General features: G+C 43.1%; 5 protein-coding genes and 1 non-coding gene across 12 annotated transcripts; 4 read left to right on the top strand and 2 right to left on the bottom strand.

The window, feature by feature from the left end:
• The first annotated feature begins 13,960 nt into the window (after nucleotides 1-13,960).
• ZHX1 (zinc fingers and homeoboxes 1) lies at nucleotides 13,961-36,767 on the top strand. 2 transcript variants are annotated; one of them, XM_061123261.1, is made up of 5 exons: nucleotides 13,961-14,148; nucleotides 20,613-20,729; nucleotides 29,615-29,658; nucleotides 29,740-32,601; nucleotides 35,163-36,767. In XM_061123261.1, the coding sequence occupies exon 4, from the start codon at nucleotides 29,977-29,979 to the stop codon at nucleotides 32,596-32,598; it is 2,622 nt and encodes an 873-aa protein (XP_060979244.1). In that variant the 5' UTR covers nucleotides 13,961-14,148; nucleotides 20,613-20,729; nucleotides 29,615-29,658; nucleotides 29,740-29,976; the 3' UTR covers nucleotides 32,599-32,601; nucleotides 35,163-36,767. The 2 variants fall into 2 exon arrangements, with proteins under 2 accessions (XP_060979244.1, XP_060979243.1); XM_061123260.1 differs by lacking the exon at nucleotides 29,615-29,658.
• Nucleotides 36,768-46,567: 9,800 nt separating this feature from the next.
• On the top strand, nucleotides 46,568-61,037 carry C21H8orf76 (chromosome 21 C8orf76 homolog). Of its 3 annotated transcripts, none has more exons than XM_061123263.1 (6): nucleotides 46,568-46,723; nucleotides 49,494-49,589; nucleotides 50,312-50,455; nucleotides 54,438-54,886; nucleotides 56,782-56,914; nucleotides 60,712-61,037. In XM_061123263.1, exons 1-6 carry the CDS (start codon nucleotides 46,607-46,609, stop codon nucleotides 60,907-60,909), a joined length of 1,137 nt encoding a protein of 378 aa, XP_060979246.1. In that variant the 5' UTR covers nucleotides 46,568-46,606; the 3' UTR covers nucleotides 60,910-61,037. The 3 variants fall into 3 exon arrangements, with proteins under 3 accessions (XP_060979246.1, XP_060979247.1, XP_060979248.1); XM_061123264.1 differs by lacking the exon at nucleotides 60,712-61,037 and adding an exon at nucleotides 55,774-55,996 and having other exon boundaries at nucleotides 56,782-56,900; XM_061123265.1 differs by lacking the exon at nucleotides 50,312-50,455.
• Nucleotides 61,038-70,212: 9,175 nt separating this feature from the next.
• Nucleotides 70,213-87,076, bottom strand: FAM83A (family with sequence similarity 83 member A). The gene is made up of 4 exons (XM_061122798.1): nucleotides 86,305-87,076; nucleotides 77,186-77,353; nucleotides 76,138-76,262; nucleotides 70,213-70,747 (listed from the first exon to the last, which is right to left on the bottom strand). The coding sequence occupies exons 1-4, from the start codon at nucleotides 86,782-86,784 to the stop codon at nucleotides 70,213-70,215; spliced, it is 1,308 nt and encodes a 435-aa protein (XP_060978781.1). The 5' UTR covers nucleotides 86,785-87,076.
• A 12,063-nt stretch (nucleotides 87,077-99,139) lies between these two features.
• On the top strand, nucleotides 99,140-99,212 carry TRNAM-CAU (transfer RNA methionine (anticodon CAU)). The gene has a single exon. It is a non-coding gene; the product is annotated as a tRNA-Met (tRNA).
• Nucleotides 99,213-108,416: 9,204 nt separating this feature from the next.
• On the bottom strand, nucleotides 108,417-170,948 carry TBC1D31 (TBC1 domain family member 31). Of its 3 annotated transcripts, XM_061123266.1 has the most exons (22): nucleotides 170,681-170,948; nucleotides 165,905-166,051; nucleotides 162,035-162,150; nucleotides 158,442-158,620; nucleotides 151,396-151,547; nucleotides 148,029-148,188; nucleotides 145,448-145,648; nucleotides 141,335-141,511; nucleotides 136,339-136,418; nucleotides 136,114-136,260; nucleotides 135,639-135,772; nucleotides 131,229-131,362; nucleotides 130,734-130,913; nucleotides 129,494-129,726; nucleotides 129,095-129,247; nucleotides 127,750-127,885; nucleotides 123,729-123,821; nucleotides 121,038-121,178; nucleotides 119,749-119,943; nucleotides 118,423-118,549; nucleotides 110,709-110,804; nucleotides 108,417-108,765 (listed from the first exon to the last, which is right to left on the bottom strand). In XM_061123266.1, exons 1-22 carry the CDS (start codon nucleotides 170,755-170,757, stop codon nucleotides 108,632-108,634), a joined length of 3,192 nt encoding a protein of 1,063 aa, XP_060979249.1. In that variant the 5' UTR covers nucleotides 170,758-170,948; the 3' UTR covers nucleotides 108,417-108,631. The 3 variants fall into 3 exon arrangements, with proteins under 3 accessions (XP_060979249.1, XP_060979250.1, XP_060979251.1); XM_061123267.1 differs by lacking the exon at nucleotides 110,709-110,804 and having other exon boundaries at nucleotides 170,681-170,947; XM_061123268.1 differs by lacking the exons at nucleotides 135,639-135,772; nucleotides 136,339-136,418; nucleotides 141,335-141,511; ... (5 more) ...; nucleotides 165,905-166,051; nucleotides 170,681-170,948 and having other exon boundaries at nucleotides 136,114-136,183.
• Nucleotides 170,949-185,547: 14,599 nt separating this feature from the next.
• On the top strand, nucleotides 185,548-210,734 carry DERL1 (derlin 1). Of its 2 annotated transcripts, none has more exons than XM_061123269.1 (8): nucleotides 185,548-185,967; nucleotides 195,618-195,729; nucleotides 199,509-199,573; nucleotides 200,610-200,636; nucleotides 201,247-201,342; nucleotides 202,825-202,877; nucleotides 204,314-204,424; nucleotides 208,361-210,734. In XM_061123269.1, the coding sequence occupies exons 1-8, from the start codon at nucleotides 185,815-185,817 to the stop codon at nucleotides 208,497-208,499; spliced, it is 756 nt and encodes a 251-aa protein (XP_060979252.1). In that variant the 5' UTR covers nucleotides 185,548-185,814; the 3' UTR covers nucleotides 208,500-210,734. The 2 variants fall into 2 exon arrangements, with proteins under 2 accessions (XP_060979252.1, XP_060979253.1); XM_061123270.1 differs by lacking the exon at nucleotides 185,548-185,967 and adding an exon at nucleotides 186,132-186,288.
• The last annotated feature ends 8,910 nt before the right edge of the window (nucleotides 210,735-219,644 follow it).

Raw genomic sequence — 219,644 nt, forward strand, 5'->3', positions numbered from 1 at the left:
CACAAAATGGATAGAAGACCTAAATTAAGAGCTAGAACTGTAAAATTCTTAGGATGAAAACATGACCTCAAATTTGATGATGATTTCTTAAATGTGGCTCAAAAAATACTCTAGCAACTGAAGGAAAATCGAATTCATCAAAATTAAAAATGTTCATGGTTCTACATATAGTATCTATGTTACAATTATTACATAATTATGTAATTTAATATAATACTGTCTTAAAACTCAACAAGAAAAAGACCATCCAGTAATGGCTGTTTATTATGACTTAACAGTTTTGAGGCGTACTGGTCAGATATTTTGGAAGATCCCCCTCTTTGGGATCTTGGGGCTGTGAGGTGACCTTAATGATGGGAAGATTCAGGGACAATAATGTTTTTAATGCTTAGGGTCTTCTCTAGGACTTGTTGCTTGTTGCTTATAGGAAGTAAAAGCTGAAAAAGGAAGGAACCACTGAGTCCTTGAACACACAGGTGGCGTGGCCAAATGGACTTAAAATTTTTTCTTAGATGATCTAGAGAAATGACCGGCTAGAGACAGAAGAGTCAAAAGAACAACCTAGGAGGCATTTTTGTAAAGACTTAGTATGACCTTGCTTAGTAATACAGTGCATATTAAATAAGATAATTCCATTGTGGCTTCCCCGGTGGCGCTAGTGGTAAAGAACCTGCCAGCCAATGCAGGAGACATTAAGAGATGCAGGTTCAATCCCTAGGTTGGGGAGATCCTCTGGAGGAGGAATGCAGCAAGAGCTCCTGACTGGTTCGTTTTCTGCTCTTTGCCCTCTGCCATCCATTCTCCACTCAGTAGCCAAAATATTCTTTGAAGGAACTCAGGTGTGATAGCACCATTTTCTCATACTCACTGTTTCCCATTACAGATCCTTGTTAGGGCTCCCACATATCTCTCAGCTTCCTCTCCCTACTCTTCTGGTTCATGACACTCTAGCCACACTTAGACTTGTTTTCAGTTCTTTTTTTCTACCTCTGGACTTTTTCATGTTATTGTTCCTTGTCTAGAATGCCCTTCCTCTCCCCAGTGCCTATCGAACTCCTGCTCCTATCCTTTATTTTCAGCATAAAAGTAACGAATTAAGAGAAGTTACTCCCTCTCAATCTAAATCCAGTTCCTTACATTCATCTCATTTAATCCCTAATAGTCTTACATGACACTGAGCATAATATTTTACTATGTATTCTCTAATGTTTATTTAATATTTACCTCACCACGAGATCTTAGGCTTTTTAAAGTTAGGAGCTAAGTTTGTTTCATTTTTATCATTATAGATCTAGCACTTACACAATAGGTTCATAGTTGACACTAAATAAATATCACTTGACTTAATGATTACATAGTGGATGAAGGGAGCAGAGCAGAGTAAGGAGCAGGACAGGAAGAGATGAAGTTATTAGAAATAGAGACCTCTGGGGGTTATTGTGAGTGAAAGCCTGTAGTTCAGAAAAGCAGAGTGGAATCTAGCTAATAGCATCTAATTTAAAAAAAATACAAAGTCATAGTTTTAGAAGCTGCTTCTGTTAGATTTATCCCATTTCAAGGTTATAAAAAGAACAGTGTTTTACAGCAGTTTGCTAATAGTTGTCCACATATTGGGCATCCTCATGAAACTGAAACCCATCCAGTTAATGATTGTACAGTCTTAGCTTTGCATAGTCAGAAAAAGAAATTGAGGCTGAGATTAGCTAATTTACTCAGCTTCACAGATAAGTGGCAGAAGCAGGACTCTACTAGGTCTCTGTGATTGAAATCCATGTTCTTAATCACCTCCCCTGAGCACACTGTAGGTGCCCTCCTTGTAGGCTCTTGGCATTCAACATTCTGGTTTGTGCCATTGTTGGCAGTCTGCAAATACCTGTAGCCCCACCTGAGGATGTTCTCATGATCCTTGCTGGATGTGGACTGAAAACAATAGGACATTAACATCCCTGGGAATAGCTGCCAACCAGACAAAGGCAGGGGCTTCCCTGGTGGTTCAGATGGTAGAGTCTGCCGGCAATACAGGAGACCGGGGTTCAATCCCTGGGTCTGGAAGATCCCCTGGAGAAGGAAATGGCAACCCACTCCAGTATTCTTGCCTGGAAAAGTCCATGGACAGAGGAGCCTGACAGACTACAGTCCATGGCGGTCGCAAAGAGTGCACTGAGCAACTAACATTTTCAGACAAAGATAGGCAGGAGTCAATGAACAATACCCCAGCACCCTCACGTATGGGACAACTCTGAGGTGTGTTCTACCATCTAGGTTCTCCATGAGGGTTGAGCCCTAGGTCTCAGAGCAGTAACGGGCTTGAAACTGACTATGAACTCCCTTTCTTTCTCTGTTTCACTTTGCTACCTTGCCTGTACTTCTTGGCAGTACCTCCCAAATAATCACTTCCTCACATCCTTTATTCCATGTCTGCTTTAGGAAGAACACAACCTAAGACACTTGCTCCCTTTACAAAATAAAAGTAGAAAAATGCGAAATGCCCCAACAATAGTTATAAAATTTTTTTAGTTTTCCCAACAATTATCAAACTCACAAGCCAACATTAATTTCCTCAATATTTTTGTGAAAGCCTAACCATTTCCTTTTCAGTTTCTTTCCCATTTTAAAGATTGTCTTAATTATCTTGCAGCAATGTTAAATTATGTTTTTACTCTGTTTTTAAGAGAAAAAATCTGGAAGCTTTGTGTTTAGGCTATGTAATTTTAGTATGCAAAGGTTGGAATTGAAATCACTATATTTGAGCAGTCAGCCCTGCCAACATCCGAGCTCTGGCTGGGAGTCAGAGAATAGCACTTAACATGCAGTGAGAGGGCTCTTGGAATACTACTACCTTCAGAGCACACGCCAAATCAAAATGATTTAAACATCCAAAAGATACGGGACTAAAACATTTAATGGATCAAAGAGTGCCAAACATGGGTACCCTGGACATGCAGACATTGTGAGCTACAAGCATTGGTTTAAAGGCCTATTGTGAAACTTCAGCTGGCTTAAAGATTGACTTGAGGAGAAGGGGAGGGGGTGTGCTCATTGCAATAGATAATGTATTCATGAAATAATTTGGAAACTGATTACGTGTGATGAATCCTAATTATAGCTATTTACTGTGGTGAATATTTAGGAAAATCAAGGTCTCAAAAAAGACTCTAGTTCCTGCTTTAGTTATTTAGGAAGAAAAATAAGTTACCCCAGTCTTATATACTGTAATTATTTCTTTCATTCAGTTTACGTATTTTATATTTAGGACCACAGCATATGTCTCTTTTCTGTTTCTTCCTTAAATTTTTCTTAAGAGTCCTTGCCCACCCCACCAAGGAGAAAATGTAAATTACCACCATCACTCAGATGAATTCCTTAGTTTCTTCTGAACCTTCACCTCACAGCTGTTGCATGAAATACAATCACTAGAGTATTAGCTAAATGAAAATGTCTATCTAAAATGACAGTTTTCTAATATTCTTATAACAAATAACTTTGCAGGAGAATAAACAGATAATTAAACACATTTTTTTTTCCATCTGAAAATAGCTCATCTGGAATTACACCAGATGCTAATAGTGGTTAGGAAGGCAGAAACATGAATGAATTCTTACCTCTATTTTTTTTAAGTTTCTGTAAAATGATTATATTTCTTTGGCAGCAAAAATATTTATAAAAATGTAAAAGTTGCTTTTAAGCTATAATTCTTATTCTAGTTGTGAAAGTTAATATCTAATGAAAGGCAAGAAAGATCAGAAAACAAAACCTATGTGTCTTAATCTGAAAAATCACATATTTTATATATTGTTATATTGTCCCACTACTGTCTTTGGACAAATATTTCTCAAAAAAGTTGTTAAAAGTCTGCAAATCCCATCTGTGCAATCAGAAAGAAAATACTTAACCTATTTTAACCTTTGGGTACATGCATTATATAAGCCTAGCAGTTTATCACTTTGCTGGCTGCAAACTGTATACCTCATCCAGCTATGAAACAGGAGGCAAAGAAATATGTAAGCAGGAAGTAAGTTACAAAATACCTGAGCTAGCTACAAAATAACTGAAAAATTGACAATGTGAAGTCCAAGCTAATTGATCACATTTTCAATTTATATCACTCATCGTTAAAATGAGATGGTGATAGTTAAACTACATTGCAAATGTAGTTGCACACAACTTGAAGATGTTATTATTAAGATTTTTAACATTTTAGTTATTTTTGGCTGCACTGGGTCTTTGTTGCTGCGTGTGGGCTTGCTCTAGTTGCAGCGAGCAGAGGCTTCTCATTGTGGTGGCTTCTCTGCTTGCAGGGCACAGGCTCTAGGACGTGAGGGCTTCAGTAGTTGTGGCACGTGGGCTCAAGGGTTGTGGTGCAAGGGCTTAGTTGCTCTGTGACATGTGGGATCTTCCAGGATCAGGAATTGACCCATGTCCCCTGCATTGGCAGGTGGATTCTTAACCACTTGACCACCAGGGAAGTCCTTATTAGGCTATTTTAATCGTAGTCATGAGGGCAGGGACTGTATGTCTTGTCCAGTTAATATTTGCCCAATTTATATATTTATGTGTCCTAAAACCTATAAGGCACTAGGATAGATTAAAAACAAACAAACAAAAAGAATGAGATATGTCCTGCTCCCCACAGAATGGGCAAAGTGGTAAAGTTGCATGTTAACACACCTCAGTTGCCTTATACCTCATTAAAGAATATGTGTTTGCCTTTATCATTCATGGTATAGAAGGACTGACTATAGGCTTCACTGTGCAGTGGAGAAGCAGAGCCTGTGGAGTCAAACGTCCTCTTGAACATGTTCTCCAAACATGATGCCTTTCGTTACAGTAACATGGCAGGGAGTTTGCTGCTCTCCAAAGTGTCCTTGTGCTCCCCCCACATTTCCTGTGCTAGGGCTGATCAAAGAACCATAAGCAGAAGTGCCATGTGTTGCTTCTAAACCAAAGCTTTTAATAACTGGTGGGTATCTCTCTTCCCTCTTCCTCAGCCCCTTCAGTTCAGTTCAGTTCAGTTCAGTTCAGTTCATTCGCTCAGTCATGTCCAACTCTTTGCGACCCCATGAATCGCAGCACACCAGGCCTCCCTGTCCATCACCAACTCCCAGAGTTTACTCAGACTCGTGCCCATCGAGTCGGTGATGCCATATAGCCATCTCATCCTCTGTTGTTCCCTTCTCCTCATGCCCCCAATCCCTCCCAGCATCAGGGTCTTTTCCAATGAGTCAACTCTTCGCACGAGGTGGCCAAAGTACTGGAGTTTCAGCTTCAGTGTCAGTCCTTCCAATGAACACCCAGGACTGATCTCCTTTAGGATGGACTGGTTGGATCTCCTTGCAGTCCAAGGGACTCTCAAGAGTCTTCTCCAACACCACACTTCAAAAGCATCAATTTTCGGCACTCAGCTTTCTTCACAGTCCAACTCTCACATCCATACATGACCACTGGAAAAACCATAGCCTTGACCAGACGGACCTTTGTTGTCCTCAGCCCCATACAAGATGTATATTCCAAATGATACACGAGCCAAAGAGAGGAAGCAGGCTGGATCCCTGAGTCACCATTTGGTGGGAGTTGCCCCAGAGAGTCACAAAAAACTACAAGAAACCTTGAAAAATAATCAATGTCATTATATATTTTTAAAGTATTTGTTTATTTAGTTATTTGGCTGCGCCGGGTCTTAGATGTGGCATGCAGAATCTTTAGTTGTGGTACGTGGGATCTAGTTCCCCAACCGGGGATTGAACCCTGGCCCTCTGCTTGAACTCTCGGTCCTGATCCTTCAACTCTGAGCATTGGGAGCTCAGCGTCTTAGCCACTGGACCACCAGAGATGTCCTAGTCATTATATGTTAAACAGAAGGTATTTGTTACAGCAGCAAAACCTAGTCTGTTCTGACAAATAGAGGTAATAGAGTCAGTTGATGGGTTCTTAAGCCCATGATGGAAGAATCAGTCTGAAGGCAAGACTATGAGATATGCTTTTTAAAGTAGCCCAAAATTGGGACTTCCCTGGCCATCTAGTGGTTAAGACTCCTTCCTTCCAATTTGAGGAGCACGGGTTCGATTCCTGATCAGGGAACTAGGATCCTGCATGCCTCATAGCGTGGCCAAAAGAAAGCCAAAATGGATGTGTCTTACTGAAGTCTTTCACTTCACTAACAGTGGGAAAGGCCTGCCCAACCTCCAGACCTAGCCTCGCCAGTCCCTGCTACCCAGAATTTATGTATTTATTTTTGGCTGTGCTGGCTCTTCATTACTGCACATGGGGTTTCTCTAGTTACAGCAAGAGGCTGTTGTTTATTGCAGTGCACAGGCTTCTCATTGCAGTGGATTTTCATGTTTCGGAGCACAGGTTCTAGAGTACGGGTTTTACTAGTAGCTGCAGCCAGCAGGCTCTGTTGTGGCAAGTGGAATCTTCCTGGATCAGGGATCAAACCTGCGTCCCCTGCATTGGCAGGCAGATTCCAGACCACTGGAACATCAGATAAGTCTTATCCAATATTTACGCCAGAATAAACTTTTGTCTCCGCAACTTGTAGGACTTGATCAAAATAATCTTGAGCCTCAGTCTCCTTGTCTATAAAATGGGTCATATCATACTATACTCATAAGATTGTTCTGAAAGTAAATTGAACTGCAAAGCACTTAGCTCAGGGCCTGCAGGTAGAGGTGCTTCACAAGAGTTGTTTCCCTCCCCTGTCCTTTATCTGAGGCCAGTACTTCTCCACACTGACTGCATTTTAAAATCATTTGGGAAGCTTTAAGAAAAAAACCAACCTGTATCCCACCCTAAACCAAATAATCAGAATCTGTAGAGGTGAGGCTGGGACATAGACATTTTTAGAAAGCACCAGGTGAGGGATTTCCCTGGTGGTCCAGTGGCAAAGACAATACTCCCAGTGCAGGAGGTCTGAGTTCAATCCCTGGTCAGGGAGCTAGATCTCACATGCCAAAACTAAAGATCCCGCATGCCACAACTAAGACGCAGTGCAGCCAAATAAATATTTAAAAAAGAAACACCAGGTGATTCTGTTGTTGAGCCAGAGTTGAGAACGATTGCCTTAGGCGATGTGTAAACAAACTATTTGGTTACACATAATTTAAAATAAAGCCTTAATAATTAAAAAAACAAACAAACAAACAAACAAAAAATCTTCAAACAACACCAGGATGACTACTTCTTCATAGACTTGGAGCTTTAAAAAAGGCTTATTTATAAATGACAGACACAAAGAGTCAGTAAGTCAGTAAGCTAGATGCTCTCAGGGGCTGAAGGGCATTCCGATAAGTCCAGTGATGTTGCAGTGGAAAGAATGGGCTCAGATACCATTTCTGTTGTTTATGGTGATGACTTTTTCTGTTGTTACGGGCTGAACTGTGTGTCTCTCTGAATTCACATGTTGAGGTCCTAACCCCAGTACCTCTGAATTTGTATCTGGAGATAGAGTCTTTGAAGAGGGAATTAAATTAAAATGAAGTTTTTAGAGTGGGCCCTAATCCTATATGATTGATGTCCATATTAGAGAGGGTTTGTTTTGTTTTTACTTTGGCTACACGGCACGGCATTCCAGATCTTAGCTCCCCGACCAGGGATCGAATCTGTGCCCCCCTCAATGGAAGCACAGAGTCTTAACCCAGTGCCCGGCAAGTCCTGTAAGAGAGGAATCTGAACACAGATATGTACAGATGGAAGATGACATGAATTCACTGGGACAAGACACCCGTGATCTTGATCTTGAACTTATACAGCCTCTGGAACTGGGAGAAAAAGAAATCTCTGTTGTTTAAGCCACCTAGTCTGTCCTACTTTATTACAACAGCCCTACCAAACTAATGTACCTGTGTTACAGCTAAAGTGTGTGGTAGGTTTTTGGTGAGTGGGTGGGAGAAATAGCCACGCTGCCTCTGTTTTAATAAGAGATGTTCAGAGAGAAGATGGGTTTTTGTAAGCCCTTAAACTTGAGTACTTTGACTATTTGATGTTATGTTTATGTTAGCCGCGCTCAGTCATGTCTGATTCTGAGACCCCATGGACTGTAGCTTGTCAGGCTCCTCTGTCCATGAAATTCTCCAGGCAAGAAAACTGGAGTGGGTTGCCATTTCCTTCTCCAGGGGATCTTCCCGACCCAGGGATCAAACCCCCGTCTCCTGTGTCTCCTGCATCGCAGGTGTATTCTTTACTTAGTCTGAGCCACCAGGGAAGCTAGGTAATTTAAAATAATAGAGAAGGCTGTCTGTGTCCAGGAAATGTAAGTCATTGTGTCCTCTGGCTCACGGCCGTCTTCTGAAGGGACCACTCCTGCCCATAGCCTCTGTTGCCCACATACAGTTGCCTTTTCTCCCCATAGACTGCCCACCCCTTCTGCCATGGTAGACTGGGCTAAGCTGACCTTTAAGAAAAGATGTGCTGGACCAATCAGATTCTCTCTTGAGATTTTGGAATTGGGACACTGAGAACCAGACCATTTAGCTCTAATGAACAGAGCTGAACGGTCACATTGGACTCCTTGGCTCAGGCCACTGGCTGGACCATGATCTAGAGGAGTCTTAAAAAGTGAGTTGAAGGAGGAGAGGAAAAAGTAGACCCGCAGGGACTAACAGTAGGTTTGACTTCTTCACTGGAGCCAGCTTGAATGAGTTTCTGTACCACAACCAGAAGGGTATAAACTAGAACATCATGAAATAAAAAGAGTGAGGACCTTGAGGCCAAAATTCTGCCCTGAGGGGCCACCAAAAAAATCAGTCTAACCTGTCTTCCATGAAGACCCAGAAGACTTCCAGGCTGGAAAACCCTAGAGGACAGCCTCAGCAGCAGCATGGCTAATATTTTCTGAGAAATTAAGATAAGCCAGGGGACTTTGCTGGTGGTCCCGTGGCTAAGACTATGCTCCCAATGCAGGGGACTAAATCCCACACTCAGCAACTAAAGATCCCATGTGCTGCAAAGAAGACCTAGTGTAACCAAATAAATAAAAATAAATGTTTTTTAAAAGAGAAAAGCCAGGCCCTTTGCATGAACTATCAAGCTTTTGAGATAAGGCACAACAACAGATGAGTGAAAAGAGATGTTAAGAAACCTGCCCTCAGTCATATTGTGGTAAATCGATTACAAATATGCCACAATTATTTGCCCTTCTTGTATCCTCATCCTCTGCATTGTGACTTTATAGCTGCTCCCAACAAGAGGTGGAATCTGAGCTGGCCCTGCAACTTCTTTTGGCATTAATGTGGCGTAAATGACATTGTCAGTTCTGATGCTAGGCTTTAGAGGTCTTCAGTGCTGCTTCTTGATTTCTTAGACCTCTGAGCATGTGAAGGAGTCCAGGCTACTGTAATGAAAGCTGAGACACATGTGCTCCAGTAACCCCTGTGATCAACAGCCAACCACTGTGGTGTGACTGAGGCCATCCTAGATGTTCCTCTGACACTCAGCCAACTGCCAGGTGTATGAATGAGTCTATCCTGGACTAGGCAGCACCCAGACAACCTACCTGCTGACTACAGATGCACGAGTGAGTCCAGCCAAGATCAGCCAAACCACCCAGCCAACGCGCAGAGTTATGAACAAAATAATTACTTAGGCTTTTAAGCCTCTATGTTTCAGTGGGTTTGTTATGCAGCAACAACACTCCACTGGTGCGGAGGGTCTGGGACCTGAACAGAAGAGCATCTGACTTCCACCCCAGTGAATTCTGTCATGTCCTGAGCACACTGTAGCCTGGCCAATGCAATACCTTCCTGCTGAGAATCCCCATATGTAGCATATTCATTAGATTGTGGGATTGGTCTCCGTTCAAAACCCACTTTTCCTTCGCAGGTTACTGGGCATTTTGTTAACTGCAAACAATACCAACTGCCTCACAGAGACACCAGGAAGGTAAAATGAAACAGTACATCTAAAGTGTCCACAGTTGGACTTCCCTGGTGGTCCAGTTGTTGAGAATCCGCCTGGCAGTGCAGGGCACGCGGATTCAATCCCTGGTCCGGTAAGATTCTGCATGCCACAAGGCAGTTAAGCCTATGCGCCACAACTACTGAGCCTGAGTCTAGAGCCCTCAAGCCACAATTACTGAGCCCACGTGCTGCAACTACTAAAGCCTGTGAGCCTAGAGCCCAGGCTCCACAATAAGAGAAGCCACCACAATAAGAAGCCCTTGCATCCCAACTATAGAGTGGTACTCGCTACAACTCGAGAACGCCTAGTGACTCTGCAACTATAGCAATGAAGACCTAGTGCAACCAAAATTAAATACATAAATAGAAAAAGAAAAAAGAGGAAAAATAAAACTGTCTAGAGTTTAGCAGGTCTTAAAGTTTCCTGGAAGATGGAAGTTTGCAATGGGTCCAAAATTTCTTGATAATTCAAATAGAGTTTTACTTTCAGTGTTGTTCAACCAACTGACATTTTTAGGAATGGTTATCTCTTCTTAGAGATAGTGACTTTTTACATGCTTGTAACTCTTAGTTCTACAAGAATGCAGTTAAGTTTTTTCCCAATTATAAGCTTTTTTCTAGATCAGTATTTCTCAAAGTAAAGTCTACAGGTCATTCACATAAGAGTCACCAGCTGCCTGTCAAATGAAGATTCATGGCCTCATTCCAGACCTACAGAATGAGACATTACTGGGAGCAGGGTCTAGAATCTACATTTTAACCAAAGTTCCCCAATAATTTCAATACATATTAAAATTCCTCTGCTATGACTTTAAAAACAGTATGCATTGCATTTTCTCTCTCTAGTATTGGTTTCTGGGTGTTCCCCTAGGGTTATCTGTGTCCTAAGATTTTAGGTCAAAAAAGATACACTAGCACATTTTTCAGTAGTGTTGACATAAACATTCACTTTTTGGTGGAAACAGAGTACACACCAATGAATGAACCAACCCAGATGACACCATGATTTTTTTTAAGTGTATCAACATTTAGCTCTTTGAAAAAATACTGGGAAATCAGTTTTTCCTGTTTTTTTGTTTTGCATTTATAATCTTTATATAAGGACTTCCACCAGATACAGAAATAGGGGAGCAAAATAGTGGAGAGGGCATTTACAAATATACTAACTTGTTTTTACTGTTGTTATCAATAATATTATTTTCACAAAGCACTCTCTAATAGGAATAGGACTTGACCCTAAATGGACTTTGAAAGTTTGTTCAGTCTGAACTACCTTCAAGTAGAAATGTTTTTGTTCACCTTCTGAAGTAGCCCTTAGAGGGAATAGTGGGAGTACTTTACTAGGGCTAAATTCTCAGGTTCACCTGGCTCTAGTTAAAAGTTTGAAGTGTCTTGGTTTGATGTCTTTTTGGCCGATCCGTTTCATGGTATCATGTTTTTTTAGAAGACTTTCTCGCCAAAAGTAGAAAAAGGAAAAATAATAACAGAAGGAAACTACTTCAAAAAGTAGTGTTGGAAGTCTGTTCCTCTTCAGATGACACCAGTGCTTAGAACTTTTGACTCAAAGCTCTTCATTTCCTACAAATACTTTTTTTCCACTGTTCCAAAGGTGGAAGAAGCTCTGAATAGCAAAAATTCTGTGCTTTTTAAAACCTGCTGGATAACTTCTCATCTCTAAGAGTACCGAAGTTTTGTCATACCAGACTCTGTATAACAAATCACAAAACATATGCATAAAGAAATCTAGACTCTTCTAATTGTGCCAATCCATGGGTAAAAAACTTACTTCTGGAGCCACACAGCTGTTGAAATCAGTCATATTTACAATTTTTACAAATGAGTTTATTTTAATAAAAACAAGTTACTCTGTGAACATGATCTCTAAACAGATTTATGTGGGTTGGCACAATCTGCTATGCTAAACATATATTCATATTGCTTAGGTCTGCAACCAGTTTTTTCTTTTTTGAGTGATGATAACAGTCTTGCTTTGTACAAGGATACCAAATAATTGGCAGCAATTCAGCTAAGGACACTGTTCTCAGCACTGAGCTATTGAAATTGTTTTCCTGGACAGAACTGCCCTCTGGGCATGGCCCTAAATTGGGAGAACTCTGGGCTGCTGGCACTGGGCAGTGAACCAGGCAGACAGCTTATAGAGAGAAGAAGGCCACACTATAAAATGATGCTAAAGAAGAGGGGGAGGGGAAGGAGGAGTGGGAGAAAAGAGAGAAGGGGGGAAGGGAGGGAGAGAGAGAGGGAAAGAGAAAGGTAAGATTTATATTCATTAATCATACCCTTAAAGGGGTCTCTTGATGTATTTCTCCTTGATCTTTCTGACTGCTCACCTTGCTTGATGTTTTTATGCTCAACGTTTTTTGCTTGGTTACTAAACTGTAATCTACTTGAAGACAGAAACGTTGCCTGACTCAACTTTTCAGCTTCCACAGTGCCTGGCATACACTGGTACTCAAAAACCTAGTTGTTAAATGCTCCAACAAAAGATGAATTTCCCTTCCTGAAGCATTTCCTTTCCTCAGATAAATCCTAAGCAAGTCTCGGGGGGCACAGTACTGCCCCCTAGGGGGCGTGTTGAAATTTTGTGGGGGCATGTTTTGTATTGTAGTTCTCATACTGGTGCCCTGTTTCCCCACAGTGAAAAATATTTTCTGATTTTTATTGAAACTAGTATATTTTAAAATACATTACTTTTGCTTATCTCACCTTTATATTATTAGACTATTACAGTGGTTTCTTGTACATAGTTTACATGTCAATAAATTGAATTCCAGGAGAGTAATGTTAAATTTTTGTTTTGTTGCATACAGGGTGTGGACTATGGCAGGATTGAATGCCTACGTTTACAAGATTAAGCTTTGCTTGCTTCTGCTTCCACAAGTTCTGGGGTTCTAAGACGAACCATATAAGTAAAAAAAAAGCTGGTGTACATTGATTTCAACCATCAAGCTTTCACTTTAAGCAACTGCATGTTTGGGGATTAATGTGGCTCAGCGGAGCGCTGCTGTCAAAGCACAGAGGGTCCAGGACTGGGGTGGCGGCGGGGAAGGAACACTAATCCACCAGAGTTCTCACACGTCCTGGTCCCTGAATCTGAGCCGACTAGCTTGAGGGTGAGCCGTTTCTCTTTGCTTTGGTCTGACTTTTCTCCATTTTAAAAATGATGTGGGGGCGGAGGGAAGGAGAGGGGTGGGGAGGGGCCATTTTCCCCAAAGCCTGGGTCCCTCGCTGCGGGGCTGGTTCCCATTGAAGCTATCGGGATTTGACGACCACAGCTTGAAAAGAAAGCTCTTCAGAAGAGTGACTCGTGAGAAGGCAAAGGAGGGCTTTCGGGAGCAGAGGGTGGCTTGGTCTTGAACGGCGGTTCCAAGTGAGGTTGAACCGAACTTTCGGTGTCAGACGGTGGAGGGGCGGCTTTTGGCCGAATAGGAGGCAAGGGGAGGCGGGGCGGCAATTGACAGGAGGTGGGGCTTCGGGCTAGAATCAAGAAGGGTCTCAGGAAGGCGGGGCTTCTATTGACAGTAGGTGGGGCTCCCGCCGAAAGGGGCGGGGCTTGGGGTAGTATTGCCACCAAATGGAGCTCATGATGACAAGGGGCGTTTCTCGCGATTCAGCGGTGACACTAGGAAGGTGGAGCGCCCAGGGGGCGGGGCCACAACTGGCAGAAGGCAAGGTGCCTTCTGGATTGACCTGAGTGAAGATCAGGCTTCTGCCAATAGCGGGAGGAGCTATCACCGGCAAGGGGGCGGGGCTGCTCCAAGACCTGGAGAAGGCGGGGCTTCTGTTGACAGAGGGTGGAGCTTCCGTAGACGGGGGCGGGGCTTCTGTTGACAGAGGGGCGGGGCGGCTCCCTACCTCCCGCCGTGCGCCAATCCCGGGGGCAGAGACCCGGGTCGAACCCCAGGGGAGCAGCAGGGTCCCAGGGTGGAGAGCCAGGCGTGGAGCGGGGTGGGGGCGCGCGGAGGGCGCGCGCGCGGGAGGGCCCCGCCTCGGCCGGCTCTTCCCCTCCCCCCTCCCGCCCCCGGTCGGCTCCTGGGGCGCGCGGCTCGCCTCGCACCCCCACCCCCGACTCTCTGCGCTCCGCCGGGTCCACCGCGCTGCCGAAGCCGTGAGCCGGCCCACCGAGCGGTTCCGGGTATAGGGTTCACAGGTCAGAGTTGACTCCCTGAAAAGTGCAGCCGGTTTGAAATGCAAGATGGCGGCGGCGGGGCTCTGAGAGGCGCGGCGGCCCCTGCAGGTAGCGGCCCGAGCGGGCTCCGCGACGAGCGGCCCAGGGAGTCCGGGGCTACGGGTGGGAACCGGCAGCGCAGAGCTCGCGGCCGGCGGGGCCGGCCGGGAAGGCGAGCGGCGCGCGGGCGGGACGGAGGAGGGCGGCCCCGGGGCAGAGCCCCCGGGGGGCTGAGCGCGCTCAACGAGGCGGGTGGCAGGACGGATCGGCGCGGGGCGTCCGAGGGGCAAGGACCGGGCCTGCCTGGGCCGGGATCGCCGTCGGGGGACAGACCCCGAGCCTCCTTTGCGCTCTCGGGTCTCTGCGGCCGTGGAAGGAGCTGGGGGTGGTCTCTGTAAGGAAAAAATCTCAGCCCGCCTGCGTACGAGAGGACTGAGCAACTTGGGATTGTTGACGGGAGTGAGAAAGGGGTCTCCTTAGAAGGGGGGCAGGCGCCGCAGGGATGGACCACCGTAGGATGTTGAGAGTCCTAGGGGAGGGAGATCGGGAGTCCTGACCTGCGGGGGCATGTGGCCTCGTGGGGACTCAGTCTCCCTGAGAGGAGAGGTTCTCTTGCTGGAGCTGAGCGCACTGGCATTGGGGTTGGAGCCCCCAGAAACCCTTCGGGGAGAGGCTGTACCCCACTTCAGGGAAGACTGGGCACCCATTTCAGGACAAGACTCAGAGTTGAGTCCTTAACTATATTATGTTTTGAAGAAGCCCTGGGACTTAAGGAGAAGTTGATGAAAGAGAATGGAAATGTTATCCGTCCCTTTCGGGAGGGAGACTGGGAAGCTGACCAGGAACTGCTGCGAGCCTTAGGGCCTGAAGGGAACATGCTCCTGACCTTTGCGGGGAATGAGGGGCTAGGAAAGAGCTCTGAGAGGAAGGGGGTCAAGTGGCAGGAAAGAAGAGCCCTGGGGGATGCCCTTTCCCTGTGTATTTACACCAAAGTTCTAGAGAAAGGGACTTGAAATTCTTTGTTGCAATATACCCCTCCCCATCTCTCTGTGGGTAATAGTAAGGGGAAAGCAGAACCCCAAGAAGAAAAAGGCTCCGTTGCGTATCCTTAGTTTAGGTTAGGGAAGGATCAAACTCTCTGGAAGGGCTTCAGTGAGCGATTCGGGATAGGAGGATTAAGAAGCGGGAAAGCGGATGGATAGAGGAGGGATATGGGGAAGAGATTGGGCAGAGCGGGAATGCCACCGCGCTTTTCTGTCATCTCACCCCAGCTCTAAAGAAAAACATGAGAAGGGGCTCATCTTTGCTGGGAGAAAACATGCCTGGAACACTACTGATAGAGAATTTGTATGTAACATGTTTAAGTTGGGGTTCCATGTAACTTGAAAGGAAGAAGCAGTTCTCTTGGAGAGTGAGAGTTTATCTGAAAAGGGAAAATCACAGGATTGAGAAATAGAGTGGTTCCCAGTGAGGGAGGGAGAAGCAGCTTTATCCCAGGAACAGTGGCTGTTTGTTGGGTTGGAGTGTTTGTGTGTGCCTAACCTACAGGCACGCACCTTAAGATTTGTTGGTATTGGTCATTGTTTCTCAGTCTTTGTCTGAAAGCTTTAACTTGTGTTATATGGTGCTGTGTGAATTATCCTTGCTTCTGAAAAATTATCCTGAAAAAGTCGTTTGTTTTTATGCCAGTTGGTGAGGGTGATGGAATTTGGTTCTAACAGCGATATTGACCCTAGCACATTCTTAGATTTTTTTTTTTTTTTTTAATGTCTTGAGTAGCAATTCTGACTCTTGATCTTAAGCAAAAGAAATGTAAGTGCTGCCAGAAACAGTAATGCCGTAACAGGGTGTAAGAGAAAAAAGGGCTTTCATGAGTATTTTTTTCTCTTAGTTTTCCCCTCCTTCCTCTGAGCATTTTAAGGCTAAGCAGACTAATTTTGTGCAAAGTAAGTTGCAAAAAACCTTGGGTCCTTTCATTATAGAATTGATAGTGTTTCATTTATCAGTAACTCTCTTTGTAGAGGAATCTCTTCAAATGGCTTATTTAGTGAACAGGATTAAAATCAGAAAAAAGAATTTAAGACTTGGGTAACTGATGACAGCAATGATTCATACAGATTTCTTGAACCATTCTAGTATTTTTAAAAGAGCTTTAACATCTTCAATAGAAATGTTTTTAAAAACACCTTTCAAGTATAAACTAGTTTAGAGCTGCACATTTAGAACATTATTATTCATGTGTGCTGTTCTTTGGTTTCCCCAAAATGCATGTAGGTCTAGTTTTTTTGGGTTTTTTTTTTAGGTCTAGTTTTATATTCAGTTCTGAACAGATTAGGCTGGGTGAACCAGAAAGGCATTGCTGCCAGATGGTTTCAAAATATGGTAAGGCTGAAAACATAAATGTCCCTGTGCTGGTGAGCTCTCCTTAGTAGACATCACTCCAATCAAGTGAGTTGATTATTTCACTGGACTGGAGGACAGTTCATGAATGATGTCCAACTATTTCACCTTTAAGGATACTTCTGAGTTCTTTTTTTTTTCATAAATGTGAATTAAGTTTTACAATTCTTTATGTTGTTTTGTTGTTATTGTTTTTTTGGGGGGGTTTACAATTCTTTTGTTAGTAGGTGAGGTGGCTCACTTTGGAGGTTTTTTTTCCCTATTATTATATTTCACATTGAGACTGAAAGGTGATATTATGACATACTATACATTTTCTTTCTTGTAATGTTAAATAGGCACAAAAATGTGATATTTGGGAACTAGTTTGCTTTCAGTTATTGCTTTATACTCAAATGGAAGTACTCCTAAAATTACTAAAATTATTTCAAGTGTAGCTTAGGAAATAACCTCTTTATGTATATTACAGCATTGTGAATTTGGACTCAAAAGACTTCTTATTTGAATATTAACAGTGTAGAAATTTCAGTGCCTAAGCTAGTTTTTAATCTAATCGTATTCAATCAATTCAGGGAGATGTCCAGAAATATCTATTATACTGTTTGTAGTAATAGTATGGCACATTCATTTGTATGTTTAAATTTTTTCTGACTTAAAATCCTCTTAAATCATTCTGTGTAATTTCAAAAGTAACTCGAATTACATTTATTTGAAGGAAAAAAACTATGGTACTAGCCTTTAGTTCTTAATATTATTGTATCCTGTTGCTCTAATATAGTCATAGTGGTAAGTAACAAGATTTGTATGACTGAAGCTGCTGATTTAGATTACCAATCAGGATATACACATTTGCATTTATATTTTGGAGATTTGTATTTTATACAGTTAATTTATTTTTAAAGCAAATACTTAGGTAAGTTTTTATGTAGGTTGCCAGGTTTTGGTCTTAAAGGGTACTTGATCTTTGCAGTTTATATAATCAGTATCCTGTAATGTATTTAAAAGTTATAAACATGGTCTTATGTACCTTTGGTCTAAACAAATAAGATGATATACTTTGGGAAAAGAAGTATGTGTGAGCAAATTAAGAATGACATTTATTCAAGGGAGTCAAAATTGAATAAATAATTTTTTATGCAGGATTTTTGTTTTCAGCTTTGAAATTTAGATTTAAAAATCATATTAACAAAGCTTATCTAAAAAATTAAAACATTAAAGTTGATATATCATATACATATTTATCATTTAAAATAAAATAACTTTGTCATTAAATTTTAGTGATTTAATATTTCTCTTAGTATTTCTGGCTCCGTTTTTCCCCTTTCTAAAGGTCTTTCCCTTTTTTGTTGTGAAGAATGAAAAGACATAGGAGTATTCTGATATTTCTAAGCACTTCACTAATAATTATGTTTTTCTTCTTTACTAAGTTTATTCCCTTTACCTTCGAACATTGTAAAAAAAAAAAAAAAAAAAGAAGCTTGTTAAAACTTGGCTGGACTTAGACTATACTTGGGAGTGGGGGTTGGTGAAAAAAGAAAAAATTCTCTTTATTACTATGATAAGATTATATCAAAAGCTTGTTCGTTCTATGAAACACCCCTTAAATGTGTCATATATTAATGATTCATCTTGAGGCTTAGATCACAGAAAATATGTGTATGTTGGAGTTAGGGGCATAAATTATGATTGATCAATGTCTAACTGTTAAAGCCAGCTTATTCTAACACTGCTTAATATGCTCAAAGCTATGAAATGGAAAATAAAATTGTTTTGTGGACTTTGAAAGAGTTTATACTGTTTCAGCATTTAGCAAATTGTGTGTATTTGTGATGAGAACTCTTAGGATTCAGTCTTTTGACAACTTTCATATACGTACAACAGTGTTAATATCTATCATGTTATACAGTATATCCTTAGTACTTACTTAATGGCTCAGCGGGTAAAGAATATGCCTGTAATGCAGGAGCACAGAACAGGGGTTTGATCCCTGAGTCAGGAAGATCCCCTGGAGAAGGAAATGGCAACCCACTCCAGTATTCTTGGCTGGAGAATTCCATGGACAGAGGAGCCTGGCAGGCTACAGTCCATGGAGTCGCAAAGAGTAAGACACGACTGAGCACATGGCACATTTTAAAACTGCAAGATTGTAGATTTTGACCACCTTCATCCAATTCCCCTCCCTGAGTTCCCTACCCTGCCTCAACAACCACAAATCTGACCTTTTTTTGATATGGGTTTGTTTGTTTTTTGAAGTACAACTGACCCAGAACACTATGCCAATCTCAAAATTTAGCAAAATTTAAACAAAGACTTTCTTTGTTGTATAATTTAAAGGTTATTACCCTAAATAAGGGTCAGAAAAAGTCTAATTTGTAGGTATACCATGTGCCAGCAAATATTCCAAGCCCTTTACATGTATGATTCCTTTCAATGCCTATAGCAACCCTATTAAGTAGATAATATCATTAGTCCCATTTTACAGATAAGGGCGCTATGCCACAGAGAGGTTAAGTGGCTTATCCAAGACCACACAGCTAGTAAGTGACAGAACTGGGATTTGAACCTGTTCACTCTGATTCCAAAGCCCAAATCCTTCATCTTTATTTCCTGTCCATCCTTTCGTGCCAAAGTAACCAATCTGTTTTATTACATAATGTATATGGTCAAGATGACTTCTTTAATTTTTGAAGTTTAATCCCAAATTTTAAAAAGATACTTTGAATTAGAGAGGTGCCATAAAGTAATCCAAGTATCAGAAACTGAAATAACGTCAGGTAAGTATGCTTTTCATCCAGAAACACTGAGGAACTCGTTTGTTGATTGTCTGCTTGCTGTGTGCATGTCTTGGCAGCTCTTCTCAGGAGACTCTCGTTTGGTAAAACATCTTGCGATTACTGTGTGATTTAAGAATGGATTCAAATAGGTTATCAATTTCCTATAATATTATCAATAACTCATTTTGGACAATAACCTCCCTACTTTTGGCAGCTGTTTCCTATCCTTTCTTCTACTCCACATCCTGTGGATGGCTGGCTAAGGAGTGTCCGAACAAGGAGACACCAGGAAATGAAATTGTAGAATCCTAGGCTACCAACAGAACAGGATTGCTCCACTGGGCCCACCAAGAGAATGCTCTTTTGCTTTCATGAAAGCAGTGTTTCAGCCGAAGCTTTAACTCACCGTACAAGTATTTTACTGAAGGACTGGTGTGTTTACATGATTTCTTATCTTAAAAGGGCTCTTCATAAAGGTGTGTGTCATAATGGCAGGAATCAAAAAGAATAGGTACTGAGGGAGATCACCCTACTTCATATTCATTCACTGTGGTTTACAGAGCTTCAGGGCTTCAAGAACAATAACAGAAATCCTTCAACTCTTCAAAAGCATGATTTACTGTTATTTAATATGACAAACAATAATAGTTTTTATTTAATTCTCCTGATTGGTTTACCTCCTCTGAGTAATATACCACAGCATTTTTACACACAAATCTGAGTTTTCAGAGAATGATTTTCAGTTTGTACCATCTAATGTTTCACAATGCACTGATTAAAAAATCATTTAGTAGCAACTTTCTTGCTAAAACAAATACCAATCATTGTATCAGATATACCATATGTTTAGGAGTGGGGTACCACTAGTTTATTTAAGTAGTATTGGCTTGTCCCCAGCATTAATGATCCATTCTACTTAATACATAGTAAATTAGGATATAAATATAAGCCTAGTGAGGCTTATATATAAACATATAAACCCACCTTCTTCCCACCTCTTAGTTTAACTAAGTTTTCTTTCATAACTTGTGTGGTACTAATTTTTTACAATTCTCAATTTCTTCATCTCAGCTTTAATATTATACCCTGCATATAGTCACATTTTGAAATTTTTTTCACATTTTGAAAATCTGTATTGAAGACAGGATAATAGTGACTTTATTATTTTATAAAATATAAAGTTTTCAGTTTTGCATATCTTACTGAGTTTGGCATTTCGATGATTCTTTTAAAATTTCTAAGAGGAGAATAATTTTTTTAAGTTATATTTGCTTTTAAAAACCCAAGGCATAGGCTTTAAGTTTCCTAATAAGACTGAATCATATCTAGAATAGTAAAGCAATATTGCTTTTTTTGTAGGTGATGGCAGATAGGTACTTTGGACCTGTTGGTAATGATGGCCTGAGTTAAACACCTCCTAATTTGAAGGGACACCCTTCCGTGTCAAAGAACAGAATGGGGAGGAGACTGTGGCAGGTATGTGTTCCATCCTTCTGTTGTGGTAAAACTTGGAGACGGAATTGCTCAGTTAATATAGTGATAACTATATTTGGCTAAAGTCTTAAAAGGTTTCCTTTAAAAAGCAGCAGATACATTCTTAACTCTTTTTTAAGAAATGTACTTTCAAACTTTAAAAATGTAGAAGTATTGGCTGCTTTAATTTGAAAGGAAACAGCATCACACTTCTTAATAAATCTATGTGGTATATTTAGAAGTGATTTTTCAATTAACATTTGCTGAAATTCATTGTGTATCAGGCACTGGACCTGTGGTAATTACAGTGGTAAACCAGACAAATGAAGGGTAGAGACCTTTTGTGTGGGGGAATTTTACTGTTCTTTTCCTATATCCAGAAAAATGCTTCAAGACGTCAAGAACAATTCCTGAAAACACATTTTTAGTATACAGATCTCTAATAATAGTTAATTACAATGATAAAATTTAAGATATTAATAATTAAATACTTTGATTTAGGTTAAGCATACCACTATTTAAATGTATTTGTACATAATTACTTTTATATTTTGCTTACTTGATATAAATTGGCTTTTTGAGAAGCATTAGATTACATATTATGCTGTTTGAAATACTTATACTTTAGTCCATTTGTTATTGCAGATGATTCCAGAAAGTACTAGGAAAGATTCCATAACTATTAATGTGGTGGTTCACTTTCATTTTTGTGTTTTTTTTACGAGTTGACATTACCAGTACCAATTACTATTATCCTTCAAATTGAATTATTGTATCCTGAGTAAAATAGGTAGCAGTTACTTTATTTTATAAATGGGGAAGATAATGGACAGATGAGTGACTTTTCAGCCTTTCAGTGATAATGTCACTTGGAATCAAGAATAGCATTCTTGTGTTAGACTTCTGTGAAAGATTTAATACACTACCTTGAGAAAAGTAGGGGGAAGTTACTTTCAGCCAAAAATTACTTTTGAATCATATCCACAAACTTTAATGATAAAGATAAGATATTTCATTATATGACTAGTTTGTGTTTCACCGTCAAATTATGTTACATAGTTACCTATATGCCAGCAGAAGGTGCACCACCAGGATGTTAGTGGCCTAAAGATCTTTCAAAAAAAACATTTCACTCCTCAAATCTGGGGTCAGAGCTTCCCTGGAGAAATCTGTCCAACTTAGAGGCTTTTAATCTTTAGCAGCATTAAAGTCCGCTTTCTCAGGTAGAAAAAACAGGTAGAGAGGATAGAGTTTCTAAGCCTCTAAGCCTCAATTAGCATCAGCAAAGGGATCTTCTGAAATTAGATTATCTTTGGCCACAGTTTCTTAGATGTTGTTACTTGGATCACATTCACTTCTGTCTGTATTCACCTCGATACTTGAATCTGTATTATCTTGAGACCATTTTGGCAATTTTATTGAAACTTGTCTCTCAGGTAATGATTCCAGCTTACAGTAATTTTTACAAACTCTTGTTTTGGATACAAATTGGGGTTGTCAGATTTCTCAGTTAATTTTTTTTAAGAACTTGACTATTGTTTCTAAATATTTTAACATTAACGCTTTGAAAAATGCCTCTACTATGTAAAGACCAAAAAAAATTTGTAATTAAGAAAAGTATCCTCTTGGATACCTTTTTTTAAAAAAGTGGTAGATATCCTTGTTTTCATTTGGATTCATTATTCTTTGTTGCTACTATTATTTCAGGCATTCTGTGATTTTGGTAGAATTGTAACTTTTAGTTTGAATACAAACACGTAAAAGTAAGTATTTTCAGCTGGCTAAACAGAACTCTGACTCACAGAGGGAGAAGTGAAACTAAATTGAATACAGAGTCCTAAGAGTTCTCAGTATATGTGTGAATACAGATTTCAAAGGATTCTCAGTTTGTGTATTTTAGCGGCCTTAAGAACGGTTTATTTAGTTGGTACTAAGTCAAAACTAACATGATACTTAAAAATTATAGTTATCTTCTAAAATCTTCTAAATGTTCTTATTTGACCCAGAATTGGCATAAAAAACAAAGTCTGTTTTTCTAAACATAAAATCTTACCAAAATAACATGCTTTTGTGGCTAACTAGGCCAATAAACTGTTAATCATTTAATTTAAAGTACAAGACAGCCAAAAAATAGAGGCTTAGAAATTCAGTGTAGCTATGACCCTGTATAATTATAAAATTTTTTAGACTTTTTTTTCTGTGCCAAGCATACAGTTTGAAACAATCCATTAACTTTATAGAGTGTATTACACTGAGAACCTGTTTTTAAGTCTCTTTTAAAATATAGAACATCATTAAAATATAGTTTTCTCTTATAGAGAAATAATGGTTCTAAGTTCAGATTTGCACTTGTCTATCTTTATAAGAAGTATGTCATTTTCTCCTGAATTCCACTGCAGAACTAATTCTTTGAAATGAATTTGTCACCTATATAGTCTACAAATTTGTTTTGTTTATATATAGTCTACAAATTTAGGTGTACCCTATTCAGACATAAAACTGATTTGTTACAGTAGAATTACAGATAAATTGGTAAATATTTGTTGAACATCCATCGCTCTATTTTAATAAACAGAATGTTTTATATGAGACTGTTTTTGAGCATGTTTTAATGTTTTAATGACTAAAGTACTTTGTTAGTAAGGATTTTTACCAGTGAAAACGAACTCACTTGTTTTGTGTAGCTCCTCAGTAAATGAGTGCTTAATGAAGGAAAATGTATGCTCTAATACAAAATACAGATATATTTTAAAGCTTTTTCCCCCCAACAAATATTAATAGGCACTGTGTTTTGCCCTGGGGATATAGTAAAGAGCTAAATAGACATTCTTACTGATCATGTAAGAACTACTTTTAGAACTGCCCCAAAGTTTTATACTGTGATGAAATAAATTTTGTTTCCATTAAATGCTTTTATGCAGAGAAAATATGATGTAATTCTTTTGATGAATTAAGAATTGTGAATTGATTAAGGAGCATCTGACCTTCAGGACAAGAGCCAGTACACAGAACCATAAAAATTGGCTTGGCCTAAATCTATTCTCTGGAGACTAGGGGTGCTCTTGTGGGCTGTTAGAACCAGTCTGATTTCTCTACCATGGGACAGCAGCCCTCCAGAATGTGGGGAATACACCTGAATGCTATACATACTCAGAGATTCCTCCTCCCCCTGAAAAAACGTTTAGGTAGCACGTGTTTTTGCTTTAAAAACAGAAAGTAAATTTTGTTTCCAGCTTGAGACAAATGACCACAAAAATAGTTTAGCCTATTTGCAATTTTAAGACCTTGAAACTATTGGGTTTTTTTTGTTGTTGTTTTTTTTTAGAATATTTACTGATTTATTTGGCTGCTTCCAGTCTTGCAGGATCTTTAGTTGTGGCATGTGGGATCTATTTCCCTGACCAGGGATCGAACCCGGGCCCCTTGTGTTGGGAACATGGAGTCTTAGCCACTGTACCACCAGGGAAGTCCCTATTTGTTGTATTTTGTAATCAAGCAATGTCATAACACTATTAAAGAAAATGTAAATACCACACACACCATAAAAATTTCACCCATAATCTCATGTGAAAATTTCATTTTTTAATGTTTTCATCTAGTCTTTGTCCACCATGCATACATATTCTCCCATAGTTATTTTATAGTTAGTATGAACACTTTGTTCTGATTATTAAAATTTAACAGTAAGTGGATACTTTGCCATATCCTTTACTTTTTTGAATGTCATTTTTAATGGCAGTATAATGGATTTGATTATTTTTTAACATCTTTCTCTACTGAAAATGGCATTCAAACATAATTATATTTATAGTGCTATACGCATAAAGTGTATAGTTTTTTCCTTTTATGGGCAGATTTCACTTTAATTATGTTTTAACTGCAGAGCCACCTAGCTCCTCAGTTGTGCAACTGGACTCTAACCCTCTTTTACAGGTAAATAGTGCAAGGTTTCCCAAATTGATTTTAAGCTGTTTTGACTTGACCTTCAAAGAGAGGATGAGTTGCCTATCAGCTAATAGTGATTTCTGTGTGGCAGTTTTCCTGTCTCAGCCCCATTACACTCACTGTAATGAGATGTATTGAAAGCACATCATGGCAGTTCTTACTCTGCATTTTTACCCCTTTTGCTTTTACATTCAATTTGTGTGCCTTGTCATCTGATTAAGCTGCATGAAAGATAGAAAGAAAGAGAATAATAGTAAATAAATGGTATTTATTCATTCCCCAGTTAATTTTTCAGGGACTGGAACATAGCATTAATTAGGCACCTACTGTATACTAGTGTGTATGAAGCATTTTTATTTGATCAGTATCTGAGGTGGGATACCTTTATGTTTATTTTCTCCAGGGCAGCCTTCTCTGCTTCTTTTCTAGAAGCCTCCTGTAATGTGCTTACATAGTTCCCAGTACCTCCTCTCATTGCGTTGATCATAGTCATTCTAAGTAATGGCTTAAGCCTGTTTTCCTTGTTAACAGCTAGAACCTGGCAGACCAGAGACTATCTGTCCTGGTGACTGCTGTACCCGAGTGCCCAACACAGTGCCTGGCACATGGTTGACCTCCAACAAATAGTTGTTCAGTGGATTTGTTGAACTGAAGAATCTTGGTTTTATAGATGAGAAAGCTGAGGTTGATATTGAGCAACTTTTCCAGACACCTAACTACTGAGTACAGAGGAGACTCTCAAACCTGTGGTTTTAGCCTTTACCCCAAAGCCTCTGTGAATTTATTCCCTTGGGTGGGTTTCTTCTTCCATGAAGAATGGGAAGATTGTACTGAGATCCCTGCTTCCCCTCAAATTACGACTATAAAATAAGGACCACGAGGCTGCCTTTATTTGTGCTTTGACTTATTTTTAGGTTGTATACATAATAATAGAATTGAGTCATTGGGCAAAATCTTGAGGCACTTTTGGAAGTTCTCAGTCTCCCTTTAGAAATATGTTAAATAATGTACTGATTATGGTTTTGTTAGCAAAAGATGGGCAGTTTTAGGAATAAAGAGGAAAGAGTATTTCCCAGGTCTATGTAGTTGGGTATAGAACTAACCCAGGTTGAGACAACCTAGGATACCCAAGATAATCAGATTTTAGTCTTTTGCATTACTGAGGAATTTTTTTTAAAGCCTTTCTTTTAAGTAACTTGTTTATAGCTTTAAAATTGTACATTTAATATAAAATTTTAATTTAAATAAATTTAATTTATAATTTAAAATTTTCAAATTCCTCAAAAACCAATACTTTCAAAGGGAAAAAGCACAACTGTATGTATATATCATTAGGTTATAATATGTGCATATTTTATTATTTTCATGACTTTAGCAAAGATACTCTGAAAATTGTCTATCTGTTTCAGTTCTTACAAACTGACCATTCTGAGCTAGTGAACTATAAGGAAAAGAAATAAAAGTAACAACTTGGTAGCATATTCCCATATTTATACTGGATATGATGAAAAGTAAGTTTAACCCAAGAGCTACAGAACCAGAATAATAAGATATCTTAGCTCCTCAAGTTTCTCTTCTGTATCTCTTATTAGTAGGGGCTACTCTGTTCTATCTCAGGGTGCTCCAAGCCTGTCTTTTACAGTAAAAAAGCCTAAAAGGACACATTATATTCACTTTAGTTATCATATTTCATGACTTAGCACTGGCAAGCTGAGGATTTTTGATGAAACTATGTTTTTAAGGCAAAGGCTTCAAACACATCTCAGAATCCATCAGAGGTGAAAGCAGGGATTGTGGGGTCCATGGGATGGGGTCAGCAGGTAGTTTAGCTTCTCTACTCTCCAATCAGATAGCTATTTTCTTTAATCAGTTTTATACTTGGGTTCCTCATAGAATTTTGTTTGAAGAAAGGTCTTTCTTGCTTATAACAAAAAGTTTCAAAACCACCACTTCAAGAAATACAGTTTCAAGAAAAACTCCTCAATTAAGACTTTTAGTTCTTAATATACCCCATCTAAATATCATCTAAGGTTCTGGGAGAATAAGTCAGAAAATAGCTTACCCCCCGCCTCTCAGTAGTTCTCCTGCACTGTCAGAAATGTGGGTGATGCTCATTTGTTACTCTTCCACTTATTTAAAGCTATTTGAGGAAATCCTTGTTTCTAATGAGGAACAAATGGTCAAAAATAGTAGTGTTCCCTATTAAATTGAATAGGAAAGATGGAATTATCTTAGTTTATAGCAGTTAGTTAAGAAATCATTTTAAATCTCATTATTTAAGAAATCATTTTAAATCTCAGTGATAGATTTATGTTCCCTTAGAAATCAAAGTTTTTTTTTATAGAAAAAACAATGACACTTTTAAAAATTAATTCTTTTTTGGAGTCTAAGGCTTCTCTGGTGGCTCAGTGGTGAAGAATCCACCTGCAGTGCAGGAGACAGGGGTTCAGTCCCTGGGCTGGGAAGATCCCCTGGAGGAGGATATGGCAATCCACTCCAGTATTCTTGCCTGGGAGCTCCCATGGACAGAGGAGCCTGGTGGGCTACGGTCCGTAGGGCTGCAGAAGAGTCTGGCACCACTTAGCAACTGAACAACAATAGTTTCTTCACAATGTCGTGTTAGTTTGTACTGTATAGCAAAGTGTATCAGCCATACATATACATATATCCCCTCTTTTTTTGGATTTCTTTCACATTTAGGTCACCACAGAGTACTGAGTGGAGTTCCCTGTGCTGTTTGATATGCTCTCATTAGCTATATATTTTATACATAGTATCAATAGTATATATATGTCAATCGCAAACTCCGAATCCACCCCACCCCTGCCAACATTGACAGCTTTGAGAGTGGGTTTTGGACTGTTAATATTACTATTATTACTAAAGTGATGCTCTTTATTTTGTAATACGGGAAATCGGAGAACAAGAGACAATTAGTCCAACTTTCCGACTGTTGCTTGGATGCATCAAATGGAAATGTAGTATGATTTGAATAATCCTAGTAAGAAGGATCTTAGCACCTTCAAAGGTGCAGGACATTGTCTCTTTGGACAGCTCTGTTTCCTAAAAATATTCCTTCTTTTACTGAGTCATGGAGACTTAGTTTTGCTTTATAATCTTTGAAATAAACTTTTTCTCCTCAGTTCAGCTAGGACAAGGACTATGTTAGTAAATGAAAATAGTTCCTTTGTGGTAGAAAATAAGTGATACCATTTATTGTATTCATTTTCATTTGTTTTAGACTTTAGAAGCACACCAACTTTAACCGATTTAGCATCAAAATTATATTTTAACTCTTTTGGGTGCAAAAGTATTAAAATGTATTTGTATGAAAATATTTTACTTTTTCTTGATGATTCAAGGTTTTTCTTGTGAATTTTAGCTTTGTTCGCTATAGTGATGCTTTTAAGGCATTTTGAGTTTTTTAGGACTCTTTTTCTGTTCATTCTAATTCAGGTTGGAGGTAACATTTTTGGGGAGGGGTGGGAGGGGGCCATGCCACTCGGCTTGTGGGATCTTAGTTCCCCAACAAGGGGTTGAACCTAAGCCACGACAGTGCAAGCGCTGAATCCCAACCATAGACCACTAGAGAATCCTGTTTCAGGTTAATAAGCTTTTAGTGAGTCCCTACTTCCAGGCTTCTTTTTTTTTTAATCAAAGATTTATTATTTATTAATGGCTGCACTGGGTCTTTGTTGCTGCATGCAGGCTTTATCCAGTTGCAATGTATGGGCTTTTCATTGCAGTAGCTTCTCCTGTTGTGGAGCAGGGGCTCTAGGCGCAGGGGCTTCAGTAGTTGTGGGTCCCGGGCTCTAGAGCGCAGGCTCAGTAGTTGTGGTTCTCAGGCTTAGTTGTCCTGTGGTGTGTGGGATCTTCCAGGACCAGGGATTGAACCTGTGTCCCCTGCATTGGTAGGCAGATTCTTTACCACTGAACCACCAGGGAAACCCCCTTCCAGGCTTCAGTATACCAGAGGGGATACAGAAATGAATGAGCAGTCAGTCATGAGAACTCAGCTGAGAGAGCTAGATTGATGGTATAAAGGAAACTGGCTCCATTCAGAGTTTCTAGAGCTTTGTTGTGTCTCAGTAAAGCTATTCCTTTAAAAAAGAAGAAAAAAATAAGGAGACTGGAGGTTTCAGGACAGAAATGCAACATTCCCCTGGTACAATACAGTAAGTGGTAGACTAGGAAATAAACCAGAAAGGAGGTTGGCCAAAGCTAAGGGTGATCTATAGGACAGATCTGAGAGATCGTCACACCCAGTGTGTGCACAAACAAGTGTCCATACACAAGGAATGGCCTGCATGGGAGTCCCTGGGACAGCAATCATTTCTGCTCTGTGCCTAAAACATAAGGAAATAGGAGTCAGGGGAGAGATGATAGAAAATTGAGGTTGCAGCCGGGACGTGGAGGGAGCTACATGGCGAAGTTTGAACTTCATTCTTTCAGCATTAGAGACCCATTAGAAGCTTTGAGTCAAGAAACTGATATGATTAGACATGTTTTACAAATTCTGATAGTGTTGTGGAGAATGATGAAGATAATATTTCTGAAACCTTGATCATTTAATATTCTACCTTTGCTGCTCTTGCCATACTTGGGCATGCTTTTGGGGTGGTAAGACAGACCAGGAAGAAGAACAGGGCATAACTGATGGACTGAATTCCTTATACACTTAGTGGTCATAGTTCTGAGTATCTGTGGCTGCTTTTTATAGTTTTAAAGTTCCTCCCCTGTTAACAGATTATCATTTCACATTGAGAGTGCCTGCCAAAGGAGACACTTTCTTCCCTTTCCCTTCCGATATATAGCCAGCTGGCTGAAAAATCCAAATACACACCAGCCTGCGGGCTGACCCATCAGGTACAGTACATGACCTTCAGTGAGTTGGCTTGGAGACATCTATTTTGATCCTCAGAGAAATTTTTTTCTGGTTCTAGGTTTTATTCTACATCTTTAAAACTGAGCTCTCCAACAACTTCACGTAAGTGAAATAGAGCTGTAATTTGTTGAAAAGATCATAACGACTCATTTTAAAACATTTTTTTAATTTATCTTAATATAGGTGGTTGGAGTTGTGCTTCAAAAATTTCAGCAGTTCTGCAGTATTTTATTTGCCAACCATAAGCTCTTTACTTGATTGCACCATGAAAAAGCTGCTAATGAGACTTGTTGAGCACAAAGACAGACTTGAAGAACCAAAAGCCATTGTTTTCAAATGAAGGATACTGAACAGTTTTAAGCCCCAATGCTTTATAATCACCACTGAGATTTGCCCCCCCCCCCCCCCCATAACATCAGAATGGCAAGCAGGCGAAAATCTACAACACCCTGCATGGTCCTTGCCAGTGAACAGGATCCAGACCTCGAGTTGGTATCAGATTTGGACGAAGGTCCGCCTGTACTTACACCTATAGAAAACACCAGAACAGAGAGTGTCTCAAGTGATGAAGAAGTTCATGAGTCCGTGGATTCTGACAATCAGCAAAATAAAAAAGTTGAAGGTGGCTATGAATGTAAATACTGTACTTTCCAAACTCCAGATCTAAATATGTTTACTTTCCATGTGGATTCAGAACATCCCAATGTTGTGCTAAATTCATCCTATGTTTGTGTTGAATGCAACTTTCTTACCAAAAGGTATGATGCACTTTCTGAGCATAATCTGAAATATCACCCAGGAGAAGAGAATTTTAAGTTGACTATGGTGAAACGAAATAACCAGACAATCTTTGAACAAACAATAAATGATCTGACTTTTGATGGTAGTTTTGTTAAGGAGGAGAATTCAGAGCAAGCTGAATCTACAGAAGTTTCTTCTTCAGGAATATCTATCAGTAAAACTCCTATCATGAAAATGATGAAAAATAAAGTGGAGAACAAACGGATTACAGTTCATCGTAATTCAGCTGAGGACGTTCCAGAAGAGAAGGAGAATGAAATCAAACCAGACCGTGAAGAAACTGTGGAAAATCCAAGCTCTTCAGCTTCTGAATCGAATGCAAGTACTTCTGTTGTAAACAGAATCCACCCACATGCCGCCAGCACAGTTGTGGCCCCGGCAGCAGTTCTTCCTGGGTTAGCACAGGTGATCACGGCAGTATCAGCTCAGCAGAATTCCAGTTTGATTCCCAAAGTCCTAATCCCTGTTAATAGCATTCCTACCTACAATGCTGCCTTGGATAACAACCCCCTTTTGCTTAACACCTACAACAAATTCCCTTATCCAACAATGTCAGAGATAACTGTTCTTTCTGCTCAAGCAAAATATACAGAGGAACAGATCAAGATATGGTTTTCAGCCCAACGTCTAAAACATGGTGTTAGCTGGACTCCCGAGGAAGTAGAGGAGGCAAGAAGGAAACAATTCAACGGAACAGTACACACTGTACCTCAGACCATAACTGTCATTCCTACCCACATCTCCGCGGGGAGTAATGGTTTACCATCCATCTTACAGACGTGCCAAATAGTTGGCCAGCCAGGTCTGGTCCTCACACAAGTAGGTGGCACGAACACGTTGCCAGTAACGGCACCTATAGCCTTGACAGTGGCAGGGGTTCCAAATCAAACGAATGTTCAGAAAAGTCAGGTCCCCGCTACTCAGCCGACCGCAGAGACCAAGCCAGCAGCAGCAGCAGTCCCGTCCTCTCAGCTGGTCAAACATGAAGCCACGTTGGCAAACCCTGATTCATTTGGCATTCGGGCTAAAAAGACTAAAGAGCAGCTGGCAGAATTAAAAGTCAGCTACCTGAAGAATCAATTTCCCCATGATGCTGAAATTATCAGACTGATGAAAATCACAGGACTGACCAAAGGAGAGATTAAAAAATGGTTTAGTGACACAAGGTACAACCAGAGAAATTCAAAGAGTAATCAGTGCTTACATCTCAACAATGACTCCTCTGCCACTATCATCATAGACTCGAGCGATGAAACCACAGAATCCCCAGCTGTTGTGACTTCACCGCAGAAACAGTCCTGGAATCCTCTTCCTGACTTTACTCCCCAGAAGTTTAAAGAGAAGACAGTGGAGCAGCTTCGTGCCCTTCAGGCAAGTTTTCTCAACAGCTCCGTACTTACAGAAGAAGAACTAAATAGGTTAAGAGCGCAAACCAAACTCACCAGAAGGGAAATTGATGCTTGGTTTACAGAGAAGAAGAAATCAAAAGCTTTAAAGGAAGAGAAAGTGGAAGTAGAGGAAAGCAATGCAGGTAGTTCCAAAGAAGAAGCTGGAGAAACTTCTCCTGGAGATGAATCTAGTGCACCTAAGTCAGGGAGTACTGGCAAGATATGTAAAAAAACACCCGAGCAGCTGCACATGCTTAAAAGTGCATTTGTCCGAACACAGTGGCCGTCACCAGAAGAGTATGACAAGTTGGCTGAAGAAAGCGGGCTTGCTAGAACAGACATAGTTAGTTGGTTTGGGGACACCCGTTATGCTTGGAAAAATGGAAACTTAAAATGGTACTACTACTATCAAAGCGCCAATTCCAGTAGTATGAATGGTCTGTCTTCTCTTAGGAAAAGGGGGAGGGGGAGACCAAAAGGCAGGGGGAGAGGAAGACCTCGCGGGCGGCCCAGAGGAGGCAAGAGAATGAACAACTGGGACAGGGGTCCGTCCCTCATCAAATTTAAAACTGGAACTGCAATACTTAAGGATTATTACCTGAAGCACAAATTTCTTAATGAGCAAGACCTCGATGAACTTGTTAATAGATCACATATGGGTTATGAGCAGGTCCGAGAATGGTTTGCCGAAAGACAGAGAAGATCGGAGTTAGGTATAGAATTATTTGAGGAAAACGAGGAGGAGGATGAAGTTATTGATGATCAGGAAGAGGAGGAAGAAGAAACAGATGACAGTGACACTTGGGAACCCCCACGACACGTGAAGCGGAAGCTTTCTAAGTCAGATGACTGACATGTAAGTTTTTAACCTGAGTGTATATTCACCGACCACATACATTTAGATCAGCCACCTTGTATCTGTCATCTTCACCTTTGACAGTGTTTTTTCTAAAATAGTTTCTCTGATGCCCAATTAGAGGACTAGGTGCCATGAGTGTAGCCCAAGAGATACATGATTATCATGTGTAGCCTGATTTTTATGTTGATTATGTTTATTATATAGAGTTTAATGTTGCCTGAATTATTTATTTTTTATGTGAAATGTTTTTTTGCTTTAAGGGAAAGTTACCCATTCTCCAAGAAGGAAGACTGGTGGCGGGTTGGAGATTAACACATACTAAAGATAACTAAAATGTACATGTATCTTGCAACCCTCCTTCACTAAAGCTTCACTTTTTGCTTATTTAAGGAAAGAATCTAAAAATGAAAACTAAAAAGAGGGAAGAAAGTATACTGAAGGAAAGACTCACCACAGGGGTGAGAATTGCTCAGCTTTAGGGAACTAGGTGAAAATGGGTATCTTTTTTAATGTTTTATTGCCCCCAAACTATCAGATTTTTAACTAGAGTTTAAAATGCTTTATGTGTTAAAATTACTCAATATTTTTCTATTAAAGGCCAAAGGTCTGTTTTAAGCAATATATAATTTCATATTCACTTGGGTGGCATCTGTCTTTGAAAACTGTGATATAAATTATTTCTGTTTTAGAGATCAGTGGTGAATAACAGATTTGATATTAACTCAGTTGCCTAAAATGTCTTTTCATTACTTAATATAAAACAAACCTGCCACCAGCAAAAACACATCAGTAAGTTAAAAGTATCTCTCTGTGGGCATAAAAGTGCAAGTAAATGTGCTTTAAATTTGAAAGGTTTGGCATGTTCCTTGAGTCTTAATTCTGTTACAGATTGGAATAATTAAAATTTCACTGTAGTTGCAAATCGGATACCTGATTTGGAATTAGAATTTTAATTCTGAATACTTTCAGAATTCAGTAGCACAGATTGTTTCTTTTCTGCTCTCTGATTTGGTGTGTTCTAGGATAAGTCTGTACTTCTTAAAAAATAGTGCAGTTGTCATGAAGTGTTTGTATCTGTCCATCAGTTGTTCAAAAACATCTTGTTGACAGAAATCATTGCAGTATTTTCAAATATCAGGGGAGGGAAAAAAGACTTAGACCCTCCTCATATGAGCATATTTACTTATTTCCATAGCTTTTTGCATCTCTACCCCATCCTCTACTTTTATGCTCTTATTCTGCACAGAATTTCCTTAATTTCCCCACACCTTCCTCCATGATTTTATTTATTTTAACAGTTATTTATAGAGAGCTTAATAAGTACCAGGCACTATTCTTATTGCTTAGCAATCTTTCTCCAGCTTTTCTTTCATTAATAGTTTTTTTTTTCAGACAGAAAAATGCACATATTTTAGAATGAATCTTATTCCAGGTTTTAGAGCATAAATATATCCTTATGAGTCACAAGAAGTTAAGCAGTCTTGTATGGCTATATCCTGAAACACCGACCTTCATTTCCTTATGTCAGAAACCTTCAGGACAGGCTTGCTTCTAACACAGATGCAGAAAATATTTTTAACAGGCTCTTTTTATTGCTAAACATAAGAATGTGCACTCAGCCAAGATTACATCAACAGATTTGTTGCTGCAGTGAATTGTTGTTGTTGTTTTGTAGTAACCTCTGCCGTGATTTTGGAGGGAGTTAGAATCTTATTCTAAAAATAATGTGAACTTTTTTCTACAGCTTAGTTTGACCTTTTAAGTTTGTGGATGGTTCTTAAGTTATATATGAATATGCTAATAGACACTATGATCAGAAGATTCACACAAAGCCATGGTTTTCAAAAAAGTTGTATAGTGTATATTTACCTGACTTTTGTGGTACATATATTGGCATGCTCTGCTTTTAAAATATGCAGAAGTTAAAACTATAAAAGCCATTAGTCAGCAAGTTATCATTGGCTTAACAAAATAATTTTTCATCTTATGAAATGATACACCATAAATTTCATTTAAATACTTCTTCATTTAAGTATGGTTTATTTAGAAATAAAGGTAACCAAAAAAAAAAAAAGAAATAAAGGTAACCAAAACCTTACCAAAATAGTTACAGGAAAGAGTGATAAATATATGTCTCTTTTGCACAAGCTAGCCCTGTATATAAATAGAAAAGAATGTAAGAGTCTTTAGATTTCATAGTCTGTTTATTATAAATATAGTACTTATTTTACTAACTCTATGGTAAATAGGAATTACTATATATTATATCACATATATTACAATCCTATGAATATTTTTTTATAAATTATTACATGTAGGTGAAAAATGTCTATAAGCAAATCTGGTACATGCAAAACATATACACTGGAGTTGCACAGAAAATCTACTGCATTATATGTTAATAAGATACATGTGGCAAGTGATCTCAGGATTAATAAGCGAATACAGAGGATGCATTTTAATGGCTAATTTATATCATTTTTGTTCCTAAAAGTGGAAAATGTTAAAATATGGTTATCTTAAAAAGTTTAGTTTTTTATTATGTTTTTCTTTTATAGCTGCCTAAAACGTTGGAGGAGAATCAATTCTTCAACTCCAGATGTCTGATTTACTGTGAATGGCCCAATCTTTGATGACATTGAAAACGTTTGGGGGCATATACAATCTCAAAAAATAGGATCCAATACCCAAAAGAAATGGAATTCAGTGTTGTGCCAAAGTAAACTACTGCAAATGGCAGAAGTCCTGCAATGTACATAGAACACTAATTAAAAAAACAACTTGTAAAAATTCAGATTTTAATACAGTACATTTTTATTCTGATATGATGGAGACATTCTGATTCTTATACTTTCTGAGGGAGTTTAATGACCACTAGAGCTTGTCCTCATATTTTTTTCAGCTTAATAGTGTATGTCTCGTAAGATGGGCCTTATTGCCTGTATTCTTTGATATGTGATTAAGCCTATAGCTTTCAGTGACCAAACATTTTACAGAGTATAATTGTTAGAAGCAGGAAAAAGAAAAATCTGGTTTATTTCTATGTCTCATTTATCTGGCCCTGCACTAAGATTAAGAGTTGTGCATGGGTTTATATAATTTCAATATAAGTAAAAAACTATTGACACATGTTGGAGCAAAGAGGTTTTGTGGTATCATTGGCACTTAATGATTGGGCCTTTCATTGAACACATTCATGGATACCACGATTACTATTTGTAATACTCCGATACTATCTTTCATTAGAAACTGAATTAGCTTTTTTTTTTTAAACCAAACATAATCAGTACTGAAGAAGGGAAAGAAACTGGCATAGGAATTTCAAGAGGGTGAAACTCTGAAATAAACGTTGTACCAAAAATGTGAAAAGGAATCATGTAGTAAGTGTTAACTTACTCTTTTCTTACAATCATAGAGAAATCAGAAATGTTTGTACAGGTGTCAAATCACAGCTTTCAAAAATTATCTTTTGGTGAAATTCTACTTTGTGTAACAATTTCAGTGAATAAAGAAAAAAAATCCTGAACTGATCAGAATAAGTTAAAACTTAGCTCTTCACTTATGAATTATGGGAGTGTTAACTGTTAACTCTTGCCATTTCAGGAGACTGAAAGTTCCTCCTAACTCATAAACTTTGTAAAGACCGGTGCTGTTCATTCGTGTTGAGAAGGATCCTTTTCTTTGTGACTATAGGACCATTTTTCAAAATGTGCTTTCTTCATAGAAGAAATGTTCAGTTTCATTAGCTTTGGGTTTTAAGATGTTTTTCTGAATGACCAGATGTAGTGGGCTTGGCCAGTTTATTTTGTCTAATTTAATGAATAATAAATATTAAGCTCTTGTTTTTACCTTAATGTTTTGTCAGCTAATGAAAATGTTATGAAAAAGCCTTGACTATGCATGCTGCTTTCATTTTTATAAACTTTTCATTTTTAACTATAGCTTTATTAGTAATTCCAAAATGCTGCAATTTAGCTGATTTCTTCACTCAGACAGCTGGCTTTGTGGGTGGCTTTTTCATACTACTGTTAACTTTTTAAAGAGAAGCAATGTAAAGACTGTAACAATTTAATGCACTAAACTGTTCTTTCTTTTACACGTTTAAAAACTTCTTAAAGCACTCTGTATTATAAAGATTAAATTGCTCCCTTTTTTAAACCATTGCCAATGTGGTCTGAGTTTTGTTTGATAATAATTTTAATGTTTTCAAAATTTGAAATGTCAAGTATTGGAAATGAAACCTTTGAATATATTTATATTATGTTTCCCTTGCAATATGTTAATTTTGTATAGCTGTAAATAACTATTAGTAATTTTCCCCCTGTCTCTTTTATAGATTTGGCACTTTGCTCTGATGTTTGCTAGCTTTTAAATATATTTATTTGACAGAGCAAAGAACTTTTCTCTCCTGGTTGACTGTGTCCTTCAATACAAAATAAAAAATTAGCAGTGATTAGTAGTTTTCAGTGATTTTTTCATTTTATTAACTGAATTTTTTAATGTGGTAAAATATAATAAAATTTGCCATTATATTCATTTATAAGTGTACAGTTCAGTGACATCAATTATCTACACAATGTTGGGCAACCATTGCTACTATTTCCAGAACTTTTCATCATCCCAAACAGAACTCTGTAACCATTAAGCAATAACTTTCCATTGCCCCCCTCCCCATAACCCCTGGTAACCTTTAATCTACTTTCTAGATTATCTATGAATTTGCCTATTCTTGATATTTCAAATAAGTGGAGTCATACAATGCTTGTCCTTTTGTGTCTGAATTATTTCATTTAGCATAATGTTTTCAAAGTTCATTTGTATTTAGCATATATCAGAATTTCATTCCTTTTTAATGGTTGAATATGCACGCACATGTATGTGTGTGTGTGTGTGTGTATTCAGCTTGGGTTGTTTCCATTTTGGGCTAGAAAATTGCTTCAGTGACCATCAGCACACAACTCAGAAGACGAGTCCCTCTTTTCAGTTCTTTTGGGTATGTATCTAGGAGTGGAATTGCTGAATCTTATAGTAGTTCATGTTTAACTTTTTGAGAAGCCATCAGAGTATTTTGTACAGTTGTTTGTAGCCATTTTACCTTCCACCAGCAGTGTACAAGGGTTCTGATTTCTCACTATTCTCACCAACACCTTTTATTTTCAGTGTTGAAGATTATCATTAGCACCATCTTAGCAGGTGTGAAGTGATACCTCACCTGTGGTTTTGATCTGCATCTCTCTAATGACTAATGATACCGAGCATCTTTTATGTGGTCATTGATCATTTGTATATCTTCTTTGGAAAAATGTCTATTGGAGTCCTTGGCTAAGTTTTTAATTGGGCTGGCTTTTTGTTGTCGAGTTTTAGGAGTTTTTCATATATTCTGGATGTTACACTCTTATCAGATACACAATTCATAAATACAGCCAATTCTCATTCACAGGTTCTGTGTGTGCAAATTTGACTGCTCATTAAAATATAATTGTAACCCCCGAATCTATTCATGGCAGTTTTGTGCTCATTCATGTGCTTGTCCATAGTAGCAAAAAATTTGAGTTGTCCCATGTGTATGTTTCCAGCTGAGGTCAAAAAAGGTAATGCTTTGCCTCTTATTTTAGCTGTCAGGCTGTAAAGAACCATCCTTTTTTGAAATCTGTTTAGTGCCACTTTTAAAATTGTTTGTGTTTCTTTGTTGGTAATTTTGCTGTTTAAAATGACTCCCAAGTATAGTGCCAGAGTGTCTTCCAGCATTACCGAATGCAAGAAAAGTGTGACACGCCTTGTGGAGAAAAATGTGTGTTAGATAAGCCTCATCCAGACACAAGGAATATGCTGTTGAACGTTAATGAATAACCTATATGTATATCATATATATATAATATATATAATAACCTATTATATATATATATATAAAATAAGGTGTCTAACATTAATGAATAACCAATATATATCAATATGTATTAAATAAGGTGTCTTTAAGCAAAAACAGGTTTCTCAGGTGGCACAAGTAGTAAAGGATCCACTTGCCAATGCAAGAGACAGAAGAGGAGTGAGTTCAATCCCTGGGTTGGGAAGCTCCCCTAGAGTAGGAAATGGCAGCCTACTCCAGTATTCTTGCCTGGAAAATTCCCTGGGCAGAGGAGCCTGGCGGCCTACAGTCCATGGGGCCACAGAGAGATGACACAACTGAACGTGCACACACACATACACACACACACACACAAGCAAAAACACATGAGCCAAGGTGTATGTATTGATTGATTGATGAAACTTATGACCAGAAGCTCCCAGGATCTTAACCCTACAAGCATTTGTTCAGTGTCTGTGGTGACTTTATAGAATACAACTGCTGTGAGTAATGAGAATTGACTGCATTCCCTTCTGTGGGTTGTCTTTTCACTTTATTTATAATGCACACAAAAAAGATGCACACACAATTTTAATTTTGGTGAAGTCCAATTTATTTTTCTTTTTTTTGCTCGTTTGGAGCAAATGTTTTGTAGTTTTTATTGTATAAAAGAGTAAAATGCCTATAAATAAATGCAACCAAGTCTTGCTTTCATCTCTGTGGTTGCATTTATTTATAGGTATTTTATTCTTTTAAGATGTTACTGATACTGGAATTGCTTTCTTAATTTCTTTTTCAGATTGTTCATTGCTGCTGTATAGAAGCACACAAAATTTTTGTTTGTTGATCTTTTAACCTGCAACTTTGCTGAATTTGTTTACTAGCCCTAGTAACTTTCATGTGGATTCTTTAGAATTTTCTATTTGTAGCATCATGTTATCCATAAATAGATATAGTTCTACTCCTTTCCAATTTGAAGGCTCTTTTTCTTGTCTAATGGTTCTGTTTAGAACTTCTAGTACTGGGTTGAACAGCAGTGGTGACAGAGGCTTGTCTTGTTCTTGATCATAAGAGAAAACTTTCAGTCTCACATCAAATATGATGTTGCTGTGGGCTTTCATTAAATGCCTTTTATCATGTTAAGGAAGTTCTATTCCAAGTTTTCTGAGAGGTTTTATCATGAAAGGGCATCAGTTGAAATGATCTTATTTTTACCCTTCATTCTATTAACATGATGTATTACATTGTTTAATTTTCTTTTGTTGATCCACTCTTATATTCCTAGGATAAATCCCACTTGCTTATGGTGTGTCATACTTTTAATATTCTGTTGTCTCCCATTTGCTAGTATTTTGTTGAGGGTTTTTACACTTACATTCATAAAAGATATTGGTCTTGATGTATCTCTTCTTGTGATTTCTTTATGTCATATGATAAAAGTATGTTTAGTTTTGGAAGATATTGCCAAATTATCCTCCAAAGTAGTTATACCATTTTACATTCCTACCAGCAGTGAATGAGATTTCCAGTTGCTCCATATTCTCACAAGCATTTGGTATTGTCAGTATTCTAGATTTGGGCCATTCTAATAGTGAAGAAAGCTGAGCACCGAGAAATTGATGCTTTTGAACTGTGGTGTTGGAGAAGACTCTTGAGAGTCCCTTGGACTGCAAGGAGATCCAACCAGTCCATCCTAAAGGAGATCAGTCCTGGGTGTTCATTGGAAGGACTGGTGCTGAAGCTGAAACTCCAGTACCTTGGCCACCTCATGCAAAGAGTTGACTCATTGGAAAAGACACTGATGCTGGGAGGGATTGGGGGCAGGAGGAGAAGGGGACAACAGAGGATGAGATGGCTGGATGGCATCACCAACTCGATGGGCATGAGTTTGAGTAAACTCCGGGAGTTGGTGATGGACAGGGGGGCCTGCCGTGCTGTGCTTCGTGGGGTCACAAAGAGTCGGACACGACTGAGCGACTGAACTGAACTGAATAGTGTGTAGTGGGATCTCACTGTTGTTTTAACTTACATTTCCTTGACTACATACTAATGTTGAACATCTTTTCATATGCTTTTTTGCCATCTGTATATCTTTTCTGGTGAAGTTTCTGTTAGGGTCTTTGACCTATTTTTTTAATTTATTTATTTTTAATTGAAGGATAATTGCTTTACAGTATTGCGTTGGTTTCTACCAAAGAGCCACAGGTGAATCAGCCACAGATATACCATGTCCCCGCCCACTTGAACATCCCTCCCACCTCCCTCCCTATTCCACCCCTTTAGGTTGTTACCAAGGGTCTTTGACCTATTTTTAAAATCAGGTTGTTTGTTTTCTTACTGAGTTTTAAGGGTTCTTTCTATATGTTAGATAACAGTCCTTTATCAGATTTGCCTTTTATAAATATTTTCAGCTGAGCTATAGCTTGTCTTCTCATCCTTTTGAAACTGTCTTTTGTAGAGCAGAAGTTTTTAAATTTAATGAAGTCTAGTTTATCCATTATTTCTTTCATGGATAGTGCCTTTGGTGTTTTATCTAAAAAGTCATTGTCATCCTGAAGATCATCTCAGTTTTCCCGAGGTTATTTTCTAGGAGTTTTATAAAATGCATTTTACATTTTGCATTTATGGTCCACTTTGAGTTACTTTTTGTGAAGGGTGTAAGGTCTGTGTCTAGATTCTTTTTTTTTTTTTAAAAACATGTGGATGTCCAGTTAATCCAGCACCATGAAAAGATGATCTTTAAATACAAAGTACCTTAATGGAATTAAGTTCTCTTTCTTTTAGACTTCCTTTGCACTTTATATTTCTCTTAAGGGGTTCATTACTTTCTATCTTGTATTATATTCAGTCTTTTGTTCATTAATTGCATTTTTTTACACAGTAGGTACACAGCTGCTTTGACTGAAATAATGTTGTTATTTAGTCACTAAGTCGTGTACAACTCTTTGCGAGCCCATGGACTGTAGCCCACCAGGCTCTTCCGTCCATAGGATTTCCCAGGCAAGAATACTGGAGTGGATTGCCGTTTCCTTCTCCAGGGTATCTTCCTAACCCAGGGATTGAACTTGTATTCCTGCATTGGCAGGCTTATATGAATGTTATTCCTTCTCTCTGACTTGTCCTTCTGATGTCACCACCATAGTTGTTGCCTTGCCTCAAGGGCCTCCCTCGTTCCTTTCCTGCTGTAGTCAGTACTAACTGCCTCCCCTATGTCCACCCAACAGGTCTTGGTTGACTCTGTATGTACATCTATTTCATTAGCTTACAGCACTTTGAAGGCAGAAAACATTTTAAAAATTCTTTTTAAAGCTAACATTTGCTGAATACTATGTCAAGCACTAGAATGATAGAGTTAAATGATCTATCTGAATCCCCATGCATGATGCATGAAGTTGCTCAGCTGCTAATTCCTGTCTGACTCTTTGTGACCCCATGGACTGCAGCACACCAGGATTCCCTGTCCTTTACTATCTCCTGGAGATTGCTCACACTCATGTCCATTGAGTCGGTGATGCCACCCCACCGTCTCATCTTCTGATGCATGAAGTCGATACTATTATTACCCCCACAGTACAGATAAGGAAAGTGAGCCTCAGTTCAGTTCAGTTCAGTCACTCAGTTGTGTCCAACTCTTTGCGATCCCATGAACCGCAGCATGCCAGGCCTCCCTGTCCATTACCAACTCCTGGAGTTGACCCAAACCCATATCCATCGAGCCATCCAACCATCTCATTCTCTGTCGTCCCCTTCTCCTCCTGCCTTCAATCTTTCCCAGCATCAGTGTCTTTTCCAATGAGTCAGCTCTTCGCATTAGGTGGCCAAAGTATTAGAGTTCCAACTTCAACATCAGTCCGTCCAATGAACACCCAGGACTGACCTCCTTTAGGATGGACTGGTTGGATCTCCTTGCAGTCTGAGGGACTCTCAAGAGTCTTCTCCAATACCACAGTTCAAAAGCATCAATTCTTCAGCACTCGGCTTTCTTTATAGTCCAACTCTTGCATCCATACATGACCACTGGAAAAACCATAGCCTTGATTAGACAGACATTTGTTGGCAAAGTAATGTCTCTGCTTTTTAATATCCCATCTAGTGCCTCACACAGGTTCAAATTCACATACCTAGTAAGTGTTAGAGATGTCAAACTGTCTCCAGAGCTCTCACCCTTAACCACTACCTCTAGTGCCTAGCCAGTGTCCTCACAAAGTTGTTCAGTAAATGTTCATCAAATTGAACTGAAGATTACGAGCCCAGGAGCCAGGAGAGAGAAAAGCAATGCCGGCTAGTTGTGCCCATAGCTGGTGTTGGCAGGCAGTGTTTGTCTTTGGGACAACAGCCTGTGACACTGGAGTGAAATAATCTCAGCAAGAGACAGTACACTCCACAAGCCCTGAGAAAATTTCATTTGGCTCAAGAGTTGCTGACCTGAATAAAAGGGCATGAAATTGAGTTTTGTAGCGGAAAAGAGCAAAGAGGCCAAAATTCAGCTACAAAGTCAGATCATATGACAACCATGGGGGTGATGGGAAAATCCTGTGACATCATGGGCACCAGACACAGCAAATACAAGAGATACAGCCAAGAAGCTAGTAAGATACAGTACTTGAAATCTGGGGTCATTAGATCATTTGTTCATTCAGTAAATGTGTAAGGAGCACACGATTTGCTACTACCTGCTTCACTCTCCTGTCTCAGGCCACACACCAAGCTCTCCTGCGAGCTCATTTGGCTTCAGGACTGAGGCTCACTTCCCACTCCTCATTCTTGCCTTTCAGTTTTTCAGATGCTCTTGTTACAGATGTTCTCTTGGCCAGCTCCTTCTCTTCACTCCTGACTCAGCTCTTCAGAGGTACCTTCTCTGACTACCCAGTTACCTGAAGGAGTCCCTTATACATCATCCCCCAAATTTTCTTTGTAGAACTTACCATGGTCTAAAGCTACCTCTTTCATTTACTTGTTCATTATCTATCTACTCACTAGAACCGAAGTTCCATGACACCAAGAATTTCATCTGTCTTATCACTGTATCCTCCACTCAAAACAGTCCTTGGTACTCAATAAGTTTTAGTTGAATCAGTGACTGTACCTCCTATAAAAATTTACAGAGACTTTCCTGACTGTCCAGTGGGTAAAACTCTGTGCTTCCACTGCAAGGGGGCATGGGTTCTATCCCTGGTTGGGAAACAGATCCTGCATGCCTCTCGGCATTGCCGATAAAAGAAAAAAGAATGCTAACTTTGGCAAAGGCTGTTACAAATATTATTTCCTGGGTGCTAGATAAGTGCAAACTAAAGTCGCTTTGTCTCCTTTCCTGCCGTCCGAGTGTCTGTCATAGGCACTCCCTACCACCTGGCATTTCCTAGGTGTCTGAGGTGTGTTTAACAGTTCCAGAGCACTCTTATACTGGTTTGCACGCCTCTCTCTCTTTTTAAAGAGATTTATTTTAAAATTTATTTTTGACTGCACTGGGTCTTCGCTGCTGCACTGGGCCTTTCTCTAGTTGTGGTGAGCAGAGGCTACTCTTTGTTGCAGTGCATGGGCTTCTCATTGCGGTGGCTTCTCTTGTTGTGGAGCATGCGCTCTAGAGCATGGGCTTCAGTAATTGTGATGCATGGGTTAGTTGTTCTGTGGCATGTGGGATCTTCCCAGACCAGGGATCGAACCTGTGTCCCCTGTATTGGCAGGCAGATTCTTAACCACTCGACCACCAGGAAAGCCTTATTCTCGTCTTTTAAAATATTATTCCAGGGTCTATCAATTGAGGTAGTGGTTTACAACTTGGGTTACCAGACCCTGGGTCCTTGATAACAATCTTTGAGCTGTTTTCATTATTGTCAATGACCTAACATCAATCATGTTTAATCTTTCCTCAAGCTTCCCAGGGTCCTTGGCAGTTACTTCTTTGCTTTCATAGAATCCTAACACGTAGTGGGGCAATGCTAAAGGAAAATGAAGCAATCGTTAGTTAGCATATGCAAATCCTCCATATGCAGTTTTACTGCATATGCAAATCCTCCATACTTTGGAGGAAAATAACTAAGAGGGTTCTTAGCGGTAAAAAGGCTGGAAACCCCTTAGCTCAGGGAGCCTGAGTTCAAAGGGCAAAGAACTCTCCTTTACCCATAAACTCTCCTTCCATGACCTCCTGATCATTTCAGCAAAATATCTACCTCAGTTAGTTGTAGGGCCAGGAAGAGGCCAGACTGGAGGCATCTCAGAACAGGGGAGAGTAGAAGTTCCAAAAACCAAGCAGCCCTAAAAAACGGAAAGGTGGCAGGGGGGTGGGAAACCCTGCCTGCTTTGCTCTTTGCACCTGGGACAGGAATTTTGAATGAACATGCATTACTCAGTTGCTATCCGACCGGCACCTTACCTGCACTCTTTTAATCAATGCCTACTTCACAGATCAGGTACACAGCCAGTGAATAGCTGAACCAGGACCATGAATCTAGACAAATCTGGCGCTTGAGGCCCTTTGACAATATGCTGTACCGTCTTTGTTAGGACAGAGCATTTTAGAATTAAGGCAACTAGCTCTTCCTTCTTTTGACTCCATTGCTTCTGGGTGATAATATTATGGATACCTCTTTTCCTTCACTTTTCTATAATTTCTAAATTTTTCCTAACTAGGACTTTTCCCTAAGGGTCCTTATATGAATGAATTCATCAGTGGTTAATGTCTGTAGGCTGTACTGGTGGAGATTTCCACCAAGGATACAGGAGCTGGTTCTAGATTGGGGAATCATCAATAGAGAGGTGGATTTTGAAAAACTGAGGAGTGGATTCGGTTCTCCTAGAGTTAATGTGTGGAGTAGAAATTTGGGTTGAGAAAAGAACCCTGGAAGAGAAAACCTCCATGTCTATGACCTGCTGTGTAATATGGTGCCATAATACTATGCTTAATACACCACAACTATTTTGTCAACAATTTGTACTTTTTTGTCTCAAGGAACAACTTGAAAGGGTAAGAATTCTAGTAAATGTTGTGTTTAGAGTTCTGGGATCTAGTGTTTTTCTGGGCAGAATTAATGCTCCCTGATTGAGTCCCCAGAAGAAATCTCCATGTCCCCTGTTTTACACGCCCTTGAATTACTGTGTTGTTGTTGTTCAGTCACTCAGTCAGGTCCGACTCTTGGTGACCCCATGGACTGCAGCACACCAGGCCTCCCTGTCCATCATCAACTTGCGAAGCTTGCTCAAACTCATATCCATTTGAGTAGGTGATGCCATCTAACCATCTCATCCTCTGTTGTCCCCATCTCCTCCTGCCTTCAATTTTACCCAGCATCAGGGTCTTTTTTAATGAGTCAGCTCTTTACATCAGGTGACCAAAGTATTGGAGTTTCAGTTTCAGCATCAGTCCTTCCAGTGAATACTCAGGATTGATTTTTAGGATTGACTGGCTTGATCTCCTTGCAGTCCAAGGGACTCTCAAGAGTCTTCTCCAACACCACAATTCAAAAACATCAATTCTTCGACACTCACCATTCTTTATGGTCCAACTCTCACATTCATACACGACTACTGGAAAAAAATCATAGCTTTGACTATACAGACCTTTCTTGGCAAAGTAATGTCTCTGCTTTTTAATACACTGTCTAGGTTTGTCATAGCTTTTCTGAATTACTGTACCCCAATCTTTATTATTGGTGTGGCTCTTCCATGAAGACACACAGAGATTATTGACTCAATTCTTTATTTCCCAACTCTTAGCGACATAATAGTTCATCCTGAGCAAATTACTTAACCTTTCTAAGGCCCCAATTTTTCATTTGAAAAATGAGAATCATTGTGTCTTTCAAAAGTTTTTAGAAAAGGTACAATAAAATGAAAAAAAAAAAAAAAAGCTTAGCACAGTTCCAAGAATACTGTCAACAGTGAAAAACTGGTTTTGAACAGCTACCCTGAGGCCAGTGCTTTTTAATGCATTCACATAAGGATCGCTCTGTCCATCTCCAGAAACGGAGAAGTCAAGTTCTGTCTTCACCTTGTGAATTAGATAAAATCTCAGCTCAACCTTGAAACTAGCCATGGGCCAAGTCGCGGTCTGGCCTCTGCCCCAAGACTACAAGTCCCAGCATGCCGCGCGCCGGATCTTGCCCCGCCCCTTCCGCTCCAGGCACCACCTCCTCTTGATGCGCCGGTGTGGGGCGCGCAATGGAAACGGGATGCTGGCTGCTCGGGGGCGAGTTCGAGGACTCGGTGTTCGAGGAGAGGCGGGAGCGGCGGCCTGGACCACCCGAGTCGTACCGCGCCAAACGCTGCGAGCCGCAGGTGAGAGAGCCTGTCTGCCTCACCGCCGCCACCGGGCCTGGTGGTCCCGGCCCGACAGCGCTTCAGACGCCCTACGCCCGCGTAGCCTGTCCCCCGAACCCAGACCCTCTTGCCGCTCTGCGCTCACCTGGGCCTCCCTGCCATCCCTCACCCACCAGCCACACCGGCTGAGCCCGACATCCTCTGCCCCCGAGGGAATCCCCGCGCAGTCGGCCATCACGTCACATCTGGCGTTCGGCCGGTCTCACCGCGCCTCGCTGGCTTGACTCCCCTACTCTGACTTCCGCTGCTTCTGCAGCCGTACAGTCAGGGCCCCCAGAAATTCAGCCACCGCCCACTTTTCAGACCTCAGTGTTGTCTCCTCTCCGAACCGGGCCTGTCCTTGTTCACTGAGTTCCCCTTGCCCACGTTAACCCCGCTCAGGTGGTCAAAAACGTTCAATTATATCCCTTTCTCAAGGTGCACCTTAAATTCCGCCTCCTCCAGAAAGTCTTTTCTAACTCCCCCTTCCAACCGCATTATTTTTGTCTTTGACTCCTTTCCCCTCTTTTACCTGTTAACGCAGTTGTCAGTATCTCATAAAGCTCTTAAACCCAGAATGCTGAATGATCACAGGATAGTGCGTGCTTAACCTTACGTCCTCCACAGTGCCTACCAGTTCTTGTTCATAGTAGGAACTCTGAATATTTTGCGTAAGTAGAGTATTACCTTGGATTTTTTCTAGTCTGTAAACCTCATCTCACCAATAATAGTTCCTTTTTATTAAATAGTATTCCAGGCACTGGTCATATATTGTCTCATTTTTCCTTAAAATCCCTATACATACAGATGTCAGGCACTCTGAAATAACTGGATTGTATTGTATTTTTGTTTTATTTCACTTACATTTTCTCCTTGCCACGTGTAGTCTTTTAGAGTGGCCTACTTGATCCTGTAGACTAAAACCAGGAAACAGACTTTTGAAGTCCTGTGGTACCACATTAAAAAGCCACAGTTGTGAGATAGGACGCTTGGATTCTAGCATTGACTTTACGGGTCAGTAAACTGACTTTGAGAGAAATTGACTTTCAGAGTGTCAGTTCCTTATTTGTCATTTGAGAAAAAAATAAAATAATGTTTGTTGGCTCACAGGGTTATTGTGAGAGTGGAATGATATAATACTTTGCCAGGTGTGATGTGCTGTTTACTTATAAAGTAAAATCCCCCAAATCACTTGTCTTTAGAATTTATTTATTTGGCAAATGGTAACTCTCATAAATTCAGAGAGTTACCATTCACACCTCATTCAAGAAATGAATTCAGGCTTCATTCAAGTCCTGTTGGTTTTCCCAAGTGTAAAACTAGGAGTTTGAGTTAGATTTGTTTTCCCTTACGGCTCGGTGTGGAATCAGGTGTTTGTCTTACCAGCACTTCATGTCCTAGTTTTCACCCTTGTTCACAGCTTTTCCCTCCTTTTCTTATCAGAATGGACTATCAGGGTAGTTGTGATACCCGGGCATCTCTCTTAGAAATAGAACCGAGAAAGTTTGACACCATGGTGGAACCATCACAAATGCAGTTACTTTTGAATTAATAATAACATTTAACTGGGGACAGACCTCATTCAACTTCAGTGTATTTTACTGTGAGTAAAAGAGAGGATGAGATACTTCTTTGGAGCTGGAAAACTGGCACACGGAGCACTTTTTGTCATCCCTGTTTTCTCATCTTAGCATTGTTTATGCAATAATTAAAAAAAAATGTCAGTCTCATTTTTCTTTCTATCCATAGGGCTTAAAGCAGTAGAAAAGTGAATAAAATATTCCAGATGGACTTTTCCTGAAACTTTTCTCCTACAGTACGTTGGCATTTGATTGCATGGAAGCCTCCTTTCAGCCTTAATTTCTTTTCTTTGCTTGGATTCTACTTTTGGCTTTCACACTTTCATAATAGCACTATAATAGCAGTTCTTTCCTATGTCATCTCTGTAAAGAGTTGTCAATCCCAGTTCCATCCACTCTAAGTTAAATTTCTCTGCAGGAAAACATATCTCAGTCTAAAGAACCACTGTGAACTGTGCTAGTTAAATGTAGATTCCCAGGCCCAAATTGGAAATGCTATGGAAACGAAATACTTTCATGCTTGTTTAGTTGAGGTATCATATTATTGATATATTTATACTGGTGATAATTTTCATCAAAACTGAATCACCATAAAAATTGTCATTCTTGGGACTTCCCTGGTGGTTCAGTGGTTAAGAATCTGCATTGCAATGCAAAAGACGTGAGTTCAACCCCTGGTCTGGAAACTAAGATCCCACATGCTGCAGAATAACCAAGCCTGACGGCTGCAACTGCTGAGTCCACTTGCTGCAATGAAGACCCAGCGCAGCAAAAACAAAACAAATAACTACTTGTCATTCTTCTTTGTCAGATATTTTCCTGAGTCTTATCCTGGAGAAGTATGTCTTTTTTGAGGTTTAATCAGTTATATATGGGAAATTGCCCCTGAGTCTGGGGTGGAAAGGGCTTCTTAGGTGGCACTTGTGGTAAAGAACCCAACTTCAAATGCAGGAGACAAAAGAGATGTGGGTTCAATCCTTGGGTTGGGACGATCCCCTGGAGGAGGACATGGCAACCCACTCCCATATTCTTGCCTGGAGAATCCCATGGACAGAGGAGCCTGGAGGACTGTAGTCCATGGGGTTGCATGGAGTTACTTAGCACGCCTGCACATGGGGTGGAAAAACATAATCTCCTTCTCTATAATATGCTGTTTTCACAATTTCTAGTGGTTTTGTGAAGAAACAGGGAGCAGCGATGATGTTGAAGCTCTGACTGTCCAGAAATTCAAAGGGGACCTGGCCTACAGACGGCAAGAGTATCAGGTAGAATTTAACATATAGAAGATTGTGCCACTTGAAATGTTCTCTTGTTGTCCACTGCAGCATATTTAAGTAACAGCGTACTATAATAAGTTATGAGTGTGTTGCTTTTGAAGATGAATTTAATCTTTTGTGAGATGTGTTTGTACTCTGAGAATCCCAAGCTTCTGGCCTTCTCCACACAGCTCTGTATGATTTGTTTTGTTTCCTGTCACTCCACTATAGAGAGCTTGTTTGGATCCTTGTAGATTCTTTATCTCCTCAGTATGCAGAAGCCTCTAGCTTGGATACCTTGTGGGGCCACAGGAGCAAGGCACCCCAAAATGTGTTTTAAAAAAGAAGTGGGGGAAACAACTAACAACTAGCTATCAGCTTGCTTTTTATATCGACTTCATGTCATCTTCACAAGGATCCTATTGTTGTTTTGCTCATGTGAAAAGGGTCTCCAGCAAGTTAGTGACAAAACCAGGAGTCACATCCTGGTCTTTTGGGCTGCAGAATGTTCTAATTATATTCTGCAGCCATTTCTTCTCTACCTCTTAGAAAACTAGTACTGACTGAAATGCTCAAGTCTTCCTTTAGTTCATTGTAGGATCAGTTATAACATTACCTAGTGCCTAGGAAACACATCACCCCCATGACTGAATTCTCTTTTCCTATTGTGTTTTCTGCCTTTCTCTTCATCCCTTTGCTTCATTTGCCTGTATTGAACAATTATTTGCCAGAAAGCACTGCAAGAGTATTCCAGTATCTCAGAAAAACTGCCGTCTACAAATTTTGCCATGAAAAGGGATGTCCAGGAAGGCCAGGCTCGGTGCCTTGTTCACCTGGGAAGGCACAAGGAAGCCCTGGAGATTGCCACAAACTTGGTGAGTGGTTTCTGTGCCCACTTCCATTTGCTTTCTTAAGATGACTGAATAGTTTATTTTCTTTAAAAAAAAAAAAAGGACAAAACAAATAAACAACTTTTTGCTGGCAGCAAAATCTGTGGGTTTGGATAAGCAGAAGGAAATTGTCAGTGGTGGAAGAGCTTTATTATGAGGAACAGTTTGGAGCTCCAGACATAATCATTTCCTTGTAATATTTTTTCCTATGTTATGCTCAAAATTCTTCATTGCCTGAAAACCTCACTTGCAAAGGTTTTACTCTTGTTAGGAGTAAATAGATACTCAGTAAATTACCAATGATCTTTTTTCTTCTTTAGGTGTTTTGTTGTTGTTTAGATTTTTATTTTCCAAAGTTTCCACAATGAATATATATTACTTTTATAAATAGGAAAAAAAAGGCTGCCAAAAATTGAATAAATATCATACTAAGCCAGGCTTAATCCTTTTTATTGCTGAGGGAGTCTGCAGGATTTTTTTTAAGCAATAAAAAAGAGCACTGCTAGATTCTGCTTATTTTTGTTTTCAGATTAAAGCACCTGTAGGTTTTTTGTGAATATTTTATATGGGAGTGAGTTTGAGTCGACCAATCCTAGTTTATAGATGACCAGTTTTCTTCCTTAGAGGGGCTTAATGAGGCACCAAGGCACTGATCTTGAATCCTTCGAATCTTGTTGGCCAGAGGTCAGCCTAAAGTATGCACGCAATTGAATTGTCCTCCTCTATCTCGTTAACTCAGAGAAATCCTTAAATTTACTTGCCTGGGCTTCGTTGCATAGGACCTCAGCCTCTTGCCATGAGAGGAAACCTTGGTGGTAATGTCCTTCGGAACATGGAAAATACAGCTGTGTTTTGTTCTTTCCTTTTCTCCCCTCTACTAATTATGGGTTAATTCTGAAAACCGGAAAATAAGATTACCCTGTTAAGGAAGCACATGGCGTGAACACAGTGAACTTGGTGGGTTTTAACAGTGTTCAGCCTCCCTGGTCTGCAAATTAACAGCAACTTGGATTCTTCCGGTTGCTTTTTGTAGACATCAGTCAGCCGTCCTGCCTTGCTGCTCGGCTCTGCCCTTGCCTCCCTCTCCCTCTCATCTCCTGGTGTCACTGTTGTGCTTTGCCTTCCCCTGAGGGCCCCTGGAGGCAGCCAGAGTGATGTCAAGGCAGGGCCGTCTGGTTCCTTAGTGAGTCTGTTTCTGTGTCTCAGAGAAAACTGTGTTGCCGGTCAGCAGACGCCATCTGGAGCCCGAGAGCCAGGCAGGAGGAGGGGCCAGCTGAAGCCCTTCAGCTCCTCTCTCAGGCCCTGGAGGACTGCCCGTTGGCCTCCGGGGCACCTGACAGGCAGGGGTCTTAGGGAGGAAACGGCACCAGAGGCTCGTGGGTCTCACCCCTTGCTTTGGGGTGCAGTCGCTTCACATGATCTCAGTGAACCCTGCCTATTTGCATGCTTTTCTCATTTCCTGATACCCTGTGTTTTGTTTTCATTTTAAAAGTTTCTCCCTTCTTATAGACCCTCTTTTTTTTGTTTGCTCTGGCTCATTTCTGGGTTTTGTTTCAGCGGTTACTGTCCCCTCACACTCTGTAGGGAACAGGTCAGCATTGAGCAAAACAGACAGCAAGTCCTAGAGTGCCCAGCATGACATGAACATTACTACTGAAGTTTATTCGTCTTTCTTCTTAATGATTTTGAGTAAAATTTGTAATAGAACTTATTTCTTAATTTAAATACCTTGTAGTCGCTGGGAGGCTCATGTGATAAACTGTGGTAAGGAAACTGCTTTTTGACAGTTAATGACTTTTTTTTCCTCATCTGTCACTTCACAAACATTTCAGTCCTACCGTGTGCCCAGTTCTGGGTTCAACGCCAAGGAGAAAGAACCCTGTCCATACCCTGCGTTTACATCAACTCACCTAGTAACTAATGGGAGACTCCTAAGCCCACTAACATGCATCGACTCTTCTGAAGTACCTTTATTCTGTGACTTCTAGCAGGAACTGTTGTAGCTCCGCTACTTACTAGCTGTGTGACGGCAGGCAGCTTATCTAACTTCTCTGTTGTGACTCGGTTGCCTCGTCTCTAAAATGGGAATAGCGATAATCTATTTTAAAGGATTGTCATGAGGATTCCATGAGTAAAGCAGTTAGAGTAGTGTCTGGCATATGGTGAGCATTCTGTAAATGTTCACAATCATCATCGTCATTGCATTACAGGACTTACCATATTCTGGGAAAAATCACACAAACTCATTTAAATGGACTTTAATTTCCAGAGAGTGCTTTACTAGTTGTGCTCAGTCATGCCGACTCTTTGTGACCCTGTGGATTGTAGCGCACCAGGCTCCTCTGTTCATGGGATTTTCCAGGCAATAAGACTGGAGTGGATTGCCATTTCCTTCTCTTCAGTAGTTAGGCCACCCAGAATCGGTGCATCAGAATCATGGTTTGTATGCTACAGACCCCAACACACACTTGCTTTCTCAATGTGAACATGTTTTTATTTGTATTTATTTATTTAAAAATCTTTATTGAATTTGCTACAGTATTACTTCTGTTTTATGTTTTGGTTTTTTTGGCCACAAGGGATGTAGAATCTTAGCTCCCTGACCAGGGATTGAACCTCTACCTCCTGCATTGGAAGGTGAAGTCTTATCCACTAGACCACCAGAGAAGTCCCTGGAAATGTTTTTAAACAGTATAGAGCACTATGGACTGGTTGTAGAGGAAAGGTTGCATTTCCTGTAGACAGTCTATACATGTTGCTTTTCTTACTATAAATAAGAAACATGAAGATGTATTTCCCAACAGTTATTAGATATCTGCTATGTCTGAGGTGCTGTGCTCGGTACTGGGAATTCAGCATTGAACAAAAGCTCTTTTGGAACTTAATGGTCTATGGGGAAAGACAGAATACTGAATGACAGTGATAGTGGAACCGGAGCAGTTCTGTCTTGGGAAGGTATAGTATGACCTGATAGGTGACATGGGGCTTGAGCTCCTTTCTTTTCCCTCGACGTATGGATATTCAGAATCCTCCCCAAGCTTTCACTCACTGCTGTGCCAGTTCCTCCCGGCTGCATGCTGGGTAGTTTTACTCTTATTTCTTGCTCAGTTCTGTGCAGGAGCTTGATCCAGATACTAGTAGGCCAGATTTTCCTTAGACTTAGTCAACTGAATCTCTGCAGACTTTGACTTTGAAAAAGAAGCCCTCACCCACAGGGCTTTTGCCATATGGCAAGTTAGGCAAGAGGCGGTGCCTCAGGTTAAGTAGACTTGAAAAGGATTTTCTGATCAGAAGGAAACCAAGCAACCCCCTCTGGCCAAGAATAACTGGTCTTGATAATGGTTACCAGAGAAGGCATTTGGATTCAATTACGATGCATCATGAAACACTGAGAGCTTCAGGGCCATCCTGTTTAAGATGTCTAAGCCAAGTAGAATTTGGAAATAGAGTCCATTTGAATCCTCAAGGAAATTGCCATTTGGATTTTTAGAAAGCCTGGAATATTAAAATGGAACCATTAGCCCAGGGTATAAAAAAGTTGGCTTGGTTCTTTCAGATGTCTGCCTGAAGACAATTAAGATTATAATGCACAATTGAAAATAAACTGACGCAGAGGTTTTTGGTACTGAGCTTTGCCAAGCCACTATCACCTGGATTATGTTACTGCTGTGACATTAGGATGTTTGGGAAGGACTGGTGATGTTTTCTCAGCTAGTGTATATTGAGGAGCCTGACGGGATCAGGGAGTCACAGAGAGTTGGAGGCGACTGAACACACACATATATTTCTCTAGGTTTATGGTTTCAAATGAGATCTAGTGAGAAACACTTAGTTTGCTCTACTTGTGTGGCTAATGAAAGATACTTGTGATTTAGGACATGCACAACTTAGATTTTTAGGCATCTTCATTTTTATATGGGAAACATCCTGTAGTTTAAATGTTGTAACCTTTGTTTTTTCTCCTTAGGAAAATAAAGCAACTAACACAGACCACATAACCACTGTACTCTACCTCCAGTTTACTATTTGTTCCAGTTTGCAGAACTTGGAGAAAACCATTTTCTGCCTACAGAAACTGATTTCTTTGCATCCCTTTAATCCTTGGAACTGGGGCAAATTGGGAGAGGCTTACCTGAACTTGGAGCCAGCACTCTCAGCATCACTTGCGTCATCTCAGAAAGAGAACAGTTTCACCTCAAGTGACACGGCTATCAAATCCTCCTTTCCCCACTCAGGAAAAGACTATCTTTTGTGTTTCTCTGAAACTTTGCCTGAGAGCTCTGTGGAAGTAGGCAGTGGTAATAAGCAAAAGAATGAGAAAGCTCTTAAAGATATTAAAAACCGTATGACAGAAGAGAGAGCAGCAGTGTTGCTGGAAACTCGGATGAAAGCCTGTGCCTCTTTTATACGAACCAGGTAAGCTAAGAGTGGATGAGACACACATGGTACTAAGGTCAAAATAAGGATTTTATTTTTTCTGATTTTAAGCTTCTAAAAATTCTAGGCTAGACACCTGATACATGTTTTTGAGATTCTTCTCATGGTCTTGATGGGATCCTTTGAATGTGCCCTTTTAGTATGTAAGATTTAAAAAAAGAACTATGCTTGCTCAGGAATATAGTTCATATCACCACTCAAGAATAAGGTTGGCAGATGTTAAAATTGGGGGGGGGAAATTAAATGTATAAAATATTGACGAAGGAGGAATTGATATTTTAAGCAAGAGATTTTCCACAGAAAGCTACCAAAGAAGAAAATCAGATGACCCTAAAGAATCTACCTTGTGGGTGAGGGCGGATGGTGGTGCCTCCCCTGAGACAGGACAGCAGTGGGCGAGCAGAACCGATCGAGGATGGAAGTCCAGCTGGAGTCTTCCGTGAGGAGGTGGGGGGTAGAGCTAGAGGAGCTCCAGGAAGGATTAGTGATCAGAGGGAGTGTGAAGAGGCTTTGAAGGCAAGAGCTCTTGTGTGGCCTCTGAGAAGGCAGTTTCAGTCACGATGGTGACAAGCAGACGGCAGAGGATGGAGGGGTAAATGGACGTGAAATGGAGGGAGCCAAGTGTAAGCAGTATTGTCCAGTAATTTCAAGAGCACAAGAGAGAAAGCGAGGACATAAAGGGATCATGTGTGTGAATGTCTCCAGAGGCCAGTAGATGATCTGAACAGTCAGAGTGAAGGCCAGACAGCTCGCGTGTTCTTTTGTAAAACTCCAGCAGCTTCCCGTTGTACTGACTTAACGTGAGTTGGCCCTGCCTGTCTCTCTCACTCCAGTTTGTTTTCTTCCTGGCTGTATTTCGGTCACAGAGATCCTCCTGATTTTCGAACATTTGAAGCTAGTTTTTGTGGCTGGGCTGCCTTCCCCTGGCTAAGCCCCTTCTCCCAGACGTTCGTATGGCTGCTTCCTCACTGTCTGAGCCTTGGCATGAATGGTGGCTCAGAAAATCCTTCCGGCATGGCCCTGTCAGAGGTAGACGCCTCGTCCATCCTGTCTTGAATGTTTGCTTCATGCCCTTCATCATTGCCTGAGGTTAGCTTATATACCTGTGATCTTTCTCCTTCTGCTCCTTGAGGCAGAAACCTATCTCTTTTGCTCACCAGTATCCCTCAGTGCCTGGAGTAGTATGTGCATTTCTGGAGGCAGGAAATGAGTTGAACAGGAGAGCTCTGCTTCCGGGTGTAACAGTGAGGCTGGAGGGAAATTGGAACAATCTGCACACTCAGTGTTTTAGAAAACAGCAAAGAGAAAGAGCTGTGGGAGGAGAGCAGGAGGAAGGAGAAGAGAGGGGACCAGGGCACGACCATGATGGGGAGGTCAGGGGTTAGCCGACTGCAAAGTGGTCATCAGAGGGTCACTGAAGGTTTGGCTCTGCTTCAAGTAATTGAAGCGTGCTGGAGAACCTCATTAGTCCTTGAGGTCGGGCTGCTGTGGCTTCAGGGAGACCGAAGGGTCACAGAGCACCGACTTCAAAGGGACTGCTCCTGGCACTTCTGGGGAGGAGCTTCTGATGGGGAGGCTTGTTCTCTTCACTCGAAATCGTTTGTGCTTTCAGTCACCCGACTTCTACAGGAAGCCCTTGCAAGGTCTTTGCTCTCTAAAGGTTCCTTTGGAAGCTTGGTCTGTGAATTGTAGAAAAGATGGTTCTCCAGTGTAAAGTTGTGCAATTCGTTGAGAGTAAAGAGCTTTAGGGATTCAGATGAAGGTGAGGACCTTCTTTGCCTAGAAGACTTGCTTCCAGCCCAGTGCCCATGCTGTGTGTGAACGTGTCCTCATCCTTTTCGGGTGCCTCCAGACTAGGACCTGCTGTTTTTCAGGCTTTTGCTTCAGCTTGCCCAATCTCAACAAACATCCTTTGCTTTGGAGAGGAACTTAAGGACTCAGCAGGAAATTGAAGATAAAATGAAAAGGTTCAGCTTCAAAGAAGACACTTTGCTGTTGATAGCAGAGGTGAGTGTGTCCCCCAGGGTTTATGTGAAATGAAGCATCACAGATATTTTTCCTGGCTCCGAGACCATTTAAAGAAAAAAACAAAAAAACACAGGGCTAAGTTGCATCTTCTAGAGGACTTCTGTCTCCCTTCTTCCCGTGCCTTTTGATCACTTAACTGCCGAAAGTGGCCTCTTCCTCCTCTGTCCTGCAGCAAGCTCATTTACTTGTCAGTGCTTGTTAGCACCTGCCTGCTTGAACATCAGAAAGGCCCCGTAATTGTTTCATGAGTGCTGAATGAATGAATGTTGACATCTGGGCAGCTCTTTTGTCTGTCTTTCCCCCGCATTTGTCCTCATAACAGCCTGTGGGAGAGGCTCACAGACGCTGTGACTTGCCTAAGGTCAGATTTTAAGTGGCAGAACTAAATGGGAACCCCTCCAGCTTCAAGTCCATTTTCTTTCTGCTCCACCCTGTTATTACTTTGACAGTTGCAGAGAAACTCAAATGTCAATTTTGTTTAACTGGTATTAGCTTTTTTAAAAATATGCTAATTGATAAGGATTTCTCTGGTGGTCCAGTGGTTAAGACTTTGAGCTTCCACACTGCAGGGGACCCGGATTTAATCCCTGCTGGGGAAACTAAGATACTATATGTTTTGCTTTGTGGTCAAAAATTTAAAAAAAAAAAAAAATGCTCTTTACATTTCTAAACATGGTATTTGGAGATTTTATGTTATTCATGCTAATTCCTTTTAATATGTAATTGAAACTTGACAGCTCAAGCACTTTCCCAGGAGAATAGCTCTTTATCCATATACCTCCTAACATCATTCTTTCAAGAACTGCTGATGGTCTGTCTGTCCTGTCTTCCTTCCCCAGGCTAAGCTCTCAGCTGGACCCCTTTTCCCTCTTCTGGGGTCATCTCCCCCGTCTGTTCTCTCTGAGCCTTTTTTCTGCCTTCCCCTTCCATGGGCTCATTCCCTTGGACCCTCAGACACGTACAGATAGACCATCTCTCCTGAGTTTACTGAGGTTGCTTTTCCTTCCTCTCTGCTTCCCATCTTTCTTAGCATTCAGCGCTATTGACCACTCACGTTTTGTTCCCTCTTCCTTTTGCTTCGGAGCAGCAAAACTGCTAAAAATACTCATCTATTTTTCTCCTTTATTTCTTACCATTCCTCTGCTGTCTGGGACTCTGCTAGTTTCCCCTGTGTCTTAAGTAGTGACATTCTGTGAGCTTTCACTCAGGTTCTCTGTTCTGTCTCTTTCTCCCACACAAATCATAACCATGCTTGTAGTACCTGTTGTCACCTCTGGGTTCATGACCCTCCAGTCGTATCTCTGGTCCCATCTTTGGAACACTTGTCTCTCATCTCAGATCAGTGATTTATGGAGTCATTAATCCAAGGTGATTATTGATCTGCTGTCACTTCGAGTACAAATGTAAAACGAGGCTACTTGGCAAAACCACCTTTAGTCAGTCTCTGGTCAGCGCCCAGCATGGACTTGGCCATCAGTAAGTACCCGCTGAGAGGAAGCAGAGGGGAGCTAGAGAGAGCCGTGCCTTTGTTCTAGACTTAGTTTCTTTCATCGATCCTACCCGTCTTTCTTCTTTCACCCAGACCCGGACCGTCCCTCACCGTGGGCCTCTCCTCTCCAGTCTCGCTCCTGCGGGGCCCACCGCCAACACCCTAGTCCCATCGCCTCACATCTGCTCTCATGGTGACCTCCCGCCTTGGCTTCTCACTCTCCCTGCAAATCTGTCTTCAGCTGTGCTGCTGGGCTCATCTTAAAACATGGCTTTGACCATGTTACCTGCTTACATTAAAAACTAAAATTCAATGTGTCATCATTACCTTAGAGATTGGGTCTAGTTCTGGTGCCTTGATATGATGTCTGAGGCCTTCCTGAGAGTAATCCCAGACTTAGGGCCTGGTTATTCCTTCCACAAACCTTTTGCTTCCACTGGACTAGTCTACCGTGTGTCACACACCTGTCACGGGTTTTCCCATCTCCAGCTACTTACTCTTCTCACCCTCAGAGGCCCAGCCTGTGCCGCACATCCTCCAGGAACCTTCTCCTGAACATCCTGGTCTGTGGCAGTCTCTCCCTCCTCTGAGCTCGATAGAGTGATTGCTGAAATAGGTAGCTCTTTGGGCCGCTGAAAATACAGGAGTGTCTTATCTTTGCAGCTAGATTTTAAGTTCCTTTTAAGACATCCTTTGTTGTTGTTATCCAACTCCTGCGATCCCGTGGACTGTGTAGCCTGCCAGGCTCTTCGGTCTATGGGATTTCCCAGGCAAGAATACTGGAGTGGGTTGCTATTTCCTTCTCCAGGGGATCTTCCCAACCCAGGAATCAAAACCGTGTCTCCTCCTTGGCAGGCAGATTCTTTACCAGTGAGCTACCCAGGAAGCCCTGTTAGGCCTCCTTAGGAGATGTCTTAAACATCTTCATGTTCTTCACCATGTGTGACAGATTGGAATGATAGTTCTCTGTCTGTGAATTATGCACCTGCTGAGCCCTCTTTTTGGAATATTGCATTGCTTGAATATTGCTATTATTCCATTCTCTCTCTCTCTCTTTATTGTTTAATAAAAAAAATACACTTTTGGTGTTATATCTCAGATTTTAAAATACTACATTTTATTGAGTCCAAGCAGTCATCAGTTGTAAGACACATCATTAGTTGATGTGCCACTAAAAGAAAAATAAGGTGCTTTTTACACTATGACACAGCAGTGGTTATAAGATACAACTTGGTTTTTAGAAATGTCAAGATAGAAAAATAGAAATTGTCTTCGAATTGATGAAATTACCATGATTTAATAAATCCTGACAGTTGCTACTCATCCTGTCAGCCTTTGCCTCAAACAGTAAGTAGTCTTTGAAGATTTAAAGCCAGTGGAACCCATTCTTTCAGTGGGTTTCTAATCCATTATGATTTGAGTATTCACGAACACAGAAGACCTCAGGGTTTGTAGGAAACCTAGAGATCATCTAGTCCAAATCCAAGTGACTAGTTCCCTTTACCACATCCCTGCCAAGTGGCTCCCTGACTTTTCATGATGATTGGTGGGAAATGTGGGGGTGGGAAATGTTCACTCTCCTTACCAAATGTGGTCCGATGGCATAGTGGGTTCAGATGCAAGCTTCCTGCAGACGGAGCTTTGTGGGTGCCTTGTCGAAGAGAAGCTCACACAGAATCTGGACCTGGTTCTCACCAGTAGGGGGCAGTGTTGCGCCTTCAGAGAGCTGGCGTGCTCGAAGGTCTCGGGTTGCTGTGGTGACCATCCTGGAGGGTTGGAGTCTCTCTGGGTCAGGAAAGGGCGGACTCAGCTACTCGCTGCCCAGCTGTTGGCTGCCTTTGACGTCCCTGGAGAACGTCATGAGAAGGGGTCTGTGCTCTGCACAGTAGCAGTTATGTTCCGCCCAAGCCTACTCTTCTGTCGCTTCTAAGGAGGAGGAACCCCTCACGGTTGCTTCTTGCCCCCCGAAGATGCTCTGTGATATACGAAGGTCTGCGCAGCACTCGCTGTGGCCTGAGTGGTACTCCTGCCACATTTGTGCCTCCCTGATGTGTTCACTCAGGGAAATATGAGACTAGCAGCAGGATATTTACACATGTGGTCTTGGATCACTACCTCATAAACATCTTTTCATATGTTGAATTGTCAGAATTGTCCCCTGACTGCTGAGGAAGTTCTGCTTTTGTGAGAAATCCTTTGCATTTGATGACCAGCATGGTCTTCTATTCCGTGTCTACTGCACCTATTGGGAAAGAGTTTTATCTTTCTTCCCCCCATCCTGTTGCAGGTTATGGGCGAAGATATCGTCCCAGAAAAACTCAGAGACGAGGTTCACACGGAGGTCAAGTGTGTTGGCCCGGCGGCCCTGACTACCTTGGTGATCGGGTCTTCGAAAGAGTTTGAAGACAAGTGGTTCAGAAAGATCAAAGACCATGTCCATCCCTTTGAAAATCAGTTCCACTCAGAGATACAGATCTTACCTTAGTGGTCCCTATAAAAACAAAACAAAAAACATCTTGTACTCTATTAAGTGTTCTGGTTTACTTCAGACAGAATCCTCTGCTAATCATGGAATATACTGAATTAAAAACAATCATCTATGTTTTATAAAAATGGCTTCTCTCCCAGATAATTTCTACTGTGTTCAATTTCTTGATTTTTTGTTTTCTTTTTAGATTTCTGTCATTCACTTGTGTGAGGCCTACTGCCCCTTTAGAAGATACCTGTTGGAAAAGTGTTTAAAGGGACTTTTAGGAACTTGCCTGGCAGTCTGGTGGTTAAGACTCTGCCTTCCAGTGCAGGGGATGCAGACTCAGTCCCTGATGGTGCAGCTAGGGTCCCACATGTTGTAGGTGCAGCCAAAAATTAAAAATAAATACAACATTATAAATTAGCTATGCTTCAATTTAAATGAATTTTTTTAAAATAAAAGAGACTTTTAGATTTTATAATCTTTTAAAAACAGTTACTGTATTAGCAGTGTAAGTATCCATGTTGTTTTGGTAAATTCATCCTGAGTGTCCAGGAATGCTGAAATGTGATAGGAAACCATTTCTAGGAAGGGTGCGTTGAAGGCTGAGATTTACCACACCTCTAAGCCTGCACATTAACCTGCCAGTGTCAGGGAGGCTGCAGAAAACTTGATTACTCGTGGCCCAGGGAACAGGATTTATTATTGTTGTTCCTTGCTCAGTCATGTCCGACTCTTTGCGACCCCATGGATTGTAGCATGCTAGGCTTCCCCGTCCATCACCATCTTCCAGAGTTTGTTCAGACTCATGTCCATTGAGTCCGTGATATCATCCACCCATCTCCTCCTCTGTCGTCCCCTTCTCCTGCCTTCATTCTTTCCCAGCATCAGGGTCTTTTCCAATGAGTTGGTTCTTTGCATCAGGTGGCCAAAGTATTGGAGCTTCAGCATCAGTCCTTCCAGTGAATATCCAGGGTTGATATCCTTGCAGTCCAAGGGACTCAGGATAAGCTTCAGCCTATTTGGTTCCATTCCTTTGCCTCCAAGTCCCAAGGCAGGTGACACGTACGGGCCCAGACGAATGAGTATATGTGCAGTGAGGTGTGTTAGCGGAACCCTGCGCTTAGGAGAGTCGGCTCCTTTGTAACGAGCAGTAAGCAGGCCTGCCCTGTGCTCCAGGGTAGGACAGTCTTTTCTAAGGTTGTTTGCTTCACATGCGTCTCTGAGAAGATAGTCTGGAATGAAGGGCCGTAAGTGCCTTGCTCACAAGCTGCATAGAAACACGAGACCCGTGGAGCTCTGTCCCAGGTGATTATCCTCTCTCTTCAGCCACACAAACTATACTTGGTCCATAACATCATCTTCAAATAGAAAAGGCTTGCTTGAATTATCAGGGATGGAAGAGCTCCCTTATGAGAAACAAATTTTTATAATAGACCAAAACATCAGATATTGTCCCCCACAGCTTTTGATTTTATTTTTCTCAGCAGAACAAAGAGAATTCCAGCCCTGGGCAGAAAGGTGGAGTCATCAGTATCTCCCATCCACTTCACTGTTCATTTCTCCCTTTCCCAGGCCCCTTCCCAAAAGAGACAAAGGTCTGGTTTTGTTTATAGTTTGAAACTTTTAGTATGAGTGACTGAGAACATGACTAGCAACTGCAGGTTTAGTCATTTATCTCTAATGTGAAACAAGAGACTTTGTATAATTAACAGACATTTCAAGTTTTAGAAACCATTAAGAATGAACGCCCCCCCCCCCCCCCCAACACACACACACAAATCCTCCCTATGGTCCCTCTACCCCTCCCTTGAGTCATCAACAACCACTTACTGAGGTCCTGTATAGGACAGGCACTATGTAGTTGCCCTGGAGACACTGGTTACTGTGGAGTTTATGGTCTAGTTGTGGGTGGCCTACAGGATAGAACCCAAAGGGAAAGTAGTTGCCAAGCCCTTCCTGGCACAGCCTTGGGCTCCCAGGGGCTTCTCATGTGTCCCCTCTCTCCAACTCTGAATGTGCCCTGTTTGTCGCTGTTAGTCTTGCAAGTGGGCAACTCAACCCGGAACCCCCCGCCCCTTCGTGTGGCTAGTTTGTATTGGGCTCACAGGTCTCCACCTGGTTTCAGCTTCCAGAAGTCTTGATTCCCAGGTGGTCAGTTTCACACTGTGCTCCTTCCCTGCTCTTTCGCCCCCATGTTGGCCCTTATGATGCTATCTTGTCATAGCCTGTTTTCCATGAGACAAAGCTTAAGCTTTGTAAAATTGTGGACTCGGACTGTCTTGTTCATATTTGTATCCCTAGGGCAGAACATCTGGCCTCTTGCCAAATGTTTGTGGAAAACAATCACTGAATTAATTGGCCAGCATCTTGCTTTGTTTGCACAAAAGGTTAATACCCCAAAGGTCTGACAGTGCTGAGGCAATCTGCCTGGAAATGCAATCCATTTCTGTCTCTGCAGCTAAAACTCCTTCCTCCTGCTCATCTGGGGCCTCCTGGAAATGGCCTTTTCTCCCCTCACTTCTCTGGGCTTCCTGTCTCATCCTGGTCCCCTTGTAACTTGGCCCAGACTTTTAGCTTGCAGCCCTCTGGCTGTTCTCCCAGGCCCACTGTTGACACAGTCCTGGACAGCTGAGTGGTCTGCCCACACCCTCACTCCCGCCCCACCTCCCTTTCCTGGCAGCGGCGTGTCCACACATGTGAGAATTCAGTCTCCTATACCCCAATGCCCCGGCTGTAACGCAGGGCAGGAAAGGGCATCCAGGAAGACTGGGTGTCATCACACACAAGTCAGCTTGGTTATTTCCAGCACAGATGGTGAAGGTAATTAATTGAGCAATGATTATGCTAAAGAAAAATCTCAGGCCTGTGCTGTAACCCCACCCTCTTGTTAATGAATGAATCACTCAGAAGGTGAACAGATGTGAAGCACTGGGGTGTCTGTCTGCACCCCGTGGGTGGGTTGGGAACCAAGGGCAGTTCTTCCTCTCGTGACTCTCAAAAGGCCTGTCTTCAGTGTTTTCTCCCAAGGTGGGTGGGGGGACACTTGCCCAAAACTTGAGCTGGTGAGAGTCCTTTGTCTTTATACTCCTACACCCCTGCAATTTTATACTGTAGCCAAAGGGATCTAACAAAAATACTGCTCTCAGAATCCTTCAGTCATTTCCCAAAACCTGAGGCCTGGGAGGCCCTATGTGGTCTGGCCCTGGCCCACATCACTCCAGCTCACTCTGATTTTTTCTCATTTCTTTGAAATCCGCAAGTGGCCTCCCACCCAAGCCCTATGCCCATCCAGTTACCTCTAGTCGGAACACTCTATCGGCAAGCCTCCAACCCTGCCATACACTTGCCATTCCTACAGATCCCAGCTCAAAGGTCACTCTCAGACAAGGTGGTTCTGAGTCCAGACTTGCTCAGGTTCCCCCTTTAAATGTCAGAGTGACTGCTTTTTTTTATTCCCCAAAGGTACTTGTTGTTCAGTCACTAAGTCATGTCCAACTCTTTGCAACCCCATGGACGACAGCATGCCAGGCTTCCCTGTCCTTCACTATCTCCCAGAGTTTGCTCAAGTTCATGTCCATTGAGTTGGCAATGCTGTCTAACCATCTAGTGGAATTGACATTGAATCCTTCTTGTAGAGCATAGGCTCCAGGACTGTCTCTGGTTTGCCGCTTCATGGTGGAGCTCAGCTTCCTGGACACGCCTTGGCTTTCTGCCCAGTGCTGCCTTTCTGCACCCCAGGCCCTGGCAGAGACAGCCTGAAGCCTGAGGAGCCAACAGCCCATTCCCCCGGAGCCCCACTGTTGGGGTTGCAGGTGCTCTGCCTACCTGTGGGGGACCACATTCCCACAGAGATGTCCTTCATTTTAGGAAAACCTGGGGTAGAAATCTATGAAACAGATCCAAGGCACCTATTTACAAAAGCAATCATTTTAAATAGCAGCTCTCTAGTGCTTTTGAAATTTCATCTATAAAAGTAGTTTCTACACTACTTCCAAGGTCTTCATATAAAAACAAACAAGCAAACAAAAACCAGAGAAGATTACACGAAAGAATCCAAGGCTCCAGAAACAAGGGTTCTGAAGAGGGACAGCCTGGGGCTGCTCCAGACCTGTTGTCCCGATTAAAGCGTGTCTACCAGGCGACTTTGCTAATGAGGTCAGGCAAGCAAGACAGGCCTTTATCTGCTTGGGGCTCGCTGTTCTTTGTGTCCTTTCTCCCTCCTCGGCACAGGGTGACTTGGTCACTGAAAGCTTTGATGAGATATGAGTTCGATCCCTGGGTTGGGAAGATCCCCTGGAGAAGGAAATGGCAACCCGCTCCAGTTTTCATGCTGAAGAATCCCATAGACAGAGGACCCGGGTGGGCCCAAGTCCATGGGGGTCACTGAGAGTCTGACACGACTGAGCACGCAGGCAACCAACAAATCCTGGTATGGACCACTTGGGTCCTTTCAATCTTGGTTTTAGAATAAGGCGTTGTTTCTCAGAACGCCACTCCTTTGTAAAACCTTGACAGAGCATCATTGTAAGAGATATCAAAGATAAGATGCTTCCATCACTTTCAAGGAGCTTCCATTTCTAGTAGACGTAATAGGACATCCACGTAAGTTACAAATAAGGGTCTGAAAGGAGCATGGACAGTGCAGAGGGCGGGGTATTGAAGAAGTTTCATGAAGGAGGTCATATCTGAGTTGGGCCTGGTGAGGGGGTGGTTTGTACCAGGCCCGCATGGTTTCTCAGTTGAGGGATGAGAGAACGTGAAGCCTGGTCATCCAGGTTAGGGGTGCGTTGGGATGTGGGAGAGACGAGGCTGGGTGGGTTAATCGGCATCTGATTATGGACAATCATGAGCTCCTTGTAGGGAGCTTGACTTGTTGTGGGGATTACTGAGCTATGGAAGGTCCCTGAGCAGGAGAATGGCTGGTTTAGGGTTGTGCTTTAAACCCACAGATCTGGCCTTACTCTCCACGTGTTAAACAATCTTTGTGGTTCCTGCAGTATGTGTTTTCTGGGTCTAGGAGATACGAGCACTAACATGGAGGGTGGAGGTGGGCTCAAGACACTGAGATGTCCCAGCGCCCTGGGGAATCCACACTGTTGCAGAGTCGGTTACCCTGAAGGGCTTCCTTCATGTAGAAAAAGCCAAGTGCTCGCACCAGCCCACCAGCCTAGAAAGTGTCTGTGTGAATTTGCCTGGCACGGGGAGCGGACCGTGGAAGAAGGCGGGCTTGCAAACACGCTGAGAGCACTGGCTTCCAGGCTGCGCTCGCCCTCGGCCTTGTGCGTACACTGAACCTCGCACTGCAGCCACCCCCCTCTGGGGCTTCTCCGTGCACTTGGCTTGGAGCACTCTTGGGAGGACCCCCTTGCTCACCACACCCTGCAGAGGCGTGAAGGATGGCGCGTCTGGGTGTGATCTAGCTGTGCCTGAGAAGGCAGCTTGTGTGTCTCAGTGGAAAGACAGTGAACAACCAGGAAAAGGATGCCGTTTATACTTGTGCATATGCCTGCAATATTTACATTCTCCGATAACAGTTTTTCTGACACACATACGCTCTTCAGGAGGAAGCTGAGAAAGTGAGTGACAGTCTCTCATGTCCAACAGCTTCTTGGACTTAGTCCAGAAAATACAGCACGGGAAGATGTGACTCTGGCACTTCTGGGCCAGGCCATCAGGGCCAGCAGAGTGGACGCAGGGAGCCAGGGTCAAGGTAAGGGGCAGTGACAGTCGTCCTAGGGTGTCTGAACGTTCAACCCTCTCAGGACCACCGACTTTCCTTGACTAATCAGCATCCGTTGCATCCAGGACCATCCCAGGGAGGCTTGTAAAGATACCTTGACTTCTAACAGGACAAATAGGAAGATAAAAGATCAGTATATAGTGAGGACCAAATGAACACCACAGATCATTTCCAGAAGGAGGAGGCCTGGGGGGGCAGAGGTGATCATTCCAATCAACACCCCGGTCAGTCCTGGCTGACAACCTTACAGGTGGGTAATATGATCCCTGGTTTGGGGACCACATTTCCACTCTGTCCCCCAACATGAACATGACCATCATACAATTTCTTCCATTCCCTCGTGTTCTTTCCTAAATTTATTTTTGGCTGCACTTGGTCTTCGTTGCTGTGCACAGGTTGCTCACTGCAGTGGTTTCTCTTGTTGCGGAGCCCAGCTCTAGGGCATACAGGTTCAGTAGTTGTTGCCTTGTGGCATATGGAATCTTCCTGGACCAGGGATCAAGCCTGTGTCCTGTGCATTGCATTGGCAGGCAGCTTCTTAACCCCTGGACCACCAAGGAAGGCTGCATGTTCTTTTTTTAAATTTTATTTTATTTTTATTGGTTTATTTTTCTGGTTGTGTCATACAGCTTGTGGGATTTTAGTTCCTCAACCAGAGATCACACCCAGGCCCTCGGCAGTGAGAATGCAGAGTCCTAACCACTGGACCACCAGGGAATTCCCATCCTCTCAGGTTCTTCACCAGGGTGGTTCACGCGGGTGCTGCCCTCAGCTGACTCTGGCGCGCTCCAGGATGGACGTGAGCCTGGGACTCTGTGCCTGTTCCGGTAAGGTGTCTGACACTTGGTGGGTGTGCCACTGCTGTGGCTGAATCCCACACAGTAGGAGAGACTCCGCATGCCTCAGGATGGCCCCCAGCAAGACGGCCTGCCAAGGCAGGTGTAGGTGTGAGTCCTGCCTGGAGCAGAATTAAAGCTGGGGCAAGCCTGAGTTTAGGAGGGTTGGAAACTTAGATAAGGACTTGCTTTGGCTTTCAGCCACTCCCTTGCCAGGTGTGTAAAGCCTACCTAGTTCCCTGGTGGAAATGGCATCTTGGAACAAGAATCCAAGGCTGGGGGCCCTGGGTGGTCCAGTCCCACAAAAAGGAATGGCCCAGCCTCACGTCAGCAGGTCCCGAGATTGTATCAGTCAGGCTAGGCTGGATCATGGTGCAGTTAGAAACTGCCCCAAGTCTCAGAGGCCTAAATAGCAAAGGTTTATTTCTTGCTCATAACTGCTTATCCATTGCAGGTCTGTGGGGAAAGCATATCTTTCTCTTCATAGACACTTAGGGAGCTGCGTTGGTAGAAGGGGGCTCCATCTTGAGGTAAGAAAATCTGCACCTAGGAGCTTAGAAACCTGGAAGTGATCCTCAACACTTCCACCCACATCCCAATGGCCAAAGGAAACCACACCTGATTTCCCAGAGGGCGGGGATCATGGTGAAATGACAAGGTGCCCAGAGGGAGGAAAACAATACTCAAGAACCCCTAAGATAACCACAGGGGAAGCTGGCTGGTGGAAAGGAATTGGGAGGAGGAGGGCTTGTTCCGACTGCAGGCCCCCTCTCCACCCAGACTGAGCCAGATGCAGGGACAGAGCCCAACTCTGGACCTCTTGGCACCCCGGCAAGCTTTCCCTTCCTGAAGCTTCCTCATCAGGCTCTGAGATTCAGCTTAGCCCTGGTCATTCTAACCTCATCACCGTGGTCAGCAGGAAAAAGGCAGCATCAGGACCAGGGCTTAAAAACCTTCAGGAACCAAAGGGCTTTGTTGTTGTTGAGTTTTCAGGAACTAGGGAGGAAAACGTGAAGCGAGGACAAACACTTTTAAGACAAAGCAGAGACGCCTCTGCCTCTGTCAGGAGTGTTGTGTTGCTTTTGTTGTTTAGTGGCTCAGGGGTGTCTGACTCTTTTGCAACCCCATGGACTATCATCCACCTGGCTCCTCTGTCCATGGGATTTCCCAGGCAAGAATACTGGAGTGGGTTGCCATTTCCTCCTCCGGGGATGCTTCCCGAACCATGAACTGAACCTACGTCTCCTGCATAAGCAGGCAGATTCTTTACCGTCTGAGCCACCAGGGAAGCCTGTCAGGAGTGTTGGACAAATATAAACAGGGCTGGGCTGCAGGGAGACGCCCCCTGCAGAGCACGACTCAGGAGGCCACCAGGAGGAAGGACTGTGCCCCCCTCCCCATGCCACACGTTTCCCGCCCCATCCCAGCCTCTGCAGCAAAGGCAGAGCCTCTGAGCCAGAGAAGGGCAGCAGGCAGGCATTTGCTGAGATGAACTGGTGGTAGTGGGGGCATGGAAACTGGAAGATGCTTGCGGGGCTTCTACATCTGCTTCTCCTGGACCAAAACAGCTCATCACACCCCTCCTCTCAGCCATAACAGCCTTGTTCCTTAAGTCTTAGGTTAACTGTCATGTGTCTGGGAAGTGTCCCCTGACCCCCAACCCCCCAAACCGGGCTGGCTGGGCCTCCTCTGTGCTCCCTAAACATCCTGTGTTCTTGTTTCTACCCAAGCAGGCCTGTGCCCTCAGGATCTATTACCACCCCAGAAACAAACCGGATGTGCTATGACTCTCAGAATGAAAGAGTGATGGGGCTGGTGAGGGCGCGGCATTCCTGCTTCAGGATGTCAGCAAGCCAGGTGGAGGGGCTGGAACTGGAGGTAGCTGATGCACCTGGTGGCTGCAAGGTCAATGTGGGGTCCTCCCTGCTTGCTCAAGGCTGCCTGAACCAAGGCTGCAGGGTCTTCCTCAGATCTGCAACTCAAGCCCCTCGGGATCCAGTGCAGACTCCAGGAACCTCCAGGTCAGCCCAAGGCTCTTCAAAGCAAAGAGCTGAGCTGCCACAGGGCCTTGTCCAGCTCCATCCCCTAGATGCCTCGGTTTGCCCCACCCCAGGTGGCCACACTTTGAACCAACCTCACATAATTTCCAGTGGCAGGTTCTGGGCCCCATCCCTAACTCACCGCCCCAGGGACTCTCTAGTATTAGGTTCTTCCAGGGAGGAGACATTCCCATCCCCTCCCAAAAATATCCAGTATGTCCCCAGACTGTCTCCTCAATCTCTTCCTCCTGAATCCCTGGGGAGTGGGCCACTCCTGGGCACTGGGACACAGGAGGACCTTGGTCACACCCACCCTCTGCCTCAGTGCCTCAGTTTACCCATATGTAAAACTTGGGTTGCCCCAGCCGCTTGTCTCTTTACAGGTTTGGGAAATGTCGACATTAAAGCCCTAGCGGCTCTTTGGAAGAAAGATGCTCTATTTTCATGATTTTGTCCTCTAGCTTTCTGCCCACCACCTCCCTGGAACCTTCTGGAATTGCTGCCTGGGCCATACCAGGGGTTCAGGAAGCAAATCATTTCAGGCCTGGGAACATTCAAACACGGGCAATGGTTTTGTCCAAGTTCCTTTAGTTCAAAGGGAAGCAGGTTCAAAGCAGTGTTGAAGTGGGGTCCTTGAGCCAGAAATATCCAGGAATGCCCAGCCTTGTCGCCGGGGAAGTCAGCTGGCAGAAGGGACTCTTCAGAAATGTGGGGAGGCCTGTAGAAAGGGCCTCCAGGTGTGGGCCACCCTGGGCACCAGGCCCAGGACCTCAAGCTGCAGCCGCGTGGGCCTGTAGGCGTTGAGGTTGCTGTAGAGGGCGGGCGGGCCGTCATGGGGCCTCGGGGAGAAGTGGGCCTGTGGGGTCAGGGCCCCCCAAGGGCTGTGGTGGGGCTGGAACCTGGAGGCAAGCAGTGGGTTTGGGGCCAGGGGGCTGCCGGGCCCCGAGGACGTGGACAGACTCCGGGTCTGAGGGTTGCTGCGGGCCGACGGGCTGTTGAAGGGGTTGGAGGACGTGCAGTCACTGGCGGAGCTGCTGCTGTCACTGAGGCGGCCGGACGGGGGCCCGGGGGCTGCTCCGGGCTGCGGGGGTGTGGCCAGCCTGGGTGACCTGAGGCCCATGACGGGCTTGGAGGAGGCGTAGAGGTGGCGGAACTCCTCATCGAACAGCTCCACTGGCTGGCCCGTGAACTTGGAGAGGATGTTCCGGTGCACGTGCCCACAGAGCCAGGTGAAGCTGGAGGGAGAGGAGGGAGAGTGAGGGGGCGACGGGGAGGCCGCGGGCACCCTGCTCCGGAGGAGGACCAGGAGGACGGCAGGTGTGCCCATCACGCCTCCACACTGGCTCCTCCCACCCTGACTGAACCCCCAGTGACCCTTCCCATGGATACCCAAGCTGAAGCTCAGAGACAGCGAGTGTGTGTGTGTGTGTGTGTGTGTGCCTGCGCGCGTGTGTGTGAAGTCATTTCAGTCGTGTCTGACTCTTCGCGACCCTATGGGCTGTAGCCTGCCAGGTTCCTCTGTCCATGGAATTCTCCAGGTAAGAACACTGGAGTGGGTTCCCATGCTCTCCTCCAGGGGATCTTCCCGACCCAGCGATCAAACCTGCGTCTCCCACATTGGCAGGTGGATTCTTTACCAGTAGTGCCACCTGGGAAGCCCCAGTGAATGTTTGCACGGAAGTAATTAAGATGCAGAGGGAATCCTAGCCTTGGGTCTCCTGGTGCTCAGATGAGAGTCCCTCAGAAGTCCCCACGGAGGCACAGAAGGGCCGCGTGCTGGCCGAACGCCAGTGTCCCCCCACTGTGCTGCTGGGGGTCACCAGCCTCTGGGGCCGCAGCAGCCCCACCTGTGACATGCACGACATCTGCCTCTCCCAAACAAATGAGGGTCTGGACTGCTCCTTGGATGGCAGGGCTGTGGGCTCATGAAACTCAAAAGGGTGTAGCCAGGTTTTCAGGCAAATGGACTGGAAGGGGTGGGAAGGGGAGGGAGAGTCCTATGCTTTTGGGGGATGGGAAGGAGAATACTGTGGGGGTTGGGGTGGGGACAGGACAGGAGAGATGCTACATGGAAGGTTTGCCTGGACACTGCCGGAGGACACCCTCAAGCAGAGGCCCTGAACTTCCCCCTCATTTACACATTTTATTGAAAACAAAACGCTTAAGGCATTTATGTGTTACTTTTATGATTCCCTAATTTAAACAAATTTATTTCTATCTCTGATTGAAAACTCTCTTCATCATCCCACTCACCCCTAAAGAGACAAGTGATAGCACAAAAGACTGTCAGGTTAGTCTTGACAGTCTAACTATCAAGAGAATCAATAATGCAAGCCCAGGTCTGGAGCAGTGGATACAGAACGGTCAGAGGGAGACAGGGTCACTGTGAGGGACAGAAGGGTCTCAGGCTGGGACCAAGGGTCTCAGCCTCCAGGCCCCAACTTGTCTTTCCGCCAAAAGGCAGGTCCAGCTTCTGGAGTCCCCTGCTCTGTGAGGCAGGCGGGGCCCATGCAAGGCTGGGGAAATCCTGGGAAGAACAATAAGGCTTTGTCCAAACCTCACCTCCCACCCAGGAGCCACCCACACAACCCAAAGAGGCGGGAAGCTAATGCTGGCTCTGGCAGCCAGCTGACAGGGAGGCAGCACACTTGGACAGCAGCACTCTTGGCTACACTAGGAAGTCAATTGTGGAGCTTCCCCGGAGGTCCAGTGGTTAAAACTGCGCTTCTACTGCGGGGTTCAGTCCCTGGTCTGGGAATTAGGATCCTGCAAGCTGCACAGAGCGGCAAAAAAAAAAAAAAAGAAATCGCCCTGTGTTTTTTGGAATCAGGCTAGATTAGACCAAGCGACTGCGTGCTTTCTCTAACAAAGAAGGTCCAAAGGTGCCCAGGCAACTTTTCAGGCCCCACACACCCTGTGTGCCCTATGCCCCCACCCAGCGCCCATGTCCTTACAGTACCTGAGTGCTACCTCCTCTCCACACGCACTGTGTGAGGGTGCTCCTCCCTTACACCCCGAAAGTCCATTCACCCTGTGCTCTAGCTTTTACACTTTCTTTTATCACCACCCATGGTAAGAATTTTATTTTTATTGAGTTTTTCTTTTCTGACCCTTAAGTACATAGGGGCTTTCCTGATAGCTCAGTTGGTAAAGAATCTGTCTGCAACGCAGGAGACCTCGGTTCAATTCCTGGGTCGGGAAGATCTCCTGGAGAAGGGATAGGCCACCCACGCCAGTATTCTTGGGCTTCCCTGGTGGCTCAGCTGGTAAAGAATCCACCTGCAATTTGGGAGACCTGGGTTCGATCCCTGGGTTGGGAAGATCCCCTGGAGAAGGGAAAGGCTACTCATTCCAGTATTCTGGCCTGGAGAATTCCATGGACTATATAGCCCATGGACTTGCAAAGAGTCGGACTCGACTGAACGACTTTCACTTTCACAAGTGCATAGAATTGATTTGATCATAATCTTTGGCTCAAGACTCATGCCAAAGATCTATTAATGGCACATTTACACTTACATAGCTTTACTTGGTTATTTTAAATAACCTAAGCACCTATGAACAGGGGAACATGGAAGCCTATGAACAGGGAAGCCTGCTGCAGTCCCCAGGGTCACAAAGAGCCAGACACAACTTAGCAACTGAACAACAAGTATCTATGAACCTACCACCCAAAATAAAAAGCTAGCATCTTGACAATGACCTGCATTTAACCACATGGTCCCTTCCAGGAACACGTTTTTCCAGTTTCTCCAAAATAGAAGAAATCATCACCCAGAATCCTGTGTCATAGTTCCCATACTTTCCTTTTGCTATAATAAGAAAAAGTATTATATATTCTCAAAAGTACTGTCAGCCTTCCATATACTCAGGGATGAAAAATATTCAGAAAAAAAAGTCTTCCAGAAAGTTTCAGAAACCAAGACTTGAATTTGCCAGTTGGCAACTATTTACATACAGTTTACACTGTATTGGGTATTTTAAGTAATCGAGACATGAAGTATGCAGGAGAATGTGTGTAAGTTATATGCAAATCGGATACCATCTGATATGAGACACTTGGGTATCCTAGAATTTTGGTATCTGTGGGGATGCTAGAACCAGTCCTCTACAGATGATGAGGAGCAATGGTAAATATTTTTATTTTACTTTTTTTATTTAACATAAATGTCATCTTTGGGGGTTTTTTTTCTCTTAAATATTGCTGATTATTCATGTTATTTCTTATTGCTGTACTTCACTTGTCTTTGTTGTATGATATTCCACTGGGGTCTCTACAATCCATTCTCTCACTGATAGGCATTTGAGTTGCTTCGAAGGTTTTCCTGTTGACCGAGGGAGGAGCACCCTCTCGCACCAGTACTTACACTTGTCTTCTGATGTCTCACAGACCAGATTTTCTATCTAGGAGTGGAATTGCTGGGTAAAACCAGGTGAATATTCAGCTTTAGAGGAAATGCCTCTTTGCAAAGTCGCTGTGCTGATTTGAAAACCCATCGGCGATGTAGAAATTTGTAAGTCCACTATTTGTATGGTCAGTCTTTTTTTTTTTTTGATGAATGATGATTAGGTATAAAATGGTAACTCATTCTAGCCTTGATTTGCATTTTCCTGATCACTGATGATGCTGAACATCTTTTCAGGCATTTCCTCCTGCATGAAACGCCTGCTCTCACCTCTCGCCCACACTTCCATTGTGCTGTTTTTCACGTGTGGTTTGTGGGAGTTCACTGTGATTCTCAACGCTAATCTTGTCAGGGCATCATGAAAACCTGTTCCCAGTTTGTAATCTGACATTTCACTTACTTTAAGCTGTCTTTCAGTGAACCAAAGTTCTTAACTGTAGCATAGTCAAATTTAGCAATCTTTTTTAGTCAGTGCTTTTTTGTGTTCTGTTTAACACAGAGGAGTGTCTATGTTAAGACACCTAATCCTTATCCTAAGGTCTAAAAGACATCCATCTCTATATTTTACTAAAAGTATTAAAGTTGTTTTTGACATTTAATTTCTTTTAATCTATTGGGAGGTGATTGTGCGTGTGTGCATGCATATGTGTGTATGTGTGAAGTAGAATCCAATTTTTCACATGGAGAATTTTTCTCCTGGTTTCACTGGGACCTGGGTTCCCTACAGTTCTCAGGAATGAATGGCCTGGTGTGTCCTCAAGCCCACTGCCACCCTCCTCCTGAAAGTGAAAGTCACTCAGTCATGTCCCACTCTTTGAAGCCCCAAGGACTGTAGCTCTCCAGACTCCTCTGTCCATGGAACTCTCCAGGCAAGAATGCCAGAGTGGGTAGCCATTCCCTTCTCCAGCATATCTTCCCGACCCAGGAATTGAACCGGGATCTCCTGGTTCACATTGCAAGTGGATTCTTTACCAGCTGAGCTACCTGGGAAGCCCTGGTGCCCCCCATATCAAGCCCAGCCTGAGATCCTGGTCAAGGAAGCTGGTGACCCTGGCCCAATCACCCAACCTCTATGTGCATTAGTCCCCCCATCTGTCAGTCAGAAGAATGATGCCTCCTTCTACGTGTGACAAAGATTAAATCCCTACTAAAGGTCTGATGGAACCTGGCCCAGGACCTGGCTCAATAAAGTGGTTCTGCTTCCTTCTGCCTTTTCCAAGGTCAAAGCCGCCCTTGAATGGTGAGCTCTAAGGGCAAATACACATGAACACAGAGAGGCCTGATTGTCCTTGTGGAAAATAAGAGAAGGCCTCCCCCTCCTTCATCTTCTCTTTCAGAATTTCTTTCTCTGTCCTTTTCAAACATAAGGGAATCTTTTTAATAGCTAAATAAGGGCTTCCTTCGTGGTTCAGGTGGTAAACAATCAGCCTGCAATGCGGAAGACCTGGGTTAAGAAGATCGTCTGGAGAAGGGAACGGCAACCCATTCCAGTATTCTGGCCTGGAGAATTCCATGGACAGAGAAGCCTGGCAGGCTACAGTCCATGGGGCCGCAAAGAGTCGGACACGACTGAGTGACTTTTACTTTCACTTTCAAGGCACTTGCTAGTCGTACTACCAGTTCCTCCGAGATGGGGACAGGGGAGGTAACTGCTTAGTGGTGGAGGGAGCCATGGATATGCCCTCGCCACATCTACGGATGCCACTGTGACAGAAGATGGACATACTTTAGGCCAAAGGAATTTGAGAAGCAGGTGCAGGAAGGACTTTCTGACCTCCCCCTTGTCCCTGAAGCTGGTCACACTTTAAATGGATGCATTATCTGGCATATGAATTAATATCTCTATACACTGTCTATATTAAAATAATGAAACATTTTGAAAGTAAAATAGGGCCCCCAAAAACAACAAAGCAAATTGCACGGCTTTAGAATCACACCTGAGAACTCTGAGAAAGGAAATGAGGAAACATGCTATTGCAATGCAAAGGGAGACCAAGGCACTTGGAAGTGTCTCCCTACCCGGAATTCCTCCCAGGAATTCCCAGATTTCCCTGTTTCTCCCAGGCGGGTTCTGTCTCCAGCCTCATGTAAGTGATGAGTCCCCAGTTCCCCCGGGAGCTGCTGGTGGGGGCGTGGGCCTGAGCAGTTGGGGCTGCTTTGCACCAAGCTCAGCCTTGGCCTCCTCGAAGCCCCAACAGAAGGTGGAACCCAGCGCTTACCTGTATGATCCGCACAGGACGTATCTCCAGTCCGAGATGATGAACTTCTCCCGGATTTGGCCGGAGAACTTCCTGCCTGACTTGGCACAGTACACCTCTCCTTCCACGCTCCGGATGGAGATGTTCTGTTGGAAGGGAAGTCGAGGTGTCCTTACTGTGTATTTATGGACACACACCTGTCTAGAAAATGTCTGGAAGGTTGCTCAGCAAGAGCAAATGGGTTATCGCTAGTTGGTGGGATTATGGGCCATTTTTATGCTCTTCTTGGCTGAATCTTCTAAATTTTCTTCCATATCCTGACATTATTTGAGTAATGAAGAAGAAAAGAAAGGGGAGATGGTAGAATTCAAACAAAGCAGAAAACAGGGGTGATAGGATGCTCTTCCAGTTCAGGCCCTAAGCACATCCCTTGGAATCCTCCCGCCCTCTCTCCCCCGTCACTGTGTCTCGGGGGCTGTGTGTCCCTTATGGCGCAGCTGCACAGCTTTTGGGCAGGATGGGGTTGGGGTCCTCTGAATCCAAGTCCAGGGGTGTGAGTTCAGCTGCTTCTGATGGGGAAAGCGATCCCATCATGGGTTTATGGTACCCTTCATTAGTAGGGCTTCCCTGATAGCTCAGTTGGTAAAGAATCTGCCTGCAAAGCAAGAGACCCCAGTTCAACTCCTGGGTCAGGAAGATCCACTGGAGAAGGGATAGGCTATCCACTCTAGTATTCCTGGGCTTCCTTTGTGATTCAGGTGGTAAAGAATCTGCCCGCAAGGCAGGAGACCTGGGTTTGAACCCTGGGTTGGGAAGATCCCCTGGAGAAGGAAAAGGCTACCCACTCCAGTATTCTGGCCTGGAGAATTCCATGGACTGTATAGCCCATGGGGTCACAAAGAGTTGGACATGACTGGGCCTCACTTTCACACTACGAGGAAGGGCCATCTGACCTGGACTTTGAGCAAGAAGTAAATGTTTACTATAGTGAGATGGGGGCATGTGTTACCACAGCATAACTTATCCTATCCTCACACAAAGTACCTTTCACACCATCACGGGGCCCTACCTTGAGGTGAATGTCAGAGATCTGGGCTTTGTCACACATCTCCTGGAAGAGCTTCACGCCTCCCTGGTCCAGGAGCACACAGACGAACACCCCGCGCTTGTTGGCCGCCTCTAGGATGTCACAGAAGATCTCCACGTCCGTGAACACGTCCATCAGGATGGCCAGGACCTGGGCCAGGGCAGAGGGGTCGGACACCAGAAGGTCAGGGCCAGGTGCTAGCTGGTTTCGGCCCAACTCCTCAGTCCCAACGGGCCTGGGAGAGCTGGTCCCGTGAGTGCTGCACTGGAGGTGGTGGGGGATGACAGGGCAGGACTATGGACGCACGCAGAGCTGCGGCGGGGCCCTACCCCTAGTCTCCGGCCCCTCCTCACATCCTCTGGCCTCTCTTCCCACTGCTGGAGTGGAAAGTGCAGAGGAGAAAGGAGAGAAAAGCAAAACGAGGAGGCAGAGAGGTGGAGATGAGACCAGGCGAGGTGCTGGGGCAGAATCACAGGAGAGGGACAGATTTACAGTTATGGGTTCTCAGCTGTTTGGAGCTCGAAGGCACTCTATGGCCACTGGCTTTCAAATGTTTTTAAGTCTCAAACCAGACCCTTGTGGAGACCCCAGGAAGTATAAACTAGACTGGATACTGAGCTGCCCCAGTGGGTGGAGAAGGGAGTCCTGCTCGACCAGCAGGTACTGCGTGGTCCGGCAGAGCAGAAACTCGGGGGTGAGGGGTCTAGATACCAGTCACGGGGAGAGAAGTACGTGTTCCTGCCAGGCACCCATTCATCCAACTTGTGCCAACAGCACCCCAAGCTCATTTTATCTTATTTTTGACCACGCCGCAAGGCTTATGAGATCTTAGTTCCCCAGCCAAGCATTGACAAGTAGATTATTCAGCAGCCATTAAAATGATCATTTATAATGGTTACATAGAGACTATAAGGAATAGTGAAATGTTTAAGCAAAACTTGCTGTTTAGTATAATGCTCACCAAATATGTATTAACAATTAACTAAGTGAAAAAGGAAAACAAAGGACAGAATGCTAGCATGTCTACTACGGTTGCCAGGGAGGGAAGGCGGTGTATACGTAGACAAGTGCAAAACCAAAATGGCAGTCGTATTTGGCTGGGGGACTATGATGATTTTTTTCTTCAATGTCACCTGTAATAATAATGTTCTGCCACTTTTCTAATAATTACAATACATTTTTTTTTGGACCATAAACACCTGGAAGTAGCAAGAACAAGAGTGTCACAGAGAGAGGTGAAGGAGTTGGCTGGCACCTACATGGAGCTGACTTGCTGCTCAGTTGCTCTGGGTGTCTGGACAGTGGAGAGGACCGCTGAGAAATTGTTCACCCTGGGTTATAGGTCACTAGAGATGTTTAGAACCATGGCTCTGTTAACACACAGTTAAGTACATGTGTGTGTGTTAGTAGCTCAGTCATATCCGACTCTTTGTGACCCCATGGATGGTAGCCCACCAGGTTCCTCTGTCCATGGGATTCTCCAGGCAAGAATACTGGAGTGGGTTGCCATGCCATTCTCCAGGGGATCCTCCCAAGCCAGGGATTGAACCGGGGTGTCCCTGGGCAGATTCTCTACCGTCTGAGCCGCCAGAGAAGCAAACAGTTAAGTACATGTACACATTAAAGCTTATGGCACCAATAACTCTGAGGACCTCTCTCCTGAAAAACAAATGCCTCCTCCTCCAAAGTATTGGCAAAAGAGACAATTCTCTCCCCTTAGGAGGTCAGTAAATCCTCCCAGCTGTGTCCCAGTGAGTCCCTGTTTCCCAGAGCCAGGCTGGTTAGTAGGTGACTAATGGACAGAGAAGTGTTTTTTTGTTGGGTTTATAAAAAGCCCAGCATCCTAATGTAAGGGATGCTTGAAAGGACAGGCTTATGAGTATCCAGGTTCATTTTGTTTGCCTCCTGTTGGCACTGTCTCCCAGCTGGATTAATTCAAGGTCAATAACCTCTTCCAGGGGCTCCCCAGGTGACATTAGTTAAAGAACCTGCCTGCCAGTGCAGGAGACACGAGACTCAGGTTCAATCCCTGGGTCAGTAAGATCTCCTGGAGGAGGGCATGGCAACCCACTCCAGTATTCTTGCCTGGAGAATCCCCATGGACAGAGGAGCCTGGCGGGCTACAGGCGATGGCCTGGAAAAGAGTAGGACATGACTGAGGTGACCAGCACACAGGCATGCAGCTTCTTCCATCCCCTGTGTGACAGTCCCCCCTCACAGGGCCTGGTGAGCCGAATGATGAAATCCCAAAAGGTGCGTCTACATTTTAACTGCCAAAACCATGGCTGGGACCTCATTTGGAAAAAAAAGTCTTTGCAGATGCAATTAAGACTCTCAAGCTGAGATCATCCTGGACGTTCTGTGCATGTGTGCTAAGTTGCTTCAGTCACGTCTGACTCTTTGAGACCCTGTGGACTGTGGCCCACCAGGCTCTTCTGTCCATGGGATTCTCCAGGCAAGAATGTTGGAATGGTTTCCAATTCCTTCTCCAGGGGATCTTACTGACCCAGGGGTCGAACCTGCATCTCTTACATCTTCTGCATTGGCAGGTGGGTTCTTCACCACTGTACCACCTGGGAATCTTCTGAGGGCCAATCAGATGGACCAGCATGGAGGCATGGGGCTGGCTGAGAAGGAGAAGGAGGTACTTCCCGTGCTAAGGAAGGAAGTCGGCCTGGGAGCACAGCCTGGCAGGGCAGTTCTGGAACTCTGGAGCCTCAGAGAGATGGAGGGACCCAGTCAGGGGGCTGCGGGTCTGTTGGGGCAGTGCCTACAAGCAGCATTCATCCTGCGTAGACCTCGAATCGTGGCTCAGGACCCTCCACTACCAGCCAGGCAGATGTGAGTTTCTCATGGGCTGGAAATCCCGCTGCCGTGGGGAAGGCAGGAGGCGGGAGGGGAGAGGCGATCTGGGTCCCGGTGGGCCCAGTTGCTGGAGGCACTCACCGCCCCGCGCCCCACTTTGTCGTTTGATTGCTACTCTTCCCTCCTTCTCTCATAGGTGCTGATGCTCCCTTAAAAAACAAAACAGAATTTTCACTCTTTATTTATTTATGCCTCGCGGCAGGCGGGATCTTAGTTCCCTGACCAGGGATTGGACCCGTGCCCCCTGCAGTGGAAGCGTGGAGTCCTGGAGTCCCTGATGCTCCCTTTTTGTGTTTGCTTTTGGTTGATGTGTAATAACTGCAGCAATGATTTCCTGAGTACCTACTCTCAGCCGTACGTTTGTTTCCCGTGACCTTCACAACACCATGACCCTGGCTTCCCTGGTGAAGAACAGGGGTGCAGAGACGTTAAGTAACTTGCCAAAAGCCTCAGGGCTGGAAGGCTGGAGATGCCCTAGATCCCAACCCAGAGCCACCCTCCCAACCAGTCTACTGTGGGCTAAGAGAAGGACTCATCTCAGTTTACATCAGGTGCAGTCTGTCCCTTCTCTGCTTGTGGGTTAGGGATGGGTAGGGAAGGAGAGTCAAGCCTGGGAGGGTTGGGGGACCCCAGAAAGCAGAGCTCAAAGAGAATGTGGGCAGAGAGGGCCCAGGTGGACCCTCCACCATCACCTATCTGCTGACCACAGGGTGAGGGGCCAAGACCCCTTAGAAAGGCGGCTGCGAGAGGCCCATCTGCTCCAATCACGTGCCCCCCGCTAGTGTCACCTCTGCTGTGCCTCGTGCTTCTTGCCCTCCACGCCCTTCTGCAGCAGTGACAATACACCAGCGCTGAGCCCCAGCACCCAGAGCGGAAGAGGGACTTACTCTAGGGAACCCCCGTGCGAAGGGAGACCGGCCAATCACAGATCCCAGGAGGATGGTGGGGGCGTGGGGTGGGCAAGGAGCACTTCCACTGGCCTTTGGAGGTCACCCCACCCCATCCTGGTGGGACTGGGCTCTGATGCCAGTGGAGGCGCCCTGTTGCCCGTGACCTCCACAGGCCTGGGGGGCTGGACCCCTCTCTCCCAGGTCTGCCCCTCCCTCAGTGGCCCCTGTCAGAGGAACAACCAGAGAGCTCGCCATGGGGACCCTGGTGGTGCTCAAGGCCCTGGAGTCTCAGTTACTAGGTGTGGGGTGGGGGACACGCTCAGCTTCCTGGGTGCGTGGTGGGGTGGGGGCAGGTTTCCTGCTGGGTCCCATCCCTGGGCCTTGTTCTCTGTTCAGCTGCTCTCAGGGCAGGGGCTCGGCCTGGGAAGGTGGTCCTTGACACCTAGGGGTGGGGCATGGAGCTTCTTTGGAACCGGCTTACAGCTGCCCCTTGCTCCTCTGCATTGCCCCACTCCCCCACCACCTCCCCAGGGAGCTGGATGGAGTTTTCTTTCTGCAAGGAAAGGGAGAGGAAGAGGAATCTGGCAGGGCTGGGGGGCCTGTCTGTTCAGGGTCTCCAACACTTTGGCCTCAGGACCCCTTTACACTCTTAAAAACTACTGAGGCTTCCAAACAGCTTTGTTTATGTGGATTATAACTATTGATATTTGTCATATTAAAAACAAACTGAGAAAATGTTTAATGTTTATTAAACATTATTTTAAAACAACTAATATTTGTTACTTAAAGCAAGATTAAACTCATCACATGCTAACATGAATAACAATTTTAAGGCAAAAATAACTATACTTTCAAAGCAACAACAACACAATGGAGTGAACAGAATGGCATTATTTTTCAGTTTTGCAAATCCCCGTGGTGTCTGGCTTAACAGGAGACAGCTGGTTCTCATAGGGCTCCTGTAGCAATCTGCTGTGATGTGTTGTTTGCGGGGAAGCAGATAAAGATAGTCCAACCTCACACAAATGAGTGGTTAGAAAGGGCAGTACCTCACAGACCCACTGGAGGGTCTTGGAACCTTTGGGAATCCTGGACCACACTTGGAGGATGGCTTATTTTCTGTATTTTGTGATACTTTGACATCCCAGGGTTAGTTTATTATTAGAGATGGCAAACACCTTGCCTAGGAGCAGCCTCTGAGATGCTAACCAAGCAATCCAGACCCATGTCCCAAGCCTTCGTTATCTAACTCTCCAGCATCCTGACAATATTTCCCTTCCCACCCTAAATCACCCCAGTGCCAAATACAGGACAACCAGGGACCACCTGTGTCTCCGAGCCTGCGGAATTATTCAAACGAACCAATTCTCAACAATTTACCTCGCCCGCTCTGCCTTCCCTGTAAAACCACAATAAAGACTTACGCCCATGCATTCCCTGGCTCCTCCGCCGCTGCCCCCCTGCCCAGACCCTGGTGCTCCCCACATGGCCCTGTGTGGTGTGTGGTGCCTCCTTCTTCTGCTGCTAAGTCACTTCAGTCGTGTCCGACCCTGTGCGACCCCATAGACGGCAGCCCACCAGGCTCATCCATCCCTGGGATTCTCAAGGCAAGAACACTGGAGTGGGTTGCCATTTCCTTCTCCAATGTGTGAAAGTGAAAAGTGAAAGTGAAGTCGCTCAGTCGTGTCCGACTCGTAGCGACCCCATGGGCTGCAGCCCACCAGGATCCTCCGTCCATGGGATTTTCCAGGCAAGAGTACTGGAGTGGGGTGCCATTACCTTCTCCTGCTTCTAGGGAACTACAAGTAAAGCCCTCTTCCTTCCTGATAGTCCTTTCCAGGTCTCCCTGCCTCCAGGGCATCCAGCCCTCTCCCTCCTCTTGACCTCTGCACTCGACCCGCCCTAGGCCTGGAGTTCCTTTCCCTCCCTTCTTTGCTCAGCAAACTCTTACTCAGCCTCTGAGACTCAACTCACAGGTCACCTCTTCTGTGAAGCCTGCCTTAGTCATGCTCCCCTCTGCTCCCAGGCACAGAGGGTTGTTCAAGTCCAGTGTCCCCTCCACTGCCCTAAGGGCAGGTGACTGGGAGGAGGGGTGCCTCTTGTTGGGTGCAGGGCCTGGCCCATGTAGACTTTATGGAATAGAGGGATGAGAGCAGAACGGGAAACAGGGACAACTCCTGCTCCATAGGGAATGTAAACTGCTCTGGGAAACACCCTGCAGGCTGGCTCTGTTCATCCCTCTCTGTTCTCTTCTGGGGGCGCTGAAGCACAGGGGGAACACAAACCTGTCCCCACCCTCCTCCTCCCATGGACCGCCTGTGACTGGGGATCCAGCCTCCCTGGCATCCCTGTGGGAACAGGTCATTGGTCACTCCTAAGCCGTGTGTGTGTGTGTGTGTGTGTGTGATGTCACAAACTGCCTGCGTGTGTGTGTGTGTGTGTGAGTGATGTCACAAACTGCCTGCGTGTGTGTGTGTGTGTGTGTGTGTGTGTGTGTGTGTGTGGTGTGGGAGTGATGTCACAAACTGCCTGCCGGAGCCTGACAGCTAACAAAATGGGTGAAGGTCTTTGGGGCCTTCCTTGACTTTGTTGTAGTTTAGTTGCTCAGTTGTGTCTGACTCTTTTGTGACCCCATGGGCTGTATGGCCTGCCAGGCTCCTCTGTCCATGGGACATGCTTTTGAGCAAAGTCTGGGAGATCGTGGAGGACAGAGGAGCCTGGTGTGCTGCAGTCCGTGGGGTCACAAAGAGTCGGACACGACTGAGCGACTAAACAATAACGAGAACAACATCAGGGCCTGGGACGAGAGGGATTGGTGAAGAGGGCAGTGAAGGTGACCCACCCAAAGGGGTGGCCTCAACTCAGCACCAGCAGAGCCAGTCCTCTGATTTGCTAAGAGGAGCTGGGAATTCTTACTATTGAGTGGAATCTTCTGATCCTTAAGTGTTGTCCTAAATTTGTAACATGCTGTGTGGACAGAGCAAAGGACAGCTGCAGGCCTCCAGTTCACAGAGGTGAAGAGAGAGAAGCCTCCCTGGGTGGGGTTGGGGGAGGAGAAGGATTTGGGTGGGGGGGAGGTGGAACGACAGTGTTTCACAAGCCCTCACCTGGCTGCTTTCCAGGAGCCTCACTCCCCCTTTAAGCTGCAGCTGTGGTTGAGAATTTCACCACCACCACTGGCCCCCGCCCCTCGGGAGAGCTCTGAACTTCAGGACAGAGAGGCCAGAGGTCCTCTTAGGGACAGGCCCTGGGAGCTGGAAAGGACCCTAGTCCAGTGTGGAATCTGGGGCCTGGGGAGGCCCAGGGACTTGCCCTGGGTCGTGCGGCCCACCCCAGGCAGTGCGGGCACTCCTGACTGCCTGCTTGAGCCCATCAGCAAAACATCAGCAAAACGTGAAATATTGCTCTGAAGTAGCCCAGCAACGTCAAAGTTGATGCTTCACCACTTGTGACCTTCTATTTTGTTCTTCAGAATTCTACTCCCTCTCTTCTTTTAAGCACAGCTTCCCCAGTGCTGGTGGCTTCTTCTGGAGCCATAAGATTTCACACAGGGACCTCAGTCCAGTGGCTAAGGCTCTGCACTCCCAGTGCAGAGGCCTCAGTTTTGTTCGCTGGTTGGGGAACTAGATCCCACATGCTGCAACTATGATCAAAGATCCCATGTGCTGCAACTAAGATCAGAGATCCCATGTGCTACAACTAAGACATGGTGCAGCCAAATACATAAAGATAAAAAAAAAAAGGATTTCACACAGTATTGGACTTGGGAGGGGAGTCCATCATGAGAGTAGGATCTTAGCAGAAAAGGAGCTTAAATATCAATTTGTTCTTTTTCAAGTTCTTTTAAATATAACAGAATTAATGCTTTGGTGGCTCAGATGGTAAAGAATCTGCCTGTGATGCAGGAGACCCAGGGTTGATCCCCGGGTTGGGAAGATCCCCTGGAGAAGGAAATGGCTACCCATTCCAGTATTCTTGCCTGGAGAATCCCCATGGACAGAGGAGCCTGGTGGGTTACAGTCCATGGAGTCACAAAGAACTGGACACAACTGAGCGACTAACACACACACACATACATATAAAATAAATAATTTGAGTGGTGAGACACGGAGACCCTTTACAGATAACAAAGTCTTCTCCTGGGAGGCCATTCTCACCCCTGCCCCTCTGCAGTTTTGGGAGGAGAGGGGGCACCCATACCCCTCTGCTGAGTAGTCACTTTGTGCACATGGCTAGAACGACCCCCTCCCCCATTCCTGGGCCAACAGGGGGCAGCCCCTGTGGATCCACAGCTCCAGGAGCAACAAGAGAACTCCTGACCAAGTGCCAGTCTCTGTGCCTTAAATTCTGCCAGCTAAGCTCTGGTCTTGAAGGATTTTTCTTCCTCTAAAGTCACCTATTAAAAGGTAAATGCTCTGGAGAGGGAGAAATCTTTTCTGCTGCTTCCTCTGTCCTCTGCCGACCACCGGCTGGATTCAAGCACTGTGCTGAATTTGTGGACCGACAGGTCCAGACGAGTCCCAGAGGAAACAGGACAGGTTTGCATGCCAGTGGAGCAGCCCCTTCATTCAGAAGCAGAGACGCAAGGCACCTCGCCTAGCCTGGGGAACTCAGGAAAGTCTGCCTGAGAAGGGGGCTTCAGTCCCCTTTGGTCTTGAGAAGGAGTAGGTGTTAGAGGAGATGCCAGGAAGGTGAGGGGGCTCCAGGCAGAAGGAACAGCATGTGCAGAGGCCTCAAGACAGAGTCTGGTGGGTCTGAAAATCTCCAGGTCACCCAGGATTGAGTGGCAGAACGGGGAGAGGAACTGGAGGGGTTGTGAGCTGCGTTGCGGAGTCAGCTCTTCCCAGTGGGGGAAGTGGGAGCCTCTAAAGGCTCCAAGCAGTAAAGGGGACAAGTTCAGTGTGAAGTATAGAAAAATTGTCTACAGGGACTCCCCTGGCTGTCCAATGGTTAAGACTGCGCTTCCACCACAGGCAGCACAGGTTCAAGCCCTGGTCGGGGAACTAAGATTCCACAGGCCATGTGGCATGGCCAAAATGTAAAAAGTGTTTAGAGCAGCTTGGAGACTAGGTGGTCGGGGATCGAGTTGGGAGAGGAGGGTCAGAAGGGAAGCTATTGTAGGAGTTCCAGTGATGCGTGGCCAGGAAACCCAGATGGTGACAAGGGGGAATTTGGAAGTCAGTGATCTAGGGCCAGGCAGAGAGAAACATCCCTGGTTCCACCCTACGCTCCAGTCATCTGGACTGCATGTCTTAGAGCAGGAGGCACCCCTTTCTCCTTTCCTCCAACCCCCCACTCCCACTCCCACCCCTGTGGCCAAGGAGGCGCGGGCTCCGCCATCGCTACCTGGCTGGTCCGGGTGATACAGCGGCGGATGAGGTCCCTGATGTTGCTGTGCTTGTCTGTCTGGAAGTACACGGTGGCGCTGGACTTCTCCTTCAGGTAGGGCTTCTCGGCGGAGGCCCAGGTGTGCAGCAGGGCCGGCTCGCTGCCCTCTGAGGCCACGGGGAAGTAGGTACCTGATTGCAGGGAGCAGGAGTCGAGCCCCTTGGAGCCTGCCTCGGCCGCCCCTGGGGGCTCCGGGGCACAGCGGGGCTCCTTGGCCTGGGCCTGGATGTACTGGGCCTCCACGGAGGACAGGAAGTCCACCTCGCCTTCCTGGCTGAGCGCCTGCCAGTAAGCCTCGGGACCCCCATCCAAGAGGGCGTCTGTGGCCAGCCGGGCGCTCTCGTTGTCGCTGAAGTCAGCCCTGGCTGGCCGGACCCACTGGCTCTTGACATCTTCCAGGCGTTTCTGGATCTTGCCCACGTGTGTTGCCCGGCTCATGCTGCCCTGATCCTGAGTTGTGGTGGGGGGCGGGGAGGTGGGGAGCGGCTGGCTCCTGAACCCTTCCTGATGTCAGGGCCACACCGCCCAAGAGGAGCGGGACTCCTGGCACCTCTGGAAAGTACCCGTTCCTGGCACTGCTGTGCGGCCTGCCGCCAGGTAGCTGCTCCGAGGAGGTGGTTTACTGCTGTCCGGAGCAATGCCTCACAGGGCTCATCACCCACCGCCAGGGGTTGGCTTATCTCTGAGCAACGCCCGCCCTGCCCGCCGGCCAGGAGGGCCGGCTCCTTCATGCCTGGGCACACTCAGCCCTGGGAGACTTCCTCTCCTCCCAGCAGTCACGGTGAGCCAGCTTTCCAGCTTGTTGTGCAATTCTCCCCGAGCTCCTCAGGCCCCACTTACAAAGCCAGCAGGCTCTCCCAGCTCCGGCGTCACCCTGGTGCCTTGGGAACCCTCCTGAGCTCTTCAGTACAGATGTCGATTAGTTCAAAGACAACAGTTTTCCTGCCAAGTTCCTGTGATCCTGCGTCCATCCGGTCCCTGTGTGAGAAGGGAAACTGGATGCTTGCCAGGCAGAACTGTCTGCCTGGTGTTCCTCCTTTCTCTCGGTGACTCCCCAAGTTCCCAGACCTCCCCATCCCCTGGAAAAGCCTTCTCTCCCATCTCTCTTTCCTTCTTGTGTTTGCCATGGTGGTGCTTGAGCAGAACTGCCTGAGAGGTACCAGTCCTGGGGCCAGCAGTAGGCTGTTGGAAGTGTCTGCTTGGAATACTGTCTTGAGAATCTTTAGTCATGTCAGAGCCACGGACTGATGGGATTGGTTGTTCTCAGTGCTGGAGGGGCAGGTGGCCACAGGTGTGTTTTAAGTAGATGAACCCCTAAGGGGGAAGCCACATTTTCTTTCCAGATCAGGGAATCATCAATTCCATGTCAATGGATTGCAAAACCTAGAGTCCTGGTGTTACCAAATCAGGTCTCGCTGCTCGACACTCAAAAATCAGTTCTCCAGATAGAGACAAACGTTGGTAAAAAGGAAAAGCTGCCTTTAATCAGAATTCTGGTAATTTGGGGGAGATGGTGGATGCAGGGTCCCTGTAAAACCACCTCCTGAGATTCTGCTCAGCCATGAGATTTTTAAGGAGAAAAAGGGATGTAGTCTCAGTTACTCTCTGAGATAAGGACTCAAGTTCATCACTGTCCCCCACTGCATGCAGGCTTGTTGACCTCTTGTGATCGTTCTTAAAATGCAATCTTGTTCACACAGCTTGTTCATGAGATGACTGAAGGGGAAGTTAGGGAAGAAATCTGATCATCTGTTAATTACTTATTCTTATTTAATTTCTACTTCTTTGATCTATGGAAAGACCCAACAGATTAGGCAAGGTATTCTGTGATCAAAAGATCTGAAAGGTGTGCTAGGGCCAGAAGATGAGTAGAGCGTGGGGGTGTCTCTTTAAGGTTAGTGACAAGACAAAGGGGTACCTCCTGCAGAGAGCTCTTTCCTGCCAAAAAATCTGTTTACATGACTGTCTTTGAATGGGGTCTTGCAGAAACAGACTCTGAGGCTAGGATTCCAGTACAAGTGATCCCAAGGGGCACTTATGGGGGGCAGAGGAGTGAGACAGAAAGGGGAGGGGAGCTGCTGCAGGTGTGTTAAGGAGCAGGTCACCGTCGTGGACATCTGGGGTTTATGAACATCTGTGGGAACACCTGAGCTTCGCAGGTGGTGCTACTGACAAAGAACCCTCCTGCCAGTGCTAGGAACGTAGGAGACGAGGTTTGATCCCCAGGTTGGGAAGATGCCCTGGAGGAGGGCTTGGAAACCTGCTGCAGTATTCTTGCCTGGAGAATCCTCATGGACAAAGGAGCCTGGCGGGCTACTGTCCATGGGGTCACAGAGTCAGACACGACTGAATTGATTTATCACACACATGAGAACAGCTGGCCTCCACACCCTCTCCCTTCCCCCAGACCCTGCTCGTGCAGGTGGATTTCACCTCTCGCCCACGTTCTCCTCGAGCCTCCCCTCCTCCATTTCCTCTGGTCCTCAGCCTGTTCTCCAGTCTGTGTCACCGCGTCCGGTCCCCAGTCCGGTGAGGGGATGATAATCCGCGGGATTTGAGCTGATTCCCTGCGAGGCTCAGAAGCTCTCAGTTACCTGGCCCCTTGAGTACCGAGTCCCGAGCCGAGTGTTGGAGGCCCTGCAGGTCTGCGATGTGTGCGGACATCCTTCACTTGGCTGTCGTCAAGTCCTCCCCGCACCCTAGCTCTCTGTGCTGAGGGACACTCAGAGGATCAGGCCTCCCTTCACAAACGTGAAAGGCACAGTTCAGAGGAGTGGAGTAACCTGCCCAGCTAGTGAGTCCCTGGCATGGTCCCTCCAAAGCCCATGTGCTTTCTGCCAAGCTTCACCCTCCCTCCCCTTCCCATGCCCTTTTCCACTCAGAACCATCCAAACCTTCTTTTCAGTTCCAGAAAGTGTGTAAGGGAAAAGGGCAGGGACTTCCCTGCCAGTCCCGTGATTAAGACTTTGCCTTCCAATGCAGGGGGCATGGGTTCGATCCCTGGTCTGGGCGCTAAGATCCCACCTGCCTCATGGCCAAAAAAACAAAACATAAAACCAAAGCAGTACTGTAACAAATTCAATAAAGACTTTAAAAATGATCCACCTGAAAAAAAGTCTTAAAAAAAAAATAGTGCTAAGGCTAAGGAACCCTGGTCTAGGGCCCTCACCCATGTGGGAGATCCAGTCCCCTGTCTTTGCTCAGCCCACCCCCTCAGCGGGAAGTCCTTGCTTCCACCATCATGGTTGATTTAAATCCTTCTCAGCGTTTAAGGTCTTCCTGAGTCCCGTCCATGGGAGGGAGCCTTTGCTGACAGTTCTTAACTGCTTCTCCTCTGAGCTGACAGGGTGCTTCTAGAACTTGCCTCAGTCAGGCTTGTACTAATGATAGGTACACTGCTTCATCTTCCCATGACGCTTAATTCCTTGAGTGGTGCAAAGGCAAAAAGCTTCCATGCCTTTGGAATCAGGCCCAGCTGGGTTCAGACTGTGCCTAAGATCATATGTGACCTGGGGAGGTAACTTAGAGGGCCCCCTGGACTTGACTTTTCTGTCCATATAATCACAGAATACTCAGGGAACATGTTCTAAGTACTAGGTGCTATTCTACGTGCTCTGCATGTGTTAACTCATTCAGTCGTCACAGCAGTCCTGTGAGTAAGTGCTGTGACCATTTCTGTTTCATGGATGAAGGAAACTGAAGCACAGAAGTTACCTGACTAACAAGGTCATCTGACTGGGAGGTGGCAGAGCCAGGAGCCACAGGCGGGTGGTCTGGTCCCCGTGGTGACCACAGTGCCTTCTGCCTCTTTCACGGGATGAACCTCAAAGGGTGTGAGATCTAAGAGAGAAGGCATGTGTGATAAGTGGTCCAGCCTTGCCCAGTTTCTGCTCCATTCTTCAGCCTAAGACAGCGCCAGTCTATTCTCTAGGATGTTGTTGATATTATATGACATACTGCATCCTGCCACAGCCCTGCAATGTGTTTGTAAAATGAGGCGTTGGGTGGTTGTTAGTCACTCAGTCGTGTCCGACTCTTTGCAACTCTGTGGACAGTAGCCTGCCAGGCTCCTCTGTCCATGGGATTCTCCAGGCAAGGATACTGGAGGGGGTTGCCATTTCCTCTTAGGAAGGGTAAGAAAATTCCTCAAGGGCCCAACAGGAGAGCCCGGATTGGGTTTGTCTCCAGAGACCTTATTTCTATTGGCACCCGAATTCTGGTAACTGCAGGTGTAAATGAAAATCTCTTCCTTCCTACTGTGAGCAGTTTGAGGAGGGGCATGGGGGACTGGCAAGACATGACTTAGCTTCCTGGCACCCCAGCACCTCTCCCACTTTGGGGCTGGCACAGAACAGGCATTTAACCAATGCTTGTTGGGTGAATAAACGGCTCAGGGCTCCTGGGGCAAAGGCCAGCTTACACAGGCAGAAGCTACTCAAGTAGGAATCCAGAGCTTTCTGTGGGGCGGCCCAGGAACCTGGAGGGACAGGGTATCTGTTTGACTTGAGGGGCAGCTGCCGCCCTCCCCCTGCCACCTCCCCATCAAGGCCTGCACCAGCATGAAATTTGTACAGTCTCATTACCCAGTGACCCAAGAAGTGCAATTAAGTTGAAAATTAGTTGGCATAATTAATTAGACGGGTAAATAGCTCCCTGTCAACACCAATCAATCCATGCTGCATATAATCAGCTCAGCCCAGGCAGGCAAGGAGCTCGAGCAGCTGCTGCTTCTGTGGCCTGGGGTGGGAGCTGAAATGGGACAGGGTGTCCAGACAGTTCCCCTAAACCCCACGCCTTTCTAGGTCCTTCCACCACTGCCTTTCACGGGATCAGCCTCCCTACAACCTCCTATCAGTCTCCCATCCTTGGTACCCAGCAAAGCCACGACTTAATTCCTAAGGGCCCACAGTCCATGGGGTCACAAAGAGTTGGACACACAAGTTAGAGGCTGAACAACAACACAGCTGCAAAGCTCTTTGTCCCTTCACATTTCCTACTTTTGAGTTCCTGATCCCTTGCCCGAGAACTCTGACATGCATAAGAACCACAAGATCTCCCATTGTTTTTTGGCTAATTTGCAGAAGCTTTTTAAAAAATTAAGGTATACCTTAGATGCAATAAAAAGCACTCTTGTTACTATACAGCTTTATGAGTTTTGAGGAATGGGTACAGTGGTTTGGACTTTCCTGGTGGCTCAGTGGTAAAGAATCTGCCTGCCAACGCAGGAGACCTGGGTTCGATCCCTGGTCAAAGGAAATGGGAAGATCCCCTAAAGAAGAAAATGGCAACCTACTCCAGTATTCTTGCTGAGAGAATCTCATGGACAGAGAAGCCTGGTGGACTACAGTCCTTGGGGTTGCAGAAGAGTGAGACACAACTTGGCGACCAAACAACATATAGTTGTGTAACTGTAACCAAGCAGGACCCTGTGTGGCCTCCCTGAGACAGACTTCCCCATGTCCCCCACCTGCCTCTTGTTTACAGAAAATCTGTAGCTTCCTAGGCCTTCCTCAAGTTCCAAAGAATAAATGTAACCTGAAAAGTGATAAAGGGCAAAGCAAAGGAAAACAGTGAAGCAAGACAAAATCATAGTTTAGCCATTGAATAAAGTCAAGGAAATCTAGTGCCTCCTCAAGGGCTACAGATAATATTATGAGCCATGTCCTTGGAGCCGTTTAGCAGATACTGAAACTCCCATCAGGTAGAAGAGTTAACTCTATGATACCCACATGCACGTAGACCCCAGACCAGCTAGAATCAGAAAGTTGATGATGTTGACTCCAGATTACCTTACCACCAACCAATCAGAAAAATGTCCACGAGCTGATCACACACCCTGCAACCCCTCTCCCCTATTCTGTCTTTTAAAACCTTTTCCTGAAAGTCACCGGGGAGTTTGGGTCTTACAACCACTAGCTGCCTGGGCTCCTTGCTTGGGGTCCTGCAATAAAAGCTGCACTCTCAGAAAATGCCCCCTTGTAATCAGACTTTCACCCTTTGGTCATCAGATTGTCAGCTAAGTTAGTCGAAGTCTCTAAGCTTTAAATTATGAGCCAGATACTGCAATTTTGCCTCAATGTGGTTGTGCAGTTTCAGGCACAAACACTACGTTTGAGATACAGGTGCAGGAAGAGATGTTAGAGATATGATTTGAAAAGATTAAAGTGTAAGAAGCCTAGGCCCTGGATGCCTGACTACTTCGGGCCAGACTCATGATACCCATTAGCACTGTGATGAAGGTGGCCCCGTGACTCTGCACCCCAACACAGCTGGGGGTGCCAGGACACTCACCATGACCTCTGCCATTGCCATGACCCCTGTTGAAACTGTGGGCAAAACCACTACCCTGTTCCAGGGCTGAACCTGGAAGGGGTAGGCTTAGGTCCTTGTGGCCCCAGGGCTGCTGGCACCACACCTACAACCACACCCTCACCTGTCAGAATGCTGGAGTGGAGGGCCCTGAGAGGTGAATGCTGTAACCCTCTCCCCTGGCTAGGGGACCTTGCTGTCCTCCCCACCCTGCTTGTGCAGCATGGGAGATGGCTCTGAATGCGTTTCCAGCCAGGTCATAGAAAGGCCTGCTCGGTTACTGAAATCAGAACCTGCACATCTTTGGAACTAGGAACTAGGTCTTTGATCAGACTAAAATTTGGAGATCGAGAAATGAACCCACTGCAGCGTCTGCCCTCAAGGAAAGAGAAGCCAGTACAGTAGAATGTGAGAAGCCTTTTATGTCATCATCAAATGCTCAAGGGCCCATTCTGGGCTCAGCACAGCTTAGAGTGTGACCTCGGCTATGGCCTTGCCTACAGTCCAGTGGGAAAGACAGCAAAGGAGAGTCATGACATTGAACTGGGATGAATGTTAAGGTCACGGGAACAAGCAAATACAGAGGAGGGAGGCTGACCTAGCCTGGGGTCAGGAAACCTTTCTGAGGTCACGACAGGTGGGTGGAATTATCTGGGGGAGGTGGGAGGGAATGGGTGCCCTGGGAGTACAGACACGGAGTGTGTGCTGGGGGTCGGAGGCAGGAGGAGGGGCGGGAAGACTTGAGCTCCAGCGGCCAGACCTGCGCGGGGTGGGGTGGGAGGGATGGGGGAAGGGACAAGAGGACGTCCGTCTTTATCTCTTGGACAGTGGGATCCGCAGAAGCTGTTAAGCAGGACACAGAGAAAACTGCTGCCACTGGCCTCAGTGTGGAGAGAACAGAGGCCCTCAGGGAACACCCAGCGGTCAGGGGTGAGGCCTTCCTCCTCCTGGCTGCCGTGTCAGCGTGGCTTGGAGCAACGACTCTCAGACGCTTCCAGCAACCCGCTGACTCACACAGAGCTGTCCACTCGTCCAGTCAAAGCCAGAGCTGGAAGGGCCATGGCCCTCTGCTGCCCGGACCAGATGACAGAGATAGCTGGCTGCTCCCTGCAGGGCGTGTCTGAGGAAAACTTCCTCCTCCCGCCCTGCACTCAGCCTCTCTCAGCCTCCCTGGACTTGCCCAGCTAGCTGCACCCTGGCTTCTGGCTTGTTACAGCCAGAAGAACCAGACGAGACCCGTGGGCCCGCAGCCAAGTCCTGCCACGTCGCGGAGCCCTACCTGGGGAGAGGCCAGGCCTGGGAAACCTCTGTCTCCTCCCAGAGCACCTCCACCCCAAACCGGTCCCTTCTCTCCGCCTCCTTCCTGCCCCAGTGACCCTTCTCCTCACTCAGCCTCTTGTTCTTGTGCAGTCATTCAGTTGAGTCTGACTCTTTGCCACCCTTTGGACTGTAACCCACCAGGCTCCTCTGTCCATGGAATTCTCCAGGCAAGAATACTGGAGTGGGCTGCCATTTCCTCCTCCAGGGGATTTTCCTCACCCAGGGATCAAACCCATGTCTGTTATGTCTCCCGCGTTGGCAGGCGGGTTCTTTACAACTAGCCCCACGTGGGAAGTCCCAAATTATATGGTAGGTGAATTAGATTTCATTAAAGCTATTTATAAAGAAAACCACATAGTGTAAGTCATTAAGTTTTGGGTAGTTTGTCAAGCAGCACTACTGCAGCAATAGCTGACTGATACACTATGTGTGTGATTTATAATGAGCATGGGGTATTTATGTAATAAAAATAATGCAAAAATCAGAATTTATTGGGTTTCCCACAAACAGGCCCCTCTTTCCTGTTTTCCTGCCTGGTGGTGGCACCAGGACATTTCCGGGCATGGCTCCTCTGAATCTGGAGTGAACTTCACTTCTCTGTTCTTGGCAGTAAACCAGAGACAAGTCCTGGATGATCCTGTGGGCTGTGTCTCCACTTGGCTCCCTCCCTGAGCTCTCTGCAGCCTCTCCAGGACCTGTTTTTATTTCCCCAGGCCTGGATTGTCTCCTGGCTTTCCAGGTGGTTTCCCTGCCAGGGTCTATCCAGGTCGTAGGGAAGGAATAATCTGCAACATGTTTCCAGTCAGTTATTCTGCTTAGCCAGCCCTGAGCCTGCCTTTCAACACACACACACACACACACACACACACACACACACACACACACACTCATCTGTAAAATAGGCTTAAACAGCCTTTGATGCCTGTCAGATCAAATCTAAGCCTCATCAGATGTCACCTGGACACGTACCCCAGGAGTACGATGTGACTATGTTCAAAAATTGATCAGTTGGGGAAAGAGCTGCTGTCATTGGTCAGGCTAAGGCTTCCTTCCTGTCTCTCCTCCACATCTGGTCTTCCTCCACCTTAAGGATTTTATTGGAGGTGAGAAAACTCCAGGACTGCAAATAAAGGGAATGTTCGATTCAAAACATGCGTTTAGAAGTAGAATACATGGACTCTAATGACTAAGTATTTCGGCTTCTAAATCAAAACTTGAGAGGACGTACATAATCAAGACAATAGATGGAGGAGGGGTGATTGCTCGGATTATGACTTAAAACTGTTGAAGGAATGGAATTTTGGTGTCAACACAAAACTCTTCCCATCGCTTTTCATGTCTTCATGTTAGCAGTGTGTCAACATTTACACCCGTAAATATAAAAAATAGGAATGGAATTAATGCTCATTTTCTCATTCTAGAAAAAGGGAACAGCACTCCACACAGACACGAATTAAATGGGAATAAAAAACTGCATCCATCTCATGGATATTTGTTTCAGATTTTCCATTTTTCCATTTAATACTTATTCTTCAAGTCCATAAGTATATTTATGATTTTTGATTGTGTAGTAACAATAATGATGTCAATTAAGAAAAAAAAAAAAAAGACACAGAGACTTATAGCCACAAAGGAAATTTTCAATGTAGGTACCTATTTTTGTTGTTAAGAGGCATTTTAGGGTTCTCAATAACAGACATTCTAACATAAACTATGTATTATGTGAAAATACCATTCCAGGGGTAGGAGTAGAATGGAAATATTAGTTCTGTGGTGAAAATAAATTTAAGTTCAGTTCAGTCATGTCCGACTCTTTGTGACCCCATGGACTGCAGCATGCCAGGCTTCCCTGTCTGTCACCAACTCCCAGAGCTTGCTCAAACTCATGTCCATCAAGTTGGAGATGCCATTCAACATCTCATCCTGTGTCATCCCCTTCTCCTCCTGCCTTCAATCTTTCCCAGCATCAGGGGCTTTTCCAGTGAGTCAGTTCTTTGCATAGGTGGCCAAAATATTGGAGCTTTAGCTTCAGCATCAGTCCTTCCAATGAAGATTCAGGATTATCTCCTTTAGGATTGACTGGTTTGATCTTGAAGTCCAAGGGATTCTCAAGAATCTTCTCCAACACAACAGTTCAAAAGCATCAATTCTCTGGTGCTCAGCTTTCTTTACGGTCCAACTCTCGCATCCACATAAGATTACTGGAAAAACCATAGTTTTGACTACTGGAATAAATATAAACAACAAATATTAAAGAAGAGCTTATCCACGTGTATTTAAAATAGATTAAGGCTTGCATGGGATCCCTAAGGCATTTCAATTTCACTGGACACCTGTTTTTGTTTTTGTTTTTTTTAATCTCACACGCAGTTATAGTTTTTAGAAAATCAGCATATACCATCTAGTGGAAGTTACATCCTTTGTAACTGAATTTACAACGACAACGTTTAGATATCAATTTAGCATTAATAGAGGAAGTATGTAGATGTCTTTCAAGATTATTTTAGGAGGTGCACGTGAGGAAACACTTCTGGAAACTGCTGCTGTGGCGGGGGAAGCGCTGGTGAGAGCTGTGAGATAGAATTCTGCCTCCCTTAGCTACAAGCGGCAGGTCCGAGTGACCTCTTTGTGACTTTGCGCGTCAGTACGCGTAGGGCAACAACGATACTGACCACTCCAGGTTGTTCCCAGAAGGGAAGAGCCGCCCCCGGAAAGTTTCTAGCCGAGAGGAAGGAACCTCGACTCCGCTGAGTGAGTGCAGGGAGGTAGGGGAGAAAGAAGCGATCCTGGGAGAAAATGGGGATCAGGTTGCTCAGAGTAGGTGACCATTGACCCGGCTGAAGAAGGGCGAGGAGGAGATGTCCGCCCAGAAAAAGGGCCTGGTGAGGGGAAAGCCGTGTCAGGAGGAGGGAACAGTCCTAGTAAAGGCCTCGAGGTGGGAAGGGCTCGCTCCGAGAGCCCCGGACCCCACCCCCGGGTCCCTGCCTGTCTTCCTCACCGCCCCGCCCCCCATCCTCCCCCACGGTCACCCATCATTAGGCAAGCCTGGGGGTCGTCGCCTGCTGGCGACCCTGAAGGGCATGTTAACACCGAACTTTGAGTCCTCTCTGTCGGACTCAGTCAGGGCGCAGAGAGCCGTCGGGTTCCCCCACCTGCAGGAGGTGCCCAGAAGATTGGGCAGATAGCAAGCGTCCTTGAGGCAGTAAGGGAGTCAGTCCGCGCTCTTCGGGTCCGGAGATCTGGGTGAAACCGCCGTGACACCCCCAGTGTGCAGTTTCTCGGGAGGTCCCTGGATTTCTAGGTGTGTGTGTGTGTGTGTGTGTGTGTGTGTGTGTGTGTGTGTGTGTGTGTGTGTGTGTGTGTGTGTGTGTGTGTGTGTGTGTGAGGTCCCTGGATTTCTAGGTGTGTGTGTGTGTGAGGTCCCTGGATTTCTAGGTGTGTGTGTGTGTGTGTGTGTGTGTGTGTGTGTGTGTGTGTGTGTGTGTGTGTGTGTGTGTGTGTGTGTGTGTGTGTGTGTGTTGGGGGCAGGGTCTCTCTTTTGGCCCTCTGCCTGGCCCTCTGTTCTCCTCCAACCCCAGGGCGAGCACCTTCCCCTCTGTCGGGTTCTCGCGTGAGGGAAGAGCTTCCCCCAGGATTGGGAGGTTGTGGGGTTCCCACTGGGGACCGTGATGGGGGGGAGAGCACCCACAGGACTGGGTATCCAAGTTACAAGTTATCCAAGTTACATCCTGTCCACGAGGTCTGGGATCCAGGCAACCTACTCCATGCGCGACTCCCCCTGTGGAGACAAGATAAGGCTCTAAGAAGCCCACCCTTCGTGGCGCTGACCACACTCCCAGGGGTCGCTTCTTCTAACGTAGCGAGATCCATCCCCCGCCTCACCCTCTCCTCCCCCCGGCTGTGTTCTCTCCCGCAGCTCCCGGGAATTCTGATGCCTACTCGTAATACTATTTTTTGCCACTTCCTTACACTCATGTTACCAGTTTCCCCCTTAACATCCCCCAGTTCTGGGTGATTTAAAAATTCCTCTCCAACACTTCATAATGAAAAAATTTCAGATAAACAGAAACATTGAAAGAATTTTTATCCAGTGAATATTCATATCCCCATCATCCAGATCTACATTAACAGCTTACGACTCTTGCAGCCTCTCGCATTTCTCCACATCTGTCCTTAGGCTCGTCGGTCCATCAAACGGTCTCATCTTTTGAAACACTTCAAACTTGGAATCTTCAGTAATCACTCCTGCAAAGCCCTTCTGTTAGCCTGTCGTTGGCTGGAGTTCAGTCTTAGAATACAGTTTTAAGGGTAAAATTTACACGCAGCGAAATATACAGATCTGAAGTGTGCTTTCCTCTGGATGATTTTGGATACTACATGGAAGAGTTTTTTATTTTAATATTTATTTTAATGTGTATTAGGAGAAAAATAAGCCCCCGTTTTCCATTTGTAACTGTGATATAAAGCGGCCTTTAACAATGAATGTATTTAAATGAGCTGATAATTAACATAAAGGGCCCGGGGTAAAAGAGGGGAGAGGACTTCCGAGATGCCGAGGCTGCGGCTCGAGGTGTCGTTTCCAGTGCTGTGGGCGCTTCTAAGAGTGGTTTCAACCGCCGAGCTCCGAGCAGCGGTGGAAACTTGGGGCGTCAGAAGGGGCTGGGCACCATGCTAGATCGGGGGCTTGTGGTGAGGCCGGAATAGTGTACATGTGTTGTATGTTTTCAAATCATTATGCTTGTGGGCCCCCACTCCAGCTGATTGAGGCTGGGAATATCTCTGTGCTCAGAGCACCCAGCACCGGGCCAGGGACACGTAGGTACCCAAGAAGCGTTTCATGAGATCACTACTGTGCAAACGCTTTGTAAGCGCTCTACAAAAATAAGAGTTTACAAGAGTAGGAAGAATCTCGCGGCCCAGGGTCACCTCTACTCAGCGCCCGGGGTCCAACAAGCCGCAGTGTTTGTTGATTGATAACTAGACCATCAGGCGGAAGAAGACCAGAGAGGCGTGGGTGGTCCAAATAAGACAGGCGCCGGGGCGGGAACTTCGATGTCCTGGGTCAGAAACTCTGCGGAGAAAAACGAAGCCGTGATTTTCTGAGCATGCGCACTGGGCCGCCGCAAGAGCCTCATTATCCTACTCCCGGAAGTTGCTTGCAGGTGCCTCGTTAGCGCAGTAGGTAGCGCGTCAGTCTCATAATCTGAAGGTCGTGAGTTCGATCCTCACACGGGGCACAATACTTTTGCTCGCTTTTTTCACTCCCTCTAGAAAGATGAGTCTTACTTGCTTGAGTAGACCTTCAATGCGAGGACGTCCGCGCCACCAGCGTGCTGGTCTAGCCTCCCCGAAGTAGCGAGTTCTGCCGTGCGGGTTCCAGCGTCCTGGGCCCGGGTGGAGGACTGGAAGGGAGGCCAGGGAATGAAGATAAACGGTTGGGGGCGGGTGCCCACGTGAGGCAGCCTAGCGCGCCGTGGGCTGGGTACCGGATGAGCCCCTCGGGAAAATACTCACTCTACCTCTAGCGCTTCGGGTCCGGGTACCCAGGAGGTGCGCTCACCCTGCCTTCCCGCCCTCCACCAGGGATCCTGCCCTGGCCCCTGAGCCCTCTTGGTGGCGGGGATGTGTACAGCCCAGGGTGAGGGAGCCCTGGGGTGCTCGCTGTCCCGGAGGGCGCTGCGGACGCCGCTGGGTGCAAAGCCCCCTAATGGAGGCTTCTGGGGGAGTAGCTGGAACGCAAGGTTTCCCGGGGAGGGTCCTGCTTATTGACACTTGGCCGCGAGGAAGGGTGGGTCTAGGCGACTGTGGAGAAGTGGGTGCACTGTGTTGAGAGGCCAGACCGCGCACGGGCGCTGAGCACCATGTGAGCAGGTCGGGTTGCAGAGCTGGGAAGTGGCCGGCTGTGGTGGGGTCTGGGGGAGGGCGGTGTTAGGGAGGTTGTTCAGGCAGCAGCCCGGGCATAACCTGACAGGAACTGTGCTGACGCTGCGTTTCCAACTGCTGCTGCGTCCTAATGTTCATCCATGAAGTCTCTGATAATTCAGTCATTCTAAACAGGTCAAATAGCAAATTAAATTAAGATCTGATGTAATAGGGCAGAACCCGTGTGCCCTATTGCAAGTTAATCACCTCAAGGATGCTGCCTATAAGCTTAAATTATACGCAATGGCCCATCTCTGGGAACCCTGCCTCCAAGGTAATGAGCATTAAGCTGAAATACCTTTGTTTAGCTCACAAGAAGTCTCCTGACCAGGCCCACCTGTGCAGGAGAGTAGGCAGAAGAAATTAGCACAGCCTCTTCTGAAGGCTAACCGGAACCAGAAATGTTTGGCTGCACGTCCTCCCCTTAGTATAAAAGAAGCCTGAATTCTAGCTCAGGTAAGGTGGCTCTTTGGAGTCCACCATCTTCTTGGTTTGGTGGCTTTCTGAATAAAGCTGCTATTCCTTGTCCTAGCAGCTCCTCTCTCCATTTACTGGCCTGCCTTGCCTTGACACTCATGGCGAGCTGGCAGTTGGGGATTTTGCGGGTAAGGCCCTAGCAGCTGGCAAGACCACTTGCCCTGAGGCTCTTCCTTCAAAACTCCCCAAAGCCGCACTGGTTGTTCCAGCGCTGGGTAGTTGGAGCAAGGAATCAATATTTGGGAGCAGACAGGCTCCAAACAGTAAGGTAAGTCTCTCTGAGGGTGTGTACAGTTGGGAACTTTATTTCTTCTCCTTTTGGGGCTTTTTCTCTGGAATAAGCCAATTTGTCTTGTCTTTGAGTGGGATACCCTGTTGGAGAGAGGAAAGAATTGGACTTCTGCCTAATTTGTGAACCAGTTCATTTGTTTCTTTGGATGCTAGTCTTTATGTATGCAGTTTGTGTTTTGCTTGTCTTTAATTCTTTTTTTTTTTTTTTTTTTTCAATTTTGCTAAGCAGGGTCTCAGTTGGGGCACTCGGGATCTGTAGTTGCTGACCAGGGATTGAACCCCAGCCCTCTGCATTGGGAGCTCAGAGTCTTAGCCATTGGATAACCAGGGGAAGTACCTGTCTTGGATTCTTTAATGTGTTTGTTCGGCTGGTCCGGGTCTTATAGCACGCAGGATCTTTGATCTTCTTGCTGCATGTGGGATCCTTAGTTGTAGCATTCAAACTCTTAGTTGCAACAAGCGGGCTCTAGTTCCCTGACCAGGGATTGAATCCAGGCCCCATGCATTGGAAGCATGGAATGTTTTTGATATTTGGACAGACTTTCCAAAGATCAAAATCTAAATGAAGTTCATTCAGCCACTATCTAACTTTGAGGTTTTCCAAAGTATCCCTGGAACTCCTAAAATTATGTGTCTCCATCTCAGAGAGAGGATTATTAAGCTAATTAGGCTTATTTGGTGTGTTAAATCACTTGGGAAGCATTATCAGATAAGTGGTGGTAAAACTTCTTACTTTGTATTGTATGGGTAAACAATTATTATTTCATAATATACACATCTTGGAAATTATATGGAACTCCTACAGTTCTGGTGTGTGCTAGTAAATGATATCAGGCATAATTTTAGTAGTTATCTTATACTGTATGTCACAGCAGTAACCATGTTTCTTTTCAATTGTATTGTAATTTGACTGATGCCAAAGCAAAAAGGCATTCCTTAGGTAAGCAATTGCTATTTATGGTTCTATGGTGGCTTTTGAAGGACTCTATAGCTATTTTGTGAAGAAGCAGGGAAGAATGATGAAATCTTTTATGTGCAAGCATTTGTGCTATTACATCAGGGGAAGAAAAGGAAGGGAATGAAAAAGAGAGTGAGGATACGTTGCTTCAGACTTTAACTCCTCCAGGTGAGCTAGCTGTCCTAGCCACTCTGGCCTTTATGCCAATATATCTAGCCCTGCTGGTGGCTCAGCGGTAAATAACCCACCTGACAATGCAGGAGCCATGTGTTCGGTCCCTGAGTCAGGAAGATCCCCTGGAGAAGGAAATGGCAACCCACTCCAGTATTCTTGCCTGGAAAATCCCATGGACAGAGGAGCCTGGTGGGCTATAGTCCCTGGGATCGCAGAGAGTCAGATATGACTTAATGACTAAATAACAGCAATCCAACCCTTCCGTCACCTTCCATGCCTGTCCAGACTCAATTCCTGACCCTAGGGGCTCTGGGGCTCAGGACTTCCCCTTCTTCTAGGACTCAATTAGAAAAGCCTGTGTTAGTGTCTGGGGCACAGGAACTTGGCTTGGTGTCATCATCTAAGACCCAACAGGGCATCCAATTTGGGCCAAGAGCCGTTCCCTGGGCAGGGCAATTTTCATTGCCATTATCTCACATAGGGAGCTAAATGCAGATGACTTACCAGCTGCGTTTGTCAGATTTGTTTAGTTGGAAAGATCACAATCCTTCTTTATAGAGAGGATTCTCTGTGCTTGAAGCTACAGTATGCCTGAAACTAGCATGATATTGTAAATCAACTATTCTTCACTTTAAAAAACAGAAAAACAAGAGATTTTGAATCTGGGGATGAGTCTGTGTGTGTTAGTCACTCAGTCATATCTGACTTTGTGTGACCCCTTGGACTGTGTAGCCCACCAGGCTCCTCTGTCTATGGAATTCTCCAGGCAAGAATACTGGAGTGGGTTGCCATTCCCTTCTCCAGGGGATCTTCCCAACCTAGGTATCGAACTTGCATTGCAGGCAGATTCTTTATCATCTGAGCCACTAGGGAAGTCCAGCGATGAGTTCAGGTTTGGAAAATGGGCGACAGGCAAGGCTCTCCATTGTGGTGATGTAATCTAGCAGGACTCCATGGCGCCTTCCTGAGATGGACTTTCCATGTCCTCTGCTTGCTGCTTCTTCCTTTTTTTTTTTTTTGTCATTTTAAAAGAATCATTTTCTCTGCTTTCTTCTTATTTGTAGAAAAACTTTACCTCCCCCAGTTCAAAGAGTGAATTTAATTGGAGAAGTGAGAAAACGCAGAATTAAAGGAAAACAGTCAAGCAAGACAAATCGTGGGTCCATTAGACAAATGCAACGACTTTTACCTCTGCATCAGAGGCCATAGATAACAATGAGTCAAAGTTTTTGAGCTGTTCAGCAGATGCTGAAAGCCCCAGCAGGTGGAAGAGTTAACTGTATGCTGCCCACAAGCACAAAAAACCCAGATAGGTTGGAACCAGAAGGTTGAGGTTACTCCTGATTACCTCACCACCAACCAATCAGAAGAATGTCCTGATTGGTAACAGGGTTGTGGGGTAAGCTGATCATATATCCCACAACCCTCTCCCTCACCCCGTCTTTAAAACCGTTCCCTGAAAGCTACGGGGGGAGTTCAGGCCTTTAGAACATTAGCTGCCTATACTCCTTGCCTGGTGCCTTCCAATAAACACTGTGCTTTCCTTCACCACAACCTAGTATGGATAGATTGACTTTACTGCATGCAGGTGAGTGGTGGACCCGATTTTGGTTCAGTAACAATGACTCAAATCTGGTTTTGGGCCACCAGATCTTAAGATTTCCTGTTAGATATATCAAGCAATATTTAGTAGGCTTCTTATCTGTTTCATTCTTGGGGAAAACATAATCTTTGATAGCCAGGAATCACTTAATACTTCTTCTCTGCTGCCTGCAGCTATGAATGGTGATCTTGGTGGCTCAGACAGCAAAGAATCTGTCTGCAGTGTGGGAGACCCGGGTTTGATCCCTGGGTTGGGAAGATCCCCTGGAAAAGGGAATGGCTACCCACTCCAGTATTCTGGCCTGGAGAATTCTATGGACAGAGGAGCCTGGTGGGCTATAGTCCATGGGGTCCCAAACAGTTAGACACAATTGAGCGATTAGCACTTGGCAGTTAAGCTACTATCACTTGGCCTCTGCTTCATGAATCCATCCCATCATCCCCACTGAAATTAGGAAGCATATTAGTAGGCATCTTTTAAAAAAAATTAATGTTATTTTTGGCTCACTGGGTCTTCGTTGCTGTGCATGGGCATTTTCTAGTTGCAGCTAGTGGGGGCTACTCTTCGTTGCCGTGGGCTCTGGCTTCTTATTGTGGTGGCTTCAGTAGTTGTGGTATGGGGCTTAGTTTCCCTGAGGCGTGTGGGACCTTCCTGGACCAGAGATCAAACCTGTGTCCCGTGCACTGGCAGGTGGATTCTTAACCACGGGACTACTAGGAAGGTCCAACAGGCATCTGTCACAGAGTTTTCCAAATTTTCAGGTACTCCCTTCACTCCTTGTCTTAAGAAGGAAGTGTCTTTAGGGCTGAGCAGGAAGCTGGGAGGAGAGTGAAGTTCGTATGTGATAGATCCACTCCACTGTTGGTGCCTTTCTATAGCTTCATCTACATCACACTAGGGAAATTCTGGCATCTCCGAGTGGTTAAGGAGGCCAACACTGAAGCCATTATTCTGTCAAGCAACCAAGTAAACTGTTAGAGATGCTTTCAGTTGCACGAGAGTGCCCGTGATCCATTCATGGTCTGTGAGCTCCAAATGGACTCCAGTGCCGGCCCTGCAACCATGGATGGGACCCTTTCTGCGTGTCTCCTGTGTGCACGGTGGTAGGCTGCCAGTAGAGGGCGCTGGAGGACACTGCGGAAGGAATGGGGCTTCTCTTTCTAGCTCAGGAGGTGCTGTTTTCTTTATTCTGGTTTTCTGCTTTGTGGTCCTGCGGGTGCAGTGTGTGGGGACACCCAGTGCTGCCCTGTCCAGCCGTGTGCCCGGAGCCCACAGTCTCTTAGGGACTTCACAGCCCAGCCTGATGACTGCTTTGCTCTAGTCTTCCTTGGCATGTTCCGTTCTGGTGCCAGAAGCAGCACCCTGGCCTGCCCTTAGCGCCTGGCCTCCAGCCTTGGTTTGTGGGTTCCCCAGTGGGTGGTTCCCCATTGTCCCCAGCAGGGGCCCTTGGCCTTCCTTTGTCAATATAAATTGATGAGGACAAGAACTTCCGGCCAGGCTTTACTGGGGCCCCTGCTGCAGCAGGAGGGGGTAAAAACAGGGTCCCTCGCGTGCTCCCTGAGGTGGGTGGTGAGCTTATTCCTTTCACGGGGTGAGGGTAGGGGTGGGTCCAGGGGTCAGGCCACAAGGATGGCTGAGGTGGTTTGCCTGCCCCTCTGGCGGTGCTGTGCTTAGGGGACATGTGCAGTACCCTCCTTTGTCTCCTGACACCCAGTTTTTGCTCTCAGCTCTCAGAAGGGGCAGTTGGGTTTTTCTGGTCTTTTTGTATCTTGTCCATAATTTGTCCCAGCTGTGCATGTGTGCTAAGTCACTTCAGTCATGTCCAGCTCTTTGCTTTCCTTCCTATACAGTCCGAAAATCCTGAATAAATGTCAAAAAGAATTCACTGAGTCAACAGTATTAAAACTCTTAGGCGTGCACCATTTCCTACATTGCCAGAAGCGTAAAGGGATGTTGTGCTGTCACTGCAGTTGTCTGACTCTGTACGACCCTATGGACTGTAGCCACCACCCCCCAGGCTCCTCTGTCCATGGGATTCTCCAGGCAAGAACACTGGAGTGGGTTGCCATGCCCTCCTCCAGGGGATCTTCCCCACCTAGGGATCGAACCCACATCTCTTACGTCTCCTGCATTGGCAGGCGGGTTCCTTACCACTAGCACCACCTGGGGAGCCCCCAAATGTGCTTGCACACAGTTATTTTGAGTCCCTTACAGCTTCTTTCTATTTTGTTGATGGAGACGTTTGTCCAGGGGCAAGCACCGCAGCACAGGGTCTGGGTCCCAGCCTGTCTTACTGGACCCTCCCCTTCCCAACAAGGCCATTGCTGGCCAGGCCACACACCGCTGACAGCACTCAGGGTCCTGACTCCCCATGAGCTTTCACTCCGCAGCCTTGGAGCGCCTGCACCCCAGAGACTTACTCTGTTGCCTGGGTGGGCACGTGGGCCAGCTCTGTCCTGGGCGGCCCACCAACCCTTCTGCTGTCCAGTGTGTCTGAACCTGAGCCTTGGGGAGAGAGGGGTCTCTTTCTGAGCTTGTCCTTCTTTGGGTACTTTCTCAGCCCTAGGTACCCTTTAGTATTAAAAAAAATATATTTGGCTGTGCTGGCTCTTATTAATAGTTGCCATACTCAGGATCTTCGTTACCACGTGTGCTATCTTTTAGTTGGGGCATGCAAACTCTTAGTTGTGGCACTTGGAATCTAACTCCCCAACCAGGAATCAAACCAGGGCCCCTTGCATTAGATGCTCAGTCTTAGCCGCTGGACTACCAGGGAAGTCCTTCCTTTGGCATTTATATAGTATCACAGTTTAATAACTCTAGACTTCTGTTCAAATGATCTGGTTTATCTCCTGATTGGACTTAACGCTGATCTGAGATGAATCATTATAGTCCCGTATAAAGCATTTTGGCAATGTTACACTTTAAATGGCAAGCACTGTATCACAACTCCTGTTTTTATGTGGATTTTACACTAAAAAATTCAAGTAACATTTTCTTACTTGCAACAGACAGCTCCCAGGAAAATGTAAACTTTTTGCTTTATGATATTTCTTTTGTATAATGTTAGACATGGAATAATTTTAGATCAAGAATTTCTTTGAGTTGAGTAAAATGAAGGAAACCCTGTTACATGTTTTTAAGGAAAACATGCACACAGATACATGTGTGGGTGTGTTCCTCCTCTTCCACACTGTTTTCTAAATCTTTGCTTACTTATATAACCTGTTCATAGTTGTGTGTGGTGTGGTGGGAGTTGTGTGTTGATTTTCAGTCAGCCTGGCTGCAGGCTCCTCAAAGGTACAGTATCTTGAGTTTTCTGTCATTGTGCTGTTTCTCTTCAAGGCCAGTTTGTTGGAGTGCTTTGGTAGGATTCTCATAAATGGTGATCTATAAAATATGGCATTTTTTCTAATAAAAAATTCAATTCAAAAAAAAAAGGTTAAGCGCACCCACATTATTAAGGTAAGCCTTTGCCAGTCTTCATAGTTATTACTACTGTTAATAGTCAAAGTGGAGTCACTGTGGAAAGGCCTTGGCAAATGTTCAAATCTTGCTCAACATCAGAGAATTCATACCAGAGAGAAGCCATGTGAATGCAATAGATGTGAAAAGGTATTTAACCAAGTCAATAACATATTCGTCACCGTTGAACCCATGCTGGACCCTTTAAGTGGAGTCGACATGGAGAGGAATTTAGCTGAAGGCCTGCATTTCTCCAACCAGAAAGAAACCCTGTCAATGTGATATGAAAAGGTCTTTAGGAACTGCTTTTTTCCAGCTAACTCAGAGGAGTACTGGAGAAAAGCTTTGTGAATGTAGCCAGTGTGGGAAGAATTTTAGCCAAGCTCAGTCTTCATTCAATTCCCAGAGAATTTATATTATGAAGGACCTAGGGTCAGGTTGAGGATAGACTGTCAAGAGACAGGAAGAGATAATCAAAAATTTACTTCATTAAATGTGATAACCTTTGAAATGACAACCAAACCCACACGACTGAAGAGACTCAGCCAAGTATCTGAACTCTGCTAAGCCAGTGACTTTATCAAGATTATTATTGGGAGAATCGTAGGCTTAGAGAAAACCGGAAGGAGGAATGTATTAACTTTATGTGATTGAATGTATAACTCACTTTCACTGGATGAACAGAAACTTTTTGAAGAAGTTTAAAATATTATAAAAGAGGACTATGTGTAGTTTGCAAAATCAGTGAGTGGATGTAAATTCTAGTAAAAGAGGACTTGAAGTAGAGGTCAGAAACGCAATAACCAGTTAATTCTAGTTGGCAGAATCACAGTATTTAGAAGTCGAATGCTGTTGGCGAGGTAGAGATTCCTCACCTAAAGTTCCCATCACACCCAAAATATTTTATGTCCTGTGATTTTGTTGTCACACACACCAGCCTGGACCATGAAGACACGTCTGCACCTACTTGAAAACAGACAGAAAGATAATGAGGCTGACAAGGTGCTCCTGGGAATCCAGTGCCTTACACAATGATGGGATATTATCTGAGGACTTTGGACAAAAGAGAGCATTTGGTTTATCATAAGGTTATACTTTGTGCAAAAAAAAAAAAAAACAACTCTTCTGTACAGTGCACTGTATGTTAATTAAGCACTATGCCAGGAACCTGACCGTGTGCTATTTCTTTGCTCCTTTCAGAAATGGGTTCAGGGAAGTAATCTGCCAGCCAAGATGATGAAGCTGGGAGCAGCCATGCTGCGGAGCTGAGTCGATGCCCTGCGGAGCACAGAGACAGCGGCCGGGGGCGGTGAGTGCGGTGGGGTCACCGGTGAGGGGCGCCCAGCTTCCGGGGACGGAGGGGCCGTGGGGCGGGCCTCTCCTCACTGCTCGTGCTCTGGAGCTGCTGCTGAGTTCAGGTCCTGGGTGCACAGCTGTTGAGATGCTGTCCTGTTCTTTATTTCTCCATTTATCCTTAAAATAAAACCTTATCAACTTAAGCCCCTGAGGTTCATGCTGGTCCCTGCAACCTGAAAGGGCCTCATACAAAGCTTTAAAAGCTTCAAATATTTTTTTATTGTGAAAAGTATAATAAGCCATTTACAAGTCCCAAAGCACCAGAATTAAGAACACATAATTTTTATACACACATTTTTTGTACAAAAGGTTGATCTTTATAGGCATTTAAAATAAATAATCTGAAAATCAGCAGCACTGATTGCAAAATAAGTATCTTGCTCTCTGACTGTCTCAAGGTGACCAGCCTCCTATGTGGCCAAAAGGTGAGGCGTTTGACACCTGTTCTGAGCCTGGGTGGCAAGTCTCTGGCGGAGGTTCCTCACTCTCTCCATGAGATCCTGTTCCATGGCGTCCCAATGCATTTTTCTCTGGTTTAATGAAACTTGGAAACAAAATTTAAAATTAAAAATAGTTAGTTTGAGCAATGGTATAGCGTTTAAAGATAAATATGTTGCAAAGACCAATAATGAAATGAATATTCTAAACCAAATTTCTTACACGGAAAAGCCTAAGGTATTACCCGGTCCTATGAAGTTCCATTTACAAGTCAAATATTTGGTGGATTGAATGAATGCTATTAGGAAACTTATTTGCTTTTGGTTATCTTTTTTTTTTTATTTGGGAATATAGATTAACTTTTATATCAGGAGGAAAGCTTGTCTAAGAGAGAATCTGAGTTTTTTACAATAGTAAGTTTCTTCACCATGGTGTTTATTGTAATGAGAAAATTCCAGGGTGCCAAAATTAATAGTGAAATATACACCATGACCACTTTCTAATGATTCAATATATAAATCAAGTACTTTTTACAATGACCAACACAAGGCAAGTCCAGAATCAAGCTTAGAACATTACAATGTGTCTAAGTGTAACAGCCCTTTCATGTTGATTTAGAGGGGTAGTAAATCCTGGAATTCAATAAAGCAGCAACTTAAAAACATACTTCTCTGAAACTTAGTTACATACCCAAAGAGCTTCAATTTCTGAAAACTGTTTTCCCCCAAGGAATAAAACATTTATGCTTTTTCATTTTGTTGCCAAGTAAGAAACTTGCCAAATGTCAACTCGATTTTGAAGTTTAGAATATCGAGTTAAAAATTCTGATGTGTTGGAGTAGAGAACAGTTGAGAATCTTCTATACTTTCATCTGCCTTATGCATGACTTTTGGTTAATTTCATATCCTGACATAGTGTTTAGAGATGCACATAAGAGTATGTACGTTAGTGAATGTATTTTATACCATACTGGAACTCATGACTTGTTGTTAGGTATATTTTTTATAAAGCTGGTCTTTTGGGGACATCCTATAAAAATCTGTTCTCCTAAAAGAACTCAAAGGACCTTGTGAAGTTCTGCTTCATTTATATGACAGTTTTATTGAAGAAGTTGGTTGAAGAGTCTGAGTTTCCTGTCCTCTCCCCTCCTTTTAAAAACAAATCAAGTCCTTTACTGGGGAAACTGTTAGCTGCTTTATGGGCTAACGCTGTGACTGCATTTCTGTAAGATGTTTGTTTCCATTCCATCCCATCCCTTCCAGAAATAAACAAAAAGCTCCAGTGAATCAAGTCAAGGGATCAAAGGCAACTCATCAGCACAGAGCCCTTTGCCCTGAGCGGTTCTGAGCGAGCTGGCCCCGCAGTGCATCTCGGAGTGCAGAGCAGACTCCTGTTTCCAATGGTTGCTGGAGGCAGCTCCGCCCAGAAGAGTTGAGAAAACTTAAACATGGAACAGCTTTGAGAACTAACCCTGAGATTTTCTTTTCACAAGGATGTAAAAAAATAGTTATGAATACCATTAATTTAGTCAGTGAGAGACTTCTATCAGCGCCTCCAGCTATGTTTTGGGCAGCAGTGCTGGTGCTGAAGAAACAGAGTTGCATTAATGATATCTGGCAAACTTTCCTTCCTTGGGGTTTGGTCTGACCCAGTTTTTCCCCAGCTGGAAACTTGAGAATCTTGCTGCTTCCACTTTAGGATTTCCATGGTCAGTACCCTGGGAAACTGGTCTCAATGTGCTGTAAAGATAATTTAAGCCACAATCTTGCCTTGTTATTGTTTAGTCGCTGAGTCGTGTCTGACTCTTTGCGACCCCAATGGACTGTAACCTGCCAGGCTCCTCTGTCCATGGGATTCTCCAGGCAGGAATACTGGAGTGGGTTGCTATTTCCCTCTCCAGGGAATCTACCTGACCCAGGGATTGAACCCATGTCTCCTGGGTTGGCAGGAGGATTCTTTACCACTGAGCCACCTGGGACACCCCCATTGTTGCTTAAACATTGCTAAATCTAACACGATAGGAGACATCCTTCTTGTTCATTGACTTACTCTGTGTCAAGGACTCCATTTCAGAAATGTCATTTAATTGTGAGGTTCTAGGCAGACAGCCTGAGGCGACCTGTTCATCTCGGCACTTTGGTACTACTGTTATAAAAGTGGGGAAAAAATGAAAGAGTGGAGTGTATAGAAAGCCTTGATTAATTCCAAATGGTCCCTAGTAAATTAAAATTGCCAAGGATAAAAAGTCCCTTACTTTTCTGCTTTGGGAAGAATGCTGTCACCATTCAAAAGGCAAGCAAAGTGCAGTTACTGAGAGTTAAAAGCTGAACTGAAAGTAAAGTACTTAAAAAAAAAAAACCACCTTTAGCGAAAACAAAAAACCAACAGACAACTGAAAAATACAGGTGCTAGGTCAGAGATCCCAAACAATTGCTGGGAGAGACTATGAAACGTGGTTAGCAAGCCTTTCTTGAGGACAACTGGGAGCTGATCACTATCGGCTTTACCCAAGGGGACCTGATCACAGGCCACAGCAGACCAGACGCAGCGACGGGCAAGTTTCACCTGGGCTTCTTAGGACTGGGAAGCACGGCAGCATCCCACACCTAACCAGCGCCTCCTGTTTTTTTTATCCTCATCCTTTAGTTTTGTTTTTGCTGTCTCCTAACTCCTACAGCTTTACATCCAATAAGATATCAGGGTCTTTATTTTTTTCATCCTAACGTCGCTTAGGACACCCCTTCCTTTCTATTCCCGTCGCTAGGGTCCAAGCCTCCACGAGTTGGACCCAGACTGCTCGGGTCACAGACTCAGCAAGATGATGCTGCCTTTACCTGGGCTCAAGAACTTCAGCTAATGGTTTCAACTCATAGTTTTAGCTCAATGAGTCTTTACGATAATGTGTGTGCATGCTAAGTCGTGTCGACTCTTTGCAACCCCAACTGGAGCAGGTTGCCATTCCCTTCTCTAGGGGATCTTCCTGACCCAGGGATCAAACTCCTGTCTCCTGCATTGCAGGCGAATTCTTCACCACTGAGCCACCTGGGACATGTGGAAGCCCAAGACAATGGATTACCAAATGACTGATTTGAACTGGTGTCAGGGAATAGAATATGAGTTATCTTCAAGTAATTGAAGGGCTATCATGTAGCAGAAGTAGTAAGTGCATTCTCCAGAAGAGTTTAACTGTAGTTGATTTACAGTGTATTAGTCTCAAGTGTACAGCAGAGTGATTCAGTTGTGTATTCTTTTTCATAGTCTTCTATATTCTGGGTTATTACAAGATACTGAATACAGTCCCCTGTGTCGTACGGTAGGTCCTTATTTCATGTACAGCTGTGTGTATCTGTTAATCCCACACTGATTTATCCTTCTCCCCCTGCTTCCCCCTTTGCTAACTGTAAGTTTGTTTTCTGTGAGTCTGTTTGTAAATAAGTTCATTTGTATCATTTTTTTAGATTCCACATGTGACTGATATGATATTTGACTTTCTCTGGCATATTTCACATGGTATGATAATCTCTGTGTCCATCCATATTGCAGCAAATGGTGTCATCCTTTTTCAAGGCTGAGTAGTATTCCATTGTATACATGTACCACATCTTCTTTACCCATTATCTGTCAACGGACATTTAAGTTTGCTTCTGTGTCTTGGCTGTCATGAATAGTGCTGCAATGAACAATGGGGTGCATGTGTCTTTGAATTTGAATTTCTGTCTTTTCTAGATATATGCCCAGGACTGGAATTGCTAGACCATATGGTAATTCTATTTTTAGTTTTTTAAAGGTACCTCCACACTGTTCTCTATAGTGGTTGCACCAATTTACCTTTCCATCAGTTGTGTAAGAAGGTTCCCTCTTCTCCACACCCTCTCCAGTATTTTTTAAGAGACTTTTTTGATGGCCATTCTGACCAGAGAATGGGCTTCCCTTGTGGCTCAGCTGGTAAAGAATCTGCCTGCAATGCAGGAGACCTGGGTTTGATCCCTGGGTTGCGAAGATCCCCTGGAGAAGGGAAAGGCTACCCACTCCAGTATTCTGGCCTGGAGAATTCCATTGACTCTATAGTCTGTGGGGTCGAAAAGAGTCGGACACGACTGAGCAACTTTCACTTCAATGACCAGAGAACAGTTTTGAATCAGAAGATTTACAAAAAGAAGAGCAGATTCAACTATATATATAAGGAAGGAACAACTTTTAAATAAAATAATGGTAGAAAATGGAATAGGGTAATGAGCTCACAGCTCTGTTAGTGTCCTGGCAGAGGCTGGGCAGCTACTACTGCAGAGATGACTCACATATCAGATCCTGCCAAGTCTGAGTTCGCACAGCTCCTTGTCCCTCATCTGTCCTCCCCAGTCCATCCTGCCCATGGCTGCTTAATTCATCCTTACAAAGGGCTGGGTTATAAACACGGAGGGGCCAATGGTTCCCTCCTTTGCTTATAGCAACGTGAAACTGCTGAGCAGATTCACCTGTAAAACTTTAAAACAAAAATCTAGCTTTCCAGTTTCTACCTTAGATCTATGAAATTAAATCACCATTGGTGAGGCCCTGAACATGTATTTTTTTTTTGAATATGTATTTAAAAAAAAAATTTTTGTTTTGGCTGGCTGGGTTTTAGCTGCTGCGTGGGCCCTTCTCTAGTTGCGGTGCCTGGCGCACGGCCTCTCGTTGCGGAGCGCGGGCTCCAGGGCATGTGGGCTCAGGGGTTGGGTTCCCGGGCTCTAAAGTGCAGCCTCAGTAGTGGTGGCACACGGGCTTAGCTGCTCCACGGCACGTGGGATCTTTCTGGACCAGGGATCAAACCTGCATCTCCTGTGTTGGCAGGGGGATTCTTTACCACTGAGTCACCAGGGAAGTCCCTGAATATGTATTTTTTAAAAAAAAACAATTTGAAAATAAATAAATAAAAAAACAATTTGTAATGCACCTAAAAAATTGCTGGTCACTTGCTAATTATAACAGAAAGGTAAAAGGTGAAAGTTCTTTTTTCTATACTTCTTGTACTGTAGCTTGCTTATTTCCTTCACTTAATTAAGGTATTTATTTTAAAGCCCCAAAGGTGATTCTTATTATTTAAAATGATCTTGTTCTGAAGTGGTACTGCATGTACCACACAAAATTCAAAAGGAGCAAAAAGGAACAAACTAAATTTCCTTCCATTCCCTAACTGCATTCCTTGCCTGGGAGGGTAGCCCTGTTCTCGATATTCCACAGGTCACTCTGCTGTCTGCCGGGCTGGTAAACAGGATGAAGCCCAACTGCTCAGCCTGGCACTGAAGGTCCCTGTCACTCTCTGGAACCATCCTTGTACTGAAGCCCTCTGCTCCAGTTAGCCGAACCTGAATCACCCTGACAGGCAAGTTTTTGCCACTGATTAATTACGTTTAACAAGTCTCTCTCAGACAAGGTGGTACTAGTGGTAAAGAATCTGTCTACCAATGTAGGAGACATAGGAGATGCGGGTTCGATCCCTGGATCGGGAAGATCCCCTGGAGGAGGGCGTGGCGACCCTCTCCAGTATTCTTGCCTGGAGAATCCCATGGACAAAGGAGCCTGGTGGGCTACCATCCATGGGGTCGCAATGAGTCAGACATGACTGAAGCAACTTTTATATAAGGATAGTTCATGGAGGCTTTAATTGGTGAATCCACAGAAACGGTAAGGGAAAATGGTGTGTGTGTATGTGTGTGTTCCTGAGAGAGATCCTTGGGGAAGCCTACGAACCATGAGGAGTTAGAAAATGGTTATAATACAATGTTAGAACTGTAACAAAATTACAGATCACCTAGTCTATAATCTTCTCATTTTACAAATGAGGAAACACAAGGAAACACTTCCTACTAAACACAGATTAAACAGGAGTACATAAACTAACCAGAAGGACCCAGCTTAGTGACTCTGGCTAAGTTTATTTAAGCCTTGTCTTCCTTTACCGTGAAGCTGGGACTAGGTGTTCATGTCACCTCACCCTGAGATCCTCCCTCCCTGAAAGGTCCTCCCTTTTTTCAAGGCCCAGTCATTTTAAAAACCTGGTCCAATGGCTTTGCCTAGCCACCAGCATTTACTAATGTCATTAAAACAATAAATTTTGTTAAGATAATTCACTTACCACAAAATTCACCCCTTTAAAGGGTATGATGCAGTGTTTTTAGTACACTGAGGGTTGTGTAATCATCACCACTAATTCTAGAACACTTTCACCATCCCCAGAATAAACCCCGTATGCACTGGTAGCCCACTCCCCTACCCCTCCCGCCTGCAAACCACTAACCCCCTTCTGCCTCTACAGATTTGCCTATTCTGGACATTTCATGAAGAGAATCATATAACATGCGGCCTTCATCTAGCTTCTTTAACTTAGTATAAGATTCTAAAGGTCCATCCATTTTATAGCATGAATCAGTTAACTCCTTTTTATCACAAAATAAAATTCCATTGTATGGGTATACCAATTTATTCTATCCATTCCTCATTTGATGGGTATTTGGATTGTTTTTCCTTTTTTTGGCTATCATGAATATTGATGCTGTGGGCAATTCAGTATACAAGCTTTTGCAGGGATATATTTTTAGTTCTCTGGGTATGTATCTGGGAGTAGAACTGCTGGATCATATACAGTCTCTGTGTGTTTAACCTTTTGAGGAACTGCCAGACTGTTTCCCGAAGTGGCTGTGCACGTCACATTCCCACCAGCACTGCTCTGGTTTGGCTGGACCTTGCCCACAGCTGTTAATGGATTCAGTTCAGTTCAGTTCAGTCACTCAGTCGTGTCCAACTCTTTGCGACCCCATGAATCGCAGCATGCCAGGCCTCCCTGTCCATCACTAACTCCTGGAGTTTACCCAAACTCACGTCCATCGAGTCAGTGATGCCATCCACCCATCTCATCCTCTGTCATCCCCTTCACCATCTGCCCCCAATCCCTTCCAGCATCAGGGTCTTTTCCAATGAGTCAGCTCTTCGCATGACGTGGCCAAAGTATTGGAGTTTCAGCTTCAGCATCAGTCCTTCCAATGAACACCCAGGACTCATCTCCTTCAGGATGGACTGGTTGGATCTCCTTGCAGTCCAAGGGACTCTCAAGAGTCTTCTCCAACACCACAGTTCAAAAGCATCAACTCTTCTGTGCTCAGCTTTCTTCACAGTCCAACTCTCACATGTTAATGGATTACATCAATGCTAACTGATCGTGAAGCTGCATCTCATTTTTAATTTTTTTCCCATTTGGTTTTGATTTGTATTTCCCTTGGGCTTCCCTGGTGGCTCAGAGGTTAAAGCATCTGCCTGCAGTGCGGGAGACCTGGGTTCGATGCCTGGGTCGGGATGATCCCCTGGAGAAGGAAATGGCAACCCACTCCAGTATTCTTGCCTGGAAAATCCCATGGACGGAGGAACCTGGTAGGTCCACGGGGTCGCAGAGTCGGACACGACTGAGCGACTTCACTCACTCACAATGACTAATTTAGGAAGATCCCCTGGAAGAGAGCATGGCAACCCACTCCAGTATTCTTGCCTGGAGAATCCCCGTGGACGGAGGAGCCTGGAGGGCTATAGTCCATGGTGTTGCAAAGAGTTGGATATGAGTGAAGCAACTTAGCATGCAAGTACAATGACTAATTTAAGCTGAACAGCCCTTCATATGTGTGTGGGCCATTTGAGTATCTTCTTTGGAGAACTGTTCAAATCTTTTGCTCATTACAAATCTGGATAATTTTATAAGACATTGCTATTCAGCTTCAATTTAAGTTTATGGGCCTGGGATTTTAGGGGCAGTGAGGGCCACTCATATTGTCCAGAAGGTTCTGTTTTCTGAGAAACAGTAAGAATTTCCTCCCCATTGCTAAGAGAGATTGGCGCTAGGCAATATTTAAATAACCAGTCTGTTGTCGGCACACTTGCCTGTTTCCACTTCCTGTGCCTCCCTTCTAGCTCTGAGTGACAAACCAAAGCAAGCACCTGTGATCAAAATGCCATTTTCCTAATTACAGCCGATTATCCCCTGGTTTTAGGATTAAATGACATGGATTTAATTTCTACACCCTAATTAAGGCAATGATCAAATCCTTATACATAAGCCTTTTGAAGATGGATGATTATCAACCAAACTCTCTCTGATTGGTGAAACTTAAGGATGCTGACAAAATGTAGGTGACAGAACAGGAAGACACCATGGAGGTGGAAGAGCCAAATGTAGGAGACTATGGATGCAGGCAGTCGTTTGCAGTTTCTTCCCTTTTACTGTCTCTAAATTCAGAGGTTCTTGAAAAGGCTCAATTGTTTTCTTCTAACGTAGGGGTCAGTGTGACGGGGTTAGGGAGTAAGGCAGCCCCAGTGGCTGGTGTCTTCTACAAGCAGGTTTTAAACATAGCATGCCTAAGGGCTCTGAGTACTGTTTGAGACTAAACTCAAAAGCATGAGAGGTAATGAGGGGTTTCAAAAGCAGCCTAGTTAAATGAGCATGATAGCATCTAATCTCTATTTTTACTTTTCAAATTTGTGCACTACAAAAGTAATTAAGGTAACACACAGTTGCATTAGTCATAAGAGCCCTGAACTGGACACAACCCAATGTCCAGCAGTTAATGAATGGATAAATAAAACATGGAATACCCATACAGTGGACCATTACTCAGCGTTAAAAAGGAACGAAGTACTGATACCTACTAGAACATGGTTGAACCTCAAAACATTATCTAGGTGAAAGAAGTCAGATACAAAGGACCACATATTATATGATTCTATTTACATGAAATTTCCTCAACAGGTAAGTCTACAGAGACAGGCGTAGATTAGTGGTTACCAGGGGCTGGGAGGAGTGACAGGAAATGGGTTATGACTGCAAATGGGTATGGGCTTATTGGGGGTGCTGAAAATGTTCTACAGTTGATTGTGGTGATGGCTGCAGCACTCTGAATATATTTAATATATGGTAATACAATACCATTGAATTGTATACTTTGTATAGGTGAATGGTATGGCATGTGAATTATATAGCAATAAGGCTGTTATTTTAAAAAGTAATACATATACTTTTTATAAAAGACTGAAACAATATAAGGTATAGTAAAATAAATGTTCCCTGTATCTGTAGTTTTAGAATTTTAAGTTACAATTTTGATTTTTCATTGAATGCCACTGTAAGTTGAAAAGTGAAAGTCGCTTAGTTGTGTCCGACTCTTTGTAACCCCATAGGCCCCATACAGTTCATGGAATTCCCCAGGCCAAAATACTGGAGTGGGTAGCCTTTCCCTTCTCCAGGGGATCCCCCAACCCAGGGATCAAATCCAGGTCTCCCGCATTGCAGGTGGATTCTTGACCAGCTGAGCCTCAAAGGAAGCCTTGCACCAAAACCTAACATTTGATTAGATCCTATAATGAGTTTCCTTGTGCTACTTTCATATACTGCTGTTCTGAGGACCAGTTATTGGCAAAGCACACTTTTTTTTAACTAAAATTAACTAGATATAGCACTTTGGGAACAAATTATATTCTTGTATATTAAGGGGATGCCCAGGACCATGAAATCATGGAATAAGACAGAATTCTATAGGATGGTTGAGAAATTTTTCTTGGAGCTTTTTTTTTAAACAGTCTCATCTCCTCAGCCCAGTCTTCCTGACCAAAAAATAGTAACTAGTGATTATCTTTCAGCTGAGCAATAGTTTGACTAGAAGTACCAAAACACATGTAAGGATTTATCCACGATAAGAGACCATATGAAATGAACGGATATGTAATACTGGGAAGGAATGCTCACCTTTATCACATGGATGCTGAGCATCATGTATCTCTTTCTCTAGGAACCATCTTCTAGATGCATCTGAAAGAGCAGCAGTTTTCTTTTCTGATTTCAAATGAAAGTCTTTTTCTTCAGCTTCCTCCCACTAGATACAAATTAATGGAAAAAAAAAAAAAAAAGACATGAAGATTGTGCTAAATGCAAGTTCCTACAGTGAAATAAGCCTGTTTGTTTCCTCTACTTGGTATTAGGTAATTTGGGTCCCTATCCTGACTCATTGGAAAAGACCCTGATGCTGGGACGGATTGGGGGCAGGAGGAGAAGGAGATGACAGAGGATGAGATGGTTGGATGGTATCACTGACTTGATGGACATGGGTTTGGGTAAACTCCGGGAGTTGGTGATGGATAGGGAGGCCTGGCGTGCTGCGATTCATGGGGTTGCAAAGAGTCGGACACGACTGAGCGACTGAACTGAACTGAACCGATCCTGGCTCAAGGCTGTTGAAGAACCTTGAAAGCATAGGCACTTCTGACGTCCCTACCACTCAAAGTCTCAGTGCCATGTAAACATGTGGGTCCCAGGTGTCACTGAAGTAATTCATTTCAGTACTTTTCAGATCCCACATATTCAGGGATTGAGGTGTTTTGGGTTTTGTTTTGTTTTTGTTTTTTTGAGTTTTTAAAATTAATGGGTGGAAAGGTGTCCTTGCGAATGAAAGACATACTCCAGAAAGTTGTGCAGAAAAGTTGAAGGATGCAGTTTTCCTGATGATCTTGGAGACAGGATACCAACCCTGGACTGCCTACTCCAGACTTCTTCATGTGAAAAAGAAAAATATTTCTATCTTGCTTGTAGTTACAGTTATTTTGGGTTTTGTTATTAGTAGCTCTCTATATATTTCCTAACTTTTCAAAGTCTTTTATGTTATTAGTATAAAAAATTCAGTGAATTAAAGTGCTAATATACAATGAGCCAGAACCAATACAGGAAGCTAGAAAGTTGAGACACTAATGTAACTTAGAAAGACACTCATTCTTGTCATGTCATTCTTCCATGTGTGCACGGCAAGTTGCTTCAGTCCTGTCTGATTCTTTGCGATCCTATGAACTGCAGCCTGCCAGGCTCCTCTGTCCATGGGATTCTCTAAGCAAGAATACTGGAGTGGGTTAGTCATTCTTAGGTGGCATCAATATTGGACTTTTCTGAGCAATACCTATTAAAATTAGATCATCTTTAAGATCTTTTCAAACAAAAATTATTTGGTTTGATGCTTTTGCCACTTGATTACATACTATTTCAAGATTTAAATAATTAACAAGAAGTTTATAACATCATTCTTACCTTTTTAGCTTCCCCTTCCATCATGGCGTTTAATACTTCTATTTCTTTCTTCCTGTTTTTCCGAAGGAGTTTAGCTATTTCTTGGTAACATTCATTTCGGTGTAGATCACTGCACCTTTGTTTATGTAAAGCTTGAATTCGCCAATCAGTATTTAGACATGCTTGTTCCGCTTTCGCCAAATTTTCTTCAATTAACTAAGAATTCGTAAATTTCAGAAACAAGATCAGACTTGACTACATAAAATACGGTACGTCCATTCAGTGTCTCCAAGTGTCCAGTACAGATGTTCACAATCCTGGCTGCATATTAGCATCACCTCAGTGTTTATTTATTTATTTTTCACCTCAGTGTTTAAAACAAACCGATGTCCAGGCTCCAGCACAAACCAACTAAATTGATCTCTGGAGCAGTTGGATACTGGTACTTCCAGAGCATTCTCCAGGGGGTTCTAACGTACAGCCAAGGTTGAGAACTTCTAGGCTAAGGGGCAGGGAGAATTAAACAATTTCCATGTTTTAATCTTTTGAAAAGGAGTCAGAAGAACTTATCTAACAAATTGGACAAAAGCCTGTAAGGAAAAAAGGTAGGGGGGGTTATTACTGGGGAAATAGTCAAGGGACAGAACAGAGGTTGGGAAATCTTACACTTATTCCTGGCTTTTGGGACAAGGCCCAGCCCTGCCATAGACCCGTTTAACAGTTTGTTAAAGGGATAACAAAGTTCCTCCCTGAAGGCCTCAAATTCCATTTCAATTCATTTAAGTCAGCATTTCTGAAAGGATACTTGCCCAGAAATTCCGTAAGTTTAGGAAAATTTCTCAAAGATTCACAATGTACCATGCATCTTCAAATGTGGCATGAAAAAGCCTAACTTTTAAGACAGCTTTTTCAATACTTGTCATCCCCATTTTATTTAACACTAGGTTACTAATATTCTACGGAATACACTTGGAAAACGCTGGCTTACATACCAGGCAGAGACCTGATGTTTTGCAACTAATCTACTCAGGTATAATTTCTAAGACTTAACAATGTAGGACGGTATCATTCACAAAGTTATTTCCCTTGTATTTTCTTGCAAGTCTTGAAATTCTCAAGGAGTATAAAAGACACATGGGTATGCTGTCAGTAAAGTAACCTGCAAATAAAATAATGTTGAGTTTCTAGGAATTGTGATGACTAAAGCAAAGAAACTAACTTTATAGGGTTCAATATTGAATTCCTTCTTTAAAAAGAACAGTAGATGGAAATTCTCCCCTCTATAGAGACACTAAATTTACCATATTTACCTTATGAATTTTTTGGTTCTGAGTTTGATCAGTTCCTATCAGTCTATGAAACATGTGTTCTTCAAGATCCGCTTTCTGTCTATAGGCATCTGCATTTTCCCTCATTTCTTTTGCAACAGCTTCTTGATTTCTAGAGAGATTCTGTTAAAAAAAAAAAAAAATCACTAATCGATATAGTAATAATGCTAGAACACAAAAATGATTTTTCTGTTTTTTAGAATACCTAAACTATAATCATCTAGTTTTCAAAGTAAAGAGCCAACAGTGGTGAGTGACACCAGTGGAAATAAGTCAAGACTTCTGAACATTCTCTCATTTCTAAAAGCACCGAGATCACTGGCAAAACCAGCTTCTCCAGAACTCTGGGAACCAACTGAAGGCTTGCAGCAATCTTGGGAGCATTTATTCAGAGAAAATGGCTGAATCTCAGATGCACTTTATGGCATTTTTACACTTGTGTTATTCCTATTCCATGCCACACCTAAGTTCTGCCATTGGCCTTGAAAACTGTAGGCTGGCAGTCAATGGAAGGGACAAAATGGAGGTCCTTCAAACTCCCATTCCCAGAGAACTGTCATCACTTGACCTGGAAGACCCTCCTCCCAAAGCTGTTTTTATTTGACCTGACTCAGAACTCATGTACAGCCTTTTCCCTGGGGATGTTTGCTGAAAACAAACAGGGGAAACTGTTGAACATCGTGGCTGTCTGAGGCAGTGGATCACAGAGCAAACAACAGGCTAATCAAAAAGCTTGGTAGGAAAAGCTGGGGAATTAGATGTCTACACGGGGCTCTGAAATGCTCCAGTGGATTCCTGGGGCTTTAGAAGGCTAGGTGCATGTGTAAAAATGTGCACATGCCAAGGGCTGTGTGAATGCTCAGACCTGAGAAGGTCCTAAGCTTTCAACTCTGGTGAATTGAGGTTTTGTAAAATCAGGAAATGAAAAGAGCTGTCAACTGCCTAGCTGAGTGTGGAAGGTGTGTCACACGTGATGCACACACAGCCCCTTGGCAAAGGCTGGAGGCTTACTGGTTCAAGGGACCTAAGGAAATCTTTGTCCAGTCACCAGGTTACCTAGGTAGAGATTTCAGCGACTGTGCATGACAAAATACTTTATAGAATTTAGAAAAGTCACTAAGCAAAAAAAACAAGAAACCCCAGGGAAAGAAGAGAATCTGATTTCCAGATTTGTCCTATTATTTAAAATATCTCGTTTTCAACAAAAAACTACATGATATAATAAAAACTGAGACGGTATGGTCCTACATACCCTGAATAGACATTAATCACATGACCTCCAGGGAAGGCAGAAAAATGGACAATTAACACATGAGAAGATGCTTGACATCATTAGTCATCCGGTAAACAACAAATCTAATTGAGGAACATTCTACAATATATCTGGCCTGTATGCTTCAAAAATATAAATGTCATAAAATATAAAGACTCAAGAATGGTTCTAACTTAGAGTAAAGAGACATATAACTGAAAAAATAGATTATCTTAGATTTCGTTTTGCTCTAAAGGACATTTTTAGGACAACTGATAAAATGTGAATAAGGTTTTTACAATAAATAATGTTAATTTCCTGATTTTGATCATTGTACTATGATTATGTAACAATCCTTGGTTTTAGAAAATATAAACTGAATTTTTTAGGGCAAAAAAGCATCAAGTCTGCAACTTACTCTTAAACAGTTCAGAAAAAAAAATGTGCATATATGGAGATTGAAAGAGAAGGATAATGCAAATTTAGCAAAATGTTAATATCTGAGAATCTAAGAGAAAAATTTTTGAAATTCTTTGTATTTTTCTTGCAAATGTTCTGTTAATTCTGAAATCATGCTTCTGGTGCCAGCACCCCACCTCTCCCAAATGATAGTTAAAAAAAATAAGCTTAGTTCAAGTGAATTAATTCTAATTCAAAATCATAAGAAACTCAGTGACAGTGTCTCTGGGGCTCAGATTTAGACAAAGTTCAGTGTAGAAACTTAAGAAGAGATTTAGTTAAGAATGGATGCTATGTTTTAAATCTTATTTAATGTGAGCAACAAATAATCACATGCATGTTTGCATATCAATATGCAAATACGTGTTACATATTTGTAGTTATCGCTGATTTCAAACTCAGTCTGACTTTGAGAGGTTGGCTAAGAGGGTTGAGAGAAGTGAAAACTTATGGTTTCAACATCAAATAAGTGAGTAACATAATGCTTTTCCTCAATAATAAATATTTATATCAATACCAAAGTTCCCTTTTCCAGTGTCATGGAAACTGAATTATATGTGCTGAGGTAGGTACCTGATGATTTGATTCCAGAAGTTTCAAATTTAAAGTGTGCTTTACAGCTCTTGTCTGATTTACCTTATAGGATCTGTGTGAAGTACTGGGTTAATTTTGCAGTCACTATCACACATATATAAGAAAACATAGCAAGTTAGTAAAAGATCCTGAGGCAAAATCTGGGGCTTACATCTGGTGCTTCAGACACTAGAATAAATTGTTAAGAGAAATATGAATTAAAGAATTACAACAAACTCTGTGCATTCTGGCTACCTTACAATCCTGGATGACACTATACTCTTCTTGAAAAAATACAAAATGAACATTAAAAAACCTTGAATAAATGCAGCCTAAAAAGAGTATGTACAAACTCTGCTTTTCTTACACTGGAAATGGTTGATTTATACCTTCTCATAGAGTCTTTTTTGTGATTCGAGCTCCAGATGCCTCATTTCCAGGTCTTTGGCTGTGGCAGCAATTTCTCGATCTCTCATGTGTACCTATGGCCAAATCACAAACTGTGAATATCAAAAATAAATAACAAAAATAATTTTTGTTTAATTTAGTAATCTTATAATATGAACAAACCACTAAAAGCATTTTAAAATAATAGATATTGGGTTTTTGAAGCCAGAGTAATTCACAATATATTCACATTCACTGTGGAATCCAGAAATAATCTCTTGAGTTAAAGTTAAGTGTAATTTTCTAAAAAAGAAAGCACAATTACCATATGCTCATTTGCCCAGGCTGGGAGAACAGATGGCAGTTCTTTCCATATTACATTAGCCATATTATGAGTTAGAAAAACTCGAGCAATTTAAATTCACAGTGGATGAAAATATAAAATGTTTAATCTTATTTGATATAACATTTATTTAATGTTCTTTTTGATTAAACTTCTGTACTTTTCTAAATTCAGTTTGGCAATGAGTAACTCCAAGCCAAAGTGTACTGTGGTCTATTCCACCTGTGTGTGCCCTGCTTGGATTCAGCCAATTTAAAGTTCACCTTTCTCCAAAATTTGACTATTTGGAGGCATTTCATGCCTATACGCTAGAGGGTTTAGATAAAGGACTCTTTACATAGAGAATCTTGGGAAGTGTCTTAAATACTTGGCTGCCTAAAGTCCTCATTTTTGGGGGGGTGAGAATAACACAATATGTGTTTCAGAACAAAAAGTAAAACCCATTAGCATCTAATCTAAACATATCATCTAACCAATAAACAGTTAATGACTGCATTACTATATCTGTGCACAAGGCAAGTGTTAGATATTGTAGGCACACTATCAAATACAATCAGAGACACAGTAAAAATGAGGATGTAGTGGGATGTGCAAGGACACACATCCAAAGAGTAAAAAAAACCACAGGCTGAAAACCAGTTCAACTTAGAGGTTCTTGAGATAGCAACTAGCTCAAAGGTAGGGATACCTGAGTTGATGGAGCAAGAGTAGTTACAATGCTAAGAGGCAGAGGAGAAGTTTGGCAAAGCAAAGAATGCTTTTTAGGAATTTCAATTACAGAAAGTCTTTAGCTTATGAGTTTTCAGAGATACAAAGAGCTATGTACCACAGCAGAACAGATCAACTCTGCTTGTTACTAACAGATGTGTCACTTGCATGTGTCACTTTGGCCCCAAGAAGTCTCTCCTGCTGGTCCCTGAATTGTGAGTAGAGAAGCTCCTATAGTTCAGCAGGCTCAGAGCTCACTGTCAGGACTGGAAGCTGAAGGGCAAGAGGCTGGAAGGGGAGGCAGAGGCTGATCACGCCCTGAAAGGACTCGACAGGATGCTCTCGCCAAAAAACTGCCTTTACTATCTCAAAGGAATAAAGAGATCACAGAGTTCTAAGCCCGAAATTACTTTTGGGGAAGGACAGACTTTTCTAGAATAATGAATTATCAACCTCATTTACTAGATAGTTAAAAGCAGTCATTAGATTTTAAAGACAATTTAAAATTAGTTGGCTTTAAACAAAGCATTATCTCATGCTATAAAAAGAAATGATTAATATAAAAATATTTCATATGTGATCAAAAGCAAGTTTGAAACTCTAAATTAGTTTATAAATTCAATGCAATCCTAATAAAAATTCCAATAGGATGGGAGGATTCAGAGAGAGAAGGAGGGAGAGAGAAAATTTTCAGTCTGTTTGAAATGATAAACATTTGAGAATACTGAGGAAAACTGAAAAGGCAGACTAATTGTGGTAATGAGGCCTACTAATTAGTAAAACATTACCCAGGTGTTATTCCAACAGTGTGGTACTGGCCTAGGAGATCAAATTTATAAGGGAACTGAACATTTAGTAACTATCAGCTGACAAATGACTTTTGCTAATATTCAACAAATGCTGTTGGGAAAACTGATGTGCCTTTGGAAAGAAGTAAGCTTGGTCCCTAACTCATTTCTTACATTTATCAATAATTTTCAGACATCAGGGGCTGGCAAATTTCTTCTGGAAAGGGTAACAGAGTTCAATACTTGAGGTTTTGTGGGATGTAGTGTTTCAGCTGTTCACCTCTGCCACTGTAGCACAAAAGAAGCTAAAGGAATACGTAAACAAGTGTGACTGTGGTCCAATAAAACTGTGTTTATGGTCACTGATACTTGAATTTCATATGTTTTAAAAAATCTAATATGATTTTCATGCCATGAAATATTATTTGATTTTCTTAACCACCGAAAAATGTTAAAACAATTCTAATTTATGAGCCTTACAAAACAGGTGGTCTTGTAAGAGTCAGATATGCTGGTGCACAATAATCTACTGATCCTTAAGACAGAGATTTAAAAAAACAACAGAAAAACACAGAACTAGAAAAAACTGCATAGGTGGTAATAGGAATGTGCTAAGTCGCTTCAGGTGGGCCCAACTCTTTGTAACCCTGTGGATTGTAGCCCACCAGGCTCCTTTGTCCATGGACCTTCCCAGACAAAAATACTGGAGTGGGTTGCAATTTCCTTCTCCAGGGGATCTTCCTGATCCAGGGATTGAACCTGCGTCTCTTATGTCTCCTGTACTGGCAGACAGGCTCTTTACCACTAGAGCCGTGGTAACACAACCTTAAATGGGAAGGTTAGTAAACATGACAAAAACCTAGGCATCATAAAAAACCAATGAAGTTGGTTATCCAAAAATTAACAGATTTTACATGATGAAGACAAGACACTGTAAACATCCTTAGAGATGTGCAACACCGGAAAAGGCAACACAAGGAGAACATTCACAACAGACGGAAGGGTGAGTGCCCCGACCTGCTGCTGGGTGGCTGCTGAGCACTTAAAACGTGGTCAGTCCTGACTGAGGTGTGCGGCAAGTGTGAACTGACTACTACGTTTCAAAGACTTAGTACAAACAAAAGGTAAAATACCTCAAAGATGTCTGTATAGCAATTACATATTGCAATGATAATTTCAAATATATTGAGCTAAATGTTATTAAAATTAATTTCACCTATTTCTTACTTTTTAATGTGGCCATTAGAAAACTTAAAATTACCCACATGGCCCACATATTTCTGTTGGACACTGTTGCCCCAAATGATAAAAGAGCCTGTGTAAACTGACAGGAAAAGGAGTGACTTGGTAGAAAGATGGACAAATGATTTAGTTATGCAATTTATAGATCTACAAATGGCAAATGAAAAGATAGTTAACATCACTAGCAAAAAAAAAAAAACAACCCCAAAACCAAAAACCATTTTTCACCTATCAGATTGGCAGATAGTAAGACTGATACACTCCAAATTGACTAGGGCATGAGTATATATGCCCTTTTATACTCTTAAAATAGCTTAAGTGGTTTCATTTTTGGAGGACAATTTGACATTCCTTGGAATTTACTCAACAAAAATGTGTGGAAGTCCTCAGAGATTTGTACTGAGAATGTAGTCTGGCACTGTTGTGTACAGCAAAATACTGCAAACAACCTAAATATCCAACAGCAAAGGATTAAATAACCAATGACATGGCCATCAAATGGAATACTATACAACCATAACAAATAATTTATCTCTGGGGATGAAATGAGAGAAAAGTGGAGAAGGTCCACTTTTAACTCCATATATTTTATAATCAAAATCTTTTTAAACTGGCTATGTGTAAATTTTTATATTAAAAAAATAAATATTTCCCATACTTCACAATTAACTTCATGGTTAATTGATATTTCCATTTTCAGAGAATCAGTCACCAAAGACCCTTATCAACTTGACTCATTTTCCTGAAATTTCTAAAATAATTAATGATTAATAAAATACAAAAGAAAGTAAGAATAGCTGGGGGATGGAAGAAACTATATAAAACTAAAGGGGCTATTTGATATACATTTTGAATTCTAGGAACAATATTTAACTTGAAGGTGTTTGTTACATTTAAATGAGAGTAAATGGGGATAATGTATGAGAGTTAAGAATAATAAACCTTTCTCTCAATTTCATCATCCAGCCTTCTTAGCTCCATTTCACGCTGATCTTGTTGAAGCTGCAGGAGACGTCTTCTTGCAGCATCTTGTAAGTGCATTTCCTTTACTTTCAACTCTCTTCTCACAGCAGCTAGTCTTAAACACACAATACATCAAGAGGAATCAATAAAATCATTTCCGAATGTGTATTTAAATGGAAAAATACTATGTTCCACAACAATGAAACGCCTGAAACCTATTTTAGCCTGCTTTCCCCATTTAACTGGTGCCATCGTAACATGGCTATTTTTATAATACAATGAAAAGTGCTCAGTTAGAAAACAAGCCTGCATTCATGAAAATAACAAGTGTACATGACTACAGCCAAATTATAGCTAAACTGGCTATTTCTTCATACTTAAATGTTCTCTTTAATAGGTCTACTACTCAGATCACTTCAATACAATTGATATATTTTATCTGAGAAAAGAATGCCAAAAAAATACTCCTATGTTACCAAAGATTATGTATGATTATTCTTTTAGAATTTTGCGGAAGGCTAATGGCTCAGTTCAGTAATTTTTTAACCCACACCAGAAATGTTTCATAAAGTCCTATCCAAAAATAATCAATAAACACTTACAAAAGTGATTTTCCCAATAATTAGGATTAGTGTTAATGCTTATCCCATAATCTTAATCAACTTAAACATTTTGCCTTATGTTTAAAGCAATACTTACTTTTGAATAGCATACTTTTGAACAAGCATTTACTACTTCTTTCCCCATCCTCCAAAGTATGAAATGCACGATGAGAATAGCATTCTATATTTTAATTTTTAAGTCTCACAGGTATGTTTAAAACACAATTTTTAAAAATTATGGAAAAAAAATCACACTCCTCTTTTAATTTTAAAATTTTCCGTAATTTTTAAAAACTGTGTTTTAAACATACCTGTGAGACTTAAAAATTGTCTCTTAATCTGTGTGACTTAAAACTTGAAACATATTTACCCAGCACTGTGGTACAAGGCATTTGTGTCCACTGTAAAATAACATTTCTAAATAGCAATATCCTTCAAGGTACGTTAGATCATGTATTACTTCTGAATAATCAGAGCAAGTTATATCATACTCAGTATAGTTTTAGAATTACATTTTACTATAGGCCAATTTTTTGAAAAGTATATTATAGTTTCTTTTTATTAACTTAAACATATGCTTAATGGAAAGAGCAGAATTAGCAGAATTGGGTAATGACATATATAGTGAAGCTGTATATAATTTCACAATAGTGAAAAATGAAAGAAATACAAATTATTAAAATAACTCAGATGTCCAGCTTTTTCCAAAGTGCTAAACACACCTCTGTCTTTGCTGTATCATCTTTTCCTCCTCTTGTAAGAGTATTTCTCTCCTTGTTTCCTCAGCTCTACGAAGCAGTTCCTGTTTTTGGTACCAAGCTTCATCTTCAACTCTTTGCTGGTCGACTTCAGCTTGCATGTCTTCAACTGCCTGCCTAAGTTGATAATGTTTATTATTGTAACAAAAAGCAAACAAGGAAACAGTAATTTAAGTTCAAGAACTACCACAACACAAAATGCACACCTGATTACACGTAATTGTTTTGCTTCTAGATGCAAAAATATCTTTAAAGATATTTCCTTCAAACTCTGATTTTATGCAACTACTTAATAATTTACATGTATTTTTCATAAAACCTTTATAACAGATTTTGTTTTCATCAAAGAACAACCAGTATTACCTCTCTCTTAAGTAATCCAATTCATCATTCCGTATTCTTTCTCGTTCTTGTGTCTGATAGTCCACAATGAACTTGGGATATTGATTAAACACTGGATATTGCCCTTTGGTCAGCGCAACAAAAGCATCAAGCATGTTGTCTGGATGGATATCAGTGGGTGTGGTATCCAGGAGACGATACACCTCTCTAATTACAGCACTTATATCCAGGTTATTCCGATGGTGAAAAAAATACTGGAAGAAAACTTTGTGATTAAACTGAGATTTACAGAGTAATGCAACTATAGTCATGCGTTATATAAAAAATTATATAACAAATTTTGTTCATTGAATAAAACAAATTTAAACATGTTAATGTGAATTTAGCTTTAAGAGGTTTCTTTTTTTTTTTTGCGAATTCACTGAAGCTTTTCTCAACCCAAGTTTCAAAATGAAGGTCCAGTTTCATATTCTCAAAAATGTAATAAAATTACACAACCATATTATGAAATTGTGAAATAACACTTTTAAAATTTTAACTCAAAAATGAAGGCTTCCTTTATAGTAACAGAGTGTTTCAACAACAAAACAAATTCTTCTACTAGAATTTATCTTCAAAATCCAAAATAAAGAAATTCAAACCTAAATTAGCCTTTGAAAACAAGTTTGATTTTCAAAAAAAATCTGACAGTTTCCACATTATCTCATTCCACTGGCAGATCCAAGTTCTAATATACATACACACATACATGCATATATGTATGCATCCTGTGCTTATGAAGTGAAAATAAAATTTGATAGAAACCACAAAATAAGTAACAAGCAAAACCAACTTACTTCATCCTGTCTACCAAAAGAACCTCTCCATTTAAAAACTTCCTCCAATGCTTTCTGTCAATCATTGTCCTGCTAAGCCTCAAAATTCTCATAGTTACCATCCTGCACATGTAATAAGCAACCAGATTATCACAGACCAGTCAAATGCACAGAATGAATGACTACTCGATTGTTAAACATCCTTTAAATAGGCAAAAAGCATGCAACTCCAATATTGTCATGAAGCTATGATTTTAGGTGAGCAGCCAAGCTATAACTGACTCTAACTATGAAAAGGCAAGGATGCGGTGGTGTAACTTGTTCTCCGCTATATTCCTACCATCTGGCACCAGGACTTGACATACAGTAGGCACTCAATAAATAAAATGGGTTTTTTAGTTGAAACAAATGAAATTTTAGAACTATGACTTAACAAGGATATGTACCTCAAAATCATCTTTACGCTTACAGTTGAGCAAAGGTGCTCGAGAACACATGTTGTAGGCCACAACAGTCATCAGGAGGAACGAAGGATGGTTGGAAAAGACATTATCGAATAATTTGAGCCACTCCTCTCTTGTCAGTACTTCTGAGAACACAGTTTCAAGAAGAGGCCATGCATACAGCTAAAACAAATAAGAAAAAAAAATGTAATAGTTCTTGAGGGAAAAGTCATAACAGTCATTGCTAATGTGCTCATGTTTGGTTTAGATACTAAAATCATTACATTAAGAACATAATTATGAGAAGAACTACCCTAATTTGGGTTCTTTATAGACGTTCAGGAAAGCAGTTTAATGAAGAAAAATAATGGAATATTGTTAAAAATATAACTAGTATTTTTTTATTATAGACTTTCAAGAAAATAGTTTTATTTATACCAGAACCAATGTTAACTTCCAAAGTAAGCTATGTTATTCTAAAAACCTTACACTTCTTACCTGGGAAGTTACATCATGATTTATGAAGTGTTGCAGGAGTTCCTCGTCATGATATGCCAAAACATTTTCTATCATACTAAGAATATTGATAGGAGGATTAGGAAAATATTCAAACCAGTGTTGACACCAATTGACTATGAAGAAAAAAATTGAAAATTTATCTTTACCTTTCTATATCATTACAGGGTTTTGCAGTTCTTAAATGTATCCACTTTTATGTCCTCAATATGCCCATGAATAAAGAAAACATGACTTTTTAAGTTCTAGAACAATAGATTTTACACCTACATCACGTTAACATGGTATTTTAAGTTTATAGAAGTTTTCCAGTTTCTTCGGAGCCAGTCGATGAGAAAGTGTCAATTAAATGAACAAATCTTCCCGAAATATTCCTGATGGTAGCTACAAATCTCTGGTTCCTGCTGACTTGCGTGCGACCTGTATTTCGATTTCTCCTGGTTAACAAAATGACCCTTCTAAAAGAGCTCCCTATTTAAGTCTTCGATACACGTGATCAATGTTAAATGGCAATCTCATATTAAGAGTCCCATTTCTAGAAGACTGTTCTGTAGCCATGGTAACAGGTAACCACCAGGTCTGGTTTTAAATCTAATTGATCAACAACTCATTTCAGTAAACTTGACTTTGAAAACCAACCCGTCAGTGACAGCAGCAGCAGTATCCTCTGAAACTCAGCCAAGAGAAAGCAGAATTGATTCTGCTGAAGAGGCTTCTAAGGCTGACTTTTTAACTCACTCTCACTTAATAACTAGCACAACCCCCAGAACAGTCTTTTCCAAAAGAACCTCAGTAAGATGACCATTTTTGCTCAGTGAACCTACGTCTAACCACCTCAGCTCTATGTAAGTATTTAAATTCTGATTTTCTATTTTAAATACTGAGCTGTGGCTACATGTTTTGCTAAGATCTTTCTCAAATTAGCAAGTGAAAGGTCTGATCAGAATACCGGATTAATAGTTTATAAGGTCCTTCCAATTCTAGAATTACATTATTTCATTTATTAGTTAAGGACTTAGATTTGAGTTAATAATTCAGTCATAAATAAAATCTTGCAAAGACTAAGCTTTTAAAGAAACATTTCAGCTTCTTTAACTGCTGCTTTTTTTTTGGGGGGGGGGCGGTATTTTTCTTGTATTTTAACTGCTGCTCATTATAAGTTAACTTTAAAAGAAAAACCCAGTTCAGCAACATCTCCTTAGGTAAATACCTACAGTGTGCCAGACACTGCTTGTTCTGGGAATTTTATTTTATTTTATTTTTGTTCTGGGAATTTTAAAACACCATGCACATACCCAAAGCCCTCTTGTATCTGCTGCCACTGCTGCTAAGTCACTTCAGTCGTGTCCGACTCTGTGCGACCCCATAGACGGCAGCCCACCAGGCTCTGCCGTCCCTGGGATTCTCCAGGCAAGAACACTGGAGTGGCCTCTTGTATCTAATCTTCATCAATAGAATAGCTGTCTTCAGTTAAGCAAGAGGGCACTCCTGTTTTATATAGTAACTGTCTCTTCTATTCTGCTGGGTGCCACCACACAGAAATAGACCTAGAGACAGCAATGACCAAGAGCAGGATGGAGACATGATCACTGCATGGAGGTCCTTCACTAAACCTGAAGCATCTCCTCCTGGAACCCTAAAGAGTGATTAAAACTGACCTTGATCAACATACTGCAAATTATACACAGAAGTAACTATATTTCTTCACAAGTTCTTCTTGGCCCCAACTAGACCGTAACCTGAAAGCCAAAGCAATGGCTTATTCCCAAACCGGGCTAACATTTAGTTGAAGCTCAGTTTACTGAATAAAACTAGTTTGAGACCCTTGATGAAAATCCCTAGCTACTCATGCTGTCATGGATCTCCTAGATTTAGATTTCATGTTTAGAAGAGAAAAATCAATTTCCTTAGTATATAGTCATGTGTTAGCTACGTAACAAGATTTTACCGGAAGTAAAAAAAATACATAGTTGTGCGTGCCTACCTAAAGTAGATATAATCTGTCTTTCTTATGGTAAAATATAATTTGCCGTTTTAACTATTTTAAGTGCACTGTTCAGTGATGCTAATTTTATTCACAATGTTGTACAACCATCACTATTTCCAAAATCCTTTCCCAAGAGCAATTCTATACCTACTCAGTACTAACTTCTCACTTCCACTTCCTCCCCCCCCCCCCCCCCGCCAGCCCCTGGTAAACTTCTATTTTCTGTGCCTTTTAGAGAAATTCCACATAAATCTATCCTGTGTCTAGCTTATTTCACTAAGCATGTTTTCAAGTTTCATCCATGCTGTATAGCATGTGTCAGAATGTCACTATTTTTTAATAATACCCCACTGTCCTTGCGACCCCATGGACTATACAGTCTATTGCATTCTCCTGGCCAGAATACTGGAGTGGGTTGCCCTTCCCTTCTCCAGGGTAATTTTCCCAACCCAGGGATCAAACCCAGGCCTCCTACATTGCAGGTGGATTCTTTACCAGCTAAGTTACCAGGGAAGCTCGCATATACACACATATGGTTCATCCATTAATAGACACTTGGGTTATACCTATCTTTTGGCTATTTAAGACTAATGCTGCCAAACATTCATACACAAGCATATACTTGAGTCTCTGTTTTCCGTTCTTGGGGGGATATCCCTAGGAGTACCATTGCGGGGTTATACAGAAATTCTATATGTAACTTTCTGAGGAACCACCAAACTGTTTTCCAGTGACTGCACCATTTTACATTTCTATCAGCAAAGTATGAAGGGTTACAATTTTTCCACATCCATGCCAACACTCGTTATTTTCTTTTTCAAGATTACAGCCATCCTAGTAGGTGTGAAGTGGTGTCTTGCATGGTTTTGATTTGCATTTTTCTAATGACTAATGATCCTGAGCATTTTTTCATGGGCTCACTAGCCATTGTACATCTTCTATGGAGAAATGTCTGTTCAGGTCCTTGTCCAATTTCAAACTGGACTGTCTGTCTTTTGTTTTCCTTTTAAAACTCTCAGTGTTATTGGCAGGGCAAACTAGTACAACCTCTTTGCAGAATCAATTAGAATATTCATATTTTATAATACCATCCTGGGGCTCAACCCAAAGGAAATTATTATAAATTTATGAGCTTGAAGCTAGTCACAAAATTGTTATTTTTAATACATAAAAATTAGAAACAACCTAAATGTCCAACAGTAAAAGATTAAACTAGAACATGTACATTACGGAATATTACAATACAGGATAAAATGTCTAGAAAGTTTACACAAATAAGAGAAATATATATAATGCATTAAATAGAAGTAGTATAATTATAAAAATAACCCCCTAAAAGTCTAACAGTTGGGGGATACACTTTATGGTATACCTATAAGAGGAAATACTATATATAGGCAAGAAATTATATTTTAGAAGACATTTAGTGATTTGGGGAAAATGCTCTTATATTCACGAATATATTATCAAGACTCTCTAAGGAAGAGGAATATTCATAACTTTTCTTTTGTAAATTTTCCTTTATTTTCTCCAATGATGGGTAAAAATTTATTAAAGCAAATACAACATAATAAAATAAACGAAAAACTGTCAAGAGAAATATACTAAAAACTCACAAGATGTATGCTGGGAACTTTTAATTTCTACTTTTCAGAATTTTATTGTTATAGCTGAGTGCTTATCTCCTTTGTACAACAAAAATACATATAAAATTGGTTATTTTTGTTAAACCAGACTTGGTTTAACTTGGATCCAGTTTATTAACCATTTAGTTGACCTGATCTTACTTATATAAAAAAAATGACTCACTTTTTTAGTGTATTACTAGATAATGATGAAGCAGTAAACATACGGGAATACAAGCTATAGGTTCTGACTGCCTGGGTTCAAATTCCTATTCTACCATTAACCTCATCATGGAGCTCAAGCCCTTTTCATCTCCAAAGAGGAGATAATAATGAGTAATACCTACCTCACAGGAGTCCTGTAAGAGTTAAGTGAGTTAATAAAGGCAAAACACTGAGAATGGTACCCGATACACAGAGTTGTCAGTAGAGGTAATAACCAAAGGACGATGAGAATGGGGTAACGTCAACACCGGCCAAGTCAGGCATCGTGTGCGGAATGCTTCACACACTTACTGCACTCTTCTGAACAATAACTGACTTTCAATTAGTGAAGCACCTGCTTCCTTCTTACTAACAAAATCTAGCCTGTAACAGTATCATCTAAAATGCAACCATCTAAATTTTATTTAAGTAAAAAGGTTTATTTATGTGTTAATGTCCAAACTGTCCATTTTATGCTCTAGGTCTGTCTCATACTAGAATTGTTAAACATTGCAAAGATGAAAAGATACCAGGAAATGGTACAAGTATCTACTCTTGGTTTCATTTTTTACTTACTTATAAGCGTAGCAACAACTTCAAAACAGATGAGCTGGTTGTTCTGGAATAATTTTACAAATGGAAATGCCAGAAGTGGAAGATATGGTGTGTCACTAAAAATGGTGGACCAGTGAGCTAATGCAGAGAGGGTTCTGTGAATAAAATAAGGAAATAAAGACCAGAAAAGCTTGTTAAAATTTGACTAAATAATATATTCAGATTACAAAAGACAATACAGAAGGTAAATTTGGTGAAACTTGGATTTGCCTGTTTTCCCACAATGAGACTGAGGATATAAACTCTTGGCAAGAATACCAGAAAAGTGATGTGCAATAATACATAGGTAAGATTTTTATTACTGGTAATTTTAAATTTGATTACTTGGTTAAGAAGGTGTCTGCTAAGTTTCTCTACTATAAATCACCATTTTCTCCATTTGTAATTAATAAGTACCTTGGGGGAGATACACATTGCTGCAAAATACTGAACATACCTCTGTAATACCCTGAGTAGCTTCCTGCTTTTGATGGGGTATTTCTTCTGAAGGTTGAGAAATGCCACATGAATGCCTTTATCTATAAGGTTACTAAATGCTGTATGATTTTCAGGCAGCTGTAGCAGTGAGCGCCAAATGAACATTCTGAAATTAAAACATAGTTTTAACCAAGAAAAACTGGGGGGATAAGACTGATTTAACATGTAAGGATTTAAATTTTACCTGTATTTCGTTGGAAATTCACCATAGCCTTTTAATAAGATTTGTAAACGCTTTTTGTTTAATCCATCTGACAACTCATTCTATAAAGAGAGAAAAAATAGTATCAATAAGTCCACTGTGGCTTTCTAACTTTAGAACACAATACACAGTAAAAAATATTTTATATCATGGGACTCTCTCCACACACACAAAATCTTTCTCTCTCCTGAGTGTGTATATACACAGCACATAAAGTTTATGACATATTATTTACCCTATTATAGGGTCTGACCAACTTTTTCTGTCAACAGAGAGTAAATATTTTAGGTTTCAGGTCAAAAGGCAAAATCAAGGATATTATATAGACACTTATATAGATGCTTATATAATCATTTAAAATGCAACCATTTAATTATGTAAAAATCATTCTTAGCTGCGCTTCCCTGTTAGCTCAGTTGGTAAAGAATCCGCCTGCAATGCAGGAGACTCTGGTTCGATTCCTAGGTCGAGAAGATCCACTGGAAAAGGGATAGGCTACCCACTCCAGTATTCTTGGGCTTCCCTTGTGGCTCAGCTGGTAAAGAATCTGCCTGCAATGTGGGAGACCTGGGTTCGATCCCTGGGTTGGAAAGATCTCCTGGAGAAGGGAAAGGCTACTCACTCCAGTATTCTAGCCTAGAGAATTTCATGGACTGTGTAGTCCATAGCGTTTCAAAGAGTCAGACACGACTGAGCAACTTCCACTTCATCCTTAGCTTGAGCAGCCAGGGGTCCCAGCACCCAAGCTAAGCTTGGGTCCATGGGCTGCCATTTGTTAATCCCTGTAGCAAGAACAGTGCATTCTAATATCTTCCTCCTTCTCCTGCTCTCTTTTCACTTTTATTTTTAATTCAATTTTTATCTTAATGGGAAAATATTCTGTAGATTTAAGAATTATAAACCCATATGTATAGAGTATCTCGTTTAAGCCTAATTATACAAAGCACAAGAGACCTTCTGGCTTTCTTTCTTTGAGGAAATGGAAAGGTCAGTAGAAGCTCCCCAACTTGCTCAAGGTCACAGATCTGTTAAGTGTTAGTTCAAGACTCAAACCCAGATTTTCTGACTTAGTTCAGTGTACTTTTTACCATAAGAAACAGGTAATCCAGTGTAAGAGGGAGGTGAGGGACAGCCTGAGATGACAGTGAATGAAGATTCTCCATTTGGGAGCCACGGACCAGACGTCGAGGGCAAGCAGCCCAGACTGGAGCAACACGATCCACGAAAGAGACACATTCACTGCTGTCATCGCCAAGACACCTGCTGCCATTGAAGCCTCTTTAAACAAAGGACAGACGCCCAGATGAACTGGCCTGAGTTTCATCCACTCTTGTCTCAACCATGAGCTGATGAAGTCCCTAATTCCTTTCTGTGTCCTGAAGCCATGATTAGCTGAGCACATGCATTTCACCCACAGAAGGGACCTACTCTGACCCACCATTTAGAGCTGGCTAAGGGTTTCCAAGGTGGTGCTAGTGGTAAAGAGCCTGCCTGCTAATGCAGGAGACGCAAGAGACTTGGGTTTGGTCTCTGGGTCAGGAAGATCCCCTGGAGGAGGTCATAGCAACTCACTCCAGTATTCTTGTCTGGAGAATCCTGAGGACAGAGGAGCCTGGCAGGCTACAGTCCAGAGTCGGGCACGACTGAAGTGCCTTAGCACACACACACGGGTTTTTAGAAGCCGCCTGCTCTCTGACACATTTCTGTGGGCCTTCCACCTGTAATCCAGACCAAGTGCGGCCAGATGCCCTCACTGTGGTGTCACTTCTACTTCCCAGAAGTCAGTCACGACCGTGCCCGCTAATTTTCCCAGGAAAGGCTCCTGTAAACTCTCAGGAAAGCTCAAGCCAGACTATGTCTCAGATATACCATTCAGCTCCTTTTCGCACTAGTGCATTCAACTCAGAGGGTTAATATCCCCCATTCTTTACACAGCTAGCTTTGAGCCTGCTACTTAAGTTTTTTAAAACTAGGCAATATTTTGTTTAGGGCTACACTGTAGAAGTGATAAAACTACAAAGAAAACCAAGGACATAATTAATGCAGAAGTGGGGATAATGGTTACGTCTGTGGGACAGAGATTAACATGTGATGGGGGACAAGCACAGAGGGGACTCCAAAGCTACTGATAACACTCTATTTCTTAACGTGGATATGAGTATGTCCAGAAGAGATTTCATGTGGCAGGTCTGAGACTGCTACCCTTACAAAGGCCTACAGGTTGGCCCTGGTCTGTGTCCGTATACCTGGGTTTTCAGGACGTTTCCACCCTCCTCAGAACCAGTGGGAGCAGCTCACTGTGCCTAACCTGTACAGTGTGGTTTAAGCCGACCACTGCTTTCCGTGTGGAGTCCTCATGTGGAGTTTTGCAATGAACTACACAGGGCGTGCCTATAACCAGCCTCCAGTGAAAGCCCTGAGCACTGAGTTTCTACTGAATTTCCCCGGTAGACAACACTTTACACACTCCTCTTTTGATGCAAGCTTCACTTTTTAAAACTGCTTATAGGAGAAAAGCTGTCAAAATTAATGTGAAAAACACCAACAGTTGGTAAGAACGTGAAGCGACTAGAACCCTTAAATACCTCATGGTGAGAATATGGATTGTTTAGATCAACCACCTGGGAAACTCTGACAGTATTTACTAAAGCTGAACATATGCACAGCCCATAAGCCCGTAATTCCATTCCTAGGTTTATACCCAACAAGAGACACATCCTTATGTTCACCAAAGATGCACTAGAATGTTCACAGTAACACTGTTTCTAACAGCAAAAAAAACCTAGAAAACTACTCAGATGCCAACCAATAGCAGAATGGATAAAAGCATGGCTTATTCATACCAGGGAATTCTATACAGATATAGAATTGTGACCACATGGATCTCTCAGATACGACACATGAAAGAAGCCAGACACAAAAGAGTACCAACTAAATGATCCAATGAACATAAGCACAAAAGGGGCAGAACTAATCTAAGGTATTAAAAGACAGGAGACAGTTATCCTTGGGGTAAGGGGCGAAGTGCTTGGAAGGGAGCAGCAGAGGGCCTTTGAGGGTGCTGGGAAAGGCTCCATTTTTTGATCTGGGTGCTGACAGAGCAGGTGTATTCAGTCTGTAAAAATGTACTGAGCTCTCCATTTATATGTATGTGACTGATTTACTGTCAGTAAAAAGTTTTAAAAGGTCCTGAAAATGCTAGCAGTTTCTCTATTGTTGATATTTTCCTTTAATTCCAGAAAATAAGGAAAATACAAAAATAAAACCTATAAAGAAGATAATAAAACTGACTGAAATAGGTAATTCTATTAGTAACTCAGTCTTTCCTATAGAGTTTTTAAAATAATACATAAGTACCCCTATCTTTTTAAAAGTGGCTAAGATGGTAAAGAATTGGCCTGCAATGTGGGAGACCTGGGTTCAGCCTCTGGGTTGGGAAGATCCCCTGGAGGAGGGCATGGCAACCCATTCCAGTATCCTGGCCTCGAGAATCCCCATAGACAGAGGAGCCTGGTGGGCCACAGTCCATGGGGTCACAGAGTCGGACACGACTGAGTGACTAAGCACACAGATAACCAAACATATAGTTCTTGTAGCTTGCTTTTTATATTTAACATACTACAACCAGTTCCCTTTCCTCTTACACATTCTTAGATTTCTATTATAAAGCTCTACCATAATTTATATTGATTAGTTACCTAATGGTGGACATTTTGGTAGCTTCTAATTTTTTCTTGAAGAAATCACACACACACACACAAATTCTGAAGAACAATTTGGCTATTATGAAAATTTTTATGCTTATGCTCTTACTTAAAAATTCTTCTACAGACATGTTTGTGCAAATGTTCAAAGAATAGCCACTGCATCACAGAATATATTAACAGAAGACTAATATTACAGCCTAAATGCCAGTGAGCAGAGTTCTAGTGAGATAAATTAATGTATATCCATAAATGCAATACTACGCAAATATTTTTAACTGCTGTAGCACTACCTGCACTAATATAAATAGTCAATCTATTAAATGATAAGAGCAAGTTATAAGACAGTAATATAGTATGACTCCATTTATTTTAAAAAATTTAAAGGTAACAGATACAGATATATATGTATATATTTATACACAGAAAACTTCTGAAAGATGAACAGTTATTAACGATGATTACCTCTAGGGAGTGCAATGAAGAGTGGGCTAGGGCACAGAGAGAAAGAGAAGTATACTTTTGGGTTTTGTCCCTTTACAGCCTTCTCTGCCAGATAACTGTTAATCCAGGAGGCAAATGTGATTTTAAGTTTTCTAGGAGCCATGTTAAAAAAGTCACAAGCAGAAGGTAAAAATCAAATTTAATAATTTAACCCAATGCAATAAAAATGTTATCATTTGCAAACACAATCAGCATAGTATTATTAATTAATATGATGCTTTTCCTTCTTTAGGGGTAGGAAATTAAGTACAAACTACTATATATAATAAGCTTGTTATATATATAATAGTATAGATATATAACAAGATATACAGCACAGAGAATATAGCTAATATTTTACAATAGCTTTAAATGGAGTATAATCTATAAAAATACTGAATCACTATTTTGTACTAAAACTGTAAATGAGCTATACTTCAATTTTTAAAATATTTTACTTTCTTTTGCTCATAATAAAATTTCAGTATCTGATGTGTACTTCACACATACACATTTCAAATCAGACCAGCCACTTGTGACTAGTGGCTACCATATTGGACAGTGAAATTCTATACTGTTTGACTTAAAAAAAAAAGTATGCATTAATTTTATATTAAAAAGGCTTTTAAATTTTATATTAAAGTTTTAAAAAGCATGTTATAATTTCAGTTACAACTGGCTGCTTTTCTAAAATTTTCCTTTTAATTCTTAAGGAAGAACGATGATGGACTAGGAATCATGAGACCTGTTTACAGCAGTCATGACAAATGAAAAGTTTAATATATTCTTACCTCTTTCTTTTCAAAACTACCAGTCAGGTCTTGTTTCAATATTCTGGTCTGTATTTTGCTTTCCCTTGATTTCGCCGGCCGCTGTACTCTTCCTGATGTCACTTTCACCTTAAGATCACCAGAATTCCCTTTCTTCTTAGGCAAATCCTCAATCACTTTCACTAAAGGAGGAGGTGGCTAAAAAGGAGGGAAAAAAAATCCAGTGGCTATCTTTAGAAAACAGACCTGCAAACATAGTATTTAAAAATTTTATTTTGGTCAGGACCATTTAATACTGTGCCTTGATACAAAAAGTATAAATAAAGTGTCCAAGAATGTTTCCTTGCTGACTAATGAGTCAAAGCAAATTTCTGCCAAATTCCCTTGAGGAACACAATAAAAGATCTTGGTTAACAAAGATAAATAGAATTGAATGATTGCTTGAAAGCTGGCCTTAAGTCACACAGTGTCAATCCATCTTTTATACCTGCACAATAAAAGCTCACAGAACAGTAGTAATCTGTAGCCCATGGCCCTCTAAAAGGCTGACAGAAGCACCCTAGTATTCTTTGGGCTCCAGTGAAATTTCTTTGAGGGAAACTGTCACGTAACTTTCCTCTGCAAGCACAGCACCCCTGCCTCTGTCCTTGGTTCCATTCTCTAACTTACATGGTGATGGCTGTCAGTCCCTCGGTGCATCAACAGCTTCAGAGGCCATGCAGACGGCACAACTCAGACGCCAAACCCTCACTGTGATGGGGCTTATCAAATAGGAAGATAAGCCTCCAACAACTTCAACTTACTTGACTAAGACATTTCCTTTATGAATAACACTTTGAAATAAAACGATCATCCTTGTTCAAAGGAAATAAGCAGGTAAAGTACCCCTGGTTTTCTCAGTTCTAAACATGATTAAAGTACAATGACTTTCACAGGGTGTTTAAATGTTTGAGACCATTATGGCTGAGTGTTTCCTAAGTAATTAGCCCAGACCCAGAGCAATGACAGATGGATTTGTGTTTTTTAAATAATTTTTTCTTGAAGTCAAAGTGGCAATGCCTCTTATATGAGGACACAAGGAAAATCCCAGAAGTCCAAACGAACATATTAGATTTCCAAAAACCACAAATCATATGCATCACCTTGAATCAAGCTGTCATGAAAGCCAGAACAGTGTGCTTCCATGATGATGTACAATGGAAATGAATCACCACTCTTTGGGAAAGCTCTTTGACACAGAAACCAAACTTTTTTGACCTCCTCCTCCCTCACCCCCAAAAGAAATAAGTAGAACAAGGCAAGCATTCTGACTCTTTTTAAATAACAGACTATAAAAAGACTACTTTGAGGTTTCAAACAAAACTTTTTCCCATGTTGCCTTCAAAGGTTCAGGACTTCTGCTTTTGAAAGAGCAGCAGTTGCTCACTTAGTTGCTAAGTTGTGTTTGACTCTTTTTATGAGCCCATGGACTGTAGCCCACCAGGCTCCTCTGTCCATGGGATTTTTCCTGGCAATAATCCTGGAGTGGGTTGCCATTTCTTTCTCCAGGAGATCTTCCCGAACCAGGAATCAAACCAGTGTCTCCTGCACTGGGAGGCGGATTCTTTACCACTGAGCCACCTGGGAAGCCCCTTGCTTTTGAAATTTGCACCTATGACAGGAGACCAGGAAAACATTCCCTATTGTCAACTGCAGTATGTAACATATGTGAAGTGTATAAGAGTAGGTAATGAAAATAATATATATGGCACTGCTATTGTACTTTTGTTTTAAAATTATTAGGAGAAGTATTTAAAGTTTTAACTGTATCAGTAGGGTTTTTTATTTAAATAGTGGTTTTCTGGGATGCATTATTATTTATTCACATTTGAAAGAATATAAGAATAATGCAAAATATAGTAGCAATAGCTCTGACCAAAGAAAAAGTACAGTGACTACTTACTCAATGATTCAATTCTTTGTCTATGAAATGTAATTAATAGTGGTCTGACTTCTGAATACTACCCATCTTTAATACCCTTGAACTATCTTCTAACCTCAGCGCATTCTTCTAAATCATTATCAAAATACTAATTCTAGTGCCACATTTTTCATAGTCCTTGCATGACAGAATCTCCCAAAAGTTGAAACCTGAGATATGACCTGAATTGCCACACCTCAGGAGTGTTGAAACTGCAGCATAGAAATAGGAATTAGCTTACTTATTATCAGCAGACTACCAGAAATTCTTCAATGGCAAGAAAATAGGGCTTGAAGGAATGGGACATGGTTAATAAATTTTGTATAAACCTGGGCATTTTGTAAGCCTGGAATAGCCATAGAGACACTGGTGGTGTCGGTAATGTGTCAAAAAAATTATCCTACTTCTGTTATGAGCTAGCTTTTCATCAATCTGATCTCAATTTGCTTAACAAATAACAGAGAGGAAGCCAATGACATGCTTATCTTGGTTTTTCTCGGATCTCTATTTCTGTTAATAACATTTATCTAGCTCTTATATATTCAGCTAGGTTAATAACTCTCATTAAGTGCAAATAATGTTATTAAAATTTTTTAAGTCTGCAAGAACAGTAGAGTATAATTCCATGTTTAAAGAAAATGTATTGACATGTGTACACGACACACACACACAATTCTCATTATTCGCAGTAGTTATGTTTTACAGAGTTGCCACAACACTGAGTTAGTGAATACTGAATTTCACCAGCAGACACATTCACAAATGGAATCTGTGAATATACAGGTTGACTGTATACATTTACATGCATAGAAAAAAAATACTTGGTAGGCATACATTTCAAAATCATCTGAGAATGGTTAGACTTATTGAATTATTTGCTTATCTGTATATCTTTTGGCTTTTCTCTGTAATAAGAACTTCTTACTGATGAATTCATTTGTAGGGCAGCAATAGAGACGCAGACATAGAGAAGGACTTGTGGACACAGTGGGGAAAGGAGAGGGTGGGACAAACTGAGAGAATAGCACTGAAACATATGCATTACCATGTGTAAAGTAGCCAGTGGGAATTTACTATATGACACGGGGAGCTCAACCCAGGCTCTGTGCCATCCTAGAGGGGTGGGAGGGAGGGGACATAGGCATATCTATGGCTGATTCATGTTGATGTGTGGCAGAAACCAACACAACATTGTAAAGCAATTATCCTCCAGTTAAAAATGAATCATTTCTTTTTAAAAAGAACCCCCGACCCCCGCAACAACCACCCCAGAAAAGAGAAGGAAACAATCTAAGGTAAAACTTGCTTTGTTATTTGATGCAACAAACCGGAGAAATTCTAGATTACCTTAAGAGAAGTAGGAAGTATATTTCAGATGAAATGTGTAGTGTAACAACAGATGCAGAAATGCGCACGGTGTCTACAAGGGACAGTAAGAGAAGCTGAAAGCACGGGGAAATACTAGGTAGACAGACAAGAATAGAGATGACCTTGAGAGGCAGGCAGAAGAGTCTGGACTTAATGCAACAGGCAAAGGGAAGGAGGCCACGAGAACAGCATTGTTTCAGATGATGAAAGTCTTATTTTAGAAAAACGGCAGGTGGAAGATGATTGATGAGGAGGAGCAGGCACCGAGGGCTCTGAGTTCAGGTATATTTATTGAGATTACTATTATTGGAGAGCAGTCAGTGAGCACCAATACAAGGATGGCCGAGATGGCGAACAGGTGGGCCACGTACAGATGTTTCAGATTCAAGGAGTACATGACTTGGTATTGACTCGATGCGGGAAACAGGAATAGACACAGTCATAGGTGCTCCAAGGTGTCCAGCATGCAAGATGGGAAGAAAGAGAAAAAAATGAACAGACCGGGATTGCAGACCTTTTTCCGGAAGCAGATCAGAAGGGTACCTCAAATCGGACGAGGACAACAAAACAGAGGCCTTTGACAAAGGCAGCAGTTTAAGAATGGAGCATAGGTTGCAAAGTCTGGAGATGTGGCTTTGGGAGTAAGAGCGAAAAAAACATATCCAGAAAAAGGGATAATGGTGCAAAGAAGTTAAAAAATTGTAACAGAGCTTTTATTTTATTTTATTTTATTTTAGAGCTTTTATTTTTGATGATAAAACTTTTAAATCTTAACAGAAAGAAGGGAAGCTTACTTGATAACATACCTTATTTATTTCTTTCGTTAAAGTCTGAACTGAGTATATGTTCAGACTGCCATTTTCCATAATAGATGCAATGTACCGTCCATGTGGGCTAATTACTGATGAGCTAATTCCGTCATCAAGGCTTCCAATTTCAAAGAGAAGTTTACAAGTCTGTATATTAATAAATCTCATAATACCATCCTGACTTAGCACTCCAAGAACCTAAGAGTAGAGAGAAACATGTGAGTTCCTAAAACACATTTAAAATTCAAAAGTCTCAGATGTTAACTTGACTTATTATGGTGATCATTTTACAGTATATACATACAAATACTAAGTCATCATGTTATACACCTGAAACTGACATGAAAATGAAAGTGAAGGTTGCTCAGTCCTGTCTGACTCTTTGTGACCCCATGGACTATACAGTCCATGGAATTCTCCAGGCCAGAATACTGGAGTGGGTAACCTTTCCCTTCTCCAGGGGAATCTTCCCGACCCAGGGATGGAACCCAGGTCTCCCACATTGCAGGCAGATTCTTTACCAGCTGAGCCACAAGGGAAGCCCACGAATATTGGAGTGGGTAGCCTATCCCTTCTCCAGTGGATCTTCCCAACCCAGGAATTGAACCAGGGTCTTCCTGAGCTATGAGGGAAGCCCCAAAACTAACATGTTCTATGTCAATTACACCTCAATTTTAAAAAGTCAAACTACACACATACACATGTGTGTATTTACATATGTTCTCTCTTGGGGGGGGCATGCAGTGGTGGGCTGGAGGAAAATCGGAGGAGACCATACTCGCAGAGAGCCATGATGTTTATTTAAAATCCCTAATCATGGCTCATGCAGATTTGCCCAGTTCAGGTCCAGATAAGCCTGGCCCTAACCGGAACCAGTAAGGAGCCTATCCTGGGAGACTACAGCAAGGTCAACTGAGACTCTTCCCTTCCCACAGGCAGGCCTGTCTCTACCGATCCCTCCAGGGGAAGCAGAGAGGACTACAGTTCTTCACTGTGACCCCACGCTGGCGGCAGAGTGGGGAGGGTGGAGGGCTTGTTTCCCTTCTCCATCCTCAGCTTGAGCAGAGCTGACAGCTGTCCTGTCAAAACCCACCCAAACCTGTGACCTCGCTGTTGTAACCAGTATTTGGGTTGTGGAGGGAGAAAGTCTGTGAGCTGCAAAAAAGGACCATGTTGGGGCGGGGGGAAGTCCGAAGGAAGCTAGTCTTAAGGGGGAAAAAAAATAGCTGTAACCCATACAAACTTGAAAAATTAAAAACACATACTAAAAAAGCTTAAACGCACAAAACAATAAATCCCTCCACTGCTTCGTCTACAGGTTCTTTCCCCAGGGCCAGGGGCTGGTAGGCAGTGTCACCAGATGATTTTGTGAAACACTGACATCCCTTGTTATGTGAAAGACTACAGTTTGGAGGTAGGTGGAGGCAATTTGAAGGTGACAATCTAAAAAGCAAGCTTTCTGTTGATCAGATGGTAGGAATCCCGTCATTCAGTTGATGCAACTTCTCTGGAAGGCAATTTGGCAAGATCTATCAAACCTACAGATGCACATAATGCTGGTACCAGTATTTAACTCTGGGATTTTATTTTACCCTTCAGATAGGATGTGTGAAGTGACATGTGCAAAAGTGATGCAGTGCAGTATTATTTGTGCTAGAAAAGAACTAAAAACAGGTTGAGTGCCCAATAATAAAGGACTGGTTAAAAAAATTTATACAGCTGTACAAAAGAATGAAGTTTTGTACTGATATAGGATAATCTTCAAGGTAAACTAAGTAAAGAAAAAAAATGCAAAATGGGAAAAACATAAGATTATATAACAGCAGTGGTTTTTAGAGAGTGAGTAACTGGGCAAATGAGAGAGAAAAGTAAGAGTTCACTTTATGCCTTTTTTTTTTCTTACATTTTCAACCGTGTGAAAGCATTATCTACTCAAAAAACTTAAAACAGATATGATAAATATACACACACATACATCATACATATATACATAAAACACACACATATAAAATTTGTTAATGGCAAGACCCAAGATAATTTAAAATAAAGAAGTTAAGGTTCAATTGCCCAACTATTAAAAAGAAAAAGGGTGTGTGGAAGGGGAGCACTTTGTAAACTAAGGCTAAATAGAATGAAAACACGTTTCATAGGCTTGAGGCAACCTGTTACGGTAGATAAAACACAGCACAACAAAAAAGCAAGAAAATTTCCGTTCTGGTCCTACTTTTAATCCTTGTAACTAACAGCAGTGTTGACAAGTCACCTAGTTTGATGTCACAGTCTGTGAAACATTCCCTGCCTATGCTCAAAGAATTCTTTAAGGATCAAATAAAAAATAACACACTTTATCACCCTGTAAACCAGAGTATGACATAAAGTATGCCAATTTTAGGGAAAAGGGTAAATTATCATTAATATATACATCCTAAGATGTTTCCATTTTTTCAGTTTTAGACTCTTAACAAATTTTTGGCAATTTTAAATACTTGAAACAATCAGGCTGCCACAAGTTAAATAAGAGAACTAATATAGTGCAGAAATTGATATGATTTTTCCAAAAAAGTACTACGTTACTAACCTGATTAGAACCAGCATCAAAACTATCAGGAAGAAATTCCAGATGGCGGATGGCACGAACTTTGGTGGGCATCTGGATAATTCTAAATAGCTGTTTAGCTTCCAAGCACCACAAATGAATATGATTTGATTTGCCCCCTGCAGCCAGGATTCGGCCATCCCTGCAGAACAAACAGGTTTGTAAGACTGGATGAATTATTTACAGCAGCACTGTCCAACCTGATCCAGTATCATGATGGAAATGTTCTCATCTATGCTGTCCAAAAAAGTCACTACTGGACTTCCCTGGTGGTACGGTGGATAAGAATCTGATGCAGAGGCCACAGGTTCCATCCCTGATCGGGGAAGATTCCACACGCTGTGGGCCACCAAGCCCATGTGCTACAACTATTGAGCCCTCGCTCTAGAGCCTGACAGCCACAACTGCTGGGCCCACATGTCACAACAGGAGAACCCACCACAATGAGAAGCTTGCGCACTGCAAGGAAGAGTGGCCCCGACTCACCACAACGAGGGAAAGCCTGAGCCCAGCAGAAAAGACCAAGTGCAGCCAAAAATAAATAAACAAAAACCCAAACAGTAAGAACCAAAATAGTCACTATTAGCCACATGTGATTCAAAGTGAAAGTGAAATCACTCAGTCGTGTCCGACTCTTTACGACCCCATGGGCTGCAGCCTACCAGACTCCTCCGTCCACGGGATTCTCCAGGCAAGAGTACTGGAGTGGGTTGCCATTTCCTTCTCCAGGGGATCTTCCCGACCCAGGGATAGAACCGAGGTCTCTCGTCTTGCAGGCAAACGCTTTACCCTCTGAGCCACCAGGGAACTAACATGTGGCTAGCACCTCTGAGGAAATTAATTCTTAATGTTTATTCATTTAAATAGGTGATGTTACAGAGCTGGGGAAGGAGGAAGATCTACTGCAAGAATGATGTGAATGGGTCACAGGGTGACCTGGAGGAAGAATTCCATGCTTGTCAGTATTGCTGACTGGCTAATACAAAAATGTTGAGACAGGAATAAGGTTAGTATATAAGGAAGAATGAGAAGCAATATTTGAGTGTGGCTGAACACTTAAATTAGATGGGGAAGGAAATAAGATGAGAAAAGGGAGGGAAGCCAAGACCAGAGGACGAAAGACCTCAGGGGATATGGCGGGGAGTTGGATTTTCCTAAGAGCAATGGAAAGCCTTTCAAGGGAGTTCAATAGGGAAATGACTTGATGATTTAAGAAGCACCCTAGCTGCTTTGCAGAGACTGACTTTAGGAAATGAGATTAAAAATAGACCACGATAACCCTATACGCAAGACACGATAACCCTATGTGCAAGACAGAAAAAGAGACACAGATGTATAGAATAGACTTTTGGACTCTATGGGAGAAGGTGAGGGTGGGATGATCTGAGAGAACAGCATCGAAACATGTATATTATCAAGTGTGAAACAGATCACGAGCCCAGGCTGGATGCATGAGACAAGTGCTTGGGGCTGGTGCACTGGGATGACCCAGAGGGATGGGATGGGGAGGGAGGTGGGAGGGGGGTTCAGAATGGGGAACACATGTAAATCCATGGCTGATTCATGTCAATGTATGGCAGAAACCACTACAATACTGTAAAGTAATCAGCCTCCAACTAATAAAAGTAAATGGGAAAAAAAAATAAAATGATACAGAGGAAAAAAACAAAAAATAAAAAAAATAAAAAATAAAAATAGACCAACTAAGAAACCTATTATAATGCAGCAGCCTGGAAAAGGGCATCCCTAGTCATTCAGTGATCAAGAATCTGCCTGCAAAGACACAGGAGACATGGGATCCCTGGGTCAGGAAGATCCCCTGGAGAAGGGAATGCCAACCCACTACAATATTCTTGCCTGGAGAATTCCATGGATAGAGGAGCCTGCTGGGCTCCAGACCACGGCGTTGCAAAGAGTCGGACATGATTGAGTGACTAACACACACACATCATAGACAAGGGGTTGTATCAGGAGGGTTCAGAGCCGACCTGAAGATAATCTCACTGGTCAAAGATGAGAGAACCGGAGCATCACTAAGAATAATAATTTTAATAAGTAAAACCAGGTCAACTATGCTTAAATCCATGAGTTTACAAAGATTAAAGACAAAAGACCTTCAATGGCCACCTCTGAATATGCCAATAAACCAATCCATTATTTTGGGAAAAAAGGTTTTCTTTTTTAAAGAGGAAGAAATCAAGCATTTTATCCTGCTTTTCCTTTACTAACTGTACAGCAAAGTAACCAAAGAATTGATGAGAGGAAGTTTCTTTCTTGAGGAGGTTCTGGTTAATAAGGGAGAAGGAAAGACAGGATAGTTCCCTTTTGCTAACCTCCAATGCAACACAGGCTATCTAGGTGATGATCACCAATGACCATTAACATCACAAGGAAGAGTTCTGTATTCCTCCAGATGAAAGGACACCAACCACCTACAATGTCTTCTTGCTCCCAAATCAAACCAGATCAGATCAAGCCTCCAACTCACAGGAAATATGACATAACCAGTTTATAGTAAATATAGATGAGAGAAGATCACATTAAATAGCATCACAGGGATGCAAAGAGCAGAATCTAGAATATAGAAAACTACAGGACAAATGACCAGTTCTTTAACAAATTAACTGCAAAGAAAATATAAAGAGAAATATATCAACCAAGGCCACGTGTGAACCTTATTTTGTTCCTAACTTGAACAACCAACCACAAAAACGATCATTAGACCAATCGTGAACTATGAATAATAATTAGACATAGTATTACGAATTTTTAAAGGTGTAATGATAGTACCACAGTTGTGTTTCAAAAAGGGTCCCATCCTTTAGGGATACACACTGAAATATTTATGCATGAAATGATACACTTGGGCTTTGTTTTACGACGACAGAGTACAGAAGTAGTAGACGGTTGCCGGTGGTAAAGAGTCTGCCTGCTAAGGCAGGAGACACAGGCTTGATCCCTGGGTTGGGAAGACCCCCTGGAGGGGGAAATGGCAATCCACTCCAGTACTCTTGCCAGGAAAACCCCAGGGACAGAGGAGACTGGCGGGCAGTTTATGGGATCTCAAAGGGTTGTACGTGACTGAGCACAGGCAGAATTACAGACAAGACAGGAGTGGCTGTTAGTTGATGCTTATTATAGCTAATGAGTGTACACAGCCTTAGGATTTCATATGCTTTTTATATTTTTGTGTACAATAAGTAAAAAACTTAATACCATATCTGAGATCATATCTTAGTTTAAAGGAAACTTTTGCTCGTATGACAATAAAATACTGAATGAAAATTCATAAAATTTCACTGGAAGTTAAATTTCATAAAAATCCTCAGTGTCTCAAAGTGAACATTACCTGGTCACGGCAAACACTTTGTATAATATATTAGAGCTTTCAGGTGGAGCTGGCAATTGATATTTGCAAACAAGAGTATCACATTCCCAGGCGAAGATGGAATTATCTTTAAAACAGCTGAGGATGGTATTACTGAATGGTAGAAAGAAAACCTAAAAAGGAAGGAAAAATAGTTATTCTTTATATAAGGATCATTTAACCCTCTTTAAGTTTAAAATTTACAAGTAGTTAATTCTTTCTTAAAATTATTTTTTCTTAAACTGGAGAATATACATTTACAATACATGCCAGGGGATAAAACTGATATTTTATATACTATTATAAAGTAAAAGAAAAGGTAAACTCCTTTAAACAAAAAATAGGTGACTATAATGACAAGTTTATCCATAAAATACTAACAATTCTTAAATATTTAACCTTATAAAAGATTCAAATGAAAATAAGATACCATTTTATGTGTATCAAATTTACTTTAAAATAATGCATAAACTACACAAAACACAAACCAAACATATACACAAAATATACATAGTGTATTTATAAGTTATATACTAATATACACTATTAAATACTAACAACCAAGTGTTAAAAATATTAAATGTTGGTGACACTACAGAAAAAGGAACTGTGATACACTCCTGCTGGTAGTAGAAACTGACTAAAGATACTGTATATGTCTCAACAGTCTTATAATTCTTCTGAATAATCAGTCTGCTTCTAAGGGTTAATTCTTTGAGGAAAAAAACAGCAAAATGCTTTAAGATAAATGTGTATAAACGTTTGCTAAGCATTATTTGCAAAAGTAAAAACTTGAAAACAAATACATGATGTTAGAGATTTTATATTTTAGCAGGGATTCTCATATTTTATTAGAGATTCAATTTATTTAATGTACACTTGAGACTGAAATTGGTGGAAAAGCTGAAAATGTCATTTTATTCTCATAATTTCTATTTCTCTATTACATAAGCAGTAAGCAATGCTTACTTCAATAATATAACATTTTTATTAAAATTGACCAATATTATCTCATAAGTTTAAATGGCTTCAAATATAACTTTGTGTGCCATCTGTGTAAAACACACAGAGGGAGGTAAGAAAGGAAGCAAAGAACATGAAAAAAATTCAATACCCTAAGGACAAGCATTCCTAGCTATCCCCTCAAAATAAATTCCCGCAAACAGCTAATAGTTAGTTACAGCTCTAGCTATTTATTCTTTTTTTCCTTTATTTTCCCCTCAATACAGCTTTGGTCTTCTATTTTATTCCTCTGAACCACAGAAGAATTATGATTTCTTTATACACTCATCTGCCCACAGGAAATCTACCCCATGCATGGAACCCCAAGAGACGCAACACCCTTCCCAGCTGAAGATACTTGGTTGGTTCTGAACAACAGCAGGCAGAAGTCTTGTCTGTCTTGCTTATTCTTGTGTAGTCTGTGGCAAGCACAATGACTAGAACTTAGTAAAGGTGCGCAACAGTTTTTTGTTGAATAAATGAATGAATAAACCTTTTTCTTACTAAGTTGTATAGTATATGCATCTTCACCTTTAACAGTTTATGTTGAGTTCTACGTATCTGGTCTTCGGTTCTATCCAGATCAGCCTTCTTAACTGCATTAGAACTAACTATAACACTTTATATTTGAACACATCTTCTTGTGTCTACTGCTGTGTCTTTACAAGCTTTATTATTTTTAAAACATATGACTGTTTTTGTGTTGGAAACAGAGAGGGGCAGGGACTCAGAGGAGGCAGAGCACCTTTAAGGATTTGTTACCTTTTATTCTGACATCTTCACAATTTCACTGGTGTCAGAGGGAGTGCTATTAACACATTCTTTGGGGATGAAGTGTTCAGTGTCTCTAACACTGGACTAGAGTGTCTCTGAGTATTCAGAATCTAGATGTAACCATCATCACAGTAGTGAGAGAGAGGTCCAGAAAAAAAGCAGGATCAACACTGCATCTACCATGGCTTTCCCCAGTGTTACAAAAATAATGGGTCAAGAAAGCTTCCACATGCAATATGGCAGCCTTGTGACTAATTTGTATTATTGTCATCCAGTTATTATATACATATAGTTTTAATGCATTAAAACATTACTATAAAAATTTTAGGGAATTGTAAAAATATATATTTACATATTATTATATATAATACATTATCTCTTTTTTGATAATAATGCTAAAAAACATACATGCATGCATACAAAATGTACTATGGAACATACTGGTTAATTAGAACAATCTACTAAGGACTAAAGCTATAAGACTCTAAAAGATGCTAGCTCAACTACATCAGATGCCGAGGCCCTTGCCTGATCTAGCTCCTCCTCATTTTTGTCCTAGGCTCACTTTATCAAAGACAATCTGGTAGGCCTTTTGCCAACAGTTCCATTATATTAAGATTTGTAATATGAAGGTCTTACACAAAGAACTCAGTGAATACATTACAATCTATAATGAATGCATTAAAACAGTTTCCAATCTGATGTCAAAAAAAGTGTCTTGAAATTTTTATTATAATTAGCAGTATTTTTCTAGAAAAGTAATAAAGTTTATTCCTACTGGGAGAAGCAAAAGCTTAAAAGTTAATGAGCATCAGCTGCTATTTTGAGGAATAGCTGTGATAGATTATTGCCTACATGATTATTCATTACTAGATTTGTAATTTTAATTGCCAGATTTTAATGATTATAAAATTGTTCCTAATGAATCACTATCATTATTTAGATAGTGTCATCTCCCGACAAACACAAAATGCTTAGAAAAAGCTTCACGAGCACTAACAAAATATACTTTTTGAAGGTTGGCTGCACCTTTTCCTTACAAAATATGAAAATCTTAGGCTTCTCAATTCACTTTCGAGAGGTATGTGAATTCTTTTCAAAGTTGAAAGAGTTCAGGATAGTAGTTAGAGAAAGTTAACAGTGAAATGCACAATTCGGCAAAAATTTAGTGCGTGCCCATTCGTATACAGAGACTAAGCTTAGTGACACACGATTGAGTGTTCTCTGATGCCATCATCAGAAAACCTTGTCTGATACATACTGACCCACAGTAATCAGAAATCTCAGGATTTATTCCAAAATCTCTAGCTAAAAGAGCTAAATGTCCTACCTCCTAGCATCAACAAAAGAATGAAAATTTCCTAATTCGAAGAAATGTAATTGGTTTACCCGAGAGCATAATGGAGCCACTTCAGAGTAAACCAAGCTTCAGCTCAGAACTGCACCTCTTTCACAAGCTACGTGACACTGGGCAAGTTACTTAATATTTCTGAAGTGCAGTTTCCCCAACTGTAAAATGTGGATAATTGTATCTACCTTTCAGGATTATTTAAGCTTAAAAATAACAAAACCAAGTGTTAAGTACATAGTAAGGACTCAACGATTGGTATCTATTACTGCTGCTGTTTAGTTGTTAAGTTGTGTTGGACTCTTTGTGACCCTATGGACCGTAGCCTGCCAGGCTCCTCTGTCCAAGGGATTCTCCAGGCAAGAATACTGGAGTGGATTGCCATTTCCTCCTCCAGGGGATCTTCCCGACCCAGGGACTGAACCCAAGGCTCCTTGCGTCTCTGGCACTGCAGGTGGATTCTTCACCAGTGAGCCACCTGTGGTATTGCTATCTATTACTACCAATTACCACTACTGCTAGGTACAAAAATCAATGGAAAGCAGATGGAGCGGTAAATTCTTTAAAAACATTTTGAAGCCAAAATCAACTATCCACTAATAGTTTCTAATCTGAAACCTTTAGGGAAGATAGTGTTCCAGAATTCAGAACTACTTATGATCTGAGAAAGGGATCAAACCTGGGTCTCCCGCATTGCGAGCAGATTCTTTACCATCTGAGCCACCAGGGAAGCCCAGTACAATGCATATTCTATAATATTATGTAGAACTCTCAGTGACTTGGAGCGACACCACGTACTCAAATATATTAATATTTCAGCCTCATGTCAACTTAGTTCAGATTTTGCTGCCAGATGAATTCCAATCAGATTCTGCCACCAAATGAGTTATTAAAAAACATCTGGGTTTTTGAGTTGCTAATAAGGGATTATGCATCTATTTAATATAGTTCAAAAGAAAAAGAATACAGTTACCTTATAGCTTTTTAGAAGATACCTAGTTGCACTGAGGTAATTCTATAAAGCTAGATAATAGATAACAAAAATAACAGCAATACAGAAACAGTAGCAGCTGCAGCTAACTTGTACTGAGCACTTACTATGCACAAGCTTCGTGCTAAATGCTTTGCATAGATTATTATATTCAATCCTGAAACCAACCCTGAGGTAAGCACTGTTACTACTTCCATCTTAATACACAAGGTGAATAGCTTGTCAAAAATGTTTAATGTGAATCTACTCAACACTTTAGACTTAAATTCAGTTTACAAGATCAGTACCATCAGCTGCTACTTTGCAACAAAGGTTCATTAGTCAAAGCTACGGTTTTTCCAGTAGTCATCTATGGATGTGAGAGTTGGACTATTAAGAAATCTAAGCACCAAAGAATTGATGCTTTTGAATCACGGTGTTGGAGAAGACTCTCAAGAGTCTTCTCCAACACCACAGTTCAAAAGCATCAATTCTCCGGTGCTCAGCTTTCTTTATAGTTATGGTGACCAGGGGATAAAAGGGGGGAGGGATAGACTGAGAGACTGACATATACACACTACTGGTGGTAAAACTGATATCTAAAAAGAATCTACTGTATAGCACAGGGAACTCTACTCAATACTCTGTAATGGCTTATATGGGAAAAGAATCTAAAAAGGGATTTCTGTGGTGTTCCAGCAGTTAAGAATCTTCCTTGCAACACAGGGGATGAAGGTTCGATCCCCAGTCAAGGAACTAAAACCCCATGTGCCTTGGGGAAACTAAGTCCACACACAATTACGGAGCCCGTGCACAACCTCCGAGCCCACGTGCCACAAGCTCGAGTCCATGTGCCACAACGAGGATTCCGTGTGCCTCAGCGAAGACCTGAGGCAGACAAATAAACAAACAAATGTTTTTTTAAAGAAAAGAACCTGAAGAGGGGACATATGGATATGTATAACTAATCGACTCTACTGTATATCTGAAAGTGACACAACATTGTAAATCAAATATACCCCAATAAAAATTTAAAAATAAAAAACCACAGTAAAATATAAGTTTAACAAAAACTTGATAAGAACTAAAGTTTTGCTTTTAGTTTACAATTACTTCCTATTTTCAACAGAATAAGCCAGGAGTGACAACCATCTGACTCATCTCCACTTCTTGTATGGCCAGGAGAATGAGTTTTATGTTTTAAAATTATGTCATTTCAGGTGGTTATGTAAGTACACACATATCCTCAATTTTGCTCTTTGCCGGCAAAGCCAAAGAAGTTTACTATCTAGTCTTTTGAGGAAAAGCTTGCTGGTAACTTACAGACTATGATATTCTATTATTTCAGAACAATATACTTACATATATATTGCATATTGTATTTACATTTACTACATTTAATTTTATTTTATCACTAAGATTTGGAATCCTATTTTTTTAAACTAAAATGTCTGAACGACCAAGTCAAGGTTAATATTGGCAGCTAATTCAGTGTATACTATTCTAGTTTCATAGTAAAAATAACAGATGGTTTTTGTGTCATTGTTTCATGACTGTTTCCACTGTGGGTTCAACTCTCAGCATTCTCTTTCTTAGCCTTTAAAACAATTTAAGTATGAAAGCAATTGAAGAAAAAACCTACTAAGGCATTTGGCCTAAATACCTGATGAGTAAGCTGGCTATAACTTACATCTTTTTTAAATGATTAAAAACCCTGGGATTTTTGTGGAAACTACAAAATAAGATTTTGGTTGAGATGAACTGCCAGTTGTTCACGCTAATAACCAAGAAATTAAAAGCAATACTGCATATATAATATAACCTGAAGCAAAATAATTAAATGGGAGATGCAATCCTGAAAACAGCATTTAGCTAATCAAATAGCAAACAAAAACAAACCTTAAAAACAAAAGAAATGGCTTTTTAAAAAGTGATACATGTGTACAATGGAATACTGATGAGCAATACAAAGGTACAAACTACTTATACTTCAAACAGCAAGGATGAGTCTCAAAAACATGATGTTGAATGAAAAAAGGCTTTACACACACCATTACTGAAAAGCTCTACTTGTGTGAAATTTTAGAACAGATAAAACTAACCAACAGTAGAAAAACAGCAGGGGAGTGCTTATCTGGGAAGGGATATGATGGAACTTTCTGGGATGGTGGTAACTATAGGTTTGCACATTACTAATGTATATGCATTTATCAAAATTTAACAAGTGAATGCTTAAGACATGCATTAAAAACAAAGTTTACATCAACAAATACTAAACCCAATTAAATGCAGTTAATTAAATGCAGGCTGAAGCACTGATGGGCAAGTATACTGATGCCTGCAATTTACTTTAAAAAAAAAAAGTGAGTTAATAAACTAAGGGACAGACAGACCCATAATATAGTTTACTAATATGTAAGGATGGTACAGGCTTCCCAGGTGGCTTAGCAGTAAAGAATTCACCCTCCAATTCAGGAGACACAGGTTAGATCCCAGACACAGGAAGATCCCCTGAAGAAGGAAATGGCAACCCACTCCAGTATTCTTGCCAGGAGAATCCCATGGACAGAGGAGTCTGACAGGCTACAATCCATACAGTCACAAAGAGTGGGACACAATTTAGCAACTAAACAGCAACAAAGTACTCTATGGTACAGCAGGATCTAGGTGGTGGATGTACATGTCTTCACTATGAAATTCTTACAAATCAATACATTTAGACTTTTTCATAATTGGGTTAAGAAATAAAATCAACCAGCTAAGTAAAAACTATCACGTAATTAAAGTTGAAGTTACATACTATAAATAATAAGTTTTGCTTTGTTGCTGACATAACCGAGACAAAGTAAAACATTACTTATAACATCTGTACCCTGCTGATCCAGAAACTAGCCTGAGCAGCACCACAGACCAAGAGGCGCTCCGTCCACTGACCTTCTGTATTCCCACAGACTGGAGAATATTCAGCTTTCTTTTTCTCTGGAAGGTATCCAAGTCCCAGAGCTGTGCTGTATCAGAGGAGGTGGTAATGGCGTATCTCCCTGATCCGTGCACAGAGATGGAAAACACGGATGATTCATGCCCTCTCATCCAGCTAACCAGCTCCTTGGTGACTGAGGGAAAAAGGCAAACAGCCATACAGGTCAAACCCGGCATTTCATCCAAGAACAGATTCAACTGATGGCCGGGGATCACATGAGGTCCCTTCATCTCCATTAATGTCTAAAAACAATGGAAGCCTGTGACTGGTTGATGAAGTGCGCTGGGGGACACGGTAGTTATGTGGATTATCAGGGAGGCAGGAGGAGATGAGGCTGAAAGGGGTTTAAGAACAGTCTTGAACGTGACATGACAGAAGTCTGGGCTTTCTCTTGAAATGGTTTTATATGTAAGAATACCGTATCTGGGCTGTTTCAGAAAGAGCACTTTGAAGACATGGTGAATATACTGGAGAGGAGGAAGAGATTACAAAATGACTAGTTAATCTGTTCTGTACTAATCCAGGCAGCAGATGAGGAGGGTCTCTACTAAGCACGTGGCAATGGGGAAAGGAACAAACTGAAGAGCTACAAAGGAAAAAAATCAAAGGACTCAGTGATTCAGTGGCTCCAGTTTAGTTACGTAAACAGGCGGTGATTCTACTATGTGACATAAATACACGAGGCGGATCAGACTTAGCAGTGTAGGAAGAGATAACAGATTTGATTTTTAAAAACTGATTCTGTGTGTGTGTGTGTCTGCATGTGTGACACACAGGCAGAGAAAAAAAGTCTGAAAACATCAAAAAATCCCCATGATAATTATCAGTGGGTAGTAAAACTGCAGTGATTTTTATTTTCTCTTTACATTTTCTGTGTTTCCAAGTTTCCTATGACAGGCATGTTACAGTTTTATGGTCAGATTTGGTTTGTTCCTCCAGAAAGATGCACCTGGGGAGAAGAGCCAGAAAGCCAGATGTAAATCTGGGAAAACATTAAGATACAAAGTAGGTCAAACTGAAGGCAGAGGAACAGATAAACTCTTGGGAAGGGAGGATCTGCTTCCAAACACCAGTCTGAAGTCTGGCGTCACTTAATGGGCAATTTTTCATTGGCCTTCAGTGAGAAGAGAAAAATAAGGATAACAAGATGAGTTTTCCCCAAAACTAAATGTAAAATACTACCTTTAAATTTATTATATCCTTCTAAGTCTGTTAAAAAAACTCCATTTCATGAAGTGATGTGGTTTTTTCCAACGTCAATGAGCAAAATTAAAATATGACAACCTATGTGGACTCCTCTATTTTTTCATTGGGTGAAATACCCAACTGGAGTGGGTTGCCATTTCCTTCTCCAGGGGAACTTCTCAACCCAGGGATTGAACGTGGGTCTTCTGCCTTTCAGGCAGATTCCTTACCATCTGAGCCACCAGGGAAGCCCCATCCAAAAGTCTAGGAATCACAAAAGAAGTCAGAAAAGTAGACCCAAGAGAGGTTAACAGTAGGAAACTAAGACTTCTGAAGTAAGCTAAAATGTTAAAAGCTATGAAGAAACAAAATGAAAAGTATAAAGAGGATTTATAAGATCAGAGGTTACTAAAGACCTTGGAGATAGAAGTCTCAGAGGCCTGGAGTGGGGGGTGTGAAGGAAGAGGCAAGAGTCAGAATCCATGCACGGACGCGGTGAAGAAGCGGGATTTGGCAGTGAAGAAAGGGAGGTAGTTGGGGAGGTGGGGACAACACCTAAGGAAAGGGCTTTGTTACGAGGGGTTTCCATAAGACAGGAGAGGGTATAAAAGATACAACTAAGATGAGGGGAGAGACTGATGGAATCCAAGAAAGCAGTCACAGATCAGTTTAAAGACTGAGTGTATCAGAACTTCTGCATCAGCAGTGTCTGTAATACCAAAAACTGAAAGCAGTTTCAAATCCACCAAAAGGTAATAGGTTAAACATGAATAATCATGGTATAAGGAATTCCCTGGTGGCCCAGCAGTTAAGACTCCATGCTTCCACTGCAGGGGGCAAGGGTTCAATTTCCTGATTGGGGAACTAAGATCCCACAAGCCTGCAGGGTGAGGCCACACAATAATAGTAATTGTGGTATTGCAAACATTTCTAGAGCAGAATTATTAAGTATTGATCTTAAACACATAAATTTTTCACAAGGGAAGGAAGTGAGTCTACCAAATGATATAGATAGGATGATCATAGATTTGTTAGAATATAAAAAAGGCATATGCAGAGAACACAGATTGCAGAGATGGGCCCTGATGTAAACGCACTGACTGTCTCCGGGCATGACTGCCTTTTCTTCCTGCAGGTGCTGTGAGAGGGTGGTGGGACTGGGAGCAGGGGCCTGCAGCAAGACTCCCAGATTAGAAATCCTGGCTCCGCTGCTTACCAAGCTGTGGAAACCTGGTTAATTTATTTCTGTGCCTCAGTTTCCTCATCTGAAAACTGGGCATAACAACAGTTACCATCTCTGTGGGTTACTATGATCATTAAAATTAATAATATTCACAGAACAGTACCTGGCAAGGAGTAAACACTATTTAAGTGTTAGCCAACACTATTATTACTATTCTTATAGTTTACAATCTTTCTAAATGTTGTATCTGATACATTAATAACAAGAAAAAACAACGCAGTTGAGATTTTTCTTAATAATAAGATCAATTTATAGAACTCTTTAGTTCTCTATTAAAAAGTGTAATGTGGCAAAAAATATCAATACACATGTAAAATTTAAAAAATATTTATTCTTGTACATGTGCAGTGAGGAATTTGGCCTTCAAAGAGAGGTATGCATGGCCTTTGTCCAGCAAGCTCTAAACCCTTGGAATTTCCCCAGTGGTGGGAGTGTCTCTGTTATCTGTGGTAGGTCCCTGGACAAAACAGATGGTCTGTGCTACAGATAGAACCTCAGAGTGGGGACTGACCACACCATAACGGCCAACAATGTGAGTGATTAGAAGGCTCAGGCTTTGGGTCTCATACCATCATCAGCCCAACCTCCAGAGAGGAGGAGACTGGAAATGGAGTTCAACCAAGCTGGCAACCCAGCACCGATGCAATGGAGCCCCAGTAAAAACTCAAGAGCCTGGGTCAATTTCCTGGTGCGGCAATGCTCGGCGCAGATGGCCACATGCCGATGCTGGGCGGGTAATGTGTCCCTGGGGATGACGGAAGCATCCCTTTTGGGAGCCTCCCAGGATCTACCCTAGGCGGCTCTTCCTTTGGCTGGTTTTAATTTGTATCCTTTTGCTATAAATTATTTTTTAAAAACTATAATCATAAGCATAGTGAATTCTGTGAGTCATTCTACTGAATTCTCAAACCTGGGGGTAGCTGTGGGGAACCCTGAATTTGCAGCCTGTTGATCTGATGTGAGGATGGCCCTGGGACCCCCGAACTTGTGGCCAGTGTCTGAAGTGAGGGCTGTCCTGTGGGGTCTGCTCCCTCCCCTCAGACTGTACAGACTGGCCAACTCCCTGCAGGATTTCCATCTACATTCACTCTGCTTCAAAAAATAAACAGAACTTCTTACCTGTATCGAAACATTTAATAGAATAATCAGCTAACGCCACAAGGAATTCAGACTTCCGATGAAGATTAAAGGCCAGAGCTGTGCAAGCTTGTGTTGTTCGCTGAACGAGATTAAACCTAGTAAGAGATTACTGTGTTAGTATCAGAATTTCTTCCAATAACCGTAAAACTCCACATCAGCGGAGTCCTTAGAGAAGAAGAAAATGAAACCCAAGAAAATGAACTCCCATTTTGGAAGAACAAAAGCAGATGACAAAGAGTGCTACCTGCCATGGAAAGGAGTTTGGATCTTACTTACAATGGATGGGAAGCCGTCGAGAACTTTTGAGCAGACCAGAATCACAGCCAGGCATGACTTTTAGGAAGAGGATTCTGGGTATAAAATGGAAAGGAAGAATAGAAGAGGTGTCAGAAGTCAAGGGGAGAAAGGTCCGGTGATGCATCAAACGGGGTGAAGAGGGAGGAATCAGGAATCCCTCACATGTGAAGTGGAGATAAAAAGATGTCTCATAAGGCTGTCGTGAAGGTTAAATGAATACACGATGATTAAGTGAACTAATGTATGTTTAAGTGCTTAGCAGAGTACTTGGCACCTAGCTAGAGTTTCATTAACCAAAAAAATGAAGTTTTCAGGCTTAGGCAAAAGAGGAAGAAGTGTGGCGGTAGGAAATAGTAATTCCAGTTTTAAACAGGTAGCATTAAGGACAGGGAGACCTAGCATGCTGCAGTCCATCGGGTTGCAAAGAGCTGGAACGACTGAGCAACTGAACTGAACTGAACTGATTAAGGCCTTTGAAAAGCATTTACAGCTGTGCTGTCCAAAAGAAATGGAATACAGGCCATGTGTGTTACTAAAAACTTTCTAGAAGCCACATTAAAAGTTAAAAATATATAAAATTAATCTTAACATATTAAACTTAATTTACTGTGTATCTAAAATATTATCATTTCAACATTTAATAGAAATTATCAGAGATACTGTACATTCTTTTTTCTCACAGTGAGTCTTCAAAACCCAGTGTATTTTATATCATCAATGCATCTCAACTTGGCCAAGCCACCTCTCAAGGGCTGAGGGCAGTTAGTGGCTACCAAATTAGACAGTGCTATCTAGAAGCTCCCCCGTGGGTGGGAGAAGCAGGTCTGAGTTAACAATGTTCCATGGCAGCTGAAACCTGAGGCTTGGTGGTAACGAGCTGATTAAAAAGAATACCGAGAATATGGAAAGAAGCATGCTGGGGACAAATGCCCCAGTAGCAGGACAATAAGGGCAAAGACAGTGGAAAAAGTCAGCAAAGCAAAGGGAAAACCGATCTCAGAGGCGGAAAAGTCAGGAAAGAGTTGTACCTTGAAGCAAAAGAAAAATTTCATAAAGGATGGAAGACAAGAGTATTTAGTAAGATGAGAACTGAAAAGAGACCACTGGATTAAGCGATCAGGAAGACTGTGAGTGAGCCCACTGTAGTGGCCTTTAGGATTAGACAGGCCTGATCTCACGTCACAGCTACGCCACATGTACCTATACTCGGATGTGAATATTTACAGAGAGAACAGGAACAGTGGACAGAATAAAAGAGAGGAACATTCAGGGTGCAAAGTCCCACGGGCAGCCACAGAAGCTAGAGATTAGCAGTGTTAGAAATAAGGATCATCTAGTTTTACAAACTAGTTTTTCAAATGGTTGGACTTAACGGATATATTTGAGTTGTGGTGGGAAGAAGGCAAGGAAGCTTGAGGGTGTCTATTTTCCCATAAATCAGGAGACTAGGCAGTCAGAATAAGAGTAGAGTCTGAACACAAGGAACCACAGAAATTGGTTAAGGTTTGGAAAACTCAGAGAAGAATGGAACAACTAAATGACAACAGATATAAGCAAATGAAGTACTAGCATCATTGATGCTGAAGTTCATTGCTCTATAACGGAGTCAATCAACAATTATTTTTATTTTGTTTAGTTTGGGATTTTTATTTTATTTTGTTTAGTGGGAGCAAAGACACAGGTATATTGATTTAATTTGAAACTGGCTGCGTAGTTACGCAAGAGTAATGGGTGGGAGAATTGTGACCATTAGGTAAGGAGTGGAAACAATGATTAACACATTTATACCCAGTAAAAGACAGACAGATAAATCATTTATGAGCTCTTCTTTCCCTGAACTATTTGAGAATAGGTAACCGAAATCACATTTCCTATAAACAAGGAAATTTTCCTACATAATCACAATAAAATCATCAAAATCCAAAAATTACATCTATATTACTACTGTCCAATTCCCAGACCTCAGTTTTGTCCACTGTCCTAAAAACATCCTTTACAGCAAAGGGATCAGTGCAGATCCGAGCCTTGACTTGTCATGTGTCTAGGCTCCCTTCATCTGCAACAGTCTTCAGACTCTCTGCATCTTTCATGTCCTTGACCCTTGTGAAGGTCACAAGCCAGTCTTGCTATCCAATGCCCTTAATTTAGCTCTGCCAGCTGGTTCTGCTGATTAGACTCAGGTCACCTGTCTTTGGCAGGAATATGAAAGAAGTGACATTATGTTCTTACCACTGCACCCTATCAGGTGGCACACAAACTTTGATTTGCCCCACTACTGGTTATTTTAACTTTAATCCTTTGATAAGGTGGTATTTGCCAAGCTTCTTCACTGCAAAATTACTGCTTTTTTTCCTCTTTAATAAGTATTTTCGGGGGAGGTACTCTGTGACTGCAAACATCCAATCTCATTGTTGACTACAGCATTAATTCACGGATTTCCATTTATTCAGTGGGTTACGAGCCACCACTATCATTTATTTTGAAACTCACTGTCTCCAATCTGCCCAGAGAGAGCTCCTTCAAGGTGACGTTTCTGTACTTCGGACACATCCCCATCCTTCTTTGACCGAGTCCTTCTTTCTGGCCACAGAGTGTTGCAGGCTCATCTTGTACCTCCCCTGCCTCCATCCTAAAACTGGCTGTTTCTCCAAGGAGCCCCAATTCCTTGAAGCAGACTGATATTTAGAAAGGAACTGGGCACTGGGTATATTCGTTACTACTGGGGTGTTATTGTTTCCAGGCCCTATGAGTGAACAAAGCTAGGAAATTTATGTCCATATAATTTATTCACTTTCTCATACACACACCTCTATTTATTTTTATGTCTATCTATATATATTCAAAACCAAGGATTCATACAGATAGTACCAAATCCAATCCAGGTCCACAGGGTTTAGTCTAGTTTTCTCCTTTTCCATATCCATAACTCCGCTTTCCGATAGTCAGGAACCTGGCCCCCATTAGCCTCAGTACACTCATTTGACCAAAGCCCCCATCTTTCCCATGACTGCCCCCATCCCCACACAGACACTTTCTGACTCTCTGGCTGGGCCAGCACAGTTTTCCCTTTCCACCTACCCCCACTCCAGCGATGACTACCTCGATCAATTCCCACCTAATTGCATTCTCACTCAATTGTTTGGTAAAGGAAAAGAAGAGAAGGAAGAGTGATGATCAAGTCTGTAAAGATTCCAAGATCTAGTTCACTCTGACAATAATGTACTATATAAAGGCCACTGTGCTTTTTCTAAACAGGTACCAGACACTAACTGATAAACTAGCAATAATGAAGCTTGAAATTTAAGGAAAGCAAGCTACTAGAGATACTGTTAAAATAAGAACTTTAATTCTCTTAAAAAAAAAAAAAAACAACAACCATTTTTATCTCTCTATTCTTTCTCACTTTATTGCACCAGCACTAATGGCAGAATTTTACAAAGCGTCTGAAATGTAGTAAGTATTTAATAAATCTTTCTAAATGAATAATCAATAGTAGGTACTAAAATAGTCCAGAAAGTAATTACTTGGTAAATATCCAAAGTATTTGCTCACCTGTTTCCACACAAGTCAAAAACATAGATATTTCCGTGATGGTCCCCAGCAATTAAACAATCACCTGAGCTATCAAAAGCCACGTTCAAAAATCTTAAAACCTTGGGAAGGTAATCCGAAGTGTTGTGAATGATGTTCACTATAATTCTGCCAAAAAACAAACAAAACAAAGAACCATTAAACTCTTTGTCAAGCATTACTTGTTATTATGAAGACTATGCATTGTGTAGTACACCTCACTAGTTGTGAAGTTTTTTGCCTACCCCTTCTTCCCTCTTCTACTGCTCCTCCTCCTTTCCTAGAAGCAAACATACAGTGACTTCTGAAAACTGTACAGGATGTTATTATCAGAGTTGCTACTGTTGGTTTATTCATCAAACACCTAAAAACTCACAAAGCATCAGACACGGCATAAGCCAGGAGATAAGGGTAGTTGATAGACAGAGGCCCTGCCCTTATGAAGCTTTCAGTATAGGAGTAGAGACAAACACTAAAAAAATAGTTTCCCTGGTGGCTCAGTGGTAAAGAATCTGTCTGCCAATACAGGGAACACTGGTTCCATCCCTGGTCCCGAACGATTCCACAGAACATGCTGCAGAACGACGAAGCTTGTGCACCAGAGCTATTGAGCCTGTGGCTCTAGAGCCCAGGAACTGCAACTGCTGAGTTTTTCCACCGCAACTACTGAAGGCTGTGTCCTAGAGCCCGTGTTCTGCAACAGAAACCTGCCCACCACATCTGGAGAGCAGCCCCTGCTCGCCACAACTAGAGGAAAGCTCGTGTGGCAACAAAGACCCAGCGCAGCCAATAAATTACTTTTAAAAAATTATTAAAAGAATAAACACACACGAGCAGATTTATAAGCTGTGATTAAGTGACAGACAACACGATATGATAAGAAAATGTATTTTTGACCAAGTAGTTGGATTTTTACATCAAGCAACAGACAAAAACAATGAAGTACTTAATGAAAAGTAGTTTTATATAAATCACCAACTACCATATGTAAGAAAAATTTCAATTCAATATCCTAATTTTAAGATACCCTGATGAGATTTTGTTTTTGTGACTCAGGGTGTTCCAAAATGTACATGAATTTTATTTTCAAGTATATCTGTAGTTATTGTTGTTCAGTCGCTCAGTCATGTCCGACTCTTTGCAACCCTATGAACTGTAGCACACCAGGCTTCCCTGTCCTTCATTACCTCTGGGAATTTGCTCAAACTCCTGTCCATTGAGTCAGTGATGCCATCCAACCATCTCATCCTCTGTCGCCCCCTTCTCCTCCTGCCCTCAATCTTTCCCAGCATCAGGGTCTTTTCCAAGGAGTCGGCTCTTTGCATCAGGTGGCCAAAGTATTGGAGCTTTAGCTTCAATCTAAAAATATGATTGTATCTGTCTAAAGGTATTATTTTTTGAGAAGAAGATCAAGTACCTATATCTGCTGAAAAGAAAACTTATAAAACTTGCAGAACCAATTAACTCCTTAAAATAATACATGTGTGTATATCTGGGTCATGAAGACCAGAGTGACCCCACTCTCTCCTGCATGCATGCATGTTAAGTCGCTCCAGTCATGTCCAACTTTGCAAGACCCCATGGACTATGGCCTGCCAGGCTCCTCTGCCCATGGTTCTCCACACGAGAATATTGAAGTGTGCTGCTGTGCCCTCCTCCAGGGGATCTTCCCAACCCAGGGATTGAACTCGTGTCTCTTATGTTTCCTGCATTGGCAGGTAGGTTCTTTACCAGTAGTACCACTTGGGAAGCCCACTCTCTCCTGCAACAAGTTTTCAAATCATGAAATTTCTTAATTGACTTTTTATGAATTTGAATTTTAATATTAGAAACAATTGCCTCATTACTTCATTTAAAAACCACTAAATTAAGTATATCAAACATATTTATTTAAAAATAAGGCTTTTGAGACTCACTGGATCAAACAGTAAAATTATTTCTATCTAGTTCCTAACAAAGATTCTTGGCTTGACCAAACTTTAGTCAGTCTTCCGAACCTTCTCCTAGGCCCATCGGTGCATTCCCTTAAAAAATCTGATTTTAGCAAGTCTGCTCAGTCAGTTTAATCAGAGCCCCCTACCTTCAATACCATCATTCTTGACACCTGATGGGGTTCCTCATGCTCCATCATCTCCCAACTGCTGTCTGATCACTCTGGCCCATCTTCAGCAAGAATCCTGTGAGGTAGATTTACCCCAGATGTTTTCTCTTGGTAATTTTCCATCCTCTGACCCCTACCTTGCTCTCTGTCTATAACTTCCCTCTTGCCCAGGCTGTATTTCGAACCGAGCCCAGAACACATCAACTCCAGTTCTACACTGAGACCTTGCTTCCTCTCTTGCAATAATAGTCTTGAATAAAGTCTCTTTTCACCACTTTAACTACTGTCCAGCTCTGGTTTTTCTCTGACATTCCCCAAGTGGAGTTGGGAGAATAAATGTATTGAGACAATAAGTAACAACATCAAGATGTTCCCTGGCAATTAAACTTAGACCAAGCAAGGACTTTTCCCTCCAGTCTTTTTTCTATGATGTTTACTATGTGTGTGTGGATTACAAAATTACATGGTCATTGTTCAAAATATGGAAAATACAGAAAGACACTAATAATTTTATTATAACCGTACCATCATGACATAATCACATTTAATAGCAAAATTCTGTCCTTCTGACTTTTCATATAAATCACACATGCAAGTATTTATTTTAGAACTGTTTTTCAACAACTCATAATTTGCCTGATGGTGTTCCTCAGTCCTTAAACATAACAAACACATCAAATATTTACTGAATACCAAGATACATGAGACACTAATTCCCTAAGACAATCTTGCTGTTAAGCACGATTATCTTCACTTACTGCCCAAGATTAACTTGCCCAAGGTCACAGAGCTGGTTGGTGGACATTTACTTCAACTGCAGTCCATGTGACTCCACATTCAGCACTCCCCACCCCCCTGCCCTTCTCAACATCATAACAATGGGTGTTAATGAACAAAAAGAAACTATGTTTTAGTGGAAGGAACAGATAAGGACATTTTCACACAAACGTGAGTCATTTTCTGAATCTTGTATGTGTGTCTAGATATTAACAGTAAAAAAAAAAAATAATTGTGGGCAGGCATAATTTTTAGAACATGTAGAGAATCTCAGAAGCAGAGGCGGTGTTGGGACTTCCCTGGTGGTCCAGTGGCTGAGAATCCACTTTCTAATGCAGGAGACGTGGGTTCAACCCCTGGAGGGTGAACTGATTCCACGTGCCATAACTAGTACCCAGCACAGCCAAAACAAACAAACAAAAAAATTTTTTTTAAGATGTAGAGGTGGTATTTACATAAACTCCAAATTTGGGAGTGAAAATCTACATGGAAGAATTCCTGTTCCAGACAAAATGTTGATTCAATGGAGATGATGGGATGGCAACATTGCTGGGGGACTGAGAACAACCAGATACCAAGTAAGCTAATGGTATCATGTGTAGCACTGAGCTTTTGCAATTGGCACTCAAAGTCTACTGATTTTTTGAGGAGCAACCAAAGAATCAACAGAAAAATTACTAGAACGTGAAACACATGAAATATGAACACAAGTGAGGCAGTAAAGTCAATGGCATCCTAAGGGATTAAAAGCAGTAAGATTAACACGGCACCAATATGGCACCACTTTGGGACAAAGGCTCCCATCAAAGTCACACAGGAGCATCACACAGGACAGAGACCAGGGAAAAGAAAGAAAGGAAGAGCTGGGAAGGAAGGGATGAATGGGCAGAGCAAGGAGGATTCTTAGAGCAGTGAAAATATTTTGTATGAGACCATAATGGTGGATGGGCCGTTATACATTTGTCCAAACCTACAGAATGTAGAACACAAAGACTGAATCTTAATATAAACAGTGGGATTCGGTTGGTAACCATGTGTCAACACAGGCTGAACAACTGCAACAAGTGTACTGCTCTGGTGGGGGACTTTAATAAAGGTGTGACTAGGCGTGTGTAGAGGCAGGAGATGCATGGGAAATCTCTCCACCTTTCTCTCAATTTTGCTGCGAACCTAAACCTGTCCTAAAGAAACAAAGTCTATTTTTAAAAAAAGTAGCAGCAACGCTGACCTTACTAAGAGGCCGACCTACGTTGGATACACATTAATGCATAAACTCCGAGAGAACCAGAAGTTTGTTCCGTTCCACAACTCTCCCCCAGCGCTTAGAAGCTTGGCAAGGAGTAGGTGCTCATCAAATAGTTGATGACTAGAATGCTTGCATGCCTGACTGCTAACAATGATTCAAGGATGGATAAGATTCAAGGATGGCATTTGGAAGAAGAAGTGCATTCTTCTCCGGCATCCGTTCCTCCTCCTGAGTTCCTTCCCAGATGTTATAATTAACAAATAAGTTACTGAGCATCTACCGCGTGCCAGGAATACCACGGGGATTCTGGGCTAATTAAGGCAGGCAGTCCTGGGTCCCATTAGAAGCGCAAATTCCCCAGCATAAATCAGGGAATCCTAATGAGACCCCTGTCCCCAGGACTGGGAAAGGAAGTCTCTAAGGATCATCAAACTCAAGCTACCTGCGTTTATCAGAGGTCATCCAACCCCGGGATCACGAGCAGCGTAAGAACCAGAACCTCCGTGCGGTTCCCCGCACCCCCTCCCGAAACCCTCCCCAACAGACCCGCAAACGCCTCTCCGAAGCCGCGGACCCGCCCCTCGCCAGCCTCCATCCCCCTCCAGCGCGCGCCTCCTCCCGCCGCGGCCTGTACCCGTCCCGAGTGGCCGGGGATGGCTTGCGGTGCCATATCTTGCCGCTCTCCTTGCTGCCCAGGTCTGTGCTCTGCATGTCGCAGCTCCCGCGCGACCGCCGCCGGGCCGGACAACGGTCCCGGCGCCTTCCCAGCAGGCGCCGCGCTCCCGGCCCGGGAAACTTGAAGCGCCGGCCGAAGCAGCAGGGATCCCCGGCGTGGATCGTACCAACCGCGCGCAGGACGCCGATATTTCTATTTACAACTAATCGGGCCTTCCCTCCCAAACTCCGCCCAGCCGACCCTTCCCGCACCGGACGACGGAATCGGCCAACGACCTTCTCCCTTAGGCTCCGCCCCCTTTCGCGGTCCGCCTCCCAAAGCCTTCTGGGAGTCGTAGTTTTCTGCAGGTGTAACGTGGGCGCGTGGTATCACCTTGGGAATTCCGATCTCTGGGCTCCTCGGTGGGTTTTAGAGTCCCAAGGGAAGCAAAGAAAATAATTTTCCCCGGTGGCCCCGGATTGTGTTTCACATTGCGTTTAGGGATTAAGAAGTTGTACAGACAACTAATAGAGAAGAAAGGACCCAAGTGCATGGAGAGTTGAAGGGTTCCTTTTATAGAGTATTCGGCTTCAAAAAGAATCTTGATAGTCTGCTCTTGTTGACCTTTCCACCGTCGTCATGAGTGTTGTTTCAATTCCATAGTCTAGTTCAGTTCAGTGGCTCAGTCGTGTCCGACTCTTTGCCACCCCATGGACTGCAGCATGCCAGGCCTCCCAGTCCATCACCATCTCCCGGAGCCACTCAAACTCATTTCCATTGAGTGGATGATGCCATCCAACCATCTCACCCTCTGTCGTCCCCTTCTCCTTCTGCCCCCAATCCCTCCAGCATCAGGGTCTTTTCAAATGAGTCAGCTCTTCGCACCAGGTGGCCAAAGTATTGGAGTTTCAGCTTCAGCATCAGTCCTTCCAATGAACATCCAGGACTGATCTCCTTTAGGATGGACTGGTTGGATCTCCTTGCAGTCCAAGGGACTCTCAAGAGTCTTCTCCAACACCACAGTTCAAAAGCATCAATTCTTCGGCACTCAGCCCTCTTTCTAGCCCAACTCTCACATCCATACGTGACTACTGGAAAAACCATAGCCTTGACCAGAGGGAGGCTCACTATTTTGGGGTCCAATTCACCAGACATGCACCAATAAAACAGTGTGGTCAACAGTAGATTGTGTTGACACCAGAGAAATTCTTTCTGAAGACTATTTACTTAGAACTTTCATAGTGCTTTGTTGTTGGTGTTTTGTCACTAAGTTGTGTCAGGCTCTTTGTGACCCTATGGGCTGGTAGCCTGGCAGGCTCCTCTGTCCAGTGAATTCTGCAGGCAAGAATACTGGAGTGGGTTGCCATTCCCTTCTCCAGGGGATCTTCCTGACCCAGGGATTGAACCAGGGTTTCTTGTGTCTCCTGCATTGGCAGGGGAGTTATTTGCCACTAGCGCCACCTGGGAACTAGGTATCAAACATGCTTCCCTGCTGGCTCAGACGGTAAAGAATTGGCCTGCAATGCAGGAGCCCTGGGTTCAGCCCCTGGCTTAGGAAGATCCCCTGGAGGAGGGCATGGCAACCAACTCTAGTATTCTTGCCTGGAGAATCCCCATGGACAGAGGAGCCTGGCGGGCTACAGTCCATGGGGTCACAAAGAGTCGGACTTGACTGGGCAACTAAGCCCACCAGGTATCACTCTTCTGTAGTGCTTGAGGAGTATTAACTCATTTAATTCATTTAATCCTCATAGCGAACCTACAATATTGGTAGTACCATTGTCCCTATCTTTAGTGCTCTGTGAGGTAGTGTTGGTTTCCTGAGGCTGTGGCTAAGACAATAAAAATTTATTCTCTCACCATTCTGTAAGCCAGAGTCTGAATCAAGTGTTGGCTGGCTGCTCCCTCCAGGGGTTCTAGGAAAGACTCTGCCCTCCCCCACCTTTTTTTCTCTTCCAGCTTCTGGTGGCCGCTGGCTTCCTTGGTTTGAGATCACATCACTTCATTCTCTGCCTTCATTTTCACCATACCTTCTCTTTTCCGCTAATCTCTATCTCAAATTTCCCTTTACTTTTCTTTTATAAGAACACCTGTCGTTGGACTTAGGGCCCACCTGGGTAATACAGGATAATCTCAAGACCCTTAATTTACTTACACCTGCAAAGACCTTATTTCCAAATCAGGTATCATCCACACATTCTGGGAATTAGACTGTGGATATGTATTTTGGGAGCCCACTATTCAACCCACTGCAGGGAGAAAAATCACTTTTTCAAAATTACATGTGTCTCACACAGCAAACCATACACATTTCATCAGTATCAGAGACAAATCTGCTGAATGATTTGCCTAATGACTCTGCTTTAACCTGCCTGTAGCTCAGCTTGTATGGGTTGTCACAGCCTATGTGACCATTCAAGTCAATTTCAGATATGAATAAAGAGGTTTCTATACTACAGATGTTCTGGACACCCACTTTGCACTTACCTTTGGATTTAGTTGGACCTGGCCTGAAGGTCAGCCTGGTAATTGAAGAGATGTGTACCTTTCCAGTCATTACAGTCTCCCAATTTTAATAACCGAAGTTGGCAGACCAACTTGAAAGTGAAAAACGCTCAGGTGTGTCCAACTCTTTGCAACCCCATGGACTATATGGTGCATGGGATGCTACAGGCCAGAGTACTGGAGTGGGTAGCCATTCACTTCTCCAGGGGATCTTCCCAACCCAGGGATCAAACCCAGGTCTCCCATATTGCAGGCAGGTTCTTTACCAGCTGAGCCACAAGGAAAGCCCAAGAATACTGGAGTGGGTAGCCTATCCCTTGGGTTATTAAAATAAATAATAAAAATATTTATTAATAAATATGTCTAAAATTTTAATATTTATTTTAAAATAAATATTTAAAATTTTTTATTTTTAAAAAATATTTATTTGGCTCCACTGGGTCTTAGTTGCAGCACAGGGGTTCTTCATTGTGGCATGTGGGATCTAGTTCCCTGACCTGAGCCCCCAGTCTAAGCCACTGAAGCACCAGAGAAGTCCTTCTAGTTTCATCTTGAATCATTACTTAGTCAATAACTGATGCATCCTATACATATATACATATATATTTTTTCAGCTTTACTGATGTGTAATTGACATTGAATAAACTGCACATATTTAAAGTGTGTAATTTTATAAATTTTGACATAAATATATTCCTGTGAAACCATCACCATAATCAAGATAATGAATACATCCATCACCTCCAAAATCTTCTTCCTGACTCTTTGCAATCTCTTTTTATTCCTACCCCACCCTATCCACAGACAACCACTGATTTGCTTTCTGTCTCTTAGATTAGTTAATCTAGAAATTTACACAAAGGAGTGTTAACTAGGTAATTTTTTTTGAGGGGGGTGGTCTGGCTTCTTTCATTCAGCAGAATTATTTTGAGAGTCAACTATGTTGTTGGGTATATCAGTGGTTCATATTTTGTTATCACTGAGTAGAATTCGATGGTATTTCTATACCACAATTAGTGGGTATATTCACCTATTGAGGAACGTTACCAAGAAAGCTGTTATGAACATTCTTGTGCAAGTCTTTGTATAAATATGTTTCCATCTCTGGCCAGTAAATTCCTAGATGTGGAGTGGCTTGGCCACATAGTAAGTGTAGGTTTAACTTTTTAGGACAGCATCAAGCATTTTCAAAGTAGCTATCATTTTACATCCCCACCGATACTGAGTAGTGTAGGATATTTTCAGGTGCTCTGCATCTATGAGAAGTCTGTGTAATTATAGCCATTCTAGGGTATTATGGTACCTCGTGGTGATTTTAATTTCTGTTTCTAGAATGACAAATGACGTTCAGTATCTTCTTGTGATTATTTGCTTCTGCATATATCTGCTCAGATCTTTTGCCTGATTTATAATTGGGCTGTTTATTTTCTTGAGTTTTGAGGATTCTGTATATGTTCTGGATATAGGCCTTTTATCATATTTAAGTTTCGCAAATATTTTCTCCTGTGTCTTGTGTTTTCTTTCTCTTGACAGTGTCTCTGAATGAATAGAAAATATTCATGTGGATGAAGGGTTGACCAGGTCAGTCACTGTGGAAGGGATCCAAACAGGCAACAGTTGGGATGACACCGGTGCGTTGACACATTGTGTAGGAAAGCTGACATTGCACAGGAAAGAGCTGTTTCATCAGTGAAACAGAAATGTGTGTCATGCTGCTCACTGACACAAAGCCAGGCAATGTTTTCCATTTCCTAGATGACTATTTGGCCCTGTAAGCAAAGGGGTTAGGAGGCCAAAGCCATTACAGGTGAACTGTGACATTGTGCACCTCCCCCCACCCTTTAAACATGAGTCAGGACAGAAAAAAAACTCAAAGGGATATGCTCCAAGTTGCTTAAATAAATATTCATGCCTGGGGTACTCATAAAACATACATGAAAGCAATCCAGGGTAGTATTTCATGTGAAATCAAAAGGATTTGGCACCTACAGCTGAAATGGTACAGTATCAAAGCAGAGGAGAAAGTGTGATGTTGATCTTGACAGGCAGCAAGATCATTCCCACATCCAGTGAGAAACTACTCACATAGACTAGGGTTTCTAAAAGGCCTTCTCTTGACTAAAGGCAGGAGGGGACCAGAGGGTGAAGCTCTCGTTTCCACGGCACAATGGGCAGTGGTTGCAAATTTCCTACCTTTTTTTTTTTTTTTTTAAGATTTATTTATTTAATGTTTTGGTTGTGGTGAGTCTTTGTTGCTGCACTTGGGTTTTTTCTAGTTGCGGCAAGCAGGGGCTACTCTCTAGTTGCTGTATGTGGGTTTCTCATTGCAGTGATTCTCTTGTTGCAGAAGAGAAGCTCTAGCCCCCTGGCTTTAGTAGTTGTGGTGCACGGGCTTAGATACAAGTAATGTCAAGAGGAGGACTTCCCTGGCAGTCCACTGGTTAAGTCTTCGCCTTCCAATGCAGAGGGTATGGACTTGATCCCTGGTCAGGGAGCTAACATCCCATATGCCTCATGGCCAAAAAACCAAAACATAAAAAGTAGAAGCAAGTTTGTAACAAATTCAATAAATTACTTTAAAAATGGTCCACATCAAAAAAATCTTAAAAAAATAACCTCAAGACCATAGATAATAGTAAAAAGGAGTATAATAATTAAGAAATGATAAAATAAATAACTAATAAGGACCTACTGTATAGCACAGGGAACCTTAATCAATACTCTGTAATGACCCATATGGGAAAAGAATCTAAAAGAGTGGATATATGTATATATATGTATAACTGATTCACATTGCTGGATAACAGTAACTAACACAACTGTGTCAATCAACTATATTACAATAAAAATTAATTTTAAAAAAGAAATGATATGTTTTGATTATGTATTATCTTTTTTAAAATGTAATTTATTTCAACCTAAGTTAGTATAATTTAACATTTAATAATTGATTCAGAAAATTCCACAGTTTGCTCTTGTAAGCTAACATGAGCCTGCTCCAACCCGCAGTGTTTCTTATTTTCAACTTGTTATTGTTGTTGTTGTTTAGTCGCTAAGTCGTGTCCAAGTCTCCATGAACTGCAGCACGCCAGGCTTCCCTGTCCTTCACCATCTCTGAGTTTGCTCAAACCCATGTCCATTGAGTCAGTGATACGATCCAGCCATCTCATCCTCTGTCGCCCCCTTCTCCTCTTGCCCTCAATCTTTCCCAGCATCGTTTTCAGTTGACTACTGCTGTGTAATACCCTACCTCAAAACTTACTGGCTTAAAACAAAACTGATTTCCTGTTTTTCACAATCCTGTGAGTTGACTGGGCTCAGCTGAACAGTTCTTCTGCTTCATATGATGTAGCCAAGGTCACTCACGTTTGCATTCAGTTGAAGTTGATCTTGACCTGGAACACCCAGGATGACTTCTCTATCCGTGCTTCTCTCCATGTAGCCTCTGGTCCTTCAGGAATCTAGCCTGAGCTTTGTTCTGGCTCCCAACAAAGGAATGTTCCAATAGGACATGCTCAAACGTGTCAGTGTTTAACAAGCTTCTGTTTGGATCACCATGCCTGCCAATGTCCCATTGGCTGAAGTAGGCCACGTGGTCATGTCTGGACTCAGTGTAGATGGGAACTACGCTTGGGCAGGAATTCAGAGAGATGTGTTTTGTGGGAAGCTACTAATAAAATGGTTGACCACAGATGATCTCAGAAAATATCAGGGCACATTTGGAGGGAGTCCACACAGGAATAAATCTTCTTTAAGGGGTGTTGAGGGGGTTGTCCTACTACGTGTGTGCAGGTGTGTGTGTGTGTTTGTGTGTATATGTGCGCGCGCTGAGAGTGTGTGGAGTTGCAAATGAAGGAGGGAGAGTGGACCAGCACCACACGTAACTCAGTGGTTCTCAGCTGGGGTGAGTTTGCTCCCAGAACCCCAGAGGATGTTTGGCCATGTCTACAGACGTTCTTGGTTATCACAACTGGTGAGCTCGTCATTTGCTGCCCGTCATCCTTTGCACAGGGAAGGCTCTCACCAACCAACAACTGTAAACAGCGCCAGAGCGTCAATAGCGTCAAGGCTGAGAACCCCTGTGTGTGATCTCACAGCACCAATGTGGCTTGTTTAGTATGTGCTCTGTCTTCCCAACACATTTCCCCTCCTGCTGCTGACAGCACGTACAAGATATAACATTCTCTCAGAGCTCTCCAAATGCACGTTAGCCTGCTTGGACTGGCTTCAAACGAATGTGACAGATGTAGCCTTTCTGGCTCCAGTGCCTTGCCAGGCAAGCATATGCACGTTTTGCACATCACATCTGCAACTAAAATTCCATGACTAAAAGAGGACACACCTCCAACTCCCAGCAAAATATCTCACATGACTTTTCCTCCAGGTTTTCCGGCTCTCAGAACCTCTTGATATCTCTCTTTGATCTCTTCTCCAGGGAAGCTAGTCTGTTCTTTTCCTCGCTGTGTTAAAGTTACATTTACCCTCTCTCTGCAAAGGGGTACTCACTCATTGGTTCAGTAAATGTCAATGAAGCGCCTACTGCTGGCCAGGGCTGTCCTGGGTGCTGGCATGCAACAGGGAACAAGAGAAAGTCAGTCACCTTTGCATGGAGCTGGCATGCTAGCTGGGGAGACAGACAACTAAAGAAAGAAATGATATCACGTTAGGCAGTGAAAAGTAAAGAAAATTGTAAGCAGGGTAAAGGGGTGAAGGCAATGGGGTGGGGTGATACTTTGATTAAGGGGTTTAGGGAAGACACCGCCTGAGGGGTGCTGTCTGAGCAGGGGACTGGACCCTAAGCAGGAGGGAGACACAAAGTCAGGTTTCCTGTAACGTGTTCAGCGCCGTGTGAGAGCTTTTACTTATTTATTTATGGCTGTGCTGGGCCTTCATTGTTGCGCGAGGACTTTCTCTAGTTGTGGTGCAAGGGTTTCTCTTTGTGGTGGCTTCACTGTTGCAGAGCACAGGCTCTAGTTGCACAGGCTTTGGAGTCGCTGCTCCGCAGTTTGCGGAATCTTCCTGGACCAGGGATTGATCCTATGTCCCCTGCATTGGAAGGCAGATTCTTATCCACTGTGCCACCAGGGAAGTCCCATGTGGGAGTATTTGGTTTCCAGGGCTGTCACCAACTATCACAGACTCGGTGACTTTGGGTGCTTGCAGGCTTAGCTGTTCAATCGTGTCTGACTCTTTGCGACCCCATGGACTGTAGCCCGCGAGGCTTCTCTGTCCATGGAATTTTCCAGGCACGAATACTGGAGTGGGTTGCCATTTCCTTCTCCAGGGGAATCTTCCCGACCCAGGGATTGAAACTGCGTCTCCTGTGTCTCCGGATTCTTTACCCACTGAGCCATCTTAAAACAACCCAAAATGTATCTTCTCAAATCTCCAGGAGCCAGAGGTCTAAAATTGAGGTACTGGCAGGGTTGGTTCTTCCGGAGGCTGTAAGGAGAGTCTGTTCCCTGCCCCTCTCATAGCTCCAGGTGGCGGCCAGCAAGCCCTGATGTCCCTTGTCTTGCCGATGCATCACTCGAATATCTGCCCTTGTCGTCACATGACCTTCTCCCCTGTGTGTGTTGGTGTCTGTTTTCTCTTTTTAGAAGGACACCAAGTCATTGCTAATCCAGTGGTTTATCTCACCCTAATCCAGCCTAGTTTCATTTTAACTTGATTACATCTGCAAAGACTCTATTTTCAAATAAGGTCACGTTCACAGGGTACTGGGGGGGTTAGGGCATTACTATATCTTTTGGGGGAGTATAATTCAACCCATATGATGATTGTCTGGGAATTATCACAACGACTGGGAGCACCACCAGCCTTTAGGCCAGGGGCAAGGATGCTTGGCTGACATCCTGCAGTGTATAAACTGGTCCCACACCCTTTGGAACGTTACCGAGCTCTTCCTGTAAATGAAAACTGGGTTTGGGATAGTTAAACTAGAACCGAACTCTGTTTTATGTATAAACATAAAGGATATTTACAGAGATTTTACATACTAAGTTTTCCTAGAGTGCAACTACCGTTCTCATTCAGGCAAGATTGTACTTATTTTCTTTCTCCTTTTTTTTAAAATTGAAATATATTTCACATATAAAACCATATAAATTTAAGGTGTACATTCTTGTTCTTTCTACTTATGTGTGGATGTATTCTTACTTCCTCTCCTATATTACATGAAAAAATCACATTTTATATAAATATTTATATATGTACGTACTGTGTGTGTGTGTGTGTGTGTTAGTTGCTCAGTCATGTCCAACTCTTTGCTACCCCATGGACTGTAGCTGGCCAGGCTCCTCTGCCCATGGAATTCTCCAGGCAAGAATACTGGAGTGGGTAGCCATTCCCTCCTCCAGTATGTGTGTATACATATATATACTATTCTGCACCTTCTCTTTTTCACTCATCAAAGTATCCTGGATGTCACTCCATGTGTATTTGTAGAGATCTTCCTCATTCTTTGTTTACAGCCGCATGTTATTCTAATGTGTGAATGTACTATAGTTTACTCAATCTGTTTTCTATGTATAGAAATTTAAGTCCTTTCCAATATGTTCCAGTCACAAATAACACAATAAATAACCTTGCATGTAACTTTTTAAAAAAATATATTTTTGGTACTGTTACAGGTTTATCTTCAGGTTGAATTACCAAAATTGACATTGTTAGATTAACGAGTAAATGTATATGTTGTTTCTATTGTAATAAATTCCCTCCCTAGGGGTACTAATTTTTGCCAATCTAATAGGTTAGAAATAGTATCTGAGTATGGCTTTAAGTTGCATTTTTCTTATTATGAGAAAAGTTGAATATCTTTCAATATGTTCTAGGGTAATATAATTCTTGGTGAAGTATCTGTGTACTTTGTCCACGTTTCTGTTGAGTTTTTGGTCTTTTTTCCCCTCAGGTTTTACAAGTTCTTTATTTCCGTGGGGAATTAGTCTTTTATCTGTGGTATACCCTGAAACTATTTTCTTTCCGCTTTACCTGCTTTTGCTTTGGCTGTGCCGGGCTTTGGTTCCCCTGCTGTGTCCGGGCTTTCCCCAGCGGAGGCAGGAGGGGCTGCTCTGAGTTCTGGAACACGGACGGGCTCTAGGGCTCCCGCTCAGCAGCTGTGGCACATGGGCTTAGGTGCCCTGAGGTGTGTGGAATCTTCCTGGACCAGGATCAAACCCACATGCTCTGCATTGGCAGGTGGATTCGTAACTACTGTATCACCAGAGAAGTGCTATAATATTTGGAGCCATGTCTTTCGAGTTGTTTTGCAAACACTGAAACCCCCACCAGATGGAAGAAGTTAAGTGTACGGTGCCCACAAGCACATAGACCCCAGACCTGTTGGAACCAGAAGCCTGAGGATGGTAACTCCTGATCACCTCACCACCAACCAGTCCACGAGCTGACTATGCCCTGCTCCTTGAACACTATAAAACTCTCACTACCCCCTCTAGGGTGGGACACACAGTTCTGAGGGCAATCGCCCACTGTGGCCCCCTTTGCCTGGCAAAGCAATAAAGCTATTTTTTTTTTTTATTTCATCCGAAACTCTGTCTCTGAGCTTCTACTCAGCACCAGTGAACAGAGCCTGAGTTTTGGCAACAATAGTGTGAACAGTAATGGAGCCGATGCCCACAAAACACAACCACAGAGCTTGGTAAACAGCAGGCTCTCAACAAACAAACAACAACCTTGATGTAGGTGGCAGGTAATACTGTTTCCCCATTTGAAAGAGTCAGCTAAGAAGTTAGTGACTTGCCCGTGGTCACACAATCAGCAGAGGACAGAGACAGGACTGGAATCCAGGTTGATTCTTGTACATTGTGTAGAAGGCTGTTTATTTAGTACACACACACACACAAATCAGAATAACAAATAGGACATGCTTTATATGCTATTTAGTAATCCCCTTGTCTCCCAGTCCAGTGTGCCAAATTTTAAAAAATATCCTAATACAGGACCGGTTCTGCCAGGTATATCAGAGGTGAATTATTATTCTTGCCATAGCTTCTTCATCTACAAGACAGGGCTAACAAAACCCCCTTCCTACTAGTTAACATAATGATTAATTACATCTTTGCAGTGTACTTTGGATTTCTTGAATCTAGAAGGCACTTATATGGCAGGCATTCCACTGGGATGGTGTTCCTATATAACTGTTGTGACAGAAAGGTATTTAAGTCATCAGTTCCCTGTCTGTCAGCGTCACTCAACAGCGCAGTGCTGAGTTTCAGCACTAGGCAGGGTTGTGTTCTCCATTGTTGGTCTCCCTCCTCCAATTAAAGAAAAGTACTTATTTGTTTGGCAGTGCCGGGTAGCACACGAGACCTTCCGGCTGCGGCATGAACTCACAGTGGCAGCATGTGGGATCTAGTTTCCTGATCAGGGATCGAACCCAGGCCCCCTGCATTGGGAGTGAAGAGCCTTAGCCACTGGACCACCAGGGAAGTCTCTCCTTCCAATTTTTAAAGTTCTTTTCTCTTTGTTTAAAGGAAAACAAAGTTCTTTTTTCTTTGTTTTCTTTGGATATAGCAGGAGAGACATAGTTCAGGTTATCCTAACCACTAGGCCACCAGGGAACTTCATAAATTTGTGTTTCTAAAGTCTGAAGTTGAATTTCAGACTGAACACTCTGAATCCTAGAACATGACCCAGCAATAAATCCTGACAAACACGGGGTGTATGTTGTTTTGTTCTTGTTTTTATTTTCCCCCTCATGCACCTCACTTACAGTTTCATCAGAGAAATCTTACTTAGCCCTGCACTTAAGCTAGATAACCCACTTTCCCTCACTGTACCTTCAATATGATGGGTGCACGTGTTCTAAGTCGCTCCAGCCATGTCCAACTCTTTTGAGACCATATGGACTGTAGCCCACCAGGCTCCTTTGTCCATGGGATTCTCCAAGCGGGAATACTGGAGTGGATTGTCATGCCCTTCTCCAGGGATCTTTCAGACCCAGGGATTGAACTCTAGTCTCTTATGTCTCCTGCATTGGCAGGCAGATTCTTTATCACTAGCGCCACCTGGGTTATGATGGGTAGTGGCTAAAAGAAAACGGGGAGAGATTTGGGAAGGAACCACAGGCAAATTTTTCAAATGTTGTTATGTATACAACATTCTTACTTTTATTTTATATCAAAAGTATCTTGTAAAGTTTGTACCTATGTACATTCCCACCAGCTTTGTACAGGTAAGCAGTTGTGTCACATGTTAGGTTGGTCAAAAAGTTTGTTCAGGTTTTTCTGTAAGATGTTCTAGAAAGACCCAAACGACTTTTTGGCCAACCCAATATTTACTGCATTTGATATCCATTAGGCCCCCAAATATTGTATATGCTTCTTAGACTATGGAATATTTTGTACCTTTTTGTTCTGTAAAAACTGCTTTTGTTAATTAACATCGAGGACATGGTGCTGAGGAATGTTCTCAAAGATAATAGATTGATTAAAACTTTGCAGTCTGAAGTTACATCCTGGTGGATGGAACACCCCATTCTTGCTGAAGGACCTGAAGAATATGGGTCATTCTGACACAGGCTGTTAAGTCCAAGTGCAAAGCTTTAGATAAGGAGTTTTCAGGCCCAACATCCTACGTTTATCTTAATTTTGAGATTTCCAAGGAAAGAGGACCCAGGATCAGCTTCTCAGCTTAGGCTTAGGACTGATGTTAACACTTATACACACAGCCCCTCTCTGTTCTGAGTCTTTGCCCAGCTTCCTCTGGAGTGCATTCTGCCCCACCAGCAAATTAAGAAATCTAACCCTCTGGACTACAAGTGTGTTCCTACTGGTTTCTCTATTGGCTGGCTGTATCAGTTTTAAACTGCACGTCCTGAGATGATCCGGCCAACCAACATGGTTGTTCTCTTGCTCGCTGTACATCCCCTGCTGGACAGTGCCTGCTTCGCCTTCACCTGACTCACATGGCTGGCTGTCCTACCCCTGGCCCAGCTTCTAATCTTTAGATCCGAATATCTTCCCCAGGATAGCTTTTCAAAGGGGCAGTGAGGGACACCCTCCTCCGCTAGTTTCCCTGGTAACCGATGACCCAACCTGATGCCAATTTCCCCATAACTGGTAACTTCTCCCTTTCCCAAGTAGCGAAAATTGCTACCATGTCTTGACCACCGCCTGCCACATATGGTGAGGTGTTGCTCCAGGACCTTGCTTCACATGTGTAAACTACCTCTATCCATTAAACAACTGATGTCTCCATGATTGAGTCTGGGCTCTTCCTTTGGTCTTTTTTTTTTTTAATTTTTTTCTTAATATATATATTATTGAATAGTTGACTTAGAGTGTTTAAGGTGCACAGCAAGGTGATTCAGTTATACATATAGACATATATTATTTTTCAGATTGTTTTCCATTATAGGTGATTACAAGATATTGACTATAGTTCCCTGTGCTATACAGTAAACCTTTGTTGCTTGTTGCATATCTTTTTTTTTTTTAATTAGAAGCCTAGCATTCTATTCATACTAAGTTAAACAAGTGAAATCAAAATATCATACTTTTTTTTAGTTAGACAAAAATTCACACGTTTTCTAAAAGATATATTATACATACTATTTATATAAATGTATACAAAAGCTTTTCTACTGTGCTTGATAAAGTCTTGAGAAAGAGTAACAACAAAAAGAGATGGAAAATTGGAAAACAAACTAAGTGAAATGGAAGCACTAAATATGAAATAGAAAAAGTGAAATGAACTGATAAAAGTAAAAGATCATCATTTCTTTGGTCTTGAAGCTGGGCATGTAAGGGACTTGTAGGGTCTGCAGGGTGCAGCCCAGCAATCCTACATCTGAAAACAACCAGAAAATATCTACTCTGCATCCTTTGATATATTCCTTTAAAAGCATGATGGATTTTCATCTACTTGTAATTTAAGTCCTATCCAGCAAACTAGATTGAGTCTTGATCATTTCTGCTTTCAGTTCCTTCAACGATCCAAGCCAGTTGGAGCTGTTGACTGAAGAAAAATTGCATAACCTAAAAGTCACAAGTTAGGTTTCATTCGAGGAATTTACTTCCCAGGTAATGTGAGTGGTAAAGAACCTGCTTGCCACTGCGGAAGACACAAGAGACACAGGTTCAATCCCTGGATCAAGAAGATCTCCTGCCAAAGGAAATGGCAACCCACTCCAGTATTCTGGCCTGAGAAACCCAATGCACAGAGGAGCCTGGCGGGGCTACAGTCCATGGGGGTCACAAAAGAGCTGGACACAACTTAGTGACTAAACAACAACACAGCTCTGAAGAACTGCTCTGAAGAGCTAAGGGAGAAGTCAGAATGTACAGGAGGTTTGGCTGAAACAAAGCACACAGTCAAATATAAAAAGATTACTACTAATCACAAAAAACAGACATCTCATGTTAATGGTTTAGTGCTTTTCGATTTACGGGAGAAGGCAAGAATCTGGCTCAACTATTTAGAGCCAGCATCCTGTTTTTCTCCTGGGCACCCACCATCTGGGTGCTGCAGTGGCTGGTGGCTTGATGGCAGGCCATAGTCACTATTTACTGGAATGGAAGTCAACATTCTTTGTTTACTGACATGGAAGGGAATATTTTTGTGTGCGTGCAAAGTGGCTATTTTCTCTGCCTGGAAAACTCCTCACCGTTTTGCTTGGGGGGGCTCAGCTCAAGGGTCACCTCCTGCAAGTTCTCTTTGACCATTTTCATCTAGGGTGGCCATCTCTCAGGTACTTCTCCAGTTGTCCAGTGGTAAAGACTCAGTCTTTCATTGCAGGGGGTGCAGGTTCAATCCTTGGTTGGTAAACTAGGATCCCATATGCTGCAGGGTGCGGCCAAAAATTAATAAAACCTGAAAAAAATATTTTAAAAGTGGCCATCTCTTCCCACACTTCTGCACTCCCACCCTGCCACTCTACCCCCACTATCCTAATTTATCTTCCTTATTTTTCTTATCACGAGTTTGTAATTATCTTATTCGATTATTTGCTCATTACCTCCCTATCTTGGTTAGTAAGTAAGCTCCAGGGGAGACGGTACAACAGCTCTGATGACTGCATCACCTCCAGGGTCTAGAACCCTATCTGGCCCTTACCAAGCCCTCAACAAACTTTGGTCCGAAACAATGAACAAATGAGCAGCTACGTGGTACTTTAATTTCCCCCTTCTCCTTTAAATACCCTCCAAGTAGACCCACCTGGATTATAAATCCGCACGACTAGGTAGAGGGCGTTCAGCCTCGCCATTGGCTGGAATATTTGTCGTTGTTGCAGGCAACCACTGTTCCCCACCAGTCGTGTGGTCGGCCCGGCCCGGCCCCGCCCCTCTCCGTCCCGCCTCCGAGACGCCGAGCACCTACCCAGTAGTGAAAAACTACGCTTGCCCTTTAAGCGGCGGGGCTTCTGGTCAAATTCGTCGGCGGCCGCCGGAAGGGGAAGTTTCGCCGCCGAACTCTCCCTTGCTGGTCCGAATTCGGTGGCGCCACGTCCGCCGGTCCCCGCCTTCTGCACCGGGGGCTGGGGCGGCTTCCGCCTGGACATTTTCCACTCGCAGAGCAGGCCGCGTCGCGAGGGGGCCGGGACGGGGAGTCGGGCGGCTGTGCGCATCCCGGCCACCACAGAGGCGAAGATGTCGGACATCGGGGACTGGTTTAGGAGCATCCCGACCATCACGCGCTATTGGTTCGCCGCCACCGTCGCGGTGCCCTTAGTCGGCAAACTCGGTCTCATCAGCCCGGCCTATTTCTTCCTCTGGCCCGAAGCTTTCCTCTATCGCTTCCAGGTACTGACCGACGACGGGGCAAGTGGCGCGTACAGACCCCAGGTGGCCCCGCCGCGGCGGAGCGTAGACTGGCCGGTTGCGGACGCGCGGTGCCTGGTGGGACTTGTAGTGCAGAGGCTCCCGCGGTTTAGGGCGGGGTCCTTTGGTCCGGGGGTCGGGTGGACGGACGGGTGGACTGCTGGCCAGGGGTCTGAGCGTGGGCCTGGATTGTTGGAAACGTGGAGGCTCCACTGTTTGGCCCGGTGGGAAGGGACTGATTTCGTCCTTCTGTTAAGATTGTGCTCCCTGCCCTCTGTGCTCCGAGAAGGCGGCAGTGGGAAGGTAAGCCTGATAAGTTGTCTATTTGTGCGACGCCGGTGAGTGGCAGGCTGGGGCCACCTGGAGCACCTGCCCTCCGACCTCCCTCTGCCACTCACGTGGGTGGCATGTGGACGTCGCCTTGCTCAACCACCAGCCGAGCTCTTCTTATGTTAATGGAGTTTCTTTCCAACAGGAGTGATTTGAAAGTCCGAGGTGCAAAGAGTGAGTCTGTTTATTTGTGTGTCTCCCAGGTCCTTAGTATCTGGGAGGTCGTAGTTGAATTTATGAAGGACCGAGTAAAGAATAAATTGCTCCAGAAATGGAATCCTTTTTTTTTTTTTTTTTTTAAAGCCTCAAGGGAACAGTTCAGGGTAATATTCCTGGTTAGCGAATATTAGTTTTATGGAGGTTTATCTTTATTCACCGGATTCTGTGATTTAAATCTTTAATCAGTGCAGGTTGGAGCCTAAGATCTGACATTAATTTCAACACATTCTTTGGACCGTGGGTAACACTGTTGTCTTCTCTGTCTTCATTGGCTATTTCTTAGTTTTCTTTGCTGGTTCCTCATCTTCCTGATCTTTAAATACTGTGGTGTACTCCTGGCCCTCTTTCCTGTATTCTCCCTAGCTGCAGGTGATCTTGTTTAGTTCATGGCTTTAAATCATTTCTACAAAATGAAGTTTCTCAAATACAAATATACATACTTTCAGTCCAGATCTGTCTCACTTCCAGACTTGTATGTCCAACCATATACTTGAAATGACCACTTAAATGACTAACAAACATCACATACTTAATGTGTTCGACACTATACCCTTTCCACTATAAATAAATAGCAACTCCATTATTTTAGGAGCTCAAGCTAATAGTCATGGAGTCATCTTTGACTTCTCTCACATCCCACAGTCTGTTAGCAAATTCTGTTTACTTTAGACAAACATCCAGAATGCAGTCCCTTTTTATTCTCTGTTGCAAGCCATTATCATACCAGCCTTGTTCCTTTCAGTCTTTACTCTAGACAGTTAAGAGTGATCCTTTTAGAACATAAATCCATGTCCTGTCAGTCTTCTGCCCAGATCCTTTTAATGTCTTCTCAACCTGACTGAGTAAAGTTCAAGTCCTTTGGCCTGCAAGGCCCCCTGCTGTCTCTCTGAGCTCATCTCCTACTACTCTTCACCTTGTATATTAGGCTCTACAATGGGATCTTTCCTGTTTCTTCAGCACCTAACTCCATCCTTCCTCAGGACCTTTGCACGTGATGTTTCTTGCTTGAGGATGATAAACATAGTTTACCTCCTTACCTCCTTCAAGTCTGCCCAAATACCACCTTGTTGGCATTTATGATTGCCCTGCCTAAAATAGTACCTCTCCTCACTCTGTCTCCCTTACCCATAATTTTAATTGCTGCATATCACCCCATGATGTCCATCAGCCTGCTTCTCTTGAGAGAATAAAACTCCACGAGCACCACTTGTCTTGTGTACCACTGTCTTTGTTACCTGGATCCATGTTTGGCACATAGCAAGTGCTTACTTGTTGGTTGAATGCATGGAACCAGTGCTGGGCACTAGGGTTACAACAGTGAACAGGAAGAAAATAAAGAGAGAGGCATGCGACTTTGATAGAGTATTCTAGAAAGGCCTCAGAGTATATTTGAACTGAAATCTGAAAGATGAGCCATCTTTGGGAAGGTCTGGCTCTGGGGACAGTCTTGCAAGAAGAAGAAATAATAAGTGGAAGGCTTAGAGGCAGGAGTTAGAATTAGGAAGAAGACTGAATGGTTAGTACAGAGTCAGTGGGAGGGATGAGGATTAGTAGGGAGGACAGAGAGATAGCCAGGAGTAAGTACAATAAAGCAAAGATGGAAAAGTAGGCTGGGGCTCGATCCCATACGGCTTTGTGGTTGAACTTTAATTTGAAGGCACTAGAAAGGCAGAGCCTTTTGAGCAAAGGACTGAAATATTCTCTTGGCTACTCTTTGGGGTGTGAGGGGAGCCCTAGTGGCTCAACAGTAAAGAATCTGCCTGCATTGCAGGAGATGCAGGTTGGATCCCTGCATCAGGAAGATTGCCTGGAGAAGGAAGTGGCATCTCGCTCTAGTATTCTTACAAGAAAAATCCCATGGACAAAGGAGCCTGGCAGGCTACAGTCCCTGGGGTCACAAAGAGAGTTGGACACAACTTAACGACTAAACAACAACTCTGTAGGATGGATTTGGTTTTGTGAATGGGGGCAAGGGAGGGCTAGGTAATGGGACCAGAGAGATAAGTTAGAGGGCAAGAAAGATGGTGATTTGGATCAGGGTGTCTGGGAGAGAGAAATGAATAGGTTTGGGAGTTGGAGTGGGCAAGATCGCAGCCCAGTGGATGTGAAGGGTGAATGGGTGAAGAAGCAGGTCTCGAAGAGGTCACTGTTTTCACAGGAGCGGCTGAGTGGCTGGTGGAGCTCTTTTCTGAAATTGGGAATGTTTAGGGAGGCCGAGTTTTGGGGGTGGAGGAGGGTATGATAAAGAGTTATATCTTGGCCACAGTAAGTCTAAAGATCTGTAGGCATCCGGGTGAAGTTGAGTAAGGCAGTTGGGTATTAGAGTGCAATCTGAGTGTGCAGCCAGAATTGCATATTCGTTTCTATTTGTTTTGTTGAAATGTTTGTTGCCTGGGTGAGTGCTGTGCACTTTTTGCCCAGGGGCATGTTAGGTAATGCGCAGTGGTCATAAATGATCGCAAATCATAAATGGTCATAAATGAGAAGGGCCTGGTCAGAACTGGCTCTTCGGCTCTCCTTGCAAAACCTTGGTTACTTCTGTAGTCAGCTTAGTAAAAGCAAGTCTTTCTAATAGACTGTGCCAAGTCACTTCAGTCGTGTCTGACCCTTTGTGACCCCGTGGACTGTAGCCCACCAGGCTCCTCTGCTGCATTGGCAGGTGGGCTCTTTACCACTAGCGCCATCTGGGAAGCCCTCTAATAGATTACAGGTGTATAATGTTAAAAATGGTGAACTGATCAGAAAGGTCATCATTCATGTCACACTTTGCATAGTGTTCCCATCTTCCTTGGGTTACTTCTTGTAGGCTTATTATCCTGAGAAGTGGGGGAAGCTGTTGGCAGGAGGCAGGACCATGCGCTGACTGCGCAGGTGTGGAGAGACCAGTATCTGTCCTTTCTGCTGCTCTGACTCCTGCTCTTTCTGAACAAGTTTAGCTTTCAGACCCACCTGGAGGAGCTCTTTTCAACTGAAGCACTTGAAGGAAAAACCGCATTTGAGAGACTGATGGATGGGGCAAACAGTGTGTGATGTGCTTTCTGCCAGAGGCTCCTTTTTTCTTTAAAAGCTGCATTTTTGAACAACTTGGGAATGGTCGATTTAAAATTGTGAGTTCATGTTGGAAGTGAGAAAGTTACTTTTCCTCCTTATCCGTGGGTTTCCTGTGAGAAGCTTGTTGGTTTGGAAGCCTCCCGTTTGTAATGTTAGTTCCTTCGTTTGGGTAGGTGGAAAGGCATAGGTGTGTGTTAAGGCTCCTTGTACTGTTGTCCACAGTTCTTCATCCCTCCCATCTCACACCCATCAATCAGTTAGTCCACAGGGATGAAATGGCTCCATATTGCTCCCTGATTAACTGGAAGAGAGATGGCAATTTGCTGCTGCCCTTGTGGTTTCTGAAATGTCTTTCAGGGCTCCCTGCATGGGGATGTTTCATTTCTTTGGGCAAAATAACATCACCGCCTTACTTCTGTGTTGGCTTCTTCATAGTTAACCTCATTGAGCCCCCGCTCATTGAGGTCAGCATTACCCCAGTTGATAGCTGCCATTTCAGTTTCTATTTTGGTGGGTTCCAGATAGTTCTCTTAACTCCTTTGCATAATATCTAGCAAAATACACAGTGACGTATTTAACAAAACATTTTGGAGGGTGCTTTCTTTCTAACCAGGCACAGCAAGTTACTGTTCCTTTTCTGTGAGAGTAGAAAGACTGAGGATTTCAAGTAGTTGAGTCACGGTCCCCAGGCCTGCCTCAGCCCCCTTGCTAGTGGCATGCCCCCAGGAAAGCTGTGCGTCCTTCTTGAGTATCAGTTTCTTCACTGAAAGTGTTAGTCTCCCAGTCGTGTCTGACTCTTTGTGACCCCCATGGATTATATAGCCCACCAGGATCCTGGCATCCTGGTGGCAAGGGAATTGCCAGGATATCCTTGCCAGGATTCCCCAGGCAAGAATACTGGAGTGGATTGCCATGTCCTTCTCCAGAGGATCTTCCCCACCCAGGAATCGAACCTGGGTCTCCCACATTGCAGGCAGATTCTTTTCTGTCTGAGCCACCAGGGAAGCCCTCTCTTCACTGAAAGTGGGGATAATTTAATGCCATAAGTTACCTCTGTTGTCACTCCATTGATTATGACATGCTCCTTTAATATTTTTTGGAAGAGTAGGAAAGTACAAATTACACTATGTGAATGTATTGATTATAAGGCACATCCTAATTTTGGAAACAAAAATGATTATCTTCAAATCGAGGAAAAATGTTCTCTGCTTCATCCCTCTCTTACATAAAAACATGGAAAAATGTTTGTGAAGTGCTCAGTAAATAGTCTCGTGGGTAATCAATTAAAAAATAGTATCTATTAAAAAAAAATAGTATCTATTTTTATTTATTAGCCAATTCCTGCCATTGTTGCCTTCTCTCCTTGAGCAGTAATATTCTAATTTTAATTTGTAATTGAAGTGTAACTATGTAACTGCTGAATTATTTTCCTGTTCTTTTGGTCCTGTTAAAAGCCTCCTGACTGGAAATGAGAAGATATGAACTCTCAATTTTTCTTAATTTGTTTCCAGGAATAATAAGAACTGACACCAGCCAAATCGGTGTTCGGGCCTGGTGCCACATTTGCCAAGCTTTCGCTCACGTTATCGCGTTTAGCCTGATGACAGCAAGCCTAGCAGACTGACACCTGAGTGTGTTGGGGAAGAATTATATAGACACATACCTGGAAGGGGCATGAACTTGGGCTGGGGGCTGAGCATAGAAGTAGCTTCAGGGTTTGGATTTAGAGCTTTAGTGGCAAGTGTTCTGACATGTACAGTTTTTAAATCTTGCCTTTGCAGTGCTGTCCACATTATACGGTTCTGCTGTGGTCTGTAGGTAAGGTTACCCTTTAGCTCATAGCTTCATTTTTAAACTTTTTGTTGAGTTATAGTATACAAGCAGGATGTATGTATATATGGGCTTCCCTGGTGACTCAGCTGGTAAAGAATCCGCCTGCAATGAGGAAGACCTGGGTTCGATCCCTGGGTTGGGAAGATTTCCTGGAGAAGGGAAAGGCTACCCACTCCAGTGTTCTGGCCTGGAGAATTCCATGGACTATAGTCCATGGGGTTGCAAAGAGTCAGACACAACTGAGTGACTTTCACTTTCGTATATATATATATATATATATATATATATATATATATATATATATATATATGTAAAATAATTGCCATATAGTTAGCAACCAGATCAAGACACAGAACATTGCCAGCATCCCCCAAAACCTTCCTACTGTTCCCTTCTGGTCACTCTCATCTCCAGGGGTAACTACCGTCTTGACTTTTAATACTGTAGATGGCTTTTCCCAATTTTCTTAACTTTTCCATAAATGCAATTACACAAATATTTATTTTTGTATGTCTAGCCTCTTTTCAGCAGTTTGAGTCACCCACATTGTTGTGCGTGGTTATAGATTGCTCATTCTTACATTGTTCCCTTGTGTTGAACACACCACCATTTATTTACCCTTTCTTCTGGTAACAGGTTTTTTGGAGGAGTTCTGGCTTTGACTCGGATGAATAGTGAACACTCCTTGGTGAACATAAGCATACATATATACCTAGGAGTAGAATTGATGACTCCTAATAGCTAGTTTAAAGTTCACAATGGAAATTGAGTGCCTTTCACTTGTTTTTCTTGCCTGTCTAGTGTTCCCTCCCCCTGCCCCTGCCCCCTCCCTCCCAAAAAAGTGAAAAGCTGGAGTTTGCTAATACCAGCATTTGGCACATGGGTGCTCTTCTTTCTTACTTACTTGATGACCCATGTAGAATTTTTTTTTTTTTTAAACTCCAAATCAACCAGTCCTTACTGTTTCAGAAAATTTTTTGTTTTTGATAGTTTAAAAAAAAAAAACAAAACTGCCCTAGACTCTGGATGGCATTTGTAATGATTTCAATAGCACGTTGTCACATTGTTTGGGAGATTTTCATTCAGGGATGGTTGGACTAAACGCTCATCAGAAGTTGTTGGACCATGAACAGTGTCTGGTGTTTCTTTGAAGGCCTCTATGCTAGGGAGCACATGGCCTTCTTGCCCTCGTTAGGTGAGGAACTCTGGGCATGATACCTTAACTCTACTGAGGGGCCTAGCTTTCCTCGTGAAAAGGTGAGTGGTGATGCTTCCTGCCTTGGGGTTTCTGTGGAGTTAAAATAAGATGCTTGCCTGTAAATCCCATGCCCTTTGTACTGCCCCTGGCTGCCTCTTAGGGATCAGGGGATCAGTTCAGGCTTTCTAGGGTCGAAAAAGTACCTTTACCACTCACAGCCCTGAAAATAAAGCCATTTCCATTTCTTGACTGTCTCCATACCCATTAGAGGAGAGGAGGGCATTTAGTTGGGTACCTTGTTCAATGGGGATTTCAGAAATTATTACATTGTGTCCTTCTGAAATGATGAACTATCTCCTGGTATTTTCATATTATAATTTTAAAGTAATACAAAGATAATTCCTAGTCCCTTAGATCAGTGAGAGCAAGTATAACTCAAGGGTAAGCCTAATGAACTGGGAAAAGAAGCGCAGTATTTTGACAGTCGCTGATTTCCAAAGCACAGGTGCACACAGTGGCTAAAAATAGTGTCGTGTCGTCAGTGTTAATGAAAAATGTAGTCAGGAAAACCTGGAGGTTTCTTTTCCAAAATCAGGCCTGGAGTAACTTAGAAGAATGTGGGGGTAGATTAAAATGGGAATTTGTAAAAACCAGGTCAGCACGTGTCTTCTAAAAGATATTGTAATGATAGTACACCGCACACATTTTTTTTTTTTTTGGTAAAGCACCTTTTTCATCTACTTTCTTAATTGCAAGCTTTGACAAAAATCTGTGAGTCAAGGAAGGAGAGAGTAAAAGACAAATGTCACAGGGTAGATGAAGATGCAAACTCAAAGGTCTAGATGTTTCCAAGGCCCCACGGGTTCCTAAGAGCCAAGGCTACAGCTCACTTGCTTCTGGTCTTTTCCCCCAGTGATTTTCTGAAGCAGAGAGTGAATTTGTGGGCTTGCTGTCAGTTCATTTGAGGATTCTACAAGCAGCATAGTAGTACTGAGAATTTTTACCGATTTTAATTATACCTCATAATAATGATGTCACTTGTGAGAGGCGTTGTAAAAATAGGGGCTTAGTGTCATAAACTCCAGAGTCTGGCTGTCTGGGACAAACTTTTCTTAGCTCTACCAATTATTAGCTATTGCCTAACCTTTTTTCATCCTGTTGCCTCATCTATAAAATCTACCTCTTGAACTAGGGCATGCACATGAACATAAGAGCACATTATTTTTTTTTTTTAAACCATTGACTAAAATGGATAAAACCAAAGAGGATATCATTCCTTTTTACAGTGGAAACTGTGGCTGAAGAGTGAGAACATGTAAGCCCTGGCTGAAATCTCTTGTCTTTTCAAACCATTTCCAGGGCTCTTTCCATATGTCTGTTCTGTTTCTGTGATAAAATTGTGAATAAACCCAAATGAATTTTAACTTGTGTTGTTTTACTGGTTTAAGCACGGGGTTGCTGGAAAGTGACTTTTCACGGTATGAAAAGTGCATTTTCACCCACTGGGAGTGAAGCTCAGAGGGTCACAGTCTGTCCTTGGAGCATGTGACCTGCCAGCCATGCCTGGCCAGGCCCCACAACGAATGCCCTCTGCTCCAGCCACACCCAGGTTATTAGCCGCACCCATTCATTTATTGTGCTCTCACAGTTCTTTGAGAGTTTATACTCACTTTTCTGAGACCAAAGTTCCCTTCGTTGCGCCCACTCTTGCTTCTGCGAACAGACTCCCCACTATTGAGACCTCCTTGATGTAGGGACCCCATCATTCACACTCGTGCAGTAAGACATGCGGCCGTCAAGCCAAAAGCCAGCGTTATGTTGGCTTTTCCAAAAGTCTGGGAAGGCTGCCATCTTCAACCACTACTATTTGATGTTCTCGAGGTGTTAGCCAATAAATTAGACAAGAATAAGATACAAAATGTTATTTACAGGCTTCCCTGATAGCTCAGTTGGTAAAGAATCTGCCTGCAATGCAAGAGACTCCGGTTTGATTCCTGGGTCAGGAAGATCTGCTGAAGAAGGGATAGGCTACCCACTCCAGTATTCTTGGGCTTTCCTTGTGGCTCAGCTGGTAAAGAATCTGCCTGCAGTGCAGGAGAACTGGGTTCAATCCCTGGGTTGAACAGATCCCCTGGAGAAGGGGATCTGCTATCTGCTCTAGTATTCTGGCCTGGAGAATTCCATGGACTATATAGTCCATGGGGTCGCAAAGAGTCGGACATGACTGAGCGACTTTCACTTTCACTCAGAGTTGAGTACTTGGACTGCATTGGGAGCTTAGGGTCTTAACCACTGGACCACCAGGGAAGTCCTGATACTGTAATTCAGTTTTAAATTTTTATTTATTTATTTTTGGCCACAGTATTCAGAATCTTGGGCTTCTGGTGGCGCTAGTGGTAAAGAACCCGCCTGTTAATTAATGCAGGAGATGTAAGAGACGCAGGGTTGGGAAGATCCCCTGGAGAAGGGCATGGCATCCCACTCCAGTGTTCTTGCCTGGAGAATCCCATGGACAGAAGAGCCTGGAGGGCTGCAGTCCAGGGGTTGCAAGTGTCGGACACGACTGAAGCCCTTAGCACGCAGTGCACGTTTGGGATCTTGGTTTCCCCAACCAGGGATTGGATCCACATCCCCTTCAGTGGAAGCACAGACTCTTAGTCACTGGACCACCAGGGAAGTGGCCTGTAATTCATTTGTGATAGGCAAAGCTGTAAGCCTGATTCTAATAAGTATTGCCCATATACTTCTGTTGTATTGGTTGTTTTCAACTTGTCTACAAGTATTTATTGTTTGTTAAATGATGCCATCTTAACTCCATGGGCTTACAGGTTGATGGGACTGTAGCTGATAAAACTTTTCTTCACTTGTTTTCTTATATTGGTGATAGCTCTTATCACTGAGGAGAATGTTTTGCAAGGGTTAATTTTGTTTAGTTAAAAGAAAAAAAAACAAATCTCAGCTTAGAGAAACTAACAGCTGTGTTTTGTTTTGATCTGGACAGATTTGGAGGCCAATCACTGCCACCTTTTACTTCCCTGTGGGTCCAGGCACTGGATTTCTTTATTTGGTCAATTTATACTTCTTATATCAGTACTCTACGCGACTCGAAACAGGTATGTCATCCCTGGTTTTTCTAAGTGTTGTTTTTGTCTATTTTGCTAAGCCATGTATTTACGTACTGGAGGAATTTTGAGGGCAATTAGCATATATAACAAAATGACTCAGGGACTTCCCTGGTGGTTCAGTGGTTAGGAGTGAGCACTTTCATTGCCGGGGGCCCAGGTTCAATCCCTGGTCAGGGAACTAAGATCCCACAAGCCATGCAGTATGGCCAAAAAAAAAAAGAGGAAATGGCATAGTGATGTAAATGTTCAGTAAGTAGTAACTGTGCCAGGACTCTACAAGGCACTTAGACTGTTTGATTTTTAATTCCCACAGGAGCACCGTGGGGTGTCACACAAGGGCAGAAGTTTCCGCATTTTGTTCATATCCTGTGTGGCTGGGCAGAATACCTCTCACTTATCGCGACGTCTCCCTCACTTGTGTCACACGGCAATCCCTGTATTTAAGGCACAGTTGGGCTGAAGTGTATACATCTCCTAAACTGGTGTTGAAAAACACTACTTTATTGCAAGTAAAAGCCTAGTCTTAGTCTTTGTAAATGAAACACTCAACTTTTTAGAAAAATATATAGCTAGGATTTATTTTTTTGCCGTACTGTGTGGCATGTGGGATCTTAATCCCCCAAGCAGGGATTGAACTGGGGTCCCCTGCACTGGAAGTATGCAGTCTTCCACTGGACCGCCTGGGAAGTCCTGAGAGGCATTTTTTAAGACATATTTATGTATTTTGGCCTGTGTTGGGTCTGAGCTGTGGAATGTGGGCTCTGTAGCTGTGGCATGTGGGCTTAGTTACCCCACAGCAGGTAAGATCTTAGTTCCCTGACCAGGAATCGAACCCGCGTCCCCCGAATTGGAAGGCAGATTCTCAACCACTAGACCACCAGGGCAGTCCCCTGAGAGGGGTTCTTAAAAACAACTTGATTGATCTATAATTTTTATCATACACTTCCACCCACTTAAGGTATATAACTCAATGATGTTCACAGAGTCGTGCAGTCATTGCTATAATCATTTTAGAACATTTCATCACTGTAGCCCTTCCTCATTTCTATTCAGTCTCATTTCCCCTGACCCTGCTGCAGCCCTCAGGCAACCACTAACCCATGTTCTGCGTCTTTAGGTTTGCCTCTTACGGAATTTCTTATAAATGGAATCATATAATCTGCAGTTTTTTGTATGACTGGCTTCTTTCACATAACATGGTGTTTTCAAGGTTCTTCCATGTAGTATTTATGATTAGCACTTCATTCCTTTTTTTTAATTTTTAAAAATTATTTTAAAAAAATTTATCTGGCTATACTGGGTCTTAGTTGCAGCATTTGGGATCTTTAGTTGCGCCATGTGGGATCTAGTTCTCCAACCAGGGATGGAGCCAGAGCTCCCTGCATTGGGGTTCCAGTCTTCCCTGGACCACGAGGGAAGTCCCTCTTCATTTCTTCCTATTGCCAAGTTAAGATGCTGTTGTATGGATTTACCGCATTTCGTTGTTGCATTCATCAGTTGATGGACATTTGACTTGTTTTCTCTTCTTTGCTGTTATGAATAATGCTATACAAGCATTCATGTAGAAAGGAACTTTTGAGATCTTTCAGTTAACCCTCTTAATTCACAGACAAGAAGACAGTGGTCTGGAGAGGTGGTGATATGCCCCACAGGTCACAAAGCCGTTTGAGAAACACAGCTAGGGCTGGAGCCCAGTTTACTGACCCCCGTCTACCTTCCACCATACAGTTTTAAGATAACATTGCGACAAAATGTTTGCCACCTGCATTTTTCCCCACTTGGCTATTTTAAGTATCTAGCAGTGTTGGCTGGTTTATAAGGATTCTGATGGTGAAACTAGAAGACTGCAATTTGAGGACCAGTTAATTTGTAAATTTCCAGTTGCAAGCTTGCCAAATAATACAGTACTGTAGTTTGTGTAATTACGGTATTTTAAATACTCAATCTAAAGAATCCTTAGAAATCACAAAGCCAAAACCACAGCAAGAGAAGCACAGCTGTTACTAGAATTCAGAGATTTTGTGAAGAGTTTCAGCTCTGGTACATCATCCTGATTCCCTCCCATTAAGCATCCTTAAAACTGTGGCTAGAGTGTGCCTTTGAGGTGGGGTGGGGGCGGATAAGGAAAAGAGAAGAGACTTTTGCCTGAAATCCAGTTTCTTTTAGGTCGATTTTCTTTCTGCCTTTCTGATACTGGTTAGGATTGTTACTGTTACTTTATTTTTGTCTGTTGGCTGCGGTGAGTCTTCGTAGCTGCGCTTGGGCTTTCTCTAGTTGCGGCGAGCAGGGGCAAGTTCGTCGTGGTGCGCGGGCTTCTTATTGCGGTGGCTTCTCTTGTTGCAGCCCACGGGCTCTAGGGCATGTGGGCTCAGTAGCTGTGGCACAGGCTTAGTTGGCCCATGGCACGTGGGATCTTCCCAGACCAGGGATCTAACCAGTGTCCCCTGCGGTGGCAGGCAGATTCCTTACTCTTGGATCACCAGGGAAGCCCGAATTTATTTTTTAATTAACAAATTTTAGGTTTTTAAAGGCTGGTTTCCGTGTATAGTTATTACAGAATATTGGCTACATTTCCCATGTTCTACAACACACCCTCAAGCCTGTTTTACACCCAGTAGTTTGTGCCTTCTGCTCCTCAACTCCATATTGTCCCCCCACAACTAGTAACCACGTTTGTCCTCTACATCGGTGAGTCTGCTTCTCCTTTGTCATATTCACTGGTTTCTTGTATTTTTTTAGCTTGTTAGGATTATTTTTAAAAAGTGGACTCTGTATCATGTCATTGTGAAGGGGTGTGGAGGGGAGGGGAAGTGGCTGAGATAGAGGGACCCTGCCCTCGTTCCATTCTTTTCTCTGCCCCTCTCCTGGTCTGCCAGCGGGAGGTGTGAGGACCGTCCTGAGACGGGAAAGCGGGGCTGCTGTCCATTCTTCCGCCCAGTAGTAAGGCAGAGCCCAGTACGTGGTGTAGCGGAAAGAACACGTAACTAGTAGTTAGACTTACTCTGCTTCTAAAACCCAGGTGGCTTTGGTCAGGTAGCTTTATTTCCTCGTCTGTAAAAAGGGGGTATAGGTCTTCTCATTCTCCCTCACTTGGGGGAGGAGGAGGAAGACTCAAGGCTGCAGAAAGGTGTGGCTTTCCACTGCTCTCCCCACCGTCGTCGTCCTTTGCTAGAGTGTGAGCTCCTGGAAGATGGAGACTGAATTGTCTCAGTAAGCCCAGTGCCCGACCGAGAGAGAGCGTGTGTGTGTTCAGTAATAACAACAGTAAGTACAGCCTCGTTGTGGGGAGGAGTCACAACGGTAGGCAGTATGGACGTGATTCCTCCCGACAGAGCTTACGGTCAAATGGGTGAAGAAGGGATGAACCAGGCAATCACAAATGTGTCTCCATCTCGTGATGACAGCTGAGACGGAAAGGCCAGCGAGCAGGCTGTGAGGGGCTTCGGGGCGTGGGGTCTTAGTAGCTGTGACCTGACTGTCCTCCCTCTGGATCTCTCCTGGCTCCTGCTGGCCGAGCAGAGCATGTAACGGACTGGAATTCAGTCAGGAGGGCAAGGTTAGCCTTGGTACCTGGGTGACTTGACTTCAGGGCTTTACTGCAGACATGGTTTTAGATAGTAAAAAAATGTTCTTTTGCTTCCGAGGAGTGATTTAAAAATATTCTCATGTTTTTGCTTCCTCTATAGTTTTTTGAAGTATTTCTGAACATTGAAGTTTCTTTGTTCTGAAATTCCGAACCATGACATTTGACTTATTTTTGTTTCCAGGGGCTTTTGATGGGAGGCCAGCAGACTATTTATTCATGCTCCTCTTCAACTGGATTTGCATCGTGGTATCCTTTCGTCTGTTATTTGGGGCCAGAAATAACCAGTTTTGGGTTTTTTTTTCAGGTTTGGGGAAATAGGCAGTAATCTGTAGGACATTTCCAGTGGTAGTTATTTGCATCTTTATTTACTGTAGTTAATAATTAAGAATCATTAAAGTTCTTCTCAATAGCGGTTGTAAATCACAGAGCCCCAGAGTGATGCCTTCCCTTGCTGTTGTCTTTGTGGGGTTTTTCCACATTTGGTTGACGTTTATTACCGTTCCCTCTTCTTGTTCCCAGTTCTCTATGTTCTCGGGTGTGACAGCTTGTTGACTGCAGCACAAAGAGATTCCATGCCATGAGACAGCTTTTGAAAGCTTGGTCCTTATCAGAAAACTAACTTACAACCAGCATCCTTGCCTCACTTGAGTGCCGTCCCATAATTCAGTCCCTCTGTGAGGACCCAGCTCTGGGAGAGGCCCCAGCGGGCCTCGCTGCTTGCTGTGTGTCAGCCGCGGTTGTCAGCAGCCTTTCGGCTTGCGGACCTTGCCAGGTGGTGAGTGCGGCAGAAGGGGCTTGTCAGCTCCAGCCCTGTGCAGAGTTGGTGAGCTCAGAGTGGCTCTGGGGCTCAGCGTCCGCTGAAACCTGGCCAAGAGCCCAAAAAGTGTGGCACTTTGCACGCCCTTTCCCCTCCTTTAAGGGAAGATCAAAAACTTGTTTTGGACTTCACCTGTGCTGGGGAGCCCTGAATGAGAGGAGAAACATTAGCTATTTCAGGGGGTGCAGGCCAGTCCGTCTCCTAATTGCAGTGGCAAGGCCCAGAGGACACAGGTGGCCAAACTGAGTCATGGGCCAAAGTAGTTAATTTCTACTATTTCTTCATGATTGGAGAGTCTAATAGCGTGCTCACAGTGACGGTGACTAGATACCTTTGTGTTCTGGGGTGTTTTAAGCAACCTGAACTATAGAGAAGTGTTTTTCCTTCCGGAAACTGGAATGAAATGAACTTTTATTAGGTGTGGAATGCTCTATTTGTGTCTGATCTTTAACTTGACAAACCAAGATTACTGGCTTAGCAATGGATATGCAGGTAAGTGTCCCTTGAAACTGTTTGCCAAAAAAAAAAAAAGAAACTGTTTGCCCTTTTGTATGTTTCAAATTTACTTTTAATGGCCTTCAACAGAAGTTTAAACTTCAAAAGAAGTTTAAATTGCATTAAATTGCATTAACTATATGGTATTTTGAAGATTCCAATGTGAGTTACCTAAACCATTACTTTCCTTGCTCATTTCTGGCTTCTTTATTATGTGTGAACGTTGAGAATGATGGTTATCTAGTATTTTCTGAGCATGTACATGGATGTGTATTTTTTAAAAAATACACCATAAGAAAAGAGAATACACCATAAGTAAAGCTTTTTGCATACTTTTTTCAAGTAACAGAACTTGACCCTGGTATTTCTGAATCTATCCCAAATAATGTAATTGTATTTTATTAGAGGATTTTAAAGCATGCATTGCATGTTTAAAAGGGCCAATTTATAATTGTGGTGAGTTTAATTTCTTTTCTGCCTTTTCAATGCATTTTGAATAGCCATGTGATAATTTATTTGGAGGGGAGAGGTTAAAAACAAAAAAAAAGATTCACGCTAAGCCTCTGTTTTTAGCCTTATCTTTACATGTTCGCTTCTTTTGTTGCAGTTGCTGATGATTCCTCTGATCATGTCAGTACTTTATGTCTGGGCCCAGCTGAATCGAGACATGATTGTGTCATTTTGGTTTGGAACACGATTTAAGGTACTCTAACCTAGTTGGAAAAATTGCCTTTTCATCGGTCTCTGCAGAGATCTTCCGCCAGAGGTGTACTTTCTGGCATGCCCAGCAGAGGTCACTGCAGAGCAGTGAACCAGCGGCAGGCCCCTGCTCCCCTCCATAGCTCCCCTGGGTTTCTTTAGTCAGCCCCGCCTCCTTTGCTGACGTCACTCGCTCTGGACCTCAGGCCCCTCAGGCGTGTGTCCTGAGTGAGCTCATGGATGTGAGTGTGGGAGAGGGAGGGAAGGAAGGATACTCAGATGGAGCCCTCCCTTTTAAAATCTCTTCTTATCATTTCCATTAGGTATTTTACATTTAAGCTGAAACAGATTGGTTTTTTTGCCCCCCAACACTTCCCTTTGTGTCTCCTCTCGCAATTTTCCACCTGTAACATTGTTTTGATTTTCTTTCTCTTGTAAATCCTGCCCATTCTTAATCTGAGTTGGTACTGAACATATTTCTTCCTCTCCTGCCTGGAATTGGTCTTGCCTGTGGGCTTCTGAAATATTTTGTGTTCTTCTTACCGTCCTTAACACATTCTGCCTTCAAGTTATTGATATGTAACCCTTTCTTTCCCAGCTTGTGATATTTTTGTAACTCCCTTAGCTCTTAAGTATAATGTCTTTGACTCTGTTAAGGGGTGTTAACCTCAAGTAAATAGGCCGCCAGATATATCTCCAGCCAAGGCGAGTTTACTGGGGCGCTCCCTAGAGCTGCATTTCGGGGTCTATAGCCGTGGCAAGCCACAGCCTAGTCCTTGCAGCCGGTGGGAGGAGAGTGCGTTTATAGAGAGAGGAAACGGAAGTCAGGCGGGCCGTGATGGACAAAGCTTTTCATTGGCTGAGTCCTTATAAGGAAAGAAGTCTGGCTGCTTCCTGTTGGGCTCAGCTGTTGAAACAGGACGTGAGAGCTCCCCCTGCTGGTCTTCCAACCCTACTTAATTGAGGTTTCTGTTGATAAAGGGGCTCAGATGTCGGATGCATCTGGAGAGCTGTCTTATTTGGGAGAGTATTAGTTCAGGATACTGATGTATAATTCAATAAGGGTTCAAAGTAACTGTGAAATATGTAAAAGGAGAACCTAAAACAATGAGCTGTTTTTTAGTTGATTGGTCACAATTTACTGGCCGGAGCCTTCCTGTGAATCTATTCTGGACCATTTTTTTATTAGCATCCACAGGACATTCATCTGCTTTCTAAAGCTATTTGTTATAATTCAGCAGGTCCTGTATTGCATCTGAAAACTATGAGCAAAGTACTGTCTCTCCAGTTGCCAACATATGAATAATTTTAGATGGGAAGTTTCAAGTATACTAGGAGTGATGCTAGACTGAGCTAAGGAATTTTTGCAGGACTTTCCAAAGGATGTTTAAAAACCCTTGTCAGAACAACCTTACCCAGTTCAGCCCCCAGGCAACTGTGTCCTCTGCAGGTGTGGTTATTCATGTTTCTGTATATTCTCTCCTAGGCTTGTTACTTACCTTGGGTTATCCTTGGATTCAACTATATCATTGGAGGCTCGTAAGTGATAGTAGATTTGTTTAATTTCAAACTAACCCTTGGAAGACTTCCATTCTTCTTTATCTTCCTTCCCTAATCTTTATAATACTTTGAAGATTCTCAGCATTGATGATGCTTTTGAAATAATTTCATTTAGATGTAATTGATTAAAATCCCAGGGCTTTAAGCACATTTAGCACTGAATGGTTTTTTTGTTGCTGTTAGTTTGTTGTCATAGGATAGCTTCCCTATATGCATTTTTGAATAAATATTTATTTCTGGATTCACTGTCCAGATTGAGCAAGTATAGACTTAATTTTATCCAAGCCGATTCCTCTGTGCATAAAATTCATGTTTTTATTTTTAAGGCATTTCCAAAATGCCTTGGAAACTGCTCACCAGTCACAGGAATCCACAGATTCTCAGATGGGAAGTTTTGTTAGTGGTTTGATAGTATGAAAGTTTGGGCCAAACAGGGTCAAATTTCAAGTCTGGAATTAGACCTGAGGCTTAGGAAAACCTTGAAAGGATCCATTCATAATTTTGGTAGGAGGATTTCAAGATGCAGTTCTTCTAACAACTCCTGCTCTTCAAAATATTTTTAATGTTTTAAAACAGATTTTGATAGTATTAGTTCTTAACCTGATGGTGTCTTTGCTCTATGGGGTTCTAACTTCTGCTGCGTATCCCTAGGCAGAAGGGAATGAATTGGGTAAACAGACTCAGTTTAGAGCAGAGCAAGTCCTGGGCGTTGGTCTGGGAGCAGTTGTAGACGTTGATCAGGCCCTAACAGGAATGATGCTGCACGCGGAGACAGAGAAGGATATGTAACAGTAAGAGTGGATCTGTAAAACCTTGAAGTGGCCTATATGTCAGCCATGGGAAAACTGAAGAAGGGCCATGTTTATTTTAGGATTACAAGGTGAAGGTCAGCTTTCCAGAGTGATCTCTGTGGTGTCTTACAGTCAAGGATACAAGAGGTGAGGGAGATGTGATCCGTGGCTGCAGGAACAGGGGAGCGGACATTTTTTATCCTTCCTTGCTCCTGTGCCTGTCTCTCGCCAGCCTTCAAACATGCCCCCGTTTTGCAAACACGGTGTTTATGACTGAAAGCGTTCAGAAGCTTGCAACTTCCCCCTACCCCCCACCCCTTCCTGAGGCAGGAAAGTGGCAAAAACAATGTTTTGAGAATGGGCTGGGGCTTGAAAGAGATGTCAGAGAGGCAGCTGGCCTTGAAGAGCCCAGACACCATTGGTTCAGGAGGACTGATTTCGCTTCTCATTCGGGATGCGCGCGCCCCTCAGACTGCACGAGGGCTCACTGTTGGGCTGTCAGGCTCCCAGGGACCGGAAATGAGCTGCCACGAGGGATCTCTTCCCTCTGCTGTTAGTTAAAACTTGCTGCGGCTCACTTTACTGCTTGAATGTCTTCAAACTCATCTGGCTCTCTGTTTGCAGGGTCATCAACGAGCTAATTGGAAATCTTGTTGGACATCTTTATTTCTTCCTCATGTTCAGATACCCGATGGACTTGGGAGGGAGGAATTTTCTGTCCACGCCTCAGTTTTTGTAAGTGTGCCTACCCCCTCTCGTTTGACAGTTTCCATGTTCGTCTGCCTCCCGATAAAGACTCTATGAGGGGTAGGAGTTCCCTCTTTGTCTGATGGAGGAAGGGTGAGCCAGCCAGGGACTTGCCCTGGTCACTCCACGCTGAGGCCCGCTCTTCTCCTGGAGCCTTCTTCTCCCTGTAAAACCCCGAAGTGGCCTGTATGTCAGCCATGGGTAAACTCAAGAAGGGCTGTGTTTATTTTAGGATTACAAGGTGAAGGTCAGCTTTCCAGAGTGACTTCTATGGTGTCTTACAGTCAAGGACACAGAGGTGAGGGAGCCGTGGATCCTGAATCCAGGCTCCAGGAGAAGAACAGGGAGCCGTGGGCTCTGTGGCGGGCGGGGCGCTTGTGTGTGTTTCCAGGGTGAGCCTCAGGGGCCCAGGGTGACGGAGGTACCAGTTTTACCCAAGATTTCAGCTGAGGAAGGTGTAAGAGGGTAAGCAGGTTCATCGGTTAGCAGTTTAAAACATTTTTATATTTAGTATCATAGACTAGAACGTTTAAAGGTCTTTTCGAGGTTAAAGTGAGAGACTGGAGGGTTGGGTCCTTCTGCCCGTTCTTTCTGTTTGCAGGGCGTACTTAGTGAGGAGGCTGAGGGCTCAGCTTTGGTTTGGAGGCAGACTTGGGTCAGAGTCCCATTCCCCTCATCGACCAGTTTGGATATTGGGAAGGTGACTCAGTAAATTCCCCCCAGCTTTCTTTTCGAGTCTGTGAGTTGAGGGGTGGCCCCGTCTCACAGGACGGCCAGAAGTGGGCTTCACCCTCGCCAGCACAGTAGTGGGTGCTCAGTAAATATAAGCGCTCTCAGCCTCGCTCCTGAAGTTGGGGCGGGGAGAGGGGGCGGGATTCTGATGCACCCTCCCACCCCCTCAGAGATGCTGACACACGTAAGTGTGTAAGCAGTGTGACCGTCCTGTCAGGGAAGCAAATGGCTGTTGGAGAAGGGACCAGTAAACTCGCCATCTGGTGTCGCAGCTAGCCTGACAGTCACTCCCGATCTCTGGTTGGGCATATGTGGTGATAGCTTGCACTTAGAAGCTTTAAAAAAAAAAAGGCAAAAAACCCGCTTTTCACATCTTGCTCATTTTAATGTTTTGCAGTTTGCCATCCTTCTAAGGGGTCAATGAGGGCAGTAAAACTTGAGTACCTCCCCCTACCCGTCACTTTCATAGGTTGGAGGAAGGTATTTGAAAGTCCTTCATTGTGAAATATACAGAGAAGCACACTGTTGTTGTGTATGTGTGTCTTTTTCTTTGCTTTTTTCCTCCCCTTTCATTAAGAGCATGAAAAGAAACTTGTTTGTCTTCTGAGTTTTGAGTTGCCTTCAGGCTAAAAAAAAAAAATGGATGACCAATCTGCTTTCTAATTATCAAAGGACACAATAACAGCAGGCTTGGATTTTTAATCTAGGTTTATCAAGTCTGATGGCAGATGCATCATTAAAAAAAAAAAACTTGTTGCTTTGGGGGGCAGCCAAGAGTTATTTTACTTTAAACAGCCATATTCTGATTTAATAGCTTGGAGACATTTCTCAGTTGTGGGCAACAACATGTATGAGATTCTAGTGGCAAAACCAACAGCCCACTGGAGCCTGCCTTCCTCATGAGCTTTCCCTGTTGGTGGAAGCCCTTCTGTGAAATTTTGCATAAAGATCAGATGACAAAATGTAGCTCCTTGCAGAAGCAGTAACTGCTTTGAAATTATCATAAATCTTTGTTGATTATGTATAATTGGGTATCTTTTTATACTAATTACTTGCATTTAATTTCACTATCTGTTTAAGCAGTGGCGATGGCTGCCATATTGTCTTAGAGTCAGAAGCAAAGCAAGACAGCCCTGGCGTTGCCTTTTTTAAGTCTTCCAATTTATTATATACTTTGGAGGAATGTTATTTGTGCCAGAACGTTATGAATGTTGGGAAACCAGTGCTTGGAAATACATGTTGATTTAATGATCAAGCGGAATTTGTTTAAAAGGGAAGATGTGAATTATAGAATTCTAAGACGTATCACTGTTTTGCATTCTGCTTAGAAAAGTAGACAGGGACTTCCCTAGCAGTCCAGTGGTTAAGAAAACGCACTTCCACTGCAGGCGGCAGGGCTTCAATCCCTGGTTGGGGAACTAAGATCCTGCATGCTGAGAAGTATGGCCAAAAAAAAAAAAGGGTAGACAGATCCTCTTCTGTTATTTTTGTTTTTACAAGGAGTTTAATTGTCTTTTTGGAGAGGGAGTGTGCAGCTCACAGGGTTGGTGTATAAAGATATGAGGACTTCGGTCACTAACTGCTGTCGTCTGAATCAAACACTGTGTACCCTATGGATGGTGTGAGGTGCAGGCTATGGGATGGGGTTTGAGCCCCAGAGTCAGGCTGCGTGGGTTTGAATCCTGTCTGTCATTTCAGAAGAGCTTGGCTCAGTTCTCCCTCAATTTTCCCATCTGTAAAATGGGGTAATGACAGTATCTGTTGAGGGCAGTTGGGAAGATGAGATGCATTTTTAAACAAGCAATACCCAGTGTGAGGGAAACGCCTTATGATAAAGTTGAGCTCCTCAGGCTTCCTGCTGTGGGCAAGTCCCCCTCGTGGTTTGTTCTTGGTGCCAAGTGAAAGTGAAGTTGCCCAGTTGTATCCGACTCTTTGTGACCCCATGGCCTGTATCCTACCAGTCTCCTCAATCCATGGAATTTTCCAGGCAGGAGTACTGGAGTGGGTTGCCATTTCCTTCTCCAGGGGATCTTCCCGACCCAGGGATTGAACCTGGGTCTCCCTCATTGCAGGCAGACGCTTTACCATCTGAGCCACCAGGGAAGCCCTTGGTGCCATGAGGGGTTTAAAACGGGGTATCAGATCACAGTCTCTGTGCTTCAAGCCAAAAATCAAACCATCAGGATCTGATAAGTGGAACAGGTGAAAATAGATGCTCGGTTGACTAATAATCAAGGAAGGAAAATAGATGGAAAAACTACTGAGAACATAGAGTCCTGGGTTTACATTTTCTTAGCTGTTCTGTGACTCTAAATTTATTAATTTGTAAGTTGGGAAATCAGCTAACCGTTTTGGGCCTCACCTTTCCCACCATCAGTGAGATGGAAAGAATGCAGTTGGAGGAAACACAGTGAATGAACTTGAAAACATGCCCAAACTCCAAGACAGAAAGCCACCTTCTCCCCTGTCCCTTGATGGACACGAAGAACCCAGTTGCATCATGGAGATGCTGTGTGCTGTGAGGTGCTCAGACACACTGGTTGTGGATTTGTCCTTGGAACTGAATTTACTTAGGGTCCTTTGAGCAAGCTAGCTCCATATTTATATAAACCAAAATGCTATATAGGTGGTTTTTTCTGGTTCCTGGGCTTGTGGGTGTTAATGTTTTTGTTTCCATACTTACTGTTCCCACATAAATTGCTTTTGTAATCAGGAAAAAAAAAATTTAGAGTGTGAAGTTAGTGTGAAATCTTAGTTCAAAAAAAAAATCATAAAAAGTGAGTGCCTTCTGTGGTCAGGGCATTGAGCTAGGTTCTGAAAGGATGCTACGCACGCGTGCTCGCCCAGTCGTGTCCGACTCTTTGTGATCCCATGGACTGTAGCCCACCAGGCTCCTCTGGCCACTGGATTTTTCAGGCAAAAATACTGGAGGGGTTGCCATTTCCTCCTCCAGGGGATCTTCCCGACCCAGGGAAGATCGAATCTGTGGCTCCTGCGTTGCAGGTGAATTCTTTGCCTGCTGAGCCCTCAGACAGAGTTAAATAAGACATTGTCCTCAGCCTCTCCGTGGCCACAGATGAACGTAATTCGATGTGACAGATGTCATGGGAACCCCAGGAAGGGAGATAAGGATGGACAACTACGTGGAAATGACTGGTTTTCTCATTTTGTGTCTCGCCCACTCTGCTCCAGGTACCGTTGGCTACCCAGCAGGAGAGGAGGGGTGTCAGGGTTTGGCGTGCCCCCGGCTAGCATGAGGCGAGCAGCCGATCAGAACGGTGGAGGCGGTCGACACAACTGGGGCCAGGGCTTTCGGCTCGGGGACCAGTGAAGGAGCGGCCTCTGGCCTGCCCACCAGCCTCTCCACTCAGATGACGTTTCCTCCCAGCGCGGGGTGACCTTCACCACCGAGTTCTAGCTGATGCTGTTGGATCTGACCCACACTGAATGTAGTCTTTCAGAACAAGACAACAGTTTTTTAAATCCTGGAGAAAAAAAAAATGAGTGTTCCTCAAGTTTCATGATTCTCATTCAAGTCTTTACTGCTAAGAAGAACAAATTATCAACTGTGCAAGTTTCAGGACTGGCCATATTACCATTATTATTACTATTTTTTTTTTTTGATGTCTTTTCTTCCTTTTCCATCTGAGTAATGGGTTTTGGCAGGTCCGGCTCTGCCAACAACAAGCTGGGTGTCTGGCATTGGGTCACCAGACCTGTCCACGGGGCTCTTAGCTCTTCCTCGCACACACGTCTCCTTCCTCCTTTTCCCCTCCCTCACATTCCCAGCTAGAGGAGTCTGCTCGTAAAATGGTTCTGCCTCTGACCAGCTCTCTCTGTTTATTGACCTTTGCCACAGCTTGGCCACAGAGACCTGTTCATGACGTTTCACAGTGGCAGAACCATAACCCTTGGGCAGAAGGCAGAGCAGTGGATGAAGCTTCCTCGGCCTTTGGAATTGCCGTGACCTGCTGTCAGTTGTCACCGTTTGCCACCTCATCAGCTATTTTGATTTAAAAAAAAAAAAAAACCCCGGCGTCAGTGAGGACTCCAGATCGGTATTAATGAGGCATGAGAGTCATTGCTAGGCGTTTTTTTATCCTAAGTTAAGTGATCAAAACTCTAGTGGAGTTGCACCTTTCACAGGGGCTGGGTTTAACTCGGTGTAGGCATCTTGTGTAGGGCGCTGTGTGTACCTAGTGTGGTGGATTTGCATTGTGCTAGAAAATTCTAGCCCACATTGGCCACAGGGAGAAGCTCTCTTGGAAAGGCGCCTGGTCATTGATTCTACTTTGTTCTCATTCTGGGTATATGTTTATTGAGTAGAGTGGAGGGGAGAACTTTAAACCCTGTTTAAGTTGTCTTTTTTTGGGGGGGGGGGGTAAACCATCCCCCCATTTTCACCCCCATGGCCATATGCTTCAGTTAGTTGTGAGGAGTGTGCAGCTCCTTGTATGTAGATCTTATTTCAGGAGATGTTATAAGCACATCTAAGTGAATCACATAATTCTGGGTTGTAATGGCTTTAGACTCATCTGCGTTTGAAGGGCTTTTTTATTTTGAGTCATGAAGGTACATCAGACCAACTTCAATACCCACAAGTCTTTTTTTACCCCCCCTCCCCAAGGTGGGCTTTTTCCATCAGAGCTAGGCTTGTCACCACATAGTTTTTTTTTTTTTTTTTAAGGCTATGATGTTTCGCACAGTTTTCTCGTTTTATATATATTTTTTTTCGTTTTATATTTTTATTCTGAAAGTGAACTGCTAGGAGCAGTGCTGAGTGGCTGCCATACTCCGAGTCAATTAAAAAGGCCATGAACATTTGCCCAGTGGTTCTGTATAGGAAGCACTGTGCACTAGTAGGATGACTTTTTGCCCCACTCTGAAGCAGTGATATGTGTTATTCTAGGAAATGGCGATTTGAAAACAGCTCCTCGGTTTTCATGAGGTTTGTTTGCGTGTACCTCTCCATATTTAATTTATATGATAAAATAGGAGACGGGGAGAATATGAACCCCAGCTGTTATGTGTTCTGCTGTTGACCTGTGGCCACAATAAAATTTACTTGTGAAATTTTAAAAGCCCTTCTTCCTATTATGTCGCCCTAGCACCCACCAAGCAGGAGTGGAGACTCAGAGTGTGTTTGAGTGTGTGTGTGTGTGTGTGTGTGTGTGTGTGTGTGTGTGTATGTGTGTGTGTGTAAGAAGAATCTCATGGTAAGTGAGCTAGTTTCCTGCACGCCCTCTCAGCAGCTCAGATGCCCAAGAGCAAGAGTCTTTGTGAAGGTTCCAAGTATTGTTTAGAATTCTTCAAGGCCAAGTGTTCATTACGTTCTTCCTTTCAAGCAAATTTAAGAAGCTGATAATCTTATTAATTTTTGTCTGGATTACCTCTCTTGGAATAATTTTTGCTACACAAGCTATTTGAGATTTGATTTGGCAAGGCAAGACATAACAGTGGATTCTCTTTGTGAAAGGAAAAAGAAATCCTAATTTTGTATAGAGATTCCTTTTTTGTAACTAATCTTTTTATTGATAAAAACTATAAATTAAAACGTACAACTTGATGGTCGTCTGTCTTAAGTTTCCGTATCGCTGCTCTGCTGCCTCTTTAGATGGGATGTGGTTTGTGTAGCCAGTCATCTCTTGGTGCCCAGTGTGTGTGGCTATGATAGTGACACAGCAAACATTTTTCTAGCTACTTTCGTTCACGTGCTGGGAAATACCTGTAGAATTCATTCTTGGAAGCAGGGTTTATAGGTTTTCATTATAATGAAGCAGGATGGGGCTTCCTTGGTGGCTCATGGTCTGCCTGCCAATGTAGAAGACAGGTTCAATCCGTGAGCAGGGAAGATCCCACATGCCACAGAGCAGCTAAACCCATCCACCACAATTACTGAGCCTGTGCTCCATAGTGCTGTATAGAGCCCAGGAACCACAACTGTTGAACCCATCTGCTGCAACGACGGAAAGCTGTGTGTCCTAGAGCCTGTACACAATAAGAGAAGCCACTGTAACAAGCTGGGTGATGGGAAGGAGCAGGGCTGTGCATCCCCGTCTTCTGGTACTGGAGAAAGGCTGAAAAGATAGGAATTGCTCTACTTGTCTTGGAGGACAGCACGTTGCCAGTATCACCATGTGCTAAGCTAGTTAGTCCCTCAGTCAAGTCCCAAGTTTCTGCTTCCCCATGGACTGTAGTCCACCAGGCTCATCAGTCCTTGGAATTCTCCAGACTTGAGTGGGTTGCCATTTCCTTCTCCAGGGGATCTTCCTGACCCAGGGATCGAACCTGGATCTCCCACATTACACGCAGATTCTTTACCGTCTGAGCTACCAGGGGAGCCTGGTGCACTGATACCTTTGGGGTAACACCAATGTAATAGGTGAGGCTGCAGCTGCTAACAGTGGGACCTGCAGTCTGCTGTTTCTGAGATCCTGGCCCCTTTGAAATTTTCAACATTAACCTCACAACAAAGCCTAACCTTTGGAAAAATTTACTCCTCTCTGTGTTGTTAGTATCTTGAAAGTCTGGGCTGAGAACATAGTCTTCCTGGCCGTTTGTCTGCTTTCCATAATGGCTCTGGTGGTTCTAAATGGAACTGGAGGGAATGTCACATCATATAATTCCTTCCATGTATGGGTTACACCCAGAATACTTTCATACATTCCTCTTATTTTCCCACCTCTGTTCCTTAGGGTCGGAGAAGGCAATGGCACCCCACTCCAGTACTCTTGCCTGGAAAATCCCATGGACGGAGAAGCCTGGTAGGCTGCAGTCCATGGGGTCATGAAGGGTCGGACATAACTGAGCGACTTCACTTTAACTTTTCACTTTCATGCATTGGAGAAGGAAATGGCAACCCACTCCAGTGTTCTTGCCTGGAGAATCCCAGGGACGGGGGAGCCTGGTGGGGGGTCGTACAGAGTTGGACACGACTGAAGCGACTTAGCAGCAGCAGCAGCAGCAGTTCCTTAGGGTAGAATCCTATTTTCTGCAGCACACCTGGGTATTGACCATTCATGTGACAGGTACTTCACAAATAATTTCATCCTCCAATCTTTGGTTTCAAATCCGGCTATACGTGAAAATCACTTGGGGCTTTTGAAAAGGCCAGATTTCCTGCTTCATTCTCATTCTGCATCTTTTTTCAATTTCCTAATGGGGCTCCCTGGTGGCTCAGTGGTAAAGAATCGTCTGCTAATGCAGGAGACATGGATTTGATCCCTGCTCCGGGAAGATCCCACATGCCATGGAGCAACTAAGCCCGTGTTCCACAGCTGTTCAGCCCGTGCTCTGGAGACAGAGAGCGACGACTACTGAGTCCCCGTGCTGCAGCTGCTGAAGCCCGTTGCTCCTCGAAGCCTGTGCTCTGCAACAAGAGAAACCATTGCAATGAGAAGCCCACACACTGCAATGGAGAACCTGCACAGCCAAAAATAAAATTATATAAATTTCCCAGTGATTCTGGTATTCAGCTGGGTTTGGGAATTAATGTTTAAACCCACTTGTGAAGTAGGTAGTACTATCCCCATTTCCCAAGTAAGGAAACTTAAGAGAGGTTAAGTCACTTAAGAGAGATTAAGTCATTTAAGGGCAAGCAGCTAGAAGGTACCAGAGATTAGATATGAACTCAACTCTGAGTTAAGACCTCAGAGGCTGCTTTGCAGTTGAGGAAGCCAAAGTCTAGAATCTGGTATTAAGTGGCAAAAAAAGATTCTTTTCTTGCCAGGTTGAAGGCAGGCCAACACAGTAGGAAATATTAATTGAAGGTATAAATTCTTATCATCCTTTCATCCTTGGGGGAAATTGCCTTGTAGCCTGGAAAGAAAAAATTATATTAAAAAATTAATATAGTGTAATAAGTATACCAGTCCATCCTAAAGGAAATCAATCCTGAATATTCATTGGAACGACTGATGCTGAAGCTGAAGTTCCAATATTTTGGCTACCTGATGTGAAGAACTGGCTCATTGGAAAAGACCCTGATGCTGGGAAAGATTGAAGGCAGGAGGAGAAGGGGACAACAGAGGATGAGATGGTTGGATGGCATCACCGACTCAGTGGACATGAGTTTGAGCGAACTCCGGGAGATGGTGAAGGACTGGGAAGCCGGGAGTGCTACAGTCCATGGGGTCGCATGGAGTCAGACACAACTGAGCAGCTGAATAAGAAAAATAGTGTCTATTGAGTAGTGATTGGGCAGATGCAAACAGGACCTGATCTCTGTCTTCATAGCATTTTCTTTGCCCTAAGGCAGACAGCCTGGCCTGTTGTACATACTTACGTATTTGTTGAATAGGTGAATACAAATTATAATACAACTTGCCAAGATACTAGAATAGAAATAAGTAAAAGAAATTGTATTGGATGGAGGGGTTAGGTCTTGAAAAGTGGATGGAAAATTCCAGGCTGAGAAAAACAAATGGGCAGTGAGAACCACTGAAAGATTTTCACATTTGTTCCTTTAAAATAACTGTCTGAAGTACCGGGAGTGGGAGAAAGGGCTGGAGAGAGGAGCAACTGAAGGTCAGATGACTGAGTTTTGAGTTGGTTGCTGTGGTCCAGATCCAAGGTCTGCATGGGTAGGTACGGGGCTGGCCTGAACCAAAGCCGTGGGATTAGGTGCTGGGCTGGTGAGACCTCCTTGAGGGAACTGCTTGAATTCAGCGAGGAAGAGGAGGCCTTGTGAGCACTGTTTCCATCAGGATTCAACGTAAGTTTTCCATAGAAACAGGTTGCCTGGTTAAAATGCTATATATGGTGCAGCACATTGCAGATAATTGGGTGATAGTGGACCAGCTTGGAAACCTAGTCACTATTTGTAAGTGTATTTCTGCAGAAAAAGAAATGAGCTCTGAACCCATGAACTTGAAAACAAACTTTTAGAACACTTTCTGAACAGGGACTGGCTTTCAGAAAGTCCCAGTGAAGGAGAAGCAGTTCTCTTGACTCCTGCTGCCCACCCTGGCACCAGCCTTCAGGTCCCCTAGCTTCCACATTACTTCATCAAGGAGAGGCCTCTCTAGGCTTGTAGGTCAGGTAGAATGTTCCCCCATGTGGCCACCGGTACCTGATCTCTAATCAGACCCGTCTTATAATCACTGGCTTACTGTCTCTCTCCTGTGGTCTCTCAGCATCATGGGGATAGTGACTGCACCTCATTCAAGGCTATGTTCCCATCCATAGCACAGTGGCTTCTATGTCTGGTCCACCTGAACTGAAATTTGAACCAGGGAAAAGGTTGGGCAGGAATTTGGCCTACATAGTGAGAATGCAAACGGCTTGATCTCCTAGAGCCTTAATGGTTTTTTTTTGAGGAGGGGCGATTGTTCATAGAGAGGAATCAGTCCTCTGAAAGCGGGTGTTAGAAGAGGTTGGAGATACTGGGAAGAATGGATTCAAAACTGAGATACTTTTTTACAGAGGCAGCTAATAGATTATGTTTGCAGTCATGTAATTGTCTGTTATGTTAATGGGTGTGTATACTTGGGCTGATTTGGGCAAAAGGAGACTCAGTATAGACCGAAGGCAGGCAAGAACATTTGGGAAGATTAATGGAAGGTGTAAATTTCACTTTCTCTCCCCTGAGGGCTTCCCCTGTGGCCTGTGCGTATGCATTTAATAAGAAGGAGAAACCCCTGCTCTGGCATCCGGGCCAGAGAGACCCCCCCAGGGAGGGCAAGTTGAATTGAGGTGCAAGGCTTCAGGAACACTCAGGAAATGTTTACTCAGTGCCATGTGTCATCTGAAGCCTCAACCTGACCCAGAAGAACTTGATCCCTCTCTCTCCCCTGTCAGCGTGTTGGCCTCTTCCTGAGGGCTGGCACTGATATGGTGAGTGTCCTTGTTAATGAAGGACAGTCACAGTTAAGAGAGATTTTGGATTTTGATTGAAACTGTCCTGATACAGAAGTCGTGAACCTGGTGCTTAGGATGGAAGATGCATCTGTGCCCGTAGCCAGGCCCTCATTCCCTGTGGGTACCCTCTTGCTGGAGAGGAGGGATGGGGGCTTCTCATGATCCTTCTCATCAGAGTCCTTTGATTTCAGGTACCCCAAAAGGATTGGTTAATTTATTTATTTTAAAAATTATTTATTTTGACTGTGCTTGGTCTTCACTGCTGAGTGAGGGCTTTCTCCAGTTGCAGCGAGCGGGATCTGTCTCTATTTGCAGTGCTCAGGCTTCTCATTTAGTGGCTCCTCTTGTTGTGGAGCACGGGCTCTAGGGCTCACAGGCTCAGTAGTTGTGGCTCATAGGCTTAATTGCTACGCAGCATGTAGAATCTTCCTGGACCAGGGATCGAACCCATGTCCCCTGCACTGGCAGGCAGATTCTTAACCACTGGATCACCAGGGAAGTCCAAGGACTGGTTAATTCAAGCCAAAGGGAACTTATTGGAAGAGTATAGATTATTTCAGAGATCCTAAGGGTCTGCTGAGGAACATGACATGGAGAGGGTGTCAGGGGTCCAAGGAACAGGAACAGATCTCGGCACATCTGTTGAGCTAAATCAACTCCACCTTTTATTCTGTACTTGCATCTCTGCCTTTATGATTGAATTCCTGGGTCTTATTGATCTCTCTTGGACCTTGTGCCTCTCCCATTGCTAGGAAATTAGGGAAAGATATTTGATTGACAATCCAATTAAGACTCCCTGTTAGGGCCTTCCTTGGCAGTTCAGTGGTTAAGACTGCCCTTTCACTGCAGGGGGCATGGGTTTGATCCCCAGTCAGGGAATTAAGATCCCACATGCCTTGGCGGCATGGCAAAAACAAAAACAAAAACATTCCCTGTTAACAGGGGAGAGGTAATTTTCTAAAAGCAAATCAAAGTTCTCTTGCTTTCTGAGAAGGGGGACATGGATGCCTGAAAAGCCCTGGCTGGCCTACTGATGCATGTAAATCGCATGACCTCCTGGAGGAGCCTCTGGGTTTGCCTCATTCCAACCAGGAACAAGACAATACCTCTTCCCATCTCTTCCCTCCGTCTACAGATCGTAAGCAGTGTAGATTTTGCAGAAGATTTTTGGGGAGAGGGGCTTCCCTGATAGCTCAGTTGGTAAAGAATCCGTCTGCAATGCAGAAGACCCCTGTTTGATTCCTGGGTCGGGAAAATCTGCTGGAGAAGGGATAGGCTACCCACTCCAGTATTCTTGGGCTTCCCTTGTGGCTCAGCTGGTAAAGAATCCACCTGCATTGTGGGAGACCTGGGTTCGATCCCTGGGTTGGGAAGATCCCCTGGAGAAGGGAAAGGCTACCCACTTTAGTATTCTGGCCTGGAGAATTCCATGGACTATATAGTCAATGGGGTCACAAAGAGTCGGACATGACTGAGCGGCTTTCACTTGGAGGAGAGAGGTATTGAACATCAAAGGAAAGTGAGTCCCCACATTCTGGAGAGCAGGGACTGTATCTGTTCATCACCGCTTCCCTAGTACCTCGTACCAAGCTTGGCATGTGTAGACTTCTTGAGATAAATATTTGTTGAAGCAAGGAATCCATTTGATAGCCTAGGTTCTCTTTAGCTATCAGTCGGCTCCCCGCCTCTCTCTTCATCCTTTTCTCATGAGGCTTTTCCAGTCCCTTCTAAAGTCTTGGTCAATTTAGCTCTGGCTCCGGAACTCTTGACTCAGCAAAATACTCACAGTTAATCAGACCTACTCGCCTCAGAAAGGTTTGTCAAAGTTATTCAACAGACACAAAGTGAGACTCTTGGTCAGTGAAGCAGGGGAATTCTGCTGCTAAAAATTTTACATCATTTCATTATGTACAAGCTCCTCAAATTCTGATATGCACCCTGGTAGTGCACAGAATGGGGACCCTGAAAAGATACATCCATGGACTAATTCCCAGACCCTGAGAATGTGACCTTGTTTGGGAAAAGGGTCTTTGCAGATGTAATTAAGGATCTTGAGATGAGATGATCATCCTAGATCATCTAGATGAATCCTGAATCCCATGACAAGTGTCCTGAAAGAGACACACAGGGGATATTTAAGAGATGCAAGAAGAAAAGACTCAAGACACACAGAGGAGGAGGTGGTGTGAAGACGGAGGCAGAACTGGGAGTGATGTGGCCACAAACCAAGGTTTCAGAAGCTGGAAGAGACGAGGAACAGAATCTTTAGAGCTTTTGGAGTAAGTGTGACACCTTGATTTTGGACTTCTGGCCTCCTGGACTGTGAGAAAATGAATTTCTATTGTTTTACGCTGTCAGGTTTATGGTGACTTATCACAGCAGCCCTACGAAATGAATACCTCCCTATATGAAGTGCTGTACTAAAGCGTCAACTGCTGCTGCTACGCAGTCACTCAGTCACGCCTGACTCTTGGCGACCCCATGGACTGCAGCCTACCAGGCTCCTCCGTCCCTGAGAGTTCCCAGGCAAGAGTACTGGAGTGGGGTGCCATTGCCTTCTCCAGGGGATCTTCCCGAGCCGGGGATCAAAGCTGAGTCACCTATATCTCCTGCATTGGCGGGTGTATTCTTTGCCACTGAACCACCGGGGAAGCCCAAACTGCCAGCTATCTTCTCTTAATTCCTTAAATGCAGTGTGCCTCTTTCTGCCTTTCACACCTGAACACTGTCAGAATCTCTGACCTAACAAGGGGTATTGGAAATCATGTTTAATCCCTTCAGGCAAGCCAACCAAACTCTTCCAAGACAGAAGGTTGACCACCAATGTCCGGCCAGCTAAGGTCACCTGGATGCATCTCTTTGCTTCCTGAGAGAGCTTCACCTAATGTAGAAGCAGCCATGAGGTTTTTCTCTGCATCCCAGTGTCTGTCTACTTTTGTCACAGGCAAAAATCATTGTCAAAACAAAAACGCAATTTGGATTTCTTTTTTAAAATGTGTTTATTTGACTGTGCTGGGTCCTAGTTGCAGCACGTGAGGTCTAGTGTCCTGGCCAGGGATTGAGTGTGGGCCCGCTGCACTGGGAACTTGGAGTCTTAGTCACTGGCTACCTGGAAAGTCCCTGGATTTCTTATATAGTCTCAAAGACCCTTTAGGCTAGGAGGTCCTGAAAAGATTATCTAAATCAGAGATTTTTCCAATGATTTTTAAACATGGAACTCTGCTTTAATGAAATCCCCAATCTTAATATGTAAAAGACAAAGGTAAAGCTAATCTAAATTGGGAAGGAAGAGAAGGGTCACAGCTAGTGCTGGCTCAAGTCCACCTCCTATTTCAGTCCCTTTTTGGCTATTTAAAAAAAAAAATAAATCCCTTGAAATTTCCCTGACTTCTGTTCTTAAAAGTGATGTTTCTAAGTTGGTCTCATTTATGGACCATGGCTACAGAGAACAACTCCTTTCCTAGTCTTTGCTGTTTTTTTAGGGACCAGTACATCACTCTCCCCATTTCCTTCTCAGTATGGAATGACACAGAGAGAGAAGCACAGTTATCAGACATAGGTAAAAACGTTAGCTTCATTACTGAGAAAAGCTGGCTTGGCAGATATGGAAGTGGCGGCGTCATCAAGTGGATGTCCTAAATCGGATCCCCAGAATTTGGGAGTCCCTTCTTCCTGGCACAGCCAGGCAGGGGCAGGACAGCCTACCACTGACCACAGGGAAGAGCAGAGAGGATGGCCCTCCGAGGCTTCACTGGCTTCACAAGGGCTGAGGTCAGTTCCTTCATCTGCTCACCAATCACACAGGTCTTCCAGTGGGGAGAAAATTTAGTTTTCTTGCTTACTTAAAAAAAAAAAAGTTAATTTACTTGGTTGCAGCACACGGGACCTTCACTGCATTATGCAGCATCTTTTTTGATTTGGCATACAGACTCTCTAATTGCGGCACACAGTCTCCGTAGTTGTGGCTCACACGCTTAGTTACTCCATGGCCTGTGAAATCCTAGTTCCCTGACCAGGGATTGAACTCACGTCCCCTGCATTGGAAGGCAGACTCTCAACCACTGGACAACTAGGGAAGTCCCAGTTTCTTTTTCTTCCTGGGACATCCCTTCTCCTCTGGTAGCTCAGCTGGTTAAAAAATCTGCCTGCAATGCAGGAGACCCTGGTTCAGTTCCTGGGTCAGGAAGATGGAGAAGGGATAGGCTACCCACTTCAGTATTCTTGGGCTTCCTTGGTGGCTCAGCTGGCTCAGAATCTGGCCTGCAATGTGGGAGACCTGGGTTCGATTCCTGGGTTGGGAAGATCCCCTGAAGAAGGGAAAGGCTACCCACTCCAGTATTCTGGCCTGGAGAATTCCAAGTACTGTACAGTCCATGGGGTCACAAAGAGTTGGACATGACTGAGCGACTTTCACTGGGAAAATGCCAGAGGGAGGAATAAGTATTTCTCCTTGAGAATGTTCACTTTCATTCCATTGACAAGAGACGATTCCATTTGGAAACTCAGAACCCAAATGGCAATTTTTGGGAAGACATATTGTGTCTTAGAGAGTCAGGTCAGGCTAATAGCTGTAACAAACAATCACCAAGTCTCCATCACATCTCTGTCATGACAGAGG

Source organism: Dama dama, chromosome 21, assembly GCF_033118175.1.
Source record: "Dama dama isolate Ldn47 chromosome 21, ASM3311817v1, whole genome shotgun sequence".
In the NCBI taxonomy this organism is placed as follows: domain Eukaryota; kingdom Metazoa; phylum Chordata; class Mammalia; order Artiodactyla; family Cervidae; genus Dama; species Dama dama.

Coding starts and splice junctions, on each gene's coding strand:
- DERL1 (XM_061123269.1), top strand. CDS start 185,815: ATGTCGGACATCGGGGACTGGTTTAGGAGCATCCCGACCATCACGCGC. Junction 200,637..201,246: donor GCTTAGCAATGGATATGCAG/GTAAGTGTCCCT, acceptor CTTTTGTTGCAG/TTGCTGATGATTCCTCTGAT. Junction 202,878..204,313: donor AACTATATCATTGGAGGCTC/GTAAGTGATAGT, acceptor CTCTGTTTGCAG/GGTCATCAACGAGCTAATTG.
- C21H8orf76 (XM_061123263.1), top strand. CDS start 46,607: ATGGAAACGGGATGCTGGCTGCTCGGGGGCGAGTTCGAGGACTCGGTG. Junction 50,456..54,437: donor TGGAGATTGCCACAAACTTG/GTGAGTGGTTTC, acceptor TTTTCTCCTTAG/GAAAATAAAGCAACTAACAC. Junction 54,887..56,781: donor GCCTCTTTTATACGAACCAG/GTAAGCTAAGAG, acceptor GCTGTTTTTCAG/GCTTTTGCTTCAGCTTGCCC.
- ZHX1 (XM_061123261.1), top strand. CDS start 29,977: ATGGCAAGCAGGCGAAAATCTACAACACCCTGCATGGTCCTTGCCAGT.
- TBC1D31 (XM_061123266.1), bottom strand. CDS start 170,757: ATGCAGAGCACAGACCTGGGCAGCAAGGAGAGCGGCAAGATATGGCAC. Junction 145,649..148,028: donor TTGATGCTGGTTCTAATCAG/GTTAGTAACGTA, acceptor CTCTACTCTTAG/GTTCTTGGAGTGCTAAGTCA. Junction 108,766..110,708: donor AATGGAGTCCTTGACACAGA/GTAAGTCAATGA, acceptor TTTGTTTCCAAG/TTTCATTAAACCAGAGAAAA.
- FAM83A (XM_061122798.1), bottom strand. CDS start 86,784: ATGAGCCGGGCAACACACGTGGGCAAGATCCAGAAACGCCTGGAAGAT. Junction 77,354..86,304: donor GTATCACCCGGACCAGCCAG/GTAGCGATGGCG, acceptor GCCCTGGCCCAG/GTCCTGGCCATCCTGATGGA. Junction 70,748..76,137: donor GTCCTGTGCGGATCATACAG/GTAAGCGCTGGG, acceptor CTCTCCCTCCAG/CTTCACCTGGCTCTGTGGGC.